The sequence below is a fragment of the Thamnophis elegans genome, chromosome 1 (genome assembly GCF_009769535.1).
Source record: "Thamnophis elegans isolate rThaEle1 chromosome 1, rThaEle1.pri, whole genome shotgun sequence".
Classification (NCBI taxonomy): domain Eukaryota; kingdom Metazoa; phylum Chordata; class Lepidosauria; order Squamata; family Colubridae; genus Thamnophis; species Thamnophis elegans.
In genome coordinates this window covers 154708847-154983516 of record NC_045541.1, presented here as the reverse complement: position 1 = coordinate 154983516, position 274670 = coordinate 154708847, and the positions used below count along the sequence as shown (strand labels likewise).

At 38.9% G+C, this 274670-nt stretch overlaps 6 protein-coding genes and 1 long non-coding RNA gene across 10 annotated transcripts; 4 read left to right on the top strand and 3 right to left on the bottom strand.

Moving 5' to 3' along the window:
• Nucleotides 1-14552: 14552 nt before the first annotated feature.
• Nucleotides 14553-79416, top strand: LRRC9 (leucine rich repeat containing 9). The gene is given in 42 exon segments (XM_032235910.1): nucleotides 14553-14636; nucleotides 17021-17114; nucleotides 18514-18732; nucleotides 20642-20688; nucleotides 20690-20780; nucleotides 21674-21737; nucleotides 22855-22896; nucleotides 22899-22927; nucleotides 23557-23713; nucleotides 23716-23738; nucleotides 25563-25625; nucleotides 25627-25664; nucleotides 25666-25717; nucleotides 27194-27355; nucleotides 27357-27403; nucleotides 28741-28824; nucleotides 28826-28875; nucleotides 31285-31455; nucleotides 32186-32199; nucleotides 32823-32871; nucleotides 32874-32950; nucleotides 34202-34316; nucleotides 35619-35792; nucleotides 37881-38008; nucleotides 38593-38805; nucleotides 40881-41000; nucleotides 44831-45022; nucleotides 46564-46689; nucleotides 47355-47486; nucleotides 48459-48636; nucleotides 49884-50104; nucleotides 51026-51148; nucleotides 52106-52236; nucleotides 53843-53951; nucleotides 55911-56050; nucleotides 58177-58313; nucleotides 60303-60520; nucleotides 61840-61908; nucleotides 63751-63876; nucleotides 73074-73255; nucleotides 75085-75222; nucleotides 77842-79416. Coding segments are annotated over 39 exon segments (4314 nt in total). The 5' UTR covers nucleotides 14553-14636; nucleotides 17021-17057; the 3' UTR covers nucleotides 73200-73255; nucleotides 75085-75222; nucleotides 77842-79416.
• Nucleotides 79417-95532: 16116 nt separating this feature from the next.
• On the top strand, nucleotides 95533-118175 carry PCNX4 (pecanex 4). Its single transcript, XM_032235876.1, is given in 19 exon segments — nucleotides 95533-97542; nucleotides 100690-100803; nucleotides 100805-100963; nucleotides 100965-101287; nucleotides 101289-101411; nucleotides 101615-101794; nucleotides 102674-102737; nucleotides 102739-102778; nucleotides 102781-102937; nucleotides 102939-103044; nucleotides 103046-103102; nucleotides 103104-103185; nucleotides 104700-104800; nucleotides 106236-106358; nucleotides 107573-107936; nucleotides 109265-109368; nucleotides 110742-111796; nucleotides 114357-114543; nucleotides 116779-118175. Coding segments are annotated over 18 exon segments (3555 nt in total). The 5' UTR covers nucleotides 95533-97542; nucleotides 100690-100725; the 3' UTR covers nucleotides 117031-118175.
• LOC116521200 lies at nucleotides 95851-98243 on the bottom strand. Its single transcript, XR_004256918.1, has 2 exons — nucleotides 97871-98243; nucleotides 95851-97609 (listed from the first exon to the last, which is right to left on the bottom strand). It is a non-coding gene; the product is annotated as an uncharacterized LOC116521200 (long non-coding RNA).
• Nucleotides 118176-118845: 670 nt separating the features above from the next.
• DHRS7 (dehydrogenase/reductase 7) lies at nucleotides 118846-143557 on the bottom strand. Its single transcript, XM_032235886.1, has 7 exons — nucleotides 143335-143557; nucleotides 133625-133777; nucleotides 124114-124220; nucleotides 123399-123638; nucleotides 121758-121880; nucleotides 120483-120698; nucleotides 118846-119041 (listed from the first exon to the last, which is right to left on the bottom strand). The coding sequence occupies exons 1-7, from the start codon at nucleotides 143462-143464 to the stop codon at nucleotides 119006-119008; spliced, it is 1005 nt and encodes a 334-aa protein (XP_032091777.1). The 5' UTR covers nucleotides 143465-143557; the 3' UTR covers nucleotides 118846-119005.
• Nucleotides 143558-155827: 12270 nt separating this feature from the next.
• Nucleotides 155828-192244, top strand: PPM1A (protein phosphatase, Mg2+/Mn2+ dependent 1A). 4 transcript variants are annotated; one of them, XM_032235827.1, is made up of 6 exons: nucleotides 155830-156267; nucleotides 176700-177550; nucleotides 179776-179893; nucleotides 188107-188215; nucleotides 189336-189393; nucleotides 189759-189849. In XM_032235827.1, exons 2-6 carry the CDS (start codon nucleotides 176717-176719, stop codon nucleotides 189804-189806), a joined length of 1167 nt encoding a protein of 388 aa, XP_032091718.1. In that variant the 5' UTR covers nucleotides 155830-156267; nucleotides 176700-176716; the 3' UTR covers nucleotides 189807-189849. The 4 variants fall into 4 exon arrangements, with proteins under 4 accessions (XP_032091737.1, XP_032091718.1, XP_032091731.1 ...); XM_032235840.1 differs by lacking the exon at nucleotides 189759-189849 and adding an exon at nucleotides 190430-192244 and having other exon boundaries at nucleotides 155833-156267; XM_032235834.1 differs by having other exon boundaries at nucleotides 155835-156267; nucleotides 189831-192131.
• Nucleotides 192245-224262: 32018 nt separating this feature from the next.
• C1H14orf39 (chromosome 1 C14orf39 homolog) lies at nucleotides 224263-243688 on the bottom strand. The gene is made up of 14 exons (XM_032214014.1): nucleotides 243640-243688; nucleotides 242675-242731; nucleotides 242111-242237; nucleotides 240688-240777; nucleotides 239714-239901; nucleotides 238733-238775; nucleotides 237451-237571; nucleotides 236920-237032; nucleotides 233553-233686; nucleotides 230536-230627; nucleotides 226541-226680; nucleotides 226287-226425; nucleotides 224749-224806; nucleotides 224263-224453 (listed from the first exon to the last, which is right to left on the bottom strand). Exons 1-14 carry the CDS (start codon nucleotides 243686-243688, stop codon nucleotides 224263-224265), a joined length of 1542 nt encoding a protein of 513 aa, XP_032069905.1.
• A 13910-nt stretch (nucleotides 243689-257598) lies between these two features.
• On the top strand, nucleotides 257599-267147 carry SIX6 (SIX homeobox 6). Its single transcript, XM_032229723.1, has 2 exons — nucleotides 257599-258170; nucleotides 266970-267147. The coding sequence occupies exons 1-2, from the start codon at nucleotides 257599-257601 to the stop codon at nucleotides 267145-267147; spliced, it is 750 nt and encodes a 249-aa protein (XP_032085614.1).
• The last annotated feature ends 7523 nt before the right edge of the window (nucleotides 267148-274670 follow it).

Genomic DNA, 274670 nt, shown 5'->3' with positions numbered 1-274670 from the left:
GTCCTTTTTCCTCTACCTGTCCTAACCGAAAACCCTATCAATTGTGGAGTCAACAGTGACAGGGAGCAGAGGAATGAAAGAGCCGCTCCAGAGCCATGGGTTGCTCACCCCTGGCCTAGTGTGCCTTGCCCAAACAGACTCCAAGCTGGAAAGGTGCCTCACTGGTCACTTAGCCAAAAGAGAAGCAGCTTTAAAAGTTGGAGAATTCCTCTATATACAGATCAAACATATTGGGTTTAGAATGAGTTATTTCATAGGTTAAAATCATTTGACACATCTCTGACGTAGTGTATATCCGCAGTAGCTCTATGTAACATGTAACATCCCATAGTTTCTTAGTACAGTATGATTCATTAATGATTATATTAAATATTCTGGAAGTGTGTTTTTTTTCATTGTAGGTTTCCAGCTCACTAAAGGTCAAGTCAGTGTCTTGGCTGCTTTGAACCAATATTTATTTGTCTATTCATGTCTCATTCACAGCTTGCTTTGTTACTTCAAGAAATAGAAACATTTATCAAAGAACCTTCTAGTTATTGAAAACATTAACCAGCCTATCTGCGAGACCGCTTACTGCCACACCTCCCAACGGCCGATAAGATCCCACAGGGTGGGCCTCCTTCGGATACCGTCAGCCGGACAGTGCTGGCTGGCGGGCCCCCAGAGGAGAGCCTTCTCTGTGGCTGCTCCGACCCTGTGGAATCAGCTATCCCCAGAGGCCCGGACCTTACCCACTCTCATTGTCTTCAGGAAAGCCATTAAAACCTGGCTGTTCCGGCAGGCCTGGGGCTGTTGACCTTAGTCTTAAGGTCCAGCCCCGATCAGAACGTATGGTGTTGTGAATTTTAATTATTTCTTTATTTATTTTGCTTTTTTTTTCTTCTTTCGTTGTAAGCCGCCCGGAGTCCCCCGGGATTGGGCGGCCTATAAATTTAATAAATGAAATGAAGTGATGAAATTAATTAAAGCTCCCCTGCCCCGTTGCCATCAACCTGAAGATAAATGGCAGAATGCAGATCACTCATATGACTGGACTGTATTTTTTAAACATAAATGAGTATAAAAATGTTTAATTTTTGTTCAGAGCATGTGACACACCTGCAGAGTCAAGTTAGGCATTTTCTGAATTTTGGTCAGACTAAGGAAAAAAATTCACCGTTATTGTTCTAGAATTGAAGACATTTGTGGTGGATCGGCCAAACTACAGTTGGAAGGTCTTCCACTTATAACAGTCGCAAAAGTTCTTCTCATAGGAATGGAAAGGACCTTGAAGGTCTTCTAGTCCAACCGCTGCCCATGGCAGAAGACCTTATATCCTCCCGGACAAATGGTTGTCCAATCCTGCTCCAACACTGGAAGTTCTTAAGAAGATTGGATACCATTTGTCTGAAGTGGTGTAGGGTTTCCTGCCTAAGCAGGGGGTTGTATTAGGCCTCCAAGGTCCCTTCCAAATCTGTTATTCTGTTCTGTTTTCTGGTTTTTTTTTTCTGTTTTCTTTCTTGAAAACCTCCAGCAATGGTGCATGTACAACTCTAGGTGGCAAGCTGTTCCATTGGTTATTGTTCTCACTGTCAAGAATTGCAGGATACTTCTGCTGACTGCCGGCTGCCAGCAGTTCGATTCTCACCGGCTCAAGGTTGACTCGGCCTTTCATCCTTCCGAGGTGGGTAAAATGAGGACCCAGATTGTTGGAGGCAATAGGCTGACTCTGTAAACCGCTTTGTCAGCCTCTGCTTTGCTGCTGCTTCGGCTGCCATTGAAACGGGGAGGGATGGCATGGTATTTGGAAGGGGACTGCTAATTGTGCTGGAGGAAGATTCTGGAGTTTCTACTGCCCGTCTTACTGCGCATGCGGAGGAGGTTTCCCGCCAAGGCCAATGGCACCGACATTCCATCTTGGTGATGCCTTTCGAAGTTATCTCGCACTGACACTTGGGAGAATTATGATTGGACTGTGCATGGGATGCCAAGGGGTGGGGAATGGGTTATTCTATATATCATTTGCTTTCGCGCCTAAATAATCAGACTTCGCTTTGCTACGCTTCTGTTCATTTATAATTAGTAAAAGTACACTTGATTTCTATCAATGGAGTCTAGTGGTTTTCTTTCCGGATTATCCAATGAAGAAGTGCTGACAATAAGTGAAGTCTCACACACACCACCAGGAGTTTCAACCTACCGTGGGGGGTGTACTCACAAGAAGGAACGAAGAAAATGTCATTGCGGCGAGCGATGAAGAGGAGACTGAAGGGGCAACTGCAGACCCATCTTTACCTGAAAGGCTGGCTGGCCTAAGAGTGGAAGAGCCTGCGGTTCACCCCCGATGGACGTTGGGAGTTGGGCAAAAAGAGGATTCTGAAGAATTGGATGCAGGAGTTACCAGAAGGAGACTAAAAAAAGAAACCAGCGGACAGGGAGGAAGCTATGACCGAGCAGAAGACCCGAGGGAGAGCGATGGAAAGGGAGCAAACGGAAGAATTTGAACAAAGGTACTCCATGCATAAAATTAGGGAGGGTGAAGAGGCCGAGGGAGGATGGGAGCAAGCAAACCCAGAATCAGCCTCCCCCCGCCCCAGCCAGGGCTGCTGCCAGAGTAGGGGGCTCCCCAGAAGACGCTGAATGGCAAAAGTCCCTCCCTTAACAGTAAAATATAATGGTGATCCCAAGAGGTTGGGCCTTTTCGTCATTCAAATTTGGAATTATATGGAAATATATGGTCCGGATTTAGAAACCGATGAGATGAAAGTGAGAATGGTTTTACTTTCTTTGGAAGAAAAGGCAGCCGATTGGATGGTGAGCTTACACCAATGCAATTCCCCTCTCCTGAGGAATTTTGATGACTTTATGGCTGCACTGAAGAGGAGGTTTTATGACCCGCTGATTGAGAAACGCGGGAAGGTGGAGGGAAGGTGAATTTATGGCCCTAAAGCAGGGAAATAGGCCAGTGGCTGAATATGTTCAGGAGTTTAAACAGCTTTCATTGTATATGAGAGGGTGGTCAGAAGAGGCCCTCCTGGATCAGTTTGCATTGGGATTAAATGAGGACATTTACCAGCAATGCGTTAACAGACATCTTCCCAGAGGAGTTGTTGCTTGGTATGAGAATGCACCAGACGTTGAGCTAGATTTGATTAGACTTCAACGTGCAAAAGAGAAAGAAGCGGAGAGGTCGCCCCCCCAGCCCAAAAAAAACCCATCCTGCATCAGGAGTGAAGGGAGGGGAAGCTCCTCCAGCAAGGCCAAGCCTTTCACATGCTTCCGTTGTGGAAAGGGGGGCCATCGCGCTGTGGATTGCCACGTTAAACTACCCCAGACCGCTCCACCCCCTACCAAGAGGGAGGGGAAGACAGCAAGGCCCCGGGAAAGAAGAAAGAAGCTGCGTACGCTGCTGAGAATGCTCCCCAGCGGTTCCAGCCGGAGGTGGAGGAGGAAGCGGATGTGACCACCAGCTCCTCTGATGAATCCAATGACGACGCCTCGCCTCATTGGGTGAGTTGAATAAAGGCCCCATGTTAATCCCAATTGAGCTAAGGGTTCTACCTGCTGATGCGACGGAGCAGCTTTCCGCTCTCCTAGACTCTGGCTGCTCTAGATGTATGATTAGTCCAGCAATGGTTGAGAAATTGGGCTTGAAGTTGAGGACTTTAAAAACCCCTATTGTTTTTTGCCAAATCGATGGGTCCATTGCAGGTGGGGGCCCAGCCCATTTTTACACTGAACCTCTAGAAATGAAAATGGGAACCCATTTAGAGTTAATCTTTTATTGTGGCACCTGGGATGGACAGACCCCTTATTTTGGGGCCCTGGCTTCGCAAATGGAACCCTCGCATTAACTGGAGGGAGGGGTGGCTGCGCATTCGAACCAGCACAGCCCTGATAGGGAGGTCGATGCCTCAGAGCCTGCTGGCTCCAGCCCCACTTTGGCCGCCGGGGGCCAGGAGAGAATTGAGGGGGAAGAGAAGCTTCCAAAGGAATATTGGGACCTGAGAGGAGTTTTTAGTGAAAAATCTTCCGATAAGCTTCCACCCCACAGGCCCACTGATTGCTCCATCGAGATTTTGCCTGGGGTAGCGCTTCCAAAACCCCAAATATATTCTATGTCACCCAGGGAGATGGAGGAGATGAGGAAGTTTATTGACAAGAACTTGCAGAGAGGTTTCATTGAACCAGCCAGACCCAAGATGGCTGCCCCTGTACTATTCAGAGAAAAGAAAGATGGCTCTCTTCGTCTCTGTGTGAATTTTAAAAATCTTAATTCAATCTCATCCCAAAATCTCTACCCTTTGCCTCTGATGAAGGATATGCTGGCCCAACTGGGGAAGGGCCGCATTTTTACAAAACTGGACTTACGGGAGGCATACTATAGGGTCCGGATTAAGGAGGGGGGAGGAGTGGAAAACTGCTTTCAACTGCCCTGGGTTGTTTCCAGTTCCGTGTGATGCCCTTTGGCCTGCAGGGGGCGCCTGCAGTTTTCATGCAGTTAATTAATGAGGTTTTGCATGAACACCTCTACAAGGGCATTATCGTATATTTGGATGATATCCTTATTTACACGCAAACATGTGCCGATCACGTCAAATTGGTCCGCACTGTGCTAAAGAAATGAGCCGCGGAGCTTTATGCCAAGCTGTCCAAATGTGAATTTCACCAGGAGAAAATAGACTACCTTGGCTATCGTATCTCCCACGCAGGTGTGGAGATGGACCCTGCTAAAGTCAAAGCGGTCACTGAGTGGGAGGCGCCCCGTACACGCAGGCAGTTGCAGAAGTTTTTGGGTTTGCCAATTTCTATCGTCAGTTCATCCCTTCTTTTGCCAAATTGCACTTCCCATCACTAAGTTGTTAAAGTCCAAAGGTGGGCCGAAACCCAAGCCTAGCAAGCCATTAGATTGGACCATGGAGTGTCAAGCTGCTTTTGAAAAGTTAAAACGACTTTTTGCCAAGGAGCCAGTTCTGAAGCACCGGATATGGACAAGCCGTTTGTGGTTCAAGCTGATGCCAGCGACGTGGCGGTGGGGGCCGTATTGCTTCAGACCAACGACCAAGGTAAATTACAACCTTGTGCATACACCTCCATAAACTCACGGACACTGAGAGACGTTGGGCAATCTGGGAGAAAGAAGAGTTTGCTGTCGTTGGGCTTTAGCCACATGGCGCCATTTCCTGGAGGGCGCTAAACACCGTTTGAGGTGTGGACTGACCATAAAAATTTGGTGGCTTTGAGAACTCCCAGGAGACTCCCCTAAGCAGGTGCGCTGGGCTCAACATTTCAATCGTTTTAATTTCACCCTGAAATACATCCTGGGGGGGAAGAACTTCATGGCTGATGCTTTGTCCAGACTCCCTCAGTACAACTGCTCTAAGCTCAGCGTTGTCCAGCCCATTGTTCCCACGTCCAGCCTCGCTGCTCCTGTAGTTACTAGACAGCAAACACGCTCTAAGGTAGACGTGTCTCAAGATTTTCTTTCCGACCTCAAGAAGGCCCTTCCTCAGGATGATTGGTTCCAGCAACATCAAAGTGAATGCACCATGAGGGATGATTTGCCATGGATTGGGGCGAAGCTTTACATTCCTACCTCTCTTCATTGGTGTCCTCCAATGGGCTGATCCAATTAGCGGGCACTTTGGATTCGTGAAGACGCTGCATCTTATCAAACGGCAGTTTTGGTGGCCCTCTCTGAAAAAAGACATTGAACTTTATGTCGCCAGCTGTCCCGTTTGTGCGGCCGCTAAACGACTGCCTGGAAAACCACAGGGGTTGCTCCAAACTGAGCTCGCCCTGTCACTCGTGGAAGGAGATTTCTATGGACTTCATTGTCGAACTTCCTGAGAGCCAGGGGCACACAGTCATACTGACTTGTTCTCCAAACAAGTTCATTTGTACCTTGCCCGAGGATTCCTTCTGTGAAGGCCCCCGCCAAACTATTCATTTCTCACATTTACCAGTTGCACGGAGTGCCTGATCGCATCATTTCAGATAGGGGTGTGCAATTCACCTCTGTGTTCTGGAAGGAATTTCTTAAGCATATTGGCTCCGCCCAGGGCTTAAGCTCCGCCCACCACCCTCAGACTAATGGGGCTTGTGAGAGGACTAATTCTGTTCTGGAGCAATATTTACTTTGTTTCATCAACTACCAGCAAGATGATTGGGTGGACTTGTTGCCGCACGCGGAGGTGGCTTATAATTTCTGTACACAGCAGCACTGGTTTCACCCCTTTCCGAGTGGTGTTTGGCCAGGACTTTGTTCCTATTCCCGAAGTTCCTCTTGAGCAGCTGCAGGTTTCCTCGATCTCTGACTGGAGGGAGCGTTTACGGCATGTTTGGCCTTTGGCGCTTCGTGCTTAGCGCTGCGCATCGCGCGCATAAGAAGCAGACTGATAAGAAACGTGCTGCACCACAAGGTGGGAGATCAAGTTTATCTATCCACAAAGTTCCTTCAAACTACAAAAAGAAGTTGGGGCCTAAGTATGTGGGCCCATTTCCCATCATCAAGGTCATCAATCCTGTTTCGGTTCGCTTGCAGTTGCCCAAGCACCTCAACCATGTGTATCCTGTTTTCCACATTAATCTCATTAAGCCTGTTCATTTTTCGTCTTTACATCCGGTGGATCCGCTGCCTGCCCCTCTAATAATTGATGGTGAACAGCATTTTGAGGTTCGAGAAATTTTGGACTCTCGTAAACGGTGGAACCGAATTCAGTACCTGGTGGCTTGGAAGCATTTTCCCCCGTCTCATGCCGAGTGGGTAGATAAGTCCCATCTCCGGGGGCCCCAGCTGCTCTGCCAGTTCTACTCTGCTTATCCTGACAAGCCCTAGTTGTCCCTACTTCCTGACTTTTTCTCTCTCCCCCCGTTTTCTTTTTCCGTTTTTGTTGTTCGTGTGTTTGTTTGTGTTTTGTTGTTTTCCAGGTCTGACCGCCTTTTTCGGGAGGAGGGCCGGATGTCAGCCTCTGCTTTGCTGCTGCTTCGGCTGCCATTGAAACGGGAGGGAGGGCATGGTATTTGGGAGGGGACTGCTAATTGTGCTGGAGGAAGATTCTGGAGTTTCTACTGCCTGTCTTACTGCGCATGCGGAGGAGGTTTCCCGCCAAGGCCAACGGCACCGACATTCCATCTTGGTGATGCCTTTCGAAGTTATTTCACACCTGACACTTGGGAGAATTTGATTGGACTGTGCATGGGATGCCAAGGGGTGGGGAATGGGTTATTCTATATATCATTGCTTTCGCGCCTAAATAATCAGACTTCGCTTTGCTACGCTCTGTTCATTTATAATTAGTAAAAGTACTCTTGATTTCTATCAATGGAGTCTAGTGGTTTTCTTTCCTGATTATCCAATGAAGAAGTGCTGACACACTTAGAGAGGGCTGGAAAGCACTGTGAAGCTGTATACAAGTCTAAGTGCTATTGCTATCAGTGAGACCCAACTACAATGATTTTTTAAACTGGTGCAACAGTCCCCTTTTTCTGGAATTGGTACCAAATCTCAAAAAAGTGTTTATACATAGTTGTAGCTTAATATTGCCTAAAATAATTCTGGTGGCAAATTAAATTATGGGATCTTCCAGAGCCAATTTCTCTCAATTTGATTGTTTCAAATGTCACTTTGATTCAATTTAATGAGCAACTATGAGTTCCTGCACCTTCCATCCCCCCACCCATTTAGATTTTGAAGCCCAGCCAATAAAATCAATGGTTAAGATTGCTTTGTAACAAACTTGTAGAAACTTTTTACAGTAAATGGTGTTCCCAGATCTCTTGTTTGCAGGAAGTCAGTCCTCAGATGAGTCTGCTTGTGGCTGAAACGTCTTCTCTGTGCAGACAGTTCAATTAAGATGTTTGATCTAGAAAAGCTGACTGCCATATTTTCATCCAACCATCGTGAAAATGGCTATCTCTAAACCCTCAAAACAAAATAGACCTGCCAATGGAGTAAAATCTGAAATGACAGAAAAGGGGAGAAAGACCTTTTGAAAATGCACATACTCTTTAATAGATTAAGCAATAAGCAGTGTCCTTGATCCTGATTTCTTTCCTCTGTATATACTGAAGGACAGGAATTTTAGGCGTAATAAACTAAACAAAACTGTACTGTAATTTATTTCTTATCAAAACTATTGTAACAAGAACATTTGGAGTACATCACATTCATTTTCTGTTGGGCAAATAGAGGAAATTGGATATGTCCAAAACTGCAAGATAGTGTGTAGCAATTGTTTTTCTCCTTTGGCTTCCTTTCTTTCCTCCGTAGCCTCCTGAGTTCATACCAATTCAGTGATGCTGAATCGCTCTCACAAAAGCAAATCTCATTTTTGTAATGCACCATATTCTATAAACAATACACATGGAAGTAACTGGCCCTGTGATTTAAATGCTGCCTCTAAGAGCCCACAGAAAGTTTTAGTTGCTGTTATACTTTACTTCAGATTTTATTCATTTAATAAAGAGCTAGTCAGAAGCCATTTTTTTCAAATGTTAGCAGAACAATCAAATAGTTTAATTTTCCTGGTTTCTCTAATGGTTTACATTCTCCCCTTCTTTCATTGGCCCTGCTTTAGGAATATTTCAATTTCTTTCTCTTTCAATTCAAAGCCACTTACAATATCAATCTCTTAGCAAGTCATGACAAATTATGTATGCCTAGCATGTCTCTACCTGTCCATATTGTTAAATATTAAAACTATTGAACTCAGAATAAGAAAGAGCTTGAGGTTATACTAGCTATCATCAATCATACTGACAGCTCAATATTTGCGGACTTTTCACTCTTGACAGGTACTTTTTATCTTTTTCTCTTCCATAGTCTTTAGCTCCATCAGTAGACTTCTGCCCTATGAAGGTCCTTTGATGCTTCCTCTTCTTCACCAGACTTCTTAGGGCAGTGCCCAGTTGTTCGTTTTTTTTGGCAATCTTCCATCTGTTTCCATACTAATGCAACTCAGGTTTACCAGCCCATTATGGGGTTTTACTAAAACAAATTCAACTTCAATGATCAATTGCTGTCTATTCATTCAGCCATTTTAGCAAACCTTCCGCTCCATTTCTAATGTTCTCGGTTTTTTTTCCAATCTTTTTCTTCCCAGGCACCACTCTGACAGTGTTTAAAACTTTACTTCCAATGTCAACATAGCATTTGACCCAGCCCTTGTATAGTCCACTATCCTCTTGTGAGAGCTTGTTTTTTTTAAGGTATGCCTGCCTGGTTACATAAGGAATCAGCAAAAAGCTGTGGCAGAGACAGGGCATCGTAATATCTACTACATGGAACTGAAAATCATGCATATGTCTCCAAGTTCACACTGTGGAACAGTAGTGTAACCATTATGGATAGCCTTTCGTTGGCATCCTTCATCTCCATTCTCCTATAGAAGAGATGCTTTCCTTGAAATAAATGAAAAATGAAGCATCTCTTTTAGAGAGAGAAAATAATAAGAGGACCTGCTATAGCAGAGGTGGATTTCAAATCCCAGCGCTACTGGTTCACTCGTGCATGCACATGCGCAGAAGCAGCCATGCAGGTGGGTGGAGCCTCCAGCCACCACTACCAGTTCAGCCGATCTGGGCTGAACCGGGAGCAACCCACCTCTATACTATAGGTTATATTTGCCTGAGTCTTTTCCAGACACAAAAAAAAATCAGTCGTGTACAGATTTCTAGGATCAGTTCTGAGAGGAGAAAGTGACTCAGAATACCAATCTGCAAGACAAGACAATAAAAAAAACGTAAATGTAAGCTTCAGAGGAAGAACAATCAACCATAATGCCAGCCAGCAGCTAGATAGAGGGAAGCTCATCAGGATACAGAATATATTAAGCTTCAGCCTCAATTATCAAAGCTGTATTGGAGAGGCTCCAGGTGAAATTAGAATCTCTCTTTGGAACAAGCAAGGCTATGATTAAATAAGAAATCAAATTTCAACTTGTGAATGAAGTTGAGATGCCAAAAATGCAGGCATAAAATTCTAGTGAACTGTTTAGGGTACCTCAACATTTGCTCTCACAGAAAGTCGCAAGTTATTTCTGAGTTCATTAGGCTGAGAATTCTTGATCCTCTTACTAACCAAGTACTAATTCACTGAGGAGGTAATAACTTTTTTTTCCCAACAAAGAGAATGTGCAGTCGTTTTGTATGTGTAAACTTTTATGAATTCCCATCCTGTTTCTTAGGCTCTTAGAAGCCCATTATATCACTCCTATTTAATCTTGAAAAGTAAGTTCACAGCCAATCAGTTGTTCATTTCAGTAGTCCAATAGAAGAACAGAATGGCATTCAGAGAATGTCTCCTTGTTCATTCATTTATTCATGTTGTATGTATTTTGCCTGCTAATTCCCCCTTCCCAACATGAATGTTTGCTTCTAATGATGAGTAATTATAAAGCAGCTGAAGCAATGCAAAGTATAAGAAAAACTGGTTGGGAAAAGGAATCAAAGACAGCTTGGGACACATTCTCATGTTTTGCAGAGCTTCAGCACTGTAAATAGTAAGATTATTTTATTCAAATCAACTCAGCCACTAAACAGAGGAACAGTGTAATATCACAAAGAGTAGAGAAATTCCTAGAGCAGCCAAGAAATCTAATGCTGACATGTCTTTGATTCATAGCTATTAGCATCCATGAAAGACCTTCGTAAATGGCTGGATGATATTAAATCCAGAATATAAATGTGAATAACCCGTAGAATAAACTAAGGCTTTAGTGATAAGAAACCACAAGAATTTGCTAGAAAATTCTACATTTTACAGTATACAAATGGGAGACACATGTGAAAAAGTGACATCTGGTGGCATAAAAGTGACACTTCACATATCTCAAAGAGTTTTTGTAGCTTGGATGGGCAAATAATTTTGCTCAGGCATAATTGTATAAATGGAATTGGTAATTGGGATTTTTGAGATCTCAAAACCCGTCACTATGGTATACTATGCTTTACTTCCTATTTTAGTCCACTTATAATTTGTCTTAAAAGAACTTAGGGTGGTATAGGCTTCTCTTTAGCATCATTTACCAATTCTTCATTAGCCTCACAATTCCTAGAATTCCTATGTTATATGAATATGACTGCTTCTAAGTTTGTCAGTGAGCTTCATGGCTAAGTGAGGAACTGAGTCTGGATTTCCCAGTCATAACTGGGCTAGGTTCACACCTGGTTGGAGTAGGTTGTAAATCATAGTTTATGGCTTAGCATGAATAGTGATTGTACCTTCAATAAACATAATTAAATCTGCTTTTGTATGTCCAGTCATTGCCTTTTTGATATCTTTATTTACAGTTTGCAAGTTCAATGTAATATGGTACAGCATAGGCAACAAGCAATTATTAAATGATACTTTCTCTAAATGTCTTCAAAAAAACAGCTATATTTGTAATCTTCCAGAAATACAATGAGTTGATCCATTCTAAAGTCCTGTAAATCAGTTTAAGCACTTAGTTCACAGTTACTAGTATGACTCACAATGACAAATTTCATATTACTCCATGAACTGTGGTTGCTAAGAGTCTAAAACGATGGCATCATCTTGAATATGTATCACCTGGTATACACCAAGAGATAAAAGACAAATTAATTGTCACATTCCGGTTCACGTTGCATACAAACAGAGATTCAGTTTGTTTGGTGAAAACTTTATCTCTATCTAACAAACTATGTGATAACCAGCACTAAATGACAATGATACAAAGGTAATCAAATCCAAGTCAGTTCTAACCAAGTTAACAGCATCACTCTCTCTCTCTCTCTCTCTCTCTCTCCACACACACCACACACACACAACACCACACACACACACATGTATATGTATATATGTATGTTGTATTTGTGCTGATAAATAAATAAAGGGAGACTAGTATAGATCTATTTCAAGCTATTTAGCTCTCATCAGCTAGCCATACCCTTACTGGGATTCAAACCTGTGCAGTATTACATCTTAGGCAGATGTTTTAACCATTAAGCCACAGCTCCTCCTCCTATCAGCTTAAGCCAGGGAGGTAGGTTTATATTTAGTGTCATAACCCCTGGTATGCCCCAATTATGGGAGGAAGCTAACTGCTTCCATTCTCTGTCCATCGGCTCACCACAAGAGACCATCCAGACAGAAAGCCCAATAATTTACTGTTGCCTTTTGTTACAAATGTGTTGTATTTGTGCTGATAAATACATAATTGAGGCATACCAGGGGTTGTGACACTAAATATATACCTACCTCCCTGGCTTAATCTGATAAGGAGGAGGACCTGTGGCTTAATGGTTAAAACATCTGCTAAGATGTAATACTGCACAGGTTCGAATCCCAGTAAGGGTATGGCTAGCTGATGAGAGCTAAATAGCTTGAAATAGATCTATACTAGTCTCCCTTATTTATTTATCAGCACAAATACAAACATTTGTAAAAAAGGCAACAGTAAATTATTGGGCTTTCTGTCTGGATGGTCTCTGTGATGAGCGATGGACAGATGATGGAAGCAGTTAGCTTCCTCCCATAATTGGGGCTTACCAGGGGTTGTGACACTAAATATACCTTCTTCCCTGGCTTCAGCTGATAAGGAGGAGACCTGTGGCATAATGGTTAAAACATCTGCCTAAGATGCAATACAGCACAGGTTCAAATCCCAGTAAGGGTATGGCTAGCTGATGAGAGCTAAATAGCTTGAAATAGATCTATACTAGTCTCCCTTATTTATTTATCAGCACAAATAAACACACACACAATATTTTATATATCATTACCCCACCCAGCTCTACCCACAACTCCAGATAACACCCACCCACCATCTCCAATCACCATGAACCACACCCTCAGCCACACCTCCACTCAGTGTCATAGCCTCTTTCCTGGTTAGCCACATCCGAGCAGAAGAGTTACGTCAGAGTAGGCAGTTGCACCCGAGTAGAAGAGCCACATGCAGCTACAGGCTCAATCGACATCAGAGAGGCAACATCAACGAGGCAACATCAACGTGGCAGCGTTAGTGGCGTGTAACCATGGCTGAGCGGGCATGGGATGGACAGGGTCCCCTGGATGGCAGCCTGAGGGCTAACATTAATCTTCCAGATATTGGAAGCTGAGGCAAAATCTCAAAAATTGAGATATTACATTTTACAGTTGTAGTCAAAATTATTTTATTAATTTTAATCATGAAACTGTAAGCAAATCAGAGAATGTTACAAACTTCTAGAATGCTAATTACTCATCCTGTTTCTAATATTATACATTTAACATGCTACCCCCCACTTTGTAAATGTTTAGTAGCCTTCCTATTCCTTTCCTACATCATAGTAATTATAGGTAGTACTCAACTTACGATCACAATTGAGCCCAAACTTTGTTGCTAAGTAAGACATTTGTTAAGTGAGGTTTGCCTCATTTTACAACATAATTGTTGTGCCACAATTGTCAAGTAAATCACTGCAGTTGTTAAGTTAGTAATACGGTTGTTAAGTGAATCTGATTTCCCCATTGACTTTGCTGGTCAGAAGATTGCAAAAGGTGATCACATGACCCCAGGACACTGCAACCATCACAAATATGAGTCAATTGCCAAGTGGTTGAATTTTGTTCACAGGGCTTCTGCAATGGGTCATGTGAAAAACATATGACATTTTTTTAGTGCCATTGTCACTTGAACTGTCATTTAAGCGAACTGTTGGAAGTCAAGGACTACCTGTATGCCTTCATTATTTTTATAAAAGCATATTTAAATGTAAGTTTTACTACAGTTACAATGTCAGATTTGTTCAATTTGACTCTTACTATTATGGATAGCATTCGTTTTATCAGAAAAGGTTACATTTTGTTTCATAACACAGACAAAATGCCACCCACCTTCAAGGGTGACTTGTCTGCCTTTTAGAATAGAATAGAATAGAATAGACTTCTTTATTGTCCAAGTGTGATTGGACACACAAGGAATTTGTCTTTGGTGCATATGCTCTCAATGAACATATAAAGACAAGATACATTCGTCAAGAATCATAAGGTACAATACTTAATGATAGTCATAGGGTACAAATAAGCAATCAGGAAACAATATCAATAGTAAGGATACAAAAACAAAGTTACAGTCCTGCAGTCATAAGTGGGAGGAGATGGGTGATAGGAACGATGAGAAACTAATAGTAATAGAAATGCAGCGTTAGTGATAGTTTGACAGTGTTGAGGGAATTATTTGTTTAGCAGAATGATGGCGTTGGGGGAAAAACTGTTGTGTCTAGTTGTCTTGGTGTGCAATGCTCTATAGCGTCGTTTTGACGGTAGGAGTTGAAACAACTCCTTTGTACTAGAATTAAATCCAATCAATACAAACTGATGACGTGCAATTAAATCTACGCTTACTCCAAAATAAATTTGACTAAGTAAAATTCGAAGAATGTGTGCACTAAAAGAGAGGACGCAGACGTTTATATTTAATTAATTACAGCTCTCTAAAGCTATTGTAACTCTATGAAAATTCCCGGGGGGGGGGGAAATAATGTCTCTCACAGTGGAGCCAGGTCACGTGTTATCACGCTGTGGCTTCGCCGCCGCTGGTTGGCTGGAGCTTGGCAATGAGCGAGAAAATGTGGTTGCCTAGTGACAAGAGAGGCCTCCGTTGTACACAGCCTGGACTTACTTGGGCAGCAACTTAGGGCACCAGGAGGTGAGTGATGGCTGCTGGGGAGGACGATTTAGGGGCATTTGCCTACCAGTGGAATCGTCCTTGCTCCGTCGCCTTTCCCGAACAGGTGCACTTCGAACGGGTTGGGCTAGGATTCCGATCATCCCAGGCTATGGAGTTATTCTGCAATAATTTGAAGGTTGGGAATGTTCCTTCTTTTGCCCCCCACCCCCGCAAAAGAGAAGCACCTTCCTTCCTCCATAAATTATTCTGGAATTCTTCTTCAATATTTACTGGGACTGCGTTCTCCTTTGAGAGCTTAATTAAAATGACTTGAGGGGGTTATTTAGCTTGCTTTAGGTCGGGTCTCCAACCTTGGCAACTTTAAACCTTGTGGACTTCAACTCCCAAAATTCCTCAGCCAGCAAAGGTGGCTGAGGAATTCTGGAGTTGAAGTCCACAAGGCTTAAAGTTTCCAAGGTTGGAGATCCTTGCTTTAGGTGCTCTTTTATATTTGAATCCCATATTGTTAGCATAGAAGAATGAGAAATACCTTGTATTTCCTGTGATCTTTTATGAAACAACGTTCATGTTTATGTTACACACACACACACACACCTATCCTTTTATCCTCCCATAAGCTGAGAAATAATAGCTCAAAATCACCCAGTGTCTGGGTTTGCAGAAATTGACTGTGGATAGCTTGTGGTTTAAGGGGGGCAAGTAGTGGTTTGAACACTATGTTAGGTGAACCACACTATCACATTGAACTAATATGCCATTTGTGCTCAATATGCTATTTGAACGCAGCATTTCTGTTTTGTTAAATTAGATCTGGGATTTATTGTGTTGCATTCACCTATCAATGAACCTAGAACACTTTCATTGTTCGTTGTGTATCCCTCTTTTGTGGGGAATGTGTCTGAAATCACATTTTCTCTATATAGAATTTGTTCTGATTAAGAGTCTTTTGGAAAATTACAATTTTAACATGTTCCCTTATATACTACAAATATTATTGCTAGTCACAATAACACTTAGCATTTTTATGGATACAACTCCTTTCACACCCATTAACTTTTAAATTTGACAACAGCAAACAATGGAGGCTTTTGTCTATTTTATAGAAGATAACTGAGTCATGCATCTAAAATCAGTGTTTTGTTTTGCAAATGCATGTTAATAAGGAATTTCACATAACCAGTACAGTGTAGATGTGTTCTATAAATTTCTTCCAAACTTTTCCAATTTTGAACAACCCATTCAGAAGTAGTAAAAAAAGAGTCCACTTCTTTTCTCAAATTAGTACATAGCATCCTAATTATCGGGGGGGGGGAATGAAAACGTTATCTTTACAGATAATCAAAAGATGACTCTCTTAGAGAGTCATTAAAAAGAATCTAGAACTTGGGTGCTAAAATCTTGTGAGGCAATCTGTGCTTTAGATTATTTGCAACATGCACACACACACACTTTTGAATAGATCTGCATGCAGTTACACTTTTAGTGACTTCTGGGTAGTTTGATGCCTTTGCGGAAAGCCAAGAGATTGCAAGCTTTCCTCACCTCTGAGGGCAAGATGCTCCACAATGCAGTGGCAGTGGCAGAGAAAACTTTCTTCCTACAACCCCACCAGTTGAAAGTATTTGACTGACAGTCTGCAGCATCCCTGTCTGAATGAGTGGGACGGAGTGATGTGCTAGTGTGAAACTGGTTCTATAGGTATTTTTCTTTAAGTTTAGTTTCTATGATGTTTTATAAGCATACTAGAAAAGGTATATTTACTATTACAATCATTTTTAAAATAAAATTTGTATATAAATGAAAAAACAATCTACAGTTCATTTTCTTTGTAAATGGGTATTTTGTGATAACCATTGCTGAATTTGGCAAATATTTTGTGAGTATACTTATTATGGTAACCACTTGCCAAGAGTACTGTGATAATATTTTAAGATTCTGAAATGCCTGCTCATCCTAAAGGTTTGAAAATCCCTGGAATAGATTATCTATTTTAGAGCTTCCATATAAGGAAACTTAAGAAGGTAACTTAGTGGGTGTTGGCTGATAGAGCATATTACTCTTGTTTGTTTTTGCTTGGTAAACATTTATAGCGGATTTAAAATTGTTTCTAGAGCAGTATTTTCCAATCCTAGCAACTTCCTGGCCTTCAATAGATGGAATTCTTCAATAGATGGAACAACGATGACAGCTGCTGAAAATTCTGGGAGTTGAAGTATATGTGAAAGTGGCCAACATTGGGAAACACAGCTCTAAATTTCTGAAATGCTTTGGAGCTTGGGATCTAGATATCTTAAAGTTTATCTTTTAACATATGTGTCCTCTCTTATCCTCCATGTACAGCTTAGTCCTGGGTTCATAATTAATTTCTTAGCAAGATATTGCATTTTTATTCTTATCTCTAGGTATGAACTATGTCTTTTAAGCTGAAATGCTCAGAAAATGATACAGAGTGATTCTCAAAACCAGATTGCTTCTGATGAAATAATTAAAGAGTTGGTAAGTTTTGGTTTGTTTTGAAAAACATCTTTGGTAATGCTATAAGAGCTATCAACAGAATGATAAACAATATCTACCCCTCTGATCTTACAACTGGGCCTATAAAACATTATCATATTTGTCACCTCCTTATAACCCCTCAATTCACTGTTTAGAATTTGTGTAAGGTTATTAAATATTTATTTCTCAGTGTTGTACATGAACAAACTTTTAAATACATATCACATACAGGCTTTATTGGCAATACAGAGGAAGCAAGTTAACTCTTGTCATTATTGCTATATACACTGCTCTAACTCTTTACTGTTCTTTCTTATTTAATAGGAAAACCTGGCACTTATTTCATTATTTAATAGGTTAATCTGGTGCCTTTTACAATATTAAATTGATTCTGTCAATCAATCATATGTTTTGATTATCAGTGTTGTAGTTTGCAACCATGCATTTGCAAGGAATGTTCCTTGTTACTGCATAATTTGTAAAGGAGACTCTTTTGGAATATAGAATCAAGAAATCTTAAGAATATTTTCAGCATTCTATGCAAATATGATAGCCTTGATATTTTTATAAGAACTATATAAATGCTGCAAGTTCACTAGTTGAAGTCTTTTAATAGAAGCTACTGGGAAACACTGGTGGTCTATGTGCTTTTGTTCTTCCTTGTAAGGATCCCAGTAGCGTCTGTTTATCATTGTGAGGTGCAGGGAATACAACTGAGTACTCCACTGATCTTGAGCAACCATAATTGTCACATTCATTTCCCTGATTGCATTGTAGTATTTCTGATGAACAAGTATTGTCTTAACTGTGTTTGCATGACATGCTAAATGTGATTAGTTCTATAAACTCTTAAGTAAATGATTGATCAGCATGTGATGTGAACACATTTTTTGAAAATCATGATTATTTATTATTAACAATCAGGTTATCAATAATAAATGCAATTTTCCAGATTTTCTTCTTAAAATGTTAATGGGTGGTGTAGTCTTTTCTCAAGATTGTCTTTTTTGCATTAATTATTTTTGATAATACTATGGTATTTTTACTCTTGTTCGCCACTCAGAGTAGATGGCAGAGCCTTGCATGTTGTAAATGGAATTTTCTCAGCTAAGATGAAAATCATTGAGATGCATGTAGTCCTTGAAGTCTGGGCAGCCAAAAGGGATGTAGACCAAATCTCCATTTGGTAAATTGCAGTATAAAATTTAATTTAAAAAAAAGTCAACCAGTGAAATAGGTAATGTAAGGGCTCCCTGGAAGTAGTATTAGACCAAAATAAATACATATGGAGTTCTTCTGGATACATTTGTCATAATACAAAGCTATTTGGAGTTTACTTATAGTTTTATCTTTTAATCATAAAGGAAAAATATTAATAATCTTTAACTGTTTCTTCCAGTGTACATGTAATGGATTGGCTTATGAAAGACTTGATCAAGAAGGACCTTCAACACGAAGCTTGGAGATGTTTTTTTCAGGTTACCCCAGAATAGTAGGCCTGTCTCATTTCCCCAGTTTAACAAAACTAACTCTGGTTAGGCAGCACATCCAGTGGATTTCTGATTTAGAGAACTGTCCGTTTCTTAAAGAATTATGGATAGCTGAATGCTATTTGAAAGTAAGTAGGAACTGAAGTCCGGCATTTTAATTTCCAGTGGATGAGGAAATCTTCATTTACTAACGTGTGCTCTTTTGCAACTTTTTCTGGGTTGAAGAATCTGACTCTTTGAGTGGTACAACCAGGACTGCGCTAGCAAAAGTAGTACATGAATAAAAAGATATTTAATTTCTTTTTATTCATTATGTTTTTCATCATGAGAATAAACACTTTGTTGAATAGCTAAAATCTTTTTGATTAAGCACAAAAATATTGAGCCAGAGCTGGCTTTGGAAGAATACAATTGCCTAAGAGGCTGTATTCCCTGAACCAAAATTCATTTTCTGTTTTGCGATCTTGCCAGTTTGTACAACATTTTTCATTTTCTTATAGATTCTAGTGGAGATAATGTTATTCAAAGCACAATCCATAAACATTTTTCTATCCACCTTTTTTTTGTCCTGCATCTGATAGAGCAATTTAGTTTATTTATTTACAATACAATAGCAGAGTTGGAAGGGACATTGGAGGTTTTCTAGTCCAACCCCCTACCTAGGCAGGAAACACTATACCGTTCCAGACAAATGGCTATCCAACATCTTCTTAAAGACTTCCAGTGTTGGGGCATCCACAACTTCTGGAGGCAAATTGTTCCACTGATTAATTGTTCTAACTGTCAGGAAATTTCTCGTCAGTTCAGTGTTATGATACTCTTTATTATTCACTTATTCCCATCATTTTTTACCCCAATTTGGAAAAAAAAGCCTCTTCAAACTGCTCTCTGTCTTGGTGATTATAACACCTCCACCTCAGATGATAATTACACTGGGCTTGGCAACACCAGTATTTTCTTAGTGGCAAACCCCATGCCTAATCCTTTCAGGAAATCATGCTTGAATTAAGTTTCCAAGTTACCAGAAGTAAGTTAACGCATTGTGAAAGTTCTTTTCTAAGATACCCCAAACGCCTCCAAAATCGCTTCAGTGAAAAGACCAACTTTCTTAATTTTACATAACACAAGGTGTAGTCAAAAACATTGCTTTAATAATTCTTCCTTCTGTTACAGTAACAAGATTTGGTGGCAATACAGAGTAAGCAGAATATTTTGTCACAGAATGTTCTGATTGAAAAGCAGGCCATTCCAACCTTATCATGGGCCTTTCCAAGATCAGAATGTTCTAAGACATAATATTTTGCACAATGTTTTAATGAATTAATAGGACTCATCTTTTGGCTCTGAAGCTTCAGCTTGTATTATCAAATTTTAAGTCTGATTGCAGTTTTAGCAATGATAGAGAAGTCTTACCCAAGTAAAATGTCTCAATCCATTTCACATCTAACTCATACATCACCTTCAGTGTATTATTTGATGTTTTCCCGCTAATACCTACTCAATTTTTGCTGATTTTGAAAAGCAGGGCCAGATTTGATTAGAACTTGGATGGGAAACCACTAGTAAATCTTAGTTGCTTGAAAAAAAGCAGCATTGAACTATTACTGTATTGTTGCCATGAAAACTACATGCCTATGTTTGTGAAATTTCCAGTAATCAAATTTGATTCAGGAAAAACTAACTTCTCCTTTGTTTCAAATTTATATTTGTGCATTAGAAGAAAAGTTGATAACCATGAATTGTGGATCTACTGCAACTTTAAGACATTTTAAATGCAGTAATAGTTCATTTTAAGTAGTTACAGTTTATTACTTATCCAGAAGTATTTGGAGGAGCCCAGGTCTATATATAGAAAGGGAATTCTGAAAATATAGTGGTTTATGTCCATCTAATGAGATGGTTGTGAAGTTAAAGTTTCATCATGTGGCAGATCCAGATGACAATTTGTCAGTGTGGTTAAGACATTTCCCCTAAACTTCTGTTCAATTTTCTGGAAATTCTGCATTTTCCTCATTGGTGACTTTAATTTCTTTGCAGAAAATTGATGGTTTGGAAAAATGTGTCCTTTTGCAAAAACTTTACCTGTTGCAATATGATTTCCATTATTGAAAATCTGGAAATGCTAGAAAAGCTGGAGATACTTTGGCTTAATGGCAACCAAATTAAAGAAATACAGGTAAGATTTGGTTTTGAAGAGCTATTGATTCTCATCTATCTCTTCTTTGTACGAATAAGCAAATGGGAGAGAAGAAGATAGTATTTATTTAAATCATTACAAATTGTGTAAAAAACAGAACAGCTGATCCATTTTATTCCATTTTATTACAGAATCACTTTTATCACCAAAAGCAGTTTCTGATTAATATATTTGGCAGAATACAAATATGATCTCAGCAATACTAAGCTCTTAGGTATCCCAGTTGTACAAGTGATTAATTATATTTCGCAATCCACCAATAATCATAAAGACTTCTTCTTTTTCCCTTTCCCTTTTTTCTTCTTTGTTTCCTGCCCCCTCTTTCTGAAGGAATGATGAATAGTGAACTAGAAGATACAATTAAGATTTAAACAATCAACATTAAAATTACCTGTTCTAAACAACTTAATAAAATAACCACCAAACCAGAAATTAAAATAATATTCACTTGAAAATAATACTCGTAAAACGGTCTTGTTCCATAGTAATAATAACTCTGCAACTGTCTAGATGAACAAAGGTTGTCTTCCACTGTAATTTAAAGCAAAATAGCATAAGAGCTAGCTGAACTTAATCTTTAGGTTGAGTGCCAGAATTGCAATGCTATTAGCCATATTAAAGGAATAAAATTATTAGGAATCTGCTAAATAAAATAGTTGTAAAAAGCCTGCTGTTAATGGTTGTAGTTTGTCCAACTTCTCAGGAAAAATACACGAAATTAGACAAAATACAACTTGGTTTAAAATTGTTTTCCAAAACCATTTGCTTTATGCAACATAATCTAATGTATGAATGCTTTAAAGAATAGCTACATTTTTTAAAAGTTTGCAACATTATATGATTCTAAATATAATAATCTGTGTTTTTTACAGGGGCTGACTTCATTGCAGAGACTGAAAGAACTCAATCTTGCAGATAACAATATTAGTAAAATTGGTACAAGATGCACTGTATTTTGCATATCTGTTATTTTGTATATTATTAATGGGGAAAACAACAGTGAATAGATTTTCTACCTTGGAACCCTTATCTTGCTCAGTAGCTTGTCATTTACAGTAGAATGGGTCTTTTATATTCCATGCTATGCAGTACAATAGTATAGCTAAGGTTTTAGATGCTAAGCTTAACGGTTTTACTTAGGTGAGATTTTAGTGACAATAGGACAATTTTCAAGTGATTGTCCTATTACTAGGGTATGTTTCATTTTGCTACCCAATTTTTTCAATTTGTACAAATAATAACACAAGCATTTGTAACACATCATGTTTTGACACTAATAATAAGAGAAAAAGTATTGTGAGAAACAATATCGATCCCATTTCACCCTATTTCATGCTATTTCAGCCCAAACATTAATGCTGGGTTTGAACCATCAGTCAACTGTTTGGCCAAGTCATTTGTCTTTGGCCTTTGGCTCTTATGTTGCTGTATCACTGACATCAATTGTGCAAAAGAGGAATTATAACCATTCTGGATCAGAGGTGTATATTTCGGAATAATATTGGCACAGGAACATTAATGGGTGTAGAGAGTAAGGAAGATGATGCAACGGATCTTGTATGTCTCTATCAAGGTCATCTTCCTTAGTCTACATTGGGAGAGGGCTACTGTGTTCAGGTCATCTGTTGAACTTCAATAGGTAGTTGTTGATTATTGTGGAAAATAGAATATGATTAGCAAGCAGATCCAATATTTTAAAAAAGATTTGCCTGTGTATAAAGAAATGTATTGTTCTATAGACATTGTTCTATTGCATTTATTTGTATACTATTATAATTCACAAGAAATTCTTGAAACAGAAAAAAGACTCTTGGTTTAAACTTTTTTCCTATTTCTTCCATGGGCATAGCCATGCTGTTTTCTTGGCAACAATATAGAAGTTATGTGAGACCACTTTCTTCTTTTTTCAATCTTTCCTACAGCCTTGTATTTCCATGTGGCTTTCTGACTAAGCACTAACCAGATCTGACCTTGTTTAGTTTTTTTTTAATAGCAACCAAGACCAGAACAGAGAGAAAAGTTCAAGAATGATTTCCCTCCTTTTCTCTTTTAGGAAACCGCTTGGATCCAAGTGAAAGCATTGAAAAAATTAATTTGCTGGTAACAGAATATGCTCATTTAAGTAGGTGTTGCCTTCTCTTGCTTGATAATGTATTGGTGTTATTTATTAATCTAGTTTTATTATTCAGATTTGTAAGCTACCTATCTCAATGCCTGGACAACTCATGGCAAAACAGAGTATAAAAACAGTATACAAATACAACACAAATACAATAATTTAAAAACAAAAAGAAAAATATGGGAGTTGGGCCAATCTGACTTCTGGGAGATAATGTTCCAAGAAGGGGAGCACATCAGAAAAAAGCTGCCTCATGGGCCCATCCAGATGACAATCCCTGGCTGACAGGATATAGAATATATCCTATGTGCTGGACTTGATGAAACATGTAGATATGATTGGGGAGAGATGATCCCTCAAATATGCACAGGTCCCATGCAATGCAGGGAGTTTATAGCCATCACCAGCTTTCTTGACTTGGACCTAGAGACAAAATTGGCAAACAATGCAATTCATGGAGGAGCAGGTAATATGGAGAAAGGTTATTTGTTGTTAAGAAAATCTAACATTGAAATATTCCAAGTTTATTTTATTCCTAGGTTCTGCAGGTTTTCTCTGAATGGTGAAGCCTAGATAGTTCTGATATTAGATATATTTGAAAGGTGGTGCTTTTCATTTTTTTTTTCTTTTGCAAAGGAAATTACCAATTTGGCAAGATTACCTCACTTAACAGACCTGTGTTTGAATGACCCCCAGTATGAAGCTAACCCTGTTTGTCACCTGTGCAATTATGCAACACATGTGCTATATCACATTCTTTGCTTTCAAAGGCTTGACACTTATGAGGTATCTTCTAACAAATCAAAGAGCTGGCAGAGGTGGAGTACAGGATTTAAGACCCAGAGAAGAGGAAAGAGGTTACTGTTAGCTAATTACATTAGTATCAGGTGGATTTGGTTTAAATCAAGTCGATTTAAATCACAATTTAAATCACTTAGTAAAAAGGCTTGATTTAAATCAACTTGATTTAAACCATAATTTTTAAAGAGAAACTATCATTCTATCATCGCAGCAACTCCTCCTCTGATCTGCTGTTGACTCACCGGAACTGTGACAATATTGCAGAATATACAGCCTCATGCTACATAATTAAACTTCATTTCATGCTGAACATAAACTAAGTATTAATGTATCTTAAATAGAAAACTATCTTTAAGATAGTTTACTCCAAACAGCACTTATTAAAATTAATTTGATTTTAAAAAATCTGATTCTGATTTTTTTAAAAAAATCAATTTTATCCATCCTGATTAGTATTCCACTCTACAAGTAAAAATCCCCCATGTTCTTCTTCTTTGTATATATGATCATCCCACATTGTACACTTACTACCTGAGAAATATAAATATATGTGTGAGTATTGTGCAATATAAAAATATAATTAATAGAGGTTAGTGCTCAGTTTATTATTTAAACTTAATACAATATTTCATCATTAATTAAGATATTTGCTTGATTATCCAATTTATAGTTTAATGTCTAATTTCAGCAGTTATTTGAATAGACAGAAGAGTCCTTTCTAGAGGGAGAACTATGTTTATAGGGCCATCCCTTGCTACATGTAGAAAGCTTACCAGGAATAATTATCTACTAAGCTGCATTTTGAATGTTGCCCAAATTCAATCATGTCATGGCGGGAGAGTGACCCTCACCTGAGATTATTTAAAATTAATGTTAGTTCTCTGGTGTTCCAAAATTTTGGAAATCACTGTGTTAGACAACTTTGTGACTATGTGTAATAGCAAATCACCTTAGTGCGTTTTACTTTACTTGTTTCTTTTTCTTTAAATGATCCCATTGCACATCGTGCTGAAATGCAGAGTTTTTTTTTAATTAGATCAGTAAGAAATTATCCTCTGTGCCTTAAAACCACAGATGGCTCATATGGACTCTCAAAAGGACTGTTCTCTTAACACTGTCCATCCTTTACCTTAGAATATCCCAATTCATACATTGATACATTTATAATAGCTACTCAAGTTACCGCTCAGAGTTGCCTGAACCGCAAGGTGGCCAGCAAATCAATTTGATAAATAAATAAATTAGTGTTAATCCACTAACTGTTCTTGATGTCATCATTATATGGAGCTGCTTGCTGTAAAAGCATTGGAGATTCTCTACCCAGAGAAGAGCAGATTATTTACACTAAGGAATGGTGAAAACATTACATTGTGTGGGAATGGACGTGCTGAAGGTTCCAGTAGGAGAAAGTATAGAAGGAAATGAAAACTCTTCCTATAAGAGGCTGTTCCATATCGTGGTCCACCTTTCAAACTTGGGAGATACAATCCAAGAATGGCATGATGATATTTTAGAATTTTTAATTCATATTGTAGCAATAGCAATAGCAGTAGACTTATATACCGCGTCATAGGCCTTCAGGCCTCTCTAAGCGGTTTACAGAGAGTCAGCATATTGCCCCCAACAATCTGGGGTCCTCATTTTACCCACCTCGGAAGGATGGAGGCTGAGTCAACCCTGAGCCGGTGAGATTTGAAACCGCTGACCTGCTGATCTAGCAGTAGCCTGCAGTGCTGCATTTAACCACTGTGCCACCTTGGCTCCTATTGTATTATTGTATTATTGTATCCTTAAATGCCAACATTCGGCCCCTTTCTGAGTTTTTGTTTTATCTTTTGAAGACAACTGTGATGAAAAAGTGATGTACTACAATATTGCGAATCAAGAGTGTTCATAGACAACTGATATGAGGAGCTTGAAAAGCTAAGAGAAAGAAAGAACAACTACAGAATTGCCAGAAGATCGTCTTAAACATTTCAACTGCTATGTGAAACATGTGAAGAAAAGGCAAACCCCGCCATCACCAAAGTAAATTTTGGCTGAATCCTATTGTTTGAATGCTACCATTGAAGTGCTGCCCATAATCTATTGTTGTACCTTCAATAATTCCAAGTAGGAATTACTTACTTCCCCAGAAGTAGATGGCAACAATTCAGTAGTGAGCCTTTCTTCATTAAAAATCTTGGTAGAAATGCAGGCTTTGCAACCCAGAATGTTCCAGATTCAATCCCGGCTGAAATTTTCAGAGTTTAGGATGAGAGTAGGACAATTCCTGAACCATCTAACCTTTTGTACGGTTGTGAAGTCATTGTTACCTGCCAGGTCCAAGTGTGTTAAGGGCCCCAAAGATATAGATATATAGTTTTACTTGGCAACCATATATATTTATTTGTAATTATGTTTTTATGAATATAGCCTGCCCAGGGTTAGAAGATGGGTGGTAATAGACAATCAAATAAATCATACAAAAGAAATTGTTTTATAGGCTATCCAGTCCCATGACATGAGGTATTTAATCAAACCAGTACTAATAATAATCACGGGCCCTTGGGAAGGACTCAATAGATGACAAAAATGCCAAGTCCAATCCAAACATCTGGCTGACTGAGTGACAAACAACACTAATATACTAAATAAATGCTGCCCAAAGTCACCTCATAAGGGAGGTAGGCAACATAAAAAGTAATAAATAAATAAAATAAAAGCATACATAATATTGAGCAAATTACTATGTCCTCTTGGTTAATATTGAACTCCAATACAACCCAACAGAATAGAATTTGGAGTGTTTACTGAAACATACTTCCGGCTTGCAATAATAAATCAGTACATCTTAATATATGTTTACCAAGTCTTTAAAACCAAATTCAATTTGTCTTAACAAACTATCCAAGAAAAGTATCCACATGAGCCCCAACACCGAGCAATGCACAGTATAAAAGGGGAAGGGAGATAATTCTTTCCTTCCTGTGCTTGCTATTTGCTGACGTAGTCTCACTGCCTATTGCTCTAAAAGTCTAATGTGTTTTGTGAAAGCAAATACTTGGAAGAGGCATTTTTGGCATGGAAAGTGTATCTGAAGGAAAAAGTGTTCTCTCTCCTCCCTCCCTCCCTCCCCCCTCCCTGTCTCCTCTGCATCACAATCTACATGCCCTTACATTATTATTATTTTAAAAAAAGATGGATATTAGATATACTTTTAGAATTGGTGCATATTGCATAATTTGCTCAAAATGTTGTAGTATTTTTCCTTCATTGTGAATAATATTTTCTTCTTCATTGTGGAATAACAACTGAAATATTTTCTTATTTATGCAGTGATGTGCAGCAAAACACATGTGTTGGTTCTTGTCCTATTTTGCACATTGTTTTATGTATACAGTTTTGGGCTTTAGCTTTTCATTAAATGTTCCTATTCCTTCATACATTTCAGTCAAACTAATGCATTTCTTTGCTTTCTGTCTTAAAACAGCTGGAACGTGAATTGAGGGAACTTCAAGCAAGTGGAAAATACACACTAGTAAAGTTTTCTTCTAGCTGGAACTTTGAATATGAAAAATCAGATGGGGAAGTTGAGAGTCCAGATGAGACCACAGAAGAATCCAGTCTGGAGCAACTATTTCTTCATAAATTAGGATGCCCTCAAAAGAAGAATAAATTTCTGGAACAAGAAACTGCAGGAGTATGTACATCTTGTGAAAGGTGCAAGGGCTGCTGTTTGAACAGGTTGGGACTTGAAGACACTGAATTCATTGCTTGAGATAAGATCCACTTTGGGCTGGGGGTTGCATGCTGGTCCTCAGTTCCTCACACGTGCCTGTCCTCTGGGAAGAGGCAGGTAGGCTGCTCGGCGCTGTGTTATGTCATCGTGAAGGATTTGTAGGAAGGAGAGAAGTATTCAGGAAATCCATAAAGTAGGATTTGAGGACTTGAAAGGTTATCTCTGTGTAAATAAGTATAAAGTAGGATTTATGGCACTTGAACGGCTATGTTTCTATAAATTCAATACTAAATATCTAGGAACAGGGGTGTCAAATTTTGTGGTCATGGCAGTGTCACATGATGTATCAGGACGCCCTCCCTCCTTTGCTAAACCGGTGGTGAGCATGGCCAGCGCATGACACATCTGGCCTAGGGGTCACGAGTTTGAACGCCCTGATCGAGAACCTAAATGAGAAGTGTAATTGCAGTACTTTTTAAAAAAATACTCTATGTTTAGATGTTTGTTTTTAACTGAACAAATTGTTTCATCCGTTTAAAAGTCCTCCTAATTGGAAAGATAGCAGGTGTTCTTTTTACATGAATGATTTTCATGTTGATAGTTTTACATTCAAAGATGTCAGTGGCCCTCTGAGGGGGAAAAAAAATTGCTTCTTTTGCCTTTTCCGAATAGTGTCCATTGGGACATTAACGTGATGATGAAAGCAAAAATATTATATTTACCTGAAAGGAAAATGATATTTCCCCCAAATAATTCTCTTTGTAATGGGAGGACTATCTTCCACTAGCTGAAAAATGGAATGTGATGAGTAAGGTTGATAATTTCAGGGATGCATGAATGTTCTAAAATTCAGGATCACACTTCTTTCAGATAAGGATACATTAATTTATCTGGAGTAACAATTGAACTTTGACAAGTCCTGGATTTCTTTAACTAACACCATCCTTATCTAACATTAAAAAAAAGAGACCTTGTGCTTATTCGTTTATTATAGCAACTTTATACATGCAATGGAGGCAGGCACACTTTTGGTTCTTGCAGAGCACTTGATAGAATTTGAATACATGATTGTGTTTCCCATTGTATCTGTTTAAGTTAACTCAGACAGATACATGTGTTTTAAGTGGGGGAAAGTTGGAAATCAAGAAGAAACAAAAATCATTAGGACCTACCTTGGCTCCAAGGTCCTGCATATTCATAAGGCTTGCTATGCAGTTCTTGAGATCATTGCCCTTTTCTGTACTTTGCCATTCACTGTCAACTTTCAGCTATGGTGTATCCTGTGTGTTATATTGCAGAATTGAATCTATTTATCAAGTGGAAGTCCAGAAGAAGAAGAAAACCAGCAATTTGGCAGTACAGTTTTGCTTACTGAACTGGAATCTGTGGGAACACCCGATTTGAAGAGGGCTCACCAAGTGATATTTGGTACAGTTGTTTTGCAGTGTTCTAAAATGTTACTCTTCAATCTTGCAGTGTTCTAATGGATCCAAGTGAGCACCAGGAGTAGAAGGGGGTGAGGCCACTGGCTGTGGAGCATTGGTTGCCTAAAACCAGGGAAAGTGACAGCAAACCAGTCTCAGCAATGAGAATGTAATACCCAGTGGCTTGTAAAATACAACTTTCTATGTTCCAGCTAGTCTTGGCAGTTGGGACATCATAACAACCTATAATTTAAAGAAATTGAATAGTTTTGTATAGAAAACAGAAGGGAGTAAGTTAAACACATAAAGGAAAACAAACATGGCTTAATGCAGATTAAGAGGTACGCTTGGTCATCAAAAAAATAAATGAAATGTGAGCAATTGTAGAAAAAAAAGGCAGAGCCTGTGGTGGTGTCAAAAAACGGGACCAACCTAGAGTTTCTACATAGCACTAGCAATAGCAGTTAGACTTATATACCGCTTCATAGGCTTTCAGCCCTCTCTAAGCGGTTTACAAGAGTCAGCATATCGCCCCAACAACAATCCCGGGTCCTCATTTCACCCACCTCGGAAGGTGGAAGGCTGATTCAACCTTGAGCCGGTGAGATTAGAACTGCTGAACTGCAGATAACAGTCAGCTGAAGTGGCCTGCAGTACTGCACCCTAACCACTGCGCCACCTCGGCTCTTCATAGCTAGACACATACTAAGTCATGAATTCCCATGACCCTTACTTATAGTATGTGCTAATCATTAATTGAAAATATTCCTGTGTATAGGCAGCAGGAAAAAATCTGTTTAATTGGAACTTCCCATGTGATCCAGGTCTTTTGCATCTGACAACTACCCTAAATAGAGTAAAAAGCAGGATATAAATCTCCCCTTCCCTTGAACTCTGTGTGCCACTTGATCTAGCTTGCAGTTCATCTTTGCTTTGCTACCTAGATAGCATGATAGAGAGATTCAGATATTGTTACCACAGACTTACTTATAATGAAAGACCGATTCTACAAGAGAAGGAAAAGCTCCATTCATGAGGAAACAGAAAATAATATCAGCCTTGTGCAATATGTATTGTACAGCAAATCCCTCCAAAATGCAATAAAGCAATAATTTACATCACTGCTACATATATCCAACCAACATGTTTCTGCTCTGCTATGTCTCCCTCAGTAAATGTTAATGTATCAAATAACAGCTTTGGATTACTCTACAGATTGTCATTCACTCCTTACAGCACCTCATATAGACATCACATTGCTGATTTATCACTACTACAGTCTGTGCTTGGAACAGATATTGTACTGTAGTGTTTGACTTATAAGCCCAATTGAGATTGGAAGTTCCATCATAAGTCAGTGCAGTTATAAGCGAACCTTGACCGTGACTTATCATTACCTACTTTGGCTAATGAAATGTTTGCAAGAAAACAACTAAATCCAGAGAGCACAAGGACTTAACATGTGAACACACCTGATTTTACAACCATTTTTACCTTGGCTGGTTAAGTGAAATCACATAGTTGTTAAACAAATTCAGCTTCCCCAATTGATTTTGATTGACAGAAGCTGTGGGGAAGTGCATATCACCATCGTTTGACTGCAAGATGTTGCAATTGTCATAAATTGTCAAATTCCTGAATTGTGATCACATAACCATAGGGATTGTGCAAGAGTCGTAACTTGAAGGATGGGTAGAACTCACTTTTCTGTGATATCATGAATCCAAAACTATTGTGAATGAACAGTTTTAAATCGAGGGTTAACTATATAAGTAATGATGGATGTAGCCACACAGCCCTTTTAAAAAAAATAAGATATAAAAAAAAAAATCCAAGAAGTAATTTCCTTCAAATAATATGTATGGCAATAATTGCTAGGTTACTTCATTCAAAGGAAAACAAAGTTTCTCAGAAAACTGAGACAGGAAAAAGTATATATACTAGAATATCTCCGGTTCAGTCTCCAGTATCTTCAGACAAGCATGCTACGATCACTTTTCAACTCTGAAACGTTAATGCTGGTCATTGTAATCAGTATTAGATGAACTAAGGGTCTGATTAGCTGGAAGGCAGCTTTCACTGTTACTGTAGGTTTTGTGCTCAAATCCATTGCATTCAAAACAAAGGATTATAAATTAGTGTAAGGTGATGAAAAGGTTTGAAAGCAAATTAAATATAATTTCAGCTGCTTTCTCACCAGCTCACAGATATTATCTTTTTCAGTAAAATATTGAGGAATCTTCCTGCTGTTTTATCTGAAAATAACAGTAATTAATCTTCAAAATTGAGAGATTGTTTTAGATTTTATTGTAATGTAATTAATGGAGGGAGGGGTTTTTAAAAATTTTGTCTAATTAGTTGGGCAGTGTATCATATTGAGTAATTATAGTGATTCAAGTCCTCTTTCCTTAACCATAGGTTTAATTTCGTGCTATGAATTGATTTTATCCCGATTTTGTGCCTGGGACTTCAAAGTATATGGCATCACTTCATTGAAAGTAAATCGTGTTATTAGGGTGCACAACCGAATTTTGAGGCTGAATTTTGAGGAGAAATTCCAAAAGTTTTTGGATAAAGAGAGTTAAATGAGTCCATGTGAGTTGATTTTAAAGAAAGTTAATCAAAAAAAGATATTTAATTGGACTTTGGTTCTTTCTGCTTTTATTGAGGGTGTTATCTGCATAATAAACCTATGTGTCTGAAAAACAGTTCAGATCGCAGTGGACCTACTGTAAGGATGCATTCAACCCAATAAATATTATTACATGTGAGAGTAGGATATATTGTGATTTTATGAATTGTGTGGTTATTTTAAGGACTTTATATGGGGCTTGAATTATCTGGTCACCCAGTAATCTGCTTCATGTTGATATTTACACCATAATCAAGCATTTTAATAGCTAAAAGAGTATTATGAGCTGGAATAGGAATTTATGTAAGAAAGTGGGTGCAAATCCTACAGGCTGGAAGCTAAACATATGAAGAATGATTGCAGGAATCAGATATGTGTAGTCTAGTGAAAACAAAGAATAGGGGTGACATGACAGCAATGTTCCAATATTGAGGGGCTACCAGAAAGAAGAGATGTTCAACCTGTTTTCCCAAAACACTAGAAGATAGGACAAGAATCAATGGATGGGAACTGAATTAAAGAGAGAGGCAACCTACGACGAAGGAGAAATTTCCTAACAGTGAAAACAATTACCAGTGGAATCACTTGCCTTCAGAAGTTGTGGGTGCTCCATCACTGGAGGCATTTAAGAAGAAACTAGACAGCCAGTCTTGGCTCCTTTCTACCTCTTCCCACCTTTATTTACAGCACAACTTATGAATGCTGATACCTTTCCTGCCTTGCCAAATTTACTATTGTCAATTTTTCTTAAGCCGTCCTTTCCAGTCTTCTAGCATAAGAACCACCTGTTTTTTGGTTTGCCACCATTTTACCAATCCTTACTCTCATTTCTGCCACTTTGTAGATTTCTTCTTGGCTTTAGCTGTCTTAGGTTTCTTTCCAGTTGTTTCTGCTCCCTGCCTGTGGATCATTTATTTTTGCTCTTCCGCTCATGGCTCTTCTGGCCCAAATTCCATTTGCTTGAACAAGTGGTTTAGGAGTTGGGAGAGACTGTGAGGTGTGGCAAAGCTCAGTAGGCTTCCAGTGGAATTTCCCTGTACTTTTTGTTGAGTCCAAAACAAATATCGGCTCTACCTAGGAGAAATGGGATGCCAATGGCTTTATAAATACTTATTAGCCATGGTATACCGTAATGCCTTCTTGTGGATCAGTAACTTAGAGCAAACACGGAAGGAATGTTATCATTTGTAGGAAGCTTTGGTATAAGACAGGATAATAAATTAGGTGGACTTAGGATTCAATTATTACATCCCTTACTGTGTTAATTTTTTTTTAATGTCTTTGTTCTTTCTCTTCCTGTTCCTTCCATTTTCCCCTTCAGAAGCTTCAGAAGATGTTGGAGTACCTCTTCTATGTATCTCCCCCTGAATACCTTGAAGAAAAAAGCAATTAATCCACATTCTGGAAGAAGGTTTTCAGGACTCAATGACAGTAAGTAAAGGTTCCAAAACAGTAGGACATAACATTCTTTTTTCCTGTTTATGTCCTCCTATGAGGAAGAATATTATTAAAAATTATCTGGATAATCAAATGCATCATGAAACAGTGCAGATAAGGGACTGATTAAGGATGAATTAGTACTTCCTTTATTAAAAGAAACAAAATGCTTTCCTATAGGAAAGAATACAACATTATTGAATAATAACATTGTCCCAACATGCTTTCATAGCTTTCTGTAGTGTTGTTTTATATTGGGTAACATTCACATTATTTCTGAAATGGTATGGTCTCAAAGAGGTTTCTGCCATTCCACACATTTTATATTATTTATATTTAAAACAATTGTGCCTTTAAATTCCAGTTGTGTGCATTTAAAAAAAGTTTTTTTGTACTTTGAATAAATAATGCAATTCCTGTTTTTACGTATTTCTCTTATGGTAGTTAAAGAACTGTGTAAAAACTAATTGGGTAATCAAACTCTCCTGTCACGCTCCATATGCAACTACAGATATTCCTTGACTTACAGGTCACTTAATATCTATTCAACATTGCCCCCCCCCCCAAGCTACTAATGACCTAATTCTGAAGTTTTGATAGCTACACATGCATGCACACGCACACACGCGCATACCACAATCACATGACCACATTTTGGGTTGCTTGATAACTAGCTCACCTTTATAGCCTTTTGCGGTGATTTATTATGTTTTTTGTCAATTCCCTACCCTTTTAGCCAGTTTCCAGCAAAAAAACACCCATAGGAGTGCATTAACGGTTGCTGCGGTCACTTAACAACTGCAATGTTTCCTTAACAAGTGATGCAAAAAGTTATACAATTTGTAAATCTGGCAAGACTGGGCTGAAAGAATCAATCTGGACTGGATTACTTGAGCAAGGAGGTTGGACTAGAAAACTTCCAAGATCCCTTTCAACTCTTATTTTTCTGCATCTTAGTGCCATAAAAGCTAGAAATCTGCTCCTTTAAAAAAGAGAGAAATAAAGGAAGTGAATTGGTTAGTCAATAGTAAATCTTCTTCAGTTTTAATGCAGAAGTGTTACAAACAGAAAGATCACAATCTGTAATCTAACATTTGTCAGTTTTCTCATCTACCTTTCTGTTGTGCTTGTTTATATGTTCCACATGCTCATAACGCTTGTTAATTTTAAAACTATTAATTAAATATTTGGAAAGCTCTTTGTGAGGCAGTAACACTCAGATTAGCGAGCTGTTGGTTTTTATTTTGTTTTGTTTTGCTATTTTAGGAAAATGGAGTCCTTTTACTCTCAAACAGTCTAACCATCTGTGAACATCCAAGAATTGAAATTCTGCAAAAACAATCCCAAAGTAAAGGAGATTTTGAGGAGTCAATCAGATATGGTAATGTTTAAGATGTTGCTGAATGGATTTAAACATAATTTTAATAATGGTTTATTTAAATTTTAACAAATAAATAAAAACACCCAAGACTCAGTATAGATTCAGTTAAAATTAGTAAGAAGTGCAGATTTTAATACTGTTGGAGTACCCAGTGGTGCATTATTTACACTGCCTGAAGTTGTACAAAATAAAGATGGGGTATGAATGTAATAATAAATGAATCATATAAGAAAAGTCCCATTGATTATGCCACAGATGTGTATATCACACAGTGGCAATCTAGATGCATTTTAGAAGTTACAGAACTGATGGGTAGTGCCCTTTTTCCTCAGTAGTGAGTACTGAGAGCATGGCATCTTGTGCTTTGGGAGATAGTAAACCACCATCAGTACAGGTAGTCTTGGCTTAATTATGGAAATTTCTGTTGCTAAGCATGTATCACCCTTAGTGACATCATCTCAAGCATTCTCTGTTCCTGTTATTAAGGTTATCACTAAGTGAGGATCACACATGATCAGAACATCCAGTTTACTTCTGGCTTCCCCATTGACTTTGTTTATGGGAAGCTGGGAGGGAAAGTCGCACTTTCATGCGATCATAGGATGCTTTGATGGTCAGAAAACTGGACCAGTTATTGAGCATCTGGATCACATCTGGGGCCCTGCAGTGACTGGAACCTTGAGGATTAGTCATGAGTACCACTAGTTCAGTGCCATTGCTAGTTCAAATGGTTGCTGAATTAGTATTTGTTAACCAAGGAGTTCCTGTATAGCAGCCGTCGATCCTCCCTGAACAGTTCAATCAGCTTTTAGTACCATCCAAATTGGCTACCATTAATATGACTGCTGTAGGGTATCCCACAGTTTAGCTACTACGTAAAACTAGTATTTCTCTGTGAATCCTGAATATCCCTGCATTTAGTTTCAGTGAATGACCTCAAATTCTAACATAGAGAAACAGGATTTAGCAAGGTACTGATTTATGGCCTCATGCCTTCCAACTAACTCTGTTTTGTTTTTGTTTTTTTTGTTTAAATCTGTATTGATTTGTGTCAAAGTTAGAAATATAAGTTGTGGTGGTTATTCTGGAAACACTGGCTACTATGTTGACTAGTTTACCATTTCCCATATTAATAATGCTAAAATATATGTTAACATCTTGACGGAAGTAGGAAGCAGGAAGCAGGAAGCTTTTAACTTTTTTATTACGTGGTTTGATGTGTTCCATTTCACTTGTTTGGAGTTTTCCATTAGAGTTCCAATAGATTGAGTTTATAAATAAGAGATTTTATTCATTTTTCAGGGAAACTTATAGTTGCCAAAGTCTTTCTTGGGCATAGTGTTGGAGCCTCTGATACAGATCTAGTCACCCCAGCAAGCTATCCTGGGATCGATAGTGTATACAAGCCTCACAGATCATCTCAAAACAGCCCTCATGCACCCACCAACGGGACTGGGGAACCAGACAAAGCCAAATGTGAGTTAGTGGCTCCAGCTGAAGTTCCACCTCTATAGCTTCTTCATGATGTTTTGTTATTGAAAATTAATAATAAGTATGATTGATATATATATGCAGGTATATAAAGACTTAGAGATTGTTCTTATTTCTAAGTTGGAGAATTTGGCAGTTGGAATCAACATTATACAATAATTTCTTGGACATTTCTGTTCTTTCCGAAGTAGATAAGTGTCCCTCACTTTACCCATTTCTTCACCTTGTGATTAAAGATTTATTATTAAAAGAATATGAAGACAACACTGCATATTTCCCAAAAGCTTTGAAAAGATAAACTTATCTTCCTCCCTAAGAAGAAAGTACAGCATGAACATGAATAACCACCAGGTGGCAATCTAATCAAACATATGCATACTAAATTCAAACTGAAACCCAAAAAGGCATTTGCAATATATTTTCAGCCCAGTCTTCAGTGTCCTGCAATTTGATCACAGTCATGTAGTCAGGATAAAGTCTTAAGAGTGGCCTACTCTTGGCTGCATTTAAGAAAATAGATGGAAACAGGCTATAATATGGAAATAGTTCACCAAGGTTTTTTTCAAGTATTGGTTCTGTCATGGCAAAACAATTTCAAATATTTTGAGGAAGCATCAAGAAGACCTTGGGAATCCTAGATACTGAAACTTTAGAGTCATTTTTGCATGGTGAGCTTCAAAATTTTGAAACAGCTTCTGAAGCTCAGCATGCATCCCGAGGCACTCTGTTTCTTAGTTTTCTTAAATCTTAAAAGTCTTAAGTCTTTTCTTAATTTTTACCTGTAAGTTATTAATTAATTATGTATGTATCAGTGGTGGGAATCAAAAATTTTTACTACCGGTTCTGTGGACATGGCTTAGTGGGTGTGGCATGGCTTGGTGGGCATGGCAGAAGAAGGATATTGTAAAATATCTATTCCCACCCCACTCCAGGGGAAGGATACTGTAAAATCTCCATTCCCTCCCAATCAGCTGGGACTCGGGAGGCAGGGAACACATGGGGGGGTGGAGCCAGTCAGAGGTGGTATTTACCTGTTCTCCAAACTACTCAAAATTTCCGCTACTGGTTCTCCAGACCTGGTCAGAACCTGCTGAATACCACCTCTGGTACGTAAGTAAGTAAGTAAGTAAGTAAGTAAGTAAGTAAGTAAGTAAGTATGTATGTTGTAATATTATGTCTCCTGGTTTGTTGTCTAGTGGTCTGGTTAACCACTAGACCAAACTGGGTCTAATAATCAATGACATTAAGGTAATTGGGGCCGGATTTAGATGAAAAGAGGCCCTAGGCTATTCCACTTATGAGGCCCTTTCACCTCCCATTTTTAAGTTTGTAAATTACATGAGAGACAATAAAATACATCATTACTATGATATATCAATATATATCAATATATATAGCTGACCTCCCGACGGAGGGCAGCTCTGCTCTGCGGCAAAGGCAGCGAGGCCAGCCGCCTCCCCTGCTGCGCTCAGCTGCCCGGCTCGGCCCCCTCGCCCTCACCTGCCTGGCCGCTGGTGGGCTCAGCGTTGACGGGGCGGCTACTGGGAGCGGCCGCGCCTCTTGCCCGACCGCCGGTGCCAGGAACGTGGGCGGGCTCCCCAACTGCTGCGGCACTGGAACGATCTTAACCAATATATTTTTATGTTTGTTTATTAGTCATATGCGTAGAATTTCTCCTTATTTTCGGTTCAGTGTTTTAGTGTTCACTGTTTTTAGAATAGTGTAATTTTAATTTTGCTAACAATTTGAATGTAGGCCCCTCTTGATCTTGAGGCCCTAGGTTGAAGCCTAGTTAGCCTATAGGAAAATCCGGCCCGGAAGGTAATATATAAGCTTGTTGTTGTGGAGAAAATAGGAAGAAGAAGGAGCTTTACAAATGTTCTTTGCCTTGAGCTGTATATAAATGGTAAAGGCAGGGGAATGAAATAAATAAATTACACCTCCCAGCCAGAGGTTTTCATCTAGTGGTTCTTTGAATTTTAGTAAAAATATCCCCGCTAACCTCTTCTAAGTTACACTGTCTGTATAAAAGTAAAGACAAACAAGAGAACCATATTGTGTCCTTTTCCTTAGCTTCCGAATCATGTTCTTCTATGGAATGCAAGAATTGTGACTGTAGCCTCCGACAGTGTGAATGGTTTGTGTTTGATCATGAGCTTGTTTTGCCAGAGTACGTCATTGAATTTGAGTACATGACACAGGTATGGAATGTCTCTTAGCTATCAGTTCACTAATTATGATTTCATTTATAGAATTAATTAGATTAACTATGAATATGTATTGCTATGTAGTAAAATGAAATAGAGAATTTTCTGACAGAGACTCCCATCTTAATACTGGAGAAGATCTCTTTAACAAAAAAATATTTTCTAGGGTACAGGTAGATAGTAGATTATTCAGAAAAATGAAGAAGATAATCTCAGAAACAGGAATAATTATCTTTTGTGATCAGTACATATACAGTAGGTTTTATATTGCAGTCATTCTTTAAAAACTTACAAACTTTGAGAAAGACTCAAAAATAAAGAAACTATGTGTCAAAGGATATGATTCTTTTTCCAGCTACTAATAGCTGCTGATAATAGTTTCTGTAAAGTTATCATACACAAAATCAAAGTTCCATTTTTTCCAACTGTTTATAGATCAGTCTCCTCCCCACACCAATAAATCTGGCATCAGTTGCATATCACTCTTTAAAATCTTCTGCATTATTATATGTAATGGTGTCCAAAATGTTCACGTTGACCAGGCATGTTAGAAACATCTTTTCTGATCTTTTATGTAGGTCAAAGTGGAGGCTTTGTTCTCCTCACCCAACAATGTGATTGGGGAGGATGGAAGGCGAAATTCAGCAGGCTTTGTGTTTTCTCGGGATCTCCAACATGATGATAATGTGTTAAGCATGGAGCCAATAATTAAGCCCAAGCCCAAAATTATTTGCTTGGATGAAAAAACTGTGATGGCAGTCTCAAAGGTCAACACTTACAGTCAGATTGTTGTGAGTAGCTTTTTTCATCTGCCTTGATACAGAATGAAAATTAGATTCTGCCTTTCCCCACTGCTGAGTTGAAGTTTATCCAGTACCCTGAATTGGTAGAAAAGCATACAATATTGACATTAAATTTATTGCCCCTGCTGCTCCTTGTTATCTTGGCTGTATTGCTTCTGTTTCCAGTCGCTGCCAACCACCTGATTTCTCTCCAAGGTAGTAGATGGGAAAGGCTAATGCTTATGCATTTTGGGATGTCTTGAGAAGGAATATGGAGAAAATGCTACTGTAACAGTGGTGCAATTAAGGGCAAATTAAGTCTGTCTCATTGATGGACTGGGGATAGAACATGGGGATTTCACAGAATAAATATGTTCAGATCATGTTTAGATAAAGGGGGGGGAATCTCACAACAAAACAATCTAATTTCTTGCAATACTACCTGCCTCTGCTAAGCAGAATAGGTATGTTTGGCTGCATTCCAACAATGCTACCTAATGGCACCTGAAGAGTATGAAGCTAGCTCATTCCACCCACATAATTATTTGAAATAGAAGGATGAAATACAAAGGAATGTTTTTTTCATTCTCAAGCTCAAGAATAGATTCAAATAAACCTGCCTTTGTACCTATTTTATGTGATTTGGACTTTAATCCCAATAGTAGCTACTTTATTATTTAAATTGTAGGGGTAGAGTGATTACCTTGAATTTTTTTTAAAACCTGAACACTTGTTAGGAAATTACCTTTCTTTCATGAATTGAATGCTTCCAATTGAGGTAGAAGGTCTTGACATTAAAATGTTGGTTTTGAAAATACATCAAGAAAACTATTCCAAGAATGCATAAAATTTATTGGAATTATATTTTGGAAAAGCACTACCTCTTTCAACATAAATCATTCAAATGTTGAAATTAGGGATAGCAATTCTTTTGAAGTATGATATCTAAATAATTTTAAGAAAATGGCTGTGCAAACATTTGAAAGGGAGGAGTTGTAAAAGACTTTGGTATGGCCAAAACACTATTTCTGAAGCATTAATGTAGGTACATCCTCCAGAGCATAGCTGCCTTGAAGTACCACCCCACCCCACCCCGTCTGCATTGCATGCACACTTATGACCTGCTTTGAGTTTCAATTACACACATGTAATTGCTATGGCAATTAACAGTTTACTGAAGGTTGAAGAGGGTGAAGGGACAACAAACAAAGGTCATGTAAACAAAAACAGATTTTCCAAAAAGGAAGTTTGCCTGAGCAGTTTTATTTTCAACAGGAGCACATAGAAGAATAGTCAAAATCCAGCTCAAAATTCCAAGAGCCAAGTTAGGATTGCCAGTCTTCCAGAGGTTAGTTTCATAAGCAGAATAGCAATAGCACTTAGACATATACTGCTTCACGGTGCTTTTACAGCCCTCTCTAAGTGGTTTACAGAGTCAACATATTGCTCCCAACAATCTGGGTCTTCATTTTACCAACCTCAGAAGGATGGAAAGCTGAGTCAACCTTGAGCAGGTGAGAATTGAACTGCTGGCAGTTGGCAGAATTAGCCTGCAATACTGCATTCTGTGCTACCAAGGCTGAATCTATACAAGACCCACAAATCAGATAATTGCTTCAAACAACAAAACATAGATCAGGCTTGCCTCCTAAATCAGACTGCTCAAGCTGTCTTTCATCAAGAAGTTTACTCCCTTACTTGGCAAGAAGCCTCATAGAATGTCTTTTCTCTGCTCTCTGCTGTGCTTATTAGGTGTGAGGGCTTCGAAGCCTTACGCTGTCATTATAAGATTGGTCCAGCTGTTCATGTAGAACTTGATCAGGCTTAGGTGATTCTTGGCTTTGTTTTTCCTGACATTCCCCAGTTCAACTGGAAAATCTTCTTCAGAATCAGCATGAGTCCTGTGACATGACAACTGTTTTACTTCACTGTAGCTTCCTACATGTCCATGCATATATATGGACTAGGGAAACTTTTATAGTTGTTTTCAAACAACATCATTCTGAAAGCTTTGCCCAACACTCAACATCATCCCTTAAATACTAAAAGATCAATAAACAATTCCTGCTTTCCTACTAATATAGGTTCTGAATCTACATGGAAACCGGCTTACCAAACTCCGAGATATCTCCAGACTCACTGGACTTCGCAAGCTTATTATCAGTTTTAATGAATTTACTTGTTTAGATGATGTTTACCACTTGGTAAGAAAAATACTTTTTTTCATAAAAATTTTTGAATGCTGCTCTCTATTCTGGAGGACAAAATTATGGGGGGGGGGCGTGATGAGAAATTTGGGGGAGGTGAAATGAGGATGAAAAGATAGTAGCAGCATCAAGAAATGTTTTTTTGCTTATCTTTCCCCAAAATTCTTTTGTGGATAAAACAGCAACTTGATTCCATGCATTTGCAAGTGACTTCTGGTGAAGGAAAATTAATTTTGCTAAGTATGAGTCTGGAATATGCACCCAAATTGGAAGATGGGTTTTGTGTTTGATTCCAATACCGTATTTTTCGGACTATAAGTCACATCGGTGTATAAGATGCACCAAGATTTCAAAGAGGTAAGTAAGAAAAAAAAAAGTTTTTGCCTTCCCTCAGCCCCCAGCAGCACTCTGCAGGCTTCAATGGGGCCGGGGTAAGGCAAAAACGCCTCCGTTTTTGCGAAAAACAGCCCATTTTTGACCCGTTTTTCACAAAAATGGGATGCGGGGGCAGGGCTGTGAGAGGCCAAAAATGGCTGCATTTGGTGTATAAGATGCACCAACATTTCCACACACTTTTAGGGGAGGGAAGGTGTGTCTAGTACTCCAAAAAATACGGTATATTACTTGAACCAAATACCATATCCTTGTCCTAATTATCTACAATATAACCCACAAACCTTACCAAAAATTGACCTTTGATACAGGCCTTGCTTTAAGAACAAGCATAGGTTTCCATAGCCTTCCTATGGTTTTAGTTGCAAGCCTAATATTATAGTAGATCAGTCTATTGAAAGTTTCCTTTCATTTTTATGGCTTTTGGTTTTCTATCAGTTTGACTTTTCTACCAGTTTGAACCACAATTGGGACTGGAATTTCAGTTGTTGAGCAAAGTGGTGGTTAAATGACATGTCACGTGACTGCTTTGCTCAGTAACTGCAAGTTCAACATCTATCATTCCCAGGTCTCAACTTCATCACAGGAGGTAAAAACAATTTTAATACCTTTATCACTGTCACTAAATAAAACATAATCTCTCTTCTCTCCATAGCTTAGATAAGGAAAATAAAGTCCAAATGCCATGTCAATTAATCTTTGTAAAAAAAAAAGTTTAGTAACTCGATATAACTCTTTTCTTTTAACCCTGGTTGAATAAACCTCTTATAAGTTTCCCAATTTTTTTAAAAAATAACTCCTTTTCTCAAAAAGTTTTAAAGGTAATTTGCTGCTCATCTGAGTAGAAATCCTTAAGTACTTTAACAGACTTCTTTTGTACTAATAAGTAAAATTTATCCTTCTAAAAAAGTCCTTCCAAATCTTAGCAGAGCTCTTTTGTCTATCTATCCAAAGGGAAAAAAATCCAGTTCACTTTCTTGATTTGATATCTGTTTATCTCCTGTAGGAAATGAGTCATCCATTAGATCCATTTGTATTACATTTAAATCGCCTTCAAATTAATTTCATAGGCATCCATGGCAGCTTATTATTGTTCATTAGAATGTGTCTGTCAACTCTGTCAATAACTTCATTAGAACATGCTCTGTCAATTTTATCAAGCAATTAATCCATTTTGTCCAAAAACGTGGCTGAAAGGTATTCAAAAGTGCACTAAGAATTTCTGCCCCGTTTTCTTTATCCTTTGGTCTCTAATGTCCAACCTTCAAGGACTCCTTATCAAAAAGAAATGAAAGCTAACTCAATTTTTTCATGAAAAAATATCTTCTAAATAATTCAAAACTGTCATTCCAAATCTCTCTGACTCCTTAATTCATTATTTCCAAAATTCATTCTTTTGCTGCATAACCTCCCCCAAATTATATATATTTAGATCAGTGATGGGCAACCTTTTTGGCGTGGTGTGTCAAAAATCGGCAAAAAATCGAGCATAACTCGCGTTGTGTGTCACTTCGACAAAAACATAATTTTGTGCAATTTATAGTTTAAACTACAAAAATGTATAATTGCAATATATAATTGTATTTAATAAACCAAAAACAAATTATTTAACATACCTGCTTAGTAACTTCTTTCATCCTCACTTTTTTCCAAGAGCTGGAATGATTAGTTTCAAAATGTCTATTTATATTCCACGTTCTGCTTACTACCGTTTCAGTACATAGAACACAAAATGATCTGCCATTTTTTCTATAATGCCATACATCTCGCTCCATGTCTCTTGAAAGGGTCGGCCACTGCCACTACCACTCCCTTTACTTAACCTTTGTTTTTTATTTTTTGGGTGCTCCATCAGTGGGCCAGTGACAGCAGATAGAATTATAGATAGCCAATTAGGGGTTAACTAGCCTAACAAGCTAACACAACCTCCCCCTCACTTATCTCAGTTATTGTGGGCAATTACAAGTCCATGGCACCCCAATAGTTGCTGCTAATGGCGCTCACAGTTCCCGTTGGCACTCTGCTGTTCCCTGCTGTGCTGCGGTCGTAACCGACAGTCCCAGAAGTAGACTCTCTGTGCCGGCCTGACTGGAGAGAGGCGCGCACTGTTTCCGCGCTCCTCTCCTGCGGGTCCTCCCTCGCCGCGCTGATGACATGTATGCGCACGGCACGCACGCCTTACCAGCAGCCCCTGCGCTCAGAAAGGGGCGGCGGCGATACAGTAAGTGAGTGTGGGCGGGGGAGATCACATGTCCCGCCCCCCCATTCCTCCAGCACAGATTCTTTCATCCTCGGCGGCCGTGCAGGAGACGAGGATGAATCGCATGAAATCCTGTGCGTGTCACCCCAAATGGCTACGCGTGTCAGCACTGACACGCGTGTCATAGGTTCGCCATCACTGATTTAGATACATTGAAAATCAACTATATCTCCTTTGTTCAGGAGAGATTATGTTGGGCCGGATCCAGCATCCAGCAGCAACTCCCCTCACAAAAGCTGTCTTCCTACCCAGCAAAAGTCAACAAGTTGTCAATTCACCTGGGTCCTTGCAGGAAGTGTCAAGAATCCAGTAATTCCTGAAAGCATGAGCCAGTTTGATGTAGTGATTAAAGCATCAGTACTAGAAACTGGAAATCATAAATTCAACCCTAACCCTAACCAGCAATAAAAAGAAAAATTGGTGGGGATTGGTGACTTAAAGGCACCCTCCCCAGTTCCCAGGGCTGGGTTCTGGCCGGTATTACTGCGCATGCACAGAACTTAAAAAAAAGTTGGTGACGGTGGCGACTGAGAATGGGTTCGGGGATGTAGCCAGTCTGGGTCATTGCTGGTTCTGCGACCTAGGCTGGCATATCACTACCGGTTCAGCTTGGTAGGAACCCACCTCTGCCACTCGCCATTCCATCAGCCTTCCTGAATACAGTCTGTTCCATTATGGTTAGTAGTTTTATTCCAATATCCACGTATAATCTACTTTCTTCTAATTTATACCCATTGTTTCTAGAATATATTTTATGACCATCCTTCACATACTTAAAGATAACTCTTGGGTCTCCGGGCAGTCTTCTCAAGACTAAATATACTTCTTAATATACCTCTTAATTGAATAAATAACTAGTTATGAACTGCTGGTAAAGTAAGATACCTAATTTACAAAATTAATTTTTATCCATTTGTATATGGCAATCATTTTATCACAGACAGAAATACATTATATGCAGACAATATTCCTCTTTTATTCTTATAACAGAAATAGCAGAAAAAGAGAATAAAAGTCACAACGGGGGGGGGTGTTAAAAGAAAGGCTAGCAACATTGAGAAGGAAAGCGAAGAAAGGCTGAGGAAAGAGGTGACAAGAAGAGAGGGAAATAAAAGTTATGAAAGCTATCATGATAAAAAGATTGAATTTACCATTGCTTTTGAATACTTTATAGCCCAACTTGGAATATTTTGATGCCAGCCATAACCATGTCATAACTCTTGAAGGCATTAGAGGATTAACCAAACTAAAGTATTTGGACTTGAGTTGGAATCAGCTGAAAAAGCCAGCGGAAGAAATTGGTGTCTTGCGTAAACATACACCGATGTTGCTCAGCTTGGATATCAGGCATAATCCATGGCATAAGGTAATTTCAATCAGCTGCAGTTGTTACTGCATTACATGTAAGTCTGCTTTAATCAGAGTTTATTTATTGGATTTCATGGCTACTCAATTCCAAAAAGACTGAGTTGCTTACAATATTTTTAAAAAATCATGATTTGAGGAAACGTGATCATACAGACCTGTGATGGTGAACCTAAGGCACATGTGCTGGAAGTGGCATACAGAGCCATCTCTCCGGGAACGCCAGCCATTGCCCTTCTGGGTTCTGGCGTGCCAGCTGGTCTTTGCGCAAGTGGGAGCACCGGAAAATGGAAAAGTAACTTCCTGGTGTGCATGCACGCGCAGTGAAGCTGAGCTTCCAGTTTCCAGTGTGCATGTGCACTGTCCAGCTGGTCTTCATGTGTGCATGCATACCAGAAACCGGAAGACCAGGTGACTGACCCGCATGCACATGCCAGAAACTGGAAACATATGCACCAGGGAGCTGCTCTTCCAGTTTCCTGTGTGTGCATATGCGCTGTCCAGCTGGTCTTTGTGTGCGCTTGCGCACCAGAAACCGGAAGACCAAGTGACTGGTGCACATGCACATGCCAGAAACTGAAAATATGTGCACTGAGGAGCTGATCTTCCGGTTTCCGGCATTCTGCCTCCCCCCTCAGTGCGTGTTCCTGTTTTGGCACTCGGTGCTGAGAAGGTTCGCCAACATTGATATAGACAAAGGCGCATAACACCCCCCCCCAAAAACATTAAAATGACCAGAGTTCCACAAACTGTAACTTGAAGTCTGGGAAAAGAGTCAGGTCATAAGAAGCGTCAGGAAAAATTGAAGCATTAGAGTCACATGTATCTCAGGATGGGAGGATAGGGGTTGTGGCTGTAAACAGAAAATTGCTTCCTTGATGTGACAAGGTAAATCTTCACATTTTCATGAATACAATCATTTGTGGGTCTACTGCCTATTACTCTTCTAGAAGAACAATTGTCTTAAAAAGTCTTCTACAGTTAGAAACATGCAATGCATGATAATAAAGCAGAGGATTTGTACTCAGCAATCAAGGCAATCAGTAGCTCTTTAAAAGAAGCTTAATGTTATCTGTTTCCATAAAATGCAGGTTTGAGCAGATGACACATGCAGCACTCTATCCCTTTGTTGGTAATTTTAAGATACAGAATTTTGTCCTGTTTAAAATAATATAAGACTAAAATAGATGTATCAGGCAATGAATGTTTCAGCTCCATCCATTTCTAAAGACAGAAGAATTTTAAATGTGTGTTTCCAGAAGTTATTTTTCTAATAAAAACAACAAAGTCATTCGAACTAGTGTGACATGGAATTAAGTTAGAACTGGAATCTGAAATCAAAACAAACAATATTGGTGTTAATAAGGGAAGACTGTTGGAAAGATTTTGGTGTAAGCAGAACCAGAGAGCAGTAGGGTGAGAGAAGGAAAGAGAAGCAAGCTGTGGAAGCAGCCTGAAGCTGATTACTCCAGGCAGAGGTGATCATTGAAGAGTTTGAAATTAGAGCACAGCATCCCATTCCCTGTTTTTCTTCTCCCAAAGCCAGCCTCTGTGCGCCTGAGCGTGATTGGTCAGTTGAGAGCTCTGAGACACCTTGATGGAATTTTGATTACTGGGGAAGAGGCAGCAGCTGCTATCCAATATATAACAGACTCCAAAATTACCGAGGTTTGAGGGTTCTTTGTTTCTTAAAATGATAAGTGCACATTGCTTACAACATTATAGCAAATTGAAATCTAGTTTTAAGTGTCATCATGGTTACTGCTGTTTTTAAAACTGCAAGGTTTTTAATGACATCCTGGAAAACATAATGTAATCTGCCTTGAGCTTTATGAACTGGAGTAGCACTTAGCTGGCATATTTTTCTCAGTATTATTTGAAAGAATATGTTTGAATTGCTCATGGCATAATTCTATAGCTGACTCAGTTATTTTACACTTCAACATTGTGTAATTGTTTTCTAAGAATATTAATCTTTATGGACATTTAAGACATTTTGGAATCAATTATTCACAAAAATAACAACCCATTTCAGAAAATTATTCCCTTTTAGTGTCTGTACATAGGGGCCACCATTTGTAATCTCAGAACTGTGGGATACATAACTAGAAAGCAGCAAAAACCCTTTGAAATAAAGGAAGATGTGGTTGGTGGAGAATTTTATTATGCCTCACAGATAGAACTAAAGGCAGAGTTAACAGTGTATGTAATAACTCTGCTTTAGTGCAAAAATGCCACTGGAAATTACTAAATTGTATAATCTTGTAATTGAAATGTGCAACATATGCTTTTATTTTAATGTACCATTTAATCTGGTTGTGTTTATTCTCCAGATGTCTCTGATAGAGTATTCTCGGACAGATCAGGAGAAGCTGCATATCCTTAGTGTCTTGCCATATGCCAAAATCTTGAGTCAGATAAGCAATAACAAAGTGGATGTATGTCAGAACAACTGGCATTCTAGTGTAAGGAGTGTGGAGGGGAAATGGGAACTCCACTACACAATGCTTCACTTTGGTTAATATTCCAGTCCCTCCTACTTCTTTTTCCCAATTTCTATTAAATGGAATAATTTTACACTCACACTATATTATCTTTTGGCAGGATGCCACATCTTTTGCTCTTGTGTTCACTTACTAAATTTGCTCCTTTACTTGTAATTTTACTTCTTTGTGTAATACACCTATGTCCCTCACTTCTTCCCTCCCAAAAACTCCAGCAAAGTGCACATGTGTTATCCACTTTTACTCTCATAATAGCCTTCTGAGATAAATTTAGGCTGAAAACTTTTTGACTAACCCAGGGTCTTTCTTAGCCAATGCCCAACAATTCAATGATTATATTACATTGGTTGATTCTTGGTCTGCTGCAGAGGTGGTATTCAGCAGGTTCTGAGCAGTTCTGGAGAACCAGTAGAGGAAATTTTTAGTAATTCAGAGAACCGGTAAATACCACCTCTGACTGGCCCCACCCCCAACTGTTCCTTGCCTCCTGAGTCCCAGTTGATCAGGAGGGAATGGGGATTTTGCAGTAACCTTCCCCTGGAGTGGGGAGGGAATGGAGATTTTACAGTATATTTCCCCTGGCCTGCCCACCATGCCACACCCACCATGCCACACCCACCAAGCCACATCCACAGAACCAGTAATGAAATTTTTTTGAATCCCACAACCGGTCTGCGGTACTCTAACTTCTTGGAAACCCAGGGAGAAGTTGGTGTCAAAAATAGGATGAATGTGAGATGAAAGGAACTAATATAGAAGGCAGACTGGTACAAAATGGCTGCAATGAAGTGATCAGAGAGAAGGGGATATGGCATACCATCTAACACTTCCAAAGCACTTCCCATCCCAGTTTCCCTTACATTATAGTTGCTATTATAGCCACTTAACGTTTGTTACAGAGAGCGTTGTGTGTGGCTCTTTTTTCCCAAACAGATTACTGTATTAGATCTGGATGGACAGCATCTCTGCAAAATCAGTGGGTTAGAACAGTTAGAGAATTTGCGATGGGCATCATTCAGCAACAATAATCTGACTAAAATAGAAGGTTTAGATCATTGCCTTAATCTGGAGGAACTCACATTAGATGGAAACTGCATTATAAACCTTGAAGGTAATATATTTCTGTTTTTAATTTTCTACTGCTGTACTTTGGGAATATGGTAGCTTATACCTGAAAACTTGCACAGCTTTCATTTACATACGTCAATATTTCCATTTCTCCAAAAGACAGTTCTAACCCTGGTCTGTGCATTTTTTGTTTGAACTATATGCTATCTTGCTTTGACAGCTGGGGGTGGGTTGGGGATGGCATCTGAAGCATACTGTAACTGGTGTCATTTTGAAAAGTGGTATCCAACAACTTAAGCTGATATGAAATGTAGCAAGACTACTAGACAGTTTATTTTATGCATTTTCCTTCACATGAAACTTGAGGGAGGCTTCCACTCTTCTTATTTGGAGCTTGCCAGTGCGATATAATCATATTAAGATGGAGCAAGGAACAAATACCATACAAGAGCTTTCTATGCAGGACACAGAATATTTTCAGTGGCTGCACAGAGATGATGAAGTTTCTTGCCACCAGAACAGGATTAAGAACTTTCATTCAATTTAGGTTTAAAGTAACAGTTCTTGAGTGGAATACCAGGGATTATCTGCAAAAGGGGGTACAGGAGCATGAAATGATGTTTAAATATATAGCAAATTAAAATTAAACTATTAAATTGTAAGGCACATATACTTACAATGATTGCTATCCTCTCAACTTCTGTTGATTTGCATACTCAAAACTAAGGCACATCTGAGAAAAAAAGGATCTCTCATACACCTGATTTCCCATGAATATGTATTCATCTCATATATAGAGGAGGAGGAAAAGGTAAAGGGAATGTGGAGATGAGATAATGGAGTTAATTAGAAGGTGGTTTGCTCATAGTTCATAAATCACAAATTTGTCTTGTGCTGTTGCAACTCTTGTGATTCACATATTACAGAATTTCCACTGGGTCGCAATATTTTTGCCTTATTTTGCCTGGCATTTTGGCTTCAGGAAGTTTCATTGACTGATTCTTTTTATTGGCTGTGTTATTGCATTTTATTTTGCTTCTTGTTTTTGTGTGTTTGTGTGTGAGAGAGAACTTTTTATATTTTTTTGATATAGGCAACTTAAAGGTGTTTGGATGCAACTATATCCTGTAAATAAAAGTAGACTATAAGCGTTTGCTTGCGATAATTAGTTAGAGAAGGTGAATTGTAGATCAAAATCATTCCTTGTCTACCAGTTCCCTACCTGCTTTGATGCTGTTCTCTTGCTGTTTCCTATCTGTTCAGAAGGTTTTGTTCTTTTCCTTTTACCAGGTATTTCAAAACTCTCCAAACTCATGCGACTGAGTGCCAACAACAACCACCTCACCAGCTTGGAGAGAAATGTCTTTGATAACCTGTCGCACCTCCATTACCTTTCTCTTGAAAACAACCGGATCACGTCACTAGGAGGTTTACAAAAGGCCTATGCACTCATTGAACTCTACATAAGCAACAACTATGTGTCCTCCAACCAAGAAATATATCAGTTAAAGGTAACATTTGTATATTAAAGTAAAGATGTTGCTCCTTTAACCTATGGACAAAAATCATCACAGTGACAGGTTCTAATTTGCTTATTCTTACCTGCCATCCTATCAATGCGTTACCAGGCAGAATTCAGGGGCAGCATACTGATTGAGAATTAGGAAAATATAGCCTAAATCCATCTAAGTGCATGAAAGGCTGATATGGCCTAAAACGTAGCTGTGAAGTAAGAAAAATAAAGTCTTATGGGTTGAGCAGTTATTATTTAACAAATAACAGTTCATTAGGTATGATGTTAACATAGCATACTTGCATTAAAGTTCAAAACCGCTCTAGCCCAATTTTTATTGAGATACAAGGTGACATTTTTCCTCATCCACTTTTTCCCTTAATATTTTTCCTTTTGCACTTTTTTACCTCTTAATCAAAAAGAAAAAAAATAGAAGACATCAATTTCAGTTCTCTATAGAGGTGTGTTGGCAAAATATTTAAATATAATAATTCCCAAAAAAATTCCAAATATAGTTCAGTATTCATTTCTTACTCCTTTTTAAATATTATCAAAGCACTAATAGTAGATGGCAGCAATGATTACATTGTAATAAAAATATGGTAACAAACCATGTTTGTAGAGAAAGTATTCTCATCAGAATTCAATGTTTTTACTAGCAATGCAGATTGTTTCCTAAGTAAGCAGCTTTGGTCTGTGTAGATGCCAAGGAGATATTAACCATTTCTACTTAAAACACAAATTCCCTTAAAACATTTTGAGGCATAAAATGTATGAGAATTCCATATAAACTCTTTTACTGCAAACAGTAATCCTTATTACATTCATGTTTTGTAATCCACTTCAAAAGCATTATCTTAAGATTCTCCCTTTTCTTTAATTGCACAATTAATATAAAGTTAATTTATTTGCTTCCTAGGGGTTAAATAATCTAGCTATCCTGGACTTTTATGGAAATTTGATTGTTTGGAAGCAAGAAAACTACCGCCTTTTTGTCATTTTTCATATTCCTTCTCTGAAAGCCTTGGACGGTGTTGCTGTGGTAAGTTTCAAATGCCTAGTTTGAAAGAGAAAAACAAGGGGGCGAATGAGAAGACAGACAGGCAGACATGAATAAATGTATATATATTCTCCAACAATCACAACCGTAATAACGTACAACCAGTTTTCTGGTTCCAATTGTGGTTGTAAATTTATTACTGATAAATTTACAATACCTTGGTAGACTGCTTACTAAAAATGAGAAAGCAGAGAGTTGTTAAGATATGCAAATGCTGGTAGAAAGATTGAGTGAGATGTATGTTAAAAAGGATGAAGATTTGTTGAAATGAACAAAAAAAATCATTTCTGTCCACGTTGTTTCATGGAAATGAGACGAGGGATTTCTAGAGAAGCAGTATAGAATAGTAAATGGAATGGAATGGGGATAGGGTGCTTAAGAAGTGCTCATAGGTAAAATAAGATGAGAGGAGAACATGAATGAATAGATGCTGGCTAAAACTGGTTTCAGTACAAAGATAAATGACCAGAATGAAGAAGGTACTGTATGCTGAGGTGGTATAGTCAAATAAAGAAAATGAGGATGATTTAATTGCATAATGAAATGAAGGAATACTGAATAGGTCCACAGGAGGAGGAAGTCCAGTAAACAAATGGTTGAATGGAGTTGATGAGATTCTGAAAAAAGACAGGTAATTATGGAAGAGAAATCAGAGTATGATGGATTATATGCATGGAGTGGAAGTTAAAACTGTGGAGAATTGTGTGAGTCATGTTCATCCCAGTTTTGAAGAGCATCTCCTTAACTCCATTATTCAAGTCATTAATAAAAATCTTGGACAATGCAAAACCCAACACAGAGCCTAATGACATGGTATCCCAATAAATATTTCCTTCCACCTGAAGTGAAGCCATTAATCATAATTCCTTGGGGGTTGTAATTTAGTCATATTTAATACATATATTTTCAGCTTATATTTTAAAATACTGTTAAATATAGGAAACAACTGAAATAGAAAATGCGAAAGATCAGTTTGGTGGCAAACTTAATGCTGATATGGTGGCAGAAAGACTGGGCCATTCAAACTTCAGCAAAATGCAAGAATTAAACTGGACAGCCTCTTTGATCAGGTGAATTGCTTTCAGATATTAAAGTGAAAAGAACTTTACAGTGATTCATCTTTCTGTACCATCAGTTCCTATTTTATACTAATTTGATGTTTAATTATTGCATTTGATCCTGCTATCCTACAGGAAATGTAGGTGGTTCTCTTTTCTTACTAACACCTTTAACCTATGAGATTAAAATTAGATTGAGAAATAGGAACATGTGTCAGCCATATATTAAGATGGGGCTGAGATGTCAACTAAGTTTTAAAAAGTACCTTACTGCTAATACTTACTTGTTCTACTATATATTAAAAATTATTTGTGCAACAGTTTCTGAAAGTTTCCAGGAAAACATTTCCACTAACCCAGAGATCGGTTGCTCCGTGTTCGGCCCGGATTGGGCAAACCAGTAGTGGTGGCGGAGGGAGGCTTCTGCACATGCACCAAAGCATCATGTGCGTGAGCACGAGCACATGAGCGAAACGGTAGTAAAAAAATGGAAACCCACCACTGCACTAACCAGCTGCTTGAGGTTGTGTTTTATTTTTTGGAAGAACTTGGACAAACAGGAGCTGAATCCCTATTCTTCCTCTTTTCATGATCCCTTGATACTGCTGCCTAAATTCACATCTGCACAAAGCAGCACAATCATTGTGAATAAATACCCAGGCTGCTGTGATAAGTAGGAGGCCTTGGAGTGTTTTCTATGAGCTACAGTTTCCTTGAAGCCAGGTCTGTTCTAAATTCCCTAGATGCGTTTGAAAATATTGAGTATTCTATTCGCGCCATCAAAAATTGCTAGCAAGGTATGAAGGAGGAATTAGCCCCCTTTGTTGTGCTAGTATTTGATGCAATCAGTCGTTAATTGATGTATGAACATAGAAACCTGCTCTGTGACATACAACTTCAGTTATTGGTCCATCTAATTTAGTGTTCTTTGCACCAAAGGTTGGGAACCTGGGGAAAAATATTTTTCTCTTCATGTAATTGTGGGAATGTGGAATTGGGTAATCAGAACTATAGGGATTTTTAGGAAATATTGTACTTTCAAGCAAAATTAATCAATTTTTTGCTGTGCATTGAAAAGCTATTTTTTAACAGTTAGAACAATTAATCAGTGGAATGATTTTCCTCCAGAAGTTGAGGGTGCTCCAAAACTGGAGGTTTTAAGAAGAGATGGGACAACCATTTGCCTGAAATGGTATAGGGTTTCCTGCTTGAGCAGAGGTTGGACTAGGAGATCTCCAAGGTCCCTTCCAATTCTGTCATTTTATTTCCTATTTAAAAATTGCCACCCCCACACTGCTTCAGAAGGAGTTGAAATTATCACAGATGCTTACAGTACAGGCTTTGCATGCAGAGGATTCCAAAATATCCAGATGTATAACTGTACTAATGTGATCTGCTTGGAACCTGCAGCATTCCTACCAGTGAAGTTAAACAATTCTAGATTGGATAAGCAAATAACTGCAATGGCAGAAGGTGTTTTCTTTAATCTTAATGCATTTGATCTGCAAAGAAGGAAATAAAAAGTTTCTATATGTGCTCCTCTAAAGTGTGCCTCAGAAAAAGCATTATGTTTAATTTATCACCTCTTTCTCCTAAATGCCTTTTTTGTCTGTCTCAGAATGGTGGATCTTGTGCCAGCAGACCATTTTAAAAACATCACTAGTGTGAATTTACAGAACAATAATCTTACCTCTTTCAGTGGTTTGATCTTCCTACCTAATATTAAGGTGAGTTTCCTATCATGCGTAATATATATTCTTATAGTACTGATCCTGAGATATGTTAGGGCTACTTCATACCACTGTCACAATTATTTCTTCATATTGCTTATTTATTACCTCATTTATTGATTTTCAGCAATATTGCCTATCAAAAATATTTACAATTAAGTGCCACAAAAATACTGGGAATATATTGAAATTATCACAGTACTTGCTTCAAGCTTCTTCTAAAGAGAAGTGAGAGGACACTGTAGATAGACTCAGGAATAAGCTCTTGTCTAAATTTTTAGTATACATACAGCATCCATTCAATTATCTATATTTTTTATCCTAAGTATGAGAGACGACATCTAGATGTGCATGAATTTAATATCACTGAACTGGGTAGTTCTTCCACTATTGGCAATGGTAAACAGTAAGCCGTTTTTGGTCAATACAATTTTGTATTTTTAAATATTTTAAATGCTTTTACTTGTTGTGAGCCGCCCAGAGTCCCTAGGGAGTGGGCGGCATACAAATCCTATTAAAGTTAAAGTTAAAGTATATTCATTATTAGCATTTTAAAGATTTTAGCCAAGTTATATATATGAAAATGATGTATTTGAGGCAGTCTTTTTTTCAAAGTTAGCTCAACTTGCTGAAATTCCAACATTAAAGAGGAAATGGAAAATATTCTGATAACATAGGTAAAATAGTATTTCCAAAATTACAGATGTCAGAAAAATTGATTGTTGGTAGGATACTATAGAAAAGACTTTTAGAGTGGGATGTGTTTATGAAAAACATCCAAAGTGATCAATAAAACCTTTATTGGTTTTATTGGCATAAAAAAAGATATAATCTTCTCACGTTCTCACTTTGTCTCACTCATTATTTTACTAAAGATATAAAAAGATAAATGAAGGCTGTCTCTGAAAGTTGGCTTAGTTGAAGCTGTTCCTTCTAGAAAGTGTAATATGATTAGTTATTTTGCCTAAAACACCAGAATGCCCAACTATGTGGAGAAAAATTTCTAGGTAGCAAGAATATTAAACTTCTGCTGCTGTGTTATATCATATACATTGAAAAAAGAAATTTAAAATAAAATACAATATAGTCTTATTATTGTTTACCAGAACTACAAATAGGCCACAGATAGGCACAATTAATTATATTGATTTTCTGTTCTTCCTGTGGTAAAAATAGAGTTCTTTAATTTTGAGTTCTCATGTGAAACTCCCCTCCAAGCAACATTCACAGGGCTATCTCTTATTCTCTTCAGTAATAAAACTCTCCCATCATTAACTAGTCCTTTAGGCTTTCTAGAAGCAAATTATGTATGATGGAGATACATTAGCACAGATTTTATCTCTTAGACACTCTGGTAGGAATGTATTTGTGTCATTTTCATCATTATAAAGCATAATACTGCTCATCCTAAGATGTATTCTAAAATTAAATTCTATAAAGATTGTAAAGGGTTTTGTTATCTGAATATTAAAACTATCAGGTTTCCCAGGATAGTAGTAAACTAGGCTAAAACACCCAAAGAAATTTAGATCCAATGGCTAAGAACTAATTTTTTATTCTAATTTGGGGAAAAGTAGGCATTATAAAAAAAAATAGCAATCACTGAACGAGTTCAAGGCTGGTAGAGAATTCATATAGCCACCTATATCAATTGGGTGTTCTCTTTTTCCATACCTTCTCTTGTGTAATGAAATCGTTGCATTTTCTCACACATGCTAGTTAGTGACTGTTGCATGTTTATATTTGCGCTATGAGGATCCTTTGTCACTCCTGCTCTTCCTAGCATGCTAATTGGGGAAGAGTGTATTTGAAGTAGCCACTGCATATTTAATCAGGGCAGAAATATAAGTCATCATTATTATCTTTAGTACTCTAAGTTTCCACATACAGTAGTTAATTGCTAGCCCTACTGCTTATTATCTAAACTGAGAAGAATTAATCCCATTTTTCATGCAGGTTCTCTGCCTCAATTACAATCACATTGAGTCCGTTCTCCCTAGACAAAAGCCTGCCAATCACTTAACAAACAGACAGTTGCTACATCAGAAAGTGATGTCCAGTGGATATGGACAGCAAGGTTCTTCAAAAAGCAGCAGGTACACAGCCTTATTATCAGTAACAAAAAGAAGAGGCAGTTACTTGGAGAGAAGTGAACTCTACCTGGAAGTGGAACTAATCTCCAAGTAAAGCATTTTCCTTCTAGGGTCAATTCTGGGAGAAAAACCATGTTGTGAGTTTGTAACAGGAAATTGCTGAGCATAGAATTGGTTAACCGGTCATCCATGAACACATGTTCAATCCCATCTATGTCTTGAGTAATATTTTGCATTTTACCTTAACTATTTGCTCAAAGGAGGTCTGGGTGATCCATAAGCCATGTGCCAAAACTGTTTTGAGCTCAAAACACTTCCCCTTAATTGAAGCAGTCTGTTTTGAATGTGAAATGGGTTTTCAAACTCAGAATGGGATGTCTCAAATTCAAGCCACTTAAGTAAAGTTTGAAAATTGCTAATTGACTTAAAATTTTCATGGTTGGCAGGATGCCGCTGGCTTGACATTACTACTGTACATCTCATTTATTTCTTTTTGAATTAATTGATAATTCATGCTGACTTAATGTTTAATGTATTCCTTAATGTTTAAACAAAGTATTAAGTAGATTTTTATTTGAGAAATAAAATAATATCCTGTCAGTATTTAGTTCATTGCTATGTGGATCACATCTCCAATAAATAAGCAATTGCTGTGATTTCTGTTTTGTTTATATTTACCTGCAATTCATTTGCCTGGAAAAGAGTCTGGCAAATTGTTGCTAGCTATAGATATTTGAATATGTTTTCTGATCAATGAACTGTTGATGAAATTGAAAGAAGTAGTAGTAGTAGTATGGTAGTAGTACCACCAGTAGTAGTGATCTTATTTGTTATTTAGCATGTGATTATAATTAGGTGCAGTACAAATATAAAATCATAAATACTATAACCTGGCAATACATTACAGTATCACGGTAAAAATGATTCTCTAAACGAAAATACCTATCACATATAATAACTTATGCACAGCATATGCACATTCAATTAAAAGATGGGGTTTTTTTAAGAAACAATGTAATAATCAGGGTCCCAAGGAAAGCAGTTTTATTCCTATTTTATGCTTATGGCCAAGGATAATTAGAGAGGATAGAAGAAATGGCCTTGAGGGACAGAAGAAAGAGCTGCTACTAAGACAATCATCAGATAAAAAAGAACTGAATGCAGGGCAGGAAGGTAAGCTGAGTAAATTGCTCAGACAAGACTTTCCCCACTTCTCATGAAGATAAATGGGAGTGTATGCATTTAAACTTGCAAGGTTTTCCTGACAATTAGAACAATTAATTAGTGGAACAACTTGCCTCCAGAAGTTGTGAATGCTCCAACACTGGAAGTTTTAAAGAAGATGTTGGATATCCATTTGTCTGTAGTGGTGAAGGGTTTCCTGCCTAAGAAGGGGGTTGGACTGGAAGACCTCCAAGGTCCCTTCCAACTCTGTTATTCTATTCTATTCTATTCTATTCTATTCTATTCTATTCTATTCAAGGTTCTGTTACTAGAAAAAGTAGTACTGACATACAGTACATGATATTGGATTCCTAGTTTGATCTACCTTGAACGGCTGACATAATTTAGTGGCCATTGATTCCAAAGAGCCAAGCTAGGTAAGAAAAGACTCTTAATTGTGACATGGCTATTCTAGTTAAGTAGGAGAACCAATTGATCCTGGCTCAGTAATAAAATAAATATCATTGTAGGTTATTACATGTCTCATTGCCAGCCTTTCAATCTACTGGATGTGCTAATATCCAGGACATCATATGTCAACAACAGCTTTTATACTGGCATCTTTCAGAAATTCTCAGCCCAGAACATATGGCTGGACATATTGCCAAAATATTGCTAAGAGATCATCATCATAAACCTTTTTATAAAACTTAAAACGTAATTTATACTATTCCCATTTTCTTTTCTATTTCCTTAAGGGGGGGAAATGGATTTCCACATCATTGCTTAAAGTTCATGTTTAGATTAATGCCTCATTTCCCACAATATAGCAGGATGTATTTTCCATACAATTTTTCAATACAATATTTCAAAAGCCCAGCACAGGTCCTGAAAACCGTTGCAGAATTTTATTTCCACGTTCTGTTTTTACTAAGCTATTCTTTCTGACTCTGTTTTTATTTTAGGGATGCTGGAGTCAATGAAAGCTTGTCTCCAATAATGGAGAGTTTAGAAGTTCTCCACTTGGGCTATAATGGAATTACAAATTTGGTGTTGTTACAGATTAGTAGGCTAAAGAATCTGAAGTTTTTGTTTTTACAGGGTAAGTAACAATAGCAGCTAGTGCAATATTATTATCATGTATTTTTAGTTTCCTTTTGCAGAAAAATTCTTATAGGGTGGTTCATGGAGCAGAATATCCTGAAAAAGACCATGGCTGTCTAGTACTTTAAAGAAGAACATTATGCTCTGCAACAATATATTTCGAATTCCAAATGAAAATGTGATCCCTAACAGTAATCCCTAAGGAGGATCACCATTAGATCAAATAATAACATGCTTTATAGGCACCATATCCTAAAGCCTATATTACTAATCCAGATAATGTGTTTCATCAGGTAAGTTCCTTTATGATGCTATTATGGCACATAATATCACAAACAGGTTGGGTAGGGGAAAAGCCTATATTACCCCCCCCCCCCTTTCTCCTTTTGGAAAATTAGAAATATCCTCTCAAAGAAACAATATTGGAAATGGGTGGTTTTAGTACTAAATTCAGAAAATACTTCTCCCCAAAACCGTAGTTTTATTTTATGCCAGACTATCTCTGATTTTTAAAAAAATAAGTTTGCAGACCTATTAACATAAGCAAAACCTGTGAATGGAGCAGAGGTGGGTTTCTGCCGGTTTGCCCCAGATTGGGCAAACCTGTAGTGGCGGTGGTGGGTTGCTCCGCCCACCCACCCAGACACTTCTGCGCATGCACGAGCAAACAGATAGTAAAATAAATTGAAACCCATCACTGGAATGAAGGTAAGTTTGGAAAAAGTTCTACCTCTTCTGATCCAACTGAATGTAACATAGAATTTTTATGATCGGATCCCCTGTATTTTTTCCTTTGTCAACAGAGCTTCTGAAGAGTGTTAGTGTATGTGTAGATTTTCTATTAGGATTGAGCCATGAGTCGAGGAACAATTCTTATACTTTGTGCTGATTTCACAGTATGAATTTCTTAAAAGCTGTTCCCTGTGTGGAAAAGCATATTTTCTTCCCCCAGAGCTAATAGCTGATTTGAAGAAGTTGAAGCAGAAACATGGGTGTGAAATGTGCATTAGTGCCTTGATCCTCCTGCACCCTTAAAAAGGATGTCGCAGTCATGGAATTCCTCCTTCATGGAGGAAACTTCGCTGGTTCTATTCTGTAGTGTGAAAAAATATATCTGCTTGGTAGCCTTTGCCTGGGAAAACATTTCAGTTCTTCCTGCCAATATACATTTGGTATGCTTCCACGTGCAAAGGAGATATCACTTTCTTTGTTGATTAATCATTTATTAAATTTATATGGACCCCCACTTTGTAATAATAGAGTCTAGGCAGCTAATGTGATGTAAGAAAAACTCAAACTACAAAATAAAGAATAATATATTGAATTTATTAATTATTAATATTAAAGAAAAGACCAATTTGGAGTAGGATTAAGGCACAAGCTGGAACTGGGAAACCATGAATCCTAGGCACAAAGCTAAATGGATGACCTTGGGCCAATCACTCTTTCAACTCTAGGAAGCAGCCAATGGTAACCACTTAGAAAATCTTACCAAAAACTGCAGGGATTTGTCTAAGCCAGGGTTGTCAAACTCACATTATATTGTCACATGACACATCCCCAGTGGTTTTACCACATTTAACTAATTCAGTGTTATTGTAACTATAGTTTGTTGATTAAATCATAGTTATTATAATAACCTGGATTCAGCATGATAAGTCACCAACTGCTGAGTTCATATGACACACTAACTTTGAAATAAACAAATTATGTAGCCCAATATATTTCACAAAAATATAAGCATGACTCAGTTGCAGATCAAATAAACCACATATTTATTCAGAAATACTTCATAAAAAAGAACATTAAGTACCATGAACAATGGAGATTGCAAGTATCCATTATCAAGACCTGATGTTCAGTGGTATGTTTTGGGCTGAGTGAAGAGGATATAACTATTCTGAGATATTTGTCCTTTTAATTATTTTCAGTTGTCCATTTGTCCATTGCATCTTTTCCCTATCCACTTTTGATTTTGCTGTAACAGGAAATGAAATCAGCCACATTGAAGGGCTCGAAGGCCTGCAGATTTTGCAGGAATTGGTGCTGGATCATAACAAAATTAAAGTTATCGGTGAGAATTCTTTTGCGAGACAGTGCTCTTTGCTGGCTCTTCACCTGGAAGAGAATCGTCTGCGTGAACTCAACAATTTGCTTCCCTTGGGAAAACTACAGAAGCTTTTCCTTGGTCTCAACAGAATTCAGGTACAGTAGGTCCTATACCTCAGTCTTTGCATCCTGAATTCTTCCTAATATATTTAATCTGTAGCTGCTTGAATTTTTGGCCAGCATATCAATTGAGTGAAAATTTTGGAAGCTTTACTCCCAATACATCTGGAAAGCATAAGAATGGAGAAGGTTGACTGAGATAGAAAGTGATGTTTTCTTCATTCCTTTATTGCAAAAGAGAGTGAGTCAGCTAGAAATCATGACAGAAAGGACTATAACAGAAATCAGAATGTGAGCCTGAAAAACAGAAAAAATAATGCACTCTAGATAAAAGATGATACATGGATGCCCCACAAATTGCATCTGGCCCCTGTCTCTTTTGATCCTGATATTGTTTGGAAACAGCACACAAATCTTTGGCACCTCTGGGGTTTCTTTGTTATTTTGGTTGAATTGTTGTATCTTAAAATGCCTTTATCGGTACATTGCTTCTCTAGGATGCATATACCCATATGCCATGTTGTGTGTGGATATATTTTTTACAGAAAATCTATACCCGTGATGGCAAACCTATGGCACATGTGCCAGAGGTGGCACACGGATCCATTTGTTAGGGCATGCGAGGCCTGTGAGTGCTGGCCAGCTAACTTCGGTCTTCTTTTCTTGGCCGTTTTTTGTGCTCTGGAGAGCGAAAAACGGCCCTACAGGCAAGTTCAGGAACAAGGACTTCTAGATTGTCCATAGGGCCATTTTTTGCCCTCCGGAGTCTTCAGGGAAGCCTCCTGAAGGTTCCGGAAGGTGAAAAACTGGCCTATGGGCAAACCGGAAGTCATTGTTCCCAAACTTCCGGGTTGCCCAAGGGCCGTTTTTCACCCTCCAGAGCCTTCAAGGAAGCCTCCAGAGGGCCTCCAGGGGGGCGGGGAGGCTGTTTTTTGTGCCTTCCCCAGGCTCCTAGAAAGCCTCTGGAGCCTAGGGTGAAAAATGGTTCCATCATGGGCCAAAAGCAGGGGAGAGGGCAGGGGTTGCACGTGATACAATTATTAAAGCACCATATCATGCAACCATCACTTAGTGATGGCAATTCTGGCAGTCCCCGTTGTTGTCATTAAGCAAGGATTGCAGGTTCTTAAGTGGGTCTCAGATAGCTTGCAAGCAGGCCAGCAGGCAGGTAGAGCTGGTGATAGCTGCTAGCAGGCAAGAGAGAATGTGTAAGTGGTACCCAAGGTGTGGTGTGAATGTGGTTCTACTGGGGAAGGCTGCACAGTGGTCCACAATGACCACTGAAGGATGGAAGGACCATGAGGATGACCTGTAAAAACATATTGAACAAAATTTATTCTTTATTTTGGGGGCAGGATTTGGTCGAACTTGAAAAACTTGAATATCTTCCTTGTATTAAAGAACTTTCAATATACGGAAATCCAGTGAGTATACTATTTTGTACAGTAATATCGTTACGGTTATTTCATGCCTCTAAATATTCCTAATTTTCCTATTTAGAAAATGCTGCATTGCATGCTTCATTAACATTAAAGCAGCTTTCAGTGTCTACCCACTGGCCATAAACTGTTACGAATTTACTCAAGATATTAAGCGCAATACAGTGGTGGGTTTCTAACCTGTTTCCTAATGGTTCGCTGAATGCGCGCTTCACTCAACATATTCTTGAGAAACCATGTAAATGAGTTGAATTCAAGATGCCAAAACTGTATGGGGAGTCCTCGATTTACAACAGTTCGTTTAGCAACTATTCAAAATTTCAACAGATTGAAAAAAGTGACTTATGACCATTTTTCACCCTTATGATTGTTGCAGCATCCCCATAATCAAATTTCAGGCAGCTGACTTGTATTCATGATGGTTACAGTGTTGCTGGGTCATATGATCACCTTTTTGTTACCACCTGACATGTCAAGTCAATGGGGAAGCCAGATTCACTTAACAACTGTGTTACTAACTTAACCCCTGCGGTGATTCACTTAGCAACTGTGGCAAGAAAGGTCATAAAATGGGGCAAAACCCTCCTAACACCTGTCTCACATAACAACAGAAATTTGAGGGTCAGTTGTGGTCGTAAATCGAGGACTACCTGTAATAGTCTCCAAATGTGAGAACGAAAGAGAAAAAAATGCTTCACTGCCCAGGCACATTAATATGTTTATGTGTAACATATTTCTGGTTGTTGCTTTATTTTTGTTACTTAATGTTGTTTTGTAGTCTGTGGTTTTGAAGTTCTTTTTCTGTATTTTCTGTTTTAATGTTCCACTTTGAAGTGGAAGCATCATTTGAGTATCTTTTTAAGTTGTTTTAAACTTTTTATTGTTAAATTCTTTGTATAGGCTTTAGGTTTACCACTTTATAGATTTCATTCAAATAGAGTATATATACTAAATGAGACATTGCAGAACTTGAAGTCAGATTTCAGAGAGAATGAGGACTACCATTCATTTATTCTTTGTTTGATCCCAAGAGAAGCAGTTGCTTTAAGAAATTGCAAAGAGATCCTGCATTCATGCACTCCATACTTCAAAGCATGTTTCTGGAATTGAATCTGAAGCAGTCACAGCCCCAATAATTCCTATTACTGCTTGATTGCTGTATTCAGTTGTTCATTTATACTGGTTTCAGTAGTTTGAGATAAAAATACGCTCTGAAAGTTGTTTAATTCTATTTTTTAGATTTTTGAGGAATATATTTGGTGAAAAACCAAAGCGGCCGTTTTAAATCTTGTCATCTTCTCTCTTTTCTAATTGCCTTTCTGTTGAACATAACATTGAATTGTGTATGTGTCTCTAGTACTAAGGGGACTCAGTGCTCATTTATTACTCTCTTTACCAATATAGCTTCTCTTTCAAAATAAGAACTGCACAACACATTTAAATTGTATGTGATTTGTTGTTGTTCTTATAAGCATTGCATGGGCGTCTTTTAAAGTTCTAAAAATAGATTGCCTTTTCAAGAATGCTACATCTGACTTTACCCTGTGCTAATGTTAGAGGTGTTAATTTTGTTATATCTGTCTTCACTTTCAACTAAGTCAAGGAATTGAGTTAGACCTTTGGAAAGGATGTGGATATGGAGAACCTGATGCTTTAGTGCAGGGGTGTCAAACTGGCAGCCCACGGGCCACATGCATCATGCACAGGCCACACCCAGCCCAGCTCCGCAAAGGCAAAAAAGTTGCAATACGTCATATGATGCAATAGAGTTTGACACCCGTGCTTTAATGCCTGGATTAACCTTTTGCATCTTTCTTCCTTTCTTAGGTATCACGTAAAATTTCCCATCGCCCCCTCCTTATATTTCGCTTACCTAACCTTCAGGTTTTGGATGGCATAACAGTTAGCCCAGAAGAAAGGGCAAGAGCTGAATTCCATTTGCTAGAACAGCAAGTAAAGCATGGTTATTATAATTAAGTTTGGTTTGGGCTGTTACTATTTTGGGAATGATGAACCAGATTTGATTCTGCTTGTTTAATACTTGCCTTTAGAAAGTTCTATTCCCCTTCCTTTCTTTCTTTCTTTCTTTCTTTCTTTCTTTCTTTCTTTCTTTCTTTCTTTCTTTCTTTCTTTCTTTCTTTCTTTTGGCTTTCCATCCTTCCTTTCTTCATAATTCAGCATACTTTTGACACACAGCATGTGGGTTGCCATCTTTCATCAAGAATTTAAAGCTGGCATCATGACAGATCAGAAATAAGAGTTGCAATTGTCTATTTAACAATACTGCTATCTTAAGCTATCTTACTCCAAAGATTATTGTTACCCCGTGGGCCCCAGTTACCTGCTCAGAAATGATCATCATTATATGCTCATTGACCTGAAATAACATTTTCTGATGAGGCTGGCAAGGTCAACTTATTCCATTTTACTTTCCTGAAGCACTAAATGACTTTGAATGTACACTTGTGACTCACTTTTATTTTGAAGGAATCCATACTTGATGGTACCTTGTCACCTAGAGGCAACCAAGTGAGTCCTGCTGTGCTTCAGAGAAAGCAAATAAAAACAGGGAGTGATTTCCAACAAATATAATTGGTGAAGAGAATTAAAAAGCAAGGGAATGGGGTATAAGGTTAAGAGATTGAATGGGTGAGGATTTGGGAAGCAAAGAAGTAATTTGTTATTTTTTTTGTTTACCTATCTATCTTGTCACATTTGTATACACAACATACATAATAAAACAATACATAAAAATGTTAAAACCAGTTTAAAATAAAACAAAAATTCACAGCAGAAAAGCATGCAGAAAGTACATGAGTAAACCATCATACAACTATGTAATAGCCTCTGTTCTATCTTGGGATAAATTTATCACTTTATATCAGAGGTGGTATTCAGCAGGTTCTGACCAGTTATGAAGAACCAGTGGCGGAAACTTTGAGTAGTTTGGAGAACCGGTAAATACCACCTCTGACTACCCCCACCCCCATTTATTATCTGCCTCCTGAGTACCAGCTGATCCGGAGGGAATGGGGATTTTGCAGCAACCTTCCCCTGGAGTAGGGAGGGAATGGCGATTTTACAGTATCCTTCCCCTGCCACGCCCACCAAACCACACCCACAGAACTGGTAGTAAAAAAAAATGGAATCCCACCACTGCTTTATATGTCCAAATTTTACATTTGATCCGAAATCTCACAATCGTTTAAAAAAATGTGAATATGCCATAACCTGGGTTTAACCACACCTTATTTTTCCCAATAAATAAATCAAGAAGTGTTTGTGTTCCAGTTACATTTTTAGTCCATAATTATGTGCACTTACAGGAATAAGTAGCCTAACACCAGCAAAAGCTTGGTGAATTATAACTTGTAAGGGTTCTTGAGCCATTGATAGTCAGTTGTCCTTGACCTCTTCAGTATCTGGATTAGAGACCATCTCAGAATTCTGTGGATGAATGCCATCTTGTGGCATCATGGAAGAAAGATAGAATGTAAACTTATTCAAACACGTAGAATTATGCATGGCATAATTCTGAGTAATCACTGACCTTGATGATATATATAATTATGGAACTTCTGAAGGGACTTAATGCAGTATCTCTGCTAGAGTTCAAATTGCAAGCTTTCTGTGTTGCAACTTACAAAGGAATTCCACTTGGCTTGTGGTTGGGCCATTTCCTTACTTATAAGAATTTCCACAAGTCTCCACCCCTGGTTTCTTGCTCTGTTTTTCCCACAGCCGCTGACATAGTAACCAATGTACAATGAATTTCACGGCAGCTTTGCAGTTTGTGAACTGCATTTTTTCCACTTTTCTGCTGTAGAAACATATATTGCATAAGGAAAGGTTAGAGATGGGGACAGTCTTAGTGCCTTGTTCAGAAGCCACTTTTGATATATCTTTACTGATTAGCTAAAGGAATCCCGATTTATTCTACAGAACTCATACTAAATTCTCATGTTGGCTTGGTGTTACAGTCAGGACAGTTACAGTCCATTATAAGACTAACTCTGAAGGTTTGGTCATTATTTAAAATGAGAGTGTCTGTATGACAGTTGCCGCTATACCCTGGAGACTTTAGTATCCTTTCCTTTTTTATGAGCCAGCTTTTACATTTTCAGTAAGACAGGTGAAACTGTATTTATAATCCCCAGTTGAATAAGACTGGTAAAATTTCCAGTGGAAATAAAAATCTAGTACTGTTAGTAGCACCTTACAGTTTCTATTATCAAGAGAAGAATTACTTTGAAAATTGGCAAAATGTTTTATTTTTGCATCTTGACTCTTAAGCTGCAGATTTTTTTTCTCCTTGGAATAAAATATGGATCATCTAAGTTTGAATATTTCTTTTGTATTTCAAATTGCTATAGAGAAAAGGATATACCTTTAATAAACTGGGCCTTTGACAGCCTTGATTTGTGATGTCTGACATACATGTCATAGCAGGAAAAATTTATGCCATCTTTCTAAGAAATGAAGCATGTTTCTCTATGTCACTTGAAGATCCAATTCTTCTTAACTCAATTATTGCTTCTTATAAATTAGTATCATTGTATTAATAATAAATTTATTTGCCACACATCTCACAGTAAATGCTCTAATTCTAAACCGAAGTCTGTTTTATAAACTGGATATCACTTAAAAATCAATTATAATACAACATTAGTGCAGCTAGGAATAGAATGCAAAGGCTTCCCACTTATTAGTGAAATATTCTGTTTTTCAAAAAGTTTGAATGCAAATCATCTACTTAGCTATAATAGAACTGAGGTATTTTCTCATTAGTCTGCCACAAGTAGAACAAGTTCCTCAGTTTTCTTTGTGACACTCAAGTTATTTTTCCCTAAGTGCTTGTAGAAAATTAAGAAAGAAAAATCTTATTCTTTTCTTTAAAATAATTTAGTTTTGGCATGAAATATCAAATGAAATTTTACATGGAGAAAAGCAACTAAATAAGCCTCTTATATAATATGTGTTTTATTTGGTGGGCCAGATACTTGAGATATTTTAATAAATAATTTAAAAGAAGGAGAGCTAGTTTGGTCTAGTGGTTTAAGGCACCAAGCTAGAAACCAGAGGACTGTAAATTCTAGTCTTGCCTTAGAATAAAGGTCAGCTGGGTGACTTAGGGCCAGTCACTCTCTCTCATGATATCAGACTTTGATAACCAGTAATCAATTCCTATCAAAACCAAAACAGGCAAACCCTGCATTGGTGAGGAAAACACTAAGAAGAAGAAAAACAACAACAAAAGAACATTACATTTATTTAATAATTCCCCAATCCATTTCATTCTATTTTATGGTTAGCTAATCTCATATGCTTTCTTCCGCTGAGGACTAATAATATACATGTATTCAAGTTATAGTTGTGGGTTCTGTTAGATATCCCCCCCCCGCTGATAGACTGCTAGAGGTTTCCACCAAGGTCCTCTGTTCCGGCCAATGAATCTCATTGGCTAAGAGGTCTGACAGATCCCTTTAAAAGGGGATGCTGCCCGACCATTCCCCAGCTGGATGTTTACTTGACTTGCAATAAAAAGCTGTTGTTACTGAAGCCTTTGTGTGCCTCCTTTACCCGATCTAACACTGGCGACGAAGGTGGGATCTGGTCCCCCTCGTGGGCCAAGGCACCTTCCGGGTATGCCACAAAGAAACCTGCAAAAAACTTCCCGTGATGGTGGTTAGAGATGACCTGCAGAGCCTGTTGGGGCTCGATTAGTTCCAAGCCCTGGGAATGGAAGTGACCAAAGTCAACTCCATGGAGGAGGAGGACGCTGACACCGCCGCTGACGCCACTGAAGCAATTTTAAGGAGTTCGAGGACGTATTTGGCACTGGTCTGGGTGAGTACAAAGAAACCCCCATTTCCTTTAGCTTAGACCCTACAACAGCCCAATTAGGCTAAAGCCCAGGAGAGTACCTTTTGCTCTCCGCCCAAAAATTGACAAAGAAATCGATAAACTCGTGAGCCAGGGCATCTTAGAACCAGTCGATCATGCACGCTGGGAAACGCCAATTGTGACACCTGTCAAGCCTGACAGGTCTTTACGCATCTGCACAGACTATAAATGCACAATTAATAAAGCACTATAACAAAGCGCTTACCCTGTACCTGTTGTACAACACCTATTGCATTATCTCGGTCCGGAAAAAATATTTGCAAAATTAGATATGGCGCAGGCATACCAACAATTGCCAGTAGATGGCACTACCGCAGAGGCCCAAACCATTGTGACGCACAGGGGTACAATCAAATGCAACCACCTGCAATTCGGGGTTAGTATCGCCCCCGGACTGTTCCAAAGCATAATGGAATGACTTTTGTAGAGATTCCAGGAGTTGTCCCCTATTTAGATGACATTTTGGTATCAGCCGCAAATGAAGCGCAACTTTTAAAAAGTGTACGGACAGTTTTCGCTAGAATCAGAGACAAGGGCCTCCCCCTTAAAAAAGAAAAATGTAAAATCAATGTACCAAAAGTCGAATTTCTAGGGTACATGATCGATGGGTCTGGAATTCACCCGACCTCACAAAAAATTAAAGCCATTAAGGAAGCCCCCACACCTCGCAATCAGACCAAACTACAGGCGTTCCTCGGGCTCCTTAACTTCTACAGCGTCTTTCTCAAACAGAAAGCAACAGTTGCTGAACCATTACATCAGCTGTTAGCCAAGAACGCGAAGTGGTCCTGGGGCAAAATTGAGGCCTCTGCATTCGCCGCCGTAAAAAGACTCTTATCAGCAGACTCGTTCCTAGTTCAATACAGCCAGACCCTGCCTTTGGTGTTAACCTGTGACGCTTCTTCTTTCGGTGTTGGCGCAGTCCTTAGTCACCGCATGCCAAATGGTGCCGAAGCCCCCATTGCATTTTACTCCAGGACATTATCCGCCGCTGAGTGGAACTACAGCCAACTGGACCACGAGGCTTTGGCTGCAGTAGCCAGAGTAAAAAGATTCCACGAGTATCTCTATGGCCAGAATTTCGAACTGATTACAGACCACAAGCTGTTGCTAGGGTCGCTGGATGGTGACCACCCCACCGCAGTCTCACTATCTCCACGAATGACCAGATGGACAATATTCTTGGCAGCCTATTCCTACCGCCTCATCCACCGACCAGGCACCATGTTAGGACATGCGGATGCCTTGAGCTGTTGCCCAGTGCCCGAAGTTCTCACTGACCCCACCCCTGAGACAGTGGTCCTCCTCATTGACTGCCTGGAAACCGGACCCGTTTCTTCCAGTGACATTGCACGCCACTCCACAAAGGACCCCATGATAAAGCAAATTTTGAACTGGGTGTGGAGGGGGTGGCCCAAGGGGCCTGTTGGGGCTGAATTCAAAATGTATTTTTCCAAGCGGGATGAATTGTTGGTTATTAACAGTTGTTTGTTGTGGGGGGACAGGGTAGTCATTCCCGGAAAATTGTGTATAGCAGTCCTAGAAGCACTGCACGTAGGGCACCTGGGGATGGTTAAAATGAAGTCTCTAGTAAGGAGTTATGTTTGGTGCCTAACATGGACAGGGACATACAAGAATGGGTAGCCACATGCACAACCTGTCAGGAGTCCAGACCAGCTGCCCCGGAAGTGGCCGCCAAGGAATGGGAGCGCCCGCAAGCACCAGGGTCCAGAATACACATTGATTTCGCTGGACCAGTCCATGGCCAAACCTTCTTCATAGTCATGGACGCATTTTCTAAATGGTTAGAAGTAGTCCTGAGGAGTTCCACTACAGCAGAATCTGTCATCAAGGTACTATAGAAACTATTCACCACGCATGGTTTCCCCGATGTATTAGTCTCCTACAACGGGCCCCAATTCACTGCCATGACATTCGAAACATTCTTAGCAGCTCAGGGAATCAGACATGCTCTGGTCGCCCCGTTCCATTCGGCCTCCAATGGCCAGGCAGAATGGATGGTAAGATCCGCAAAGGAAGCCCTCAATAGGATGGGCCTAGGCGATTGGCAGACACAAATTGATCATTACTTACTCATACAACACATCACACCCAGTGCTACCACTGGGAGAAGCCTAGCTGAACTCCTCATGGGCCGCCGCCTTAGGTTTCACCTAGACCGGCTACACCCAAATTATTCCACCTCAACACTCCCTGACTCCACTAGCAGGGTCAGGTCCTTCAACATAGGAGATTCAGTATATGCACACAATTACACCGGGGGAACATTATGGATTCCCGCAACTATAATTGGTATTACCGGTCCTCAGTCGTACACAGTAAAACTTGAGGACGGTAAAAACTGGAGAAGGCATATTGACCAACTCCGTAGCTGCCTGTCTAACTCAATGCTTAGACAGCCAAACATAATTCCTGCACAAACTGAAAGAAGCTACACACAAAATAACAGTCCTGAGGAAAACCCGAGAATGTCGGATGACTTATCTGACTTTGATGCAGGCCCACAGCGAGCTCTTAGCGATTCAACACCAGAAGCTCCAGCCGCGGCCTGTGAAAAGTTCCAAGGAGGTTCCACCAGGTGGATCTGCAGGAGCAACAGGTCCGTCCGACTTGCGCGAAGGAAACACCAGGACTGAACTGCGCAGGTCAGGCAGAACTATGCAAAAGCCCGCCTACCTGCGTGACTACGTCACCAGTTAGATTGTTCCATCCTAGAGGGGATGGGTGTTAGATATTCCCCCCCTCTGACAGACTGCAAGAGGTCCTCCACCAAGGTCCTCTGTTCCAGCGGGAACACAGGTTGAATCTCATTGGCTAAGAGGTCTGACAGATCCCTTTAAAAGGGGATGCTGCCCGACCATTCCCCAGCCAGATGTTTATTTGACTTGCAATAAAGAACTGTTGTTACAGAAGCCTTTGTATGCCTCCTTTACCTGATCTAACAGGTTCCTTTTGTAAAATGGAAATTCTACTTTTGAAGAAATAACAGTAGAGTGGCAAAAGGGGGAGTATTATTTTAAAGGCCATTTTCAGTCTGCTCTACGTACAGGCTGGTGTCACCAGGATATCCTCTGTTAGAGTCCCAGCAGGTTCCTCAGTCCCCCATCTTGAACCAAATTGTTCTTGCATGCTGTTGTGGCCTTTTTCATCCATTTTATCAGTTTTCCAGTTTGGCTTTTTATGAGATGTAGGCATAGCCTGTTTCTAACAGAATTTTCAGATTTTAAAAAACCTTTTAAAGGGTTTCAGTGAGAGAAGGGGAAAATTCTCTTATCCAGTTGTTCAAGATAGAGCATGAAGTAGCCGGCTGAAACTGAAGAGAAACTGCTGTCAAGTGAAGAAGAAATACTGTCAAAAGCTACTAGGGTCAGAACACAGAATTAAACTGTTTTAGTACCTGCTCATGTTTATAAGGAAAGTGCCACAACTCAGTGATAAGCTGGATGTTTTCAATGCAGAAGGTTCCAGGTTCTGCCCCAACCATCTCCAGGTAGGCATCATTTGCCTGAAATATCAAGAGAGCTAATGCCAGTCAGATTAACCAAGGCTGAATTAGATGGCTTAAAAGTCCAGTTTCCTGTTTTTCTTTAGAAGTCTCTCTCCCCAGCAGAAAAACTATTGTTCTAATCAGGGCTTTCATCTGCATGGGACTGCTGCCAAAGGCAAGACCCCAGCAACTTTACAATTTTCAATAAATTAGGAATTGGTTCCTGGATTGGAACTGAAGTGAAGTAGAGGGAGTTCATTCATTTTTGCATCAATATTTTTTCAAGTTGTCTAATAACCTGTTATGGAGTTGGCTTTTAAACTGATCTAGTTAATTATAAAATATGCTCCACCTGAGAAGAAATAAAAGTATGGGAATTTGTTGGAAAGAGGACAAACTTGCATTGAGAGTATTCTAGGGCAGAATATCAGAAAAGTGAGAAGTGCATTTTTTTTACAATAAGCACTTAGGCAAACTTCCAGTCCTCAGACCTTGCAGTGAAATCCTAAAAGAAAGAAAATGTTAATCCAAAAATATAGAAACTGGGAGCCTGATCAGATTTTTGAACATATGTTTAAAATAATAAGTTTGTTTTCACCATTATGAATGAAAAGTCAGTTTTAAAGGAATATCAGCTGCTTGAAGATATTTGAAATCATTGTCTTAATTTTTTTCAGAATGTGAAAAAACACCCAAATAGTCAGAAATATACAATGGCACACAAAACAATAACATCTGATGTTAATAATACTTAAAAGCTTATTAGAACAAATGCAGTGTACTTTAAAGAAAGATTGCAAAAGAAAATCCATAGGGGCGTGAGAGATAACTTTAAAGAATAATCACTAAGAAGGATCTTCTGTATCTAATCCTGAAAAAAAATAGTTCTGGTTGAGAAATAAAAATCATTAGCGTTGTGTTCTTGGACTTCACTTTGAAAGAAGTCCCTGACAAGATGATTAGAGATTTCAGAAGTGCTTTACTGTTGCTGCCTCTTGAGAGAGAATGACTTGCCCAAGATCACTTATCTGGCTTCATGCCTAAATTGGTACTAGGACTCCCAATTTCTCAGTTTCCAGCTTGATGCTTTAACAACTAGACTAGGGCTGTCAAACTCCCGGCCCACGGGCCAGATGCATTACACATTGGCCACACCCGTGCCCAGTTTAGTGAAGGGGGGAAGGTCTCAATACGTTACGTGACACTGCCGTGATGACATGAGTTTGACACCCCTGGACTAGACCAAACTGACTCTCAGTTGAGTGTAGTGGAGAAAATAAACCTAACAAAATGGAGACTACCTTATGTTATCTCCCCCAAAGTCCCTTGCAATCCTACCTAAACCAAAGAATATAAGCTGCTTTACCAGCTTGAAGTACAGCTCAAGGGCAACCCTTACAAGGGAATTGCAATCTAGGGAAACCCCAAGACTCCATTTTCTATCAGTTGAATATTCCATCTCTTGCTGCCTTCTTGAAAGGGCCACTTTGCATAACAATCAAAGTAATCCAATGCACTGACAAAAACTGCCTACCCCTCCCCTAAACTGGCCAGTAAATCAGATCCCTAGGATTTCCTGCCTTGTATTCCCCAACATCTTTTCAAATCTTTTTCCATTGTTGGGATCCCTCTTTCTTGTAAAGCAGAATGTTCAAGCATGGGCCTACGACATTTTAATTATTTTTATAGCATGTTCAAGACTAGGTGATACTTTATTGCTTCTTATTTCCTCATGTAGGTTCTTCCTTCAGCCAATTCTCCAATAGAGTGTGGATTTCCTGGGCTCTTATCTGCTTTCCCCAAAGCATGTCCCTTGAAGATAGCCAATATGAGTCTTTCGGGAGCAATCAGCACGCGTATATGACTGAGTTTGGTTTTCCCTACACTATGATGAAGTGAATGGAAGCGAGGCTAACAAAAGTAAGTATAAGGGGACTGTTAACGCTTCATTTTGTGCTGTGTGTCAAAAATGTTGCCTCCTGTCAATGATTTCTCATGGATTTGGCCAATTCACTGTGGTGGTTTTGGGTAGCTTTGGACTGTGCAATGGAATCATGAGATGGTAAATTTGATTGGTTGAAGATTAAAGTAGAAGCTGCCTGACATATAGATAGCGACTGGAATGGGAACCTAATGGCCCTAATTTCATAACTCCTAATCATCAGGGCAGAAAGTTAAGCAATGTTCTCCTGTCCAAGGTCTATAGTTGCAAGGACAGTATTGTACATTAAAATCTTGTACATGTGAGTCTTCTTTTTTTGCATTTTTTTATTTTCTATCTCTTACATATCATTTAAGTATACATTCAGAATAATTGTTATTCTTCTTTACATTTGTCATTCTTATACCATTCGTATTCCATTTAATAGGTTATAATATACAGTTGGGGTTGCTTATTTACCATCCCCTTACACCTGTTGTAACACCACCTATTTTTCCTTTCTTTTCCTCCCTCCCTCCTCTACTTTCTTCCTTCCTCCTCTCCTTCCCCTTCCTTCTTTCCTTACCTCTCCCGTACTTCTACGCTTTCCTCTTCCACATACTACCATCTCTCCTTCTCTTTCTCTCCCTTCCACCCTCCTCTCGTTACCTCTTTCTTCTTTCCCTCCCTTCCTCTCATTCTTTCCTCCTCTCTCCCTTTCTTTTTCTACTATTATAGGTGTCTCTTTCAAATCTAAGTTTATGTTTTCTTGGGATGGTATTTCCACAAACCTGAATATAATTTAGTATCATTTTTTATTCCCTTACCTTCACTAATCTATCCTGTGTTTTTTTCTTTCCCCTTTATATCTCGCTCTTGAATATATACTTGTATTTTTAATATTTTTACATGTGGAATCTTCTATGGGTGAGACAAGAGCGCACATTCCTCCAATCCTCTGTTGTCCGTGATCTTAATTCAGTTGCTTGCCTGCCTCGAAATGTCACATTTTAGAACATACAGACATAGTAATAATTACCTTCATTTAACACATTGACTATGTGTTTTTTGTTCTTACTGGGGGGGTTTTCCCCTCCTTTAATTATGAAAGCTGCCCGGGGTCATTTTTCAGTCCAGCAGCTTTCTAAATAAAATGATATGCAAAAACGATAATGCAAAAATATGTTGCATTAATATTAATTTACGATAACACAGCTTTAAAAGTACAAGTTCCATCTCTGAATAGATGACTTAAAAAGACCAATGGAATGGAGCGAGTCAGTTTGGTATAGTGGTTAAGGCACCAGGCAGAAAAGTAGGGAATTCTGAATTCTAGTCCTGCCTTGGACACAAAGCCAGCTGGATACCTTGTTCTAGTCACTCTCTCAGCCTTAGAAAATAGGCTGTGTTGTACCACTTTTGAAATCTTGCCAAGAAAATTACAGAGACTAGTTTAGGCAGTCACTAGGAGTCAACCCTGATTCACCCACCCAGCCCCCGCAAAAAAAAAAGACTAGGTATGGCAATTGGAACTGCCATATCTGGTTCTAGGAAGGTGGATGATTATGAAATGGCAACAAAGATACATAAGTTCTTTGCTGCCACTAGTGGTCATCCAAATTATAGCAATCGTAAGAAAAGGGCTGTTCTAGTTAGAGAATAAAGGTGGGAAAATAATCATGCAGATCTGTAGCTATTTTCTTTTGGAGTAAGCTGTTTATAATTCACTTCAGTTTTTTCCCATTTAATTCACTTTTCTCCTCTTTACCTTAAATAATAAAAAATACCAAAATTTGGATAAATACCAATTTTGCAGTTTAATTTTCAGGTAGGAAACCAAAGAACACAGCCTTGGGATTGTGTAGTTCTCGGAGCATTCATGCTGAATTAGCCATGAGACAAGCCAAAAGTACATCGGGTAACTTTCCAAGCCATGGGACCTCATAGATCATCCTTGCTGAATAATGTAAGTTTATTTCATCCATGTTAATGATTTTCAGCAGCTCTCCTCCAACAACTCAGAGTGGTTTGCCAGGTTGTTAATTACCTTATCTGCTTTATGTCTCTATGCCTCCAAATAATTCAACATAGCGATCACGATTCTTCCATTTATACTTATAACAGTCTAATGGGAAGATTACACTAAAGAGATCCTGATTGACTTCACATTACTCAGGAAGTTTTCTGAGAAAGCAGGACATTGACACTCAATATATCTTCTTTTGGTCTAATATTTTAGCTACTACAGGTAATCCTCGGGTTACATTTGGACTGGAATTTCCATTTTGTTTTTTATTTATTTTTGTTTCTGGAAGGAGATATTGTTAGGGGAAAGCAAGAACGTCACTCAGAGATGATCCCAATATGGATTCTCCTGATGGGAATAGAAGTTGTTAAAAATAAAGAAATTTGCAAGAAGGACAGATGATAGCTTGATAGAAATTATAGATGCCTTGATCCTCAGATAGTCTTCACTTAAGGACCAATCATTTTAACAACAGTTCAAAGTTATGACAGACTCAAAAAGTTACTTACGATCACCCTTAAAGTTATGACTGCTGCACACACATCCCTGTGGTCACATGATTCCATTTTGAGCACCTGGCAACCAGTTTGCATTTACAATAGGTTGCAGTTTCCCATGGTCATAGGACCATGATTTGTGACTTTTTTGCCAGTTTCTGGCAATTTCCCCCCCATTTCTGACAAAATACTCCCGTTTGGGAGAATGGATTTACTTAACAACCACTTGATTCGCTTAACAACTGTGGTGACTTGCTTTACAGCCATCACAAAAATAGTAGCAAAACTTAGTCAGGTCATGTGATGGACCATGTAACAATGATTTACAACCCAAATTCCAGGCCCAATTGTGATTGTTAAGTGAGGATTACTTGTAACTAATTATTGCTTGGAAGAACAGATTGCCTGGCAAATTTAATTCTTTTTGTAATATCCTAACGTACTTTCTTTTTCCCTCTGTCCAGTTACTTTCTTCTCTGCTTATTTCCTGTCAGCAAGGATCTCACATTTTTCTTTCCCTCCTAATAGTTTCCCCTTCTGCTCATCCCATCTCCACCTAATTTTCTTCTTTCCTGCTGCTGCTAGAAGGAGGAACAGAAAGGTTTGTGAGTTTCTGCAGGGGTAGTTGGTGTGTAATGTAAGAGAAAAAAGGTTAATTTATAGAGTGGGAGCACAAACCTGAATCCTTTTTATAAGCGGTTAATTCTAATCAGTAATTAAGTCAACAAATTTTTTCCTCTGCTTTTTTTAATGAAGAGTAGATTATGAAAAGTATATACATATACAGACACATATACATAGAACATTTATTGGGGAGGAAACTAATTTCGAACGGAATTGGTAACCCTTGATTAAGGAGGTGGGAAACTGACAATTGTCCCAAATGTGCTTTTTCAAGAGGCAACTGGACTTCCTTCATTTCTCCTTGAGGACATTTCACTTCTCATCCAAGAAGCTTCGTGGATGAGAAGCAAAACATCTTCAATGAAAAACAAAGAAAATCCAGGTGCCTCTTGAAAAAAGCACCTTTGGGGGGAACCATCATCTGGATGATTGAGAATCTCCATTGACATGGAACTGACCATTGCACAGAATTTTGGTTTCTTGATACTTTATAAAATCACTCATCGGAGGCTTTGGCTAGGCCCAGTGACCTCATCAACTGCTCAATTTTCCATCTAGTGCCAGTGGCTGGTTTACTTTTGGAGAAAGAAGCTGCTTTCTTTAGTTTAACAACTGCCCCTTTGAAATTCTTTTTACATAAAAACTGTTCTTAATTCATGTTTTCATACTACTTTCTTTCAAATCTGAAAAAAAGTTTAAATTATTATAGGAACAAATGAACCATAGTCCTGACATCGGTATAAAAAGATTACTTTTATCAGCTTTCCTACTTTTTCACCTATTTTGCTGACTTGGACCAAAACAAATGAATTATCAGTTCCTTCAGGTTGATTACATAAAGTTATTTTAGTTTTTATTCAGAACATAATATTATCATCTTGAATCAAACATGGCAGTAGATTTCCTCATTTTTTAAATGCAAAACACTTGCCAAACAGCTGCTTCCCAAGAGTTAACTGCAAAAATTGAAGCTTTTCCAGTTTATACACGAGCTGAACAGCTGGGAGATGAGGGATTCTATCTTTATTCACAGCTTGGTGTAGCCAATATGGACATAAAAAAACAGCCAGTGATCTTTGTCAACTTAACTGCCCTAAATCTGAGTTGGAAAAATATATGGATTTCCTCATAATTTTGCTTTTTAAAAATAAAAACAGTTTTAGAATAGCTTTGAATAGGCTTACTCTGGGACGGTAACATTTTAAGTTGCTAAGATTGCTCAGAATATAACAGTAAGGTCTTGTCAGTATTCTAAAAACATTTATTAGGAGATAAGCTGTTATAGGATAGAATCCCCATCAATCAGATTCAAATGTTTTTTATATTTTGTCTAATCTTACTATTTGCTGTCTGTCTCTATAATTCAAGGTAATATTTGGAGCAGCTGATGAAATCTATTCTACAAAAGCTTATGTCACCACAAATTTTGTCTTTACAGTGCCACAATACATTTTCATTTTGCTGCAGTGAAAGGACAGTGAACTTGTTCCTCTGGAAACTATTGGAGACAATTTTTAGTGCCAGACTGAGGAATGTTGGTATACATAAAAACGTAACACCTGATACTTGTGTGCATTTGAATTTCCATCCAACTATATTGTAAATCAGTTTTATTTATTAATGGAAAGAAAAAAGACCACTACAAACCATCATTTTCCAGATGTAATATGCTGTTGCTAATAGAAATATTCTCATTATTTCATTATATTTCATTATATTAGCAGAGTGCTTTCTTTCTCATGTCACCATATGCCAGGATTCCCTGTATTATGTAGCTTAGGGTAGAAACACATTCTGTTATGTGTTAAGCAGGAAAACAAGAGATCCAAAATTATGAAGTTATATGTTACAGAAGGCTGATTGAATGATTTTTTTTAAAAATATTTTTGGCTTTTGAGAAATAGTAATTGTAAAGAAAAATATAATATCCCCATCAATTTCTATAATATGTGCAATTAAGAAGAGTTGGAAAATGTCCATGAACCATATGTTGGAATCTCATCTGTGGATTAAAGCATGATTTCTAAACAGAAGGCTCGTATGAAATGATTACTATAAAACAGTAACATCTCTGGACACAATGCCTCAAATGAATCATGTTCGGCATTTCACAAAAAGAAAAATATGTTAATTTTTTTTAGAGAAGATGAAGAAAGAGCTTACATGTCTACCACAGGATGGAGCCTGTCAGAAAAGCATAGTAAAACAACCTGGCAAAGGGTACATTGCCATACTAGAAATGATTCTATGAGTGGGTTTACACAACATAAACCCCTAACTCTGTTTGACAAAAAGTTTGGAATTTTCACAAATCATTGAGTTCACACAATAGACTGAACTAAAAAAATGCCCAAGTTTCATTTTATCCTGGTTTAACATGTTCCTGTTGCATCTGAGTAAGAAGAAAAGGTATGAGGTAGAGAAAGGTTTGAATATAAACTGTTTTCCAATGGTTGGGGGGTGTCAAGGAGAAGTTACAGCTGTGACCATCTTTACAATTGATCTTAGGCAAAAGAATTGATGGAACAGATCCCTATATCCCTATATCAGGGACTCCAATATAAGGAAACATTTGGCAACTGTAGGCAGAGAAAGAACTAATTTGCCCTTCTTCTCGTGACTTATTGCTCTTGTCAATTCCTGTAGGTTATATATATTTTAAATGGGGGGGTCTCAAATTGAGTACATCGTGTTGGTTATTTATTTACTAGTGTTCAAGGGTGGTGTGAGTAAAGCTCATCAATGCTGACATCTGCCTGAAGGCCCTCAGGGCAAGCAGATTCTCCCTGTGAGCCTCCAGTTTAATATGCCACATGACTGGGATTGTTTGCCAGATCTTGGGATCTTCTGGGAAATTAAAATGATTGCTCTTAGGAACCTCTGGGTGGTTGATACTGTGTCTCCCCCTGCCACCACCTTCCCCGGGGTCAGGGAGTTCATTCTATCCAAAGCCCCCTCAGAACTAGGTATGTTTACAAACGTGTATGTAGTGACATGCTTATTCTTAAAATGTAGTTTATTTAATGCCTTGAAATTAAACTTAAAACAGTCATGAACATACTTCATTACAAATGTATACCCATATTATTCTTAAAATAATTACAATAAAATACAACACTTGTTAAAAATGAAAAGGAAGCGAACTGTTGCTGACCCGTTTTTAAAATCTGGCAGCTCCCAAGAACATAAAGTAGTTATGTATCATCCAAGGTTTCATTATTAACCCTGACCAGGAATATGACCGTTTGATGCCACCAGCCTTTTTTACTGAAGTGTAGCAAGTACGTACACCTTTATGTAAGTTCAGGACCTCAGATCTTAGAAGGATATTGGGAGGGCAGATGATCAGCCCATAAGTTGAATACATTAAAATTACCTCTCACTAATAGCAAGTTATATCACTGACCAACTAGTCAGAATGAATGTTTGTGATAAGCAGATTCATAAGGCAAAATCAGGGTAGATCTTCTATTGTTTTTAATTGAATGAAATAGAATTAACCCACCTAGGTTTATTGGTTTAGTTTATTGGACTTATATGTCGCCCTTCTCCCAAAGGACTCATGGCGGCATACAACATAAAAACACATATTACAAAAGTTAAAATAGAATATCAAATATTCTATTTAATATATAATTTAATAAAATATAGTCCAATTCTGGATGATTTCAAAGTTTTTATTAAAAATGGTAGATCAGACTTTCAATGACAGATTTAGACATGGTTGACAACGAATAGCATAATCCAGTATCTGTATTTCCTTGTACACCTGGTCAAAAATAATGGTTTATTGGCAATGAATAGTCTGGGAGGAGACAGGTGACTATTTAAACTTGTATATATTCTAGAGTACAAATTTACTCTGATTAATGTATTAGTGGAGAAATCATTTGTGCTATCAGGAAGCTGTTTTAAATATTGTAGTATATTGTAGTATTATGGACATGGAGACTTTTTTTTCTCTTCTGTTTTAAATGATTTAATGTGTATTCAATGTTTAAAATCTAAGGAATTTACCAAAGTAATACACAACCAGTACAGCAACAACAGTACAGCAGTGACAGCAGCAGAAGGTCTTAAATGTATTGTCTGTATTACAAAATTTCCCCTGACTGCCAAGAACATTTTCCAAGTGAGGAACCATCACGAAAAGTCTCTCATTGGCTGCCCCATTGTCTCTCAATTCACATGGCTTTCTACACAAATCTTTAAATTCTGGAAAAAGTCATAATCATATGCTTCCAATGTGTGTCTTGTATCCGGAGAGACAGTTTGAAAAGATCAGGGGTGACCAGACCCTTACAGAAATAACCATCTTAGCTTTCTTCTTGAGCTGGCTGCAGGCTGCCATTTTCTCTTTAATCACTTATCCTTTGGAAGCTCTAGCTTGCTTTTAAGCTTTGTGTAATCCCTTGTGATAATTTTCTTTTACAATAAGAGGCATTTTCCTTATCTTACAACAGATCTGCTCTACAAATCTCTTCATTGAAGAGAATTGGCTGCCTCCTCTTTTACTTGGGATGATTTACAAATACATTTTTGCTCTTTGGAATGCATGGATGAGTCTGTCTGAGTCTGTGTCTATACATAATACATAGAGATATGTGTGTGTGTGTGTGTGTGTAAGATGTCATAGACATCTACATCACGTTTTGTTAAAAGATGTCATAGACATCTACATCACAGGAACAAAAAGCTTTAGGTTTCTCTTAAAAAACATCTTGCTATTATGAGACTCATTTAATGATCAAAAACAGCACTGAAAAAACTGACTTACAGTGATCCTCGCACTTATGACAGCACCCCTATGGTGACATGATCAAAATTCAGGCACTTTGTAACATTACAGCATCCAAAACCATGTGATCACCACTTGTGATTCACTTAACAACATTGGTTTTAAAAAGGTCATAAAATCAGGCACAATTCGCTCACCCACCTTGCTTAGCAGCAGAAATTCTGGTCCCGGTTTTGGTGGTAAGACTACCCTGTACTGAGATGATAAAAAGGGCTATTTCAGTTCTGATTGGCGGAGAAAAAAGAAACATAAAACACCACCCTGTCTTTTTATTGTGTGTAATATTTGTTTTAAAAGTGCCTTCTTGTGTTCAAAATAAAAAAATCAAAATGCAAGTTTTATCAAAATATCAAGATTATGAGAATATTCACTTGTTAAAGATACAACATAAATATATGCATATTGATATTTAACCCTAACCCTAAATTTAAATGCTTAAAGACCTAGAAGGAAGTGTAGAAAATTATCCTACTTACCAGGATGCATAGAGCCTCCACTGTCATCTGTCCTAACAAATATAGGATACCAGAAAAACAAAATATTAATGTGGCCTCATGATGCAAAATGTCATCATTTTAAACTTGCATTATTACACACATACATACATACAGGACAGAGTTTGCATCACAATAGCACAATACACATTTCATCATTTGCCCCCCACATCCCCCCATAACTGTGGTACCATCCACAATTCTCTAAAGCTATGCATTTAGTCATTTACCAAACCTGATTCCTAATCAAATATTTTCTTAAAGATACAATTTATAAAGTCCAATTAAATTACAGGTCGGTATTATATTCTGAAAAAAGAATATAATATTAAATGCACATTTTAACAATCCAATGGAAAAGGCAAAAGCAAGCCCTTCCATGCTTACAACTATTCAACACAAGCTGTATTTTTGGCATTTCTCACTAGTCCTTGTGATTAAACACGCTCCAAATTTCAGACATTCATCTTAATACCGTGCAATTACAGTACATGCAGTACATAATAAGAATCAATGCATTCAAAATAAAATCTTAAATCCTAATTCTTGTGTTTTTCTTAAATCCTAATTCTTGTGGTTTTCATTATTTCCTATTAATTTACTCACATAGAAATATTTTGCAATACTTGCACTTTAATTAAAACATTGTGAAGTTTAACATTTTTTTCTTTTTTGAAATCCAGTGTTGAAAATAAGATGAGGATAGTATCTAAACAATAAAAATACAGCTTTATTCAGGGCTGAATGCATAAAGCAATCTAAGCATTTGATCTGGCTTTCTCTAGACGGTCTATCTTTTATTTAAAACAACTTGCTGAGTGGCCCAATTTTTACATTTCCCAAACTATGTTTTTATGTACGCTTTGCCAATTTGTGCGAAAACAAGTGGAACATATCAGCACCTATCAATTGCGTTGTTAAGTTCCCTGTTCTTTCAGGTTTCTTCCCACCAATTTATCTGAAAAACAAGTATTTGCAAACACGGGTAGCCTCATTTCTTATGTCCTTTCATTTTTCATGAAGTGTTTTCAAAAGACTTCAATCAACCTTAATGGTGCATTTTTAGTTAAGGAAACAGAATGGAAGAGAAGTCAATTTAAGCTCCCTGATGAACAAGTGTCTACTGAATGTGGAGGAGGGAGAACCATAAATGGGTTTAGCAAACACAGCCAAGATAAGCAATATGCCGTGAGCAGAGCACTCAGGGAACCAGGCATACAATAGAAGCCGTAAAATACTGCAGAGCCTTTTTAAACTACAGACAATTGGAACAATAGGCTGAGCCTAGACATCTGTGTTAAACTGTGAGGAGGAAGGTGAAAAGGAAGCTGCAGTTCTGTAAAAGGGGGCTTAAAAACAGAATAGACGGGCTTAAAGCAGAATCAAATAAATGTGGGATAGTTGACTGGGCTAGAAATCAAAATTGGCATATTTTGTAGTTTAATTCACTTTGTAAGGAATTGTCTCCTTTTAAAAAAAGAGATAAAAGCACCATTTCAAGTGGTTGCTTTATCCTTTCTCTGGAATTAAATAACCCTATTTTTATAGCCACCATTTCCTCCTGCGGTGCTTCCTAGAATTATTAGGCAATGTTGCTTTTGCAAAAATGAAATTGTTTAGCTATATAACCATGCTGGGTGGTGACATTGCCCAAAGGATAATTACATAAGCAGTAAAAGGCCAAAGGCAAAGGACCAATGGTCCAGGAAGAATGTCTCCTGCACTTCTATTTCACTGAAATTCGCTCAGGAGCTCTCTCCTTGGGTTCAGTTGAGGAAACCTCTCTGCAACATCTCACGTGTTGTTACCAGGAGCAATACTTAAGACTCTGAGGGACAGTAGGAATGTTTCTACCATTAAGTAAAATGAGATTGTCTCCTCATGATGCAAATTTTGAGATGTGTCAGAGAGAGAATAACTGATCCATTTGTCTCTTCCATGTGGCCTGAAAGTGGGGGTATTTTATTTACCAAAGGCAACGTGTGGGCTTCCTCTAAAAACCAAAGGTCCAAAATATTTGATAGGACATCTTCCTGATACAGGCTTTCCATTCAGTGGAATTTACTTTTTAAAAACACTAAATATGTCCCATGGCTTTTTAAAAGTCGACATAGATGTGATGTGGCAACCATGTTTATTGTTGTTTATGGAAAGCCAGCCTTACCATTAGATAAACCAAGTCAGCTGTCTTAGCAGGTTTTTATTCTTGTCTTGACTATATGTATTTGCTGCCAAGTAGGGGGAAAGACCCAATTGTGACATTTACTGCCTCAGCTGCCAAAACAACTTTCTTGGTCTTGGATATTATATACCATGACTTTGTGAGGAGGGGCTCCATTAGCTGCTGTGTATCAAGCAACAAAACCCTGAGTTGGCCCTTGATGCCTATAGCAAAGACTAAAGACAACCTGATTCTAAGAAGACCTGAAAAAAGAGCGTATTAGTGCAGCATACATGTAATTCTCACAGCGTGCAAAGACAATATAAATGCAGACATATAGCTTGACTAGTGTCAGAAGCAAGGACTGGGAGGTGGTGGTAGGTGTGTTCTCCTTTGCCTGCATGGATATAACAATACCAATTGATAAACAATTCTGGGTTTCAAGTAATGATGGTGGGGTGGGTGATAAACCTGTCAACATCTTGGTGGCTTTATCCTGTCCTACGACTTGGTAGTTGCTGTACTGTATTACAATTTATTAGGAAAAAAAGCTGAGATTATCAAATATTTTACGTGCTTCCTCATTGCTTTCATTCTGTGGAATGTCTTTTTTACATGAACAGGGAGTGTGTATGCAGTTACTCCGATCATCCCCCAGGTTAACTCTTCTTTTGCTGAGTACAATAGTAGGAATATTTTTACCAATGTGTCTGGAGAACACTGTTCTGCTTATGTATTTTAACTAGCATGGAAATTATTTTAAATGTGCTACTTTGGTATTATTTTACTGAAGGGATATAAAAATTGAAAGCAAACTGAAAAAAAATACTTTAATGAAAGAGTTTGTCTCATTAAAAAAATGCTTTCTTTCATGCTGCTAAGGTTACTATTTTGCTATGTGCTACTGTACATTGCAAAACATGAAACTTCTTTTGCATTATTGATGGTGGTGATGAGATGTATTAAACTTACTGGACTTGAAACTGTCATTTCACAAGACTATCCTACATGAAACTGCATATATTTTACAACAGTGCCTCCATAAGTCCTTGACTGGAACCCGAATCACTGGAGTCAATATCTAAGCAATCAGACGACCCTATTTGGATCATCATCATCATCATCAGTGCAGTACCTGGATAGTGTCTTCATCTCTGTTTTGACTGTTATTCATTTATTTTAGCGACTTTATTTAGCTGTCCAAACAGTATGTCAGCTCAGCTACTCTCTTCTTGTTTACGTGGTACTGCAATTATTTTTATTCTACCTGTCATAGGGAGTTAGCGCTCTCCGCTGGCTTAATGCAAAGATAAAGTACACGAGGATCGGTAAGGAGAGCATTAAAGTGCACAAATACAGCCCTCATTATTCTTTTAATGTATATGTCAGCAAGACAAGGAATTAAAAGCGAAAATCAATGTAACTCCAAAAGAACATCTGATTCACGTCTACAGAAAGCATGTTTCCTATCTTTATCCTGTGTGATCCGTAAAGAAGGATTTTCTCTGAAACAATTAATTTGGTGGCCCAAACCATTTTTAAATCTAAGGAGATTTAAAGAAGGGGGACGGAATAAAATAAAACCGCTCATCTTCTTGGTGTCCTTGTAGGCAACCTGATTGCAAGATAATTCCATCACATGCCTGTTATGCCAACTGCAATGTGGTACTGTATGTAATTGGATTGTAAAGACAAATGGAAGATGCAAGAAATCTCTATAACCTTCTTTACATTGATTTAATGTCCACTTCTTTTATTTGTCTTTCATTACTTCCTTCTCAAAAAGCCCAAAACATCTTGTGATAAAAAGAATATAGGAAGCATGATAATTATTTAAAAATTTAATTCCTCAGTATTTCAACCTGAAAGTGAAAAATGTAGCAAATATGCCATGTCCCATAGGGAGGGGGAAAGTGGAGAACAAGAAGACTATTAACGCAACTTTCCTTTGTGTCTAGCAGCAATGAACAGATGGTGTGCAATCATATAAAAATCACATACTGGAAGACTTTCCTTGACAATCTGGATGTCAAGACTGGTTGTAGACAGTATCAAGATGGAGGAATGGCCACAGTCAGGAGGACCCAAATAAGAAGCCAGAGTCTCATGCCAATGATGACAACAATTGGAAATCCAGACAAGGATTTGTTTGATATAGAAATATTGATAGCCATTGTTAATCTAAAATCTAGCACTTAGTATTACTTTAAAAGATTGTTCAAGTTGCAACTCCCCATTAAAAGGAGACAGAACTGGTAATATTTTATTTTATTTGCCTGGTGACTTCTCTTCCAATTTGCCATTACAGACCTGTTACTATATCACAAGGCTTAATTTAACAAATTAATAACGTTATCCATACATAATAAATGTCCGAGGTAACAGATAAAAAAACCCTAAATATCCCATGAATTTAGAAGAAGCTATGAAAAGAAATGTTCCTGTTTATTCCTGCACTAATTATGGATCTAGTCTTACCACTGGCAGTCATTTTCTACTATATCTCAGCATTGGGTGTGACAATTATTTCTAATGCTGATTCAGCAGAATTACTGTATTACTCTATTAAGAGGAAGCTGGGTACCCAGAAAACATTTATATTCCAAAAACAAAAAACAATTCACTAAGAATGAATGAAACGATTGTTTTTTAAAAGCTATCAAAAGTAAGGGAAGCATGTCTAATAGTTCATGTGTGGCAAAAGAGTATTACAAAACCGAAAGGGGAAAAAATAGGCATTTTGAAAATAAGACTGCAGTGAACCTTTGCAATGCTTAACATTTGCCTTTTTAAAAATCAGTATAATCATAAATAGCCATTCTCCTCTCTTGCATAATTACTTGTATGCCTTATTTCTTAATTTAAATATTGTACAATTCTGCTATACATTTTTTTTTGTTCTGTTTTGCGAAGAGGAACACAAAATATAAAAATGTTACAACAGTAAGATAACAGTGGTGGCTCCGAAGAATTATTTACAGATGCTTTTTCATGTTGCCATACGGCTAAAATTAATAGATTCCCTGCAATTCTAAGCAGCCCTGGGGTCATGCTTCTGAGATTTCTGGAAGCTCCAATGGTTTTGTAAGATCTGGAAAATTTGACCAAATATAAAGGGCAGATGTAGAGTAAGATAAAAATAGATCTAATTTACCTAGAACCTCCAAAGTGAGATTTTCTATTCAGAATATCAATCAATTGCTGTCATACATTTCTGATAATTTCTCTAATTTTGGAAGGCACAACAAAGAATTATCACTGAATCCCTTGTGAAGCTGAAATAAGATTCAAATTCACAAAGGCATGGCAGCTGTAAAGTATGACAGACAAATGACTACTTTCCGCCTGGAACAAAACATCATAATAGGCTATCCTCTAAATATAACTATTAAAAACTAAATCAAGTGATGATTATTGTGATTAGTGGAATTTCAATCCAAAAAACTCTTTAAGATGATTGAAATTAAGTAAGACTTACACAATGATGTACCATTGATTCAGTGAAAATGGGAGAAGCCAAATCGTTAGCTCCAACTTTTAGAAATTTAAAAAGTGAAAGCCAGCATATTAAATCAACTAATTATTCCAAGGTGTTTGACTGCCTGGTTTGATTTGATTTGCATCTCACTTTTCCTCTAGGTCTAGGAGCTCAGGGCAGCATACATAACCTAACTATCTTATCTTGTACTTTGGGTTAAGAGATAGCAACTGGCTCAAAGTAGTCTAGTGAATATTAACGCCGTGCAAAAGTAAATAATAGTAATTCAGGTTCAGTAGTAAAGTCTGAATCTAGGCCTTCCTAATTCTAAGCCAGCTATTTAACCACTACAACATATTTCACAAAGCTAAAGCAATGACAACTACTTTCTAGTTCTATACTTTCAGGTTATTACAAACTGAAACTTATTTGTGGCTACATCAATAGACACACATTTTACACTTTTCTATTCCTGTTTTGGTTTACACTAGCATAATGAAAAGTTCTGGAGAATTTAAAAACTTGCCCGTAACTTGTAGACTAAAGAGTTTCCAAAGCTAATACTAGAAAAGTAATTGACAGGAAGATTAATAAACAAAAATTAAAATTAAAAAATCATAAAAATACTAATGTATACAAGTTATTCCAAATTAACAAAGTTTATAGGTTCAGAATTTGATGAATTTGTTTTTGCAAGGTAACTTTTTATTGCTTGGATAAAAAAGTGCAAATATGGTAATAGTTATCAGCACAAAAGACTGTATGCTAAAAAATTAGAATTATTTTCTATTTTAAAAGTTAGATTTTCTATTACAAGATGGTCCCAAAGCCACCTGCATCACTATATGCAGCCACCTCCATATAAACTAATGTAAAATAACTTAGTCTATTTCATATCTATTATTGCTGCTGACACTGAATAGCTAACACAACCTTTCTGTTGATAATCTCATTTTTCCCCAAGGAAAAATATAGCAGAATTGGGTAGATATAATGATCTCTGATACTTTTCTCCAGAATTCTGCAAAATTAGCTGCAAAGAACAAGATTATCTCCATATACAATTCATAATTTTAAAAGTTAAAGAGTGAAAAGCTCTATTGTTTTTGTACCAGAAATGTAATATAAATTGTACAGTGGTTTCTCTTCTACATGATGAGCATCAGCATCAAAATATTCACATTATAGGCGTATGATTCTGTGTGTGCGCGCTCACATGCACATATTCAACCCTTTTTTCTGTTATTCATCTTTAAAAAAAGAGTGTTCTGCATGGCTTGTAATAACATTATAATGAGGCACTCTGCACACAAAAACTGTCCAATTCTATCCAAGACAATCTTCTAGATTCATCAAGACAATCACCCCTTTCACTCATGCTGTAATAGGAAGATTTTAAGCAATACCTTTTGATTGGAGTTGGATTTAAGAGAGCAGGGAGGGGGGGGGAACCTGCCATGACTTAGCTGGGAGCCTTATTTGAAATGCAATGAGGCTGAGAAAAGGAAAGTGCAATTTCCCTTGTGGGCTTGTTGGAGAAAAGAATGAGGCATTTGTTCCAGTATTCTTAATTGTTTCTGATTGCTGTTTGTGTAGCTCTTTCACTTTTCAAACCTGAAAATCACCTTCGAGTGTTCTACCAGTTCCTTTCATGCGCACTGCTTGTTTTTATATACATACAGCAAATAATTTGCCCATTACAACAGCAGAAGTGTGTTAGCAAACCTTTAAATTTTAGCTCATTTAAACAGAATTTAAATAAAAGTGCGAGAGAGTGGGTGGGTGCAAAGTGGTACAGAAAACACAAGAGGAATTAAGGTGACAGGCTTAACTTGGCAGTAAATGTGCCTTGCCAATTGTTGCCCAGGAATGACTTTGAAGAAGATAGATGTGCATTTTCCAGTAATGAAGGTACTTGATGATTGCTCCTGAGATTTTAGTTACTGGCCCAGCCTTCAAATGTTCACTGCACAGCAATCATAACCAACATCTAGGGCTGTATCCTACATAAAATGGAAGAACGATAGCAATAGCAATAGCAGTAGACTTATATACCGCTTCATAGGGCTTTCAGCCCTCTCTAAGCGGTTTACAGAGAGTCAGCATATTGCCCCCAACAATCTGGGTCCTCATTTTACCCACCTCGGAAGGATGGAAGGCTGAGTCAACCCTGAGCCGGTGAGATTTGAACCGCTGAACTGCTGATCTAGCAGTAGCCTGCAGTGCTGCATTTAACCACTGCGCCAATTGTTGTTCTCATTATATTTAGAACCTGTGTATCTACTTAATGTAAGTGCCATACAACCTGATTTTCACTGCTAAAACAAAATACAGGGGGGGGGACCTATGACAACAGAATCAGACAACTAAAATTAATTAAAATAGAACCAACCAAAAATGTAATTAAAAGAATGCATTTTTGCCATTTTCCTGAATACTGGGGAGGAGGGATTATTCTGAAGCCTCAAAGCTACTTACCTGTTCCTATATACCTGTGTTGGTGAACCTATGATACAAGTGCCACAGGTGACATGAGGAGTCATATTTGTTGACACACCAGCAGTCAGCTCCGGTGTGCATGTGTGTGCCGGCTAGCTGATTTTCATCTTTCCAGAGGGCTGAGGGAAGCCGTTTTTGCCCTCCCCAGACTTCAGGAAAGCCTCTGTAGCCTGGGAAGGGTTCGTGCGTGCATGACCCCTCCCCAGTTGGGGAGGATTGAATTGGTATGGGCATGTGTGCGCACACAATAGCATGCATGCACATTATTTTGGCACGCCATTAAGAAAAAGTTTTGCCATCATTGCTATATACAGTAGAACCTCTGGTCATGACCATAATTTGTTCCATAACTTTGGTCACAACCCAAACCTAACCAAAATTAAAGCAAAATTAATGCAGCGGCCACATGTGGGTTGCTCTTGTTTGTAAACAACAGGAAATTTGGCACTAACGGAAAAAAAAACCCCAATTTGGTCGTGGTCAGAAGCGTTTGTGACTAGAGGTTCTACTGTACCAAATAAATGAGCTTCTGGAAGTTGGGATGTCTTCCAAATGTCTAAGTGATCAAGCAGCAAACAGAGTCAATCTCTCAGGCCCTAAATCATTCAGAGCTTTAAAGGCAATAGGCCATCAGTCCATAAATTTTACTGTATTTTGCACCAGCTTCAAATTCAGGTCACAACAGTATACAACCCCATTTTATTTTCTCACTTGCTTTCATATTAGGAGGAGTTTGCCTTACAGGACAGGCAGAAGACTCTGGGTAAGGGAACAGTACATCTTTTCATTGAAACACACTGCTGCGAATGCAGAGCGATAGATATTCGTTGTAATATACAGTAATCAGACATTGCAAAGAGTTAATCGTTTGGCAAGGAATGGTACAGACTTTTTAAAAGACAAGAGTATCAAAAAGGAGGAATAAATAGACAAAACAGCAAATAACAACACTGAACTTTAAAAAATGTGACAGCAATCCCTATCTTTAATTATGCTACTATTAAGCATTAAAATAAGGTAATGCCTTACAGTAAGCTTTGATTAAAGGTTGTTGGCTCATGCTAATATATGCAACTGATTATGTGATTTATTTGTAATTATTTCTTAAAAGATTCTGCTGTTAAAATGCATCCTAAATGAAATGTAGATTCTACCATAGGAGCTCCAATTGATCTAGCACAGTCCTGCCAAGTTTGGGCATAATTTGCTAGCTATTTCTGCCAAGGTTGTGATAGATAAATGGTTCAATTCTCTATTGGTTTCACCATTTGCTTCTAGATTAGTGCAAGTTCAGCATTGACCTACTCCTCTAGGCTGGTGTTTCTTGGCCTCAATTACGTTGTGTGGATTTCAACGCCTAGCAATTCTGGGAGTTGAAGTCCACATTTCTTAAACTAAGTAAGGTTGAGAAATTCTGCTCTGGATAAGGAAGTTTAGGCCATAAGAGAGCTTTGTCAACAATAGTGTTAAGAATTTAGAACACCTTCTCCAGAAAGCTCTTAAAGTCTTTGGCCTTTAATTTCCTATTTAGACAAGCAGGGAATGTTATAAGTTATGCAGACTCTTACAGAAACTTGATTTCATCATTTAACTCTTGTTACCTTCTTCTTTAGTTTCTTGAAAATATGTTAGGTTACAAAATATGAAGGTTTTGTAAGCTACCTTCAGTGCTTATAGAACAGAACAGAACTCTTTATTGGCCAAGTGTGATCGAACACACAAGGAATTTGTCTCCAGTCCATAAGCTCTCAGTGTGCATACAAGCAATAAGTGACAAATTATCATAATATAAAATACAATCATCATTAATCATAAGAACACCTAATCATAGTCATAGGATATTAAATAAGCAATCAACAAATCATAAGATACAAGTGCGACAATATCATAGTCATAAGAAAATAAATAAATAGATAATAGAAAGATGAGAAGGATAATAGTGCAGGTAGTCCTCGACTTACAACAGTTTATTTAGTGACCGTTCAAAGTTACAAAAGCACTGAATAAAGTGATTTAAGACTGTTTTTTTGCACAAACCAGAGTAATATATTCCAAAGGATCCAGCAGCTTAGAGTATTACTATGAAAGAACAAATGAAATCTTCCTTGCAGGTATTCCTTGGTTAATGACAGTAATTGGGATAGGAGTTTCCATTGCTACATGAGGTGATTGTAAAGCATATCATGTGCTTAACACTTAGCAACAACAATTTGGCATTTCTAGTTGCCATCATTAAGTGAATCCCACATCACTGTTAAATTGGAACCTTAGATGGTCACATTTGGTTGCAATCTCCTGCCAGCTTTCCCACTGACTTTGCTTATAGGAAATTGTCAAAAATGTTCCATGCATGGAGTCGTAGGGTAGCACATGGAATATATTATATCAAACCTGAAAGAAGGATTTTGTAGTGTTTGATTAGATTCAGACTCCAGCGCTTAACAACGAAAATCAACTCATTTCTTCTTATTCAGGATTCCTGCTTCAGTAGAATTTAGCTTTCATCATTGCTCATGGATAGATCGGGCCATAAGATCAGCAGTGAAAGAAAGTAAGAGAAAATGGGACAAAGGGTAATTTGAAAAAATATGATTACAGATATTTAATCATTATTTCCATCAGAAACCAAGTGTAAAGGATGTAGACTAAAGCCATTCACATGTAAGAGTTTTAAGAAGGGATTTTGAAAGGAGATAACATTAACCAAACAGAATAGATTAACAAAGTATAGCTATTCTTGCTTTATAAAATCTCTCCTTAAAAGATAATCAGAGTACTGCTAACGAGAGAAAATGAAAATACTGCCAGATTTGCCAGTAAGAAGAAAAAAAGATTGTGGATGAAATGTTAGCATTTGGCCACAAGATGACACTGGATGGCAGTTTAAATCAAACCTCTGATGAGAAATCTTGCTGAAAAATAGACCTAACAACAAGAGAGATTTTGTTACAATAATGATTAAAAATAATCTGGTAACAACAAGCCCTTTTATCAGCTTTCCTTTTGATGATTAAAAAAATCTGCTTTTAGGAATAAATGATGAGATTAAGACATATTAGTTTGTTGCATTTTAATGCTCTTTAAGATTCCTTCAGTGCTAGTTCTTGTTTTAATTATTTTGAGCATGTGGAATGTGGCATTTTGTTGGTTCACTGTGAATCAAAACAGAAAGATGGGAGAGAGCTGAGAAGAAGCTGAAAACTCCTTTTCAAGTTTATAAAATAAATGGCAAACTGAAATCAGCATGTGCTATATGAATATTCGTCATAACATAGGGTGTATAAGAGCCAGTTTGGTATAATGTGAAGGCATCACGCTAGCAACTGGGAACACTGTGATTTCCAATCCTGCCATAGGCACAAAGGAAGGAGGCAATGGCCAATAACTTCTGAAATCTTGCCAAGAAAACTGCAAGGACATGACCAGGCAGTGGTCAGAGTCAACACTGATGCCAAAGACACACACACCTCGCAGCACCAAATATCAATTTCTGAACAGCATATTGGGCAGGAAAATGGGAAAATATTTTTAAATGGGTGAGAAATTAAGTTCTTCTTAAAATAACATTTTCCCTTCTCGTCTTAATTGATCTGCAAGTTTAAAATAAATTAAGATGTGAGCCCAAAAACCTGAAAGCAAAGTCTAATGTTTAAACAGAGTTTTCAAACAGAGAGGTTTGAAGGGTGAGACCAAGGGAGATGGTGGTGGTAGTAGCAGCAACAGGCAGCTTTGTAGCTGGAGATAACAGCGCTAGGAAGACTCTAGGGACAATAGTTGACTCTCATAAACAGCCTCTAGGCTGCAGGTTCTACATCTTTGTCATGAAATAATGTTTTGATATGTGTATGAAGGCGACCTCTAGCCCTCCAGTTGAGGCATGGGTTCATCTATAATTAAAGAAAGTGAGTAAGATGTTATATGCTGAAATGCTATTGCCAGCTCCAATTATATGCAATCTCATCCCAGCCATATGTGTTGATTCATTTAAATAACTGGGTAACATTGAAAATACTGATATATGGGGTACTCCAGCTTGCCAGGTCAGGCTTTTAAAATAATAATAATTTAATACATGTCTATTCGATCCAACTCTCAATGACTCTGGACAGCTCAAAACAAATTAAAAAATTACAATAAAACGAGTAAAACATAAATCTCAACAATCCACCAATATGCCTTGGCAGTGAAAAATAAATTGTACTTGAGCTGGTTATGGATTACCAGCTATAGTCTTTTCATGCCATTGTTTATTCAGATTATAATTACTACTTGAAATTCTCCTGTTTCATTTAGTGACAATCATAAAAGAAAATGTAATAATGGTATCTGACCATGGCAAAGAACAGAAGTCAATGTCTTGCATCTACAGATCATGCCTACTGTGCTCCAAAGTAAAGATTAAACTGGTGGTATGTCCATTTACAGGTAATCTTGAATGGACCAGAATGTAAGTCATTGCAAAACCCTACTCAAAATTCACATTTTCCATTGATCCTTTGACTGTTTGAAGAGGGCTGTTTTGGATTGTAAGGAGTTCAGGACAGGGATCTAAGTGTACCTCCCCTCTCTTTCTTCGCCCCCCCCCCCCATTACTATGAAAAAAAGTGTTCATTGTTGCTCAAAAGAAAAAATATAATTGGACATGAACAAAATGTCGGATTGCTTCCTTGCTTTTTTGCAATCCTTTAGCATGTGATTGCCTCATTTTTAGAAAATCACTTGAGTTTACCTAGAATTATGTTAGCAATACCCTATGTGCCATACAGTCTTGAAGATTCAATATGAAGCTCTAGATTAAAAATAACATAACTCATGCTCTTTGATGCAAATGAGGCCAAATTGGGAGCAAAAAGAGACTTTAACATTCAGAAAAAGAAGATGAATAGTACGTGATTAGATGGACAGTGCTTGTTCTATTATTAAAAATAAATCAGTTCTTTTGTTCTGATGAACCTTCTGCTCTATTTGCAAGGAATTATATTAGCAACAGAAACTGTAAGAAGCTGTCCAATAAATAAAGCTAGGCAATAAAATAATGAAGGCCTATTTAAAACCTAAGTTGTTACAACAGCAAAGAAAATTCTATATTTTTCAGTTATGAGAAGCAGTTAAAAACTTATCACAGCTTTAAACTGTGATTCAATGTATTAATCCAATTAAATTTTCTACATCAGCTATACTATTTATAGATTTAAAATATGCTACATAATAATCCATAAACAGTAATCTTGATTCTGATAGAAATCAGTATTTTCTCAAATGGCAAAGGAACATTATTTTTCATAGTTAATATATGCTTATACATTATAATCCGAAGAATGGTTTCATGCACTGCAATAGCATTATTTATGGGGGGGAAAGCTATATTAATTTCCAGAATATATTTGCTAATTCTGACTGCCACATTTTAAGGACGTTGTAAAATTGGAGTGAGCCTAAAGAATAAACTGGGGAAAATGAGCTGAGGTGGCGCAGTGGTTAAATGCAGCACTGCAGTTCAGCTGTTCTGCAGTTCGGCTGTTCAAATCTCACCGGCTCAGGGTTGACTCAGCCTTCCATCCTTCCGAGGTGGGTAAAATGAGAACCCAGATTGTTGTTGGGGGCAATATGCTGACTCTGTAAACCGCTTAGAGAGGGCTGAAAGCCCTATGAAGCGGTATATAAGTCTAACTGCTATTACTATTACTATGATGCCTGGAAATTACATTCTTCAAGAAGCAATAAATAAAAGTAGATATTTTTAGCTTGAAGAGAAATGAAATGCAATAAATTGTTTTCAAATCTATTTATTTGTGACTATATGGAAAGTCAGAGTCGTAGTTGCAAGTACCCTGCCCGGAGGAATTTTAAACCTCTAAAATTTTGTAATTCTAAGTAATACTACTAGATCAGAGGCGCACCAAATTTCACTTTTTGTTGTCATCCTGTAATCATCTAGATTTTTGCAGCTCACATCTAATAATCTAATCATACCCATTTTGTGAGACATGGCTATAGGTATGGTTTCTAATTAGATGGAGGCAGCTATCAACATTGGCTCATTTGGAAAGGCAACTGCAGAAGAACCATCTAGAAGGACAGGTCATTTTGCTGCCTTTTTAATTTTGCTGCAGAAGAATCAGTCAGCTGAGTGCAAGCAGGTCATGCAGAAAGACAAATAACCCAAAAATATCCTAACCATTGCTGTATTTCCCATACAATATCACTTGAAAAACATCTTACAGTGTATAATATTAATTTGACAAATCTAATAAGTACCCTTTAATGAGACTTAGTGCCAAAGCTATTTCCTGGGATGCAATGCTCCCAACAGACCACAAGATGGTACATTTTACTATACTCTTATGAACTATTTTCTTTTGTATATTTCTTTTAAAAAGCTATTTTACTGCCATCTAGTCTTGGAATTTATCCTCTTCCTCTTTGAATGTTTGCATTTTGAAAAGTAACATTTTTAACTTTAAACTTGGATAACATATTTTTTTAAAAGTTTGAACACTGGTAGGTTTATTTCTAGTGAGATTGGTATATTTCCATAGAAAAGTTCAACTAGTCATATGTATGACTCTATGCTATATGAATAGTCAGAAGGTTCTAGTAGTGAAGCTATTTTGCACTTTTATTTTTTAATTCCCAGTACAGAAAGGCAGACTGGGGGCAGGGGGGGATAGTGAAGGGTGGGGTGGGGACTGGCATGCTCTGGTCCATTGCAGGTCTGCCTCATGCATTGGATTTATGAGTTGGATGAAATATGTCCCAAATAATATGTCCCAGATAGTGGGAACTACCACTCCAAAGAAGAATGCAGGGTTAGAGTTGGGAAGATCCAGAAAAGATGCTGAGATCTACTACCTTCACCCAGTATGAGTTCAGCCTGTCCAGTTGCAATGTGAGATACTGATCCCAGTTACAGAGTGTTTAGGTTTCAGTTACTGCCGATAAAGTCGGTGCCCCAGCTAGAGAGTCTTGGAGCAGCACAGAAATTAAATAAAACTACTGAATCTAAGGCTGAAGAAGCTTCTTGAAACGTCTTAAGAGAAAGTCAAGTTGCCTCTTGAAAAAGACTTTTGGGACAATCATGACCTATGTGACCGAGAATCTCCATAGACATTTATTCATTCTAAACGGAGCAATTACTTTTTCACACTAACGTACTATGTGCCGCATGACTTGACTTTGTTTACACCGAACTAAAACGAGCACTTAAAGATGGTATTCGTGTATTGCAGACCCTCTTTATGTAGATCTCTAACATTCAGCGGACAAAGATCCGCAAAACGTCAAAAAATTCCCCACGGGGGGAATTTCACAACCTTGCACGTTGCCACTCACTTCCTAGGAATGGAGACCGCCGGACTCAAGGCTACCTACATTTGAGGCGGCATCTGCAATGCAAGTAGCCTTCAAAGCGCCCCAGCCGTCTCTTCTCAGGGCTCCGGATCTCTGGCATTTCTCCGGTAGGGAAAGCGAGCGCCTAGAGCTGGCGAGCCTAAAGGGGAAAGGCGGCTGAAGGCAGCCAAGAGAGACGCCTTCCCGCTCGGCGCTTCCACCTCCTTTCTCCCCCTGCCGAGACAAAACGGCCCATCAAGCCAAACCTCCCACGCCGCTTTCTCGCCCCTGCAGGGGGACCAGGCAGGCCGGAGCGCGGCCGTCCGCGGATGGGCGAGCGAAGGACACGGTTGCGTTGAGGTGAGGCGGGGAAGACGCAGGTATGTAGGGCGCCCGCCCGGGACCTGGTTGTTCCTCTCCCGGTTCTCTCTGCATCCCCGCTTTTAGCTAGAAGAGAGGGAAAAACATGGCGTCAGCCGTGAGGAAAAAGCGGGGCGGTCAAGAGCAGCGGCGTGTCCAACCCAGCCAACCTCGAGAGGCGGCTGAGAGGAAGAGCGGCGCTCGCTGAGGCGACCGGGCTCGCTTTTCCGCCTCCTTTAGTACAAGTTCGGCCTTCTCCTCCTCCCCCTCATTTCTCTGCGGCCGTGCTCGCCTCGCGCCGCTCCACGGCCGCACAAAGCAGCTAGACGGGGGGAGGGGGTGGCGTACGTGTGGAGGTGCTCTCTTGCCCCCCGGGCGTTTGGCTCTGGCGCAACCTTGGCATAATGGCCCTTTCCCCGCTAGTCGCCGAAACCGCCGATATCGTTTTGTATGTGTGCGCGGGTGCGTGCGCGCGCGCATTTCTTCCTCTGTGCAATTTATGCCTTGGCTGGAAGTGGGGCGGGGGGGGAAGGGAAGCCTTTTATTTGTTGTGGCTCCTGCAGTTGCCAAGTGAGGAGAGGCCAACCGTGCTGCTCTTTTTTAGTCGGATCGTAGCTGCTGTGTATTTTTAGGCTACTGGCAGTTTTTGTCCATTTATTAATGTGCCTTGAAAGCCCCAACCCAGCCTGCAAGTCGTTGCAACAACTCTGAAAATATAAAGACAGGTAAGGTGATCAGTTAGAGCTGATGTGGATGTGAAAAAGGAGCGAAGTGGTGGTGTTGTCGCTTCTGGAATCGGCTCCTCAGAGTTGTGTTTTTAAAGGTAGAGTTTGATGCCCCAGTGTAAGACAATGATAAAAACAGTGAATCACACTTTCTGCATATCTGAATGGCACTGATGCACACGTGTTCCTATTTTCTGGTTAACTGACAAGAACAAGTGCTATAAACAAAAATTTGGTTTTGACCAGTGCTGTATATATTTAAATCTCCACAAATCTTCATATGTAATTATACCCTGATGTATGCTACAAATCTCATAGATTGAAGATAGTCTTTGAAGCCTATGCCAGTAGCCCACTTTCTTACTTCAATATTAGTATAAAAGAATTTAATATGTAACTGATTTTGCTCTCTAGACAGTTAATCGTATTGGTGTTTTCCTGTTCTATTAGATAAATATATTTATTTTACATCCCAGCCTTTTTGTCAAAAATGCCTTTATCTTCACCATAAAGAATGTTTAGATTCTGTGAGGTCCATGACTGAGTGAAGAACTGAAAATATATTAATAGATGTAGTTTGATCCTCTAACAATAAGAATACTTTCTGGATCACAGTAACTCTAAATTTAGTGAGCTGTCTTGTGCCAATATAATTTGATCCAAAAGTTTGTCTTGAGAAAGAAAACACTATTTTTTTAGATGCCAGAACATGGCTTCAGGGGCACACTTAATCCCCCTAAAGAGTTTTAATACATAGTTCTGTTTACAACTCCACTATATATTATACCCTTACATATGCATAGGAGCTCACATTTTAAAAAGTGTCTTCCTGTAATAGCTTTGTTGCTTTTGGGAAAAGGAGTCATTTTCAACTGCTTTCCTGACAGGGAGAGCAAATTGATTTTCTTAGTTGATCAGTAGGACAAATGAAATTGGGTAATGTAGGATACTAGGGTCTGTTGCAGTGAAGGAGCGAGTCAGGATTAGAGATGTGCAAAACATTTGAAATATTTTGGGCTTCAAACACTCCATCTTGAAACAATTATTTTCAGATAGATTTTTCTAGCCTTATCAGAATTCCAATACTAATTCACCCCATTCAAACGGATCAAAACAGAACCGAACATTTCCAATAAAGGCACAACAGCTATTTTCAAGCTTGATGATTTCAAATTTTAAACATTTCACACTTCACAAATCAGGATAAGACACAAGAACCTGTTGGGTCAGTAAACCTCAGAGAAGGTTTGAAAGGCACATTACGTGTCCATGAGCTTGCTGATCCCTGGATCAAGCACACCATGGAAAATTCAACAGGGAATGAGGTATGGAGAGGGGGAGATAAATTGTTTATAGTATGTGTTCCCTTGAGAGTCAATATCATACTGGCTTACATTTATTTTGTTACATGATATGAAAACCAGTATTCCGAAGAGCATTTATTAAGAAAGTCTTACATTTCTAGTTTCTATGGGTTTTACAAGAGAAATCATATTAAATATTATAGTAGAAAGCTTGGGAATTGCACTTAACTTTTTTTACTAACAGAGAAAATTAAAAATAGGGCTAGAACAAGGTAATAAATGTTATTGAATAGCTATCTTGGTAGTTCTTTATTGCTAACAGAAAAGGCAGTTCTCGAGAATATATAACACATAGTGTAGATTGAAAAAGGCTAAAACAGATAAGAATGGTTGTGGGAACTGGCTATGTCTAGTCTAATGAAAAGAAGGATTGGGGTAACATGATAGCTGTCTTCCAATATTTGGGAACTGTCACTAAGATGGGGTGAACAGTCTATTTCGCAAAGCATATGTGGGCAAGACAAAAAGTAACTGATGGAAACTTATCAAAGAGACTTTCAACCTAGAACAAAAGAGAACTTTCCTGACAGTGAGAACAATTAATCAATGGAAGGCTTTCCTTCAGAAGTTGTGCGTGCTCTAGGTGTTTTTAAGAACATATTGGACAGGCATTTGTCCACAGGTGGTATAGGCCAGTGGTCACCAACTGGTGGTCTGTGAGGAAATTTGGTGGTCCGCAGAAAAGTAGTTGCAATTTTATATTGCACTAATACTATTTATCTTTTTTTAAAAATCCATATTAGTGATCCGCGGGATTTAAAATTATGAATTAAGTAGTTCCTGAGGTCCAAAAGGTTGGTGACCCCTGTATAGGCTTTGATGCTTAGGCAAAGGGTTGGACTAGAAGACTTCCAAGATCCCTTCCAACTTTGTTATTCTGTATTCTGTAGATTCGGGACAAAGCAATATAGTAAAGATCATTGGGTTTTTGAAAGAATGAACAGAAGCCCTGATGTTTAAAGTGAGGAATGCATGCACGGTTTTCTTTTAAAAAACACTGCTTTATTGGCAATATTTGAAAAATGCACTTTTGGTAAAATTGCTTTCTTTTTTCCTTTTTGTTCTCTTCCCTCTTTAGAAAAATGAAATTCAGGCCAAATTTGAGTAAATAATTATGGGCCCAGATGTGCCTCTATTGAATTACCACAAGCAAGAATTCTTATTAAAGCGATTTCCACAGAGCATTTTGGGTGGGCCCTCAATTTAAATTAGGATACTGTGCACCTTCTTACATCTATTTGAATCAGATTCTTCTCTTCTTGATACCATGGATTCTAGTGGAATTGGAACGCTTATGTATCAGTTTAAATGTTCTGCAAGACTATGGCACAGCTGCACTTTCTGGAGGACTAAATGCTTGTTGCAGCTATTATTGTTCAAGGAATAAACTTGTATGCCAGGCAAAAGACTGCACCTGTAGAAAGAATGCATGTCCACAATATCTTAACAGAGGAAGATGAGTGGGAGTTTCTAGCTGTATAGGTTAGAGACATCAAATTTATTATCCCAGGCAAAAAATATATAATTAATGTGTTTTTTCACTCACTTGTTGCTGGAGTACTATGTGGTTTAGGAACTTGTATTTGCTGCCCAGTAGAATTGCCTCTTTATATGGAGATATATTGGAACAACTGTGGTGATCTTCGTATTGGATGGTTGACAGTGTGCATTGGAGAATTCCTTAATTGTTAATACTGCTTCAGAGACAGCTACTTATCAAGCACTGGACACTTATGAAATTGTTCCTCTTATGAGACCATTCTACATTTTTGTCTTCATAGCAGTGGATCTTGCTCACAGGTAAAAAAAAATACAAATAATGACGTGCTCTTAAAAGGATATCAATCTAGCTTTGTTAAGTGACTTGTTTGATGCACATGGGCTTATTTATAGATAATGAAGTAAATTTATAATACAGTGAAAGGTGGACAGAGTTGTATTGAATCTTTTTCCATTCCATTTTTTCCATTCTAGAAATAATATTCTCTTCTACTTCCATTTAGATTTGTTGCTGATGCTGCAGCTTTAAAGTTGGTCAATCAGGTTATGCACATCGTATTTTTGTTGTTGCCACTTTTATGGACTTTGGGGATTCTGCCTCCATTGGATGCACTTTTTCTCTGGGGAATGGAACAAGTGCTGGAACTTGGGCTAGGGGGCTCACCTATGTCAAATAATGTAAGGTAAACATTATTTTACATAACTTCAATATTTCCAGATAGTTTAGTTAAGTATGTTAGTAACAATTTAAAAACCTTGTAGTATCTCAAGTGTGCAGGTATTTATTCTGGCATACATTTTCATGGACTATGACCAGTTCATAGTCATATAATTATTGAGAGGCAGAATAATCCAATAGTGAAATCAGGTGAAATTGCCCACATTTTATTTTCTGGTGATTTCAGTAGTTATACTCCACACATACAAATCATTTAGTCTCTTATACAAACAACAGACTGAATAAACATAGCAGTTCATTTATCTGATGAAATTTCCACAAAATATTATTAAAGCTGCTGAGATTCTGTATAAAGCATAGTAATTTAGTTAGAGACCTTATATACCTTCTCAGATAAATGCAAGTATCCTAGCTTGCCTTGAGTCCTGAGTCCTAGACTGTAGATTACTTCTAATAGAACAGTTGAATAGATAAATCAATTACCATGGGAGGTATAAACTTCATCTGAACTGGTTATGTTCATGCAGAAGCTGAAAAGTCTTCTATTGTGGATGCTGTAACTTAGATTCTTGTTTGGATTAAGAGTTATGCAGATTTTTTCCCAATTGTATAATTTTATGTGGGCTGCTAAAATGTCTTCTAAATACTTTACATATTAAACCTGCAGGCCTATTATACAGAACGTATATAATCGGCAGAATCTTACAGAAAGATAAATTGTATATCTATATCTATATATATATATATCTTTATTTCATAAACCACCATCTCCCTCCGAGACTGGGTGGTAAGTTTAGTTAAGTGGGAAAATGTTAGTGAAAATAGATGAACTATTTGTACAAATTCTTTCTTTCATATACATTGATTTATTTTTTTATTACAGACTGCTAGCAATGTTTATCATTTCTTTGGGAACAGCTGTTGCATCTTACTTCATCCCTAACACGCTTGGGTGTGGTTCTGTTCATGACCGGATGTGGATTTATACTATTCTTAATCTAAATGAGATTGGATTAACCGCTCAAATACACTAGTGATCAGCTGTTTAGCTTCCAGCAAATTTAAAAGCACGTCTTCCTGCAGAACACAATTGTATGGAGGAATTAATGTTCTATTTCATTGTACTGACTTTTGCTCTTCTGGAAGCTGCTTATTGCACTTCTTCCTGGTTTTCAGACATTTTCCAAGACTAGCCTACAAGGTGTTATTAGTTACATATTGATAGTATTGCTTCTTGCTCAATGGATTCTCAGAGGAGGTTCAAACAGTATATTTGTTTGGATTGTTTCGAAATCCCTTTTATCCAAAAGAACCTAATGACAACGAATGTGTCCGGAAGGAAGGAAAAGAACCTCAAGAAAATTGGTATGTTAAGGAAGATTTTACTCACTTTAGGTAAGAAATCTCAGTTTCTTCTTTTATATAAGTACAAAAAGAGTAAAATGCATCTTGTGAAATTATGAAATGTGTTTAGAGCAAGGGGAAAGTGGTGGTGATCAGATCAGAAACTGAGTAAAAGCTTATTTCCAAACTTTAGTTTCTGAAATTGATTTCTTCTCCCACCTTAAAATTTTAATAGTTTTAAGTTTAACATTGAAAGTGGTTTGCCTACAAACTTTGATTTTTGGGGGGATGAAAAGGTTATGCACCTTTCTCATATGCAAACAGATGATGTAAATTCTGAAGTAAATTCTGGGGAAATAATATTGGCCATTAGACAATGCTAGTATTATAGTTCATACAAAGATACAAAATTATTTGAAATATGTTGGATCATCTGACTTCTCCTTTATTAATTATGAAAAGGAAAACTGTTACCAAATATGTAACAATATATTATTCAATTCTTAAAATGTTCCGATTTCCTCAATCTACCACTTTTCAAAAGTTAGTGATAGAGTAACCGTTTGATGTTATATCAGGTTTGAAGCTAAAATTTATTTGATCATTTAGATATTAAATTTATATTATGACTTAGTATTGCTTTCTGAAATTGAAAGATCCAAGAACTCAAATGATTATGGGACATCTGATTGCTGCAAAGACGCCTCACAACATTTTAGAATTCTGCATGCCAGAAAGAATTTTTAGTATTCCATTTTCCAAAGTACTACATTACAAACTAGACAGCATCACCTTTATTTATTTGTCAGTTTATACATATTCCACTGTTCCCTCAATAAGTGACTTTTGTAAAAAAAAACAAAAAACATGAGAAAACTTTATACATTATTCAGTCTTGTTGCTTCCCTTTTTTACCTTGCCACAGAATTCGAAAGAGAAATCAGAAACAAAATAAAAATCAGAGAATCATACAAAAACTGAATAGCTATTTATGCAGTTGAAGGTTTTATATATACCATATTTTTCGGAGTATAAGACACATCTTTTTCCTTCAAAAAAGAGGGTGAAAATCTGGGTGCGTCTTACACACTGAATACAGCATTTTTGGCCTACTGAAACCCTGCCTCTTTTGCAAAAATGGACGTTCAGAAGGTTTGGGAGGCTTGCAAAGTGCTCCTGGGGGCTAGGGAGGGCAAAAATGTGCAAAAAACAGACAGTTTTTGCTCATTTTTGGCCCCCCATCCCCCAGGAGCACTTTGCAAGCCTCCCAAATCCTCTGCAAGCCCCCACTTTTGGCCAGTTTTTGCAAAAAATGGGCCGTTTTTTGCTCGCTTTTGCCCCCTCCCCCCAACCCCAGGAGCACTCTACAACTCTCCCAAAGCTCGTCATGCCCCCCCTTTTTTTGTTTTGCAGAGTGCAAAACCTTTTTTAAAAAAAATTACCTCTTCAAAATCATAGTGCGTCTTATATTCCAGTGCATCTTATAGTCTGAAAAATACAGTAGTTTTTTGCATAAGAAAAACACTCTTGTATCTTTTTTTCTTTTTCTTTTTTTGTAATTTCAGTGTCACCGTTTGCTATGATAGCATTTCTTTCCATAGACAATTCTCTACATCAACTTTCATCCATATATATTTCCATTGGATTTTCAAGAAGCTTTAGAATGGTAAATTTCAAGCATTTTATGTTTTTTATAGGATAACCCAATATATTGCAATGTAACCACTGAATCTATTAAATAAAAGACAAGAACTCATTCTAATTAGAAATTAATACTTGATTCCATGAAATTGTAGAGAATGTTTTTTTTGTATGTTAGGACCAATATTAAATTTAGGCATCTCTAGTTAAAGGGTTTTGGGTAGCATCGTTTGACCTCAAACATGGCACTTTTTGGCTGCTGACACTAATACAAAAGTAAGGATATTTTTTTAGAATGATTGTGTATAGAATCTTTTAGCATTTGGTAAATATTGATACAATAACATTCCAAGACTTGTTATACTCAGCTCAGTGAATTACTGTTTTAATGAAGCATATTCAGATGCATACCACAGCAAGAAGCCACACTTAGGTGAAACCTGGCTGAATTTGGATTCTAGAAAAGGTCATCCTAATTAGTATTTGGATAGAGAAACCATCTATGATTTTAATAGCTGTTAGTTAGATGGGAAAATTTAAAAGCATACAGGTACCCTTCAGTTAATGAACATTTGTTCAGAAACAATTCAAAGGTACAACAGTGCTAAGGCTTACAGCTAGGCCTGAAATTCATTGCTATCACAGTGTCCCCTTAGTCATGTGATTGCAATTTGGGTGGTTCAGCAACAAGCTCACAATTATGAGGGTTGCAGCATCTTGTGGTCATTTGATTGCCATTTTTGACTTTCACTGCTGCCTTCCTATAAGCAAAGTTAATGAGGAAACTGGCAGGTGATTGCAATTGGCAATTACGTGGCATTGCACCTAAAAGCAACAGCAGGAAGTACCAGAGTGCCATTGAAACTCAGCGCAGTTATGTGACATCACTCTTTACAATCAGATTACTTAGCAACAAAGTTCCCAGTCCTAATTACAATTGTTAACCGAGGACTACCTGTATTGGAATAAGCCAATGTCTTATGATATTATAATTCAATTAATGTGTCCATGAAAAAAAACTCAGTGGAAATATCCTTGAAACCATCCGGAGTCAAACCCAGTATGAGGGAGACTCTGTTATGTAATTCTATGTCTGCAAATTTCCTATATATTTCATTTATTCTCTAGTATGTTCTTATTTTTCTGATAAGAATACGGAGTATGATGTATTTCCACATGTTGAAGTTAGAAATTGAAATGAAGACCATAAAAGGTAGCAAAATGGAAAGAATCATAAAGTAATATTGTTACATGCACGCTCACTCACTCACTCACTCACACTCCATTGTTTGCTTTGATGCCTGGACTTCCATGGGATGCAAGATCGTGGAGAGCCCAGTAGATTTTAGGCAATATTGTTTTATTGTTCTGAAAAAAACAGAACAATGGGCTTGATCAGTCATGAACTGTAAAGTGTATTTTATATCTGTATGATGAAACTGCAAAAATACTTGTTTTAGGTGTGGCAAGATACAGAGCATGCTCTGTTGGATATGGTGGTAGTGTCTGCAGTGCAGTTGCTGGTGTTCACTACTGATCTCTGGTGGAACAAAAGCATTGATACAGGAATTAGACTCCTGCTGGTAAAACACTTTTATTTATCATATTTTACTTATGTAGGTTGAATCTCAATTTGAGAAACAAACTGATAGGGAACCAAGGTGATAGAAAACTACACTTACTGGATAAAAAAGTCTATTTTTTTAAAAAAATACAACAGTGGAATGCAGTCCATTAATACGACTTGCCTCCAGAAGTTGTGGGTGCTCCAACACTGGAGGTTTTTAATATGAGATTGGAAAACTATTTGTCTGAAATGGTACAGGTAGTTCACAACGTACGTCTACAACTGAGCCCAACATTTATGTTGCTAATGAGAAACTTGCTAAGTGAGTTTGCCCCGTTTTATAATTCTTCTTGTCGCATTTGTTAAGTGAATCACTGCAGTTGTTAAATTAATAACATGGTTGTTAAGTGAATCTGGTTTCCCCCATTGACTTTGCTTGTCAGAAAGTTGCAAAAGGGGATCACATGACTTATGACTGCAACCATCATAAATATGAGTCAATTGTCAAGCATTCGAATGTAAATCACATAACCGTGGGGAAACTGCAACGGTCATAAGTGTGAAAAATGGTCATAAGTTGTTATTTTCAGTGACATTGTAACTTCGAACGGTCACTAAATAAACTATTGTAAGTTGAGGACTACTTGTATAGGGTTTCCTGCTTGAGCAAGGGGATGGACCAAAAACCCTCCAATTCTGTTATTCTAATTATTTTATTAGCAAATATAGATTTTGTTGGCTAAATTGGATGAGAGATGATTTTCGTCTAGAATCCAAAATAATTTGCAGTCTTCTCTGGAACAGACTTTGACAGCATACTGCAGATTCATTCATGTAGGTATGCATAACTGATAGACGTTTTTGTCAAAATTTAGAGTCAGACTATTCAAATTTTAAGAATTTCACTTTGAATTAAACTCTATGACATATTGGCAAGCAGGACATCTGGCATACATCCCGATTTGCCTACTTCAGTCTATCTGGGAAAAGCCTTCTGATTTTTCAAAAGCAGCTTCACATAATTCTCTATTGACAAAGTTAATTTTCTCTTTCTACCCTCCCTTCAAAATTAATTCAGATTCTTCAATTGAAGTTCAGAAAACTTGAGCTTCCTTCGCTAATAAAAGTTCAGGGTCTTTCATAAACACTCCAAATGCTTTAGAAAAATGAAATCCCATGAAGAAGCATATAAATGAAGGAAATACATTATTGCTATTTCTCTCTTATTAGGTTGGAATTATTCGGACTCGGCTGTTTCAATTTGTTTCAAAATTGCAATTTGCCATTACTGTTCTCTTGACATCGTGGACAGAAAAGAAACAGCGACGGAAATCCACAGCTACTTTGATTACACTGAACATTGCTTTCTTTCCAATTGTATTGGCCATCATAGTGCTCTCTTCATTGCTTTCTTCTCCCTTGCTATCACTTTTTAGTCTCCCAATATTTTTGATAGGCTTTCCAAGACCAGTCCGAAGCTGGCCAGGACCTGTGGGCATGATGACCTGCGTAGGTCCTGATGCTGTATATTATCAACAGATGATTCCAAGTTTAAGGACTGCATTGCAATCAGCATTCTCAACAGGCAGGTTAGGTAAGTTAAAACGTGGCTCATGAGACCAGCTGATTAAGTATCCATGAACTTTCCCTCAACTGCAAAGGAATCTACTGTAGGTTTCTAGACACAGCAGGACTGATTTACAGGCTCTTGTATGATAATCTCATAGATGTAGGAAATTATTTGCTGCTATAATAATCTGAGTGAAATTTCAGTATCATAGAAATGAAAATAGAATTTCATATACTACCAAACTGATGCTTTGGTTTGCTTGTAGATGGTATCAGGTCCATGAGCTTAAGGTAGCCTACATGTATTCCCTCATCCAATTTAATCCCTACAACAAAATTCTAAAGGTAATTTGACTGAATGATAGCAATTAGCCCAGAATGTAGGTAATGGATTTGATTCTGTAATGACGGGGGAGAGCAAAAAGAGAGATATTTGAAATTTCCACAACTAACCAGAGAAATAAAAGCAGGAGTCTGATCGTTAGGAGCTATGTGTTTTAAAATATTTTTTAAAACCCTCTGGTCTTTAATGGCATCCTTGTCTAGATTTTCTTAGCAGGGTATTGTGTTATATTTTCATACTGAGCATATTTTTATTCATTTAGACAGCAATGTAGATTTAAGATTATTTTTCTATAAAAATGGTAACAAGAGAATGCACTCTTTTTGCTCAGCAGTCCTAATTTTAATGACATAAAGGCAGATTTCTTGAATTCATTTTTAGGCTATTCTGAAACTCAAGATTTTCAGCTTGGGCATGACTGGAAATTATTAATGACTGATATATCTCTAATCTCAGCCTTCAAATTGTGAGATGAGTGACAAATAAATTTAATAATAATGACTACAGATATACCAAAGAAAGAATTGGTGTAATATATTATACATAATACATAATACATTCATAATTTTTGCATTAATATATATTTGTAATTAATATTTTGCAGAAAATTGCAAAACTTTTAAATTTCAGCAAAAATGCCTGAAAATGATGTCGTTATCAAAATGTCACTAATTCTTTTGTCACTGAGATATTTCAGGAATAGTGTTTTTATCATTATAAAGTTCTATTTGTGTTATAAAACCACCATATTTACTACAATTTCTAAGCAGTAAAATACATTAAAAAATGCAAGCTCTGTTAACAGCCATTTATCTAGAATTCATATATATAATAAGCTTCACGTAGTGATTTTAAACTGAACCCATAATGCAGTCTGGTTTGTTTATATACCACTTTTCCAACTTGTGTTATTACATTATATGATCATTTTTTATTAAGATGTGGACAATATATATCAAAATATCCTTGAGTAAAAACAAATCCTTATTTGGGGATTCTTGTTTCCAAAGGTTTCTGTTCACCTGGATCCCACTACCTGTGCCGATTTCAAGACAGGTTAATATGGATCCTTGTTTTAGAAAGAGGCTATACTTACTGTTGTCTCAATATCAAGGCAAGTAGCATTGAAAGCATCTGTTGTTTTGCTGTAGTTCCTTTACATATTAGTAGAAATAACCATACCTCTTAAATGTACAACATATATATGAACTAGTTTTCCAAAAAATCCTGAGAAGAGTTGAAAATAAAAGCTTACTTGATTCACTTAAAATCAATTTAATTTTCTATTAAAAACTACAGCCATTTTCACTAGCTTCCATTTAAGAGGTTGTTGTATTTTCTGACTACACATTCCATACCCTATTATTCTCTCAAATTCCATGTTTAGAAACTAGCCAAAATGCTAGACCTAGAGAAACAATAAAGTATACCAAAACATACCCAAACAAATACAGATGGGGTGGTGGGAGAGAGTATCCAGGAAGACAGGAGTGTCAAACTGGTGGCCCCTAGACCAGATACGTCACAAGCAGGCCAGGCCAATCCCAGTTCCGCAAAGGGAAAAAATATCACGATAGGTCACGAGATGGCAATGTGACATGGTGAGTTTGACACCCATGCAATAAGGGCTTGGATACATGGATGTTCTGTGTTATATAAAATGAAAGAATCAGATATGGAGCTAATTACAAAATGTCATTGTTTGTATTTTAGCATTTTTAATTCCATTTCTCTAGTGAAAAAGTCATAGATACAATTAATCAAACACATCTTGAAAGTCATCTCAGATAATAAGAGCAAGAGGGTTATCTAATATTAATGATTCTCATAATTGTCCCATGTAAGTTGATACTGAGCTATTTTGTAAAGTTGTACACATTCCGAAAATGATTCGGTATCATTTAAACATCACTTTATTTTTAGTAAGCAAATTCCTTAGAACTGCAGCACCTTTTTGCAAGTTTAAACCAAATCCTAAAAAGGTTGGACGATTTTAATGCATAACACAGAGAAACTTTTTGTACAAGGCTGGAATGTTTTTTTGAATCATTTTTAAATTATGCACCACCTTAGAAAGAAATAGAAAAGGAGCATAATGTTTTAGTATGGCTTATATTATGTCAAACTCGCAGCTGGATGCATCACACAGTGGCCATACCCATGCCCGGTTTAGCAAAGGGGAGAAAAGTCCTGATATGTCATGTGATGCCAGCATGATAACGCAAGTTTGATACCCCTGGTTTATATGGTTAGCATTGATAATCTTTTCTCCTCCCTCTTCTTCCACATTGTTTTCATTCTTCTAATTCCAGATTGTTTTGATATCCAAATCAAGAAATGTTGTAAATAGTATATCCTCAACATTATGATTTGGTATGGGTCAGTAAATTGGTATGCATTCACCCTATATCTGAAGCATTGTGCTGCTAGCTGTCTATAAAAGTATTTGAAACACCTTGGGTGTTTGTTTGTTTTCTTTTAATCCAGGGTTTAGAATTGCAGGAAACCTCCTGTCATACTGCTGAAGCTCACAGAGTTGATGATATTTTTGCGATGGCCTTTGAACATCAGGAACATAATAAGATGTTCTCCCTCAACCCTCATTTTGGAAATATTTTAACACCTTGTGCTGCTCTTCCTGTAAAACTCTACTCAGATGCCAGAAATACCTTATCTGGAATAATTGATTCTCCTGAAAATCGGAAGCAGTTCAAAGAAGACTTCATAAAAGTACTCTTATGGATGTTAATCCAGTACTGCTATAAGAAATCAAAAACACCTAGACCTCTTGAAAAAATGTGTAAACCGCAACAGGAGTATTCTTCACCAGGACCATCTGAAGTTTTAAATAAGACAATAGAAAGATCAGATTCATGGAAAGATGAAGATGGACTCAGTATGGAATCTACAGAAGACTGGACTGATGATAGCAATCTCTTTGATGATGAACCTAGCAAAAAAACATTAAAAACAAATGTCACAGTACCACAAGATGGTTCACCAAGACCTTTCTATTCTCTTCCAGGCTCAGTAGAAATACATACCACGGATGATGAAGTACTTGAAGTAGCCAGTGTGAATAAACTCTATAAAACTGTTGTCCTTGGTCTTCCTGTTGTAGATGCTGGAAAACACTGGGGAAATATGGATTCATCCCCTATTAAATTCAGTAACTTCTATTCTGAGTTATTAAGCATTCCTGAAGAATGGAGAACTGCACCATTATCGGCTGCCAAATTCCATCAGATGAAGCAGAAGTTTCCAGTAGAGTGGTATCATTTTTTACTTGGCCAGCTAAACCTTTTTCATTTGAAAGAAAATCCTTCAGATTTACTCAAAGATCTTTTTAAAGACACTGCTTTGAAGGATTTGTATGCCCAGAGTGCCTTATCCTGTTATATTGCAATGTTTGGATTAGATGATACTATTGTTTCTCCTGGTCATATTTTCAGAGCCTACAATGGAAGCCTTCCATGGTCAGTCTGTTTGGAATGGTTAATAGGAAAACAAGAGTTATATCAATTAACACTAAAAACGTTCAGGTAATTATTATTTTTTTGACATGTACGTGTATACATCTGAACTAGATTGTGTTGTTTATGTTTGTCATATAATATATGTGTCTATGTGGCAGGGGTGGGTTCCTGCAAGTTCCAACCTCCACAAATCTACCATGCCATTTAGAACCGGTTCCAGCTCCCTCCCACCACCTGTCCGCACCACGCTTGCCCCGCCCACCACTCACTGATTGGCTGGCTCACCAATTGCCCCGCCCACCTCTAAGAGTCCTATCTAAACCTTAAAGTCTTAAAGCTGTCAAGTTTGAACATCCCTGGGCTTTTTTTTCTGAAGGGTTAGGGGTGCAAGGGCCTTGTAACTTGACAGCTTTAAGACTTGCGTGGTTCAAATGCCAGAGTTCCTGAGCCAACATTTTGGTTGCTAAAGAAGAGCGTTGTTAAGTGAGTTTCACCATTTTACAAGTTGGCCACGCCCACCCAGTCACATGGCTGGCAAGCCACGCCCACCCGGTCACATGGCCAGCAAGCCATTCCCACAAAGCAGGCCACACCTACAGAAGAGGTTCTAAAAATAATTGAAACCCACCACTGGTATGTGGGTATATGCATCATTGTTTTATTAATTTATTTTGTCATGTTTATGTAGTGTATATTGGAGGTGGTGACCATTTGAGAGCTGTATGCAATGAAATATCATTTTAATGTATGCCAATTAGTGCACATTTAAAGTGAAAATAAAGTTATTCTAAAATATGAATAATATTCTGGATACAACTATTTTGAATACAAATATTATTCTCTTTAGATACGAATAATATTCTGGCTATAAAACAAATATGTGCCTTATATATATAGTCATATAAAAGCAACACCAATCTAATTTGTCTCAGTGTATTCATGGACACAACTATGTAATTTAGTTTCTCACTCCCAGTATTCTTGGAGGTCCCTCATCCACATGCTAGTCAAGGTCATTCTCATCCCTGGTAAGCATCTAAGCCTAGGCAAGGCCAGCTAGATCATGCCAGCTGAAGAAACATATATCTTAGGTATGATCTGGGAGCAAGGTGTTTCTGAATCATGGTCTATGAGTTGGCTGTCCCTTTTAGTTTGTGAGAAGCCAAAGGGTTAAAGATGAGAAGGCACATCCCAAAAAGTGTCCATGTAAGTACAGCATTTCTATGCTAATAAAGCTTCCCAGGCAAGATTTTGATTTTGAAGGATATACTTTATAATACAGAAGACTTGTGGAAGAGCCAGAGTAGTATTTCAGGTATATCTTCTTTGTAAAAGCCCTACAGGTAGAATAGAAAGGGGCATTCTGAAAATGGTATTGTTCATTAAGTCAAAAAACGTAAACTGTCAAAGGCTTCAAAAATTTCAGAACAGAAGAGAGAGCAGTATCACATACTACAAATAGTACTGAATTTTTAAAATAACTATTCTAAGGGATCCATTTTTATAATACTGTAGCGGAAGAGCTATTGCTTTGTAATGAAATTTCACTAATGTGTTCCTGAAATTCTCAGTGAAAAAGCTTTCTTATATTCTTGTGGCAAGAAAATAAATGTGTTGCATAGGAGTCAAGTCGTTCCTTATGCACACCCACAGCTAGGAGGCAGATCATTGTGTTATGTGACACAATAAAAACATAAAACATCAGCAGATGCATAAATGTGGGTTGTCTCAAGTTTGCCCAGTGAAATTCAATGCAAGATTATAAAATATAACTTTTAAATTATGCGTAAGAATCACTTGGCAATTGGCTGCTTTACTCATCTACTCCACAGGCTATTGCTGTCCAGACCATTTGGTTTGAAATAATGGCAGATGTATATCCCTCCTGACAACATTAACATTGTTCCAATGTTCAAGAAGGGAGGAATTGTTGAGATGTTTTTTTAGTGTGAAATTGCTAGAAAATCATTCAGGTTCAAAGCAATTTTAAATTTTGCTTTGATGTGTTTAGCAAATAAGATGCCATGCCCAAGCAGATGAATATGCGCTGTCTGATAAATGCTTAATGAAAAAGTAGAGCTAAGTCAACATATTAGAAGGAAATTAGCGATCTGATTCACATATTGCACTAAATTATGGCAATCAGCTAAACCATAATTAGTGAGCTTCCATATCATGCTAATCCCTGTGTTATAATTTACAAACCTCTATATCTTTAGTTTGCTATAGGAAATCAACAAATCTGTAGCTTAGTCTGAAATTATCAGCATTTGAAATTACTGGCCAAATAAAGACAAAAATGTTTCATCATAAGACTAAAAATACAAGTTCTTGGGAGGTTATGATCTTAATATTGAGAAATTGCATTTGAATTAATTGAGTAGTAGATTGGAGGCTGTCTGTATGACTGCCTTCATAATGCTTGCGATGTATGCTTCTAAACATATAACAGTATGATAGAGATATTATGTCAGATTGATATGTCAACTATCAAGCTATAGCTAAACCTAATACTGTAGGTCTGCCAACCATTTATATATTGTTACAGAGGCTATTCTCCAGATATATCTCTGGAATTATTCTCATGTTATTCCTTATATATTTCTTTCTGTTGTGTGTTTATCAGATATACAGTGAAGCTTATGGTTGATAAAGCAAGCCTGGGTCCAGTTGAAGACTTTCAAGAGCTGCTAAACTATCTTAAAGAATATGAAAATGACTGGTACATTGGGTTGGTGTCTGAAAAGGAATGGCCACAAGCTGTTTTACAAGAAACGCCATACCTTTTTTCTTTGGGGCATGACCCAAATATGGTAAGAGTTTCCTGACTTTTAGTGGATTTTTGACTAATATGCCAATTATTCCATTCTTGAATTTAATGGCAATACTTACATGTTTTCTGTTGTTTGTCAAATAATTGTTTATCAAGCTGCTGTTGTGAACTTAGCCCTCATATTAGTATAGCACAAAGAAGCCCTCAGGGATGGGTGGCACAGTTTATTCATTAATATTTTAATTATGGATTTAGATAAATAAATAAATATCAATGAAGGACTTGTTTCTGGAAAAGTTTGCAGATAGTTTAATAATATCAGTTCCTTAACAAAACAGCTTAAGACCTGTTTCATTAAAAGATCTACCTAGTAATTAAGATATTAGAGAAAGCAAACTGTACTGTTCCAAATTTCAGAATTTGCCTTTGCCATTGATATCCACTTGCTTTGATTTAAGAAAATATATTAAGTTATGTTTTAATTGTCTTTTTAGGCTTTAAGATTTTATTGTATGAATATTTTCCAGTTAATTCCTGTACTTCATCTTTTAAAACAGAAATGCATGATTTTTTCTTGGCTATGGACTTTATATCTTGGAGGGCTGCATTTTTTTTAAGTGGGATCACAACATACAGGTAGTTCTTTAAAGACAATTCAGACTGGAATTTCCATCACTAAGCAAAGTAGTCATAAAGGAATTCACCCCTGATTTTATTACCATTTTGCCACCAAAGTTGTGAAGTGATTCACACAGTTCACTTTGTTTGTCCCTGGGGAAGATTGCAAATCACGCAACCTCAGGATGCTGCAGCCATCGTAAATACATACCAGGTGTCAAATGTCTTGAATTTTGATTATATGGCCATGGAGACGCTGCGGTGGTTGTAAGTTTGAGGCCTTATCATAAGTCACTTTTTTCAGCATCATTGTAACTTCGAACAATTAAATGAATGGTTGTAAATAGAGGACTAACTGTACTAAAATGGATTATAGATGTGTAATATGACCAAGCTCTAGCTATGTTTTAACATTACCCCCTCTATCATAATTAAATTTACAAACTGATAACCATTTTTAGAGACCTGTAGTGGCCTCCATTTCTGTGTGCGGCCTGAAGCCTCAAACGGACCATCTCTGTGATAAAAGCACTGTAGCAATAATTTGAAAGTAAAGAATAAAATGACTGACATAGAGGGAAGGTACACGTCCAAAGGAAACAAAACAACAAAAAACTTCAAAGAGTAACGCAAAATCTTACAGAGGCTCACCAGCTTCTCTACTGAAGAACTGGACAATAGTCCAGTTTAGGGGCCTTTCATCACATCATCAGGGCAGGAGCTATGCAGATTTCCGAAGAGATGCTATACAATTTATGATCACAATTGAGCCCAAAATTTATACTGCTGAGAAATTTGTTGAGTGAATTTTGCCCCATTTTATGACTTTTCTTGCCACATTTGTTAAATGAATCACTGCTGTTGTTAATAATACAGTTGTTAAGTGAATCTGGTTTCCCCATTGAATTTGCTTGTCAGATCATGATCATATGACCTTGGGTCATAGCAACAGTCATAAATATGAACCAAGCATGTGAATTTTTATCACATGATCATGGGGATGCTGCAAAGATCATAACTCTGAAAAAATGGGCAGAAGTCACTTTTTTCAGTGTTGTAACTTTGAATGGTCACTAAGCAAGGACTGCCCATACCAGAGGCACTGTAACCTAAAAAACACATGTCAAAGTTGTCACTAGATGATTTTTTTAATAGAAGCACCTACAGAATCTGCTGAATTGTACTGCATGGAATTCAGGGTCTTCTTCCATTAATCCTTACATTAAAAGGAATGCAACTTAAATTGGTTATGTTTCCTGTGGATCTAAACCAGTGGTTCCCAACCTTTTTTTGGCCATGCCCCACCTAACCATCTCTAAAATCCCAATACTACTTCTGTGATGTATAATTCTTACTTTACTCAAAAAATGAGTAAAGTAATATGATCATGATCTGACTCTACTCACATGGAGGAAGCCTAAAAGGCCATTAACTTGGTTTAAACAAGGTTCAAATTGCCCCCATTAAAAAGCAAATTGCCCCCTTGTGGGGCGTTGGTCCCACGTTGGGAACCACTGATTTAAACCAATCATATTTTGATCCAGCAGTTTTCACAATATCCATGGCCCGGATTTTTCTTGCTGAAGAAAAATAAAATCTGACTTCTCTGCAGTGTTCAAAGACAAGGCAACTTTTTGTACTTATTTTTATCTTCCAGGGAGTTTATACTGGCAGGATACTTACGCTTCAGGAATTTCGAGTACAAGTGGGAAAACTGAACGAGGAAGCTGTCAGAGGACAGTGGGGGAACCTCTCTTGGGAGCTGCTATATGCCACAAATGATGATGAGGAACGCTATAGCATCCAAGCACATCCCATACTCCTGAGGAACCTGACCATACAAGCAGCAGATCCTCCCCTTGGCTATCCTGTTTATTCCTCCGAACCTCTTCATCTGACTTTCTTGTAGTTCCCAGAATGAAGCCACTTCATTCCTTCACTGAAAATTGGGTGGAATGGGGGCACTTCTTTGGAGAGGGATTTTGAGCACATGCCTTTCAGTATCAGGTGACAATGGGAGAAGAATGCAGGCAATAAGATAATTATGTATTTTAATGTTGTATATTGTATACATTTTTATATAAAATCCCCCAAATCATTACCAATACTGTATTGACAAGTACCTTCCATAGGGGTATAAGTTTATATACCTTAAACCATAGATAAGCATTTTACTTTAAGATGGAGTCTACATCTATGATTGTTATAAGTTTATTTATGTGTATTATGAAAGGGATACTTGAAAAATATTTAATGTCTGTTCAATTTTGAAAAAGAAATGTTGGTTAAGAATTACAAATTGAATATTAAGGGAAAGAAATATCCTGGTTCAATAAGATGGAAGTTCCCAGCATCATTGGGCAACCACAAACACAGAGACTTGTAACCATGCTCCTACTTTCAAACAAATCCTACCTATTTACTAATGAGGAAAAAATGGGGGTCAACAGAAGAAGTTGTGAGGATACACAAAAAAGCAGAAAGCCAAGTCACAGTGGGAAACAAATATACTACCTGACAGATCAGCCATGAGGTTTGGGGTTGTGAGGGGACTGACCGGAGGTGGGTTCCTACCAGTTCGCACCTATTCGGTAGAACCGGTTTATCAAATCTACCAAACAGGTTAGAAGAGGTTCCACCAGTGGACCCGGAAAGCAGGCCACACTTACAGAAGAGGTTCCAAAAATTTTGAAACCCACCACTGGGACTGACCAAGCAGATTTACCATCATAAGGCTATATTGCTTGCAGGAGAGGTATTGTGAAATCTATATTTAATATCTTGTCACAGTGACAAAGCATTCTGTTCATCTGTAGTTGGTAGAACTGTAAACTATGCAGTGTAATTCCAAGAATCAACACTGGCTTTTGAGTACTTCATTGTTGAGTTGGAAATAGCAGATAGAAGTTTTAATTCTCCCAAGTTACGAAGCTATCTTATGAAAAATTGAAATGGAGCACGTTTTTGAGAGATTTACTAAACTATTTAAAAAAGTATCGCTAAGCTCATATATTATAAAAAGCTATTTACTAAAAGAGCAGAATCATCATTGTGGTTGACCAAAAATGTGGATGAATCTTGTTTGTGTCCCTTTGCCATTCATTTTCCTATCCCCACTCCCTCTCTTGACTGGCGCCAAAAATGTTGCTGTTTTTGCATTTTGAAAGAGAGGGGTTTAATTGGCTAAAATAAGCATTTAAAGCACTACAGAGGAGTGTAGGAGCAAGGTGGCGCAGTGGTTAAATGCAGCACTGCAGGCTACTGCTAGATCAGCAGGTCAGCGGTTCAAATCTCACCGGCTCAGGGTTGACTCAGCCTTCCATCCTTCCGAGGTGGGTAAAATGAGGACCCAGATTGTTGGGGGCAATATGCTGACTCTCTGTAAACCGCTTAGAGAGGCCTGAAAGGCCTATGAAGCGGTATATAAGTCTACTGCTATTACAGAGGCTTAAGGCATCCATGGAACTCCTGAAAATGGATCCTGGTCAATTCACTTTAGGAATACAGTCCCTGGCATACTATGAAAAGTTTGTGTGGATCTGAAGCCAATGAAAGTTGCACATTCCTGCAGTAGGTCATAAGCAAACCTTGTTATAGGCTAGTGTTATATAAACTCAGCCAATATTTGAGGAGATGGGTTGGGAGAAAGACAAGATTTGAATCATCATCTTGGTATATATGTTGAAAAGCCAACAAGTGAATGAACTTTCTTTGGGTAGCCATCTCATGCTGCAAAGCTAGAAGTTTTATATCGGTACATCTGTCTTGTTGCATGTTTTTGCATCATTTTTTACAAAAGAAAACCATAAACTTTTCAAGCAGAGGTTCCTCTCTTTTCTTTGTGCTGGTTCATGTTCGAAGGAATGCTCAGCTGCTCCTTTTCCTTATGAAGACTTTTTGTAATAAGAAACATCAGCATCCTGTAAGAAACAATACAGCTACTTAGGCAAGGCCAGTCAAATAAAGTAAGCAAGATCCTTGAAATGCTTCAATTCCATGCATGTAACATGTATGCAGAAGTCAGAAAAAGCAAAAAATAAGTTCCGTTAACATACAATTCCCACTCAGCTATTACTTTAAAACAATATAAAACTGTGATAACGTACAATCCATACTAAACTAGTGAGGCTTAGCTAATCCAATATACCACCTAGGACTACATTTTTTAACATTTAATATGAAATCTTGAATCTGAAGCATTTCATTAAATAAAACATTTGTGTCTGGAATTAAAGCATGCTGAAAATGTTGTAGTGGAAGGGTCACATCTGGTTTTAATGCTCTATTTGACACAATAAACTGTGGACTTGGCTTTGCAAATTTCCAGACTATACATTGAGGCAACTAAAAAAAAACACCTGAGGAATCTGGTTTGCTTCGATTCGATTCTGTATTATAGAAAGCATTCAGATAACCGCCTTCTACTTACATCAGAAAGTGGTAATATTTTCCTTTAAACTTTGAATAGAGCTGAAAGGGGGAAAAATCACTGGGAGTTGGGCAACAAATTTCAATAAATAACTTCTGGCTGACTGTTCAACAAACCATAATAATAACTTTAGTTCTTGGGAAGAACTCAGTACAAATAATGGGAAGACTGATAGTCTGACCTGTAATGGCGCTCCTGATTATATTTATATTCTCCTGTCTCTCATCCACAGCGGAAAGAAAAGTGAAACCCTGCCACTACTGGGAAGTCCGGAAATCTCCAGCTCCAAAAATGTGGTCTATTCTCTCTCTTGCATTCTACCCCACAAACCCTCAACTATTCCAAAAATCAGATTAACTGGATCTCAGTCCCAAGCATTGTTAAAATGCAGTCCTCTACATGTTGGGCAAAACCAAGTGTGTTCATCAAGGAATAGGAGTTGTATATATCTGCACTTCAGCCTCTGAGAAAGCCAAAAATCTGGACCTGGAACAAAAGGACATGTTCTGGAACGTACACAAAAACAAATGATGCATAGAGCTTTCAGATTGTGTACCTAATATTCAAAGTAGGAATCTTTGTGTTTGGCTTCCTATTAATGTCCATCCCAAAACAAACAGGCAGGTACATTATATCATGCAGGTATTGGAATTGCAGGAACAAATAAAAGTATGAACAAAAGAGATGGGATTTAAAAATCAAGATGGCAGACACAACTGCAATTAAAGTGCATAGTCTTTAACTGGATATTCCTGCTAAAAAAATAGAGCTGCAGTCACCACTAAAGGATATATAGAGCCAAAAATATCGATTTCTTGCAAGGACACTTAAACCTAGAGTTTTCTGCATAATATGCTACCTTCTCAGATCAGCCAATCTAGTAGGTTTAAATGATACCAGGATAGGAAAAAGATTCTATTTGAAGAACATACCACTCCGCTCTTGAAGTTCTCTATCCGCTTCTTTCCCATGCGGTTCAATAGCCACCATGCCCAAGTGGGCATATACTGCCACATATAGCATACTGCCAAGTAGGGATGGTCACTGATCCAGGCTTCCTTCACATCATTAGCCATGCTAACCAGAGTTAAGCGAACACAGCGTTGAGTTGTCATTTTGTGAGATTGGTCCCCAACGTTTTGATTAACCTGGTAATGGGGTGGACACACAATAGAAAATGAGACAAAATCAGAATATGCTACAAGTGTGACTTGCTAGGCTGATTAATCTCTGTGTCCCTCCTTAAAAAAATTATCTGTTACACATTACAGAACTTCGAATGAAGATTCCTTCCTCCCCTTTGCCATCATAAGGAAAAACTAAAACTCAAAATCAGAACAGGAACAACAAAATTTCAAGTTACACATTAGGAGTAGATATGCTGTTAAGAGAATGCCAGGGCACCATTGGTTGAATTAAATGCCATAGGCATCCCTTTCCTGTTAAACAGCATTTAACAGGGAATGTGTCTCTAGGCACATAAAATAATGGTCTTAGCAAATAATTGCAATCACAACTTAGGGGCCCAGACTTGGCCTATCTTGCACTGTCATCAGCAATCACAGAACAGGGCAATAATTAACTAGAACAGATTTCATTTCATTCTTAACTCTATTGGTCCAGAGTTCATTGTCCCCTAAGTCATTTAGGTCAGTTTGATCTAGTGCAGGAGTATCAAACTCAAGGCCCGCGAGCTGGAACTGGCCTGCAGGGTGCTTAGATCTGGCTGTTGGCCCGCCCTGGAAACAGTGAAGGACCAGCCTGCAGTGCCTCTGTCAGCAAAATAGGAGCTCAGGAGGGCCACGTGCCACCATTCCAAATTCCATTTTCACTGGCAGAGGGCTGCAGGAGGCCCTCACAGCTGAAAATGGAGACTCAATGATGTCGAGCTGGCCACATGCACCCTGGCCACACACCCCATGGTCAAACGCAACCATGATACAGCCCTCAATGAAATCGAGTTGGACACCCCTGGTCTAGTGGTTATGGTCCCAGTCTAGAAACCAGGAGAGAAGAGTTCTAGTCCCACTTTAGGCATGAAAGGCAGCCTTGTGACCTTGGGCCAGTCACTCTTTTAGCCCAATTTACCTCACAGGGCCGTTGTGAGGAAAATAGGAGGAGAAGGAAGGAGCCTTAGGTATGTTCACCACCTTGAGATATTTGTAAAAATAATACAGGGAAGATTAAAAAAATAAATAAATTCCTACCTTTGAGACTTCTTCAGTAAAGACATTTTGGATGATCTGTGACTGGACAGGCCCTGGACAGATATTGATTACACTTATCTCAGGGTAATCAACAAGCTCAGGCCGAAGAGAGTTGAAGAAGCCCTAAGAAAGAAAAGCAGTAACTTTATTACAAGGGCCTCCACAACCACAAACAGAGTAAACTATCATGTGCCTCAAAGATAGTAACTGCACAGAGATGCAATTATAAACACAATCTACAACGTTGCAAAGTTTTGTTATCTGGTTTCAAGGTTTTAGTAAGGGATCCATAATGCCATTTAAGATGGGTTGTTATATAAGCTTACTCTGTTTTACCGATTTGGCATCTCCATTTTTCTTCCCTTGTCTATTTTATTTGCTAGGTAATGGCTGTGCTAAAACTGATCTACACCATGTAAAAAACAACAACACACCATGTACTTTTCTGAACCCCATGCTGTGGATCTTGATACCAAGTACCAATATCATCCAAGCTAGAAAAAAATAAGTGTGTTGGTTGTACTAGGGAACCCAGATTTGATGTAGGGTTTCCGTAATTAACTTACAAAAATCCAAATATCCACTAGCAAAACAAAGACCATTTTTTATACTTCTTTGCTGGTGTCTCATAGTTACTCAACCCAGTTGCAACTTAGATATAGCAATCCTGTTCAGGAACCACCAGTTGCTAATCATTACAGAAACCCACATTATTACAGTCACTGAATTCTGGTCAAATTTAATTGAGAGGGAAACACAACTGCTGCCTAGTACTTCGTACTTCAAACTACACAGCCAAAAACTTTTTAAAAATACGTGTAGTGTCTTTACTGGATATCTGACACAGATATCCAGTAAAGACACAGAGTTTAAAGTCTACAGAGTTATGCTTAGATCGGCTTGGGGGCCTCACAGGCATCCTGCCATAAGAAGAAGAAGGGGGGGAGGATGAAAGGGGGAAGGGGTGGAAAGATGAAAGGGGAAAGGATGAAAGAGCAATAAACCTTTGTGTGTACCTGATAGGAAATTAGGAGGGGGGGGGGAATAATAAGTGAGAATGACCAGAGTAGCTGGATCCTGTTCATACCAGCATCTCACAGCCAGAAACCCTGAGAAATATGCTGATTAACATCTCCCCACAACATCTCAGAGTTGTCAAAACATCTTGGTAAGCTCTGGTTGGCTGGAAACTGACTCACGGGGGGAGAGATGGGCTGGGGGCAAACCTATATCTTATTTTTGTTTCCAGTGAGCGCAGGCAGGGGGGGGGATAGGCATGGTGAATGTTGCAGTGCCTCTGCAGTGAACGACTGCTGTGGTACTCCAGCATTCGTAAGGTTGGGACTGTGTCATAAGTGCTCGGGGAGTTAAGTGTCGTAACTAAGGGATTACCTGTACTGGGGTCTCTTCTCTTAGCCAAATCTTCATGGCCTAGCAAGCCTCAATATTAACATAGGGCCTTTGAAACATCTCTAGTTGCAATTGCTAACGAACATAAGCCTAAAACACAGCCTTCCTGGCATCCCGCAAATATCATGGAATTGCAATTTCATGACTGCTAGCTGGGGGACCTCTTGGAGTTGTGCTCCCAACACATTCTGGGAACCTCACTTGACCAAAGCAGCTGGAAAAGGGACTTACCTGCAAAGCATGTTTGCTGGCACAATACCCAGTTGCTAAGGGAGCTCCCATGATACCCATGACGCTGCTCATCGTGACAATCTTTCCCTGTTTCCTTTGGATCATGTGGTCCAGGACAAATTTAGTTAAGGAGACAGTTCCCAGATAGTTGAGTTCCATTATAGCGTTATAAACATTAACACTTGTATCTACGAAAAGAGAACGCTGAGAACGTCCACCGTTGTTCACCAAAATGTCAATCTTTGGTAAGAAAGGAAATGAAGGAGAAAATAGTTATACTATGGCTTCTTGTCAGCATCAAGAACTGAAGTGACTGTGGACTTAGAATGCAGCCAGACCTCAAATAACTCTCTCTGCTTGAATTTCTGAAGCCCCACTCATTATGCGTTTCCAACATCATTTTCTGGGATATCTGAAAGGGTTTCTTACATATATCTGCATTTTCACGCTCCATCTTGGCTACACTGAATCCTTTCTAAAAGGGTAATTGTATTACACACAAAAGCAAATGAACCTCCCATTCCAATTTAAGGTAAAGGTTAAAGGTTCCCTCGCACATATGTGCTAGTCGTTCCCGACTCTAGATAAATATATTTGCCCTAACGACATGTTTCTTACCCTGCTCTGCTTCTCTCTCTCTCTCTCTCTCTCTCTCTCTCTCCCTGCCCCCCCCGTGTGTTCTGTCCCTCTCTGTCTCTCAAAAAATGAAACTTACCCTCCCAAAATGCTGAAGGACTGTCTTTGTGGCAGATTCATGGGATCCCCTGTCAGTCAAATCAAGTGGCAAAATGAGGATATCCTTCTCACTTAGGCTGCTGATCTCTAAAGGGAAAAGGATAAAAACAAAATGTCTTGTAGAAACAATGGATCTTCCCTCCATCCCACCCCATAAACACAACTCAACAAGCAGAAAGGGGCATCCAAAGTTCTCCTCCCTCCCCTTTGATGTTCCATTTTTCACACACTCCTGGCCCTTCATGATCTGATGGGCATCATTTGGCCACTAAGTGCTTCTTTGAAATTCTTTTAAGTTTGTCATTCGTGACTTATTTAATATGGGCTCTGTTTTCCAATTTTATTCTATCTATCTGAAGAGTCTTCCCAATGACTTGTCTTTGCATATTTAAACTTAGGTTTCAATGTTTGTGTTCCCAGGAACCCACCTCTTGGGTATTGCATGATTTGTACTTCTTCCAACTCAAGATATCCTCACGCATCTTTATAAAACATCATTCCCTTTGAGCTAAGGTTGGGCCCCACCCTGTTGCTTTTCCCAAAAGCCCTAAAAGCATGGATTTGTAAGAGGACCTGGGGACCACAAAGAGAGATGGAGCCAGTCAAATGGCAGATATGATTGTACTGTTGCCCCCATGGGTGCTGGAGACGGTTTTTACTATATGATGGATTTTTTCTAAAAAAAATAATTGTAAGCTGCATGGAGTCCCCTATACGTGAGTTGGATGGTTATATAAATTTCATTAATAAATAATAAGTAAGTTTTCTCCAACATCATAGCTTAAAAGTGCAGCTTTCACAGCCTTATGTTGCAACTTGGAAATCATACCCTTGACAATTTGTACCTTTTTGTTAGTAAAATTCTTTGCCGCTAACTAACATGCCAAGTAAGCATTGTATATCTTGTTACTGGGGCCCTCGGGGTTTTAATTCAAATATACGTTTCGGCCCTTCAGAACATGGTGTCTGTTCAATCAGGATTGAGAAACCTGCATTGCTCAGATTGATTGCATGTGAATGACCCTTGGCCTATTTTTAAAACTACTTTGCAGAAATGGACTCTGAAACACAACAAGGGGTTTGTCCCTTCCCTGCTACTTGGGAGGAGCTGCCTAGTGTCAGAAAACAGACAAGATGGCACTTGAGAGAGAACATGGGTGTGTGATCACTTTTGGCTCTTGGCCAGGCCCCTGTGGAATGTGTTTCTCTCTGTGAAAAACCAAACTGTTATCCCTTAAAAAAAAATCACTCAGAAGGCAAAAGTAATTTTTGGAGCTGCTTTTCTCGGCCTATTTCCCAACAGGAGTCTTGTGAGCTGAGGACTGGAGGAACTGCAGTCCAACATGTCTGAAGGGCATGAGGCTGGGGAAATGCCCCTTTTCTGCACAGCTTCATCCAGGCTTTTACATAGCCCCTGCTTATCTATGAGCAGAATATAAGAGTTAAGGGGAGTTTCTGCAAGCTCTTCATATTGTAATTTAAAAAAAACAGGCAGAACTGGATTTCAGTAATTCTTTACTGGCAGTAGCCTATGTCTGTGTGTATGCATGCATGGGAAGCATAGGGTGGGAATATATGCCCACTCTGAAGCACATGCCTGAGAGAGAGGAGAGAGAGAGGCTTTAGAATGAAAAAAATCGTTCAGAGCTGCTGTGTGCTCACTTCTCCTATATGGATGATCAGATGATTTGGGTTTTTTTCCTCCATAGCCAGACATATCCAATTTTTTGGAACTGAACTGAGTTTCTCCTTACACACCAAATGTATTCCCATTTTGTTCAGTTTTCAGAGAGTTATCACGTGGGCACATAGGGTTGGAAAAAAATAAAAAGTATTCTCCCAAGCTCTTTCATAGGAAGAATCTGGGAATCTAATATAGGAAAATTATCTAGGTCACTCCCTTGGTTTGTTATTTGTATACTCCTTTTAATTATGACAATATCAGCAATTCTAAGGCATTAGAAATCAAGTCATGTGTTGTGGCCCGCCAGCGGCCAGTGGAGCTGGCAGAAGATTCAGACAGTGAGGAGGTTGGGGAGGAACATGGGCCAGTCCTGGAGTCTTGGGAAAGCTCAGACGAGGACTCTGTGTCGGAGGCAGAGCCTTATACCAGTTATCAGCTGCCTTCAGAGTCAGACATCAGTGAGGCAGACGAACAGCTGAGGCCCATTCCCAGTGTGCACATGCGCAGAGTTGCCAGACGAAGGAAACAGCTAAAGAACAGAGGTCGACTTGGGAGTAAGACGATGAATGGCCTCTCCCAGGAACGAAAGGGGAGTGGAGGTTGCAGGAGACAATTAGTTCGCTTAATTGATTTGTGAATCTCCGAGACTCCTTGCCAAGTTTTGCAGATATGGCAGCTCTCTAAGCCAGATAAGGTCTGTGGTTGTAATCCTCCCTTGAAAAACTTTGCTGGATGTGAATGAGCAGAATTCACAGGAAATTAATAAAAGGGTTTTTTGTCAGGACAAGGACTTTGGTTCATGCTCTTGGGAAGCCTAAGTCAGAACATCAAGGATTATGATGGCATCTGTTAATGATTAAATCACTTGCCATAAATCAAACAAAGATAATTAATCTGGCGCCTTTTGGAGCTGAGCAAATGTAATATGCAACATTAATTTTGTAAGAAAGCTCCTCTCTGCTCCACTTGGCTACATATCAAGAAAGGGAATGAAACCTGGATAAGCTAAACACCTATGCAACTGCAACCTAGCTCAACCAGCCTAAGGTGTAAACAATATTGAGATGAAAAAAAATAATCTTATTGACAATTAGCTGTCCATGAATCATTCAGTTTTTCCTAATCTTGTCAGCATGGGATACCTCCTATAATTGCCAAGTATAATTGGAGCCAGTATCAAAATGGTTTGCTGTTGCTTCCTTCCAGAATATCTCTTATTTTCTTTCTTACTGTCTTGGTTTTTGAGTAGCAAACCGAAACCTACTTAACCAGGCAAGGTCAGACAGATGCTACAGAAACCTAACTGGGATTAGCACAGCCCTTTATAAAGGCCTTCATGGTATTGGACGTGGGTACTTGAGAGACCGCCTGCTGCCAATCATCTCCGCTAGACCGATTAGATCCCACAGATTGGGCCTCCTCCAAATTCCATCCGCCGGCCAGTGTCGACTGGCGACTACCCGGAGGAGAGCCTTCTCTGTGGCTGCTCCGACCCTTTGGAACGAACTCCCCGTGGAGATTCGAACCCTCACCACCCTCCAGGCCTTCCGCAAAGCCGTTAAAAAGACCGTTGGCTTACCTGAACGGTCGTTCTCGGGGCACTGCGAAGAGAGCCCAAATGCTGGGTTAACACAGCCTATCTGCCCTTGGACTGAGTGATGTTTTTCTTGACCACGCCTCCCTTTGCCTGCACATGCTCAATTCGAAAACGAAGGAACCGTCCTGTAATCAATTACAGTCAATACAGCCACATCGTTCAAAATACAAACACCCGGGTGGGTTTGGGCTCTCTTCGCAGTGCCCCGAGAACGACCGTTCAGGTAAGCCAACGGTCTTTCTCCAGTGCACTGCTCAGAGAGCCCAAATGCTGGGACATGCCCAAGCTATTGAGTCCCAGGGTGGGGAAGCGCCGAAGCCTCTGGCATTTCAGCCACTCTTTGTAATACTCTTCTGCCAAAGGAGGCTTCGGCTGAGGCAAAGGTGTCAATCTTATAGTTTCTAATAAAGGCCGTGGGGGAAGCCCAGGTGGCCGCTCTACAAATGTCTAGGATAGAGGCCTGGGTAGCCCAGGCTGCAGACGTTGCAGCGCTCCTAGTGGAGTGAGCGGTGATTCGTCTCGGAGCCGTCTTGCCCTGGTGCTCATATGCCAGTTTGATGCAAGCACGTAGCCAACGTCCCACAGTGTGAGAGGAGACCTTGCGGCCCAGGGACGCAGGGAGGAAGGAGACAAAGAAAGCCTCTGACCGGCGGTAGTCCTTTGTTCTCTTTACATACGTGCGCACGGCCCATCTCACGTCCAGCTTGTGCCACTCACGCTCCTTAGGGTGAGAAGGATGGGGACAGAAGTTGGGCAAAATAAGTTCTTGAGTCCTGTGAAACAGGGAGTTAATTTTCGGAGCAAATGACGGATCAAGTCTCAATATTACTCTGTCCGGGTGAACTACGCACAAATCCTCCCTGACAGAGAGCGCAGCAAGCTCGGCTACCCTGCGAGCGGATGTAATGGCCACCAGGAAAGCGGTTTTGATGGTGAGGTAGCGCAGACTGGTCTTTTTCAAAGGCTCAAATGGGGCTTTGGTCAGGGCCCGCACAAATGGAAGATCCCATGACGGATACCGGTGAACAGTTGGAGGGCTGATGTTCGCTGCTCCCTTGAGAAAGCTCTTGATCTGGGGGAGCTGACTCAGCGAGCGAGAGGAGCCCTTTGCCAGGATGGTAGACAACGCTGCAACCTGGCGTCTGAGGGTGCTGATTGCAAGGCCCTTATCCAGACCCTCTTGCAAAAAGTCTAGGGTCTGGGGGATCGAGGCTGAGGAGGCCTCTATGTTCCTAGTCTTGCACCACCGTGAGAAGGCGGCCCAGGTGGCATTGTAGATTCTAGTCGTAGAGGGCTTCCTGGACGCTTGGATTGTTCGAATGACCTGGTCAGAGAATTTTTGCTTTCTCAGGAGCTCCCCTTCAAGTGCCAAACGGCTAGCTGCAGCCACTGGGGCTCCGGATGGGTGATGGCCCCCTGGCTGAGGGCAATCTTGTCCCGGGGGATTCTCCAAGGTCTTTGAACTGAGAGGCTGACCAGGTCTGCGTACCAGGGCCTTCTGGGCCAGAAGGGAGCCACCAGAATGAGGTCTACCTTTTCGGTCAGGAGCTTGTTCACCACTTGAGGGATGAGCGGAAGTGGAGGGAAGGCATACAGAAGTCCCTGAGGCCACGCTGACCTCAGAGCATTTGTTCCCTCCGCCTGGGGCGAGTGGTAGCGACTGAAGAAGCGTGGGAGCTGTGTGTTGTTGTGTGTGGCAAACAGGTCTACCTGTGGCTTGCCGAACCTCCTCACGATCTGCTGGAACAGGTCCGGGTGCAGGCGCCACTCCGAGTGGTCGATGCGTTGGCGGCTCAGCCAGTCTGCTTCCCGGTTGCTTACGCCGGAGATGTGATCTGCACTGAGAGAAGCCAGATGACGTTCCGCCCACCTGCCCAGCGCTTCTGCCTCGAGCATGAGGGCCTTTGATCGAGTGCCCCCTTGCCGGTTTATGTGCGCTTTTGTCGCCACATTGTCTGTCATCAACAGTACATGAGCCCCTCTTACTAGAGATGCGAACTTTCTCAGCGCTAGGCGAGCTGCCCTCAGTTTCAGCCAATTGATGCTGTGGGCGGCCTCCCTCTGAGTCCATCGGCCTTGGGCTAGGTGGCCCTGACAGTGGGCGCCCCACCCCAGGAGGCTGGCATCCGTGGTGACAACTAGTCTCTCCGGCTCCTTGAACAGGCAGCCCTTCCTGACTGCCTTGGACCTCCACCATGCCAGAGACCGGATCACCTTTCGTGGGAGCCGAACCCGCCTGAGTGAGTTGCTGTTCCTGGCCCTCTGCACTGGCAGCAGAAACCACTGCAGCTCCCTGGCGTGAAGGCGAGCCCAGGGAACCACCCCCAGGCACGAGATCATTATCCCTAGGAGCTGGGACAGCTGAATGATGGGTACCGACCTGGCAAGGCTGCAGTGCTTCACTCTGCGTCTCAGGTTCGACAGCCGGTCTGGCGAAAGAAATACCTGGCAGGAGGTGGAGTTGATGACCGCACCCAGGTGCTGTATACAGGTGGATGGTCGGAACTGGCTCTTCTCCATGTTGACAGAGAAGCCATGGTACTGCAGGGTCTGCACAGTTAGAGAAACATCGCGGTGTGCCTGCTTGGTGGTGAGAGAGTGAATGATTATGTCGTCTAAATAACATTCCAGACGAACCGGATGGTTGCGGAGATGAGCCGCTAGCACTGCCAGAATTTTGGTGAATGTTCTGGGCGCAGATGATAGCCCAAAGGGAAGAGCCCTGTACTGGAAATGCTTCCCTTCCGCGTAGAACCTCAGGAACCGCCTGTGGGCCACATGGATGGGGACATGCAGGTAGGCCTCTTTGAGATCTATTGATGTCAATAGGTCCCCCTCCCTCACACAGCCCAGGATGGAGTGGAGTGACTGCATCTTGAACCTCTTGTAAGCCAGATGCTGATTTAGGCTCTTGAGGTCCAAGATGGCCCTCCACCCCCCTGAACTTTTGGGCACTAGGAAGAGGATCGAATAGAAGCCCCTCCCCTGCTGATCCCTGGGGACTGGCTCTATCGCCTCTATCTCTAGGAGATGGCAGATTTCTGCCCTCATGCGTTCCCTCTTTTCTGGGTTCCTGGGGGTAGGACAGCGGATAAACTTTCTTTGGGGAAAGGATAGGAAGTCCAGAAGAAGGCCCTTGCGAATGGTGTTGACTTGTCCGATGTTATCTCCTCCCACCTGTCGGCATACAGCCGTAGCCGACCCCCGATGGGGGGATCCCTGTGACCGTCACTTTCCCTTACGAAAGGGCCGGGATCCACCACTGTTGTTTCCTCCTCCTCGGAATGGTCTCCGAAAGGAAGACTGGGATTGGTTGGCACGAGCCCCGAAGGATCTGTCTTGGTGCCTATCCCCCCCTGCCTGAACGGGCCTCTGATAGGAGGAAGGGTGAGAAGATTGCCCTGTTTCCTGGCTCCTGTAGGGTCTCTTACGAAAGGACCCCGCCCCTTTACGGTCACCCCTTTTAAAGGTTGCCGGAAGGATCTTGCGTTTGTCCTTGGTTTCGGTGACAAACTTGTCCAGGGCCTCTCCAAACAGAAAGCCCCCTTTAAATGGGGCCGATGCCAGCTTCCATTTAGCCTTCATTTCGGCCTGCCAGTGCCTGAGCCATAGGAGGCGGCGGGAGGTGATATTGGAAGCTAGAGCTCTGGAAGAGAATTTTGCTGCTGTCAAGGTGGCATCCGCCGAATACTCGACAGCGGTAATAATCTTGGTTAGCTCATGGCGCCACCTAGATTTCCTGGGCGGGGGTCTGGACCTGAGTTGGCGCAGCCAGAATAGGGTGGCCCTAATAAAAAAGGAGGCAGAGGTGGATGCCTTGATGGCCCAGGCAGACGCCATGTGTGTTTTCTGACATGCCTTTTCTGACCTCTTATCTTCTGCCTTAAGTCCCTCTAGGAGCTCAGCTGGCAGGTTGGAATTGGAAGTCAGAGACACGACTGGGGCATCTACTTCTGGGAATTTGAGGATTTCCTCCATTTTATCTTCTACTGCATATAGAGTTCTATCCCCCCCACTGGGGTTGGTCAGGGTGCCTGGCTGTAGCCACTGGCGCTGTACCGCGTCCATAAATAGGTCTGGCACAGGAATAACCTCGGGAGTTTCTACTGTCTCTTTGAACAACCCATGCTTAAGATCCTTGGAAGTGGAAGCCTGAGAGGCCTCAGGTCTGGAAGTGGGGCCTAACTCTGTGGCCGTCATGGCTTTGTGCAAGATAGACTTGAATAATGACGGTTGAAACAGGCCAGAGAATTTTGGCTTGTCAGGGGTGGGGTTTTCGTCTTCGGTGAAAATCTCCCCTTCTTCCTGCTCAGAACTTGATAACCCAGAGTGAGAGGGGCTTGAAGATGGGGAGGAGGATACGGGCTCCTTAGAGGTGGAGGCCCGAGGTTTGCGTTTCTCCTTTGGGGCCTTGCCCTTGCGAGAGCCCTTGCGCTTAATGCCTTCAGCTATCCCTTGGGAGATGGCTAAGGCAATTACCTCCCTCATTTCATCCGAGAGAGCAGGACTTTTCCCCCTTTTTTTCTTTTGCTTACTGGGCCTGCGCTGGCTAGGCCTGCCTGAGCTGGATCCACCCTTCCCAAAGGGGGAATTCTGGACAGAATCTCGTTCCTCTCCGATGGAGGAGCTAGGGGAGTCGGGGTACCCCCAAGATGCTTCAGGAGATGGATCCCTGGATGCATAGTTATCCCCAGACAAGAATCCACTGTCCCCGGGGGATTGGGCCTCACGATCAGAGGAAGCTGACTCCCTGCTGCGACGGTCTGGGCTAGGTTCTGGCTGAAGGGGCCTTGAAACCTCCCTGGGATCCACTGTGGCTCTTGGAGAAGACCTTTCAAGTGAGCCTTTGCGCCCTTTGCCTTTATTTACAGAGGGGTCCAGCTTGCAGCGCTTGCTGGAGGGCCCCACCTGATCCCCTAAGGCCTCCCTGCATTCCTCAGCCATTTCAGGTCCCCACGAGGCCTAGAAGATAGCTGGAGTTGGGATGGGCACGCGCTGGCCTTTGCAGTCCAAAAGCGCTGGCAGAATCTCCAGGAGGGAAGGGCCGCCTTGGGGTCGGATTTCCTTCCTCCCACCGCCCTCGGTTCCCCGAGACTTAGCTTATTTTCCGGAGGGAGAGACTAGCTGGCTTCCCAGACTAGCCCCCAGCCTCCCCGCGGCGTTCTGCAGTCGTTGAGGGCTTGCTGAGGCTCCGTTGGCTGGCTGGGCTCTTCTTGCTGCCTTGTTCCTCGCACGCTCTGAGCTCTGCCGCTCTGCCCAGTGAGTCGGAGCGATCCAAAATGGCGGGGGGTGCGCACGCAGCCGCTTCCCGCTCTTTCCAGCCCTGAAGGTGTGCGAAGGCTCCAGCCGTCGCTGCTGTTGCCGGGCAAAATGGAGCAGGCGAGGGAATCCTAGCAATCCGGCTCACTGCTTTAGAGCCTTCTCAGAGCCTTGCTGGACTTTTCCTCCCCCTGGGACGCCCCTGTTCCAACAGGGAACTTGGTTTATCCCACTAATTGCTCCCTTGCTAGCCAGCCCCCGCTGTGCAAGCCTTTTCAACCCCCTGCAGTGCTTGCAATTAGCAACAGCAGGGAAAACCCGGCAGCCCTTCTCTTAAAGCGAGGGAAGCCTCACTGGAGGCAAATAGACAGACCTGATGTAGAAGCGTGATTTCCTCTATCTGAGAATTTAAACGTGGTCCAAATTGGGAAACTTTTTCCAGCCTTTCTGCTCTTAGACTGGAGCTCTCCCAAAACAGCCCTAACTCGGGCGGACTGAGTTTTCGAATTGAGCATGTGCAGGCAAAGGGAGGCTAGGTCAAGAAAAACATCACACAGTCCAAGGGCAGATAGGCTGTGTTAACCCAGCATTTGGGCTCTCTGAGCAGTGCACTGGAGAACCTGGCTGTTCCGACAGGCCTGGGGCTAAAGAGCTGTTGCCCCCGTCTTGAATGGTATGACTGTTGTGTGTTTTTAAATTATGTATTGTTATGTATCGTTTATTTTTTATTTTTTGTCTGTACCCCCCCCCCTTCCCTGATTTGATTTGTTAGCCACCCTGAGTCCCCTTCGGGGGGAAAGGGCGGCATATAAATATAATAAATGAAATGAAATGAATGAAATGAAATATGCCAAAAGGGGCACAGTAAGTTTTGTTCTATAATTTTATTTGCAATTCTTGCAACCTACTTAAGGAAAAAATGCATACACAAAGTTCTAGAATCACCCTTACCAAGGCACTTCTTTTTCACTCTCTCCAATTCGTTTTCTCTTCTTGCTGACAACACAAGCCATGAGCCAATCTTGGCCAGCTGGTAGGCCAACTCTTCTCCAATTCCACTGGAAGCACCAGTCACCCAGACAACTTTCCTTGGCAGCTCCTTTTCTGGAGAAGAAAAAGAACACACATAAAAATGATAATAGGTGTCAAGCACAGGATATTAGGAATCCAGGCAGTACAAATGAGCATAGGTTTACTGCATGCCAATGCTCTCTACAAGAATATGAACTACTAATGGACAAAGCAAATTGGTGGTAGATACGAGTCAATGGAATTCAAGGTGGACTAGACTTGGGTCTCTTGAGGGCAGGAAGGGACTTGAGCAGTGGTGAAATTCATTTTTTTTACTACCGGTTCTTTGGGTGTGGCTTGGTGGGCGTGGCAGGGGAAGGATACTGCAAAATCTCCATTCCCTCCCCACTCCTGGAGGAAAGATATTGGCAACATCTCCATTCCCACCCCACCCTGGGGATAGCCAGAGGTGGTATTTGCTGGTTCTCCAAACTACTCAAAATTTCTGCTACCAGTTCTCCAGAACCTGTCATAACCTGCTGAATTTCACACCTGGATTCGAGACTGATGACATGCTTGACCTCTCCCTCAGGCTCAGCAAGGTCATGATGTAGGTCATCTCCTACATCAAGTGTTCAATAGCAACTTTCATGAATATGTATATATCTACATTGCAAGACACTATTTATAGTCATGGCTGTTAGTCAAATTCTTATTAACTTTTATGAATATTTACATATCTGCAAGCAAGAATTTGGTTATTAGCTAAATCCTTATTTACTTATTTAAATCCATATATCTGGCCACCCATTTCACAAATGCAACTAGGTTCTAGGTCCCTAAAAAAAATGTTAAACCAAAGATAGCAGTATCTTAAGACATTTGAACACTAATAAATGTATTACATCATACTTTTTTCTGATTAAACTCCAAAAAATCTCAACCATCATAAATAGATTTCTGTTGAAAGGGTCAACATTCTTTCTTGTTGTGAACTTACTCAGAGGCTGTTGAGGTGCAACAGAGGCCAGTTCATCATTAGGCAGCAGAAGAAAGTTTGAACTCTTATGCACACAATCAAAGTACAAGGTGGTTTATAGAAAGCAATTCTTCCTAGGGACGTCATTGGCTTTAACTGTGTACCATTTGCTCAAACATAAATCCCCAAGGACTTTGCTGTGTCAACAGAAAGAACCCATTTTCGAAATGTGCAGGCAACAAAGCAAACAAGAAAATCTGCCAAATATCTATCTACATCTTTAGCTACAGGTTACTAGGCATGCATATGCTCTGTAATACATAGCTGTATTTATTCTGAAAACAGAAGGCCTATCTGGAGTTTTCACAACACATAACAGTGAAAATCTTGTTTTTGCTATTGCTCTATATAGGATATAATGAAGATAAATTTGTTTTAAACAAAGGTAGAAACACAAGGAAGGTTATGCTGGATCAAGCCACAGATCTATGTGTTCCAATGTTTCCCACAATGATGATTAAATGCCAAAGGGAAAACCCCATACATTCCATCAATGAAATAGCCTTCTGATATTCGTAATGATAAGAGATACGAAAGTTAATATATTACTATTTAACTACAGGTATTATTTATTTATTAAATTTCTATGCATCCATCTCAGTGATACAGCGACTCTGGGAGGTTTACTATAAAAATTAAAAAGGGCTAGATTAGATTAGAATAGAATAGGAATAACATGGAGATCTTCTAGTTCAACCCCCTGCTTAGGCAGGAAACCTTATACCCAGGATGGCGAACCTATGGCACGCATGCCACAGGTGGCACACAGAGCCATTTGTCAGGGCACATGACACGTTGACTTCAGCTTTTTAAAAGCCATTTTTGCCCTCCCCAGGTTTCAGAAGCTTTATAGGAGCCTGGGGAGGGCGAAAACAGCCTCCCCCACCCCGCCGGAGACCCTCCGGAGGCTTCAGGAGCTTCCCTGAAGCCCCCGGAGTGCAAAAAACTGGCCCTACAGGCAAACTGGAAGTTTAGAAATGGACTTCCGGTTTGCTTGTAGGGCAGGTTTAAGCCCTCCGGAGCCTTCAGGGGCCTTCCGGAGGCTTCCCTGAAGGCTCCGGAGGACAAAAACCACCCAACGGACAAACTGGAAGTCACCCAGGCAGACCCCCCCTCCCGGTCACATGATGCAGTTCAAGTGTTTGGCAACCGGCCTGCCTTTATGGTCCTTTGCAGGATCCTGCAGTCACACCGCTGCAATTTACGACATTTTCCCTGAAAATCGGCATTACTCTTGGTTTTTGCAAAAACGCCCAATAGTGAAAAATGAGTTCACTAAATAACCATGGCATTTATTTAACAACTGTGGATTCACTTAATGACCATGGCGATTCATAATCCTCACAAAAATAGAATCAGGTTGATTACATGATGACCCATGACATATTACCTTAATGGGCAGGCTCCATTATGGCCATAATTCAAGGATTACCTGTAATCTTTTCCTAATCTTTGAAGGGAAGACTACCACAACATATTTTAGTAGCAAATCTCATGAACTAAATATTAGATGAAATGCTTTATTTTGTCTATAATCCCCACCATTCAGTTCCTTTGAATAACTCTGCATTGAAGTGTCATGAAATAGAGAAAAAAACATCTGCTTATTCATTTCAAATTTTGAACCATTTTTCGGAATTGTGTTAGCTGCTACTCCCCCCAACCCCATAAAGCTATTTCTTCATACTGTACAGGAGTTGTCTGATCATTCTGCTTGCCTTCTCTTATACCATTAAGAACTATACAAAATCTCCCCTTTTTAGGGAAACTGACCAAAACTGTAAACTGTCTCTAAGTTGAAGCATTTTAGCTATGCCAGGCTACAAATGTTAACACCCAGCCAGCGTGGCCAAACTCCAATAGCAATAGTAGCAAGCAATAGTTAGACTTATATACCGCTTCATAGGGCTTTCAGCCCTCTCTAAGCGGTTTACAGAGTCAGCCTATTGCCCCCAACAACAATCCGGGTCCTCATTTTACCCACCTCGGAAGGATGGAAGGCTGAGTCAACCTTGAGCCGGTGAGATTTGAACCGCCGAACTGCAGATAACAGTCAGCTGAAGTGGCCTGCAGTACTGCACTCTAACCACTACGCCACCTTGGCTCAATACATCTGGGAAATACCACATGGAAGTTGATTGCTGTACAAAGGTGTAACCAATCTCAACAATCTTTTGTGTGTGTGTGCTCAATACAGCCAGCAGATCAAACATTGTTTACACAAGAACAAAATATATCAGACATCTGGTATAGTATTTTGTGTCACATGGGGTTCATTGAATGAATTTGGGAAGCTCACTGGAGGGTGGTAACTCCTTTCCACTATCACTTGTCAGCCACGTGTCGAATGGCATCTTTGACACACAAGATAATACAGTAAGCAGTCATTCATACAGCAACTACTGATAATCTGAAACTCCAGGAAAGTACTGTATTCAGTCTCCTTTTAACCTCATGTAACGTGACTGCCGTTACTATACATCTGGTAAGGAATGTTACAATTTAACTGCATGCTGGGTAGAAAAAGAAGAATATTTTTTCTGCTGACTCTGGATCACTTTGTGGCTCATGTAAAATGGTTGAGCACAAGTTCTAGACTCCATAAAAACATAAAACTATAAGAACGTTATTTGTCTTTCGTGTGTTGTAATTCTGTCATCTTGAACAAATTCAGTGCTGAAATTCTAACATGGTGAGAAAACAAATCCCCTTTCTATATATTATTTATGGTCCCACACAAATATTACAATGTTAATAATTATCCTTCCAGTTTTTCATCCAAATCATTAATGAAAACATTTATTATACAGTCGGGGATCTGAACCTTTAAATTTCCCAGAAAATTCTGTTTATTCACTTATTTCAGCTCTTTCTTTGCTTCAAATGTTTTAGCAATGATAAGATCAACTACTAGGATGCAGTTTTTAGTATTGACAACTCAGCATTTTATATAAAACACAGCACTATTTAATTAATAACAGGAGGAAATAAGTTGTACTTCTCTTCCTGGAATTTGATCACAGAAACTCCAGTAGTTGGTTATGATGGTGTTAGTTATATTTTTCTAGATAAAATCACTAGCATTTGAGCCAGGTGTGCCACCTCTGAATGCATATTTAGCTGTGTATAGATCTGGTAACTCTCCTTGTATTGTTAAAAGTAATGATACCTTCTAGTACAACTTGACTTCTGTGGCAGTTTTCTTGGCAGAGTGACAACTAGTTTATTTATCAAATTTGTATGGCCAGTCATATCATATAGAATGACTCTGGACTGGGTATTGCACTGAATTAACTATATATATATGATTTTTACAACCCCTGGTAAGCCCCAATTATGGGAGGAAGCTAACTGCTTCCATCATTTGTCAATCGGCTCGTCACAAGAGTCCATCACGACAGAAACCCAATATTTTTACTGTTGCCTTTGTTATATTTGCACAAATAAATAAAACACACACACACACACACAGAGAGAGAGAGAGAGAGAGAGAGAGAGAGAGAGAGAGACTATGAAGATTAAAAAATTAATTGTCTTCCAGATGATTTGATTAATGTGGCCTTTAACCATCAATTAGGCGTTTTAATCATTAGCATTAGTGACTTCTGTTATTCTTGCCATGTTTTATTCTTTTATTGGTTATTATAATTTCTTCATTGTGATTGTTGTGAGCATCCTTGTTTGAAGGAGGATATTATGAGGTTGCCCTCTTACAAAAATTAGTGTTCCTCTTGAAGCCAGCCCAGCAGTGTTCTTAGAGCTTTCCAAAAGTTAACTTTAAAAAATGAATTGTTCTGGAGGTGTTTGGGGATCGATCCTTCTGTTTCTTGTATTTCTAGTATTGTTTGGGTTTTTCTAGCAATGTTCCACCTGGCTGCAAGGTCTCCTAGGCTTGTCTAATTCTTACAGCAAAGTTTGTCAATGTATGGTGAGATCAGGAATTTTGTTTTTCAGCTACTTTGTCACAAGACTGGGCATGATTTGTGTTGATCCTTTTGTGTCTAATGGAAAAAAAACTGAATCATTCCCACTGTTTTGGTTTTAATTATTATATTTAACTGTTTTTACTGTTGTAAACCAAAAAGAGTCAATCGATATACCTATCATGATATTTAAAGAAAATATATAACATGATATATAAATAGAATAAAATGCCAATGAATTAATTGTTTCTTGGGTTCAGGTGACCTGAGAGAATGTCTTCTTGTATATGATTCCCTCTTGTTTACTGTGATAATCTGTGTTTGCTCAGATTTGCCCCATCCAGCCATCTCTGTGGAGTTTATGAAAATGATGGCTACTGAATTTAGGAAAAAAATATCATATTTTAGATCAGTTTCTACTAAGATTATAAATGTAATCTTAGTAATTCCAGTTCCAACATCACTTTTGTCTGTTTTGAGATGCAATGAAATTATTTTTAAAGATCTGCTGAGGGCCTTTCATGTTAGCTATAGGCTCATATTTTACCTACAGTTTTACATGTTAAAATAATCTTTAAACCTGACATAGCATATTTTAATGGAAGGTAATATGCAAAATAAGTCAAATGCTGATTTTAGGCTATTTGTTTGATGGATTGTACAGATGTTTTTCTCATCCTTCATGAGGTTTTTTTTTTTCCTGATTGCATTTTATAGAAATGAGTTTACCAATGTTAACAGCTTTCCATGAAGGGCTGGATAGACAGCTAATATGGCAGACAGGTATCAATCCATCCATCTTATTCCACCAGTCAGAACAATAAGCTTGTCTTCATAAGATGTCAACATCAGCCACTCTTATTTATGACATTCTGACTCTGACATTCTCTTCAAGTGTTGCATCACTTGAGGAAAATGTTTCGACAGCAGTAATTCTTGTGCTATGCAGATAAGAGTAAGAAAGCATATGATTCATCTGCAGAGACCATGTTCAATTGCAAATAAAGGAAGAGTAAACCACAACTTAATGGAAATTGTTTCTTCATCTTGAAAGTATTCCTTGTGATCAGGGCAGTCTCATATTATTCCAATATAACCAGCTAATAAGAGCATCATCTTTTAAATAAATAAAACAGTGGTGTGTCAACACAATATTGAAAACAAGAAATGTATAGGAAAGAACACGGAAAGAAAAAAACTAAGGATAAAAAATAAATAAATTCAGAAATCAATATATCTAACCAAACCATAAATACATCTCTAAGAAAAGATACCATTTTCAAAATATCCATTCTTAATATTTCTATACAAAAAGAGTTTTCTAGAGATACTGGTATCCTAGAAGGAATTACGGTATTTTGTTAATGAAACTAAGAATTTATTTATTAAATGTATATATCACCTAGCTCACTGTCAAGGGACTCTTATATAAAAGCCTTTCTCTTTCCAACAGCCTAAACCAGAAAAGTAATAGATGGTTCATTTATCAACAAAGCCACCAGGGGACATTTTTTGTTTTGGTTTGAAGAGTTCCATGAATTCAACCAGTTCTTATTGTTGAGCAAACAAAGCTCAGTGGATTGAAATATTATTGCTAATCTTAAAGTAGACATGTGTTGAAAATCCTTGATGACCTACCTCAAGGATCTTCTAATTTAGCCCATGAAGTAATGTATACAAGCATTCAAATTAGTAACCAGTGATAGTTATTTTCATGAATTTATCCAAGCCCTTTTTAAAATTATTACCTAGTGGCCATTACTACAAGAGAAGATGCTGCTTCTTTTATGCCTCATCTAAGTTTTCTTGGATCATTTGGGTGGCTACTGCTGAAGGTGGATAAAAATAGATGGTTTAAAAATAAATAATTTTTAAAAAAATTTTAAAATTTAAATTGGATTTTTTAAAATCATATTTATTTTAATAAAATGTTGTTGGAGTAAAAATCTACCTAAAGATAGTTTTCTATTTAAGATGCTTTAGTTTATTCATGGAGATTTTGCAATATCCTTCCCCCAGGAGTGGGGAGGGAATGCGGATTTTGCAGTATCTTTCCCCTGCCACGCCCACCAAGCCACGCCCACAGAACCAGTAGTAGAAAAATGTGAATTTCACCGCTGCAGGATAGCCTCTTACAATTTAAAACAAAGGAATGGTACAAAAAGGATGCTGCATAATATAAAATACACAAAATTTAGTATCTGTTTGAACATGAAACTGTATCAAATCTACCCTTAACATTAACACCTACGCAAAGATTTTGTCTTTCAAATGCTTCGGGCAAAACCTCATAATTGCACTAAGAATAACTGCTTCTAGATTCCTGCCTTTCATCAGCAATTTGTTCATGAACACAACTATATACAGAATAAATAGCAATGCAATTATTTAATCTGTTTAGAAAATTTTAAAAAATTATCCAATTGCTGCTCTGTTTCTTTACTACATAATCAGAACAATTAAAGATACAATTGTGCCATCTTTTTATATTTCATCAATATCATGTTATAGATTTCAATTTGTCTGGGGATTCAGTTAAATACCTTGAGAGTCCAGAAACTGAAGTAGGACAGAACTACTCAGAGACTTAATGGTTATAAATTTAGGTGTTTTAGAAACGACAGTGGTGGGCCGACAGCAGACTTTCAGTATCTGTTGGAGTGTCACAGAGAACAAGAGGTGGATTTATTCCCTACTACTACAAGAGATTCAGGCAATATACACCAGGAAGAACTTCCTGATTATAAGAGCTGTCAGCCAGAGGAACAGGCTGCCACCTGAAACGTTAAGTTCTCCTTTATTTGAGATCCTCAAGTACTATATATAATTGGTCAAAGATGGTCTGATGGATGATTTGCCGAGCAAGAATTGAACAATATGACCTCTAATGTTCCTTCTGACTTTATAATTTTCTTTCAACCGTTTGGCTTTTTAAAAAAAAATGTAATTATTGCAGTAAAAGGTCTATATGGTATTAATAAATGTATTAGTAGATACTGTTCTGCAGCTAAATCTAACTAAAGCTTAAACAAATGGATATTAGAAGCAACCTTCCACTTAATCCAATGAAGCTTAATTTACAAAAATTACAATCCTCCATTTAATCCAATGAAGCAATATACAAAATCATGTCCACAAGACTTGGCTTTATATAAAAACGAGTGCTGTCACCCTAGAAAATGAAATGTGTATCTGTGAGTGTGAACATCTATGCTTTAATCACCAATATAAAAGTAGACTCAATCTACCGGATGAATTGTTTATTCTAATTCTCTTTTGTTAGGGGTTGTTTACAGGGAAGTAGGTAAACCCTATCAGACTATGTGTAATGACACTCTGCTTTTAGGTTAACAGAATGTAGGTCTTGTAAACCTGAAAGTTCATACTATCTTGTTTTAAGTGGATCCCTGCTTAAAACTGGGTGGTACAAAATTTTAGGTTTACAAAAGCTATATTTGGTTTACTCAAAAGCAGAGTATCACTACACATTATTTAATGCAAAAACAAAAACAACAGGCTTGCTTGCTTGAGACTTAAGCTACTGTTTAGCTCTGAACACACACTTAATTCAAGAGTTTGTGAATAGCCTTTAAAAAAAAATCCTTTCCCACAAATTCCTAGATTTCTCCCTTCCCGTGCCTCAAAAAGTAGGGGAAATGGTTGGGAAATAAATGGATTGTAAAACCTCTGCAATCCACTAGCATCCAGCTGTAAATCAGACATGGGCCTGATCAACAACTTTTGTCCAGTTTCCATAAGTAAACTGGCTCAAGGACAGTTACAAAATATGATAAATGCAGCTTTGTGTTCCAGCAACCAAGCTAAAAGCCCGGGCATATTTAGTTGAGATTAGGAAGCAATGCTTGAAAAACGTATTCTGAACATGGACAGAAGAGAGGGCTTGCACACATCCTAGTCAGAACCTGCAGATCCCCAAGAGTGGCGACTGTAGTTTCCATATCTGCAGCCCGAATGGCCGGTGCTTGATTGAACTCCAGATGACAGTGAGACCCTATAAAACATCCTGCAGTCTGACATTTTGTAGCCCCAAGCTTCACTTTGAGCGAGTTTATTTTCGTTTCACTCTTTTCCCCAGAAAATCCTGGAACAGTTGGGTTGTTTAAAAGCTGAAAACATAAAACAAAATCCCTCCGGAATAGTAATATAGTTTTTCTTTTTTTTTTCAAAAAAGCAGCAAACTAAACTAAACTAAAGTTAAAGGTCATTTGGCCACGTGGTCCGATAAATAGGATAGAGCTCTAAAATAGAGCTGTTTTCAAACAGTCAGAAACTGTAATCCCGACATCTGGCATATTCCAAACTCACGAAGGCTTTCAGCTTAATTTTTTTTTAAATAAATCTCGCAGCATCCCCCTAAATTCCACGGGCAGTTCACCACCGGCTGTGCGGAAGATCGTGGCGCCCTTGTCTGTTTGCTTGGCGCGGGGAGGGCGGTTAATTAACTCTCGCATTTTGTCCGGTCTGCGAAACGGCCGCTTCCTCCCTCGTCCGCTTCTTTTGCTTATCCCTTTTGCAAACGGCTGTAATCGAGGGGCCGGAGAACTTGTGCCACGTCCCCGCGCGGGAGGAATTGAGGGAGGAAGCAGCAAACGCCAAGCAGATGGAAGCGAAAAAATTGGGAGCCACCGCGCGCGCACGAGAGAGAGAAGAAATATCTTGTGACTTACCGGGCTTTTTGCCCCACCATTCAGCCCACTGCACGGTGAGATCGCTGTCAGCTCGGATCCAGCGTAGGAACTGCAAGATTAGGTAGGCTATGAAGCTGCCCACCGCAATGTACTTAAGGCAGATCTCCATGGCGCGCAGAGAAGTCGGGAGCGTGGCACGAGTTGAGACCCAGAAGAGCCCCTTCTTATAAGCAGAAGGTTGAGCTCTTCGCCCGCTGTCCCAAGCAGGGAGTGGCCTCTGGCTACAGGCGGGCCCCTTGCCCGGGGTAGAATGGCTTTTGCGGGGGTGGAGTTTCTTCTCCCCGCCTTCCCCTCATCATGTGGCCTTTTGCAGTCCCCACCACTTGGTTTGCAAGACTTTGGTCACAATTTTTTTTGCAAACTTTTGCAAAGAGGTAAGGGGAGCCGGCTTGGGCTCTGGGGGACAGAGAGGTTTAGAGTAGGACGTTTCTGGCAATGGAGACGAATTGCTTCCCTGCTCGAAATAGCAGCCAGGACGTCAGCCAGTCGATAGATGTTCTTGTGAAAACGTGGGAATGAAAGCTGCCAAGGGATCCCAGATGACAGACTTTTGAGCCTAGGAACAATGGTGAGCTGAGAATGAGATACAGTAGCCAAATTACGGAATGAAAGAACGGAGTGGTTTGTTCCTTTGGCAGAGACACAGCTAAATTTAAAGGGGTGGGTTGTGAGCATTAATTAAATATCTTTTCCTCTTTTGCCTTTAGCTCCTCCTTAAATAGAAGGGACGCGATGGCTCAGTGGCTAAGATGCTGAGCTTGTCGATCAGCAAAGTCGGGAGTTCGAATCCCTCCCTAGCACCGAATAACAGAGTGAGTTACTTGTCCCAGCTTCTGGTAACCTAGCAGTTCGAAAGCATGTAAAAATGCAAGTAGAAAAAAAGGAATCATATTTGGTGGGAAGGTAACAGTGTTCCATGTGTCTTTGGCGTTTAGTCATGCCAACCAGGCTCTTTGACTTTGAAACAGAGTTGGGAACACTAGCACATATATGCAAAGGGAACCATTATCTTTAAATAGAATAGTTTCCATCATTATAAATCACCTGCTATGAAAAGTCTTCTGTAGAACAACTTCTATTACATGCTTAGGAGTAGAATGATAAACAGAGTTGCCAATTTTACTGCTACATTTGCCCTCTTACCATTTTTTCACCCTGTTTCTTTTTTCTTCTTCTCTTTTTTTCCCTTTTTTCCCCAACTTCCTTCTCTCCTGGCCTTCCCCCCCCCCCCAGAAGGAAATAAGTACTTTGTCCTATTTCTTTTTTTGTGTGTGTGTCAATGTTTCCATTTCTGGCACTCCTTTTTTAACTTTCCTATGTGTCAACATTCACAAAGGCATCTATTTCTGCCAATACCTACTTGGTGCTGTATTTAACAGATACAGGTAGTCCTCAGCTTAAGATCACAATTGAAGCCCAAAATTTCTGTTGCTAAGCAAGATAGTTAAGTGAGTTTTGCCACATTTTATGACCTTTCCTGCCACAGTTCTTAAGTGAATCACTGCAATTGTTAGTAACATGATTGTTAAGGGAATCTGGCTTCCCCATTGACTTTGCTTGTCAGAAGGTCACAAAAGGTGATCATATGACTCTGGGACACTGCAACCGTCATAGATATGGTCAGTTGCCAAGTGTATGAACGGTTGCAAGTCAATTTTTTCAGTGCTGCTGTAACTTCATACAGTGACTAAACAAGCTGTTAGATGTCAAGGATTACCTATAAACCCAGGAGAGGGACAATCACATGTCTGAAGAGAAACTGCACTTATTTTAATGTTACATATTTGTTCATAGAGGCTGCAATCTAATAAAACCATGATATAGATTCCACTCCTAAATATTTTATAAACTCAACTTGCATATTTACTGCAACAATTACAATGCATACAAATGTTAAAAAGTTAAGACTGTGCATGTAGTCATCAATTTATGACCTGGTGCTTAACAACTGTTTATGGTTACAATGTTTCCCCTCCCAAAAGTTACTTATGACCCAGATCCGAAGTTCTGATGCCTCCCCCTCCCCCCAAGTCATTTGATCACATTTTGAGTGCTCTGCAAGCAGGTTGCATTTATGGCTATTTGCAACATCCGTGATCACATGACTGTGACTTATGAGGTTTTTTTTTTTTGCTAGAAACCAACATTTATTTCTGGTTCCTGGCAACAAATGGCCATTATTAACAATGGTTTCGTATAATGACTACAGTGTTTGCTTTACAAACACCGTGTTCACTTAAGTGTTTGTAAAGCAAACATTTAATGCTGCAAAATTAAGTCAGTCGTGTGAGTGCTTCAACTTACAACTTACAACTACTTGATTGATCATGAGAAGAGTGAAATTCAGTCAATACTGACTAGTACCCGAGAAAAAAAATCACTTGCATAGGCTGATAAGTATAGCAAAAGTAGTTGAAATTAAATTTATTTTCATCTATTGATTCTTGTTGTGTCCTTGGGAGCTTCAGAAGATCATGTTCCAGCTCTTCAAATATTTGAAGATCACTATCATGTCTCCCCTCAGCCTTCTCTTTAGACTAAACATATCCAGTTCTTTTACTATTCTTCCTAGCCTCCTAGCTGTCCGCAATCTTTGTTGCTTTCTCTGCACTCCTTCTCACCATCCCCCTTGTACTGTGGTGACCAGAATTGGATGCAGTATTCCCAAAGTGGTCTGACCAATGCAGCATGAATCAGACTCATTTCCTATGATCTCAACATTATTACCTCTGTTGACACAGTCCAAGACTACATTAGCTTTTTGGCAGCTACAGTACACAGCTGGGTCATATATAATCTCTGGCCTACTAGGATGCCCAAATTCTTTTCATAAGTGCTCACAAGTATTACTGAGCCAGGCACCACCTATATTTTTCCTGCCTAACTGCAGAACCCTCCATTTCTTGCAACTATATTTTGTGGGCTAAGATTCAGTGTTCAAGATTATAAAAATATTTCACACATTGAGACTGTCTTCTGAAGTGGCTTACTCCCACAGCTCCAGCTTTATGTTGTAGGCAAACTTAATGAGCATCTCTTCTACCCCTTCCTCTAAGTCAGGGGTGTCAAACTGGATTTCTTCCAGGGCTGGATCAGCATTGCAGTTCTCTGCGGACTGGTGGGGAGGGGAGATGGGACAGATGTCTCCTCAGCATCTTGCTGGCCAAAATGGGATATGGAGGCCCCACAGACGGCCCCCTGTACCCCATTTTTGGCCTGAATGGCCTCCTGCAACAAGCCATGGGGGGGGTCCATGCATGCCCCCCTATGCCTCTTTTTCATGCCGCCCATGGCCTCCTGCAGCACTCTGCCAGCCAAAAATGGGCCACACGGAGGTCCCACAAGGCCCCGTGTGGCCCGTTTTCGGCATCCCCGGCATCCAGCAGCACTCTGCTGGCCAGAAACAGGCTGTGCGGAAACTCTGCGAGGCCTGTTTTCGGCTCCATGGCCACCTGCAGCACTCTACCGGTTGAAAATGACACCGCAGGCTGGTCCTTGATATTTGCAGGCCAGCCCCATTGGCCAGATGTAAGCATTTTACTGGTCAGATCTGGCCCATGGGCCTTGAGTTTGATACCCCTGCTCTAAATTAGTTATGAAAATGTTGAAGAGCATTAACTCATGATAAAACACTCACATATCCCACTAGATCCCTCCCTCTGTGGTTTCTTCAGTTCCTGGCCTTCTCATCCCATGATGTTCTGTCAATGAGCCATGATGGCGCAGTGGTTAGAATGCAGCATTGCAGGCTAATTCTGCTGACTGCCAGCACTTTGATCCTTACTGGCTTAAGATTGACTCAGCCTTCCATTCTTCCAAGGTGGGTAAAAAGAGGCCCCACATTGTTGGGGACAATATGCTGACTCTGTAAACTGCTTAGAGAGGGATGTAAAGCACTATGAAGTGGTATATAAATCTAAATGCTATTGCTATAATAGGACAGTATCTGGTTCAGCCGTGCTTACTCTTCTTAAACTTTCTTAAGAACATATGCAGTAGTGGCTAGATCACATCTCTGGCTGATCTAGCCCAGGAGTCTGTTCTGATTCAACTAACTGCACAAGGAGGCCCATTAGTTACTGAACAGTAGCCTTCACAGGTGGTCACCCCGACATCAAATTTAATAGTGACTGATTCCTTTGACCTGCATGAATTGGTCCAATTCTTTTCTGAAGCCATCCATGCTGGTAGTCAGCATCCACTTCTGATCTTCTTGCTTCTCTGGGTTACATGCTTTCCCTTGTGTCATATATAATATTTTGCAAATAGGTCATGGCTTAGTTTAAAGATGGTGTGCTGAATACCTTGCTTGTCCTTCAACCTGCTTTTTTAGCTATTATGAACTGTTTATCTGCACTGAAATACTTTCTAAAGCAATTAATGAATGCAAAATGTCCAGGAGACATACTTCACAACAAACTAAATGGATCAAAATGTATGTGAAAGAGCCAAAAATAAATAAATTGTCCTCTTTCAGTGGAGAAAAAGAAGATGAGGCCAGGGTGTGATTTATAACCTCTAAGTCCGTGATGGCAAACCTGTGGCACGGGTGCCAGAGGTGGCACGCAGAGCCCTCTCTGTGGACACACTCACCGTCGCCAGCTGCTCTTCTGGTTTCCGGCCAGCTGGTCTGCAGGAGCCATATACTGGAAAACGGCCCCAGAAAAGGCCGTTTTTCAGGGTGTTTTCAGACCATTTTTGATTCGAAAAATGGCCTGAAAATGGCCCAAAAAACCCAGCCAAAAACCAGGCTATTTCGGGCCAATTTTCAGCTGGTTTTGGGTTGTTTTCAGGTCATTTCTCAACTGGTTTTGGCCCAAAAAATGGCGTAAAATGGCCTGTTTTTTGGTCATTTTTCAGGCCGTTTTCCGATGCTCCAAGTGCCTGCGAAGACCAGCTGCTGGCATGCATACTCGCGCATTCCAGTTTGGACACTTGGTGCCGAAAAGGTTCACCATCACTGCTCTAAGTTATCACTCTAACGAGGATTTTAGTACTATCAAGCATTTACTTAAAGAATTTAAATGGGACCTGAAATTGAGATGGAAATAATCTTTTACTGTATTTATTTATTAAATTTGTTTGCCGTCCATCTTGCCACAAGTTTTTGTTCAACAAAAGAAGATTTATAAGGTATGTCTGAGAAAATCAACAAACAGTTTAAAGCACTGGTGAAATTCCATTTTTTTTACTACCTGTTCTGTGGGTGTGGCGGGGGAAGGATGCTGCAAAATCCCCATTCCATTCCCACTCTGGGACCAGCCAGAGGTGGTATTTGCCGGTTCTCTGAACTACTCAAAATTTCTGCTACCGGTTCTCCAGAACCTGTCAGAACCTGCTGAATTTCACCCTTGGTTTAAAGTTTTGTGAAACAGGACTTTGGGGGGAAGTATGTCAAACTAACAAAAGCAAAGTCAATAACGGTAGCTAAGACCAAGAAACCAGTAGGTAGACCAGTTCCTTGGAACCTTTCTGGATGAAGAGAAGATAGGAGATTGCCCACATGTGCTCCTGATATCTGCTCCTTGCAAGAGACCGCAGGATAGCAGTTTTCTGTGGATTTGAGCACCAGAAGACAAAATTAGCTCATTACCATAGAGATTTTTAAAAGATTAAAAAACTTTTTTTTAAAAAACCACCCTGTTCTAATCACTTTCGGCTCATTAACTACTTCTAAGCTATTAAAGACAAAACATTTGGAATGATAAGCTTGAAAATGTTGGGTGAATCAGTCTTCAATCCTGTCTGAAATTTTTTTTAATCATAAAGTTAAGAATGTAGGGAATCAGAAATAAACAGCAAAAAGCTAAATAAAATTTGACCTTAGAAAATTATAAATGGAGTTTATTTGGACATTGAGGGCAAGTAAAATTGGAATATTGTAACTTTTCCAATAGAATTAATTCTAAAGGACAAACAGCTTTTTGCGGGAAATAAATTATGTTTTGATTTTTACAAAATAGAACAAACATAAGCAATTTCATGATTTCAAAAACTGGACACTAGAGGGGACTAAAGTTTTTAGGTAGAGCAAAGCTTTACAAGTCTGTAATATGTTGCAAAACGTTATTAGCAATAAAAATGCTGAAAGAGTTGATATTGAAGAAATGATAAGCGTAGAACAAATTTTAACTAACAAAATAATGATGATACTGAAAGTAGATTTACCAGTGATAGGCCAAGAGAACAACTAAAGAAAGGTCACATCTACAAAAGAAACCGACTGAGGTTTTACAATTTAAAAAAGGAAATACAAATGAAAACATAAAGAGAATGACCTGGATTTTTTTTTTTACAAGAAAGGTTATTAAAGCCTTGAAGAGCTCTGTTCAATGGAACAAAGGCAAATCAAATCCTATGATAATATTTGAATTAAAGTTTTAAATTTAAGTAATTTAATTAAAGTTGCATCATAAGAAAGGATGAGGGCCAAAGAATGGAGGCCTTTGAACTATGGTGCTGGAGAAGACACCTGCAAGTCCCTTGGACTGCAAAGCGATCAAACTGGTCAGTCCTAGAGGAGATCAACCCTGACTGCTCTTTAGAAGGCCAGATCCTGAAGAGGAAGCTCAAATATTTTGGCTACCAAATGAGAAGGAAGGCCTCACTGGAGAAGAGCCTAATGCTGGGAAAGATCGAGGGCAAAAGAAGAAGGGGACAACAGAGAATGAGGTGGCTGAATGGAGTCACCGAAGCAGTAGGCGTGAGTTTAAATGGACTCCAGAGGATGGTAGAGGACAGGAAGGCCTGGAGGAACGTTGTCCATGGGGCCGTGAAGGGTCGGATATGACTTAGCAACTAACAACAACGAAGTTTGTTAACAAGTAAAGGGAAGAACAGTTGGTATAGTGGTTAAGGTACTGGCCTAAAAACCAGAAGACCATGAGCATGAAGGCTGGTTGGATTACTTTGGGCCAATCTCTCTCTTGCAACCCAACCCACCTCACAGAGCAGTTGTGGGGAAAGGAGGAGGAGAAAAGAGTATTATGTATGTTTGCCACCTTCAGTTACTTATAAAGTAATTAAAGAGGGATAGGTTAAAAGAAGGTATGTTCTTACTTCAGATAACTTGTTGCGCATTTTCTGCTGACACGAGGAATGAAAAGATGTTTTATAGATTTGTTTATGGATAAGATATAGAATATAGGGTTAAGAATAAATGTCTATAATATCAAAGGGGACGAAAAATAACTAAATCTGTTTATACTTGAAATGAAGGTTGGAAGTAACCTTTATTTCTTTTCTCTTAATTATGTCCTTTTTTCCTTCCTTCTTTTTTCTTGTAATCTTATTTTTCTATTCTTTTTTATTTCTAAGTTCAGTTTATATTTGAATATGTATTTGTATATGTATATACAAGTCTTCTCAAAGAAAATATCAGATATTTGTCGCACAGCAAATTAGAGCTATGATTTAAGTCCTAAAAATGTTATGGATCATATAGGTACTCCTCAACTTACAATCACAATTGAGACCAGAATTTCCTCTGCTAAGCAATGCAGTTGTGAACTGAATTTTGCCCCATTTTACGACATTTTTTTGCAACAGTTGTTAAGTGAATCCCTGCAGTTGCTAAGTAAATCATGCGTATGTAAAGTGAATCTGGCTTCCCACATTGACTTTGATTGTTGGAAGCTGGTTGAGATGGTTGTAAATGGTGGTCACATGACCCTGGGCTATTGCAACACTTATAAATACATCCCTGTTGCCAAGTGCCCAAATGTTTATCATGTGACCGTGGGGATGCTACAACAGTTGTGTGAAAAATGGTCATGTCGCTTTTTTCCAGTAACTTTGAATGGTCACTAAACAAAAGGTTGTAAGTTAGGGTCTACCTGTATTAAAATCTCTCTGACAATCATTGATAGTAACAGACAAAGAAACCTCTGCATAAGAAGGCTGAGAATGAAAAGGCTAAGAATGATGACATGATAGATTATATAGTACTGCAATGAAATTAATGATATTTTCCTAGATCTACATTTGTCTGAAACGGATGTGGTTACATGCACATAGAATTCAAATGTAGGCTTGCAAAGTTTAAACCACAAGGAATACTTTAATTATGTTTCTAAATGTACTAGATATAGAAGCTGCAAGCTGAAGGAAATAAACTGGGCAGGAGACAAGTTTTGTTTTTTTAAGACATGTCAAATTACTTCACAGAATGAATTGCATTCAAGCCTTCAACAGAACAAAGTACTCTGTATTCTTTCTTTAGACTTTTTCATAAGGTAAATTAACATTTAACTCAGATTCTGAGAAATTACTTAAGAAGATGCTGTAGGGATGCTATGAAACAAAATGATGTTATGAAACATGATGTAATAAGAATCAAATGATTGTAGCAAATATATATATAGGCAACAACTATATTGTATACAGGAGGTTAGAATTTAGGGATAAAATGGAACAGTATAGGATCAGTTAATATATAACAGCAGTTGGAAAAAGGAAATAGCTATTTATATACACACATACACACAATTCCTATATTCCTGATAAAATTCTAAATGGCAGAAACAAATATTATTCTGCCTTAACTTTATATAGAAGGCAATTTTAAAACGTTCTATAGCTAACAATACTCAGTCTGAGGTAAGAATTTAAATTCTTCTCTTTTCACACTGGTAGGTCTTTATAAACTAAAGGACTTAATAATAACTTTATATAAGTGATGTGCCAAATTTGTAGGGTGAGATGTTCATTGATAACATACCCAAATTATAACAACAAAACAATACAATAAAAATCAGGGGGGGGGGTGATTATACAATAAAAGATTTCTACAAAAGCTCCAAATCTTATAATTTAGGGGGGTGGGTGGGATGAACAATTTTTAAAAGTGCCATATATTTTTTGGTGACAGGGCAATTCAATACTATAAGATTAAAAGTTAAGGAAATTGCAAATATATATTGTCTTCTCTTGAAAAATTAATGTTAATTATTTTTATAGAACCTAAGAGTATAATTTCAATTTTTTTAATCAGATTTAAAATAGCTTATGGTAAATCTGCCAGAGTTAAAAGAAGCCTGGGGTTTATACTTAAAGGAACAGTTAGACAATAATACATCTACATCAACAACTATACAAGAATTATGTCTTAAACCTTTGCATTGGTAGCATCAAACCCCAATATTAATCTCTTACCTTCTCAATATTCATTAAATTGCTGGTAAACCTCTAAAATAATCAGAGAATATTCTTTCATTTTTGGTGGGAATATGATAAAAGTATCAGAGTTTTGGAACGATATTTAAAGAAATGTGTTACATACCTATAAAGGCAGTTAAAAATAAAATAAACAAAATATTCAATTCTCTCCAAAGCAGGTTTGCTAGAAATATTTTATGGCCACAATAAGAAATTACAAAGTAAATCAGCCTTTACGTTTTACATACTGTATAGCAGCCAAATTAGTTGCTGGAGAACAGTGGAAAGATCCAGATATTCCAGTACAGTAGATAGATGGCATGGTAAGATCTGGTCTATAGCTTTATTTGAAAATGTCTTTGATAAAATCTACCACATGACAATTCCAGTAGTGAAGCGTTGCTTTATAAGGAATGGCAGAATTTAAAATAAATAGTAACCTGTTGTGGCCCAGGAGCCGCAGGAGCTGCAAACAGACTCCGCAGCGCAGGGCCTTATGAGTCAGCTCGGGAAGAGGTGGAGGACCCTGGACAGGGTTCCGACTCCAAGCAGGGTGCAGAGAGGCTGGTTGGTCACCAGGAGGCGCCTGAGGCATGGAGCAGCGGTGAGAGCCGAAGGGAATGTGCTCATGCCTTGGAGTAGTGACAGTGGAGGTGGTCCTGGATGCCTGGCAATGCCGGGCAGATCGATGGAGAGAACAGCTATGCAGTTACAAAAGATAATTGGACCCAGGTGGTGGTAATTAGGCTCCTCTCAAGATTGTATTTAAGGAGAGACTCTGGGAGGAGTCTGGTTTGCAGGATTCAACTTCATTCTTAACATTGGAGAAGCTGTTATCTGTCTCTGTCGAATGAGTTGCTGCCAAGGTTCTTATCTGTTTGTTTATGCTTGGGCTTTCAGCCACCAATATTTATGTTTCCTGCTAATAAAGTGCTGTGGAATTCCAGCTAAGCTTGTCTCGGCATTCGTTACTGGACGGAGGAGGGGGTCAGAACAGTAACCTAAAGATAGTTTGTGTCAAACGTTATAGGCCTATTAAAATCTATCTAAATTGAAATAAAATTTATATACACAGTACATAATTTGTCTTTGCCTTTTATTTCTTTAGTTTACTATGTCTTACTGCTTTTCTGTGCTCCATAACATTGCTTGACATGAAAGGGAAAAGAATGGAGGAAAATCAAATATTTAGGTAGGTAGATATGAAGTTCTGTAGATCTGGAAATGGAGAAATTATATTTTTTATCTTACTGGCTGTTACTTCCCTTCTTTAATATTCCCAGGTTAGTTTTGAGGATATGCCTCACCAGTTATGTGCCGTCTACTGGCCTTTCTTTCTGCAAAAAGCCACTGAACTGGTGTGCCCAGAGTCATAGCACATGAAGAAACCAGAGGTGTGGTGCAGCAAGCAACTCCAGAATCATGATTCTGGTCCTGCTTGCCATGCTTCAGCAATGTGATTTTGAGTGTTGCACAGCTCTGGAACTGCTAGAAACCCGAGCTATTGCATGCCAAGAAGCCCATGAGCTGCACCTTACTAAGAAGTCCACAAGTAGTCCATGAGTAGTGACAGCAAGCAGCCCTTGAACCGTGGCAAAGCAAGAAATGCCTGCTTAGGAGCCCATATCCTCCTGCACCCCCTTGCTTAGCTGGGTCAATCTCATTTATGCCTCTGCCACTGTAGAAACAGCCTTGCAAGAGCTTCACCACCTAGAGTAGCCCTTGCACCCCAGCCTGATGTTATCCCCTGCAGAATGTTTCTGCAATGCCTCTCTATGCATGGCCAGGATGGGTGATCCCAGTATAGGAGAAAGGCAGGCAAAGATGACAAAAGGCTTGTGGGGGGAGAGTGATCATAAATACAGGTAGGCTCAAATTTTTATAATTTGACAACAAGGATGCTACATGTTAAATTTGAAGTCTGGTGACAAGTATTTTTTCAGCACTAGCCTTAATTTGGTTGCTGGATGAATGGACATTAAGCAAAGTAAGAGGGATAGTAAATCACCAGAGTTTAATAAAGACTCCAGGCTAACAATATTTGAGACCAGGCATGAGATCCAATGCTTGAGTCCTGTTTTAGATTCAGTGTTGTATTGGCCATTTATCTTGGAGTAGGTACAATGGTCCTAAGGAAATTTGATTGGATGTTTTCTATTTGAATTCCATACTGTACTCGTGTGTCAAACTGGTGGCCCATGGGCCTGATGCAGGCCATGCCCATCCCAACTCCACAAAGGAAAAGTCACGAAATGTCATGTGGCGGCAACATGATGCGAGTTTGACAGCCATGCTGTACAGCCATGCTGTACATGCATCAATTGTGCAATTGCTTTGACCGGAAAGTGCTTAGTGCAGCCAGGCAAGTCATAAAACCATATACTTATCTTTATAATAGCTTGACAGTTTTCAGTACATGCTTCAGGCCAATTTCATCTACATAAACAAAGATTGGGAATCTTCTATCAGCAAGTTTAAGGGCACAAATGAAAGCTTTAAATTAAAGAATGCATATAAATATTGAACCACGATTAGGGTAATATATTCTACAACCCCGTTTCACACCTCTGGGGATGTTTTGATGTCATTAGGAAGCTCCCCCTGCTGACTGATCTGATTCTTAATTAAGTCCGTCTTTTCTTGCAGCTTCTTGGCCTTTTGGCTAAGATCAAGCGTCAAAAATTGCCTATAAAGGTTCTTGCACCCTATGTAACAGCAAATTTCCGGGTGCTGTTTTCTTTGTGCTAAGCCGACACAACAGCATTAATAATGGAAATGATGAGGCTGATAGCATCTCATTCATGCTCTCCGCGACCTACTTTCTCTCAGTCCTGGAAAGCTGCAGGCCCAGGAAGAAATCGGAGTGACGTCATAGGCATCACTCAAAGGTCTCCTCCCCCCCAATCCGCCAGGCATCAGCTCTTCCTTCTTCCTCCCCCGTCGATCTGAGCATCCGGGTTCTCAATGCATTATATTAAAGTAGGGAGTAAGAATAAGAGTAAGCATAGTAGAAACGACTGATAGTTGACTTTTGCCCGCCCGAGAGAGAGAGAGTGTGTGAGAGAGACTCGGCTGCCAGGCGGAGAACGCAGCCTCTCGCTCAGAGGAACGTTAAAAAGAAACGTTACGGGTCCCGCGCGCACACACCCCCGGCCTCCGTTGGATGGCGTTCGATGCCGGACGCATGCGCACTAAACCAAACCCGAGCTCGCTCCCGGTGTCCTCCAAGTCCCGTCCCCCCCCAGCCTCGCGCGCGCGGGAGGGTGGCTCCGCTGCGCGTGCGCCATCTTCGCTCTCTTGTTAGTCCGCCTGCCTACAGGAGCCGAAGAGCCGAGCCGAGCGGCGCGGGGCGGGGGGGGGAGGGCGGGAGGAGAAGGAGGAGGAGGAGGAAAAGAAGCGGGGTGTCGTGGGAGGCTGAGCGTGCAGGCAGCCCGGAGGACGCCGCCGCGAGAAGGAAAGGCTTGCGGGGAGGAGGGAGGGGACGCGGGAGAAAGAGAAGCTGGAGGAAGAGTGAAGGAGGCAGGCAGGCAGGCAGGAGAGATGAGCGCTCGGTTCCTCAGGAGCAACGAGGAGGAGCAGCGGGAGCAGCCCCAGCCTCTGCGGCCGTGGTTGTCGTCGTCGTCGTCTCTGCCATGCGAATGAACTGAGGCGAAGCCCCCTTCGCCGGCTCGGCCCGGCTCGGCCTACTCCAGTGCTGTCCTTCCAACCCCCTTCTTCTGATAGCCGCCTCTCCTCCTGGCTCGCCTGGGCTGAAAGGTAAGCCGCTGCGGTTGGTGGCAGAGGTCGCGCCAAGGCCTGTGAGAAGGTAGAGGCCGCCGCCACCGCCTGGAAACTCGGGGCCTAGAAGCGAGACCTGCTTGTGCATGTGGGGATAGAGGGTTGGGGGGGGGTCGGTATCATTGTAATCCCAGATTCCCCCCCCCCCACACACACACACCTTGTTAACCCAGCTGGCGTTTGGGAGAGAAGAGGGTTGATGGGCGGCTTCACTAAGGGAATTTGATACGTCAGGGCAGCTTACACTGCTTTTCTCTGTGTGTGCGTGTGTGTGTGTGTGTTGTGTGTAGGTGGTGCCGGCGGCTTCTCTTCTCCCCTGTAGAATCGTATCATATTGTTCACCTTGATTGCGTTGTTGTTGTTGTTGCTCGTTAATCATGGGATTGATACCGTTTGGAACCGCGCGTTGCGTTGTCACTGAGGATTTATTGCTCTGTGCAAGCCTTTAATAAAAGTAATAAACTAAAAGACCGTACCTTCCAGGCCCAGGTAAGGGCAGCCGGCAGGAAAACGATGAAGTTTAGGGAATAGAGTGACAGAGGTGGAACATGCGTGCCTTCAGTTTGGGGTGGCTTTTTGCTTCCGTCCCACCCCTTCCTGCCTGCTTTTGAAAGAGAAAAGTGTATAATTGGTAAGGAGTGCTGTGGTGATCTGAAATAAAAATGCTGAAATCAGGCATCATCTTGGTTAAGACCAAGCAAAAATGTAGAAACTGCTGCTCCCCGTATGTGTGAAATATATATATGTAAAGTTTATGTCTATTAAAAACTACAAGTCCAGAATGTATTTTGAAATGTGTACAGGTATTATAGGTGGAGAGCAGCTTTGCAGATGCCATTATTTGCATAGGTTTTTAAAATGTGTGTAGGAGGCATACATATATGAAATAACAAACAAGAAATATATATATATATATATATATATATATATATATATATATATATATATATATATGTCTAAAGCACATTTTAGCAATATTCAAATGTAGTACATCTTGCAAAAGTTATAAAGGCATTCAAAGGCAGGTTCGTTTAGAAGAAAAGCCGGTTCCATTTTAGTATAATACATTTCCAGCTACGCTTTGTATGCTAATTGTTTATGATGTTTTCCATACATGTGTTGTAGAAAGTTCTTAAATGAGTTTAGACTCCCTTTGTTTTGGATCTGATTTCTCTGTGTTCATTGTTCTTGTCAACTCAGTCCAGTGATGACGTAGCATGATGTTGTTTTTTTCTCTGGAGAGACAGAAGTGGGCGAAGAACTCATTGTCTGCTAAGCTTTATTAAGCATGATTAAAAGCATACTTTCCCCTCCTGCTGCAAGCGTTCTGTCAATCAGACAGATATCTCTGTTTAGAAGATTCCATATACTATAAGATAAGATTTGTGCTTGATCCAATTTGATGAGTAAATTCAAACATACAATATTTATAAAGCAATATACCTTACATGTCCTAATTGCATAGCTTATTACTGCCCTTTTTAAAAAAAATGGGAAGGAGAAATTTATGAAACAAACAAAAATTGAAATAAATTTCTTTTTTATGATATTTGGCATAGTCAATAAAGGCTGTAGGCACCATTATTTTCAGGTGACAGAATATGCCCAATGGGATGTAGATACTTTGTAATTCTTTAAAAGCCTGGAAGGTACCCTTTTAGCAGTAATTTTGAAATTTAAGATACTGTACAAGTTACTGTGGCTTGGTGTAGTCTCTGCTAATTTAATCTGTATTTTTTTAATCTATGTATGTAGATGTAATTTATTCTTTAGAAGTCCGTCAGGTAGTCTTGTTTTAAATATAATTCTGTAATTTAGGATACATGACTTTATCTTGGTCTACCTAATGTAAGTCAAATTTTCTGTCTTTTATACTAGTACAACCCAAGTACACTTGCATGTATTTAATATATATTGTGTTAATGTAGCTTTTAGCATTGAGGAGAAATAAAACATATTGACACCCTGAGGTATAGAGGTATCATCTTATCCCTGGATTTGATTATATGTAGTTCCTATAGCTTAATATTGTCTTAGATTTAAAACTGAAATATTTTTTGAAAAGTTGAGATAGCTGGAATGCTGAATGAAGAAGTGTTCTTTTTATACACCTTGATTATATAGTCTACACAGTTCTGGTGCTGATATTTTAAAATAAAGAGGTTTTTATATAGCGGAGTAAGCTTCAGAATGAATTTTCATATCAGGGTATAGGCTTGTAGTAAAAAGTATTTTAACATGTTTTAAATCTGTTTTAAGCTATTCTTTAAATCATGTATTTATATGGTTTTATTATGTTGTAAACTGCCCAGAGTCACTTAGGTATAGATATTAAATGAATAAAATATTAATGTATGTGCTGTATGCTGAAGAAACTCTAGGTGGCTTGCAAAATATTTTATTCAATTAATATGGCCCACCCATCTCAATGTGGCAAGCAGAATTAAAATAAAAAACCTCCTATAAAATATAAAATGTGGGCAGCAGAGAAACAACTAAGACTATTGAAAAACAGGTCCCTGTTCACACTTGGCGTCCCAGGCTCAGGCACAGAACCAAATCTTTAGGGCCCTACGAAAGACCAGCAACGTCAAACTATCCTGATCTCTGGAAGGAGAATTAAATAGATATAGTAAAGCACTTATGATATATCAGATAAAAACTAAAAATAGTAATAATAATTTTATTACTTCTAATTTTGGTTACTTATCCAAATGTTTTCTGCATGAGAACTGCCTTTACCATCTTCCATCAGAACAAAAGGGTGGGGTTTTACCTGATCTCATGAGCCTGCTCTTGGCATGGAAGGGGGCTGTAACATCTGAATGCATTTTTCAGCTCTCAGCTTCCCCCATGGTTCCTCAGAAAGCATCCTTTCTCTCAGAACTAGTAGAATGGGTATAGTGTTCTCGGAGAAGTTATAAACATGGTAAGAGAGACAATTTGATGCAATGGTTAAAGTTGTAGGACTAGAATCCAGGAGACTGTAAGTTCTAGTCCTCTCTTAGGCATGAATATTACTTTGATGGTTTTGGGCCAGCCACTCACTCTCGGCTCAACCCATGAGAATGTTGGAGAAAAGCAGAAGCATTATGTATTTTATTTTGTAGTGCACAAAATAAAGATGGAATACTAGTACTGATGTTAGCAAGAGGCCAAGCTTTCCCTCATCAGCACTTTGAATCAGGCCTGGAAGCTTATTAGCAGCCTGTATAGCTCTGGCAAAATAAGATACCAACTAGTGCTGGTCAGCATGCTGAACAGCAGCTGCCTTTTGTGTCAAGTACAGCTCCCATAAAAGCAGCTTACGGTAATCTAACTAATAGATATAACATTGGCAAATTTTCAGCAACTAGCAGGTTGAAGTAATTATTGTTTTACTTGCAGATTAATGTTATAGGTCTGTGAAAGAATAATATTCTGTTTATTGAGGATAGTGGAAATTAAAGAAAATAATATTTATATGTGCAATTGATGAAGGCTAATTCTAAGCATGGCAGAATAATATTTTCTACCCAATGGAGCAGGATTGTCTTTAATGCAATATCAGCTCTGGAAAATTCCACTTCAACCCTTTAAAATCATACATGGTTTTCATAAACTATTATGAAACATTGGCAATCAAGATTTATTAATGTTTACTTCCTAAAATAGAATTAATATAAAGGATCCTAATTAATAGTTGATATGTAAAGAATGGTTTACTTTCTTTAATTTCTCACTATACTCAGAGTGGGAAAAAGTTCCCATTATACATATGAGAAACTGAGGTTGAGACTAATGACTTCCTTAAAAGCTGCATACAAGTAAACTTTCAATGTAATTTGAGAGGGTATTCATTAAAGCAGAATGTTAGTTAAAGCTGCATGGGATTTTACACATATGTGAAATTGGAATGAGATTTTGTAAAAATCTGTAAAACCTTTAACAATACAGATTCTGTCTTTTACACTGGAAGCCTAGTAGTTGAACTCCATTACATTAGGAGATTAATGATTTTATAAGATCTAAAATCAGCACACTCCCTATTTACCAACTTTTGTTCAAACTTTGATTTATTCAGGCTTTCATATAGTTTTCTAGACATGCATCTAGATCAGGGGTGTCAAACTCAAGACCCGCAGGCTGGATCGAGCCCGTGGGGTGCTTAGTTCTGGCCCATGGGGCTGCCCTGGAAACAGCAAAGGACCAGCCTGTAGAGCCTCTGCCAGCAAAAACAGAGCTCGCAGTCCTCCCAAGCTCCGTTTTTTGCTGGCAGTGCACTCAGGCTACCACAGGCGCCTCCAACATGAGTGATGTCAAACTGGCCACGCCCACCCCTGCTCACCAAGGTCAAACACAACTCTGATGCGGCCCTCAATGAAATTGAGTTTGACACCCCTGATCTAGACCATTCATCTGACTATAACTGTCTTACATTAAAAATGTCTAACAGAATACATTTTCAGAACAAAATAAGGTTTTTGGCACTTTTCATTTGACTTTGGTTGTACAAGCAATTTGGTTGGATGAATTATCTTGGAAATAATATAGGGACTGAATAGGATGTGTTCTAATCTGGTTTTAGTTTGTGGAGATTTTTCTGTTTACACAAGTAGCATAAAGCACTAGAGTCAGGTGTTCAGTTTTTTATTTATGTTTGTTATTTGAGATAATCAGTGACAGCTTCAAATCCTATGGGAGGTAAGGATTTTCACTTCTAACCATAATCTTTAAGATTTACAGACATATTAGCACCTAATGCTAGACTGTACTTATCCATGATGTATGTCCTAGACAACATGGAATACCATCTCTGGCAGCTGTATTCACCTTTCCCTGTCTAATTTTTCAGCCATTTTTGTTGTGAGTTGTGAAGAATCATTTTTTGCTTCATAAAAATAAATATCCATGGCGTCCAATCAAGTTGTGGTTAAATGCTGGATGTAGAAATCCTAATCTTTCTCCCACTCCGGAGTTTTGTAATATAGGGTGAAAAATGGAATTAGAGATGCTGTCACAGAAATAGTTTTACTTTTCAGCCATTCTTAATTACGTATGGTACATGCTCAGAGGAAGAGTCAACTGTTGAGTAACTCATATCCAGATGACATACCAGTTAAACTAGGATAACTTAAAAACAAGTTAGAATTTTGGATTGGGCCAACCAGATTAATGTTTTTCAGTAATGGGATCACACTTCTACAGGTAGTCCTCAACTTATGATTAGTCACGGTGTCCATTCAGAGTTACAATGGATTTACGTGAGACTATTTGCAACCTGGTTCTGAAGTTCTAATGGCTGTGCCACCCCTGTGGTCGCATGACTGCATGTCAGATGCTCTATAATCAGTCCACATTTATGGACATTTGAAGCATCCCCTCATCACATGACCTCTTTATATGACAGTTTTGCTGAAAAAGCATTTACTTCCAGTGTTATGCAATACCATCTCATAGCAAACCATTGGTTAAATTAAAAACCAACAGCATTCATTTAATGACTACCACAAAAATGGTTGTAAAATCAGATCAGTCATATGGGTGACTGCACTCCCCCCTCCCCCGTGCTCCCCATGAATGTGCGTTAGAGACCCAAAAACCAGCTGCCCAGTGTGAGGCACGCGCGCATGCGCAGTGGAGCTGAACTGGGCCAATGGTTCACATGCCGGCAGAGAGGACTCTGCATGCCACCTGTGCAATGCATGCCATAGGTTCGCCAACACGGGCCTATGGAAACAATCGAGTCAGCCACTGAACTATTTATTCTCTCAATACTTTTAAAGACATTTGGTCCCCTGAACCATATGAGCTCCTAAAACCTTTCTAACTTAGCATTGTATATCAGCAAATCACAGAAAACCTATTTCAGTTTATTTTATGGATTGTACCTGTAATGTTAGTATAGAATCTAAAGTTACTATAGTTTAAATAATTGGAATAGCTTGCTGTCTTGAAGTATAAATAACAAACAAATAAATCACACAGAAAAAAACTATGTGACAAATCATGAAGCCAGTTCTCTATAGTTCTACACACATAATAATTAATAGTTTAATATAGTAAATTCCAGCTGCATGCTCCCATGCTTGTTGGACTACACATGGATGTTTATATGTGTGTTTTTAAGACAATGTTCAGATGCTATTTATAGTAAATCAAGTTGTTAACTAAAAGGGTTTTATTAGTATTTCAATATTGAAAACAAAATCTAAAATAATTCTAATATTTCTTACTATGTGGTATAAATTGCGTAGTTTAGAAAAATGTAAATTTTAGTGATTCAAAAATACCTTGCTCAATAGGCACTAAAGAATGGAATCATACTGTTTAAATGAGTGGTGTTGATTTGTTACACTGTATTACACTTAATTTGTAATATTGTCCTTAATTATACAATCTCTATACTATCCATCTCACCTAAATTACACTAAGCAGCTTGCAACATAATAACATAATATAATAATGTGACTAAAAGCACAGTTAAAAACAGAATTTAAAAAAAATCAGTTTTCATAAGTTTCCATAAGTTCATAAGGCTTTCTTCTGGGATCCCACCAGAAAGCAATCTTTAAATAATGGGACCATAACTTGCTTCTCCTTTTGGGACACGTAGTCATGATTGGGGAGAGGAAATCTTGCAAATAACCTTATATCACTGAATGTTTCCAAATATTAGTGGGGTTTTGGGTCTCGGTTTGAAAGAAGTCTAACATGAAGCATTTGTATTTGCTTTTCAGTAACATTCATAGTATAGCACTTGATGGTGAACCCATGGCACGTGTGTCACATGTGGCACTCAGAGCCCTTTCTGCAGGCATGCCAGCCGTTGCCCAAGCCCAACTCCATTGTGTGTGCTTGTGCGTCTCCCGCCAGTCAGCTGGTCTTCGGATTTCTGCCATGCATGTGCAGGGGTGGGACACATGCAGACGATGCCTGTACGCATGCAGTAGGGCACTCCCATTGCATTTTGGGAGTTTGCGCACATCCATGCGTCCCCCCCCATTTTGGGCCTCAAAGGCCACCTGCACCAACCTGGAAGCCAAAATGGGGCACAGGCCCCCCTGAATGTGTGGGGATGTGCATACATTCCCGGGAGGAACACGTGGGTTGTGGCACTCACATTGCATTTTGAGGGTTTGTTAGCGCACACATGCACGTGCTTTGGGCACTCGGCACCAAACAGGTTAACCATCACTGGTATAGCAATTCCTGCTTCCAGAGTAATAATAATTGGCTCCCAGCTTTTAATGCTGGTAACTTTCAGAACTATGAGATTTAGTTTCAGTACAGTTTATGTTCAGAAAAAGAAACCTCCCAGAAAGGATTCCAGTTTATACACCTTTATAAGATCATATGAACTTGGATGGCTTTTGTGGACTATCCATCAGTTTTCTTGGCATGGTGCTAAAGTGATTTGCCATTGCCTTCTGGAACAATATTTTACTTTCCTGTGTAACCAGTTATACTGGACTCCATGTTGGTCTTCCATGCAAGTACAAACAAACACCAAGTCTGTTTAACTTTTTAGAGAAGCTTAATTTAATTTAATTTCTTCTTCAAATTATGGATGAATGGAGTTCAGTTATCCTTCTTGCCTTTTAATTTTTTGTGTGTAATGGCTTACAGATGTAGAAAATTTCACACTAGTTCAGTAACAGTAGTTTGAACTTCAAAATTAGGTAGTTACATTTGTTTCCTTTAGTTGTAGTGATTATAGAATTTCAGAGATAGAATTCACTGTCTCGTGGCATAGGGGCTGCCGTAGTTTAAAAGGATCTTATTGGATTAGATTATCATGAAGATTAAAAATAAATAAATTGTTGCACCGAGAAAGTAGTGAAGACCCCTTCTTGCATATTGGGGTTTTCCAAATTCTTCCAGCCACTGAAGTTTTCAAAATAGCATTCCTTGGGAAATGAATTTACTGCCACTGACAACGTGAATTGGTGGAATTAACACACTTCTTTCAGGGTAAGGAAGTGCTACTCGGCTCATACAAGGTAACTTATTCCAATCCTGTTTATTAGTCAAGCATGAAAGAAAACATGGTAGTGGTTTTCAAATAATTTTAAAACTGCTATTAAGAATATTAAGAAATACTGTTTATCAGTGGAATATAAATATATAACAGATTATATATAATTATGTTACAGAATACTCGAATCAGTAATGGCCTTCCTTGCTCATTTCTTCCTAGTAAAGATAAACTTGAAATGATCGTCTGTACATGTTCAGTATAATACCAACCAGTGAGTTAATTTTTTGTAATTCTCTCTTAAGATGAGATTTCCTAAGTTAATTGTGCAAAACATTAGTTCATTCGAAATATAAAATATTACTTGACTTGAAAGTAAATATACATACCCATACATGTATATTGTAGTTCCACTCTTTAAAATAGTTTAATTCTTGAGTTGCACTTGATTTTGATTTGTTCAGTAAAAGTAGGTGGGGGCCCCTCTAGTTTTTTTCTGATTTAAATATTTATTTTACAATTAACATTTGACATTTTTTAATAAGTATAGATTTCATCCTTTCCTCATTATTTTTTGTTTTTTCTTTATTCATAGGGTCTTTATTAGCATTGGCAATTAATTTCCATTTTTGTGTTCTAGCTTCCGTTCTGTTAATAAAAGAAAATATTAACAAACACAAGTTGAATAAGTAACAGTTTCAGAATAAATGCCTGCAGGTTTTTTTTTTCATTTTTTGGAGAAGGAGAATTTAGAATGGTCCCTTAGGTTTTGACAGATTTAATAAATCTACTTTGTCCCTTAACATCTTCCTCCCACCAATTAAAAATACAAAATAAATTCATAAAGATGATTCCATCTACTCTCTGCCTGATATAAGAAAGCCTTTCATAGGGGATATGGTTCTAATTCCTGTTGACTTTTGTAGGGAAAGGGATTTATGTGAAAATCTATGGAATAATGTACTCTATAACCTTCCATTGTATATTCTCTGAAACAAAAATATCTATCCTACTGGAAATTGATGAAAGGGAATTACATCCCCCTCCCTAGAAACAAAAAAACCTGTTACCATTTTCAAGTTCCAGACAAATGGAGGTTAGCTTGATTTAGGGCACTCACATTGCATTGATATCTATGGCATCTGAAGCACCATATCACAAGAATGCAGTAGTGATTTTAAATAAAGCATTTAATACTTCAGCTAATTTGACTAAGTATATATCTGATCTATATCTAGTTTCCCAGGGGCAATTTAACACTGTGCTGGTGGTTCATGTTAATTTACAAGGCCTAAGTCTTTTTTATGTACTGAAATAAATCTATATTCTCTATTTTCAGTTAAGTCCAAACATACTTTATAGTTACATTCATTCCAACATTTCTCTCACCTTCCACAATTTTCTTCCCTACAAAGGTTTTCCACAAAGCTACTGTCACCTCAAGCCTCATTGGACTATATGATGTTTTTGTTTATTTTTAGCTACCATGCACATGATTTTTTACTTGTTTACATTTATCCCATTTGAAGAGAGATTACAGTAAATCTTCATTGTATCTTTTTGTTACTACACCTTTTAATTAGACTTGGTCATTCCTAAATTAAGATGGATTTTCGTATAGTTTAAAAAGTGCATGTTTTTTCCCCCAAAAAATCTCACTGTTTATATTTTCCGGAGCGAGGGACAGGAGGATCCAGTAGAAGGTATTAACACGCCCAATTGGCCAAGAGACTGGGATGAAGCTGAAGCCACGCCTCTGTGCTCCACCCTTGACTCCCAGTTTCATCTCAGTCCGGCCAAAAAACGGGACCTATTTAATTTTTCTCCTGCAAAATTGATCTCTACTGAACCCCCCTAGCCTCTGCAGCCTCTGGAAAATTTCTCCCTGCTAAGGCCAGTAAGTACCTCTGTGTGGTTATCTTCCTAGCCACCAAGCAGGTTGTTTGGAATTGCTGGGGGCTGGGAAAGCTTGATCGGCATTGTGGTGGCCATTTTGGACTCCACTGAGCACATAGCGCCGGTCCTCGGCCCCTGGGCAATCAGGAGGCTTGCGGGTTCGGGCTTTCCAGCCCCACGACCTCCCGTCACTCAAATACGCTGGCTGAAGTCTTCGGCGCTGGATTTGAGCCGCAGCGGCTCTGGAGAGCTGGAAATGGTGTGAAGAGTCCCTTCGGAGGGCTTTTTTGGAACCGCACAGCTGCAGGAAGACGCATGGGCGTCTGGAGCCGAGGCAAGCCTCAGCAGCAGCCGCTACTCCACACCATACTCGGTATTGATATAGGGGCTGCCTGGATGGAGAGGAACAGCCTTCTTTTTGCCCTGGCTTATTCTCTCCATTTCCTGTGCAGCTGAAGAGGAAGATTTGGAGGCTTCTCAAGGAGGGTGAGTACTATTCCCACATGGCAAAGATAGTGGAGGAGATGGGAAGGTCCCCTTCACCCCCACTTCTTCCAGGCAGCGCCCCACTGCCTCTGCCAGGGCTAAAAAGGCTGCTGTTGCCTCTCATCTCTCACGTGCCACCCAGAGGGATGAGCTTAGGAGGCAGAAAGCCATCTCCAAGACCTTCTCTAGAGCAGAGAAGTTGAGGTCCGAGCAGGATAGGCCCAGCGCTTCTCCCTCTTGCTCTAGATCTCCATTGGGGGGGTAGGTTTCCTGCCCCCCCCCGGGCTCCCCGGATTCCCTAGGGACTTTTTGGGGAACTTTTCTCCATCAGCACCCCTTTCCTTGGAAGACCAGGAAATGGATGTGGAGGATTCCTGTATTCATGAGGATTCCTCGGGGGATCAGGCCTTGCCTAGGCCTATTCTGGCTCCCCAGACTGAGGCAGCTCAGGATCCTGGGAATTCCTTCTGGGATTCCCTGGATGTGGATAATCTTCCCAGGGGGTCGCAGAGCCTTATTTAAAGGGCAATCTCCTCTGGCATTGCGGCGGGCTTCCAGCAGCAGGCAGCTAAAGCTCAGGTAGCGGATCAAAACAAGACTCCTTGGACTAGCTCCTCTCAGGCACGCCTACCTCCGCTCCAGTGAGCCGCCCCGTCCCCTTCTCTGGTTAGTGAAGGTTCAGTGTCAGGGGAGAAGGCCCAAAGGGATTCTGAGCTGTCTGAGGACGCCAAACCGGAACCTCCGGCCTTTATTGGCCTTCCCCCCCCCCCAAATTTATTCCGATCTTTCCTGAGCAAGGCACATGCTACTGCACAGATAGAAGAGAGGGAGAGGAGTAAGGAAGCAGCCAGAAATGGAGCTAAGGAGGAGGCTACAGAGGGGTCTGCAGCAAAGAAACCTCGGGGCCTGGTGTTCTCTGAGCCCAAGGCTATTAAGGACGAGATTCCTGCTCCTCACCTCTTCCTGAAAGTGGTGAAGAAACAATGAGAGAAGCCTGCAGCTTTCCCTAACCCTAGCAGTAATGATAGGCGTTTTTATAATATTAAGCGAGATTTTTCCCAAGTCTTGCAGCTGCCCACTGTGGACCCACTTGTGGTCGCGTTGGCGTCTCCTGCTTCTCCGGTAGCAAAGGATGTGACTGACAACCTAAAGGTGGATGACAGAAAGGCGGAGATGACGCTCAGGAAGACGTTCCAGTCTGCGGCCTGGGCCATCAAGGCTGCGGCATCAGCTTCATTCTTCAATCGCACGGCTATTTTGTGGATGGAGAAGATCCAGGAGTGCATTCCCCCGGAAGATGTGCGGCTGCGCCAGGACCTGAACAAGTTAGTGGCGGTGGCTCAGTTTTTGTCAGATGCCACATTGAATGCCATGAAGTTTGCTTCCAGGGCTATGGTGTTGTCCATCACCTCTTGTCGTCTTCTTTGGCTCTGGAGTTGGCAAGCAGACAGCAAGTCAAGGTGGCAGCTGGCGTCGGCCAACTATATGGGGGGCTCCCTGTTCAGACCTGCTCTTGACCTGCTCCTCATGGAAGACAAGAATAAGAAAAAAGTCCTACCCACCTCGGCGAAGAAGGCAGAGCAAAAGCCCACTCCGTTCTACCGCAAGCTCTCGTACCTGCCTCAGGAACAGGAGGCTCAGCAGAGCAGGTACTCTTCCCCCAGGTCAGAGAGGCAGCCCGAGCCCCAGTTACAATAGGGACAGGCCTTGGTTTCAACAACAGAGTAAGCGTCCCTTTCGAGGGGGAGGTGGTCACCCTTACCGCCAGGGCAAATAGGTCGGGCCCGACCCCCACCCATTGGCGTTCACCTGGCTCTCTTCTCCGAGACCTGGGTGGAAATTTCTACGGATGCCTGGGTACTCAGTACGGTCACCCATGGCCTTTGTTTAGAGTTCCTTTACATTCCTCCTAATTTTTTCTGCTTGTTTCCCCCGGCCAAATGCATAGAAAAACGCAGGCTGATGTGTCAGGCTATTAAACATCTGCTTGACATCGCTGCAGTGGAACTGGTCCCCTCGGACCAGGTGGGTCAGGGTTCTATTCAAATCTGTTTCTTGTACCCAAATCTTCGGGGGGCTGGAGAACTATCATCGACTTGAAGCTGCTGAACCAGTATTTGCTTTACCGCAAATTCAAGATGGCCTCTCTTAAGTCCATTCTGGCAGGTATTCGGGAGGGGGATTACATGACTTCTATAGCTCTGATGGAGGCTTATCTCCATATCCCTATACTCTCGGATCACAGGCGCTTTCTCAGGTTCTCCTTCCTGGGGCGCCATTACCAATGTAGGACCCTGCCATTTGGGTTGTCTTTTGCACCCAGGTCTTTCACCAAGGTGCTGCCGATAGTGGCGGCATACTTGAGGGAATTTCCCATTAGGTTGCACTGCTACCTGGATGACGGCCTCGTCCTGGGGGTGTCCCTGGGCCAGGCAAAGGGGGCTCTTTTGCAAGTTATAGGCACACTACAAAGGTTAGGGTTTTTTGTTAACTTTGAAAAGAGTTCTCTTTCCCCATCCACTAGAATCCTCCACTTGGGGGCAGTTATAGATTCCCGTTCAGGAAAGGTTTTTCTCTTCCCGGACCGTAGGTCCAGTTTGGTTAAAATGGTTAAGCAGGTCCGCAGGGACCGTTATGTTCCCATAGCCCTTCTCTCCAGCTTGTTTGTGAAAGTAATTTCCTGCATCGAAGTAGTGCTGTGGGCAAGACTGCATGCCAGGACTTTGCAGTGGCGACTCCTGCCGTTCCAGAGAGCCAGCACCAGCAGCTCGCCAGCCAGGGTCAAGGCCACCTCCCAAGTACTGATCTTCCTCAAGTGGTGGCTGTTCCCAACTTTGCTCCAGGGGTGCGACTTCAGGGACCAGGAGCACCTCGTCCTCACCACGGACGCCAGCTTGTTCGGCTGGGGGGGTGACCCTGGAGTCTCAGTTGGCGCAGGGTCGGTGGTCTTGGCAGGAGCTCTGACATAATATCAACTAGTTGGAGCTCAGGGCCATCCACCTGGCTCTTCGACACTTTCGAGCCTCTGTCGAGGGTCATCACATCCTGGTTCTCACCGACAATGTGGCAGCCAAGGTACAGATCAGTCGGCAGGGTGGCACACATTCCAAGGCACTGCACGTCGAGGCAACATCGCTGGGCGGAGAGGCACCTGTGGTCGATCTGGCCAGAGCACATCACGGGGGTCGTCAACCATCAGGCCGACTGGTTGAGTCAGGAGACGGTGGACAACGGAGAATGGAGCCTCTCCCAGGAGCTCTTTCAGAGTGTCTGCCAGAGGTTTGGACGACCGGTGGTGGCCCTCTTTGCCACTCCGACCAACGCTCATCTTCCCCGGTTCTTTTCTTGGTTCCCAACTCGGGGAATAGAGAGGGTCGATGCCCTTTGCACGAGGTGGCCAGACGGGCTGTTGTATGCTTTTCCTCCACTTCCTCTCATTCCCGGGGTAGTTCAGGAACTAGTCAGGGAACAGGCAGAGCTGATCCTGGTGGCACCGCATTGGCTGTGGAGGGCCTGGTTTGCGGACTTCATGACTCTGTCAGTCTGGCCTCCATGACGGATTCCGGAGGGAGAAATAGAGCTGTGCCAGGGGAAGTTAGTTCACCCATAGCCACACTGGCTACAACTAGCCGTGTGGAGATTGAACGGGAGCAACTGAAGGAAGGTCACCTGTCGCTACGGGTGATCAGGACCATAGAGGCCTCGCGCAGACAATCCACTACAAGGATCTATGACTCCACCTGGGCTTCCTTCATAGCTTGGTGTCAGGCCGCCCAGGTAGTGCCCACCAGGGTCTCGGTTCCACGGGTTGGATAAGGGGCTTTCCCTGGGCACCGTGCGTAGGCAGCTTGCTGTGCTTGCTACAGTTCTTCAGTTTTGTTCAGTTTTTTGTTCAGTTTTATTAGAATTTGTAGGCTGCCCTTTTCCCTGAAGGGACTCAGGGCGGCTCACATAAAACCGGGAAGGGGAATACAGACATCAAGATAGAAACATATAATAAAATGGTAGGCAACATACATTCATCATTCGGGAGGGGCAACTATCCTTATCCCCAGGCCTGACGGGCGAGCCAGTTCTTCAAGGCTATGCGGAAGGCCTGGACGGTGGAGAGGGTACGAATCTCTACGGGGAGCTCGTTCCAAAGGGTCGGGGCTACTGCTGAGAAGGCCCTCCTCCTTGTGGTTGCCAGCCGACACTGGCTGGCCGATGGGATACGGAGGAGGCCTAGTCTATGGGATCTTATTGGTCGCAGGGATGTAATTGGCAGAAGGCGGTCTCTCAAGTATCCAGATCCACTGCCATGTAGGGCTTTATGGGTGATTAATAGCACCTTGAAGCGCATCCGGAGATCGACAGGCAGCCAGCGCAGCTCGCGGAGGATAGGTGTTATGCGGGTGAATCGAGGTGCACCCGCAATCACTCGCGCGGCTGCGTTCTGCACTAGCTGAAGTCGCCGGATGCTCTTCAAGGGCAGCCCCATGTAGAGCACATTGCAGTATTCCAGCCTAGAGATCACAAGGGCCCGAGTGACTGTTGTGAGAGCCTCCCGATTCAGGTAGGGTCGCAACTGGCGCACCAGGCGAACCTGGGCGAATGCCCCCCTGGTCACAGCCGTTAGGTGGTGGTCAAATGACAGCTGTGGATCCAGGAGGACTCCCAAGTTGCGAACCCTCTCTGAGGGGTGTAAAATTTGACCCCCCAGCCTGAGTGGTGGAATATTAGTCAAATCTTTGGGAGGAAAACACAACAGCCACTCGGTCTTTTCTGGGTTGAGCACAAGCTTGTTAACCCTCATCCAGTCCATAACGGCCTCAAGGCCCCGGCCCATCACATCTACCGCTTCATTGAGTTGGCACGGGGCGGACAGATACAATTGAGTATCGTCCGCATATTGATGGTATCTAATCCCGTGCCTGCGGATGATCTCTCCCAGCGGTTTCATGTAGATGTTGAATAGTAGGGGGGATAAGACCGAACCCTGAGGCACCCCATAATTTAGGGGCCTAGGGGACGATCTCTGCCCCCCCACTAACACCGACTGCGACCTGTCCGAGAGGTAGGAGGAGAACCACCGTAACACGGTGCCTCCCACTCCCACCTCCCGCAGTCGTCGCAGAAGGATACCATGGTCGATGGTATCGAAAGCCGCTGAGAGGTCAAGGAGGACCAGGATGGAGGGATGTCCTTCATCTCTGGCTCTCCAGAGATCATCAATCAATGCGACCAAAGCGGTTTCTGTGCTGTAACCGGGTCTGAAGCCTGACTGGAAGGGGTCTAGGTAGTTTGCTTCCTCCAAGGACCGTTGGAGCTGGAAGGCCACCACCTTCTCAACAACCTTCCCCAAGAAGGGAAGGTTGGAGACTGGGCGATAGCTATTAAGAACAGCTGGATCCAAGGATGATTTCTTCAGGAGGGGTCTCACCACCGCCGCTTTCAGTGCGGCGGGGAAGTTCCCCTCCCGAAGGGAGGCGGTTACAACCGCCTGGATCCAGCCTCGTGTCACCTCACTGCAGTTCGTGACCAGCCATGAGGGACACGGATCCAGAACACAGGTGGAGGAACTTACAGCTCTCATGGCCTTGTCCACATCCCCGGGGGTAACGTCCTGAAACTCAACCCAGAGCTGTTCTACTTGGTCCCCCTGTGCCTCGGCTGGAACTGCGGGGGTGGAGTCCAAGTCCGACCGAAACCGAGCAATTTTGTCCGCTAAGAATTGGGCATACTCTTCAGCTCTGCCCTGCAAGGGTTCCCCCGCCTCCCTTTTGTTCAGTAGGGAGCGGGTTATCCTAAACAGGGCGGCTGGACGGGACTCAGCGGATGCAACCAGGGTGGCTATGTGGGATCTTTTTGCTGCCCTGAGTGCCCTGGTGTATTCCCTGGTGCAGGTGGTTACCATTGCTCGGTTCGATTCGGACTTATCGGACCTCCAACGGTGCTCTAGGCATCTCCTCCGGCGCTTCATCTCCCGGAGTTCCTCGGTGAACCAAGGGGGTCTCCGGGATCCGCTGCCTCGGAGGAGCCGCAGTGGCGCAATCCGGTCGAGGGCCTCCGACGCTGCCGAGTGCCACGCAGCAGCCAGAGTCTCCACCGGACTGTGGGCGAGAGTGTCAGGAGCAACCCCAAGCTCTGTCTGGAACCTTGACGGCTCCATAAGGCGCCTGGGGCGGAACCACCTGGTCGGTTCCTCCTCCCTACAGTGGGGGTTTGGCCTCCGGAAGTCGAGCCTCAGTAGGCAGTGGTCTGACCACGACAGGGGTATGATGTCACTCCCCCTCAGACCAAGTTCACAAATCCACTGCTCCGAGAGAAATACAAGGTCAAGCATGTGTCCCGCTGAATGGGTTGGGCCTCGAATTACTTGGGTCAAGCCCATGGCTGTCATGGAAGCCATGAACTCCTGCGCCCCATCAGAGTTTTCACCGAGCGACGGCAAATTAAAGTCCCCCAGGACCATCAACCTAGGGAACTCAATTGCCAGCTCGGCTACCGACTCGAGGAGCGAGGGGAGGGCTGCTGCAACGCTGTTGGGAGGCAGGTACGTTAGCAGCAGACCCACTTGACCCTTGAGGTCCAACTTTAACAGCAAAGACTCACACCCGACAATCTCCGGGGCAGGGACCCTACGAGGAACTAACGACTCCCGGATGACAGCGGCCACACCCCCACCCCTTCCCTGGGCTCTCGGCTGATGCAGCACCTGAAATCCTTCTGGGCACAGCTCTACAAGGGGGACTCCTCCCTCTGGGCCCAGCCAGGTTTCAGTAATACATGCCAGGTCTGCCCTCTCGTCTAAAATTAAGTCCCGGACGAGAGGAGCTTTATGAACAACAGACCTGGCGAGGGTCCTGTTTCTCTCACTCAATTACCCATTGTTAAGAGGTTTCTTAAGGGGGTATCCAACGTGCGACCCCCAGTGTTCCATAGGTACCCCACATGGAACCTCCCTACTGTGTTGCGGGCTGTCATGGCCACGCCCTTTGAGCCGTTAAGGACAGTTTGCCTGAAGCTCACACTTAAGGTGGTGTTTTTAGTGGCTATCACATCGACTACATGAGTGTCGGAGTTGGGGGTCCTTTCCTCCAGGGAGGATTTGTGCGTGTTCCACAACAACAGGGTTGTGTTACGGTTAGATCCAGTTTTTATGCCAAAGGCAAATTCTATTTTCCATTGTTCCCAGGAGGTTATGCTTCCGGACTTCTGTCCGGATCCGGTTAGAGAACATGAACAGCAGTGGCACCGCCTGGATGTTCGGCGGCCCCTGCGTATATACTTGAAGCGGACGGCTTCCTTCTGGAGGTCGGAGGCACTGTTTTTGTCTTTCCAACCTTCATCGCTGGGTAAAAGGGTTACATCTTCCACCATTAGTCGGTGGATCACTTAGCTATTGCCCTGGCATACGAGGCCCAGAAGTTGCCTGTGCAACATTCGACGAGGAGCGCTGCCACCTCGGCAGCTTGGACCTCGCAGGCTCCGATAGACAACATTTGCAGAGCAGCAACGTGGGCTTCATCATCGCCGTTCATTCGGCATTACAGGTTGGATGCGTTCGCATTGACTGATGTGGGGTTCGGGCATAGGGTGCTACAGCAGGTCATTGCAGATCAGTAGTTTTCCCGCCCATGGGACTTAGCTTTAGTAGGTCCCTCTACTGGAGCCACCTGTCCCTCGCTTCAGAATATGGTAGTTGGTCTTACCTGAACTCCTATTTTCGGGGCTGGGACAGGAGGCTCCAGTTCCCGCCCTAGGTTAGTTAATCTAGCTGGGGTGGGGGGAGTTCGCCTTTGTGCCTTGTTTTCAGGTCTCAGGAGAGCTCGCTTCGATGAAACTGAAAGTCAAGGATGGAGCACAGAGGCGTGGCTTCAGCTTCATCCCAGTCTTGTGGCCAATTGGGCATGTTAATACCCTCCTGTTCCAGCACCAAAAATAGCAGTTCAGGTAAGACCAACTGCCATTCTATCATTACGAGGACTGTCATTTATATTCCTTTTTGTTTAACTGGATGCTGTCCTGAAAGAGCACCTGTCCTCTTAAACCTGATCTCTAAGTGACTTTGATGATAAAGTTATTACAAAACTTTTGAAGGTAAACAGTGACTGTGTTTACAACAGACTAAATCACATTTTCATTTTGCTTACAGTGTTTTCTGCAGTCAAACCATTTATGAGATTGTGGTTAAGGAGCTGTGCCTTACCAAATTTATAACTAGGACTTCAATTCTTAACGTGTTTTACCCACGATATAGCAGGATGAAAATGAATAATAGGCTTTGCCAGTAGAGAGATAATGAAAAATGTTCATTAGGCTACAAGTCATTTTGCACAGAAAGTTAAAAAGTTTTTAATTGATAATGAAATCATAACATACAATATACTGTATATTGTTGGATATATTTGCCAGAGTATGTTAATAATAAAATATTAAATGAAGAATGCCCTGCTACAGAGAGCAGGAATGCTTGCATAAATAACACAGCTTACAAATTATTTCCTGTGGCTGTTTAATGATCAAATGACTCAATACAGGATTATATTCCTTTAAAATGATATTTTAGCCATAATGTATGTTTTGAAGCAGATAACATTTCAATCCTTGGAAATATTTTATATATAGAATTTTTGGTGTAATATTAAAAAAGGGCACTTTTTATGAATGTTTTTAGGTTCCTAGGGTTAACTAATAATTTCTCACACTCCCATATGGGACTTCTTATAGATGCAGCTCGCATGATTGTGAATTAGTTTTTTACTTCAGCTTTTTTTAGTAATAGCTTTTAATACTGTTTTGATATTATTCTAGATTTTTATATGATGGCCCTTGATAGTTTTTATATGATGTTAGCCACCTGGTGTCACTGTAGCAAAATGGGCAGTGTTAAATATCCAAGTTTTTGTCTAGAATGACCTGCTTATGAGATAGCATAAGCTATCAAGTGAGTGATGTCCCAGAGTCACTAAGGGAACTTCCCAGATCATTGGCCCAGCATCTTAACTGCTAAATCATCATTCCTGTTTCACATTGGCTCCCAATCTCCAGTACCATATATTAGAATATCTGCAAGTGTAGAGGTGAATCTGTTTTGTGGATCAAATTAAGTCCCCTACATAACCTGCTAGGCTGGATAATGCCAATTGCTAGCCTTTGAAAAGGGATGTGTTTTGCTTTAATATGTTCCGTAACATTTGTATTAATTTCTGGTTGAAAAAATAAACCTTTCTATAGGAAATCACATTTGCATTTCTTACAGAATTTTTCTCTCTCTGAAATTCTATAGGAACATGAAAGTGACAGAGGGGGGGCTATAAAAATCAGAGTTGATTATTACAGTATTGGCATAGTATTAGAATACATTGTCTTCCCAAGTCTAGCATTCTCACATCTCTCATCATTATTGTTTGTCTGGTAGTGGTTGCTGGGAATTACAGGCCAAAAAACCGAAAGCTGAATTAGATCACTGAGGCCTTGTAAAGTCAGCGATAATCTTAACATCAGTCAGTTAAATTGACTTTTCTTTTCAGCTGTGAATATTCAGGCACATTAATGATCCATAAGGTCTTACAGTGTGGATACCATGTTTGATCTAATTGAATCTGGATTTGTGTTTTATTACACAAATATCTGAAAATATTATTATTCAGCGCAACAAAAGATGCAAGGGCCGTTGTTTATTTCTGAATAGTTTGAACTTTGGTTTGCTTTGTTTATACTAACTCCAAATATTTTGTTAAAAGACACATAAATAAAATACAAACCCTTCTCATCCATAGTAACAGTTTAAATATTTGTATAAATATACAAAGCATGCCTAAGACAGAAGTCTATAAATCTGCAAAAGCAAAACAGTTGAGCTTCAACTGACATTGTGTGATTCAACATAATGGACTAGGACTATACTACTACATTTCCATTTTGAGAATCTTTTTTCTTTGATAAAGGAACCTATGGCTAAATTTTTATATATATATATAAATATACATACATACATACATACATACATACATACATACATACATATATCCCCCTCCCCCCTCTCTTTCTCATGACAGTTTAACAGCAGATACGTTTATCTCCACAGATTTGAAAGAATACATCATGGGAGCTTTTCTAGACAAGCCAAAGATGGAGAAGCACAATGCCCAAGGGCAGGGCAATGGACTACGCTATGGGTTAAGTAGCATGCAAGGTTGGCGAGTTGAGATGGAGGATGCACATACATCTGTGATCGGCCTGCCCAATGGACTTGATGGATGGTCTTTTTTTGCTGTGTATGATGGACATGCTGGATCCCAAGTTGCCAAATACTGCTGTGAGCATTTATTGGATCACATCACATGCAATCATGATTTTAAAGGATGCGGTGCTTCACCATCTGTGGAAAGTGTGAAGACTGGAATCAGAACAGGTTTTCTGCAGATCGATGAACAAATGAGGCTACTCTCAGAAAAAAAACATGGTGCAGACAGAAGCGGGTCAACAGCCGTGGGAGTCTTGATTTCTCCCCATCACACTTACTTTATCAACTGTGGAGATTCTAGAGGTTTACTTTGTAGAAATACAAAGGTTTATTTCTTTACACAGGATCATAAACCAAATAATCCACTGGAGAAAGAACGTATACAAAATGCAGGTGGTTCAGTGATGATTCAGCGTGTGAATGGATCTCTGGCTGTATCTAGAGCACTTGGGGATTTTGATTACAAATGCGTTCATGGGAAAGGCCCCACAGAGCAGCTTGTCTCTCCAGAACCTGAAGTGTATGAAATTGAGAGATCAGAAGAAGAGGATCAGTTCATCATATTGGCTTGTGATGGTATCTGGGATGTTATGGGAAATGAAGAGCTGTGTGAATTTGTCAGATCAAGGCTTGAAGTCACTGATGATCTTGAAAGAGTTTGTAATGAGATAGTTGACACCTGCTTGTACAAGGTAGCCAGAAGTTCTATAGGAAATGCACTTTTATTACATTAGAGGTTTTTACATGGGGGTAAAAATCTATATATGCTATATATAATCTTGGAAAGAGTTCCTTTGTGGCACATGTGGAATTTAGAAAGGGGTACTTTGCCAACTAATAAATTGGCCTGGTTATTTTTATTCTACATTATTAAGACCATACAATGCCAATAATGTGTTTACTTAAAACTACACTTACTTTGCTAACATAGTGCTGAATTTGCATTGTATTTTGTATATTTTACAATGTAGAAAATGGATAGTTAATTTATTTGAAATTTGAAAATTACTTTTATTTTATTTTTAAAAAATGGTGCAAAGGTCTTGTTTGTATGATAGATCATAAGGAATTCTGAATCACTTCAGTTCATTTACTGTTGTTTTTTTTTAAATCTTAAGAGCTTTGGGAAGCTACAACTTTATACTAAGAATTGCTGGCGTGTGCAGCGATATTTAATTTCTATGTTGGGCTGAACTTCATTATTTGCTTTGTTTTTTCTAATTTTTTAAAAAATCATCTATGAGATATACCATGTTTTCCAGAAAATAAGACAGGGTCTTATTTTCTTTTTACCCACAAAATATGGCTTGGGCCTTATTATGAGGGGAGGATTTATTGTTTAGGGGTTGCCAAGCAGCTGCTCTCTTGCGAGCGGGCTCCCAAAGAGCCGGGCACAGCCTCATGGTTGAATGGCTGTGTTGCGCTGTCGCAGCAGCGCAACACAGCAGCCATGAAGTGACCACGCTCACAAGCAGCCCCCAGCAAACCCCCTTTCCAGCCGGGCACAGCACCATTCACTGACTTAGGGGTATCACCAAGTCGCGTGAGTGCCTGTTTGCCGCCGCCCGGCTCCCACGGTTTAGCACCTTCAAAATGCCAGTGAATGGCGCTCTGCATGGCTGGAGAGCGGGGTTATGCGAGTAGCTGTTCCCCTTTCACTCACACACTTCCCAGCCTCACAATGCCCAGGCCCAGCTCTCCCCGCAGAACCAGGGCACCTCAGCCGCTGCCACCGCATACCTTTATCTGCGGCTTCCAAACAGAGTCTTCCGACACTGGCTGCTCTGGGCATACGCTCTATGGTTTTGGGCCAGCTGCCAGCAGAGTGTACAACCATAGAGCATACGCCCAGAGCGGCCACTGCCGGGAGACTCGGTTTGGAAGCCGCAGAAAAAGCCATGCGGCGCCGGCAAAGGTATCTTCCTCTGCAGAGAGAACTGGGCCAGGGCATCATGAGGCTGGGAGGCGCGTGAGAGAGAGCGGAACAGCCGCTTGCATAACCCCCCTCTCCAGCCGTGCAGAGCGCCATTCACTGGCATTTCGAAGGTGCCAAGCCGCGGGAGCTGAGCAGCGGCGAACAGGTGCTCACGCGGCTTGGCGATACCCATAGATCAGTGAATGGCACTGTGCCCGGCTGGAAAGAGGGTTTGCCAGGTGGCTGCTTGTGAGTGTGGTTGCTTCATGGCTTCTCAGCCATTTAACCATGAGGCTGTGCCTGGCTCTTTGGGAGCCAGCTCGCAAGAGAGCAGCCGCCTGGCAACCGCCCTCTTCAGCTGGGCACAGAGCCTCACACCAACCTAGCGGTATCCCAAAGGTGCCAAGCAACACAATCACCTTTGCCTCCCCCCAAGTTCCTGCGGCTTGGCACCTTCTGGATGACGCTAGGTTGGTGAGCGGCGCTCTGCCTGGCTGGAGGTGGGGGTTGTACAGGGGGCTTATTTGCAGGGGGGGCTTATATTTTTGCCCATCAGAAAAATGTGGCATGGCCTTATTATCAGGACATGCCGTAATTTTGGGGAAACACGGTATGGAGAATTTGAGTGAAATATTAACTTAATAATTAGAAAGATCCTGGTTTAAATTTCATCCAGAGAAAACAATTGATCTTAAATCAGGCTTCTTCTAATTATTAAGCTAGTTAGAAACAAGTGAATAAATTACTTTGATAATCATCAGAGACAATTTATGTCTTAAGTTTAAAAAATAAGATAGGTATATCTATATTCTCCTAACTATAAATTAGGTTGAAATGAATTTTTATGTGAAATCAAATATCATAGAACAGTGTTCTCTTTCATATCTTAAACTATCCTTTTCTGTCATGCTATAAATATGAAGATACAATTGATAGACTTACAAATAGTGTGCTTAGAAATGTTTTAAAAAATCTGAAACTATTTCTTCCTTCCCTTTTCAGGGTAGCCGAGACAACATGAGTGTGATACTGATCTGTTTTCCAAATGCACCAAAGGTATTACCGGACGCAGTGAAGAGAGAGACAGAGCTGGACAAGTTCCTGGAAAGCAGAGTAGAAGGTGGATCTTTAAGAAAAAAATAAGTAATTTAATTTTAAACAAAACCTGAACAGCCAAGTTTTAAATATTTGTTTGTTTTTTCAATTAAATCCTTATGTGCCGTGGGATATTTATGACACATATCACTTAAAGGTACTTTTGTTGCCTTTTGTTACATGTGTATATCCTATTAAAATATGGGTCCTTGACTGTTCTGTTTACAATAGAGGAAAACACATATACAACATTTTTGTTAGAACCATTATCAGCAATAAATTTAGGTTCCAAACAATTTCTAATTGATATTAAAAGAGCATTTAGCTATCAACAGTATTAAATTTAACAGAATACTCATTAAATATATGTATCAGTATCTGTTACAAATGTGTGATAATTACAAGACAGCATAATCATAGTCTTGTAACTTGATATTAATACAATTTTGTACAATGGAATTCAAAAACTATTTTGATTTAAATCTTATTTTGGTTTAAATCATGCATTAAAAGATGCATGCCAATCTCTTATATAGCACCTTTTATATGTGCAGTGCAATCCTGTGCTTTTATACATGGGTGTTAAGTATGTTCAGAAGTAAGCTTTTATTCAAATTACTAGTTGTAAAGAATACTAACATGGACAAATATGCATTTCTTTTAAAAAAACGAACATAGTGTGAAATTAGATTAAGTCAGAATTCATCATACCTCTGAAATAGGTGTACTGACCAAATTTTATTACATTTAATTTATATGAATGTAAATTGAAGGTGATTTAATTATACCTTAAGACCATGGAATTATGAGTTTGAATAGTGGGAAATTTTGTCCGCTTTATTGACCTTTGAGTTAAACATTTCATACCTTTTTATGTTATAAAAGCTAACTGTCAGTTATAAGCCTATCTACTAATGTTTGAGATCTTAAAATTCTCTTAGTGAAGTACCAATAAGTCAGTGTGTGCTACAGTGGCTAGGAGACTAAGGTAGAAATCAGGAAACTTCTGGTTCCTGTCTCATCTTTACAATTAGCTCATTAGATGGCTCAATCAAAACACACTTCGTTGAATCTCTCCCTCCCATTTTCAAGAGGGGAACATAACACTGATATATCTGATATAAAAATTACATTAAGATAATGTTTATGAAGTGTTTTAAAACCCTGAAAGCACAATGTGATAGTATTAAACGTAATATTAAAAGCACATGAATGTAACACTGGAGGAAATTCAGATAGTGATTGCTAATACTGCATTTTTTTTCTACAGAATCACAGTCTGTGCTTATATGATATATTGCAAGCATAGTAAGTGAATGTAATTAATAAGAGTGGAAAGAAGTATTATGTAATGACAACCTAGTGAAGCTGTGTCTTATGATAAAGTCTATATATTATCTGGATAATAGCAATAGCACTTTGACTTATATACCGCTTCACAGTGCTTTACAGCCCTCTCTAAGCAGTTTACAGTGTCAGCATATTGCCCCCATCAATCTGGGTCCTCATTTTACTGACCTCGGAAGGATGGTAGGCTGTCAACCTTGAGCCAGTGAGATTTGAACTTGTGGCAGTCAGCAGAAGTAGTCTACAGTACTGCATTCTAACCACTGCGCCACAACAACCAGACATTGGGCAGTTTTCTTTATCTTGAGATAAAATTATGTTCAATGTCTGCAATCCAAAAGGTCCCCATCCTTCCAAGTGAAGACCTTATTTTTCCTAAAAGAAAATTGCTTCTAAGTTTAGAGTATTGATTTTGACATGCAAATACTTCAAACAACAGGATTAGTTATGACTCAGTAAACTGTTTTGGTATACATTTGGGTGAACTTTGTTTGCTTTACCCTTCATCTGTCACAGGAGCTCATCAAGTTTTTGTGGCCCCCTTGATTTCGATAGAACACATTTCAACAAACCCTGAGTTATATCATATATTTTCTTCCTTCCTTCCTTCCTTCCTTCCTTCCTTCCTTCCTTCCTTCCTTCCTTCCTCTCTCCCTCCCTCCCTCCCTCCCTCCCTCTGTCCGTCTCTCTCTCTCTAACACACACTAAAAAGACAACATAAGCATTTTGCATTGTTTTGAAGTTTTCTGTTTAGTTTTCCACAGAGCATCCAATTACTCTTTGAATTTGCTTTGAGTTCAAAAGTAATTTGATGGATTTCAAAAGGGATAACTGTGCCAAAGAAAACTGTTTGTAAATTACAGGCAGTATTGCCTGGTTTCTAACTTCAGGACTCTTGAAGAACAATTGAGATTATAATTGTTTTTGAACTGGGAATGGTTAAAATTTGAAATATGTATTAAACCGGGGTATTGGCCCCTCTTGGTCTATTGAAAAATAATTATTCTGGTTAATAGCTATGTTCTCTTTTGCACAATTCTTGGGAATATAAAACTGTTTGGTACAAGAAATGATACAGCTGCTGACTCATCCAGTTATATGCTTAATATACTATTTCTATTAAGATGCCAGAAAAGGCGAACATTAAAATTTAAAATCACCACATTTAACACACACACACACACACACGTGTGTGTGTGTGTGTTTAATTGAAATAAAATTGAAGCTTTTAACATTTAATAAGAGGAAAATGAACAATAAAATTAGATGTAGTCTTTTTTTCAGGATGATCAAACTTCAAAAAAAGTCAACTTTAGGATTCATATTTATTTTTTGAAAAGCTGCTTTGTTGACTGAGTTACACTACTATAATATATTATAAATTATGCCTTTATCTGTGTTCTGATCATTTATATTTATTTTGAATACATTTAATTATAGTTACGTAACAGTATTTATGACACTCAAACTTTAATACTAAGTGTGGTTCCTTAAAATTGTATTTCAAAATGTTCTTCTGATATGCTAGATACTAGGACTAGCCTAATAAAATTAAGTCCCTCAAATACAGTTGAGATTGCAGACCTCAAGGAGATTTTCTTAGAGCAAATTTTCAGTTTAGTGGGATTCTCACGTGTAATATTTCAGGGGTTACACTGGAAAATTTCACTATTTAAACATGTGTTTGTTTCATAGATGGTTATTGACTTAAGTATGCTGTAATACCCATCTTCAGTAAAACACGTATATTTATATAGAGAGATTTCCTCTTACTGAGAAAATGGTATAAGATTTCTGGATACCAGAAAGTTCTTGTTCTCTCACATTTGTAAAGATAAAGTATTTCCCAAACCTTTTAAAAAAAGTACAATGCCCATTTAATTACGGTACTGTAAATTGCTTTTCTAAGCTCCACCTGTCCTTCAGTGATCTTTTTGTGCTACATTTGAGAAAGTATTTTAAGTTAACAAAAAGCAGCTGCAAGATACTATAAAACCAAGGCCAATAAATTGGTTACATTTATGCCATAAATTATTTGTGACTGTTCATATTTCTATTTAGTTCAAATGTATTTTAATGGAGAATGTATTTCAAATGTACTACAGCTTTAGGTTCTGAAACTCTGTAGTTTAGGTAAATTGAAATCCCTTTATTTTTGTACAAAAGATAACATAGCATTAGAATGGTGTAGCCAATACCAGATGTTCACAATTCACAATAAAATACTTTATAAAACAATTTTGAAATCTTTGTTCTTTATTTTGTGTTCAGTAGTAGACATTTTTGCTTTAAAAAGTTGGTGAAATTAAAATTCTGGCCCTACAGTTTCACCTTTAAAATATACAAGTAGTCCTTGATTTCCGACCATAATTGAGCCCAAAATTTATGTTGCTAAACAAGTTAAGTGAGTTTTGCCTCATTTTATGATCTTTCTTGCCACAGTTATTAAGTTAATCACTGCAGTTGTGCAAGTTAGTAACACGGTTGTAAATTGAATCCAGCTTCCCCATTGACTTTGCTTGTCAGAAGGTCACAAAAGATGATCACATGGCCCCGGAACCATCATAAAAATATTCTAGTTGTCAAGCGGCAGACTTTTGATCACATGACCATGGGGCTGCTGCAGTGATCATAAGTATGTAGGACTGTTATGTCAATTTTCAGTGCCATTATAACTTTATAAAGTCACTAAACAAATGGTTGTAAGTTGAGGACTATCTGTACTCACTCTCATTTGTCTCACAGTACATCCAGGATCCAAGAAACTGTAATTAGTTACCCTCACTCCCACCTCCAAAAAAGTAGTTTCCTATGCCACAACAATTGACTTTTAAAACTTAGTGTCGAGATCAGTTGTTCTTTGAGAGAGGAAGTCCAGTGATTTCATTGCATTAGCATAAATTCCTTGAATGTAGCTTTATAATCAGCTCTTCAACTCCTGGCCATTGTGAAATATTGCTATTTTAGGATTGTACAGAATTATTGTAAAGTTATATAATTACTTAAATTTTCTAGTATGCTTCCTGTTGTTGCTATGTATTAGCCTACAGATGGGGCTAGAATATTTTTAAAAAGTTACTGTCATATACTTCAAAATTATTTCATCAATTGTGTTCTTGTTTTTAAATTTCATTTTTTTTATATAGATCAAAATTATGAAATTATTTCTTATTTTATTTTGAGTGGAATGTTGACATATATCTGTTTGGGAAACTATGGACCATAAGAACTTAATATACTATTGGTTAGTTAAATATGTTGATTTAAAGCTATTCCACAATTACCAATAAAAACCCATTTGATGTTATTGATTATCCATAGTTACATGCAAAATCATATGCACCCCTGGACTGATTGCATGTGTCTGTGACTTTATTAAATATATATTTTTTGAAGAAATTGGAATGTACATGTACTATTTATGTACAGTTGTTTACAGTTTCAAAATAAGAAAACTGTTATGATGGCAGATATAGAGATTTGGACACCCAACTGATTCATTTCTGGATTTCTTTATTATAAAATTGTTAGTAAGACCCATAAAGGTGATTGACTCATTCCATTGGACATTTTAACTTTTCAAAAGATATAAATACTTTTCTCTCTACTTTTAATATATGTGCATTTGAAAATAAAAACAGTTTACTTAAAAAAAAATAGAATAAGGTTGCAACCTTAAAAAAAAATCCTCTAAATCAGTGTTTCTCATATTTGGCAACTTTTAAGATGTTAAAATGGCTGCCAACAGAATTCTGAGAGTTGAAGTCCATCCTGAAGCCAAGTTCAAAAAACACTATTCTAACTGTTTCTAGCTAGCAATTTCAACTGTCAGAAACATGGTTAATAAATAAAGTTACATGGAACATTTCAAGTGAAAGCAAGATCCGAAAAACCAAAACAAATCTTTCTTAGAGCAGCTTCAAAACTAGTTAAGAACTAATAAAGCAGAATCAACAGACCTTGCAAACAAATGCTGAAAAGTGAAGCTGTCATTTGAATAATTTTCCACAGGTCCACTGAACAGTGTTGCTAATACAATTATGATCTGCATGGGAGAGTTGCCAGGTGAAAACATTTTATTTGCATGCATCACATAAGTTGCAGTTCAAAGTATGCAAAAGATCAGTGTGAAATGTTTTTAAGCAAAGTGCTCTGGATTGATTAAACAAAAACAGTTAACAGTTTTTTTGGGGGGGAAGTATTTGCTGGGGGAAAAACACCTTGCTATCCATTAAGCACAGCAGTGACTTATGTTTTTAAGTTGAATGGATATAGGTAGCACAGGAAATACTATGCAAATGAAAGCAACAATGGGTTTAAGTAAAAAGCAAAACATTATAGAAGAAAATGTCCCAATTAGTCAACAAATTGAAGCTGAAAAGAGATTGGATATGTCAACATCAGTGATCCAAGATAATCCTCTAAATCAACCTTGACAATACTTACAGGAAAGAATGTTAAAGATTTTGGTATAGACTTCACAGTCCCCAGACTTGAATATTATTGAAAATTTTGAGGGAGATTTCAAAGATGCAGTGTGCGCTAAGAAACTGAGGAATTTATTAAAATTTTTCAAGGAAGAATGGGAAGAAATAGCAGAAACAAAAATATGCTAATTACAAAAAATGTTTAGAAGCAGTTATTTTTGCCAAAGGGGATGTAACAAAGTACTGATGGAAATGGTGTCCAAACTTCTTCTCTTACTACTTACTTTTTCTTATTTTATAAACAATTGAACATAAATATTGCATACACATTGTTATTTGCAGAAATGTTTCATGCAATTATATCACAAATCAAAGCAAATATTCACAAATAAAAATTGTAATCTTTTTAATGGTTTGTACAGGCAGTCCTTAACTTATGATTGTAATTGAGCCTGGAACTATGGTTGTACATTGAAGCATAATATGACTGGACCCATTTTTTTTAGCACTTTTGCAGTGGTTATTAAATGCATCTATTTTCCCCATGAGCGTTTTTTTTATCAGAAACCAGAAATAAATGCCAGAAACCAGCAAAAGATGTAGCAGTTGCAGTCATGTGGAAATGTATTATAAAGAAGAGGTGATTGCCAAGCACTCAAAATGTGTTCATGTGACCACAGGAATGTCTGTGAGGCCATTGTAATTTTGAAAATGTGTTATAAGTAGCTGTGGAGTGGCCCATCATAATTGGATAGTTATTAAGTGACCAATTGTAAGTCAAGGACTACCCACAGATCTGCATTATCTATGAGAAAGAGAGCATGTGTGTGTGGTATCCAGTTAAGGAATCTCTAATAGGTAATCTCAGAAATACCTTGAACTGTATCTTAGAGGATTAGCTACCATGTAATAGAAACATTACTGGTAAAAATTATTTTTAAAATTATTTTTTATAATTTTTCTTGATTTTCTGAATATTGAAGCAGAAGAGCAGAAATTATTTTAGATTAGTTATTAATATTCTGAAAAAAGATATCTATGAAATGTGCAGCTTTGATTATTCACCGACAGTAGATTGAAAGTGTTATAGGTCTTAGAGTTCAAATATTGTTTAAACTGTATTGTTTAATTGTTGTAATTAAACAGTTTCTTGGTAGTTACCGTATTTTTCAGAGTATAAGACGCACCTTTTTTCCTCAAAAAAAAAACCTGAAAATCTGGGTGCATCTTATACATCGAATACAGATTTTTTTTGCCTCCCAAAGCCCTGCCCCTTTCACCAAAATGGCTGTGCAAACCCTTATGGAAGCTTTCAGACAGCTCCTGGGGGATGGGGAAGGCAGACATGAGCAAAAAATGGGCAGTTCCCCCCCCCAGCCCCCAGCAGCACTCTATTAGCCTCCATAAGGCCATGCATGCAATTTTTTTTGGCAAAAAAACAGGCCCATTTTTGTGAAAAGGGGCCATTTTTTGGCTCTTTTTTGCCCCAGAAGCACTCTGCAAGGGCCCCCCCACATGTTTTTTATTTGGAAAAAAAAACAGCCCTGTTTTTGCGAAAATCTGGTCGTTTTGGGAGGTTTGCAGAATGCAAAAACTTTTTTTTCTTTTGGAAAGCTTTTTAGTTAGAGTGATGGATGAGAATTACATTGATCAAGTGCTGTGCCAGCAGAAACAAGTCTTGGGTTGTCAGCAATTTTCTTCTCCATCACATGGATAAATACACCTGGAAACATCTACCTACCTACTCTCTCCCACCTACCTACTGTATTTCTCTCTCTCTCTCCCTCTACCTACCTACTCACTCACTCTCCCTACCTACCTACTGTATTTCTTTCTCTCCCTCTCTATCCCTCTATCTACCTACCTCCTTTTTTAAAAAAAAAATGCCTCTTCAAAACCTTGGTGCGTCTTATACTCCGAAAAACACGGTAGTACATTTTATATAACGAGCATAGGAATTTGAGTTTGGTGTAACTTCCATTATTTTATAATTCTTTTTTTCAAAGTTAACATGCACTGAACTGTATGATTTTTTAAAAATTTTAGTTTATTAAAATAAAGACTAGTTTATAAAACAGTCTCCAATCATGCTGGAATTTGAACGTTATTGATTAAAAATGCTAATTGAACGTATCAGTAAAGAAGTGATCTCTTTTCTTCTGGTAATTCCAATCATTAACATGTCAGTATTCAGGGGTGCTAGAATACTGATATTTTTATGTAATTATTTAATAAATACATTACAAACTTCTATCTATTTTTGAATGAAAAATAAACAGAATCAGGGATATTATGAAAAGGTAGAGTATCTGTGAGCTGCATTTCTGCTCAAATTTCCTAGGGCAAAATCATTAAAAAGGCAAAACTTTTGAAACCTTGAATTGTCTTTGATTAAACTAAATGTTGCAATGTTTTCTAATTGTGATTGAACTGAATTTACAAGAAGATAACTTCTGATTCCCAGAGATCATAAAGAAGCAGGGTGAAGGAGTACCAGACTTAGTCCACGTCATGCGTACATTGCAAACCGAGAGCATCCCAAATCTTCCACCTGGGGGTGAATTGGCAAGCAAGTAAGTTTGCACCAGGGTAAATATGCTTTTGAGTTTAAACAAGGTATATACATTTCATAAAATCTGCCTTAAGGGTGATAAAATATTTTCAATAACATCCATCTATAATCACAATCTCTTTCAAATGTTAATACAAATGATGAGGTGAAACTAATATAAATTGCAAAATGCTTCGTGCTCAAAATGCATCCTTTTCACTTATGTATATTAAAGAAAAAATGTATATATATTTTAAAAAAATGCATCCTTTTGAGTTTGAAATTAGCATGAAACAATCATTTTGAGTATGAAGCCAGAGCATTTCAAGTATTTTGGGTGTATTTTAAACTTGAAGCAATATATTTCCAATTTGAGGCGGGCTTCTTTCAAGATTAAACCATCTTCCCAAAGCTCAAAATGACCTTTCTCTTTTTTTTTTTTTTTTGAACTTGAAATGGGGTTTTGACATTGAAATAGTTTGTGTTGTTTTAAAAGGGATTGAATTCAGATCATTATAAATTTGCTGCTCCTGCTCAGTTGCATACTAAATGCTAAAAATAAAAGACATCAGTATCAGCTGATTAAGTGATATTAATTTATAAATGGTCTTATTTCAAATAAAATGAATTAATGGCATCCAAAATTTTATTGTCTAGGGAATATAACTTTAAAAGAGATAATACATTCAGCTGTGTGTGAAATTTACATCAAAATGTGGTATGAAGTTAAAATATTGTCAACTAGACAATTAGTAGAACCTTTGGCATTATATGACCTGATGGTTATATGTTCATTTCCGAGTTCAGCTAGTGTGTTGCACGAAGATAATTCAATGTCTTTCTTAATTAAGCTATTGTTTGGTCCTGCCGTTATTTTAAGTTACCAAATAGCTCCACAGTTTCTTTTTTTCTTCGTTTGTTTTTAAGGTCATGTTCTTATTTTATTTTAATACTCTGGAATTTTTGATGCCACTTTGAATTCCATTTGGCTCAAATATTATGTGTGATTTGTTAATAAAACTAGTCATATTGGTAATGATAATGATGTTTCTATTTTAAAACTTTAAAAAATCATGTTTGACTACTAGGAATTACTGTCCTTTAAAATTTGTTTTATTTCGGTTTTTCTTTACCTGATTTAGACGGAGTGTGATTGAAGCCATTTATAACAGACTGAATCCTTATCGGAATGATGAAGCTGTGAGTATTGGCACCACCTAGCAGTTTTCCCTTATTAATTCTGACTGAAAAATTACTTTATTATTCAGTCATTAATTTTACTTTGTTAGTATAAATTGTATTCACTAAAATATTCTTTTCACAATGTTTAAGCTTAATAAAGTACTAAACTGAAATATCTTGGAAGATTTTATTGCTTTTAAGTTAAATGACCAGCTATAATTCGCTGACAGAAAACATACTGTGCTTTGGAGTTAGTTATTTAAGGGTGATGTTTGCTCTCAATAACTTTTATCTTGTGTTTTGTTAAATTTATAATTTGTCCCAGAGTAAAGAAAAGAAAATCAAAATCCTAAAATTATGGACATATCTACCACCCTTTTCAGTCTGGATTATCCAGAAATTGCTGTAATTTTGGGCGCTCCAGACTTTAAAGGGTTTGTTCTCTTTTCTTAAAGGACTCTGCAACAACTGATGATATGTGGTAAAATGCCATCTAAGCTGTGGAATTAGCACCAATTCTCCTAATGGAAAAACTTACCCAACCAACAATGATCCTTCTTAGCATCCATTTCATACATGCTTGAAGGGAAGTGATGTTGGTATTAGTGAATACATCAGAAAACAGCAGTTCAACACTTATCCCAGGAATAATCTTGTTTTTGTGTGTGAAGCAAACTTCTGTAAAAGTGATACTGAAACTATGATGCTGTAAATTGGACTCCAAGCAATTTTATGTTGTATGATTTTGTTTTGTAAAGTGCAGTTGTGGTTGTCCAGAATGCTTATTTCATAATGAGCTGTTTTACATCGTAAATGAAAGGCTTGGTTTGTTGTTTAACGCAACAGTACTCTAGCTCTTTCTCTTTGTTTTTGTGATTCTGGATTGCTGGGAGTAGCAACCTAGCCAGTAAAATACTCAGGAGGTGCATGAAAATTTTGTAAAGGAAATTTGATAATAAAAGCAGATTATTGTAACTGTAATATGGAAAATAACTGGAACACAGTTAATTTTCCTTCAGACTTTAATTGTTTTTTTATCTTAAAATTATGGCAGATCTAAAAGTCCCACTGAAATGTGTGAAAGATTTCAGCAAAAGAAGAAAAGTTCACCAACTTTACAAGATGGCTATTAAATAGATCATGGGAGCTAAAAACTTTTGTGAATTGCACCTTTTTTTAGAGAAAACTTTTACCTTCAATTAAGTATCAATTATGTTAAGAGATGGTATCTTTCTATATTTAGTAGGAGCATGCACCATTTTATTAGCCTGATTGGCTGGATTGGCTGCTGTTCCAAGTAAAAATTCTTTTAATTCCATTTTATCAATAAAGCTTGATTTAACAAGAAATTTAACAAGAAATGTGTAACTCTTTCTCTTTCCTTTTGTCTTCTGAAATGTTCATAAATAAAGTGTCATGTTGATAAATATTTTTATTAAAACAGTTGCCCATTTATGAAATGGGAAGAACTCTTGACTGTGCCCGAGGCACAAATGGAGTTTATTTTCTAATTAGTGGGCATAATATGCTTTGAGAAACAGAATGATCTTGTTACCTGAGTTTTATTTCAAGATTTTAGTTTGATAGCATTCTATGAGCATAGTGTATACTTGCTTCTTAACGAAAACTAATTTGTCAGAGAGCCTGACAATTTTATTTTGACTGAACAGTAGGTGTGATTTGAAGTGCATAGATTCAGAATATTTAATTGTTGAGTTTAATTTGCTTTAAAAAAAAATGAAATAATAAAACTAATTTGACTTGAATTTTCCTCTACTGAAAACAAGATAACTTGATTATGTGTTTGCAGAACTACTGTTTTACGCACCTTGTATTTTCTTTTTGTTTTTTTCAGTTGAGGATATTGCATGATCATTATGTATTTCTTTAAACTTTCAGCCAACTGATGCCCCTCCAAAGGAAAATCAACAAAATATATAAATAGATAGTAACAATGTAGCTAGTGTTTTTTAAAAGGTGTAAAACATACCTTTTTATAGGAAGCAATGTACAACTCACGTTTATATCCCTCTTTCCCTAATTTTCAGATATACATTTGTTTGTATATAGAGCCTTAAAACTATTGCAGTTAGGAAATGTTGAAAAAGTAATGTCTAAGGATTGTTATTATTATAATCACAAATATTTTATTTCTCTTGTTTGGTTGTTTAATATCATTGTATTCAGTTTCTATTCCTTTGAAGCATGAATGAAGAAAACATAAGCACTATTTGTATTTATAAATTTAGAGCAGCTTAGGTAAAGCAGCAGTCCCTCATCTACCTACATTAAATGCTTAAAATACAGTTTTGTTGAGTTCAGGCAATAAAATTGTTAAGTATAACCGTATACACCTAATTAAGAGGCTATATTTGAAGTACTAATCAATTAACAAGAATGGGTTGGTTTTAGAGTTAGAAACAAAACTCAGATCATTATTTTTTGTGTATATTGAAGTATACACATATGTAAAAGGTGGCAAAAACTCAGATCAGAAACAAGTTTTTAAAATTCTCAAATGGAAAGCCATATGATTAATATTATTAATTGTAATAATAGCACATGTTTAAAATTTGGTGTTGATGCAACGTCTTAAAAGAAAGATGAGAACAGTTATTCTGCTATTGTTTACCATCGTTCATAAAAGTATGAATTGACAGAAAAGAGGTACAGCAGTTGTACATTGGCCTAACTACGCTTGACTCTTTAATGGGGTCAAGGCACTGTGTTACTAGACTTTATTATTACACAGCAATTTTACGTATTAAAGTGAAATTAAATTCATATAATCCATGGATTACAAATTTTAGTAAGGTTATTCTTGTTCACCAAACTGCAAAAAATAAAAACGTGTGTGTGTTTTTTTTTTTCATTTTTGCAACTTTTTTAAATGCTAGAAATGTCTGAACACCTCAGGGGTAGTCCAGCATAGTTTAAAGAATTGTGTGCTACAGTATTTATTTCCCTAGCCAGAGGTGAAAGAGTGGATGCCTGTCTGCTGATGAAATAAAATAAAACAATGGTCCCAACTTTTGCCTTTTCTTTCTATGCATCTTGTTCTCTATATAGTATTTTTCACAGCATTAAATTTCTGGTATAGTTTAAATGGAGACTTTTGAGAACCGATAAATTTAAGGTAATTTAAGACAATTCTGTGTTAAGTACCCTTAAACAATGATACTCCCATCATTCCTTATTTTGGGGGAGGAGGGCGTATTTGAGTTTGTTTTACAAAAGTCATAAATAATATAGTAAGTATGATTTAGTTCCACACTATTAAGTACCCCAACATTTCTCCTTTTCCAAGCATATTCCAGGGAGCATACTTCTAGGGAAACTGACCCTGGAATGGAGACCTTCCTTCCTTATCAGGGGTCCCTTGCAAACTTCCCTGGTTTTTCATGATTGCCCTCAAATGAAACAAGGATTTTTGGGGGGGGGGGGGGAAGAGTGCAGTCTTTTGCTTAATTCAGTATTTCTGGTTATTTCAGCAGGTGTCAGCACTCTACTGAAGTGGCCCACTGTAAATGGGAAGTTGGGAAGTGTAATAAATGAAGTTAGACATTCTGTGAAATAATTCATTTTTCTTTTTCCCCATGGGGAAAAAAGAAAACCTGTGACTTTCCATCAACATATTCCTGGCAAAAATCATATAAGAAAAGCAGATCATATGCTTTGTCATGGCAAGGGATACAAAAGCTATAACAAAAACTATAAAAATATCACCACAAGTGCCTTTCATCCGCCATTGAAGGGAGATCTCCTCAAACAACCTAGCCCACGCTTGGGGAAACAACCAACTTGATGCCCAACTCCAAACCAATGGCTGGCCTCCCTCAACAGTCTCAGTTGTTAAAGAGGAGGAGCGAGAGCATCAGGCCCTGAGGCCCTTTATAAGCTTTGGGGTTTGACCTCTTCCCCCATTAATATTAAATTGAATCAGCTGCAGTGAAGGGAATCATCAGAATGCCACCTCTCCACTGACCCTGCTGTCAGTCTGGAAGCATACCATTGTTGCTGAGTTTGAAAGTTGCTGAGGGATCCAGAGGATCCAGTGGCGGCATTATTCCCATTCTCCTACCAGAAGTCATTGGTAAGTGCTATTGATGCAGTATCAATACTACGTCTTGTAGTGAAATCCAAAAGAAGAGTATATATACGGTAATCTGTTTCATCCAGAAAGGTTGGAAAACTGGATGAACATTATGTAGACAAAATTGCTGGTTTGGTATAGAACACCAAAGGGATGCTAGGGATGTTGCATACCTTGATCTCAATAAAGTATTATGACAGTCTCGTGTGATATCTTTATAGACAAGATGGACTGATGGGTAAATCACAGATTCATGATGGGCTGAACAAACATTTCATAAAGCGTTGTGCACCAACATGGAGGAGGGTATTGAATTGGGTCCTCAAGTTTCCATCTTTTACCTCATTCTGTTTAACATTTTGATAGGCTGTCCAAAGGGCAGAATGGACAGGAGACTTTTTAAAGTTGCAGAAGATGCCAAGCTAGAGTGATTAGAGAACAGAATTACAATTCAAAATGATTTCAGCAAGTATACATATTAAACCATACTCAACTGTATGATGCTCCATGATGCCTAGTAAGGCAAATGGTTACGGAAAATCATACACACAGATGCAATATTATGGAGATGTAACTTGACAGCAGTGCATGTAAACAAGATCAAGGAAAACTACTGGATGTCAGTAAACATGAGTAAGTCGTTTGATGCTACAGTTAAAAGTGAAGAGTCATTTAAAAGTGCATTGAAAGAAGCATTATATACTGACTAAAGAGATACTAGCTTCATTGTATCCTGCACTAGTTAGACTGCAGTTGGAGTACTGGGTCCAGTTCTGGGCATCAGATTTCAAAAAAGAACATGATAAAGCTGGAGAAGGTTCAGAGAAGAACTACAACAGGGTTGGGGTGTATGAAAATCAAATCGTGTGAGCAAAACATTGGGCACATGTAGCTTATAGAAGGAAGGCTGAGGGATGATACAAAACACTATAAATATCCAAATGTTTTTACATACAAAAAGGTCTCTGTTGAAACAGTAGGGCAAGGTTCGGTGGGTTTTAACACGAAGGAAAGTTCATACCGAATATCAGAAGTTGTCTCCTGATAATAAAAATTGTTAAGCAGTGGAACCATCTGCCTGGAATAGTAGTGGACACCCTGTTTCTGAGTGGTTTAAATAGGAAGTGACTGGCCATCTGCCAGGAGTAGGCAGAAATAGTTTAGAATCATAATTGGAAAGGCCATCTGGATCATCAGTTCAGGCTAATGCTCCATGCAGGGATCCAAATTTAGAAGTTCCAAAATAAAAGGCCATCTAGTCTCTGCTTGAATGCATCTGATGAAAGGGACATGCCATCTTGATATTTAGTTTCATTATCAAATTGCTCTTCAATTGGAATCTGCCTTCCAGTTACTTAAAACTATTATTCTATGTCCCTCATTCAGAAATGAGAACCAGCCCTGGCCTTTTATGTGACATCCATTCAGGTATTTACAAAAGTGCTCTCACATTCTCCTCAATTGACTTTTCTCAAGGCTGAAATAAGCAGCTCCTTTCATGTCTCTTTGTAAATTTCAAGTCTTAATCATCCTCATTACCCTTTTCTGAACTTGTTTTCACTCTTTATAAAATGAGATGCCAAGAATTAGATAACAGTGCTTGAACTCGGATCTTGTCAGAACAGAATGAAATGAAATTGTTAATTCCTGTGATTTGGAAAGTAGTCTTCTATTTGTATGGCTTATTTATATGGTATTTGTCTTTTTTGCAGTTATCAGACTTCTGGCTCATGTTTAATTTTGCATACAATTTCTATTCCAAGATCTTTTTCACAAGTTCTATTGGGTTTTACCTGTTTTCCCAAAGGTGGTTTGTTCAAGAGGCAACTGGACTTTCTGATTTTTCTTTGAAGACATTTCGCTTCTCATCCAAGAAGCTTCTTCAGCTCAGCTCAGAGCTTGGATGAGAAGCGAAACATCTTCAAAGAAAAAACAGAAAGTCCAGTTACCTCTTGAAAAAACACCTTTGGGACAACCATGACCTGGATGACCAAGAAACTCCATAGATGTTTTATATATTTGTTTGATTTTTTTTTTATTGTTTTTAGTGTCAGGCCTGGAAGCCATCTTTTGCATTGGGCCTTCAGACCTGCCACATATAATGTTGTGGGAAATTGGGAGGGAAGATTATATGGAGTATCGAAGATATATAGTCAAAATAACATGCGTTTCTCAGAGAGTCAAGGACATCTTGCCTTGCACCTGGAGTGGTGTGACTGGGAGGCATCTCCAGTTGGGATGGTGCCTGATTGGACATGTGATGGACATGTGAGTGCTGGACAGGGACGAGCTTTCGTTTGGGTGGGGAAAACCTGGAACCTTTCAGATTTGGGTTTTCCCAGATGTGCCAATATGACATCTCTAATAAAATGGAACTTTGAGGAACCTCAAGCCTCGGAGTCTTCTTTCATTAGGGGTGTTACTTGGAACCCTGACATTTAGATGGTTTTAACTGTTTGTGTTGTACAGCCCAGAGTCGTGTTTGTGAGAGGGGTGGCTACATAAATTAGAACCATTGAGGACAGGTTCATGACCCACCTTCAGCAAAGGAAGGAGGAGGAATGTCAGCTATTCCTCATCTTTATATACATGGACAGTTGTCCTTATTGCACAGATCCACCTTCTTTAATCTGGCTCATCCAGAAGCTTTGAGATTGCAATTCTTTGAATCTCAAGATCAGAGAAAGTTAGCACAGATGGACCCCATCTCTTCCCTTCAACTTCTTCCTGGGCCAGAAATAGAAATCTAGGATTAGGCTAACATTGATTAGGAAAGGGCAATTTTTTTTTGTGCCAGCCAGTTTCACCCAATGATTTGAGTTCTATTATTTAGGTGAGAAATAGAAAATGACACTCCATCCCTTCTTCCGTACCACACATAATTTCAGACTTTTCTGTCATCTTTGTCCTCAATCACTTATTTGCTGCATCATAAAGATACCCATGACCACCTTAACTGAATGCCATTGCCTTCTAGCTCACAGGAAAAAAACACTGGATGCCATGTCTCGCTTAAATACAGCATGTATTTAACTTCTCCCTCCTAACAGCAAAGAACCTATTTCTACCTGCAGTCATGTTTATTCACCCCAACAGTGGGGTGGGGTGGGGGTTGCATGAAAAGTTGGGCTATCCTTATCCATAAAAATAAAATCCAAGGCATAGGCAGAAGCTAAGTCATGTGTTGGTACCTGTCATCATCTGATTGTTTTGTGTCAGGTTAAGCAGAGTGAATTTCAACAGTTAATTGCACAGTTGGGCAAAACACTAGAAAGAAACCTGGCTTTCTGTCAGGTTTCCCTCCATTAAAATTATTGTCATTGTTGCTGCTTATTTATTTATTTAGTCATTGATTAGTTAAAGTCACCTGGGGAAGCAAAAGGGAGGGGATTGAGGCAGGGGAGTGCAAAATCTTTTGTGAACCGGCCACATTCTATTACCTTCCCTTTGTGCCTGTTCTCTGGCAGAGATAATGTGACAGCAAGCATCTGGAGACATCCACAAAGAAGTGTTGAGGATGAGTCCTGATTATATAGATCTGGCACAAGTTGAATGGAACCGTTGCACCTGGTGCTATTAATTGCATGCTTGAAAAAGTTGGCATGAAAGAAGGGGAAATCAATGTTTTAAAAATGGACAAAAAACTTTAAGTGTTTACTTGGTAATACAGTGAAGCAACATCTGATGCAGTCAGAACAAAGATATTATCAAAGGAATCTGTGTTCCTCACAATTTGCCCTCTTTGCTTTACTTTCTCATCCCTCTTCTTGATTTTTTTGCAGGCTTCTTTAATAAAAGATTTTATTTTTAAAACCCAACACTTTAGAGATTTCGCCTTCCTTACGTTTTTTGCTAACTATAGTGTTCATCTTTTTCTAGACAACCATTTTTATTTATATTCTACAATTGAGAGGTGAACTGAGTTTAGCATTTTCTTTTTAAAATGTTGAACCTTTTGCAGATACTGACTGAATTCTTGAATAGTTGTCAAGGATTTGATTTCTAATTCATGTAATGTTTAATATTATAGGTTGGCCCAGAATAATCACACAAAGTTGATTGCCATTTGTAGTTTTGGGCATCTGATAGATTTAATTCTACGGGACAATTTTTGATTGCTGACAGTTCAGATGATTTCAGTTTGGAGGCTTTTGTGTTTAAAATATTCAAATTTCAAATAAAAAACCCCAAAATGCAAGCCTGAATTTTAAAATTTAATAACTTAATTGTACAATAGGAAAGATGGACAGATTTTAAATATTAACAATATCTAAGTGTTATTAGAAGAATAGGGGACTACAAAGGAATTGGTTTTGAAGAAAGGTGTCATAATGCTGTAATTTTTATCCACAATGGTGACATTGACGACAGATATAACTCAGCCCTGGAAAAATTACAAGGTTTTCTGTCACCCATCAGCGAGTTAATTACTTCACTCTGTAAATTTATAGTCAAAGTAATAAAAATAATAAGTGGAAAATAAATAAGTATAACTGTTTTGGGGACCTATAAGCGAGTGCAAATATTTATCTGTGCCAAAATAACACATTCTCTATATGGGGTCTGTTTGCAGTAGGATGTTCAGTGAAAACTCTACAGAGCCCTATCACAAAAACACGTTGTGAAGTACCTCAAACAATCATTTTTGAAATCCTGTGATGTCTGCAGCCACAGCACACTAGAGACATCCGGTTCCACCACAAAACCGCGTTCGACTAAAGCGCGCTCGACGAAACCACGTACCTGACATCATCACAGCGTGACGAAAAAAGCACGCTGTGAATGCTAAAGCTAAAATTAACCCCTAAACCTAAACCTAACCCCCCTAAACCTAACCCTAAACCTAACCCTTAACCTAACCCTAAACCTAACCCTTGACCTAACGCTAAACCTAACCCTAACCCTTAACCTAAACCTAACCCAACCCTTAACCTAACCCTAAACCTAACCCTTAACCTAAACCTAAACCTAAACCTAACCCTTACCTTAACTTGAATCGGCTTGCTTTCAAAGCACTTTTTAAAGCGCCCTTTTTTCTCCGCGGTCGCTGTTGTCGCGCTGCTGATGACGTCAGCGACGCGGTTTAATCGGGCGCGCTTTAGTGGACCGCGGTTTTGTCGTGCCACGGAGACATCCAGATTATGATGCACCATACACTCCATTATAGATCTATAAACATCCAGGGCTGGTTCATTGACGGAGCAAGTAACAAAGGGAAAGACCAATGAACGTGCTCAATGGAAGATGGGAACAAGGCAAAAATGGCTCAGGGACTAATCTCACGTTTGCTTTCCTGCTTGGAAGAAATAAGTCGGTAACTCAAGAATTTGGCTTTAGGACAAAATGAATTAGGACAATAGTGATGCCTTCCCCAATGGTGAACCCTCTGGGCCCATGGCAAAGTTTCCACAGTTCTCAGCCACCAAGGCCATTACAAGCTGGACATCAGAAGAGCACCAGGATAGGAAAGGATACATCCAGATGTGTAAACCAGCTCACTGAAGAGGAATTAAAAAGCATACCAATTTGTTAACTTGAATTTGCCTAATTTAGCCTGATAAACCCTGTGCTGAAGAACTGTGACTCAGCAAATTTCTTCAGTTCTTTTCTATCTCCATCTCCTGTTCCCTCTACCTTCGAAACTTTGAATACCCTAAAACTACGACCACAATTGACCCAAAAATTTATGTGGCGAAATAAGAAATTTGTTAAGTGAGTTTTGCCCCATTTTACATGTGGCCCCATTGCCACATTTGTAAAGTGAATCAACTGCCGTTGTTAAATCAGAAATACCATTGTTAAGTGAATCCGGCTTTTCCTTTGACTTTGCTTGTCAGAAGGTCACAAAAGGTGATCATATGACCCCAGGACACTGCAACATCATAAATATGAACCAGTTGTCAAGCATCCAAATATAAATCACATGACCATGGGGATGCTTCAATGGTCATAAGTGTGAAAAATGGTCATACGTCACTATTTTCAGTGCTATTGTAACTTTGAGTGGTCACTAAACAAACCGTTGTAAGTCGAGGACTACCTGCAATGGAAAGAAAGAGAGGGAGCTCAGATGTTTTTTTTTAACAATGTGCAGAGCCAGAGACATCCGCATATCTTTCTGACCTTCTATTCCCTCCCTTCTCCCTCCATATTATGATCTAGTTCTTGTCATGCTCAATTACTCTGTGTAGTCATGAAGGTGACACTAACGCAAACCCACAGCATCCGGCTTTGATCTCCTGGAGGCAAGATATCTAATGTCAGTAGGGCACAATCCCATTCACATTCAGAGGGATGCATTAAATCTTTTTACTTGGAGGGTTGTCAACAAAAGCCAAGCTGCCTGCTATCAGAAGCACTGAGCGTTGCTCAGTCCCTCCGAAGTTTTTAGTATGTGCATTGATACAGAATGGATGGTTACTAACCCTCCAAGGCATCCGTGTTGAGGTCGGGAACTGCTGATTAAAAAAAAAAAACAGCCATCAGGAAAACAAAATCAAGAGCCTCCTCTTCTCAGTATCCATTTAAAAATAATGGGTGGGATTGCCTGTGTTCATTATATTGCATTACTAATATGTGCTTGTTTTCCTAATGTTCCTGGGAGGTCTTCAGCTCCATATATCTCCTCAAATAATGCCAGTGTGACCAAATGCCAGGTCAACTAAGAGCTAATGAAAAGGAAAGACAATTTTCTGTTACACAGCACAGCCATCCGAAAGGGATGCAGAGGTGAGTGATTTCTGCCTTCTGAGATTTCCTGCTAATCTCAGTGTAGCCTCACCTGTGTCTTAAAGCCTTAGCGGTGAACTGAACTGAAAGATTGTGTGTATGATGACTTCTTGTTAGGCCTGACGGGGAAATGCAATTGATATCTCTGCGATTCCTATTGGTAACAAGATGGGGGAAAGAGTGGCACTATCGAACGGCCATTCACCAAATTTAGTCCTAACTAAATGTATAATTCAGTTTCAGTTACCTTTGGGCAAGAAGTCCTCTACTGCCCAGGCACTTTCACTCTCTCATTGGTTTTACCTATGCAACTAAATCAGACCACTGGTCTGGCTAATTCAAGACTGACTGCACAAAATGTGAGTCTGCACAACTTAAGAAAGGTGTTTCTTAAGCCTATCCTGGCATTGGCATCCATATCAAAGACTACGGAATCATGCTTTGGAAAAAGATAAAGCTAGAGTGTCCTCTCCAAAGCATGAGGCCTGGGTAGATTAATATGGAGGATAGGCTGTTATCCAAGCAACAGATCCCCCCCTCTCCACATCGCTGAAATAGTCCAATGGAGCAGCAGAGCTGATACTATTGGTTCCAGCTGTGTCGCAGGAGTTACCAGAACGTGGAGGTACACAGTCATGAACTGCTTCCGGGACTCTGGCTCAGGATTTTGCCCCAAGGTTGACTCCTGAAACCTTTTCCAGTAGTGGATATAGCCACAAGGCAGTGAAGGTTTGTAATCAGAGTTTCCCTTCTCCTAGAAGATGGTTCTGCTGCTTTATCTGCCTTTGGGGTGTAAAGCCCTCTTCCACCTTCAAAACCATTGACGTCTTCTCTTGTAACCCTGGAAAAGGGCCCTTATGAGGTGCCACCAGCCAGGCTAGCTGGACCAAGATTTTTTTAAAGAAGTGTTATTCCTCCATCACTCACCCTTTGTCCTGGATTGTGACAGGCAGAGTCTGGCTTCCCAAATTTTGGGCCCAGGATGGCGGATTTAAGCCTATCCTAAGGCTGTTGAATTTAAAGCAGGTGTTTTACACTAGCCTAAGAAGACTAGAAATAAGGAGGAACTTTCTGACAGTGAGACTCAATCAATGGAACAGCTTGTCCTCGGATGTTGTGGGAGCTTCATCACTTGAGACTTTCAAGAAGAGATTGGACTGCCATTTGTCAGAAATGGTGTAAGGTGGGTGGTTGGACTAGATGACCTATAAGATCCCTTCCAACTCTGTTAATATGTTTTATCTGTTAAAAAGACCAAAAGGAGAGGTGGGAGCAAAGAGGTGGTCCATGTTTTTTTTTACTTGTCACTGATTCTGTATTTGGAGAGAGCTGATTTACACCCCTGAGAAGGAGCAGGTTCCTCTGTGGTTCAGCAGGTGTCCCTCTCCAAGAAAGAACCATGTGATGATTTTAGTTTAGGAATAATATATTACTTTTGTTTGGGACAGGGCTGTATTCCTACTCACAATAGCAATAATGTTTAGGCCACCTGGAAGAACAATAAGCTTTGCTTTTCCAGAAATAAAGGCACAGCTAATTTAAAAGCTTTCTTTCTTTTTTCTCCTTCCCTCTCTCCCTTCCTCCCTCCTTCCTTCCTTCCTTCCTTCCTTCCTTCCTTTCTTTCTTTCTTTCTTTCCATCCATCTCACCAAAAGCAACTCTGGGCAGTGCATAACAGATAAAAAACAAGAAACAAAAACAAAAATATTGTTGCGTGTAATTGATTTGATATTAATAGATGTCACAAAACCAAAAGATGCAAACCATACGGAAAGGGAGCATAAAAATGATCCTCTCAATGGAGCCATCTGTGTAACTTTCCAGTTGTCTGAGAGTCGAGGGCCTTGAATGATGCCTTTTGGAATATCAAAAAGGATGGAGATAATTCAGTGGGGCGGGAGATAATTTTCCATAATATGGGCATCGTGGCAGAAAAAGACACATCTCCTAGGACCCACCAAATGAGTTTTCCTAGCCAACGGTACCTGCAAGTAGCTTACTCTGTTGGATCAGGGGTTTAAAGGCACAATGAAAAAATAAAAAAACTTTAAAACGAATTGTGCAGAAGCAAACTGACAACTTCGTGGCACAGAGGTGTAATATCAGAGGTGGATTCCTACTGGTTTGGCCCTGTTCGGCTGAACCGGTAGTGGTATGGCAGTGTGGGTCGCTAGAACTGGCAGCAACCCAGGCCTGCCACACCCCCGAACCAGTTCTCCGGTCGGCGCCGTTGGCACCACCATTTTGTTTTTAAGATCTGCACATGCACATAACAATTTTAATTGAACTGTGCATGTGCGCACAGCGCACATCCAGCACACACACAAAGTGCGCGCACGAGCAAACTGGCAGTAAAGCCGGCCAGAACCTACCCCTGTGCAATATACACTGTTTTGGAAGTACACATAACTGCGTGCTGCTGCATTCTGTACAGTGGTGTGTTTCAAAAAAATTTAGAACGTCTTCTGTAGGTGTGGCCTGCTTTGTGGGAGTGACTTGCTGGCCATGTGACTGGGTGGGAGTGGCTTGCCAGCCATGTGACTGGGTGGGAGTTGCTTGGCTGTGATGTGACTGGGTGGGCGTGGCCAACTGGTAAAATGTGGTGAAACTCACTTAACAACGCTTAGCAACCAAAATGTTGGCTCAGGAACTCTGACATTGAAGTGTGCAAGTCTTAAAGCTGTCAAGTTAGAAGACTCTTGCACTCCTAACCCTTTATAAAAAAAACCTAGGGGTGTTCAAACTTGACAGCTTTAAGACTTGTGGACTTCAACTCCCAGAATTCCTCCTCTTGCTCTTCAACTTGATGGTGTGTGGGCGGGTGGGGGGAGGGAGCTGGAACCAGTTCTAAACTGCACTGTAGATTTGTGGAACCTCTTCTATAGAAGAGGTTAGAACTGGCAGGAACCCACCCCTGATTCTATACCAGCTGATTCTCTTTGAGGGCAGCCCTATGTAGAGCACATTGCAGTGGTCCAGTCTGAGGGTGACCATGGCATGAGGGATTGTAAGTAGGGTCTGCCGATCCAGGAATGGGAGCAAAAGCTGTTCAAGAGAAAGCCATGACTGCCACCTGTTCCTCAAGCAGGAGTCCTGAGTCTATTAGGACCTCCAGCTTGTACACCGAGTCTGTCTGAGGTAGTGCAACCCCATCTACGCACCAAAGATGCTTTTTCAGAAGGCAACTGGACCTAATCCTTTGTTTTCCCTGGAAGACATTTTGTTTTTCAGCCAAGAAGCTTCTTCAGTTCTGAAGAAGTGAAATGTTGTTACTGTTAAGTGAGTTTTGCTCCATTTTACAACTTTTCTTGCCACAGCTGTTAAGTGAATTGCTATAGTTGTTAAGTGAGTACCACGGTTGTTAAGTGAATCTGGCTTCCCCATTGACTTTGCTTGCAAGAAGATTGCAAAATGATGATCACATGACACTGCAACGGTCATAAATATGAGTCAGTTGCCAAGCATATGAATTGTGATTATGTGCCCATGGGGATGCTTACAGTCATAAGTGCAAAAAACGGTCGTAAGTCACTTTTTCCAGTGGCATTGTAACGTTGAACAGTCACTCAGTGAACTGTTTGTAAATCAAGCACTCCCTATAAGCTCTCTTGTCAAATTGCTGGGTTTTATTTAAGTCAGGAGCTCAATTGGAAATATTTTTGTTCAAAAGGCTGCATTGAATAGATAAATATTATTAGTACACGATTTAGGAGTATAAGATCAATGGAAATGTGCTGTAAAGTGTAAGCTTGTAAAAAATGACACTCAGCGCAAATAAACGCCATTGCACCTTGGTAAATACAGCAGCAACCATGAAGGCAATTCAACTATTGTACATAGAACACATTTCTTTATTCAAAGAAAGAAATAACTATCGAATATTAAATTATGATGCTTGTGTGTTCCCTTTTCTATAGCTTTGATTTCAGCATCATCCCTGGAAACAGTGGCTGCTTTTGTGTAATCAGGGATTCTGACTCACAGGGAGGCACCATCAATAGTGATTATTTCCATCTCAGCTGCCCCATTGTAGAAGTTGTGCTTTGGCAGCTGAGGCAGAAAAGTTATATTTTCTGGTTGTGTGGTTGACTCTGTAGCAATATAGTTATAGAAATAAAGCACATGGTTGAAATTAGTGTTTTTCAAACTTGGCAACTTTAAGGTGTGTGGACTTCAACTCCCAGAATTCCTCAGCCAGCCATGGCTTGTGGGAATTGAAATCCACACATCTTAAAATTGCCAAGTTTGAAAAAAATCTGGTTTGGATGGGTGGAGGGGGGAAATCCATTTAGACTTTGGAAAACTCAGGTGTAAGAATGTTGCTGCCAATCCAAACAGAGAGGAGTAGAGAAGAGTACAAGACTAAAAGCAGCTCCCTTGGTTTTTCCACTTCCTAATTCAATGTAGGAAGAAGATGGAGGCCAAACTGTAATTCTGATCATTTCGTACCCATTGGCTTAGACTCTATAGACCAGGGGTCGGCAACCCACGACTCTGAAGCAGCATGCGGCTCTTTCGGCCCTCTGCTACATCTCCCTGTTGGCTGATCCCACCACTGGCTGCCCCCCCCACTCCCCTCCCAGTCACTCCTCACCTGGCCTGAGAAGGTAGGGGCAACAATGGGGGATGGAGACTCACTCCATATTCCAGAGTAGGGGCAAAGTGCCCCTGTACTTGCCTTTGCACAGCAACAGCATTCTGTCTTCGTCATGGTCCATTTGCGCTTAAGGCAGGCCTTGCCTCCCGCCACTTCGTGCTTGGAACTATAAGATGCTTCGGGCTTGGAGCTGTATGTACGCCACTCTGGCCTGAGAGCTGTTGCTGCCTCCATGGCTTGCCTGCTGCTCTCGCAGTGCCTTGCACAGCACAGTGAAATTTAGTGCGCTTCATAATGGGGGAGATGGGGTCCCCTCCTCCCGGAGTCCATTACAATGCAGAGCCACAATGCAACCCAGTTCTACTCGCCCCTGGCAAGAGAGACAGAGAGAGAGAGAGACAAGACAGAGAAAGAGAGACAGAGGCAGAGATAGACAGACAAACACACATACACAGAGAGAGAGGTGAACAACACACCTGAGGCCAGGTGTGGCAAGAGGTGGCTGGGAGGGGAGGGGTGAGGTTGGGCTGGACAGGGCAAATAATTTAACAACTGGTTCTCTGCCCTAATGACTGGCTGGATAGGTGTGGCTGGAGACTGGGTGGGAGTGAGTGACGTCAAGTTGCTCATACCTACCCAGTCACACCAGTTGTTAAATTATTGGCTCCCGGTGTTTTCTGTGAGAAACAGGTCCAAATGGTTCTTGGGGTGTTTAAGGTTGCAGACCCCTGTTATAGATTGTACATTTTTTCTTATACTGTGGAACACTTTATGATGAGAAGGAACTCATAACAACAGCAAGTGCCTAGTATTTTCAATGCTGCATTGGGCAGGATTTTTCCACTTTCAACCCTCTCTGTGTGAAGAAGACATCAAGTTTTACAGTCACCTCAGGAGAAAGTAATTCCATGGATTCATGAATCGAAATAGGTGCCTTGGGGGAAGGAAAATATCAAAATGGCAGCCATGACTACATAATTGAAGCTCTGGTGTGTCTTTAGATTGCTATCAGGACTCTTTTTTAAAAATCCCATCCTCCTACAGTCCACAGATGTCCTGGAGCTTAAGATAAAATATTGTATGTTTGAGGTCTGTCTAAGTTAGAGGTTGAGGAGTTCATGCCAAAGACCAAATTTGTTTACACGTTTGTTCCAACAGAAAGATGTGGCTTCTCTCTACAATACAGCTAAAATAATTCTGATGAGACCAATTAAGGAAACATTTCAGAAAGCCACTGAATTTTTTAAAAAACTCTTCTTTTAAATCTTGAGCATTTTTCTTTTAAAAATAGTAAAGAATAAATACACATGGAAATGGACAGTCATCATAGGTTATTTTACACAATCGGTTTAGATACTACTCTTTTAGATAACCCTTGACTATCTCCACTCCATACTTTGAAGCATCATTAATCTACATAATTCAATCAGAGCATAATACTGAAAACCATATTTTGGACAGCAGAAATTCCCAGCTTTGCAAGCCTCAAGGAACACAAGAACTTCTGGGAATGCTTCATCTATTATAAAATGTCTGCAAAGGTCTCCTTTCTACAGTGATGACTTGTAAAAATGGAACTTTGATCACATGATCATGGTCACCGACTATATTGTGGACATTTCTATATTTTTAGGTTGCTTGATCTTGAGATGTCTGGGGCTGCAACAACTCCAACAACTGCTTATCATGACAAATAGATTTGCAGTTGAACACTAGGAGGCTCCAGTACCTCATCTGAGGGTCAACTGAAACTGCAGGTTGAAAATATTTCCTTTGTAGAAACAAACAGGCAAACTTAGCAGCCAGAGATATGGAGAAGTTCCAGGGCAAATCTGAGATGTCAATGTGGGAAACTTCCTGGGACTTTTTAAGTAGCTTTGAAGAAATCTAACAAAATTGAAATTCAATGTAGAAAAAATTAAAGTCTTACACTTAGGGAAGAAAAACCAAAAGTACAAATGCAGATTAGGTGAAACCTGGCTTAATAGCAGTAACTGTGAGAGAGGTCTTGGAGTCATTGTGGCCATTCAGTCAAATATGAGCCAGCAGCATGTGGTGGCAGCCAAAAAAAGCCAATGCAATCCTGAGTTGCATTAACAGAGGGATTGAATGAAGATCAAGTGGGGTACTAATACCACTCTATAAAGCCTTAGTAAGGCCACTTCATCCAGGTTTGGTCACCATACTATATAAAAGATGTTGAGACTCTAGAAAAAGTGCAGAGAAGAGCAACCAGGATGATTAGGGGACTGGAGACGAAAACATAAAATGAATGGTTGCAGAAACTGGGCATGGCTAGTCTAGTGAAGAGAAGGACCAGGGGAGACATGATAGCAGTGTTCCAATATTTGGTGGACTACCACAGAGAGGAAGAGCTCAAGCTTTTTTTCAAAGCACCCGAAGACCAGACAAGGAGTAATGGATGGAAACCAATCAAGAAGAGATTCGAGCTAGAAATAAGGAGAATTTTTCTGACAGTGAGATCAATCAACCAATGGAACACCTTGCATTCAGAAGTTGTGGATGCTTTATCATTGGAAGAGACTGGACAGCCACTTGTCAGAAACAGTATAGGGTCCCCTGCTTGAGCAGTGGATTGGACTAGATGACCTACAAGGTCCCTTTCAATTCTATTATTCTGAATGTAAATACAACACCCTGCTCCAATCCATTTCTCTCCATCTGTATTGGATTTCAACTTTTATGTACCTTAATTGGTGTGAGCATTATGGCAAGCCAAAATCCACATCTTCTAGAGAGCCCCAGGTTGGAAAATCTAATATATTAATTTCCTTCCTTCCTTCCTTCCTTCCTTCCTTCCGAGGTGGAGGAGGAGCCGAGGTGGCGCAGTGGTTAAATGCAGCACTGCAGGCTACTTCAGCTGACTGCAGTTCTGCAGTTCGGCTGTTCAAATCTCACCGGCTCAGGGTTGACTCAGCCTTCCATCCTTCCGAGGTGGGTAAAATGAGGACCCGGATTGTTGTTGGGGGCAATATGCTGACTCTGTAAACCGCTTAGAGAGGGCTGAAAGCCCTATGAAGTGGTATATAAGCCTAACTGCTATTGCTATTGATTGCTTCCTTCCTTCCTTCCTTCCTTCCTTCCTTCCTTCCTTCCTTCTTTCCTTCTTTCCTTCCTCTCTCCCCCCTCCCTATTTTTAAGAACAATATTGTCTTTATATATAGATATGCTACCTACACATCCATAATCAACCTCTAAAATTCAGAATTAGAGCAATGTGTTATCTAATACTAATGGCACCTCACTCTTTTCCTGGTGACATTTGTCTTTTAAGGAACGGAACGGTTGTCTTAAGTCTCTACAAGGCATAAGTTACTCACCTTACTTAAATTCACTCCATACCCCTAAATGCAAAAAAAAAAGGAAAAGGCGAAGGAGAGCAGCACACTATGTGGGGCTGACCTTGATGATAAAGCGAAAGCTTTCCATAGCACATAATCCAGTTACACAATATTGGTGGGTGGGATTTCTAGGAGCTTTTTAGTGTAAAGGCATCTGAAAGGCCCCAAATTAGGGAAGGTTGGATTAAATACATACTGATTAGTCATTCCTTTCCATTCTTCTGCCTCACCCTTCTTGTTTTAAAAAGCAAACAATGAAAGTAGCAGGTTTTATTCATTTGCTTGCAGACATTACACTTCTTTTTCTACAGTGCTTATAGATCTGGAAACTGTGTCCCATATTTCAGAACAGAATGCTCCTAAGGTTCATTTTCTTAGCATTAACATAGAACATAAAATAATGCAATTGGAAAGGACCTCGAAGTCCATCCCATGCCTAAGCAGGAGACCCCATACCATTTCAGATAAATGATTTTCCAATCTCTTTTTGAAAGCCTGAAAAGTGATGGAGTGCCCACAAATTCTGAAGGCAGACTGTTCCATTGGTTGATTGCTGTAACAGCTAGGGAATGTCTCCTTAATTCTAGGTTGCTTCTCTCTTTGGTTACTTTCCTTCATTGTTTCTTGCCTTGATTTTTGGTGCTTTGGAAAATAGTTTGACCCCCTTGTCTTTGTAGGAGCCCCTCTGATATTGGAGCACAGATATCATGTCTCCTAGTCCTTCTTTTCATTAGACTAGACCAGTGATGGCGAATCTTTTTTGGCTCACGTGCCAAAAGCAGGGGAGCGCAGGGGGGTCGTGCATAGATGTGCCACACCCATAATGCAATGCGCACAACCCCAGCGTGCATGCGTGCATGACCAGCGCTTCCCCCCATTTTTGACGTGCTTTTTTTGCCCTCCCCAGGCTCCAGAGGCTTGATAGGAGCCTGGGGAAGGCAAAAGAGCCTCCCCTGCACCCCAAAGGCCCTCCGGAGGCTTCAGGAGCTTCCCTGAAGCCTCCAGAGCGTGAAAAAGTGGCCTAACAGGCAAACCGGAAGTTCGGAAATGGACTTCCAGTTTGCTAGTAGGGCCGGTTTTAGCCCTCCGGAGCCTTCAGGGGCCTTCCGGAGGCTTCTCTGAAGGCTCTGGAGGACTAAAAACGGCCCTACGGACAAACCGGACTCTGGAAGGCGAAAAATGGCCTCAAAAGAAGGCTGAAGTCAGCCAGCGCGTGCATGCGCTCTGGCCAACTGACAGGGCAACACCTTGAGTGCCCTGACAAATGGCTCCGTGTGCCACTTGTGGCACGTGTGCCATAGGTTTGCCATCACGGGACTAGACATACCAACTCCTGTAACCTTTCTTCGTATATTTTTGTCTTAAGCTCCCTAATAATTCTTGTTGCTCTTCTCTGCACTCTTTCCAGTGGCTCAACATGTGACTTCAAATTACAGGCCTAGACTTTGCATTTTTTTAGTAAAACATTATATGAGATGCTAACTTACTTTTGTCAAAGTATGGTCTGAGCTACTGGTCAGTAGCCTATGCAGCCATCAGCAGTGTCCATGCATGTGTATGTGCGATATCAATGTATGTTTTTAATCCCTCTGCCATCCTGACTTTTTATCCCACCCCCCTGCAATTGTCACCAGCTGTCTTTTTCCAAATGTATAATCCATGTTACATCAGAATAATTAATTTAGATAATGTTGTAGGAACACATGAAATTAAGAGAATTTTTGTCCAGAGTTGAGATATTTAATGACTAAATATTTTGATATGTAGCATTAACTGTGATGCTCCTCTCTATTCCCACAAATAAAAATGATGATAATTTAATACTGTTACATGTGTATATTTTTGCTGTAATCATTGCATACAAAAGAAATTACAATTGAAGTGATAAAGATTAAGGTTGCTTGTTTTCTGTTTTAGGTTACATTAGAAAACATTTTGTGTCTTGCCCCTACTCTCTATAGAGAATGACCTTTTGCAAAAAGCATCATATAAAAATATAATTGCAATGAAAAAAATCTTCAAAATTTTATCATCAGTATTCTTTATAATAGAAATATTGACTGATGAAGTTCTGCTTCTGGATATACAATGTTCTTCCTTTCTTAAAAATGTGTATCTTTTTTCATTAATCCATTGCACAACAATAACATTTAGGCTTAGATGCTGCCCCATAGCGCTTTACAGCACTCTCTGAGCAGTTTAAAATGTAATCATTGTTTCCCTTTTGGCCCCAACACTCTCGGTCCTCATTTTACCAACCTCAGAAAGATGGAAAGTTGAGTCATCCTTGAGCCATGACAGGATTGAACTCTAGGCTGTAGGCAGAGTTAGCCTGCAATCCTGCATTCTAATCACTGCTCATAATAAAAAAAGAGCCGAGGTGGCGCAGTGGTTAGGGTGCAGTACTGCAGGCCACTTCAGCTGACTGTTATCTGCAGTTCAGCGGTTCTAATCTCACCGGCTCAAGGTTGACTCAGCCTTCCATCCTTCCGAGGTGGGTGAAATGAGGACCCAGACTGTGGGGGCGATATGCTGACTCTGTAAACTGCTTAGAGAGGGCTGAAAGCCCTATGAAGCGGTATATAAGTCTAACTGCTATTGCTATTGCTATATGGCCCCAAAGATATCGCTATCAACAATAAAGCTTTTTCTACTAACTTCAATACTCCATGTTGATGAATAGAAATTCCCTTGAACCAATCCCTTCCAATGATTTGGTGTGAAAGGGCAGGATTTATGTGGATAAAAACCAGATCAAGCAAATTCAGGCTAAACAACTACACAAAACCAGATAATTGTTCTTGAAAATTTTGATGGAACATTCCACATAAAAGGGTGGAAGAGGTATATATTTCCTCATGAACAGTTCACTGGATTCAATATAACTTTTTAGTTCTTCTAAATTTTTAGTTTTCTAAAGTTTCCTTGGTTTTTGGTCCATCAAACAAATGAAGGCGCTTCATATGGTATGGTGTCAGGCCATTGGTTCGTGCAGTTTATATTGGTTTATATTGTTCACAGAAATTGGTAGTAGCTCTCCTCAATATGTCCTCATCATTCTTTTGGAATGTCTCTCAGATTAAATTTGGGAGCTTACATGTGCAAAGTTATATGTTTGGACAATGATCTTTGATCTCAGGGAAATAGTTTCATTTTGTTTGGAATTGGATCAACCAGCAATAGAGACATCCACAATTCAGTTGTGTTTGCTGTGGTTTCCTTTCACTTGTTTTCCTACCATTTTTGCATTTTGGCTTATATACCACCTCTAGCACTTTACAAAGACTAATCTGTTGGAATCCACCTTTTTTAGCATTATATGAAAGGCTAACATTGTGCTTACTCACTTTTATCCAGCTTCTTGGAAAATGTTATGTTGTGACCCATTGCCTGAAATTACTCATCCTTTCACTGAAAACAGTTAATTAGGAACTGAGCTGTGAGCTTAATTTTGCAAAAGTCACCCAGTATTGTGTTGGGCCCTATGACTGTGTCTTGATTAATCACAACTTTATCACACAAAAGTTATGGCTTTTCTTTTCAGCTGATGACATAATCTTTTTAATTGGTGTCAGGAAGCCTACTTATGAGAGAGCCATGGAAAAACTCCTATAGGTTATAATTTTACTTGGCTGCATTCACAGGGGAGAATGTACTAGAGTCTCATTACATCTCACTTAGTTGTCAACACAAAAGCCCTCGCTTTTCAAGACAGAGGATTAGCAATGGGAAATTCTGTTTGCTATAACTTCACTCCTTGAACTATTAACCTTTTTAGCAAAACTGGTGAAAAATGAATGTCAGCTAAATCTCCCTCGCAGAGACCTAGTAGGGATCAAGAAAGAAGTCATATTTAAGAAGCCATGGCTTATTTATTTTTTTTAATTTAAGGAGATCCAGAATGCCAGCAATCTCTCTCACTGGGAAATCAATGTAGCTATAGTGAATAAATTGTATTTGGAAGACTTGTGTTTGAAAAGCATCTCTATAGCATTTTTTTCTGTTATTCATCTGTCCCTTAATCCTAAATAAGCAAAATAAAATTTGCCCTTCTGCCCCAGAAATGTGATCCCCCAAATATATAACTATTACTGTTAAACCAATTACAATAAAACAATGTAAAATGAAAGGTGTGAACTATATAAATAGCACCAAAGAAAATCCAGAAGCTTTATTATTATATATTAGAAAATAATACATTATTTACTATGTATGTATATAATTTTTAATAGTTTTTCTCCAGGACAGGCTAGGACAGTTTATTACTAAAGCCTAAAGCTGTGTGGGGGAGGATGGGTTCCAAATAAATACAACAATGATGAAAGAAAATGAACCCCAAGCATGAAAATAAAGCTATTTTAAAAAAAATAGAAAACAAGATAACTAAGAGAAAAGCTGAAAGGCATTTTGATTTGGAATAGTTGTTGGCCCTTTAATGCATGGGTAAATAGACATGACTTCAATTGTGTTCTGGAAGAAGATAGAGTAGGATCAGCCCACTCTACAGTTCCTAGGAATTTCTGTAACTGGGTCAATGTCTCTAAGAGTCCCTATTTCTGGTCACTGTGTTGTGAACCAAATCCACAAGTGGGATCAGGAGTGAGGTTTTCTCGACAGATTTGAATGCAGGGGGGGAAGAGATTTTAAAGTACCTAAGCCCTGAATTGTTAAGGAAGTCATAAGCAAATGGCACACTGTAAAATTGTCTTGGTAGGATGAAGGTGCAGCACTTCCAGGGAAGGGTATTATGTGATTCCACTTAGCTGTTTCATTGAATTGTATTGTAGCACTTGTGGCTTACACACCAACTTCAAGGCTATGTAAAATGCACTATAGCTATCCAATCAAGGGGACATTAGGACATGGATCACTAAGTTTAAACTTTTTCCAATGAACTTGAACATAGCCCTTGTCATTGAAGTGTCTTTGGTGATACGTTGACTTCAACCTATACACCTATTCTTTTAGAAGAAGTGCTTCCCCATTCAATCCAGACTAGTTCCCATATTTTCCATGCTTGAGAAGTGTCCTTTCCTAGTATATCTATTTATATGCATTCAGCTTCAGTATGTTGACCTTCATCCAATTCATCATAGTCTCAAGTTGCCTATCTAGCACCTGTACAGACTTCCCTGATTCACATAGAAAAGAAAGAGAACTCATTGCATCAGCATACTAGTGATACTGCACACCAATGATGAGGTTGATCTTGATGACAACCTCACTGCTTCATGCTGACACTGAATAGTAGAAAAGGAAGAATAGGTCTACATGTGATTCCATAACACAACTCCATAGGGCCAAACAGAAATTTCCTAATTGTTATTTTTGCTAATGATGCTACACATAGGAATAGAACTATTGGAACACAATGCTTCCTCTTCCTATCCCACTGGACCCTTCCAGTATGATTGCTGCTGAGAAAAGCAGATGAGTCAATAAAATAGGATGTCTTATGTGTCTCTCCTGTTGAAAGCCTTCATAGGAGGGCAACCATGACTGCTGTCACTGTCCTGTTCGAAGACTAGGCTCCATTATCTTATTCATAAATTAGTGAAAACAGTAGCTAAGAAAGCCAAGGAAGAGCTAACAGAGAGTCAGAGGGTTGTAAATTAGGCAGAGTTGGGCATGCAGTTAATAATTGTAATTGTTTAATTTTTGCAAGCCATAAAATATAATGGTTAAAGAAGGGCAAAACAAAAACACTTGTTTTGAGCTGATGATGTCCAGAGAAACTAGTCCCAGGGAAAGTCAAAGAGCAGAGTGTAAAATAAGGAGTTGGAGAATGAAAGAATGTGAAACCAAAACAACACAATAATTTTTGTCTAAACCAGGAGCAAAGTCTGGTGGATGCTGCTAGCTTTGACCAATTAGAGGAGTTTAAAGCCTTTTCTCTGAGAAGACATACAGATCTCCAGTGTTCAGTTTTTTAATTGCCATTGTATTTGTGGATTTGACATCCACTCAAGGTTAGTATTTGGTAGAATCCGAGTCAACATCCATCTGTTTCAAGTCTAGATCATTAGTCCGAGGAACTGCCTGAATCCCCAATTACAGTCAGACCATCCATTAGATACTTGTCTCCAGCCTTAGAGGAATCTATAACTCTATCCAGGCATGAAGCTAATCAGAAATGGGTCTATATAATTGTCTTCTTCCTTATGTGTTTATAGCTGGATGACCACTACCCTTTCCAGCACCTTGTCAGAAACTAAATATTTGCAAACAGGGTGGTAGATGTCAAGTATTGATTCTTTGTTACTTAATGAAGACAAAAATAGAAACTCAAGCAAAGATCTATTGAATTAACTGCTGGTTAGTTTCCCCATGGAAAGCAAAGAAATGGAAGTTAAATCAGATTTCTGAGGGTTAAGTATTACAACACTAGGTCCTAATCCAAGGGTGGGATTCTATCGGTTCGGACCGGTTCAGGCGAACCGGTAACCTCGACAATCAACTGGGAGTGAACCGGTTCATGCCGATGATCAGATCCACCCACCCGTGCTATTTCCCTACCTTTCTCTTCTCAGCTGATTAGGGTGACAAAGCAGATAGCCATGCGAATCAGCTATGTTACTCCTCCAAGCAACCTGGAAGTGAAGATTTCTTCATACGGTACACATGATGCAAATCGCATGATCACCGAACCGGTTGTTAAACTGGGAGGATCCTACCACTGCCTTAACCCCAATATAACCCACTTTGAATTTATGAGAGCAGGATGTTCCATTTCCCTTTGAACATTTCTCTGTTTGAAGGTGTCCTCAAATTGAACTTTGCTTAAAATTAAAGAAATGTAAGAAGATAGAGTGCAAAGTGCCCTTAAAGTTGAGTATCATCAGGACAGCAAATGAAACAGGAACACAATTCATCTATAAAATCTTCTCCAGTATTTGTATTTCTATTTTACAGCAATATTTGCCTGATTTCCTGCTATTCAGATACATTTTAAGTAAATCTTTGTTTTCCTTTGTGGTACCATTTCAAAGATACCTACGCAGTCCTTTTAAGTACTCAAATAAATTAAATCCAATTGTGTATAGCCTAAAAATGTCCTTAAACTTTTCTCACAGGCATAATATTTCTTAGAAAGTGTTTATTAAGGGACTTGATTGGACTAGAACATCTAGATTTCAGAGTCCAGTTAAAAGAACAGCCAGTGAGGGGCTGGCAACTATTTCTACTTCTCTAGCCAAAGTAGCTTGCTCATCTTAGACAGTTCGACTTGTATAAGATCTGGGATACAATCTGTTTCCCTAAGGGAGCAGAATAGTTCAAGTCCTGAGGCTGTTATATTCCAGGCTATTGCATTCACACTTAACTTAAAACTTAACTTACTTAATATAGCCCTCCAATTTTGAAGCTAATATTTTTTGGGGTGGGGGAATAGAATCCATTTTTGTTTCAGAGAAAGGTATTTATGGTGGAAGGAAACAGGGAACATTTTGTTCAACCTAGTACTTAAGAAGTTACAGAAGGAACAGCAAATATTCACAGGAGCTGCTTTTCTCAACAGCAACATGAACCAAGAATGAAAAGACAAAGATGGCCACTTGAAGGCAGTGGCAAAAGCATGAAGAAGAGGGAAACTTGAACTAGTGTTTTTCAATCCTGGCAACTTTTAAGGTGCATGGGTCAGGGTGACAATTTGAAGTCCACACATCTTAAAACTGCGAAGCCTGTAAAACACTACTGCCCAGGGAACTCTGGGAGTTGAAGTCCACCTTTCTTAAAGTTACCAAAGTTGAAAAGCCCTGCCTTGAGCTCTCTTCCAGCCAGTCTCATTGGTACCCAGTCAATAGCCAGCTGAAATGTATTTCTTGGAGGCTCCTGATTCAATAGCGGCAGCAACTGACCTGGGACTCTCTGAACCTTGGTGAAAGGCAAATAAATGGAAAGACGTCCTCTGAGCAGAGTTAATTATGGGTGCCGACTGAAAGGCAAGGTCACAGGAGTCCGCAATCACCAGGATAAAAGAAGAACCAACCTCCGGCTTCGTTGCGGTAGAGGGACATGCAGCAGTCGCCAGTCACCTAGCAACAAGTCTCCTTCCCCTGCTGCGCTGTTTAATTCCTAGATCTCCTCCTCCGGATGTTGGCCTCTTTCCCTGACACAATGCATTATGTTGCTGGCTTGCAGGAAACAGAAATCCACTGTACGCGGCCCTCCCCTCCTATTGACCACTTGCTCCTTTTCTTTGGAAACCACAAAAGAGCCTCGCACGAAGCTCTGAAAGGGGGAAAGAAAAGCACGCCAGAGAAAACATTTCTTTCTAATTGAGATTGAATGAAAAGGATGTTCTTTTTAAAATTTTGCCTTATTGAGGCCACATTCTCTCCCCTCCTCTCAGCACGCATCGCCCCACACTGAAGCATGTTAAACACTGGAAACACAACTGGACACTTTCACTGCCCATTGCAACATATAACCGCTTACATGTATGCACACACACACACACACACAGACATACACATACACATACACACATCTATGCATGCATGCTTTTTTCATTATAGCCGGGCTACCGCTGCATCTATAGCTATTTAAAAACTCTTCTGTGTTTCAAAATATACCTAGGTCATTTGTGGCAGGTTTAAATATAGTCTTGATGTCACTTCAAGTTTTCTCAACCTTTGAACCCAACTCCTCCGGTCCACAGGGCCAAGTAAGCTTCCAAGAGCAGCATAAATGTCTCTCAGCTTTCAATGGTCTTGCGGACCACATGGAGGCTCCTGGGAGAGGCACGGTGGGCAGGGCCAGCCAGGGGTGGGATTTGGAGGTTCTCTGAACTGGCGTTAATGTTAGCTATGGGTTCTCCCAAATCCAGACGAACCTGTAGCAGTCTACCTCTGCCCCCTCTTATGACGAATATTCATTTCTAACAGGAAATTAAATGTATACAAAAAAGATATTTAACTTTTCTAGGTTTTTAGCAGCCATCCAAGTGAAAATGACCGTGATTGGGAATGAACAAGAACAATGGGCGTTATCTAACAAAATGAAATTCAATGGTGAAAAAAGGTTCTACATTTAGGCAAGAAAAACAAAACGCACAGCTACAGTATAGGTGGTACCTTGCTCAATAGTAGTAACTGTGAGAGGGATCTTGGAGTCCTAGTGGACAACCATTTAAATAAGAGCCAGCAGTGTGCAAAAAAAGCCAACACAGTTCTAGGCTGCATAAACAGAGGGATCGAATCAAGATCATGTGAAGTGCTAATACCACTTTATAATGCCTTGGTAAAGCCACACTTGGAATGCTGCATTCAATTTTGGTCGCCACGATGTAGAAAAGATGTGGAGACTCTAGAAAGAGTGCAGAGAAGAGCAACAAAGATGATTAGAGGACTGGAAGCTAAAACATATGAAGAACGGTTTCAGGAACTGGATATGTCTAGTCTGAAAAAAGAAGGACTAGGGGAGACATGATAGCAGTGTTCCAATATCTCGAAACCCAAAGGCCAGCTGGCCAGTGTGCGTGCCCACAGAGAAGGCTCTGTGTGCCACCTCTGGCACATGTGCCAAGGTTCTATAGGCTCTACCTAGCTATTATACCTAAATCATAAATAAATTCCACAACACATGGAGAAAGTGAACTTAATGAAAAACTTCTAAGAATTATACAGGCAGTAGTACATCTTTCGCTTCTGCTGAAAAGTGTTGAAGATGCTTTTAAAGTATACATCCTAATGGCCTGACATCACCAGCCACATGATGTGTTATATTCAATGAAATACATAGGTGCTCTGTCCAATCATATTTATATTCTAATTTGCACAGGTCTATAAAGAGAGATTGTAATTCCACTTTTCTTTGCCTCCAGTGCTATCTATAAAGCAATATGTAATTCAGTATAAGATGTCCTAATCTCTTTTTCAAATGTGCCCCTAAAATATTCTTATACACCAATATTTGAGGAAAAGGCCATCACAGCATGGAAAAAATTCTCTGTCATCTCCTGCTCTTATAAAATATGTTTGACTGGCCATGATTTTTGTCAGAGTGGTAAAATAGGAAACACCATTGATTGAAATATGCTCCATGGGTTCCTTCTGAAAGCTGCAAGGCACAGCTATTCTCTGATTGCACTTTCATTTCTTTGGTTTAAGGTTAATGGTAAGGTTAAAAAGAAACTAAAGATCCCAGCAGATAGATCACTGGGGGATAGGAAGGTGGCTAATCACTAAAAATCACATAGAATGATGAAGGGGAGGAAGTTTTGCCAATGTGTCTGCAAGAAGGTTTCTGCTTCACCCTGCACAGTGATTGCCAGCCAATTTTGGTTTAAAAACAAGAATGTTAGTTTTTAAAATATAAATATTATCATGAAAATAAATAAAACTGACCTGTGAATTGAGAAAGTGCACGTGGACAGATCAAAATAGTTCCCTTTTGTTTATTTTACTTATTTGTCCTTCCTGGTGTTAACCAGAAGACAGAAAGTGGGAGAGATAATGTGTGTGTATGCCCACATAGATATACATGCAGCCCTTGACTTACAACCATTGTTTAGTGACCATTCAAAGTTACAACAGTACTGAAAAAAGTGACTTATGGCTGTTTTTCATGCTTATGACCATTGTAGCATTCCCATAGTCACATGATCAGAATTTGGATGCTTGACAACTGGTTCATATTTATAATGACCTGGGTATCTGAGAGACCGCCTCCTACCGATTACCTCCCATAGACCGATTAGATCTCACAGGTTAAGTCTCCTCCGGATTCCATCTGCCAGCCAATGCCAGCTGGCGACTCCCCAGGGGAGACCCTTCTCTGTTGCAGCTCCAGCCCTCTGGAATGACCTCCCCGTGGAGATCCGGACCCTTACTACCCTCCCAGCCTTCCGCAAAGCCACCAAGTCCTGGCTGCTCAAGCAGGCCGGGGGGCTTGCGAAACATCCAGCCCCACGGAAACTGTGAATGTTGCGCTTTTTTAAAGTGTTGTCTTTGTCTATTTATCCCCCTTCCCTTGTCTATTGTGAGCTGCCTGGAGTCCTTCGGGAGTGGGCGGCATACAAGACAAACAAACAAACAAACAAACAAACAAATAAATAAATAAATGGTTGCAGTGTCTTGGGGTTGTGTGATCACCTTTTGCGACCTTCTAACAAGCAAATCAATGGGGAAGCCAGATTCACTTTATAACTGTGTTACCAACTTAAAAATTGCAGTGATTCACTTAACAATTCTTAAGTCAGCCCTACCTCCTACCAAGCATTATTCCACTGAAAAGTTAGTGGAGAAGAGGAAGGGTGTGAGGCAATATTAGTGGGGAACAGGAAGGGTGTGAGTAAGGAGCTCTGCCAATGGATTTGGCAAAATAACAGGGATGGAACTAACCTTACTTCAAATAATGGGAAGAATGTTCCATGAGGCAAGATCAATGGCAAAGAAGGCCCATCTCCTGGGTCCTGTCAAGTGTAGATCCTTAGCATGCCTTCTCTACAAGATCTGATGGGATGGGCAGATATAATCAAGGAGAACTCAAAGGGCTTCAAAAGTTAAAAACAGAACTTTGAATTTGGGCCAGGAAGCAAAGTGGCAACCAATGCAACTCATGGAGCAGAGGTGTAACGTGTGCTGTTCTAGAAGCATAAATAACTGCTCCTGCAATCTGCATCAATCACCCTCATTGGAACTGATCCTGGAAAAGGAGGCAAACCAGCATCACCCCCAAATCCAATCCTCTAAGCCAACCCAGAAGGATATCATGTTTGATGGTACTGAAAAGTGCAAAGAGATCAAGTGGGATAAGGATGAATGCAGAAGACCATCCAAAAGATCATCCAAAAGTGAACCTTTTCCATCCCATACCCGGGCCTGAATTCCAAATGAAAGGAATCCAGATAATCTACTTCCTCCAAAGTCTTCTGATGCTGCTTTTCAATCACCTTCTCAACCATTTTCCCTGAAAGAGGAAAGATACTGGATGAAAAATGTCCAGTATACTGAAGTTCAGCAATGACTTCTTGAGGAGATAAGGGAATGACCTCTCCCTCAAGCAAGAATTAACTACTTCTAGAATCCATTTCATTTGTTTGATTTACTTTTGTTGAAGGCAAACATCTCCACTCTGATTACTGTGTATACTATCAAAGGAATGCTCCCAGGTTGTGGTGCTAGCCCTTTGAAGCCATTTTGAAACCTGCCACACTTTCTATTATTCTAGTACACATGTTCTATTGTGGGAAAATGGAAGGGGAGAATGTACAGAGTTAGATGCTACGTAGCCATAACAAAATTCTTTCTAGAAAGCCAAGGTCATGCACTGCACCTGATCAGAACTAGATAGGTGGAAGCTACCAGCATGGCAGTGGAAGATTGAACCATGTGATGGACCTGTGGGTGTGGGGGCAAGATCTTGAACTTTCAACTGGGCGGGAAAACTGGGAAGCCTTCAGATTCGGGTTTTCCCAGATGTGCCAACATGGCTCTCTTAATAAATTGGAACTTTGAGGAATCCTTTGCCTTAGATTCTGATTTAATTTTGGATGGTATTTGGAATCCTGACATTGGTATTAACACTTCACATGATCTTGATTCTATAAGGCTTAAAAATTCTTCAGAAATTAAGCCCTTTTGTAAAGGGCAAAGTATATTTGAGGAAGTAAAAATGATATAAACAATAAAAAATTACCTTTCCAAAGGTGAATTGTTGGGAATACTTAAAAAAGAGCATCAACTTCATGTTAAATCAACAAAGATAATCGGAGTATTATGCCAAAAGCCATTTCCTGGCAAAATGTTAATATAAGAATACAGAGTGATATGTCTGGAAGCAGAACTGCTCTCTGAAGACAACCTGGGTGTGAGTCAGAGAACATTAGAATGAATGCTATTCACCAGGAACAGAGATTTGATAACATGTGACTTGTGTCAACTCTGGAGATGTCAACAGATATACCCTAAAAGAAGCCAAGATGAAAAAAAAAATCTAAATGAGCCATTCAGCCTTGAAGGCAAGCAGCTGGCAACATCTTTAAAAAAAGGAAATCCAGGTGTGTCCTCTGAAGTTCCATCTTTACTAATATCAATAGAGAGGAAAATATGAATGCACATCAACACATAGATGTATCTGTAAAGTTATAACTATGTCTCCCTCATTATCCATGAGGCCTAGCTGTTATTTGCTGATGATTAGTGGAAGTATGTGGATGGATGAGCTGACAGAATATTGATTTTGTGTCAGAAATAATACCTGTGTTGAGAGTAGAGAAGCAATTGAACCAACTGCACAGCCAGATTTTGGATTTCTGGGTGTTTCTTCATAAATCATTTGGGACTTACAAATTTTAGAGACCATAATCTACTGCGATAGTCATGTTCAGACAAGATTATCTATTTGACATCATAATAAATAATAAACTGTAAAGCCTTATTTATTTATTTTCCTTTCACTGCTTTTTTTTCTTTAAGTGGCTCTCATGCTGATTAAAATTTGGTAGAAAATATAGAATCATTATTAGTGGCACTATCAAACTGGATTTCAGCAGATTCCAAAAGATCAGGAAGAACTACAACTCTGTAACCAGAATGCATTCTTTCCTAGTAGAAAAAGTGAAAAGAATTCATCTAAGATTGATTATATATTTGAAATAAACAGAAATTTTAATAGAAGTTGTAATTTCAATGTTCATTCATGGAGTTTTGACATTTGTGCTAGTCCTCTAAATAGAATACATTGTAAATGCATATTTGTACTTTTTATAGTAACAGTATAGAAGGGGTTGTTTTTGCCTTCTTGATTTACAGCTCTTTTATTTCCTGGATGTCTTTCATTCAAGTTCTAAACAATCTTGTTGCGGCTTCAATTTCCAACTCCAGATAAGGTCACACTGAGGCTGTCACTTACTCCGTGTAGTCTCACAGATTTGGTTTATATACACTTTATTCTGTCACATATTGAATATCTAGAAATATGACAGTGGAAATCCCTGAGAAAGCTTTTTTCCCTTAGGGATGTGAAAAATATTTTGACCTAGAAATGGCCCTTTTCCTGTGGCTTTTGATAGGGACTTTTTTCAAACTGGTAGGAGTGGAACATTGAAAGGAAATTATAAGCACAGGACTAAACGAAGAAAACTGATAGCAGATGCTTAAATACCAAATCTGCCTGACAAGTCTTTTTTTTTTTTTAAATCTTCACTATGGGGAACATAGAGTTTACATGGCTGGATGAGTGGGTTACTTGTGTTTTTTGCTGTGCTTTGCAGACTGACAATGGAAACACATTGCTAATGCTGTTGAACTTGTAATCCTGTAAAGATTACTGTTACAATGTTGGCTTGCTTAGGTTATTAAGATTTGGTTGCAAATGCACTTTGCACGCTATTATGTCTAGTTAATGCTTATCTTTCAGCAGCATTTAAAAATCAAAAATTACGGATAGTTTCTAGAGCTTTGCTGTCTACCTGGTTTTGTGAAGCAAGTGGACTGTCAGAAAAAATTGGTCCAGGAGATTTTTTGTAAAGTTAAACCATTAAGAAAACATAATAGGAATGAAAGTATGATTTGTGTTTGTCACTTTGGTATGAAATTGCAGCCAGTTATTTGTCTTCAGACAACCATTAGGAACTAATGCCAGTGCTAAAAATTGGGAGCAGAGACATTAAATACGTCATCAAAAAAGCACAACAAAGAATGTTCTTCCTGCGCGAAGTCAGAAAGCTCAAACTGCCCAAGGAGCTGCTGATTCAGTTCTACAGAGGAATTATTGAGTCTGTCATCTGCACCTCTATAACTGTCTCATTTGGCTCTGCAACCAAACAAGACAGACCCAGACTTCAACGGATAATTAGAACTGCAGAAAAAACAATTGCTACAAACCAGCCTTCCATCGGGGACCTGTATACTGTACGAGTCAAAAAGAGGGCTGTGAAAATATTTACAGACTCCTCACATCCTAGACATAAATTGTTTCAAATTGTACCCTCAAAATGACGCCATAGGACACTGTACATCAGGACTACTAGACACAAGGACAGTTTTCCCCCGCATACCATCACTCTGCTAAACAACTAATTCCCACAACACTGTCAAACTATCTAAAAAGGCACTATTGCCATCATTATTCTCATCTTCCCTATTTCCTATCTCCTTATGACCATAACTTTGTTGCTTATCACTATTGTTGTATATGTACCTCAAGAGCTTACACACCGGAAGCAAATTCCTTATGTGCCTAGTCACGCTTGGCAAATAAAGAATTCTATTCTATTCTATTCTATTCTATTCTATTCTATTTGGTCCTAATCACAATGACTCCAAAATCTGAAAAGGTCATTATGGTATATAAGCACAACTCATTTTCACATCACCCATTTTCACTAGCATTGTAAAATTACATGCCAGTGCATAAGGGGCAGAGTTTGTATTACAATATTCCAATACAGATTTTGTGTTTTATTTTGCCTCTCCCTCTAACACCTTTGATTGGAAGATAAGCTAATTAAAATAAATGCAGTATTAAAGAAATATGTTTATTTCTTTGTTCAGTAATCTGTTAGCTAATTGGATCATATTTTGTTGTCTTGAAAATAGACCAGTTCATAGAAGTGATTTTAATGCCCTTTCTTTCCGGATGTGAAGAAATGTGAAGTTTTAATATGGCAATGTAAACTTTATTTCAACTTAAATTGTTTTATACTATAACATTTTCTAAGAATTCATGTTTTAAAATGTTGAAAACAATATTTTGCTTATATGTAAAATATATAACAATGTGACAATATAATCTCGTGTATAGCAATAGAACAAAGGGAAACAACTTTGCCATTAATAACTATAAAAACTTTACTAAAACTGCTTTTATATTTCTGGTGTCATTACAGAAACAAACAGTACATTATTTTGTCAACATCAGCAAACCTGTTGAAAGGGCTAGTGTGTAAATTTAGATTTAGAAGCTTACCTGCCATACAATAAAATGCATTACACACTTAAACAAATAGAACACACCCCTTTAACTTTTAACAAAGAGCTATTTAAAAACTGAAAAGTAATCTAACAAATAGAGGTCACCATAGATAAAAATATTTACATTCTCTTTTTTCTATTATTTTTTTCTTCTTTTATGTAAAACATTACAACACAGCTAAGGATAAATTCAGAAAAGTGAAAATGGCTTTCTGTTTTCTGAGGCAGATTGAAAACCTTTTAGAGTGGATTGCTCAGATGATCCAAAAGCAAAGGGAAAATTAAAGCCTTCTTTCCCATCTTGAAAAACCTGAGCAGAAGGAAGTGTTGGAAATGCAAATGTAAATGAATCTTCGTTATCCATTTTCCCAAAGAAATCTCCTTGAACAGAATAATACTCTGAATTAATATTTGATACAGCATATATCAATAACATATTAATATTGATTATAAGCCATTATTAAAACAAAAAGCAAAAGAGTATTCCAATTACAATACATTAGACTGTCCAGAAATATTATAAATTGAGGGGAGATGGCATTAGCTCCTGGATGGAGCTCTTTTTAAAATATTTTTGTTTAAAAGATAAAGTCATAGTCTGGCTCTCAATATAAATGCTTTTAAGTAATTTATGAATAAACAATAGTCGCAATATATTTCTACCATGAAAACTTACCAATATCTTTGTGCGGAGAAATTGGATTTATATTTCCAGCAGAACAGCTTTCACCTGGCTAAAAGACCAAGTGAATTCATTAGAAAATGGCACATTAGGTATATGTCTGGGCAAATAGGATAAGAAATGAGATAAGAGCATAGTCAGTGCTAAACTGGCCATTGGTGCTCTCAATAATACCAAAGAAGAACTCATTAGCTTTATTCATCGGGGGGGCGCGGGTGGTGGTGGTCACAGCATCAGTCAGAGAATCTCTGTAACAGAACTTATCATTTTTAAACGTGTTTAATACCTCTCTAACAAATTAAAGACGATCAGCACAGCTTGTGGAAGCAAATCCGTAGTTAATTATGTGGGGTTATTTTGTCTGACCTGAATTATTCAACCTAATTAGTGGCCTCATACTCTAATTTCTTTCCAAACATGTTCTATGCACCAGGAATAATTATTTACATTTCCATCCTATCCCTTGTTTTCTTATATTTTTCCTAAACTATTGATTGATTGATTGATCGATTGATCAATCAATTCCATCAAATTACTGTTGACTCTTAATAACCACATATATAGACTTTCTCCATGACAATCTGCCCCTCACCTGATCCTGATCAATAGTGCACTCTAGAGAAGGCTATTCAAATGTTTTAGGGATTTTTGACTTCTTTACCAGGACTCCAGATCACAAAAGTGGAATTAAAATACCAGAGCCAGGTTGGTTCTTCCCCATAGCAACTCCCTCATTTTTCTCATAAAATTCATTGTTATATTGTAGGTAGCTGGACATGAGGCAATGATGGAGGATTTTAATGGTATCTTCAGGAAATACTCTCTTAACATGTAGCAATGTCTTCTTGAATTCTGCTGATAAATTGATTAGTTTTGATGTGTTCTCCTTGATTTTTGGTGAAGAATGAGACCACATCAAAACTAATTAATCTATCATCAGAACTGAGTTTATTGAGTTTCTCAACAAAGTGAGTTGAATCCTTGCAACTGCACATTGAACAGAACAGAATAACAGGATATAAATAAAATCAAATGAAAGACATAAACATAGCATAAAACAATAATGCTAACTAATCAAATATAAAAATGATAATGTACCATCCAATAAGGAGCATTGTGAAATGGTGACCTTAACTGGGGCAGGAGGGAACGGCAGTGGCAAGAGTGAAGCCAGGTCATGGTCTGTGTGCATCAACCAGGCCTTTTGCTCTCATTTCCTTGGCTTTAGCACAGGGCTGTCAAACGCATGGCCGGTAGGCAGGATGCTTCATGTGCTGGCCATGCTCATGCCCAGTTTAGCGAAAGGGAAAAAAGTCCCGATACATCATGTGATGCCAACATGACACCGCAAGTTTGACACCCCTGCTTTAGCACCTCTTTGTTGGCTTTCTTCCATATAATTCTAGGTATTGATCATGATTAGTCTTCCTTCTTTTATACAAGAAGTTGGGATTTCAATCTGAATCTTGTCAATTCTAGCCGAAAACTTTAACCAAAACACCAGTGAATAGGTTAATCACCCTAAAAAATACCTGATCTAATGAACTCTCACTTCCAAATGCAGAAGAATCAAAAAAATTAAATCCAGGTGACTGTGACTTTGAGGTAAACCCAGCAAGAAAAGAAAAAGCAGGTGACTTGGACAGCAATCCTTCACTTTCTGGTGGAAATCTAGTACAATGAAAAAGAAGAAGATATGAATATTAAGTGGAAGTTAAAAATCAGAAAGATCCTGAAGAAAGGCAAAGTTTGATGCAGTAGTAAACTTTGAATTAACAATGCTTACAGTTCAAATGAAGTTCTCATCTCACAAGAGTCAGGGGTTTTTGGAAATATGTTAGGGTCTGGAGTTATTAGCCCTGGAACTGATACAGCATCTGCATCTCTTGTTGAAGAATAACATCCAGGCTTAGTAGAAATTTCTGTCTGAAAATTGAAAGATTTAAATTTATTTATTTATTTTATAAATGTATATATTTAATTTATATGCCTCCCATCTCACCATCCAAAGCATATCCAAATTTGTAAAATCAGTACATAAATGATGGAATAAGAACTGAAGTGCTTCTTTAGAGAGAAATTTACATAGATTTGAAGCTATTAGTCTCCTATGCAGGTATGTTACATGAAGATCATTTTTCTCAACCAACTGCTTTCCCAAAAAGTACAATGCAAGAAATTTAAAGTAGCAAGCATCAAATCAATTAACATTAGCATATATCTGGTTTTCAAAATTATTGAAAATCATTTAATAGAACAATGTAACAAAAAGTTAAACTAACTTGAGATATAGCTGCAGAATCCACTGATATTTTTTCATTTTGTTTGTAGTCAGCCTTTTTTCCTACCACAGAAAATTATATTTTATAAAAATCAAGATAGTGTAACATTGGTGATTATACTGGGACATTATTGAAGAAGAGAAACACATACTGCTATATTCCAGTCATGTAAATGTATATCAGATTTTAGCATCAATGTCAGAAAGATTGTAAGACGCAGGGAGCAGAATACCAAACAACACTCAATCACTAGATTCATTTCCCTGAAATTGTGGACCCATGGGAAATTCGGCACCTAGAAAGGGTTTCCCAAACAGACAATAAAAAATGAATGTATGAACTGAGAGGGTGAGAGGTCAAATACTCCAATGGCCAGCTTAAGATGTTGGGTATAACAAGGTGAAGAGCCAAGCATTTTAGAATTGAGAAGGGAAAAAAAGAAGACCTCACTTTACTCAAAATTCATTTCTTGCCTCACTCCAATATGTGCAGTGACACAACTCACCAAAGCAGTATAATGGTAAAGGTGCTGGATTGGAGTCACTATGATTCAGGCTCATTTTTCATGGCATTAAGTGGGTAACTCTGTGCCAATCAATTTCTCAACCCAATCTCTCATGAAAGGTGGTTAAGGTAATAAAATGAAGGGTGATCCCTAAGTATACCACCTAAGTATGTTACCTAATAGCTAAACAATCTAGATATCTGGCCATAGGCTTAGCCACTCTAATAAATGCTCATATATAATTTAATTTTATTCATAATTTTACTGATCATTCATATTGTGCATTTTTTAAATGATTCACTGTTCTGCTTTTGTATTTTGAAACACATTTTATATTCTTAAAAAAACTGCATTAATGCCGTATTAAGATTAAATAACCGAATAAAAACAGTAATACAAATGTATAAATATAATTTTAACTGGTCTACTTAATCAAATATTTAGTAATATTTATATGAAATTGCTTATATTGTTTCAGAGCAGCTATAATGAGTCTCCCAATCTTTCTAAATAGTATGGAGTGAAAACTATTTTGTCTCTTATCAAATAGTAAATTGCAATATATATAATGCATATTTTAGTAAAAATTTTACCTTTTGTATTTTCAATGTTAAAGCACTGTTTAGTAAGTGTGTTCTTCTGATTAGCTAATAATCTGAAACAATTCAGAAAATAATTAATTTACATAAGCAGAATTATATATTTTCATAAACTATATATTATTAATAAAGATAGGATGATTGAAAAATTACCTATTTGATATTTCCTTGGGATCATTTGTTATAGATGAAACTGTTCCTACAATATTGGTTTCTGAATTATTATATTTCTAAAACAAAACAACATGTATTTCAAATTAAGAGTATAAAAGTCTGATAGAAGACCCATTTATTCTCCTACAGCACTAAAAATAATACTCAGGTAACTCTTATTCCTCCCTACTACTACATTCCTTACCTTTTTGTTGAAAGGAAAATTTTTGTAGTTAAATCCCTGTATTTTTAATTGTATGCTTTTATTTATTTTATTTTTAGAATTTAGAATTTTTAGAATTTTATTAGAATTTGTAGGCCGCCCTTTTCCCTGAGGGGACTCAGGGCGGCTCACACAAAAACTGGGAAGGGGGGGAATACAGACAGTAGGACAACATGTAATAAAATAGCAAACAACATACATTCATCATTCGGGAGGGGCAACTATCCTATCCCCAGGCCTGACGGGCGAGCCAGTTCTTCAAGGCTATGCGGAAGGCCTGGACGGTGGAGAGGGTGCGAATCTCCACGGGGAGCTCGTTCCAAAGGGTCGGGGCTACTGCTGAGAAGGCCCTCCTCCTTGTAGTTGCCAGCCGACACTGGCTGGCCGATGGAATGCGGAGGAGGCCTAATCTATGGGATCTTATCGGTCGCAGGGATGTAATTGGCAGAAGGCGGTCTCTCAAGTATCCAGATCCACTGCCATGTAGGGCTTTATGGGTGATTAATAGCACCTTGAAGCGCATCCGGAGATCAACAGGTAGCCAGCGCAGCTCGCGGAGGATAGGTGTAATGCGGGTGAATCGGGGTGCACCCGCAATCACTCGCGCGGCTGCATTCTGCACTAGCTGAAGTCGCCGGATGCTCTTCAAGGGCAGCCCCATGTAGAGCACATTGCAGTATTCCAGCCTAGAGGTCACAAGGGCCCGAGTGACTGTTGTGAGAGCCTCCCGATTCAGGTAGGGTCGCAACTGGCGCACCAGGCGAACCTGGGCGAACGCCCCCCTGGTCACAGCCGTTAAGTGGTGGTCAAATGACAGCTGTGGATCCAGGAGGACTCCCAAGTTGCGAACCCTCTCTGAGGGGTATAAAATTTGACCCCCCAGCCTGAGTGGTGGAACAGTAGCCAAATCTTTGGGAGGGAAACACAACAGCCACTCGGTCTTTTCTGGGTTGAGCACAAGCTTGTTAACCCTCATCCAGTCCATGACGGCCTCAAGGCCCCGGCACATCACGTCCACCGCTTCATTGAGTTGGCACGGGGCGGACAGATACAATTGAGTATCGTCCGCATATTGATGGTATCTAATCCCGTGCCTGCGGATGATCTCTCCCAGCGGTTTCATGTAGATGTTGAATAGTAGGGGGGATAAGACCGAGCCCTGAGGCACCCCATAATTTAGGGGCCTAGGGGACGATCTCTGCCCCCCCACTAACACCGACTGCGACCTGTCCGAGAGGTAGGAGGAGAACCACCGTAGCACGGTGCCTCCCACTCCCACCTCCCGCAGTCGTCGCAGAAGGATACCATGGTCGATGGTATCGAAAGCCGCTGAGAGGTCAAGGAGGACCAGGATGGAGGAACGTCCTTCATCTCTGGCTCTCCAGAGATCATCCATCAATGCGACCAAAGCGGTTTCTGTGCTGTAACCGGGCCTGAAGCCTGACTGGAAGGGGTCTAGGTAGTTTGCTTCCTCCAAGGACCGTTGGAGCTGGAAGGCCACCACCTTCTCAACAACCTTCCCCAGAAATGGAAGGTTGGAGACTGGACGATAGCTATTAAGAACAGCTGGATCCAAGGATGGTTTCTTCAGGAGGGGTCTCACCACCGCCGCTTTCAGTGTGGCGGGGAAGTTCCCCTCCCGAAGGGAGGCGGTTACAACCGCCTGGATCCAGCCTCGTGTCACCTCACTGCAGTTAGCAGTGTCTTAAAGAATTGAACCTTGGGTACTTGGACCCAACTTATATTTTAAGTAAGTTTCCTGTTTTTCCTTTAAATTTGTGTACCATACTGTACTGTACTTAAAAGGAAACAAAATGCATTCACTCTAAAGGATTTCATACAGTAGATAGATCTGCCCATACTGACCTTGTGTCGACTTAGACAAAAAGAATCCCAATAGAATGAAAAGAGAATTGTTTTTTCAAAATTAACTTTAGATGCACCACATTATTTTTAAATACATTTTATTGTGCTGAACTAATGGATGCATATTACTCATTCTGCTTTTTGTTTGCATACCTGATTGCATACCTGATTTTCATTTTCCATATGGTTGAAATACATACTAGTTACTGTTGAATGTCCTGCCAGATCCTCTTTCTTTTCTGCACCTGTATTATATAACATTATGAGTTCTATATTATTAAGTTGATTCTCATGTAGGAATAATATAAAATTGACATCAAAATGGTAATTATATGTAGTAATCAACTTATAGTAAAAAAAAATTACAATATTTGAGTAAAGGTTTTTGCTGTTTGCACCCACCATAACACAAAATTGTTCTGGCAACACATTTTTTTAGCCATATTTTGGTGGGGTATTTTTACCTGAAGCAATATTAACATGGTGTTTTCCCCTTATTCCAACATGGCTCAAACAAACCTGTTAACATGTTAGGAGAGAAGATGTCTGCAATGACTCAAGGCAGAGACTGGAGCAGTAGGACATCAATCAATCAATCAATCAACAATCAACAACCAGAATAGATTTGGAAGTTTTCTAGTCCAGTCCTCTGCTCAAGCAGGAGACCCTATACTATTTCAGACAAATGACTGTCCAGTCACTTCTTAAAAACCTCCAGTGATGAAGCACCCACAACCTTTGAAGGCAAGCTGTTCCACTGGTTCATGGTCTTCACTGTTATGAAGTTTCTCCATAATTCCAGGTTGCCTTCTCCTTGATTAGTTTCCATCTATTGTTTCTTATCCTGCCCTGTGATGCTTTGGAAAATAAATTGACCTCCTCCTCTTTGTGACAGTCTCTCAAGTACTGGAATATTGCTATCATGTCTCCCCCAGTCCTTCTTTTCTCTAGACTAAATCCTGCAACCAATTCTCCAAACCCAAATCCTGCAACCATTCTTCATATGTTTTAGTTTCCAGGCCTTCAATCATATTAATTGCTCTTTTCCTAACTCTCCACATTTTTTGTAATGTGGTAACCAAAACTGGATGCAGTATTCCAAGTGTGGTCTTACTAAGGCTTTACAAAGTGGTGCTAATACTTCATGTGATTTTGATTCTATGCCTCTTTATATAACCAAGGATTGTTCTGGCTTTTTTGAGTGCTGCTGCACACTGCTGACTCATGCTTAGGTGATCACCCACTAGGACTAAAAAATCCCCTCTCACAGTTACTATTTTTGAGTCAGGTTTTGCCTAATCTGCACTTGTACCTTTGGTTTTTCCTGCTCAGGTGTAAAACCTTGCCTTTCTCCACATTAAATTTCATTTTGTTGGATAGGGCCCATTGTTCAAGTCTGTCAAGATCTTTTTGGATCATGAGCTTGTCTTCTGGGGTTTTGGCTATTCCTGCCAGCTTAGTGTCAACTGAAAATTTGATGAGATCCACTTCTATTCCATCATCTAAACCATTTATGAAGATATTGAAGAATACTGGGCGTAAGATGGAACCCCACTGTGGTACCCCACTGCTTACTTCCCTCCAAGTAGATGTAATACCATTAAGGACTACTCGTTGTATACGGTTTGTCAACCAATGAATCAGCTATAGGGATTACAAACGTTGTGCTGATACAAATTTGTGCTGACCTTCTGCAAACATCCAGCTAGTATAGATACTAGAAAAAGAGGGCACTAAGGGTAGTTCAATGATGCCCAGAACAACAGAACAATATGGACATAATCTGGACAGCATTCTACTAGAATTATTCAGATGAGAGAAATCAGGGCAGCTATGCAATCTCAGTAATGAAGAACAGATGGATTCTATGAATATTCATCAAATAAAATTACAAATGTTGATGGCTATACTGATAAAATATTTTAAGAAACGTTCTGTATCAATTTAGATTTTGGAAGTACAACCATCTTGTCCATGTTCAGTTTGAGATGGTGATGACACATCTAGTTTAAAAACCTATGCCAGGCTCTTGAAAAGGTATGCCCACAAAGGATGTGACATTTACTTCTCATAAGAGGAGAAATTGGGCAAAACAGAGGTCTATGTGCTCAGAGAAGGACTTTATCTCTCTCCCTTGAAGAGGAAAGATGACACATTACCATAGGAAACAGAATCAGTTGTATTTGACTAACTAGTTCCAGTATGACTGATGTAGAAAAACATCTATACTTCCTGCAATAAAGATATCAATTATGCAGGGAAATACCTTAATATATTCTATAATATTCAGATGTATACATAAATATTTAAAGACACAGGTAAGTGATATCACAGGTTGTATATATGCTGTGGGGAAAATGGTACACATATAGCAATAATATCCAGCACTATCCATAGATGGAATATCCAACATTCTACCTATGTTTGTATGTATGCATTTACTTCCCAGAGTCCCAGAGACTGTAAAAGTAGTCCTTGACTTACAACCATTCATTTAGTAACTGTTCAGAGTTACAATGGCATTGAAAAAGTGACTTAACTATTTTCATACTTATGACCATTGCAGCATCCTCATGATCATGTGATCAAAATTTCGGCACTTGGTAACCGACATGTATTTGTGACAGTTGCATTGTCTCGGGTCAGAAGCCTTGAAACTTTCCCATCTGGCTTCTGACAAGCGAAGACAATGGGAGAAACCACATTTCACTTAATGACTGCATGATTCACTTACAACTGCAGTGCTTCATTTAACAACTGTGGTTAAAAGGTCACAAAAATGGGACAAACTCACTATACAACTGCCTTGCTTAGCAATGGAAATTTTGAGCTCAACTGTAGTAGTAAGTCAAGGACTACCTGTACTGTTTCTTGTTCTGATGCTGCTGTTAGAAATCAATAGAAATATGCTGCAAGTACTTTATCAATGCTTTTTTGGCAAAAGGTTTTGTTTCCTTCTATAATTTTTTTTTCGTATTTGATACTATTTTAAGGTAGTTTCCCCAGCTATACTTAGCACAATTATTTTCTATAAAACTCTGTTTGTAGACAGCTGAGTATGCATATACAGATTATGAATTGAAGAAGTATAGTTGATTATGAACATCAGCAGCATATTTCTTTTCATTCATCTCAAAATCTTAGAGCTAAATCTCTTAATATTTTGTTACCTGTGTCTGTGATCTGAGATAGTGGCTTCACAGTTGGCACACTTTGAACTAATTTCTGAAAAATGCTACTTAGATTAAATGGTTTATACGTTTGTTCTTTCTTGTTCAATAAATGTTGACTCTCTTTGAACAAGCTGAAAGAAAAATTTAAATCAATGAAAGAAACATGGAATACCTGAGACACATATTTTATTTTACTTTACTTTGAAATAAATGCTAAGGACATACAAAAATGCTCAATCTTATCTAATCTCCTCACTGGATAATGTCTATTGAGCAACTTGCTTAATAAAAATATGAAAAGCATGGGAAAATACCCAATTGTTACAAAATTATTGACCTACCTTTGATTAAAACTGTTAACACAAACTTTTCTTTTTGAAAACAAGTACATTATTATAGAATATAATTGGTTTTAATTTAGTATTAATATCTCTGTGAGGCAGATGGGCAGTTTCTAAATTTGATTCATAAATAAATAAAAGATAAACAATGTACCACAACTTTTGTTCTGTCTTCACATTTTTTTTCTTTTTCATTTGGTTTTAGTTTTGGCTTGTTGTTCTTTTTAGCTTTAGTTTGTTGAAGTTTTTCCTCTAGTTCTTTTTTTTTGTTCAATGAAATGGCATAATTATACATAAATGTAATGTTTTATAGCTAAATAATATTAAGATGCTATTATTTGAAGGATTATTTGTTTACTTTTAACAGTCTTTCTTCAAGTATTATCTACTTTTTTCCAATGCTTTAAAGTGGGAACAGAAGAAGGAACATAAAATTAGAGATACTATATAAAATACTAGTGTGAAAATGTCCTTTGACTATTGGAGAAAACATATGGAAAACCACATTGCTTCTTTGAGGATTCATATGTTACTTACTTTTGGTTCCTAGAGTGAATTCATGTTATCTAAGAGCTGGATTTGCTTTTTAAATTGAGGTATTTTCTTGTCTAGAGAAATTCTATAGTTACTTAGACTATATAAGGAATCGTTCTTCATTTCCCCCAAATTGATTTGATCTAGAAGCCAACACCAACTTCTTAGAAAAGTCACATGTTTTACCAGGATCAGACAATTGTCCTTTTATATTTTTAAGCAATGTAAGATGATTCCATTCCAATTCTAAAGTAATTACTACAAGGGAATCTTCAGATTAGGAAAATATAGTATAAACCTTTCTGCACTAGCCAATTTATGTGTAAATATTATATTGAAAATCTGTATTTAAATCTGTTAGAACAGAAATCGCTCTGTAAAATAGTAAGTAAAGCAGATACAATTTGTAATACTCTATGAATTTGTAAGGGGGAAAACTTCTGGGGTCTGGATTCATATGCTTCAGGAAAGAGATGAACAGGTAAAATCATTTAAACACACAATAACTGCAAGTATGAAACTTTTCTTGTAAATGAACTTAAAACATTTCCTGGGTTGTTACTTTGAGGTACAGGGAACGAAGGAAGGAAGAATACTTCTCTTTACTCTGTTCTTGTTGGCCAAACAAACACAAAACAAAGACTCCCCTCCCCCTTCACTCAGTTTTCTGGGCCCGACAAACTGAGCAGAGGCAATTTCTGCCAGTTTACTCTTTTCTTTCTTTGAACACTTTAAAATTCTTGTCTTTTGGGATTGGAGACATTTTATAGTTACAATTACCTCGAGGGTGCACAAAGACTTAGACACACAATTACAGAAGGATAAGGAGAAAATAAGATGGGGGAGAGATCTCTCTGGTTTACACATCCTAGTCATTCCCAGCACAAATCTGTTAAATTTGGGAAGGCACAAATCTTAACAAACCACATGGTTGCATAGAAGACAGAGAAAGAGACAAATAGACAAGAGAAAAAAAGAAACCCCAATATTTCCCTTTTCTTTTAAGTACCTTTATGTAGCCAAATTAGTTTTCCTGTATCATCTTTCAGCAAAGCCAATTTCTCACACAATTTCCTTGCTCTCTTTTTACTCATGTCAGCCAAAATCTTGGCATCTAAGGAAATCTCCGAGGGCACTTCTGGCACCCGCGAGCTAATGCTTCCCATGATCTTTTACATGTAGGGCTCACTTTGACCTAGCTGGGTGACCACACACCATAAGTTTCAGAAAAAAAAAGATTCTGGGCACTTCGATTCCCCCACGAAGCATTCGGCCCCTCCTCTCAGGGAATCATCTGGGTTTTGAGGATCAAAAAAGTAATCCTTGAGGACCTCTGCTCCTCTGCAGTTAGTACCAGTACTGTTTTCCACTCATTTCTACTCTTTTGGGCCTTTGCTTTTTTTCCCCACAGGTCAAAAGCAAAAACAATAAAAACAACAACAAATTCTCATTCACCTTTCCATCCATTTTCACACACTCTCCTTTCCCTGCTCTGGCCTGTCCCTAATACTTTCCAGGCTCTCTTGGTAAAACACACAGAGGAACCAAGATCCAGCTGTGATCAGGAGAAGGATCCCAATAGTCACACACATGCAGGCATACACACATTTCCCATGCTTTAAAATTAATTTTTAGAGAATTAAAATTTAGAGGTACTCACCTTCTTTCCAGGCAGCCTTTGAGCTCAAACTCAAAACCTCTTTAAAACCTAGATCCAATGGTTAAGGCCAAGATAAAGTCCATCCACAGACTCAATGGGGTCTGTGTCGGCATGGGAGGCTTACCTGGGCCATATCCATTGGTTAGGCTAGCTTGGAGTCCTATCTGTGGGTCGCCAATTGTTGACAAAAATGTCCTTCTGGGTTTGACTCCAAGTGGGGAAAAAGACACTGGAGACATGGAGGCTGCTTGGAAAGATGGTTTTAATGGTGGACAGGACCACATGGCTTGAGTCCTGAACAGAAAAGGTGTCACATGCTTCAATGTTGGTGGAGAAAAAGAGAAGGGTGGACTGAGATGCTGAGTCCCTGGTTTTATGCCCTCTCTGGCCTTTGATCTTGAGCTTGTATACGGATTGGTTGTCAGACTCCCATAGGCCATGCAGGCTGTGTTTTGAATCCAGGTTTGGTTGAGTTCTCAGATGCCATGTGGTGAGTTGGATAAAGGGCCAATATTATCATGTCTTAATCCCATCCCCCTGGAGCTGAAGGGGAGAACTCTTTATTATGTAAAGGGACTGGCTTGGCCTTCTTAATAGCCCATTGACAAAGTCAGTGGGGGCCGGAAGCTACAGAGAACTATTCTCTCTTTAATAAAACAAGTTCTTCCTTTTCACATCCAGAGAAATGTTCTGCCTTTTCAATATTTCCTAGAATATTTCATTTTTCTGGGAGAGGGCTGGGTGATCACTTCCTACAAAAGATTTCAGGATTCAGTAACCTCTTTATAACTCATGTTTTAGTGTGATATATTTGATTTTAAAATGCCACCTTTCATCAAACCCCTTCTTTCTTTCTTGATTTTTTGCTTTTTCTTCTATCATATTAGAATCCTCTTCCATCTCTTCAGTATCCTTTTGATCTTCTGTAACATTGTCTAGATGCTAAAAGACAAAATTCATTTATTTTGTGCAAATTTTTAATGTGTGTATTTTTATCCCATCTTTATTATGTTTACAAATAACTTAAGATAGCAAACATACCTAATCTTCCACCTCCTATTTTCCTCAAAAAACAACCTTCTGGGGTGAGTTACCCAGCTAATCTGAAGTCATTTATTTCTGTCTAACTTTCCATGCATACATGCACAAGCCACATAGTCTTTGACTTTTCTGCTAACAGAATGTATTTCTTATAAATAAATTTCTTTTCTGTTAGTTATAAATATAGTTATTCATTAATCACTGCTTAGATTAGATTCCCATTTCAGAAATACTTCATACACTGCAATCTCTAATAATACTTTCCCACTGTGATCTGATGTAGTGACATTTTCACATAGACTGCAACATAAATACTTACCTCTTTGAAGTAGTTGATTTTCTTTTCTAGCTCTTTTGCAGTTTTGACAAGTTCTGCTGATTGCTGTTTGAGAATTGCTGCATGAGTAAGAGTTTCCTTTGTGTTCTGCCGCAGAGAAGCACTTTCATATGTTAAGGAATCAATCGAACACACAATTTAACATTCAAATAAAAAGCTAAAAGGGATCACAATTCTGCTCATAGTTATGAAGAGCTCATTTTCATTTAAATATCTGAAATCAATGAATTGATTCTCCATAATTTGAATAATTTTATTCTCCATCCAAATGTACCCAGTTTGTTATTAACATGTTGATGAATCATTTATTAGCCTCCGAAAAGTATACAATCTAAGATACATTAGAATCTATATTTAAAAATTGCTAACTTGTAACTAACATGAAACATATCATGTTAATTTCATTAAAATTAGCATTTTAATTATGTGAAGTTGACTTTTAACAATTGGTCCTAGTATTTCAAATTAAATTGAGAATTAGGCTACAGTGCAGTCTAGTGGCCATGGCATAATTTGTATATTAAATGATCAAAAATTTAGAAAACATTGCATAAAACATTTGAGAAGATGAAGCTCTACTAGCTTCTATAAATCTGGGACCAAGGTAATGATGTTAATGTGAATGTTAATTCCATTTCAAATAAAACATGAAAGAAGATTGCATTAATGTACTGAATGAATTTACACTGGTATTATACTGATAGAATGGTATCCAGGAATAAAGCAAATTTTTCTACTTTTGTGTAATCCCCCCTCAAATCTCCAAATTGGTTCACTAGACTAGGGGAGCTATTAAAACAAAACTAGACAAATATATAGGGAGAGAGATGAAGAAGAGTGAGGGCATATGTCCATTTTTAGAGATAGGCTCTATCTCTAAAGGGGTAGCCAAATTTCCATTACATTCTATCCCCAAAATTTAAGATGCACTATGATGTATGGAAGGATAACAATTTACATTTAGTAGTTCTAAAAATATTATATAACTAATTCTTGTGATAGTCTTCTATTTAACTAAGAAGAGTCATTTTAAACCAAATTTAAACTAGCATTTCCTATTTCCCTATACGGTATCTTGATTACAATTTACATATCCTGAATATATGAGCATTATCCATAATTCCTTCTTGTCATTCTAATTTAGTTAGCTTCTTAAATTGCAAAATACATTATTGCTACATGTACTTTTCAATTGATGTAATAGCTACATTCTATCATGATAGAATCAGTAGTGGGGCTGGGGTGGGAAGAGTTGAATGGATACATTTGTGTTGCCCATGAAGAAAGTGATTGGAAAGGACCAGGTCCTGGAAAAAATATGGTAATCAATTAATCTCTTAACTGTTCTGCATCTTATTAAACAGAAAAGAAGGAAAACAGTCCAAGTGGTTTGATTCTATTGTTGTAGTAGAAAGTTATTATTATTAATAGTAATGGTAGTAGTATTAGTTAATATACCTGTTTATGATTTTGCTCACATAGCAGTGAGTGGGTGAGAGTTTTTTGCTATTGCTATTAGGAGCCACAATTCCTTCCTACTAAAAATCATTCAGAATGTTACCACCACCAATCTACTTTCTATGAATTTGTGTCATAATAGTAACACAATATTCATGATATTCAGGTATACATCTTTTCAATCACTGTTGTCCCATCTTCTCTTATTAAGATAATCTTTTCTTTGAACACATTCAGTATATGAATTTTGCTAATTCCTTCCAACAGACATTAAACCTAGATTTTATGGTCTCAGAACAATTCTACTTCATACCAATCTTGTCCAGATTATGGATATCCTCTTTCCCTTTTCGAGCATATTAGTTTTGGGAGATGTGCATAAATACATTTATACATACTTACAAACCTCATGATAATTTTGGGAAAATGTTCAAAAACATTAGAAACCCAAATCAACAGTTCTAGAAAAAAATGTTTATCACTGAATATATAGAAATAAAGTATATGGGAAATTAATTATTCCATGTATGAAATACAGTATTAATCCAAATAAGAAGTACTGCATTCTATTTTTAAAAAGCAAACAAATACATTAACCATAATATGACAGATTTCAGGATAATGCAATCTTTATCAATAGCTTTTAATTTCAGGGGAAAATGCCAATTTGAAAACACCCATAAAGAGAAAATATTCTGAAACAATAATTATACTTTTACATTTATTTTAACTCATAGTTTAAAGGCTCTGCATAAATGAAATTAAAATTATTAAAAGTATATTTTACTGTGAAGATCTATCAGTTCAGCTTCTTTCTGCTTAAATAATTTAGAATGTTGTTGAACTTGATCTTGAATTTCTTCATATTCTTTTTTTTCACGATAATATTCTTGGGCAATTGTAGTTTCTAAATATTTTGCTTGGTGCTGCCTGAAAACTTCTTGATATTGATTCATATAATCCTGGTACATTTTTCTTTTAAAACAAGAAAATAGTCATTTTTCATTGGTGATTAATTTTATTTCAAAAAGATTATCATATTTTACAATATACACTCTACTCAACTGATGTTTGCAACCATATTAACACCATATGCTATTATTTAATTAACTGTGAATATTTTTGACAATTTGTATTTATTACTAATATATATTATCACTATTAATCATATGTGACATCCTAATTGTAACTGCCCATGAAAATATACTTTATATTTTTCTCAACTGCAATTTCCACTTCTATTTAATAATGAATAGAATTAATAAAACTATCAATATTTCATCAAATTATTCATAATATAACCATCTCTAAGCATTTAACAAAATATGGCTGGCAAGCTGGATATAAAATAGATCAAGTTTAAATGCTTAAATATGTGGATATTGCTCTTCAGCACTCATATTCTGAAAAGGCAGATTATGTATCATGAATACAGTCTGCCAAAAGACTGTATTCCTATTGCCAAAAGATGTACGTCTATAATTTCAATGTTCTTTTTCCACAATGTGGGTTTGTAAATCCCTTTTCTTCTTAAAATAATATTTTAATTCTTTCATTCATTGATTCAGTCTTACATATTCAGTCTTTCAACACTGTAGCATTGTACATATATTTAATTAATTTTATTTGTCTTAATTTAATAAAAATATGTTTCCATCTGAGTTTTGTCAATTTGATTTCAAAACCCTATACTATTCTGGTTAATGAACATAATACAGATATTTAAGTCATAGTATGAAAAGTTCACATGTCTTTGCATACTTGTCTTTTTCTGTTGCTTCTTGTTGATTCTGAAGTTCTTTCTGTAAATATTCTTCATGTTTTTTCAAAATAACGTACGTTGGTTTCCAACTAGATCAGTAAGTTTAAAATAACAACAATTATCTATTTGTTGAGTCAGCATAATTTAAGAATTGTCCAAAGTAACAAAGCTATAATATAATTATGTCTGAACTCTTTCTAGTGTCTCAACATCTTTTTTATACTTGGTCACCGCAATATAAAAAAGATGTTGAGATTCTGGAACCACTGCAGCGAAGAGTAACAAGGGTGATTAGTGGCTGAAGGTTAAAACATATGAAGTATGGTTGCAGGAATTGGGTATGTCTAGTCCAGTGAAAAGAAAGAATAGGGGAGACTAGCAGTGTTCCAAATGTTTAAGGGGCTGCCACAAAGAAGAAGGGGGCAACCTATTTTCCAAAGCACCAGAAGGTAAGACAAGAAACAATGAATGGGAAACCAATCAAACAAAGAAGCAAACTAGGACTAAGGAGAAATTTCTTAATGGTGAGAACAATTAACCAATGGAATGCTTTGGCTTCAGAAGTTGTGGGTGCCCCATTGTGGAGGCTTTTAAGAAAAGACTGGGCAGACACTAGTCTGAAATAGTATAGGGTCTCCTGCTCAAGCAGGGAGTTGGACTAGATGACCTCCAAGGTCCCTTCCAATTCTTTTATTCTATATTCTAGTGTGATGCATCTTTGAATGATGTTAAATCTGTTTAACTGTTGTTTAACTGTTTAATAAATTTATAGGCCGCCCAATCCCAAAGGACTCCAGGCGGCTTACAGAAATACATTTCCAAAGATAAAAATTTAAAATAGAGAGAATAAAGCAAATTAAAAGAGAGAGAATAAAACAGATTAACAGATCACTTCATGCACTCAATCTAGGCGGGGCTGGACCTCATACATGAGGTCAACAGCCCCAGGCCTGCTGGAATAGCCAGGTTTTGGTAGCCTTTCGGAAGGCCGTGAGAGTGGTATCAGTTTACTATTTTCCCTTTTTAGTTTTAACTGCTGGTGTCCTAATTATGCCTCCGATATTGCAAACATTCTTCAAAGGAAAATTGTTCAAGCCCTTTGATGATTTGAGTTACATTACTCTGCATTTTTTTCAGCTCCTGTGCAATCTGGAAGCAATTTTAAGAAGTGCAAAAAATACGACATCATTACATAAATGTCATGACTTACCTATTTGCAACATATGCTGTGACATAATAGCATAGTTGCATTATTTTGTAATGATGTCATTGATCACATGGTATCATTTTGACATCCTGTGTTATGATAGAATTATTATTATTATTTTTAGAAATTTTGAGAATTTTTTCCAGTGAAAAGAAGAATAAAAAAGGGTAAAAAGGGTTTATATAAATAAATATAAGTATATACAATATACTTACATGTTACAGTTCTCTTTATTGGTTTTATTTTGTCTGCATAAGCTAAGAATTGCTTCCTCACTTTTATTTATTTCTTCATGTAGGTGGCAGATTTCACTTTTTTTCCCCAAAATGTTTGCAGTATATACTGAAAATAAATTTTTGTATGTCTCTATGTCAATTTAAGATTGAAAGAAATACTTCATGGATAGCATAGACATAACCATCTGTTCCTAACCACAGTGACACCAAAATGACAAAATTTAAAGATAAAATATCTCTACCGCTTCATATTTGTATTATGATATCAAATGCAGACGTTTAAGGGAGAAAATTGTAAAGGAGAAGATAACTAAAATGATACTAGATCTAAGATATTGGGGGGCAGAAATAAAACTGCTATGGAAAAAGTAGTAAGAATATGAAATATTCTATAATATGAAATATGAACTACCGGTACTCATAAATATGAAATGATACTCAATCTGCAAAAGTAAAAGTAAAAATAAATCCTTGAATTGAACCATGTGCTTTTTTTTACTATAATATTACATCCTTTTTTATATATTCATGAAATATACTCACACTGTATCTGTTGTTTTTCATATTCTTTGGAGTAAGATGCTTGTTCAAGCTGAAAAACTGAACAAGATATATGCATGTTTTGTATTGATATAAATCAAATTTAAATGTAAAAAAGAAATATGCATTTTCAATCATAGTTGGTAAATTTTATTGCTATTCTACATGAATTTAAGTAAGAACCATAGTATGCAATGTTCCCTATTTATTCCAGCTCTAATTCTGCATCTCCAAGTTACTTTTACTGTTACAGTTTAAAATTGTTTTTCTTATTTTCAGTGCCTCCTTGTTATTCATGTAAATAACCCAGAAAGTAAAATAAAAGAAATGGGAATAGGAAAACAAAAAGAAAATGAGAAGTAATAGAAGAGTTCAGGTTGTCCCAAAGGTGCTTTTTTTCAAGAGGCAACTGGACTTTCTGGTTTTTCTTTGAAGACATTTCGCTTCTCATCAAAGAAGCTGAAGTTACTGCAGCTAAAGTGGATGCCCCAGCTAAAGAGTATTGGAGAAGCAGAGAAATTAAATAAAATTACCGAATCTAAAGCTGAAGAAGCTTTTTGGATGAGAAGTGAAATGTGTTCAAAGAAAATCCAGAAAGTCCAGTTGCCACTTGAAAAAAGCACCTTTGGGACAACCATGACCTGGATGACTGAGAATTTCCATAGACAGAAGAGTTCAGGGCTAACAGATCTGACCTGCAAATCTTTAGTTGTAACTCTGTTCTACTCTAAACAACATCACTCCATATATAATTTCTTAAACCATTGACTGTACCAAGAAACACTTTAATGAGACTAACTAGTCTATCTAGTTAGAACTATCTAACTAGAAATATCCTCTCATAAAGAGATTTATATAAGAGCCATCTGTGAAATTAATTCAGATAATCCAAAATTTTTGACTAACTGAAATAAAAAGTTGGGAATTTCTTTTAGTGACTATTTTTAGGATGAAACTTTCTAACATACCAAGTTGTAGCAGCAGTTTGTCCAGATTGCTTAAGAGACTATCAGCCATTTTGCAATCTAATTTTAAAAGCAGGAAAAGGAAATTATAAATTCACAATTGCAGAGAATCACTGAAATAATAATTTTTTCATTGTTTGTTCATTTATTCTGCTTCCTGTATTCAAACTTCATTATTAATTGTTACCATCCTTATTCCCAATGTAAACTTTTATGAGTATGAGATGAGGGGGTAATTGACAAAACACTGGCAAAGGTGCAAAAGAGAAATACAGATGCTGGAAAGCTGAAATTACTAACAAATTTTGGAGTACCTAGGATACCCCAACTTTTTGCCAATGTATTAAATCATTTTCTTAAGATAATAGAAGATTTATGATATAAGCAACATCTGGATGAACTCAGGGGAAAGTAAGCTGATATGTAGATGTGCAATGTTTTGACTTATGAAAATATTCATCATACTCTGAGTGAAGTCTTTGAAATGTAAGTATTGCTAATGTTACTAAAATTATATAAATGAATAGACTGTTAGTACTGTATTGGATTTAGTTGGCTTGTTGAACTTGGTAAGTACAATCTGCGTATGATTTTCTTCCCTGCTGTACAGATGTTTTCTGTAGTATTAAGAGACATCAATAATGACCTCATTTTTTGAAGGAAGCACTTATACTTTATGCAAGCAGACAAATCAAAAAAGAATAATGCACTTAGTTTTATTTGGTTAAACCTGTCAAGGAGGCAAAAAACAAATAGGAAAAGCAAGCTAAACTTAAAAACATCTTCTTAAAAAGTCATGATAGATAACTTGAACAAATATGGACACGTATCTTATTTTCAAATCATAACTTTACTAAATTTTCATAAAATTTTGGTAGTAGTTAGTATTCATTATGGATTATCTACAGTAAGAGATGTACTGAACACTCCTGTTCCTGCCTTCAGTGATAAATAAGGGAGAAGTTGGTCCTGAATATCTAGTGTTACCTGTATAAATAGAACACTTGAAATCTTACAAGTTTTGTCTGACAGAACTCAGAAGCCAAGGCAAACCATTTTGAGTTTTCTTTATGTACCACATTTTGAGAAAGGCAGTATCATTCCCAGTTGGAAATAACACTTTTTTCCTGTTCTGTCCACATTCCTAATCCGGATCTTCCTCTAACAATCCTACAAAACTGATCACTCTTAGCCTCCATGCAGGTGGGGCAGTAAGATCAGTACCTCAAGTTGTGGATGACAATTCTTTTCACAAACAGGGTCACCTCTCCTCTGCTGTATCACTTCACATTTAGTCTATGAATGTCTGGCTAGTATGAGGTGCCTTTTGTGAGTGCCCTTCTGTCCCTTTGCTCTTCTAAGCATAGTGCTGAGCAAAAGGATGCCTCATCCTTTGCTGCTGCCTGGATGTGTTTAGTCCCCACTCATAGGTCTGTATGCCAAATATCCTCTGAAATGTTGCCCTCCTAGAATTGTTTTGTTTAAAGGTTCACAAACCAACTGGATTGTATCCTTTCTTTTATCATATCTCTTCATTACCCACTTAGTCATCTTTTTTTTTTACTCATCAGACTTTCCTTTTGGGAAAAAGTTTCAACATCATTTAAGCTTATTTATTTTGAACCAGTTCTTTTGACAATAATATGATCTACAGTCTCAGCAACTAGATTTATCTGCACATCTTGAGAAAAACTAAAAGCTGTGCTTGTTGATTTCTGCATACTATGACACAGCAGTAAATTATAGTAATTATTTTTCTGACTAATAGTATTTTTTATATAGACAAGACTGTGCTCCAAGGTCTGTATCTTCTTTACTGATAGATTGTTATTTGTCTGCATATCTTATTTTTTATACATGAGCTTAACATACTGATATTTTCCCCCTTAACAACATGACTCGAGATATGGTTAGTCTCATTTCTCCTCCAACTTTGTTTTCAATTATCCAAGTAAATTAATGGAGAATTGAAAAAGGGAAAACATTTGTACACATACTAATCTATTCAAACATTATTTGAGGGGGAGATGGTGCTGCAGTAGCTTTTTTTTTACTTCAGTTCTAATATCTTACAAACTTCCCTCCTCATAATAAATAATTTATAAGTAAATAATTTATTTTTAATTATAAATAAAAATAAATGTTCTGCCAGAATTTTAAAAAGCTGATGTGAGAAGCAATTTTGCAGCTTTAAAATAGCTTCAGCCATCGCACTTCCACAAATGCAAGCTTCTATTTGCCATTTTCCTCAACCAGACCCCTCAACTGCTTTTCTCCAGCCTCTTCCTCTCCCCCAAGGGTTTTGGGTGTAGTTGGGAAAGCAAGTATTTAAGGAAGGAGTATTGGAAACACTGAGGGCTGCAATCAGAAAGAAATCCATATATTTTGGGCAGCAGAAGCAATTTCCCCCTCACTTCAATCCCTGAAGACTTCTTAGCTTTTGAAGACAACAGTCAGGGGTCCTCAGGATCAGATGTAGCAACAGTTCTGTGATTGGCTGCTGGGCCTTTGACTTTGTCCAATAAGATTCAGTAACTGCTGTGACAGGAAGGGAAGAGGGAGGAGCCTTTTGAAAAAGCAATTGGGTTGAGGGCAAGAAAACCAGTTAGAGCATTCCTTATTATTCACATTTCCTAAAGTTTCCTAAACCAATGGGTCTACTGTGGATTTCAGAATAGAAATAGAAATAGCATTTAAACTTATATATCGCTTACATTGTTGTTTCCCAATATCATCTACATTCCTATTAATTTGAGTTAGGTGGTCACACTCCAGTTCCTTCTCCTGCTTGTGCAGGGGGTTGGACTAGAAGACCTCCAAGGTCCCTTCCAACTCATTCTATTCTAATTCTAATTCCTTCTCTCAGGAGCTGCTTTTTTCTGTTATAGACCATTGCTCTGAACTAGCATCATACTGGCTCCTTTCCTCCTAGTTTTTAGAAAGTCTGTTGGTATGTGGCAGTTCCATTAGATCCCAGCAATTGGGATCTTAAAACTGCTCCCTCTGGTGAAGAATGTTTTTTTAATGATCCTTTGATTATGAAATGCCTAACTGTTTGTTTGCTTCTTTTGCTATGGATATGTTCTATTATTATTATTTATATCACTTTGTTTCATCGTTTGTTTTATATATGGATTTATGAAATTGGGCAATATCCTTCACTCAGAGTCAGCTTTAGTTGAAATGGCTTAAAAACCTTTTTTTTTAAATACTGTACCTTAATAATTTTCTACCAAAGATAAAATATAAAAGATAAATAAGAATTTCTTAAAAAGGGAAAACATAGGTGAAGGGAAAGTGCAGAAGAATAAAGAAAAATGAACGGAATAAAGACAGAATAGCTTCCAACTTTCTTCCATAGTTACAAATATTTAAAAAACTAATATTTTAATCTAAAATTTGGTAATACCCAAGATTCCTATAATCATAAACATGTCTAATTGTCAAATCCCAAAATTAATATAGCTTTTCTTTTGGTTACTAGCAAAATGTCCAGAAGTGTTTTCCACTTAGGAACCTAGGTAGCAGCTTAGAAGCATTGTAAATAAATAAAATGGCACTTGAGACAATGAAAGCACACTGAATCGCCTTGCTTCCCCAACACATTTTCCCTAATGCAGAACTTTCAAAGAAAAGCAATCAAGATACTCCATCTGCTGGAGAATTTGTGCAGCATATCAGCAAGAAAATACATTGATAGCCAATACATAAGGAGCTTCCTTTATGTTCTATAAGTACTATAAACATTTTGTTTGTTTGTTTGTAAAATTTATCTTACCACAGGGTAACTCTGGATAACTTACAATAAAAAAAGTTAAAAAATATGCAAGAGCTAAAGCATATATATCAAATACTCTGAAGAGCCAAATATTTGCCCCAATTAAAATATGGGGAGGGCAAGAAAAGGATGGAGGGGAGGAGGATCTGTTTTTAATCTATCAATCACCTCCACCGCAATGCCTCCCTATTGGAGCCCATTCTATTTATATTAGTAAAATACAATTACTAAGAAGACCAAAACTAAAGATTGCAAACACTTTTCGATAATAACATGATTAGAAAATTATTTTATGCCAAACCATTGCATATGGGAAAGGCAATATAGATCCATTACCAAAATGGCCATTTCTGCAGGGTTTTTGGTTATATGTTATGTTATGTTATGTTTATTATATTATTATATATTATATTATATTATATTATTATATAGTATATTATATTATATTATTATATATTATATTATATTATATTATATTATATTATATTATATTATATTATATTATTATATATTATATTATATTATATTATATTATTATATTATATTATATTATATTATATTATATTATATTATATTATTATATTATTATATTATATTATATTATTATATTGTATTGTATTGTATTGTATTATATTATATTATATTATAATAATATAATATAATATAATATAATATAATATAATATAATATAATATAATATAATATTATATTATATTATATTATTATATTATATTATATTATATTATATTATATTATATTATATTATATTATATTATATTATATTATATTATATTATATTATATTATATTATATTATATTATATTATATTATATTATATTATATTATATTATATTATATTATATTATATTATATTATATTATATTATATTATTATATTATATTATATTATTATTGTTTACAGTTACTGTAAAGGAGTGAAAGCTGCTCAGAATTCTGTTGGATTGGAGCAGCATATAAATCTCAATAAATGAATATTTTTATAAAGAACCAAATGAAATGCAATATGGACTATTTGATTGTTGGACTGGGAAAAATGAAACCAAATGAAAGATAAGATAGCTCAGGGTAACTTTGAAAAGGATTACAAGTGTATTTGGCTTGTACCACAGCGCCACATTCCATTAGCAGGGCCTATTTGTAAATTTATATAATTGGAATATAAACCTAACAAAGCCAGCTCAAACTGTTTCATTGTCTTAAGATAGCATATCACATAAACTAATAGAGCAAATCTGAAAAAGCATGCTGTTTATCATACAGGAACCCTTCATTGTTGTGCAGAATTGTTGTTATTGCATTTACACTTGATTAGTTTTTATAGTGAAAGTTGTACACAATTATAAGAGAACCCAAGTTGTTATATGCTCTTGTTCATAATTATTTTGTTATTTCAGGCCATCTCAGATTGCTTATGCAATTAAATTGGAGCAAACACAGACATTTCAGAAACTATAATCCATATTTACTTAGACATTGTATATAGAATTAGATTGCTAATTAATATTATTTCAGTGCATATCCAAGTGATAAACCATTATTTTCTGAAACTAAAATAGCATGTACTCCTTTAATTGATATTTGATTTATTGGTCTCTTTCTACTATAATATTTTGCTTTTTTAATGGTTATTATTTGGTTTATTTTATATTATTGGATGATTCTTTTTATTTGATTTTTTATTGTTATAGTGCCCAGAGCCCTTGTAAATAAGCAGCATAAAAATAAAGAGTGTGTTTGTGTGTGTGTTTGTGTGTGTTGCTGTTACCCTGACAATATCACAGAGTCAAGCAGAATCAGTCAAGCAGAAAGACAGATAATTACCTTCCAAGGTCACATATGAATTACAAATAATATACAGGAAATTAATTGTGGAACTGCTTATGACAATAGCAATGTTGTAAGTGTTATTAACAAAGAACATCAACTAATTGGTCAATCATAAATTGCTTTGAATTGATAAATATTGATTGCACTGATTAAATAATGATTATCAAAATTATCAATTGGTCTGTCCATAGATAGTCCATGGATCATCCATGTTTCATGTTATTTTGATTAAAAGTTTGAGGGTCAGTTTATCTATGAATGGGCTTATCTGTTGAGTATAAATGGGATACATATATTGGATACATATATTTTTAAAATATGTGCTATAATAGTGCATATATTCAAGGATAAGCCAAACTCAATCTCAAACAGACCTAGAAAATCCATTCTGGTTATTGGGAGACTCTGTTAAAAATTGTATCTGTATATTGATAGAGTTCCACATCTCAAAGAAAGGACAAGGAAAATTAAATTAATCAAGAATATTTCATAAAATACAAGAAAAAAAACAAGTCTTGTTTTGTTGAAGAAAAGGAAATGCCAAGAATATGCTTATTATTAAACCATTACTTTAATACCATTCTTAAAATCTGAAGAGTGACTTTCCAGTTACATAAAACTATCATCTTTGCAGTACTCTAAGCTCAATACAGCAAACCTAAAGCTCTTCACAATATGAAAAATTACACATTTAAAAAATAAAATTCAACATGACATTGAGATGTTTAATGTCTTTTCAAAATCATATTAACACACAGTATATATTGAGACCAAAGCCACAGAATAACAGAACAAAACCAAATGATGTCAGTTAAATAATGCTTACATTGCTAATACAAAAAGTTTAAACATTATTTGGATCCAAATAATATTGTTTGATGAATTAGTTTTATTTTTAAAACATCTTTCATATTTTTAATACCTGGGCTCATTGGCCCTCCAAAATTGGATATTCCAATTATTCCTTCCACAGATCAGGTCAAATACATAGATAATACTGAATATATTTAACTATTTTATAAATTATAAAATTGACTTCTATTAAAGGATAGCAGCTCTGTCAGAAACTAAAATTACAAGTATCCGAGAGACTGCTAAATATAGGCTAAATTGTTTAGTAAATGTATGTTTCAGTTGTATTATTGTATATATTGCTAAGCATAAGTATATATTACTAAGGCAATTTAAGAAATACATCTTTATTTAGCCCAGGCCTTCCTACAGAACATCTTTTCTATTTCAGATTTGAGTTATATCACAATAGCAGCCTCACCTGTGATTCAAGATCATATACATTTATCTATTAATACCAAATTTACTTGAAGTCTTTCAACATTTCTTCTAGGATGCAACACAGTTGATCCATTACCATTGCTTTGACAACCTTTCAGAAAAGGATTGAAGAGCAGCCATGAGTTACCTAGGACTTCAAGATCCAAAATTGGTCTCCTAAAAAGGGGCACACCACCATCCTTTCCAGTTTGCTGGCAGTTGCCTCTCACACAGGGAGATGTTAACAAACTCATATTCATGCAATGCAGTCTCTTTAACCCCTCCATTTCTCTGAAATACAATGTCACCTCATTTTTTTTAGTTCTTCCCACCATGACCTATTCTATACTGATGGCAAATACAACTAGATAGGGCCAGTCTTGTTTTTTGTTCTATCAATGCCTACTTGTTTGTTATTACTTCTTCATTCATGGAAAATGAGGATAATCATGAATTGCTGACTGAAACATATTTGCAAGGCATTGTGTAGAAGGGTAATACAGCTTGCATTCACCAAACATCCCAATAAATGTCCGCTGAAGATCCTATGGATCATTTATCTGCTTCATTTAACAAATGTATAAGAAAAAGATTTTCCAATAGTTAAAGAAAAAAATAGCTACCAATCCAGAAACTGATTTAAAGATTATATATGTATATGTATGCACACGTATGCTTGAGGGAGGTATGTCCATACAGTCACCAGATAGGACGGGTGCTGTCACACCATAGTTTTAGTCAAATTTGGTATGTTATATTGAAATAGGCAAATTTAGCACACTGTATTAACCAAATACTTAATGCAGCCACTAGGATCTATTTAGGTAAGGGTGAGGTCCTTGGTGCTCTTTGAGCTTGGTTGATTTCTTGCAGATATTTCATTACCAAATTAGGTAACATCATCAGTGCTAGTAGAGAATGAGATCTTTCCTGGAAAGGCGCTAAAATATAAAATGCGGGGAAATGTGAATAAATTTGCTTTGAAAAGAAATACTAGGTAGTTAAATTGGAACATTTTGAGCAGGAATTGAAAGTCTTTCTGTCAATTCGCTGCCTCTTTGGTTGCTTTTATAATGATTGTAAAAAAAATGGGCACTAAACAGCTAGTTCCCCAAAATTAATCAGTCATTTCCCCCACATCATAGAATAGGATTCAAGATTCCTGGCTCAAGGTAAGATCCATTCATTTTAACAGGAGACATTTAGAATAGAATAGAATAGAATAGAATAGAATAGAATAGAATAGAATAGAATAGAGCTGCACTGGCTGCCTATTGGTCTCCGGATACGCTTCAAGGTGCTAGTTGTCACTTATAAAGCCCTTCATGGTATTGGACCTGGGTACTTGAGAGACCGCCTGCTGCCAATTACCTCCCAAAGACCCATCAGATCCCACAGACTAGGCCTCCTCCGAATTCCATCTACCGGCCAATGCCGATTGGCAACCACCCGGAGGAGGGCCTTCTCTGTGGCTGCTCCGGCCCTTTGGAACAAGCTCCCCGCAAAGATCCGGACCCTCACCTCCCTTCAGGCTTTCCGTAAAGCCGTTAAAATCTGGCTGTTCCGACAGGCCTGGGGTTGACAAGTTCCCTTCCCCGCTCGAATTGTGTGACTGTTGATTGTTTTTAAATTTTCTCTGTATCCTGTCTGTTGTTTTTGCCTTGTCTGTATTACTCCTCCCCCCCCTGGGTTTGTTACCGCCCTGAGTCCCTCCGGGAATAGGGTGGCATATAAATGAAATAAACCTATGAACCTATAAACCTATAAACCTAGAATAGAATAACAGAGTTATTCCTGCCTAAGAATGAGTTTATTATTTCATATAAATTAATGTACTTAAATCCTTATATGGTAGTTGTGCACATGCTTACTTATGTGTATTACTGTATATACTCGAGTATAAGCCTAGTTTTTCAGCCCACTTTTTGGGCTGAAAAAAGCCGCCTCGGCTTATACTCGAGTCAGTGAAAAATTTGCCCGAAATGGAGGAGAAAAAGGGGCGGGGCCATGCCGCTGGGTGACACTCGTGAATGGCCCAGTGCCCCTGTGAGTTTCCCCTCCCTCTGTGTCAGTTTGCCGCGCAGCGCGCACCGCACCATCCCCCCTCCTCACGTTCTAATGTAATACAGGGCTGTCTTACGATTCCCCTTCCTCCCCCTCCTGCCGCTCTGCAACGATGTCCCACCTCCTCCTTGTTATGGCAAGCAGCCACATAGCGATGTCCCACCTCCTCTGGTACAGTGATCCAATGATAGGAATCACTGTGCCGTGTGTCATAGGAGGCGGGACATCGCTCCCGCGGCTGCACGGGACATCATCATCACAGCGGGACATCAGCATCATGAGGTGAGTGAAGTATTTCATTGAATACACCGCTAGTTTACTGTTTTTCTTTGAAATAAATATTCAAAAACATTATTGGTATCTATTTTTATTTTTGAAATTTACCGGTAGCTGCTGCATTTCCCACCCTAGGCTTATACTCGAGTCAATAACTTTTCCAGTTTTTTGTGGTAAAATTAGGTGCCTCGGCTTATATTCGGGTCGGCCTATACTCGAGTATATACGGTATATTAGAAAGAACTTATTCCTAGATAAGTATGTACACAGCTGCATCCTTAGGCTGAGATACAGTAAATATGATCAAGGTTTTATATCATCACTTGTCTTAATCTATGCAATGATAACTTTGCCACTGTTTTCTGAATGACCAATGTTTATAGATAATTATCTATACCTCCAATTGTTTTGTTTCTTTAAAATCTGTTTCTTGGTATTCAGAGATAGATTACATCTTTTAATAGTGAACATTCAGTACATTTGATGATGTCCACCAAAACTTATGCCAAAACTTTATGAATAAGATATACCAAGGTTTTGTTTCTGCTACAACAGACTAACATGATTGAAGTGATATAGTGTAAAGTTACACACAAACTGCCCACAGGGGGCTTTATTCCTAGTCTGAAACTCATATACTTCAAAGTCCAGTTTATTGTGTGTGTGTTTTTTCTATGTGCAGTTGCTCCCTGGATAAATATATAGTAAGTAAGAGTAAATAAATAAATAAATTGTACTGGTATCACTTCTGCTGAGGTATCTCTCAGTGCATTTCAGATTGAAATTAATTAAAATCTCCAGAGTAATATACTTTTTCAAAGTAGGGATTCTAATGGAAGAACTTACAATAGGCATCATATTTTTCAGGTCTCCCGTTTTTTATTCTTCCTAAAAATCACCAATATCTAATCCATTCAAAATAAAAGACATGAATTAGTTATCTGCATCTCTTAATTAAATTAACCCCCAAGAATTGCAATCCTATGAACATTTGTGGGAGTGGCAAAAGGCCATTAAAATGTTTCGTTTCCTCCTATTTCTTGTCCATCCAGTTTTGAATATTCCATGGATGCCATGAGTTTACTATTTTTTTTAAAAAAAAAACGTTTTATAAAAAAATTTAAGGCTGCAGCCCAATGGAATCAGAAGCTGGGAATAAGCCTTCTTGCTGTGAGTTTGAGGTTTACCACAGAATCAATAAACATGCCCAGGACTGATGTCTCTGTTTGTTTTAAATCCAAATACATCTGTTTAAAACGAATCGGATCAGTGGGTCTGGCGCTTCTGCCTCCAAGAAGACTTTTCCAAAGTATGGGTTAATTCCCCAATATGCACCCTTTCGTTCTTGACTTTTGCTCTAGCTCTCTTGACGGTGTTTATGAAAATGAGCGATACTGAAAGGCTTGCCATCCCGCTAGTTGCAAGCCTCGCATAAACGATGACAATGGCTCAGAGGGCTTTTTCCCTCCCGCAAGTGAACGGGGTAGATCTGTGAAAATAATATCAGGCTTATCGGTCAGAATGAACGTCGGCGCATAGCCAGGCGTGCAGTAATCTGACCCGACACCTCCAAACTATCTGCGCTATGTATCCGCCGCCTGATTTGCCAGATCTTCCCGAGAAAAAGTCGCCGTGTGCTTGATACTGAAGAAAAAGCGGCGGAAGAACCTCCCTCCAGCCTCAAATTTCTTTCTCTCTGGATAGAGATCGCTGCTCGCATCTCAAGCTGGAGGTTTTTTTTTCCCTTCACTGCAAAAGGAACGCGCCAAATGATCTGCACGAGGATTGTTTATAATTCGCGTTTCTAAGGCCTCCCAACTCTTCCACGATGCGGAAAGAAATCTCCCCAAGTCTCCCGTTAAGAGAACAACCCTTTTGAGAACCCCCCCCCCCAACCGCTAAGGATTAATAATAACCAAGGCTACGTTGGAAAAGTGTTGCTTAAAGGTTCTGCCTTGAGTTGCTTATTATTCAATTCATTTCCAAATATTAAGAGGTGGGTGTTATAGTTTTTGACCGCCGTTCTTTAATATTCTGGGCAGGGAAAAGAGGTGTCTTGGATTTGCCTTTTAGAAGAGACTTCCTACAACCTAAAGACACTCGGATGTGCTGAAATACAAATCCCACGGTCCCCGCCAACTTGTCCGTTAATCAGAGGATGCAACCATTACCAATCTAGAGAGTACCAGCTTGAGGGAGAGTGTTTTAGAATAAATCATTGGACAGTTTTCCTGCATCGTCTTCCTTCTCCTAAAGTTGCGCCTCACATCCCTCTAGAGAATGAAAACACCGAATACGAAATGATAATTATTTTTCTTTCTAAACTCACCTTCCCTAAGCATTATAGGAAATGTGGTTTTTGTTGTTGTTGTTCATTTCTGTCTGTACCTAATACTAAATTGTAGAGGAAGGAATTAACTTTTATCACTAAAAACTGCTCAATACCGTAAAAGGCTCTTTGGAAGTTGCTGGTCCTGACCTACAAATGACTTCCCACGTCTTTCCCGGATTTTTTCTGAGTGTTTATTCGAGGCTGCTGGAGCGCAAAGATGAGATCTGAAATGGTGGGGTTGGCGGTTGGGTGCAAATTAAGGAAGCAAATGAATGGGCAGGGAAGGAAGATCTGCTAGCGGGATCCTGGATGCCCGATGAAGAGAAGGAGCCGGTGGCTTCCAAATATTCTTTCGCAGTTTTAAAAATAAATTTTAACGATTGAATCCAGTCAGAAACCCTCAACTGGGGGGGGGGCAAATTTCAATCTCCCGGACGGCTTCTATCTTCCTCACCCTTGGAAGTAAATCTCAGTGTCGATGAGAACTCTCAGTCATCGAGGCAAAGGTGTCTGAAGGCTGAAACTTCGTAACTGGATAAATTTTTGTTAGCTTCATCGATCAGAAATTTACACAACGCACATTTACACAATGCAGCAAACCCGGATACCGAATTATTAACCGTTTTCTGTGTTTCCATTGCAAATCGAAGTATAAGTTAACCATATGACTGGATTTATACACTATGCTTTCACCACAAAAACCTAAATAACCCAAATAAACCAAGTTTAATATATTCACATATAGCTAGTAGACTTTTACTTAACTTGTAACTCATGTTCTATGATATGAAGACAGTACATTCATTGAATCTTAGGACTAACTTTGGTTCAGCAAGAATTAGATTTGCTTACATTGATTCCTTCCGTAACTCTGATTTAAAAAAAAAACCACTCTTGACTGAGGACCCTGCTGTAGGCTAAACGCAGGTGTGTGTGTGTTCATTAATTACCTCCCCAATATCAGGAGGCAAAACGACTCTCTAATATTCCAGCGATCTGCCAGAGGTTTCCCCGTCCATTCCACGCTTGTTCATTCAGAACCAGGGGTTAGAATCAATGCCATATACTCCCCAGTTCAGTATGAATGGGATTCCAGAGCGGAAGGAAAGCTGAAAATGAAGAGAAATAGTTTCATTGGCAGAACTTTCAGGGTGTGTGTTTGTGTGCCCACTATGTTTGGAAATGGACCTGGGCACCGTTACACAGCCTTCGCTTTGGCATGCAGGAGTTTCAAATTCAGGTCCTGCCAATTGTCAGGTGTTAGTATAAAGTGGTAGATTATGAAAAAGTACTTCTCCCCCACCCCAAGGGTAGGTACCCTGGAGAATGCTACTGAGCTAAAGGTTTCCTATACTGTTACATCCTTGTAGCGGGCAAGTTAACTGGCTGGGGTGCCTGGTCCTCTCTTGTTCTCACCTCTTCTCCTACGGGATCTGTAGTAGAAATCGCGGCTAACCCTGTTCTGGTCCGCACCTCCTCTTTCCGGACTATTTCTTCCTGTCCGCATGCCAACGCCCCGCTCGTTTTGCTCAGCCCGCAGACCCTTCTCCTCGCCCTTCGGTTCGACCTCGCACCCCGCGATCTTTTCTTCCCCAAATCCCCCCCCCCTCTCCCCAGCTGAGCGTTCTCGACTGCTGGGAGAAAGAGAAGGAACGAACGAGCGCAAGACCATCCTTTTCTCTCCCAGCTCGGCCGGGCTCCCATGTTGGCTTGTTTTACAGGCGTTGATTGGCAGAAGGTTGACAGTGATGGGCAGGCGCCCTTTCCATGGAAACGGAGGGGCAGCCAATCTGGCGAGGCCAATCGCAGCAAATAAGAAGCAGAAAAGGCGACGACGGCGAAGAATGTGCGGTGGGGGGGTGTCGTTGGTTGGGGGCATCTGGGGGCTTTCCCCATCCATCCTCCCTCCCTCCCCCCTCGCTTCTTTCCCTTCTCCTCCTCCTCACATACATTATCCTCCTCCCTCCCTCCCTCCCTCCCAAACTTCAGGCTACCGCAGGGAGCGCGGGCCATTCTGCTTCCCAGCGCCCGAGCGCAGCACGCGTGCGACGGCTGCGGCTGTAGCTACTGCTGTTAAAGGTTCTCCAAGCGACCCCCTAAAGCGCGGCGGGAAGAGCAGGGCAGAATTAGAAATAAACATTAAAAAAGCAAGGCGAGAGCGGCATTTGTCTTCAGCTTGGAGAGCCGCATCGCCGCCGCCGCCGCCTTGCTGGTGCAGGAGGAGAAGAACGAAGAATCGGCTCAGCTCCGCCGCAGCTCCAGTTCAAGGCGACAAGAGGCGGGCGCCGAAGTCCAGGAGCCCGGCATTGAGGGCCCGAAGCTCTCGAGTAGCCTGAGCCGCGGCGGACAAGAGGCGACTCGGCCCAGGAACCCGGCCCCGCCCGGCCGTCTCCATGTTTCAGCTGCCGATCCTCAACTTCAGTCCGCAGCAAGTGGCCGGGGTGTGCGAGACCCTGGAGGAGAGCGGCGACGTGGAGCGCCTGGGGCGCTTCCTGTGGTCGCTGCCGGTGGCGCCGGCGGCGTGCGAGGCGCTCAACCGGAACGAGTCAGTGCTCCGCGCGCGCGCCATCGTGGCCTTCCACGGCGGCAACTACCGCGAGCTCTACCACATTCTGGAAAGCCACAAGTTCCCCAAGGAGTCCCACGCCAAGCTCCAGGCCCTCTGGCTCGAGGCTCACTACCAGGAGGCCGAGAAGCTCCGCGGCCGGCCCCTGGGCCCCGTCGACAAGTACCGCGTGCGCAAGAAGTTCCCGTTGCCCCGCACCATCTGGGACGGCGAGCAGAAGACGCACTGCTTCAAGGAGCGCACCCGGCACCTGCTCCGCGAATGGTACCTGCAGGACCCTTACCCCAACCCCAGCAAAAAGCGCGAGCTGGCCCAGGCCACGGGACTCACCCCCACGCAAGTGGGCAACTGGTTCAAAAACCGGCGCCAAAGGGACCGGGCCGCCGCCGCCAAGAACAGGTCAGTAGGGTAGCTGAGAGCCGGGGCGCAGGAGGAAGGCGAACGGGGAAGGGAGGGCAGCTCAGCTCTGCCCAGGCTTTCTGTGCTGGCCGATTCACACAACAGCCGCGTTCTAAACCTGGGTCAGCCGTGCGATTGTTGAATGTCAAGGAACGCGCCATACCCTGAGAAAGAAATCTGATTGTGTCCTCACTTGATGGACTGCTTGGCACTGCTCGTGAAACCCACTGAATCTAAGCCTTTTCCAGCCTCATTTTAGGCTAGTCTCTCCTGTGATGGAGACACCAGTGAGACCAGCCAAAACGATTTGATTTGCAAATATGATCAGTTTTCTATTTACACATTCGGTGAGGGTTTCTGGTTTCTGTGAGTCCTGCTCCAGAATACACATGTTTGGGACCAGGTTGTAATCCTAAGAATATTTATCTGGAAGAAAGACTATATTCCTAAAGTCTTAAATCAGAATTCAGAGGAATATTCTGCACCCTTGTGATATTACTATGATTACCTAGCAAACTCAGTCAGTCAGTCAGATGTTTGGACTGGATTTTGCATTTTTGACCACCCATTCAGTCCTTCTTCAGGGATAGGGATAGGCAGATTTGTTGTTTAAATTATTACTGTTGTTGTTATTTGCCCAAGGTACTACAGGAAAAGGATGCGAGGAGATGGCTTAGGCTCCCTTCTATCATGCTCATAACATAAATTGATGTCTGTTTTTTTTGGTGTTGAAGCTTAACTTTTACGATATAGCTGTCAACATGGAATCAGAAAGTTTGACTTTTCAAGAATAGTTCCAGTTCAAGGAAATATGGTCAGTTGTAGCCTCTGGTATTTTACAGTCATTATTTTTGAGAATCACAAAGGCAAATGTGCTTGACAATCACAACTTTTCACTGTTGACATATATGCAGGAGTAACCATTCTAGCTGCATGCAATTCATTTATTTTTTGAAGTAAATTTTATTAATTTTAAATGTCATTTTATTTCCTACTGTATTTAATTTAACGAAGAATTTTTAAAAAGAATTTTCAGATGTAAATATTCCCTAACAGGGAGACATGAGTTACAAGTTAACATATTGCTATTTGCTTACTTTTAACAATTAAATATCAACTATCCATGGGATGAATATAAAAAACCTGAGAATTAATGAAATACTAAGTATATAATGGTAGTTATTTTTATATATAATATTTTAAGGCAATGATTTGACATAGTAGAATTCCATTCTGAAACATCTTTTAGCAGCAGGTGAAGAGATGCAGTTAAAAAATGCAAAACAATTTTTTTAATTAATTGAAAATTCAAGAAATTATGGCAATGGTGTAACATACAATTTTAAAGTCCAATGAAACAAAACATTTGCAATTATAATTTTTATAGTTATAATTTTCTTTGACATTTTTCATTTCTACTATTTATCCAAAATATACTTTGAACAAAAGTAAAAACTGAAATGTAAAACATATATGGGATTCCAACTTAACTTGATTTTATTAAAATGTGGCTTACTTAGGTTTAGGGTACAATTTTGCATTTTGTTAGACAAATAAAGCCTTATGACATACCATGTATATTCAACTGCAGCAAAACAGACTACCAACAGAATTAAAAATGATTATATTGTATGTTTTAAAGCTTTTTATTTAAACGGCTTCAGTATAAGGCGTACACCTTTCTTGTGAAGCCAAATTATCATCCTTTGTTCCATTTCTGTGAAGATAGGTTGCCGCTAGGTTATGCCCTTTTGGAAGAATATTAACTATAATGGTTTGTAGTATGTAGGGGAGAATGTATGTGGCTATATGATAAAATACTTTAAGATATGCATGCCTTCATAGGAATAAATAAGGAATAAACTAAGAAGGAAAAATGTGCTTTAAATGAAAGCCTTGCTCTAGTAGAAGAGAATTTCTGATCCATTTAGGCATGTTAATTAGCACAAATGACCTCTATTTTTCAGTAGGCAAACAATAGATCCCCATTCATGACTCTGTTGTGTCAAAGTGCAGGAATGTAAAACAATTTGGTCCTATTGACTTCCACAATACTCAGCTTAAATCCATGAGGCATGATACGCAGCTAGGGGCTATACTAAAATACTATTTTTCCCTATATACTTCCTGGAGAAATTCCCTTTTAATCAGAAGTTTACTTGTGCAATATGAATTTTTCCAGCATTCCTCCTTGGAATCAGGTTTAAGTGGAATCTGACATGTAAGTGATCACAAGGACAAAATATATGAGAAAATTAATTTGACATAATACCATCATTTAAATATGAATGTTCATTAAGATGATTAATAAGAATTAGCTTATTAATTTGTAAAAGAACTGGGTAATCAAATATCCTTGAGTTTAGCATTTCCCAAAGTGCAGTTTTAAGTAGCAGGTACATGATTTCCTTAAACTTTTTAAGACCATAAACCGTGAGTGAAGCAAAACTATAATGAATGCTTAGATATTTGGTGTGGTTAGGATACAGTTGGACAGAGATGAGGACAGACAAAGAATACAGCATAGGTAATCATTTTCATAATTTGTCCTGACCTGTAATTAAAATAAAATATTTTCTGTTTGAAAGTAAAACTAAAATGGGTTATTTTCAGTCTGTTGAAAGTATGTTCAGAAAATAGCCTTTCTTTTTCTGTGTGTTCAGATTTTATATAATGAATATAAATAAATGTTATGTAAAATAAGAGGGAGTATAACAATAAGAGTTTAGAAGGGTTATTTGTACAATTGATGGGCAAGATCATTTCATAGGAAGAGGTAACTGAAAGACAGTATTTTTACAGTAGAAAAAATGTCTTCTTAAACTCATATACACCCACATCCCAGTTCAATTTTCATTTAAATAGTTGGAACTGAACTGGGAAGATAAACAATAGTTTGAATAAAGAATGAAAAACATAATGACTTCAGATAAGATGATAAGATATATTTTTATTTATCAGTATAATCCAGAATAGATTTGGAAAATGTAATTTCAGGAAAAAAATTACTCAATCAAATTTTATTTGTGGTATTCTATTATTATTTGACAGTATAAATGTGGATATTGTTTTCACTCTCATTGTCTACTTCTGCTAGATTTGTATTGTTATCTTCTTTGTTCTAAAAACAGTAGTCAGGCATAACAGCAATTAGAGCTTGATAAAAGTGTGAGAATGAGGTATATTTTTAAAAAGGTGTTTCACATTTTTTGAGTAGCATACCTATTCCTCAGACATATCTATAACTTGAAGTTTTGTTAATACTGAATTTACATCTGGAGTAACTGTTACTTAGAAAAGGAAAAGAAGGCATATATATTTAAGTATGTTCTCGTGGGACATGTGTAGCAATTGGCATAACAAAAAAGGATCATATTGTAACAGGTCTCAAAATGAATTTTTCATATTTCTTCATATAACTTATAATAAACCTTCTAGATATTCTAGATATTACTGACTTTCTAGTAAAACCACATAATTATATTCATATATAACCATAGCCATATAATTTATTTATATAATTATATAATGAAAAAAGAAGAGGTTGTAAAACAAAGCATTTCTAGTAAAATCATTTCTATAAAGCGAGAAATGCCTTATAAAAAGAAACAGCCAAGATATTATGACATTACTATAAATACCAGTACAATGCAACAAACATAACCTATATCATTTGAAGATATAATATAAATATTTGGAGAGAATCATCTAATTCTTAGAATAGCATAGCAGATATTGTAAAATGGTTAGATGGGTGAAGTATTTGAAAATTAGGTGAGGAGAGGAAATTTAATTCTTTATCTGTGATGTGTTTTAACGCATATATAGAGATCTACATCCCCTGATTGATCCACAGGTCTTAAAATGATAAATAAGCATTCCTCCCATCAATTTCTCATATCCACATAAATCTCACTTACAAAGTAGACAACAGGGTAAGGCATAGAGAGTGGATAGACTATTGAAGTTTATTGTTGATGGGCAATTTAACCTGGGGTGGATTTGAGGGTTATATTTGCCTTCTTAATTATCTGCATATGGCACCTGGACCACAAATTGAGAGTGAGCATGGTATAGTAGTTAAAATATTGGAAAAAGATTGGGGACACCCACCCAGGTTCTACTTCACCCTCAACCAAAAAGGCTCACTAGATGAATAACTTTGGGCTAATTGTTCTTTCTCTACTATCTCAGAGAACTATTGTGGGGAAAGAAATAAGAGAAGGAAGATAGAAGTATGCTGCCTCAATCTCCTGAATGAAAGACAGAACACAGAATATAAATGAAATATATAGTATAGCATATATAACACACAGTTGTGTCAACCATATTCTATCTTCAATGTCCTCTAAGTTACAATAGCTTCTTATTTAGGACATTGTACCATCACTGGTATTGAAATAAATTCAGCTATTATTCCAGTCATCTACATAGTAGAGGTGTACTATCTTCTCTCTTGCCTTCAATGGCAAATTAATTTGATCCAGTCTTGTGGGTAAATAATAAATAGGGAGGGAGGAGAGAGGGTAGTTAATAGATTTCTATGCTCAGCAATTTATTTGTAATAGACGAGAGCTGTACTTAGCCAGAGAAGCCTACAAAAATATTCTCTGTATTATTTATACCCTTCCTCTGATTCTCAGACCTATCCAAACTCTAAATGAAGAAATTCTCTTTTGCTATCTTGGCCACAGATATATTTATTTTTCATATAATGATTCATTTTTGGTCTACTCAAAACTTCCTCTAGAAGGAGAGAAATAAGAGTTTAATATCACCTAAGACACTTCCTTATATAAGGAATATGGTCTGTCTTGCTTTGAAGTTAAGAGATTCAGTAGATGTTAGCTAGGGTAGAGATTAAAAGTGAGAAGGCAGAGAAAATGAACATTGATAATAGACAGAACTGTATTGTGTAAGAGAAGCTGGTGTGGGGCAAATGTGGCAGAATATAAAGATATTTTGTGATGCAAAGATAAGTTGATACATTGGTGAGATTGTTTTGTTAATGAGGTCTGTAAGGGGCATTAAGCACTATAAGAAACTATGTATATGGGATTCCAATAATGACTAGCAAGTATTAGAAGTGTAGAAAAAACTCTCTTCCCAAAACAAACATCCAAGGACCTTAGCTGGAAACACTACTTACAATGGGCCACTCCCCATCATTGAGTTAAAGTGCTATCCATCCACCCTTGAGTTGGCATTTAACAACATCAGAATAACAACTACTGACCCTGGCGTCAATCCCTATTGTACTTTATTGTATCTGTTCCTAGTCGCTGCCAAATGATGCTGTCCTGATTTGAGGGTGCCAGTCATAATAGGATTAGTGACTGGAATGTTTTGCTTTGGTCCACTTTCAGCATGTCATCAGCCAGTGGGAGAACCATCCATCATTTAGGGCACTATAGCAAAAAACCATTCAGTATTGTCCAACTCTTGATGACTTTATATGGAATTGCTGTCCATGCTATCCTGTCAAGCACAGCTTCTTTCAGTTTTTGAATGTTCATCTTTTTTAATCATAGCAAAGATATATGGTGGCTTATTTTGGGATTCTGGGTTTTTTTCTCCCGTCCCCCCCAATCAAATCTTATTTGATCATCAATCCAGTAAAATAAAATGAAGGATCTGGGGAAACACCAGTGTGATATTAGTTGCAGAAGGAAGAAACCAAATCCTGATAGAATTGTTCAACTGGCTGGGTCTGATAGAGAAAAATAATTAAAACCAACTAGCTGCTGGGCAATCAAGAGTGGACAAAGGAGGAATTAAAGTGGGCAGATATAGGGAAACTGCAAATAGGCAAACAAAACCCATTTCAACATCCTTCATTCTTCTCTGGAGGGAGGAAATGCAGGGATGCTGCATCTTAAAGATACATTTCAGGGTATTAACTGTACTAAAATTGAGTTCATGTAAATGAGGCATTCTTATTCCTGGATTAAAATAGTAGAACTCTGCTCTTCCTTATTTTTGAGGGTGCCAGGAGACAAGTTAACTGTCAGAAATATGGGGGGAACTGACGGGTATGGGACCCTAGAAGACAAAGTGATGGTGGAGACTGGGAGGTGGGAGAGAAATGACTAGTAAAGGCTGATTAGTGACCTAGATCAAGCCCGATAGCTGTGCCTCCCAATGCTTATAGTGCACATCTTCACCTCCACAAAACATTATCTTTATCTTCAATGGTCCCAAACCATTACAGGTTTAACACAAGTTAACCTTGGTGGCATAATATTGGCTTAAGAGGGAAAACGCTGCATGTACTACTAATGAAAATGTAAGACTTCCTGCTGATGAGGCTAATGTCATGAACCTAAAGGAGAACAACTGGTGTTGTCAAGCTATGATTATGTCATTGTAAGTGCATCTGGGATTAAGCCAAAAACAAATTAGGTGATTCATTAAAACATTTTATTTGGTCTTCAATCTGTTTTCCTTGACCTGGACTTTATATTACCTCGGAGTGTGAGTATGCCTGCGGGGGTGGGGGATGGCCAGGCATTTAAGTCACTATTGACTCCCGATGACTGTCTGGACAAGTCCCCTGCAGTTTTCTTAGCAAGGTTTTTCAGAAATGTTTTTCAATGCTGGTTTCCTAGGGCTGAGAGACATGACTGACCCAAGATCACCTTGCACCTAAAAAGGGATCAGAACTCAGTCTCCTGATTTCTACCCTGATGCCTTATTCACTACATCAAACTGACTTTCCTACTTATTATCAGGTATATTCTCAGACTATCCCTAAAAAAATCATGTCACAAATATATACTAAGAGCAATTGGGAATACTTCATGAAAGATTTCCAAAGTGTGATCAGGAATTAAGATGTAAAAAAAAAAGTTTTGTTATGAAATGTGGCTGTTATGTTAATATGCAAAGTTGATTTATACTGGCTGCTTGCTGCCATGATGAGAAATGCTAGTATAAAACAACTGTGTATATTGTCATCATAGCCTCATTCCATAACAAAACCTTTTTTCTTATTTAGGGAATAAGATAGATTACATGTCGCTAGAAATGTTGACACTTTTCAAAGTTTATTATTAATCAAACATCAAAATATTTCTTATATTTTTTTCAAATTTTTGAAATTTGATGTAATTTTGCAATGTTTTACTTTTACTTTACTAAGATGAATATTGTTTTATGTAGTAATAGCACTTAGACGTATATATTTCTTCATAATTCTTTACAGGACCTAACAATCTGAGTGCTTATTTTATAGACCTTGGAAGGGTGGAATGCAGTGTTGACCTTGTGTTGGTCAGGATTGAACTCCTGGCAGTTGGCAGAATTGGTCTGCAATACTGCATTCTAACTACTGAGCCACCAGAGCTGGAATTGTTATTTGGACTGCAATTGATTTCAAAAGGAATCAGTATTTAGAATTCATAAATTATTGCAATATTTGTAGTAAATTAATGATTAAAGCTTCATATTGAACAGAAAGAGACAAAAGGAAAAGGCGTCAAAATGTAGTTCTGTGGAATCTTAATATTTTACACTATCTTTATGTTTATTCCAAAATCCTATTGTGTTCAACAGACCAGCGTCTAAGATAGATATAACATGCCAGCTTTTATTATACATGTGCTCATTCAGTAACCTGAGGGCCATAGATCTCTCCCATCCACTGGCCATGCTCCTTGCCCCATCTGACTTATGATTATTTTTTTAGGCACTAAAAAAAAGGGGAAGCACATATATTTCCTAATCAAAAGGCTTCCAGGATGATGATTATCTCCAGGTCTAGTTGCTGAACGGACCAAAACATATCATATTCGTCTCTATTTCACTATGTCAAAAAACAATGTGTAAATAGCAGTTCCAAGCCAGCCTTATCCCACCAATAGTTAATCAGACTTAGATCTAATTAATAGTCAGATAGGGACCATAGGAAATCTGAGGAGTAGGATCAAGCAATACTTTTTAAAAAGAAATCTCCAAAGAAGCAGTGGCAAACTATTTTCTTAATGTTGCCAAGAAAGCTACACTGATGGGTACTGGGAGTCATTGAGACTGACTGTTTGACAATAAAAATATACATTTTGTCTATAACCTCTATATGCGAGACAAAGAATTCAGGGAAGGTATTGGACCTTTGTGCTGGAAATAAGTTTCTGCAGCCTCTTCTCTGTAGCTGCGCCATGTTTGGGATTATACTGTGTCTTTCATTAAGAGGGGAGATGCTGTAGAGGCTTGTCCTAAGATTGGGGGTGGGTGGGTTGTTATGATTTTGTAGAAACCTTGAAGGCAGAATGATGCTAAGTAGGCTAAATGGTACAGATGCTCAGACAGCAGTTGGTGAGGGAAGGGGAGAATTTGGGTGAGGGGGCAATGCAGAAAAGGAGCTGCTCTTTGGACTTTTCAACATTTTTTGTCATCAAAATTATATCTGAGTACTGAAATGAGCAGACAAGATCAATATGTTTCATTCAACACAAAGTGATTAGTGAAGACATAATGGCGGAAGACAAAACAATATCGGAGTCTTTCTCACTCAATCCATGCTGTTGATTTCAAGGAGGAACAACAATGGAGGGAAACAATAACGTTGACATGGTTTTGAGTGCAATATATTCCAATTTGGGGGTGGGTGGGTGTCTTTATTCGGCCCCGAATCCGAATACCGGCGCAGAATTCCGTGGCCCGGAAGTGGGGCAGAACCAATACTGGGGAGCGGGATTCGTAAGGCCGAAGCAGGGAAAGGCCGGGCGGACAGCGGGCTGCCCTTCGTGGCGACGGCCGCTTGAGTCACGACCGTTTCTCTTCTCCTTTCCCCCCTCGCAGGCTCCAGCAACAGGGACTCTCCTCGCAGGGTGCGGGGCGGTCGCTGCCGTCGGAGGAAGAGAGCGCGGGCGAACCGCCGCTCGGCGCCGCCGCCAGCCCCGCCGCCAGCCTCTCCAGTAAAGCCGCCGCTTCCTCGGCCATCTCCATCACCTCCAGTGATAGTGAATGCGATCTGTGAGCAGCAGAAGGAAGGCTTCGCCGAACTTGGCGTGGAGTACAGCGCGGAGTTCGCGGACAACGAGGGTGGGGAGGACGGGACCTGGCGAGGACGCAGCGGCACCCCGAGGGTGGCCCTCGAGCCTTCTGGCTCGCCGCCTTCAGCCCTTTGCCTTGCCCGCACTCCGGGGTCTCTGCGTCTGAGAAACTCCCGGCAAAAAGACACAGCCCGACCAGGCCCTGCCGAAAGAAAGACTCCGAAGCCTTCAATTCTTCGAGCAGGAGCCATTGCAACGTGTGGAGTCAAACATCAGGCCTAGAAAAAGTGACACCTGCCTCGCCTACTGCCCTCTTTTAATTTCCCTCTGGAGTATCCGATTGCAAAGACAGTGATTTTTGTTTATTTTGTTTTTAGTTTGGTTTTTATATATATATATATATTATATAAATATAAATATTTTATATAATGTTTATTGAGTTATTTAAATTGCTCCGTTGGTAGATTGTCTTATTTGGTGACCATAATCATTATTAATATTATTGTTATATTATAATGGGGCGGTGCCTGTGTGAATAGCTACTGTATTTCATTTCCTCCATTTGTGGAGCGTGTGCAGCATCTGGTATTGTATGGAGAAAGAAGGGCAGTCAGAAAATGGAAGGAACAAATGAAACCAGTATAATAATATATTCGGTGAGCAAAATAAATTCTGCTATTCCTTTCATTGTGTTAAAAAATTCTTAATCTTGGAAAGAACAGGTATTGAGATACGTAGGTAAGTAAACATGTGAGAAAGGCAGCTAAGAACAATACCTGGCAAGGGGATTTGCAAAACAGTGGGTTGCATTTCAATTTACTTTACTCATGATTAATTGTCTCATTGGGGCCATTTAATTAATTCTATTATGGATTCATTCAATGCAAAATTATATACTAACTATAGGGACTGGCTTTGCAGAAAAACAGCCATCCTACAATGTGGACCAGTTCATTCACTTGTTCTGTTGAGCACACAGCAGTAGATAGTAGGTCTTTTTCCCATTTAAGCAACATTGTTCACTTCAGTTTAGTGGCTTATGAGTTCAAAGTTCATTTATAAAGAAAATTATTGCTTGGTGCTCATTACTGAGTCCTCCCTGCCACTGCCCAGGATTTTATGATTTAGGGATAAAATGATCTTACCAGCCAGATTGAACCAGAGATAAAGGAAGGGAAGAAAAGAGAGGGGACAGAAATGCATTTACATTAAAAAAAAACAAAGCTAAGTAAATCTTTTAGCATCCTGGACAGAGGCTACAATCCATTTTAGCACATTACTTGCAATAAGCCCCCTTAAGTCAATAGGATATTCAACTTCTGAGTAATCGTGCCTAGGTTTGGACTATATATCTTTTTTTTTTTTTGCAGAAAGGAAAGGGGTAGATGTAATGATAGTCTTTTCACTTTCAGATTCCTAAATCCCAATTATATGAAGTAGTCATTAAGAGCAGGGTTACAAAATTAATCCTTCTAAATACTATAAAATATAATCCCTTATCTTTTCAGTATGGAAAATGATACAGAATTGCAGCTGTACTTCATTTTCTATAATAACTGTATAATAGCATGGCTATTGACAAAAAAAATTGTAAACCTGGCCAATATCAGGATCCAGGTATTACCTGTTAATATTTCAGGATTTAATAGGTATAAACCTGAAAAATGCATGGACCACTTTAAAAATATACTGTAAAAACATGGTATACAATATGATTTACTGTATATTTCCTTCTACTTAGCAGAATTAATACTACATTGTATTTCATGCCTCAATAGTTTTTCTGCGTACTAACTGCACAAGATCAGTCCAGAGAAGGGTACAATCGTATGACAGTGGGATCCTAGGTATATGTACTCAAGAAAAGGAAATGCAACTCACCCTGAAATAGGTAAGTGTAGGATTGCATCATTACTTGTGTCTTTGAACTATTGTAACTTCCTTCCATGTAAGGGTACACAAAATAGGGCTGTACCATCAGATACAAAGCATCAATCTTTAAAATCAAGCTTTTAGTTTCATTCAAAGATAAAGCACGTTGCTGCCCCCATTGCCCACCACACAAATTATTCTGGCTAATGTTAAAAAGTGATGCTGGTTTTATTGTATTTCTATTCTGTTACTTTTCCTCTCCACCTTGGAATTAAACTTTCATTTAGGTGGAACCTGAGTGTCTCCACCCAGGCTATGTTCTGATGCTGTGGTTCTTTATTGGAACAAGGGGCTGATTCTATAACCCATACCAGAGTCTTTTAATAAAAGAGCACATTTGTGAGTGGTTAGATATTTACCTAAGTTCACGACTCCATTGAGAAAAAACTCCTCCATATTTTTTTTAATCTGCTGTGGGTCGACTGAGAGGGGCAGTCAGGTAGGGACTCTGCAAATGCTTGCCTGGCTTGTTGGGTGGATCTCCCCACATGTCTAACAAGCCCAGATTTGGTGGAAGAAAGCAAAAGGCCTTTAGCAGAAGCACCAGCTAAGCTGCTTTAGTGTGTATGGGTTTTCTCCTTCCCCAGCCAAAGGGATTTTATACCATTACAGAGTTTGAGCACTGATCTTTAAATCACTTGAGCTGTGCTGTTTCAGTCTTGTTTTTCTGGGTTGTTGTTTGGTTTTTTCCCCCCTCTTTTTAAATAAGCTGATTTATTTTTGCTGGGAAAAGACAGGGAAGAAATGATAGGCAGGGTACAGAGTCTGGTCTTTTAGAGATGTTACTGCAAAGCTATTGCTTAGAAAGCAGTGTTGTATATTCTAATATTCCCACACTTACTTGGAAATAAACTCCATTATTATTCAGACGTTTCAATTCTGTTTCTGGGGACTGAATTGCAGTATCACTCATATTCTACTACTGCCAGTGAAAGGCTACAGGCCAGCTAAAACGGGTGTAGGCTGGTTGCCCATATATCAGTCAGAACATCTCTTTTCTTTTTAATTTAAAGAAAACAGAAGGAAGGAAGCTGGGAGACCCCCTCTGAGAACTGATTACTAGGGTAGTGAGTTGTATTGGGTGCAACTGTGTTCATCTTTGACTAAATAGCAGGTAGTGTTACCTTGCATACTTTGCTGTCCAGATAAGCTGCAGCATCCTGTATATAAAGGAACGTTTAAGTTCTCTGTCTGGAATGAATCTTCAGAATCTCTTGTCTTAAAATCACATCTTATGTAAGGCAATATTGAAATATCTGTTGAGAGTGGACAGGGAAAATGCTGAGGAATCTACTTAGTGACACCTAGTAATAAAAATAATTTGTAATATATTAAAGAATGCAATATATCATATCATATATCATACCATATCATCCATTTATTATAATACAAACTTTAAATTATTTATTTATCTGAAGTTAAGCCAGGTTTATTCCCTTAAAAGATCTCTTACTGAACATTTCATCCAACTCTTTCATGGCCAATGAAAGAGATCTAATGTTTCAGAATATAAACCAATATAAACAAAATATAAAATATAAAAGTGGGGTTTTCTTTTAGGCATTACATCTGTCTATATTGCTGAATCATTCTACTATTCAAAGAGCAGAATCTAGTTGCAATTCAACTTAATTTATTGTAATGCTAAAGTAATTACTTTCTTTCGGTATACAATTCAGTTAGTATGTAATCCAGTTTGTTCTAATTCTGATCCAAAGCTGATAAATAAGAATAATCCTGTGAAATACATATATAATTCTGAATAGGATAATAATTCCTTTGCTTGCCTTTTAATACATGCAGAATAATGCACTGGCCAACCTAGCTGATCCTTTTGGTAAACTAATTGCTAAATGTAAAATCAACACACTCTCTGGGAAAATCTCATTGTGAGTGGGAAGATCCCTAGCAGATCTTGGATTCTAGCCAAGTGGCTTTGGCATTAAGGTGAATGTAGACTAATGTATTGATCTCTGCCTTTTCTACTTAAAGAGCTCCTACTGAATCTGGGTTTGAAGATCAAGAACAGAGTATTTCTCACAAACATTGGAAGCAAGATACTGCCAAAACTTTCCTCTTTCCACTGTTCATAGCAGAGAAGGCAGTTTTGTCAACATTCTTTGTTATATAGTCAAAAGCAAGGAATTGGAATCAGAGACACCGAAGTGCATATTAAACCTGCCTCAAAATGTTGCAGCATGGAACACTTGTTTGGCATCCTGTGACCTTCTCTAGAACACCCTATAACAATCCCATCCCTCCCCTTTTTCAGGCTTCACTTCCCCAACATCACTCAGCATGTTTACCCATCCCTAAGGTGCATCTTCCTGATTTAATATTCCTCATCCTAATAATTTGCTTATACAGCTGCCCTTGCTCCAACTTTTAAATGGCTCCCCTTTGTTTACAGTGGACACTGTTTGACTACACTAGAAATCTCATTGGTAACTCCTTGACTGATCTCAAAACAGCTAAGCAGGTGAAAGTTTCCTTATCCATGCTTGGATAAGAAAACACCAGGAAACTCCATTTTATTTTATATATAAATGATCTATAATTTGTAATTTCATATTGTATGCTAAACAAGGGAGCTGAAAAGATATTCCAGAAGATGGCAGGAGGAACTCACTTCCATGTTGTTATGAAAAATACATGTCCATTGAGGTATCAGATATTGGGAGATTACTACTTACAGTAGATGCAGAGGTAATTCTTTGCATAGCCTTTACTAATACTTTCCCTGTCTATGTACACTTCAACAATAGTGGGACTGCGATTCTCAGAATGTTTACCCCATGCTAGCTACTTGTTCAGTGAGCTGCAGTCTCGGGATCTTTGGAAGAGACCAAGTTGGAAAAGCTATTCTGTTGCTTGGTATAAGAGAAGATTTTAAAGAACCATTTGCTTCATCTGGAGGTAAGAAGTTGAAATGTACAATAACGAGGAGGTCAAAGACTGTTGCTGCTCTGACTGAAGGACTGGAGTATTAGGGGTGGACCTGCTCACTCTTTACCAACATTCCCCCACCTGGTGTTTAAGGGGATAAATAAATATCCTTGCTGCTGAAGAATGTCACATCTGTGAAGAGGTGTGTATGTGGCGGGGGCTTTGTTTCCCTCATTCTTTGAATGGGGCACAGGTTTGTCTGGGTTAAAATGATGGAGCACGTTGACTTGATTTGAAATGGATTGCCATGATCAATATATGATACTAAAATTAGCATGAAAGGATGAAATAGTCCATTCTGGCAGCCTAAAAACACCTGAATGCTGCATGCATCAAATTGCACAGGAAAATGCACAGAGACCTTCCTTGAGCAGAAAGAAGACGGGAATTTGTTATTTACATTAAACAAAGCAAGGTTTGCCAAAAGTCTGCCTTGGCCTGTCTCTCTTTAGCCAAACAAAGAGGAAAATATTGTATCAAAAGTAACTTGAATAAGGAGGGAGGAGAAGTGAAACAGCTTTTCCCCTCTATTCAACCAGTTGAATACTTCCGTTTCTTTTGAGAAGGAGAGCAAGCTCTAGCCATGCCTGAATGGGAAAGTCTTGTAAGCTGGTAGGGAGGCTGTCAAACAGCTCAGGGTAATAAGCACTAATGAGAGGGTTTGCAGTTCTCCCTGGGACAAAAGGGGCCTGGGAGGGTTCTATCAGGATTGAATAGCCAGTACGTTTTGGGAAGAGAAGGAAGGAAGGGGGGGGGGATGAGTTAGCTGTCAATGGATAGATTTTGCAGGGAGCAAAGGGGGGAAAAAGGGAGACAGGAGTCTTGGCTTGGTGCAGCTGTGCACAGAAGCTGTTCCCCTTAACAGGCAGCCTCTTAGCCCCTTTTACCTCCTGCAGGGCAGGGCTAAAGCAGACAAAAGCAAGCTTGGGACCACCAGATAAACAAAAGGGGAAATAAATTTGGGTTAAATACACACACACATGACACACATATGCACACAGCAGTGATCCTCAAGGCAGTTAAGCAGAGACATGCAAAGGGAAAGTCAAATGAGCTCTATAGATTTAAACCAAGGTGGATTAATTTAGGATCCGAGGACTGGATAATGCTCGTATTAGAAAGCAGAGGGATATCCAGAATACAAATATTCATTTCTTTTTTTCTTATTCTTTTGCTGCTGTCACAAATTGATTCCGAACGTGGTTCCAGAGAAGTGGTTGAGCCTGGACCAAAGATTCAGAATTTGAATCCGTCCTTGTTTTGTTGGAATTATTTGGAGCCAATGACAATTGCTCAAGCCATTCTACCTCTCATGGTCATTATTGCAACCATCACAGGAATTAGGTCACATAGAAGGCAGATAGGTCAAGGGGTTTTCCTTTGCATTCTAAAAGCTACAATTTGTGTTTGTTTATTTGTCCTTCAAGAGCTGCAGATGGCATGGCTGGTCACCTGGTGTTAGCACTAGAGTGACCAGGTCTGAAATTTTAGACTATTTTTTTATTTTGGTGTGGAATTTAGGAAAACATACAAAATAACTACAGTATGTTTAAGCCAAGAATTGCAATTCAGAATACAGAAATGGCCATTTTGATTCAAATGTTTATGGTATGATCCGGGAAAGGCTGGGGAATTGCAAATATAATCTGGGAGCACTAGATAAGATTAACTAAAATGCTTGAATTCTAATGGATGAAATATAGCGCTATTGCCATAGAAATGAAAAGAAAGTCCAATTGTTGTTGTTTTTTCAAAGTTGAAAAATATCAAACCAATTTCAGTACCAATATACTGGGTAAACTACAATATCATTAAAAGTCCACCCTACTCTCTAATAGTTTTATAACTGCTTATAATGGAGTGAAGACTCTATATTTATATTCTAATGCACATCTTGCTTATTCTGGCTTGAAATGAGCTCTAAATATATTTTAATTTCAAAACTGGTACTCTGTGTTACATTGTGTAACTTGTATATGCTCCTTTCTGTACTGTTGGATGGAGACTAACCGTGGAAAAGAGAGTGAGGTGCCTATCTACTGGTTATATATTAAAATATTTTTATTTGCCTTTTAGGACAACTTAAACATTCCCATGCAATTTAAAAGTTAACATGGATTTTTGCTCTTGTTGGAAAATTGTCCAGGGGGATAGAGAATATGGCACAGCTGAAAATAGTAACAACTATCACAAATGTTTCTTTACACAAAAACATCAATATTAAAAAAAAACTGGTCAGCTTCTTTTATTTTCCAGTGGTTGTAATAAACCCATTAACATATATTTTAAGGATGCCTGCTGGAATTTGTGGTGAAGAATCAAATAGAGTGCTCGCAATCTGCCTGCCTGATTGCAAAACAAAACAGAGGGAGGAAAACAATTTCATGCAAGAACTGATTGAAAACATGCAAGGTTTTTTTTTTTTGATAAATAAAGAACAATCTTAATTCTGAACAGAAAAGGTTCTAGAACTTGTTTCAAAATCCCTTCAAAAGGAGGGATTGACTGGAAATGGGTTGGGTATAAACTAAAGTCTAAATCATCCATAGTATTCTACCAAAAAACAACAAAGAAAATAGTTATCTAGTGAATCTAGGAAGCTAGATAACCTTGCCATCAATATTTGGAA

Excerpts from the sequence above, each read along its gene's own strand:
- SIX6 (XM_032229723.1), top strand. The coding sequence starts at position 257,599 with ATGTTTCAGCTGCCGATCCTCAACTTCAGTCCGCAGCAAGTGGCCGGG. Across the intron at positions 258,171-266,969 it reads GCCGCCGCCGCCAAGAACAG|GCTCCAGCAACAGGGACTCT; the intron begins GTCAGTAGGGTA and ends CCCCCCTCGCAG.
- C1H14orf39 (XM_032214014.1), bottom strand. The coding sequence starts at position 243,688 with ATGGCTGATAGTCTCTTAAGCAATCTGGACAAACTGCTGCTACAACTT. Across the intron at positions 240,778-242,110 it reads AATAAAGAGAACTGTAACAT|TTGGAAACCAACGTACGTTA; the intron begins GTAAGTATATTG and ends TTACTGATCTAG. Across the intron at positions 239,902-240,687 it reads GAAGCAACAGAAAAAGACAA|AAAAATGTACCAGGATTATA; the intron begins GTATGCAAAGAC and ends TTGTTTTAAAAG.
- PPM1A (XM_032235827.1), top strand. The coding sequence starts at position 176,717 with ATGGGAGCTTTTCTAGACAAGCCAAAGATGGAGAAGCACAATGCCCAA. Across the intron at positions 188,216-189,335 it reads GGGGGTGAATTGGCAAGCAA|ACGGAGTGTGATTGAAGCCA; the intron begins GTAAGTTTGCAC and ends TACCTGATTTAG. Across the intron at positions 189,394-189,758 it reads CTTATCGGAATGATGAAGCT|TCTGGATTATCCAGAAATTG; the intron begins GTGAGTATTGGC and ends CACCCTTTTCAG.
- DHRS7 (XM_032235886.1), bottom strand. The coding sequence starts at position 143,464 with ATGGAGATCTGCCTTAAGTACATTGCGGTGGGCAGCTTCATAGCCTAC. Across the intron at positions 123,639-124,113 it reads TCCTTCAGCATTTTGGGAGG|ATTGACATTTTGGTGAACAA; the intron begins GTAAGTTTCATT and ends TTCTTACCAAAG. Across the intron at positions 119,042-120,482 it reads AGAACTTCAAGAGCGGAGTG|GATGCTGATGTTTCTTATTA; the intron begins GTATGTTCTTCA and ends TGTTTCTTACAG.